Raw genomic sequence first — 288,358 nt, forward strand, 5'->3', positions numbered from 1 at the left:
AGTGGACAGGATACGTTAGGTGCGATTTTACAGCTGTTTTTTTCCAGTTGCGGAGAAGGCCACGCCGGATAAATAGCAAGGGTGGAAAAATTGAAATTTGCGCTGGGCACAAACCATTTTGCAATTCACCCAGCCCACTCCCGATGCCGAGTTCCGGATCTCGGCCAATGGTCAGAATATCATTAACCCTAATTTTCATTCATTTCAATCTCATTAACAAGATTCAAGTTGAAAGCAGCAACACCCTGGGAATTATCTGACTTCCCAATGGGCATCATTTAGTACTCCTTTTTAAAAACATGAACGTGGCACAATGGCTACTGAGGGGAAGTGAGGAGCCCCCTTCAGGGGGATTGTTGTGGTCAGGGAGCTGAAGAGTTCAGAGCCAGGGATCGCCCCTGGGCTGGGGATTGAGGGGCTTTGCGGCTGTGAGGCTTTCAAGCCATCTTTAAATATTGTGGAGACCCAAAACAGGGGCAACTACAGCTGCAGCCTGTCTGTCCTCCCAAACTCTTCCAGGACAGAGCCCTGCTGCAGCTTCTCCCCTGAAAGTCAGTTGCACCATTTTTGATTGTGAGCAGCCTCTAGTTTCACAGCTAAAGGCTATTTCAAATGCGGAATTAAACTTGTGAGAATATTTCATACACCTCAATTCTCAATTGCCTCCGCAAAGGCACAGGTGCCATGTCTGGGAGGATGATTGGCACACTGCATGTCCAGCAAACCTTGATGCCTGATCAGTGTTCTTCAACTCTAGGAGCATCAGTAAAGGCAGCTATCAACCATCAAACACTAAAGAGCAGAGCTTCACCATTAAGGATTCTCATGTGGCCAAAGGGTAAATGTGTGGATGAGTGGAGGGCAACTGAGCACAGCCTCTCAAATGTTCCCTGGGGTCTAGGGGCAGGATATACTGCAATCACCAGGATGCCCCTGGTCCAGGGGGTGATTGATGGCATGCATGTCACCCTGCGAGCACCATGGCATCAAGAAGTGCCCTAAATTAACAAGAAGGGGTTTCACTCAGTGAATGCTCAGATCGTTTGCGACCACCACCTCAGAATCTTGCACATGTGTGCCCACTATCCTGGGGCACACGGAGATCTCTGGTGTCTTCGAGGACAACCTCAGGATGACGGGTTGACTTGTGGAGTCCAGGGATACCCGCTAGGAAATGGCTGATGACGCCGGTGTGGAGGCCTGAGACTGAGACGGACACCCGATACAATGAGGCCCACATTGCAACCTGTGATATCGTTGAGCGGTGCATCGGCCTGCTGAAAATGTGGTTCTGATTCCATGACTGCTCTGGCAGTACCCTGCAATACACCCTCCAGAGAGTCTCCTTTTGGTGGTGATCTGCTGTTCCCTCCACAATGTGGATCCAGGAAGGGTACTCTTTCAGAGGATCGTGCAGACCTGATGGGATGAATGGTCTCCTTTTTCACTCGAGAAATGTTATGGTTTTATTCCATGATTCTAGGAAATCCAAGCAGACAAGGGGAGAATGTACAACACCACACAGTCATCCAAGGTCCGAATTGAACACGGATCCCTGGTGTTGTGAGGCAGCAGTGCTAATAAGTGTGCTACCGTGTTACTCGTGTTAAATATGTTTCTGCCTTGTTTACTTCAATTATCTTATAATTAAAAATATCTCATAATTAAATGCTGCGATTTGATGTTTCAGAAAGACATTTGTAGAAGTTTGTAAAGTTTAACGTAAAACATTTATGAATGAAAATAATTTTACAAGTATAAAACTTTGAAACCAGCTGATATTTAACTTAATATTTAACTTCATCAGCTGAACAATTACATAAAACTACCTCAACTTTTGAAAATTCTTGAAATAATATACATTTTCTCACTTAAACACAATGGTTCCGTCTATTTGTAAATGGGAGGGAGGTAAGTGGGGGAAGGGGAGGGTTTTGACATATAACTTGTTAATGTGACAAGCTCAATATCTGAAAGTTGCAGCTACTAAAGCGCAGTTTCTGGCATACATCTCCTCTGACATCATTTCAGGATGTCCTTTGGCAGTGCACTCTGAGGTTTGCGTGATTGATTCGCTGCAATACCTGTCAGACAGATAGTTCACATTAGTTTACAGGAGGCTTGCATATATCAACTAAAGTATAATACTTTGTTAAACCATTTGAAGTAATCACGGAGGCTTTGAAGGATGAATAGTACATCAGAGAGATTCGTAAGCACCTCAGCGTAAAATACATTGCAAAATCCAAATGTACTTTAGCTCTGAATCAGCTGGAAGGACAGGAGTGCTAACATTAGTTCCTTGAAGGGGTCAATAGCTCCATTGTTGAGGCCATGATCATCCGAAACTAACTGCGCTGGGCCGCCTATATGCTTAGGATGTCAGAGACCCGACTGCAAAAGCAAATCTTCTTCACCCGGCTCCTCTTGATCCCGAACAAGAGGAGGACAAAGGAAGCTCTTCAAAGACGCCTTGTAGGCTTACCTGAAGAAATGGAACATAGACGTTGATGCCTGGGAGAACTTTGTCAGCAGAGACCTACTTGGAGGAATCTCCTGATTGAAGGGTCACAATTCTTCGAGAACACCCAATGGCAAGAGGAGACCTGGAAAAGGAGCCTGAGAAAGGAATATCCACGACTTAGCGTCCTAGAACCGATCCCACTATTTGGAAACTCCTGCCAAGTGAGTGATTGAAGTTTCGGCTCTAGGATCGGGCTCATCAGCCATGCAAGGACCTACAGAACCCGTGACCAGTAACACTGAGTATCATAGGTCGATAATAATGCTCGTTAGGGAGTGATCACTGCATTCTATCCATTATAGTTCCTTTAATAGAATTAACATTCTCATGACAAACCAAAGATTAAAAAAACAATTTTTTCACCTTCCGTGACTTCAAATTTATTTTATACAGTAAAGTACCTTTATGATGGAATTAGCAACCTCAAGACAAACCGGGGTTTAAAAAATATATATCTTCTTTTTATTTTATTTGCATTTTAAACATATTTATAAATGCTAAACACTAATAACATAAAACATTAATCTATCATCATAGAATTTACAGAGCAGAAGGAGGCCATTCGGCCATTGAGTCTGCACCAATCCTTGTAAAGAGCACCCTACTTAAGCCCACACATGTACCCTATCCCCGTAACCCAGTAACCCCACCTAACCTTTTTGGACACCGTATTCCCGTAACCCAGTGACCCCATGCTAAACAATTTAGCATGGCCAATCCACCTAACCTGCACATCTTTGGACTGTGAGAGGAAACCGGAGCACTCGGAGGAAACCCACGCACACACGGGGAGAACGTGCAGATTCCGCACGGACAGTGACCAAAGCCAGGAATTGAACCTGGGACCCTGGAGCAGCGAAGCAACAGTGCTAACCACTGTGCTACCGTGCCGACCAAAAGATGTCTCCTAATGTCTCCTGCTTCTGCGAGAACAAATCATTTCAGTACAATTAAAAAGGTGTAAAACTTCACCTAAAATCCGTGTAAGTGCCCAAGTTAATGCTGTAGCTGGATTTTTCATTCAGCAGCTGTCTTGTTTGTAAAGAATGATTTTTAAAAATTTCCATTGGAAAATAAAAGTGAAAGAAGTCATCTTTTTGCATACCATGATTAGACTTCAGAGTTCAAGTACTGTGTTTTCTTATGATTGAAGTGTATCAAAGTTATTGCAAGGTTTACACAGGATTACTCTTTATTGGCATGTGCACAAGGAGAGCAAACCAGTGGGGTACACTGTATTGCTCTGTCTTAGTCCAGTGAAGCAGAAACATTTATAGCTTGATTAACCAATAAAATTACAGTTGCAGTTTAATCCTTCATTTGCATGTCACACACCAACAATATCACAGTTAAACTTTCACTTTAGGCCAATGAAAGGACAGTAATTCTAGCCAATGGTAATAGGGCAAACTGGCCAATAGAAGAGCAAGATCTTTCAATCTTTCTTTTGCGTAATCACCTCCCCTTTGCTCTTGGAGGTTACGGTAGTTTACGGAAAAGTGCATTCCTGAGACCGCTATCTCCATCGTCCTGTCTCCACAGACTTACTTCATTCACTGAGAAACAGGATATTATGGTTCTCGTACTAACTTATGTCCTTCGCTAAGGAACAGGATATCAGGACTCCACACTAACTCATGTCCCTTGCCAAGGGATTGGATATTATGGATTCCACAAGTGCAGTATCATTGCTGACCCCTGTGTAAAAAAAAAAGAGTCATCATTATACCCACGTATGAATGTTGAAATAACACAAACATTTTATGAGACAATTGAAAGATGGAACAGCATACAGATTATAATTTATTTTTGTGTTTAAGTGCAGCCCATATTGTGCACCCCAAAATGATTGCACATTAAAAGTCATGTATTGTAAAGATCCACGTTGGCGGCTTTAGACTTGAAATTCAAATACAAAAGAGGCTTATAGCCAAATTTTAGGGATTAAAAGATGGATTGTAACCCCTTAAAAAAACATCTCATTCCATGCTGCCGTTTTTAATATAAAAGTAGAATTGTTCTCTGAGGATTTCACCTTAACTTATGAAATGAAGCCATTCATACCATGTACTTATATGACCTTGAGGGAAGACAGTGTCAGAGGTGGGTAGTGAAGTAGCACGTAATTTCAGATCAGAGTCATGGACCAGAACACACAGTATTTGATTTAGGCAATGGGACTGGCTTTCAACTGCAGTGAAACACTGCAGATTGCCTGCTGACAGGATTCAAATTGGAACAAGGTAAAGACTGCACCTGTGGAATGAACTGTTGACAATAGTATGTATTGGTAATGGCCAGAGGGAATTGTCAGGGGTTGGGTCAGACTAGAAGTATTAGTGATAAACTGAAGTGATAATGGGAGTCAGTAATGGGCTGAACATGGCTGGCAGTCAGGAACTGAGAAATGTCATGAAAAGAAAATAGAGACTGAGACTGAAACGAATCATCGTTGGAGGTTAGGCAGTTGAAGATAAACTTGACATGCAATAGGAAGCATTATATAGTTATGGGTAGTTGGACTATTGTTTTTGAGCACTCAATGTGATTTGGTTTGGTTAATTGTAAAGCAGTCTTAATACCATTTAAGAGCAATTAAAAACACGCAGGACTTGATTTTGGCTGCTGAGGAGGGTATTTTGGATATGGGATGGAATTGGGTCTGTCAATGAAGAAAAAGTATTGGCAGCCACAAGGGAAGACAAGTGCTGGTTAGAAGGTCCATTTCAGTTCTCTGGGACTTTGTTCCTGTTCATAGGATCATAGAATCATTAAAGTGCAGAAGGAGGCCATTCGACCCATCGAATCTGCACCGACCCTACAAAAGACCATCCTAACTTAGGCCCATTCCCCCCCGCCCTATCCTCACATGGCCTTTGGACACTAAGGGCAATTTAGCATGGTCAAACTGCCTAAGCTACACATCTTTGGACTGTGGAAGGAAACCGGAGCACCCGGAGAAAACCCATGCAGATACGGGGAGAATGTGCAAACTCCACACAGACAATCCGATGTTCGAATTGACCTGTGTCCCTGGAGCAGTGAGAAAGCAGTGCTGACAACAGTGCCACTGTGTTGCCCTTTTAATCCTCACCTTTTCTAGCCCTCACCTCTCTCAGCCTCTCGACCCGCACCAGCCCCCCCCACCCTCCATGACTCCTTATATCTCCCAGGCAAGCTCATGTCACCTACTACCAACTCATGTTCCTTACCAGCCCGTATGACCTCTTATCTTCTCCAGTGCCACCTCACACGCTCTAAGAGGGAAGTCCTTTGACGTAGTTTCGATACCCTGGAACTCAGAAGTTACGAGCCTATTTTTAAAATTATAATTTCTGTTAACAAACTTCCACTAAAGACAATATATATGTAAATTTTCCAACTCCAGATTGGATTTGTACATGATCCTTCTATATCTAAGATTTGGGTTCAAAACGAGCAAAGCCAGCTAGGATGAGAGTTTTCACTTTTACTTATAAACCTGGTATGACTCACCCTTGGCAAATCTTCAGTCCAAGTCTCGATGCATTTGGATCCAGTGACAAAACTGTCGACAATTCAATACAAATTGGTATAAATTGGCAATCTCATTCAAAAAATCCATCGGGAGACACAGGTGGGAAATGGAAAATTTCACACAGGCATGGCAAGATTGAGGTCAAACTCTGATTCGATGAACCTAACAACTGAACAGTGACAAAAAGAAAATGATATCCCGGTCTGCAGATAATACTGAGTGCTTCTTCACTTGAGATGAGTCAAGGCCTTTTCCTTCATGTCACACCTGATGGCGTTGCAAACTGAGTTCTGTCAATCTCAAGAAAGTTTGAACAAGGCAAAACCCTTCTTCCTAGTAAGGTGTAGCCTAAAACTTTTAGATTCACATATTCTCAAGGATATTTCTGCAATTTGTTAATCAATATTTTGTACTGCGTGTAGACAAAAATCACTTCAAACTAGATGCAATAAATGGGTAAGGTTGAACATGGAAGTTATCATTCCAATGAATGTAGGGGTCTCAACATGCACTCCTCAGACCAGCTTTGCTCATTCCTACTATAATAATCAACAGTATTCAACACAACTTCATACATCCTACATGCTTTGCTCTTTTCAATGATCCTTTCCATCACAATGACAGCCTACGTCATCATTTCCTCCATAGCTCATATGAAGCTGAAACACTCATTAATGTCTTGTCACCTCCAGATGTGACTACCGATGTTCTGACTTAACCATTGTCCATCCTCCAAACCTCAGTTCATCCAAACTTCTGCTGCTTACATCCTATTTAACATCAAGTTATACTCTCCCATCACTAGCACATCCTCGATATTGCTATCCTCTCCCATTTCTAACTCTGGCATCTTATGCATCACAACCCCTTTTATCCCAACATTTGAAGGTGAATCACTTGCCATCTGGAAACTCCCTCCCAAAACTCTTTCAGCACTCTCTTTCTCTCTCTCCCCCTTTAATTAATCTCCTAAAAACACATCAGTCTTTTGGTGAATGGCCTTATTACTTTGTCCTTTTCCTCAACAAGTTTTTTAAAGTTGTGCCTGCACTGAAGAGCTTTAATTGAGAGTTTTTTCTAAGTTGTATGCACGACATAAGTATTTTTCAAAGTTTTTTCCCCGGGACACACTTTTGTCAACCGGCCGACCTTCGGGACCCACTCCAACCGACCATCGCAACCGACCTTTGTGACGCACGCCACCTTCACCTAACTTTAATGCGAAAGAGGAGCCTCATGATCTTGCTAGAATTAGGTTCCGAGGAGAGGGCAATGTGCACATCAGGTGCAGACTATGGCCAGTTCCTTTGTGCCGTCTTCATCTTTATGAAAACAGAAAATCCAACCTCACACATGGAAGTCATCGTAAAGAGCAATAGCAACAAAATGCGTGTTTTACTCAGCACTGGTAGATGCTACTCCAGAATTATGACAGCCTCAGGGGCTTTTGGTGTGATTTTAATGAAGTACTGCAGGTCGGCTGCAGCAGCGTAGTTTTTTAATGGGGAGTCAGCTCTAAGTTAATAAGTAAGTCTGAGGTCTCAAGCTCAAAAGGAATTCTTCATCCACTACTTCTCTTTCAAAATCTGAAACTTCTCTCATTTGCCACTCCCCTTCATATAACACACATGGGCTTTGCATCTTATTTGCATTGGCACAATTGACAAAAAGATACCTCAAGAAATCATCTTTACACTGCTTTCTTCTTTGTACACTGTACTAGCTAACACTAGCTAGCATTGTTTTGACCTGCCCTGGACTCTCCTGTGCAGCTCTCTCCAACAGATTCTGTTGTGAGATCCTGTCCAGTACGTAAACTGCCTATTTGAGTCTCTGGCCATCTCTTACTTTTAAGAAAACCATTCATCTTCACAGTTCACTTGCCTTGCTTTTCAGCAGCTGGAAAATGGAAGCAACACTGCTCCATGATTTGGTGGCAAAAGCATATATATGGAGGATGCTTGATGTCAAGTGCATGTGCAGGATGTGTGACCTGCTCCCTGCTGTTGCTTCTGGCTGGAAGATTCCACATTGTTTCATTTATTTCCATTTAAAAGGTGGCAGCAGGGGCAGCACAGTAGCGCAGTGGTAGCACTGCAGTCTCACGGCGCCAAGGTCCCAGGTTCGATCCTGGCTCTGGGTCACTGTCCGTGCGGAGTTTGCACATTCTCCTGGCGTTTGCGTGGGTTTCGCCCCCACAACACAAAGATGTGTAAGGTAGGTGGATTGAACACGCTAAATTGCCCCTTAATTGGAAAAGATGAATTAGGTACTCTAAATTTAAAAAAAAAATAGGTGGCAGCAGCTGCCATTCCCAATGTCAAAGCTGGTAGCGGCCAGTGAGTGTTTCTCCCATGATCGGGACCACTGCGGGACTGGCACGACCGATCACTCCACGACCCTCCTGACGCCCACCTGCAGGTCATGACTCGCACTTTGAAAAACCCTGCATTATATAGGTGCAAGCATTACAGGTAAAGTCGACATACTCCCAGATGACCATAGGCTGCTTCCCCCTTTGAGGAGGAGAGCTGACTCATGGTGATTTAACATGAGGACCGTCACCCCCCTCGGGAGGGGCAAGGTTGAGAATGCAGAACTTTCATGAATAACCTCAGCCCGTACAGGAATTGAACCCACGCTGCTAGTCTTGCTCTGTTTCACGATCTGGCTGTCTAGCCAGGTGAGCTAAACCGACCCCCAAAACATTGACCGCTCTGAGGATTGAACTCAGAACCTTCAGATTATGAGACTGATGCATTGCCTACTGCACTAAGACTGCTAAGAAGGATAATGCAAGCATTATCCAAGGCCAGAGTGACAAGATAAAGTTAAAAAGCTCCATCGACCAATTTAATTTTCAAATGCATCACAAGAATATTTTTTTATTTTCAAGGTAGGATGGATGATTTATTTTTGAACAAAACAGTTGGTTCCATGGATGAACAAAGACATTCCAGATGCCATTTAAGTTCAGTCACCTTTCGTGTGATATCATTTTCTAATGCTGTCGATTAAATGATTTATTCTGAGCTGTGAATAGCCGGTTACAATTTCTGAAGCGAAGTGTACAGTAACGCTTCATGGATTAACTAACCAGCAAGAACGATAATAACATTCTGTTCGAAATGGAAAAGGTCAAACAGCAGGCCAGGAAATTACTGGGTTACCGTACAATCACCAAGACAATAAGCGATGGAATTCCTCTCCAGGCATTAACCCATTTATTTGAAGTAGGTTATCAAATGCCAATTCAAAATAGCAGGGTTGCCTTTTATTTGATTACTTCAAGTGTGCTTTAGATAAAATCACTCACTAAATTCTCGGTTTCTGCTGAATTATTTTTATATCAAATATTGTTGAAACAAATACCCCACAGGAAAAGTACAAATCATGTGCTGGGGCCATTCTGTAATCCAGATTTGTTCTATCTCAAAGGCCTTTAAAGAAAAATTGAATTCCTGCACATCACAGAAATGTGTGCCAAATGATCCCCATTAAAACAATGGTGTTTTAAATTGCGATAAACTTAGAGTGGAATTTTCCCAGTCGTGGGTCGTGCAGTAGGGGCAGAAAAAGTGGTGTTTAGCGCCGGCGGTGGTGTCGGATTTTCGCCCCATATTTTTAGGTTCTTTGCATAACAATTCTCATGCCACCTCCATGGTAGGTGGGCCTCCGATACGCCCACCCCACCATCAGCTGAGCAGTTCAATAAGTAGGACGCTCCATTTAACGGTCGTCCTAGCGCTTCCCAGCCACTGGTGCAAGGTCCAACGCAGACGATGGCTGCGAAGATTTACGGAGGCCTCCCTCACCAGACTAATGGATGCCGTGGGGCAATGCTGTGACGTTCTATACCCACGCACAGGGAGGAGGCCAGAAAACAAGGTTACCAAACCTGCGCTGGTAAACACCAGATCCTCACAGAGGAGGATGGGCACCCAGTGTAGGAAGGGGATGAATTATCTCCTCCATTCTGTCAAGGTAAGACACCTCAGTGAGTCATCTCCTCACCACCTCCCTGCTCCCACTCACACATGCCAGACATTCAAATCATCTGCCCTGGCACACATGCTGCTTACACTTTCCATTGGTTTTCATGCAGGACAAGCTGACTCACAAGACAGATGGACAGAAGGATGTCCGAGTTACCAGCCCTCTGGGGAGTCGAGGAGACAGCCCTGCAGCTGGCTAAGGAAGAATGCGACTGCTCCTACAAGGTGGGTGCCAATAAGTCAAGTGAGGACCCAGAACACCTTTCGATGGCTTTCTGGTCCCATGAGAGGTCTTCCTGAAGTGAAGCTGAGGCAACAGAAAGACTGGATGCTCAGTCCACAGCCTCCTCCACGTGCTCAAAGCAACATTGCCAGCGCATTGGTTGGTATCACCTCAGAGTGACGGAACACATCAATCATAAATGTTCATTGCTGTCATGAATCTTCATTAGAGTTGACATGGTCAGTCATGAACTCCGCAGGCAAACCCCCCTGCCCCCCCACCCCCACGTATCTTAGTGAATCCTTCAGCCCGTGTTTCCTAGACATCTACCCACCTCACTAGCCCAGGTTTCCCTTCCCAGTGTCAGGGTTCTCCAAGACGGCAGAGACTCAGCAGGTGAAGAATGCAATCTTAGGATGGATCAGTTTTAAACTAGTCTCTCTTCTCCTTCTGGTGCTGAGTCCTCCCCTCCTCAGGGCCCAAATAATCCCCCCTTCTGGCGAGGATGCTGTTGCTCTTTGCTCCCCCCTTGCCTATTGATCGTCCCTCTGCCGGGTCACTCCCTCAGGCTGAACAGTCTTGGCGGCTCTACTCCATCGCCATGCCGGAGCTGCCTTGCCAGTTGCACCCCGCCCACTTCAACCCGCTCGCCTCTCAGCCGTATTCCACTGCATCTTCCGCTCCCCTTGGCCCTTTACCTATGTTCCCCCATGCATCTTGGCCCTTTGCCAGTTCATCCACCGCACCCTGAGACCATTGAACGTGCCCTGTCTCCACTGGCAAGCAGTGGTACCCTGTGGTGCTCTGTAGTGAGCTACACCCTCACCTCCAGGGTGAGTTCACCAGGTTGCCTTTTTAAAAAACCATCGTAAATGGCGCTGACGTGAGGTCATTAAAACTTTCAAGCATGAGAGGATGATTGCTGTGGGGTGGACCAATACTTTTACGATAATGGACGATATTCTTTGGCCTCCGCGTGGAGTGATTCTCGGCGGCAGGAGGTGCCCTGCCATTGACCAGCGGTGGCATCTTCTGGTCCCAAGCTGTCAATGGAATTTCCCAAAGAATGCACCCCAGGCCACTGGGAAATCTGCTGTGGGTGTGTACCGTCGGTGGGATCAGAAGATCCCGCTGGCATAAACCAATGTATTCAAAAGGGATTTCCAAATTTGTATGATTAGAACCCTGTTAAGTCATTGGCAGCGAGCAAGGACAATTGTGATGGGAAATCCCTCCAGTATAAAAAGCTATTTAGACCTCTCATGATATTTTGTTTTCCTGCCGCCTTTCATCCCTGCTGCAAATGGGTGCACAAAATTCCAGCCTAGGTTTTTCTTCCAATAAGTTCCAATGTTTTTACATTTATTCCTAAAGTACCATGGGCGAAATTCTCCCCCAACGGCGCGATGTCCGCCGACTGGCGCCAAAGACGGCGCCAATCAGATGGGCATCGCGCCGGCCCAAAGGTGCGGAATGCTCCGCATCTTTGGCGGCCTAGCCCCAACATTGAGGGGCTAGGCCGACGCCGGAGGGATTTCCGCCCCGCCAGCTGGCGGAAATGGCGTATGTTTCCCCGCCAGCTGGCGCGGAAATGTGGCGCATGCGCGGGAGCGTTAGCGGCCGCTGACAGTTTCCCGGCGCATGCGCGGGAGCGTCAGTGGCCGCTGAAAGTTTCCCGCGCATGCGCAGTGGGGAGAGTCTCTTCCGCCTCCGCCATGGTGGAGGCTGTAGCGGAGGCGGGAGGGAAAGAGTGCCCCCATGGCACAGGCCCGCCCGCGGATCGGTGGGCCCCGATCGCGGGCCAGGCCACCGTGGGGGCACCCCCCGGGGTCAGATTGCCCCGCGCCCCCCCCCCCAGGACCCCGGAGCCCGCCCACGCCGCCTGGTCCCGCCGGTAAATACCAGCTTTGATTTACGCTGGCGGGACAGGCAATTTCTGGGCGGGACTTCGGCCCATTCGGGCCAGAGAATTGAACGGGGGGTCCCGCCAACCGGCGCGGCACGATTCCCGCCCCCGCCCAATCTCCGGTACCGGAGACTTCGGCGGGGACGGGGGCGGGATTCACGGCGGCCAACGGCCATTCTCCGACCCGGCGGGGGGTCGGAGAATGACGCCCCATGTCATCATTGTTGGCTGACCCTCAAGTCAAGGATGGCATCGACCCAGGATTCCAAGTTTCTGCCATGGGTCTTCACGTCACTGAGCAGGTCGATTTCTGAGGACATGGGATGGATGTTTCACCAGGTCGTGAGATCCAAGCTCAGTATTCACGTCCTTTTCTCTCCTTTTCATTTAGACTTTGTGACTTAAAGCGCGATGCCGCTTTATGAATCAGTTGTCACCATTTTGAACGATTGGCAGCAAGCTCTTCCCATTCAATAATGTCAATGTTGCCATGCTTGAAGTAGACCGTCAGCATGCCTTTGAAGTCTTTCCTTCCCCAGAGCACTGGACATTTGAGTTGAGAAAAAGAGCCTGTGGGGTCGACACTTTTATACCATCTAGCCACAGTGTCCAGTCCATCAAAGTTGATTTTGCAGAAGTTTTTCCTGAATGCCTGTGGAGTTGGTCAAGAAGGAGACTACTGTTTGTTGAACAGTGCTCCTATTCAATTTGGAGGACGCGTTGCAGACACTGCTGATGGCATTTCTGCCGTGCTCTTGTGTGCGTTGATACACTGTTTGAGTCTCACTGCAGTACAGGAGTGCGGTGATGTAAACTGCTCTGTACTCTCAGATATTTCTTAATTTGCAGTGGTCCTTGTTGTCAAACACTTGCTGCTGTGGTTTGTAGAAGGCTGAGCTGGCACAGCTGATCCAGTGTTAAATCTGGTGGCCTTTTGAAAGAGGTGATTACCAAGGTAGGGCAGCATGGTGGCACAGTTGTTAGCACTGCTGCCTCATAATGCCAGGGACCAGGGTTCAATTCCGGCCTTGGGTGACAGTCTGTATGGAGTTGGCACATTCTCCCCGTGTCTGCGTAGTTTCCTCTGGGTGCTCCAGTTTCCTCCTACAGTCCCCAAAGAAATGCGCAGGTTAGATGGATTGGCCATGCTAAATTGACCCTTCGTGTCCAAATATGTGCAGCTTAGGTGGGGTTACGGGGATAGGGTGAAGGAGTGGGCCAGGTAGGGTGCTCTTTCAGAGGGTTGATGTTGACTCAATGGGCCGAATGGCCTCCTTCCGCAATGTAGGGTTTATATGAAGAGCAAGTGCACATTGAGAGTCGCTCCTTCAACATCCATGGGAGGTGGAATATTTGGCTTACTAGGTGAGGAGTGATATATGATTTGTATTTGACAATACTCAGGGTCAGAGCAAGTGTCTTGTGAATCTAGTGCAGAGTAGGCAATGAGTTGGAAGTGGGACTTACACTTCAGATCAGCCATGATCTAACTGAATGGTAGAATAGGTTTGAAAGGCTGACTGGCATACTCCTGCTCTTATGCGGGCCATTGCCAAATTTCAAACTTTGCATATTGATATCAAAATTCATGTTGAACATTACCCTGCATTAATTATTTTCAAGCATTGGCTGCTCTAAGAGCAGAGGGAGATGGGAAAACTGATGCCATATTTTACTTCCTAACATTGTCTAATACCTTCATGATTAAAAAATTGCACATATTCATATTGGGAAATAGCTGTGTTTATAAGATATGGAGCTTGCCGAATTGTACACAGTTCAAACATTGCTTGATTTTGCAGTCTTTTGTGAGATTAGAAAACATTGTACATTCAGATGGTAGAGCATACGGTGCATTTGACATGCAAATGCAATATAATTAAATAGACGTTTGAGTACCAAGTGAACAAAAATATCACTTCCTGTGCAGGAAAGCTTGAAAATCATATGGTATGGAAGGAGGTCATTTGAAGGATCTACCCAATTAGTCTCATGCCCCTGTTCTTCCAACAAGCCCAGCACATTTTTCCCTTTTCAAACATATATTGTAAGGGTCCTTCCTGATAATTCCCTTATTTCCCCTTTATTTTTGCCATTATCATATTTGATCCATGGATGCTTACTGGACTTGTATCTTTAAGTCAAGCAGCAGAGAAAAAGAGGAATTCAAGAACTTGCAACAAAGTATATGGTGCTGTTAGCTTTGGACAGGAAGACCAGAGTTCTCAGCATCCCAGAAATGAGGTAGGACTCTGTTCGATTGATTGGCTGGTGGCCAATGAATTGGCAAAAAGGCCGTATACTACCGGTAACAAGTGGTAATTGCATCCTGGCTGAGTGGGGTGATTTGAAGAAACGTAAGGAAAGCTAAACACTCAGGGGAAAGGAGTATCTCTCTCCCTCTCTCCAGAAAGGCTGTGAGGTGCTCTGTTTCTGAAACTGCAGAAACCTGGACGAATCTACTGTGAAACCATCACAGGCTGCAAACAGAGGCCGGGATTAGAAAGCTAACTTTGAAGGAAGGTCTGCTTAAAGGCACCCATCTGAAACAAAGACTCTTTAATCCTTTTATTTATGATTTTTTTCACCCCTCTGTGTCTGTCTGTCCTGTGCTTTGAGAGTGGGGACACGTTAAAGTGAGGAATTCTGAACTGGCAATAGTTAACCAGTTGTATTTGTGGGATATTTCATTATTGTTCATGTTATAAATAAAAAGTAATTGTGTTTAAATTTACAAACCTGGAGATTGTAATTATTGGGCAGCCAGGGGCCAAATACCTTGGGTATTTTTCAAAGAATTATTGGTGATTTCAATTGTGTTGCGACTCTGTGTTAAGTGGGGCTGGAATTGGCTGCACACTAGCCCAGGGTGTCGTAACAATATCTAATTCTCGTTTGCAAGCTATTATTGAATCTGCTACCACACTTGAATTCCAAATCATAGCAACTTGCTGCACTGATTCTTTATTCAATTTGGAGTTGGATTTGGGACTTATGTCACATGTACTGCGGTACAGTGAAAAGTATTGATCTGCATACAGTCCAGACAGATCGTTCCATACATGAAAAACATAGGATTATAGGTACACAATGTAACTGCATCGACATAGACATTGGGTGAAGCATACGGAGTATTGTACTACCAGTAGTCCATAAGAGGGTCATTCAGGTGTCTGAGCAGGGAAGAAACTGTTTTTGAATCTGTTAATGCGTGTTCTCAGTCTTTTGTATCTCCTGCCCAATGGAACAGGGTGGAAAAGAGAATAACCCAGGTGGTAGGGCTCTTTGATTATGCTGCCCGCTTTCCCAAGGCAGCGGGAGGGTCAATGAATTGGGGCCGGGTTCCCAAGATGGACTGGGCTGTGTTCACGACTCTCTGTAGTTTCCTACCATCTTGAGCCGAGCAGTTGCAATACCAGGCTGTGATGCAGTGAGATAGGATGCTTTATATAGTGCATCTGTTAAAATTGGTAAGAGTCAATGTGGACATGCCAAATTTCCTTAGTTTTCTGAGGAAGTATGCTGTTGTGCTTTCTTGGTCGTAGCATCAGTGGACAAGGACAGATTGATGGGGATGTGCACCTCTAGGAATTTGAAGTTGTCATCTATCTCCACCTTGGCACCATTGATGCAGACAGGGGTGAGTATGATACTTCGCTTCCTGAAGTCACTGACCAGCTTTTTTTTTGTTTGCTGACATTGACGGAGATTGTTGTCATTGCACCATGCCACTAGGTTCTCTATCTCCCTCCTGTACTCTAGCTAATCATTGTTCGAGATCCAACCCACTACGGTCGTGTCATCCGCAAACTTATAGATGGTGTTGAAGCCAAATTTTTCCACACAGTCATGTGTCTATAGGGAGTATAATAGGGAGTTAAGTACGCAGCCTTGCCTAGCCCCGGTATTGAGGACGCTTGTGGAGGATGTATTGTTGTTTATCCTTACTGATTACGGTCTATGTGTCAGGAAGCCGAGGATCCAGTTGCAGAGGGAGGAGCCTAGGTTTTGGAGTTTTGATATGAGCTTGGCTGGGATTATGGTGTTGAAGGCGAAGCTGTAGTCAATGAATAGGAGTCTGACGGAGGAGTCCGTGTTGTCGAGATGCTCCATGGATGAGTGTAGGGCCAGAGAGATAGTGTCTGCTGTGGACCGGTTGTGGCGCTATGCGAATTGCAGTGGGTCAAGGCATTCTGGAAGTATGAAGTTGATGTATCTCATGACCAACCTCGCGAAACATTTCATAATGATGGATGTCAAGGCCACTGGACGGTATTCATTGAGGCATGTTGCCTGATTCTTCTTTGGCACCGGTATGATGGTGGTCTTCTTGAAACAGGTGGGAACCTTGGAATGGAGTAGGGAGAAGTTGAAGATGTCCGCGAACACACCCGTCAGTTGGCCCGCGCAGGATTTGATTGCGCGGCCAGGGGCTCCGTCAGGACCTCTTGCTTTCTGTGGGTTCACTTTCAAGAAGGCCGATTTGTCTTTGGAGGCTGTGACAGTAGGTATGGGTGTGTCCGAGGCTGTGGGGCAGTTGACATCGGTTTGAGGGTTTCCTGCTCGAAATGAGGGTAGAATGGATTGAGTTGATTGGGGAGGGATGCACTGTTGCTGGAGATTCTACTCAGCTTTGCTTCATAGCCCATTATGTTATTTAAGCCTTGACACAACCTACGAGAGACTGTGTCATTAGTCTGTGACTCTAGCATTGTCTGGTATTGTCTCTTGGCACCCCTGATGGCCATATATAATTACCTTATATAAGACCATTTGCAACCTTGAACAATTCCTTCCAAAGTTTCCTTGAACCTTTGAACTTCTGGATAACATCCCCATCTTCTCTAATCTCTCCATGTATTCAAAGTTCCTCATTCCTGGCATCAATTGAGTAAATCTTACCCGCAAAGAGTCCAAACTTCCTGCCTGAAGCTTGGTGCCCATGGTTGGACACAATACTTAGGCTGAGGCCTAACCAAGGATATTTAAAGGTTTAACCTGACTGCCTTGCTTTTGTCATCTGCAAATTCCCATTTGGTTGAAAGAAAATGCCTTCTCAACTTGCTCTGCCACACTCGTAGATTTATGTATGTGAACTAATGACCAGCTTAAATTCCCATCTCAATGATTAAGAAGTATTTTCAGACCGACGTGGGTACAATTGTTTCAAAACTACAAGCATTTAACTGAGGAACTCAATTCCCAACACTGTAACTTCTTGAATGTTGTGGTTGATGATTTTTAAGTTCTTGCCTTAAGCATTCTCAGTTATCACTGTGGTATTCCTGGAATCACAGAATCACTACAGTGATTCCATCGAGTCTGCACTGACCCTCCGAAAGACACCCCACATTGCCCTATCTCGACAACTCTATAATCTAACATACACATTTTTGGACGCTAAGAGGCAATTTAACATGGCCAATCCACCTCACCTACACATTTTTGGACTGTGGGATGAAACCGGAGTACCTGGAGGAAACCCACGCAGACATGGAGGGAATGTGCAAACTCCACACGGATAGTCACCCAAGGTTGGAATCGAACCCGGGTCCCTGGTGCTGTGAGGCATCAATGCTAACCACTGTACGGATTGCAGTAAGCAGATTGAGTGTGTAATTTGAGGGCTGTGCCTATACTGCATAGATATATGATATTATCTTGCAGAAGGTATAAAAGAGACTAACCTTTCTATTTGAACCAGACTCATATTTTTTACATGTGTGCTTCTTCACTTCCTTCAAAGAAAAACCTAGAAATTGTTAAGCTGCTTAATTTCACAGCAAATGAACATAAAGTATAGACAATTTTATAAATCAGATTCACTTAGTTCAATCAGCGCAACTTATCTTCATGCAATACAAAATAAATAACATGCTACACTTCCTAATATCAATGGACCATCTTACTTGCCTGAAGCAAGTGATCACATATCTAGCCACCCACAACTTCTAAACCAGATGAAAGATTGCAGCCGCCTATCTTAAATCCCTGACTTACTTGAGAGCATATGTTGGATCTGACTTTCCAGGTCTTGTTCTCTATTTTTACCCACAGCTATTCACAGCCAGACAGGAAGGCCTAGACCATTGCTACCTGAAACCAGAGACTCCCAACATATTAAGAATTAAGTTTACCAATTACTGAGAGGGTCTAACAAATTGTTTACACTCTGAGGATACTAGAATCTTGAATACTGTTCATTGCCGTCTTCTTTTTCATGATTATTAAGAACATTGCTGTCCAAAATCATTTTTTTTTTTAAAAAGGTAATTATTTCCAAATACTTTCTGTGGCTCAATGGTCAAATATAAAATTCTCAAAGTTATTAGCCACTGTGCATCTGGACATCTCACTTGCAATTCTTGTTCTGGTCTCACACTCTGTATTCAACAGCGCTAGAGGCAATGATTATATTCATAAGGGAAGATTTAATTCCTTTGTATAAATGTGCAAAGTAAACTTCCCTTCAAGTCGACATTACTGTTATCAGGATAACACCAAATGGCTAATCTAAATGACTCCTAATGCAAAGCATTACATTGGAATGTTCCGAGAAGAATGGAACGGCCAGCCTTGCACATTTCAGGATAACATTAAGGAAAAATATTTTTCTAATTTTAGAAAGGATCTTGACGTTTGCTTTTCAACATTGGCATTGTTCACGCTTTTTATACATTCCCTAGTGATAAGATTCTAAATCCTTTTATAGAGTTTTCGGTTCCAATTCAAAAGACTTTAAAGGGTGGATTTGCATATCTGAGACCAATAGCTGCAACATTATTTCCAACGAAGCAGTATTCCATTAAAAGTGTTTGGTTCCAAAAATTAGCACATCGTTTGATATATATATATAAAAAATTCAGCGACTTTCCCCCTAACCCTTCCCGCCCCCTCCCCATTTCCTTGATTCATTGGGAGATCAAACATCTTTCTATGTCAGCTTAGAATACTTTCAATGATGGAGCATGTACAATCCTCTGGGGTAAAGAATTCCAAAGATTCACAACTCTTTGACTGAGAGCAATTTCTCCTAATTTTGACCGTAAATGATCAACCCTTGACCTGAGACTATGCCATCCTGTTCTAGATCCCATGACCAGGGGAATCAACCTCTTAGTGTGAACTATGTCAAGTTCCTTCAGAATCTTGGAGGTTTCAATGAGAGTGCCTCTCATTCTTCTAAACCTCAGAGAGCATAGGCCCAATTTTCTCAACCTCTCATCATAGGCCAACCTTCTCACCCAGGGAGCAACTAATGAACGTTCACTATACTGCTGCCAAGGCACTTCATTTCTTCAATATAGAGACCAAAACTGTGCACAGTACTCAAGCTGTGGTATTATAAGACTGTAAAAAATAGGAACAGGAGTAGGCCATTCGGCCTCTCGAGCCTTCCTCTGCCATTCAATAGGATTATACCAAAGTCTGACACAATTGTAGCAAGATGTATTTATTCTTGTACTTTTGTTTCCTTGTAATAAAAGCCGGCGTACCATTTGCCTTTCCAATTACTCACTGGATTGGATTTGTTTATTGTCACGTGTAGCGAGGTACAGTGAAAAGTATTTTTCTCCGAGCAGCTCAACAGATCATTAAATACATGGGAAGAAAAGAAAATACATAATAGGGCAACACAGCATATACAATGTAACTACATAAGCACTGGCATCGGATGAAGCATACAGGGTGTAGTGTTAATGAGGTCAGTCCATATGAGGGTCATTTAGGAGTCTGGTGACAGTGGGGAAGAAACTGTTTTTGAGTCTGTTTGTGCGTGTTCTCAGACTTCTGTATCTCCTGCCCGATGGAAGAAGTTGGAAGAGTGAGTAAGCCGGGTGGGAGGGATCTTTGATTATGCTGCCCGCTTTCCCCAGGCAGCGGGAGGTGTAGATAGAGTCAATGGATGGGAGGCAGGTTCGTGTGATGGACTGGGCAGTGTTCACGACTCTCTGAAGTTTCTTGCGGTCCTGGGCCGAGCAGTTGCCATACTAGGCTGTGACGCAGCCCGATAGGATGCTTTCTCTGGTGCATCTGTAAAAGTTGGTAAGGGTTAATGTGGACATGCTGAATTTCCTTAGTTTCCTGAGGAAGTATAGGCGCTGTTGTGCTTTCTTGGTGGTAGCGTCGACGTGGGTGGACCAGGACAGATTTTGGGAGATGTGCACCCCAAGGAATTTGAAAATGCTAACCATCTCCACCTCGGCCCCGTTGATGCTGACAGGGGTGTGTACAATACACATTGCTTCGTGAAGTCAATGACCAGCTCTTCAGTTTTGCTGGCATTGAGGGGACAGATTGTTGTCGCTACACCACTCCACTAGGTTCTCTATTTCCCGCCTGTATTCTGACTCGTTGTTATTCGAGATCTGGCCCACTATGGTCATATCGTCAGCAAACTTGTAGATGGAGTTGGGACCTAGTTTTGCCACGCAGTCGTGTTTGTACAGGGTGTAGAGTAGGGGGCTAAGTACGCAGCCTTGCGGGGTGCCGGTGTTGAGGACTATTGTGGAGGAGGTGTTGTTGTTCATTCTTACTGATTGTGGTCTGTCGATCAGAAAATCGAGGATCCAGTTGCAGAGTGGGGGGCCAAGTCCTAGGTTTTGGAGCTTTGATATGAGCTTGGCTGGGATTATGGTGTTGAAGGCAGAGCTGTAGTCAATAAATAGGAGTCTGATGTAGGAGTCCTTGTTTTCGAGATGCTCTAGGGATGAGTGTAGGGCCAGGGAAATGGCGCCTGATGTGGACCGGTTGCAGTGGTATGCGAATTGCAGTGGATCAAGGCATTCTGGGAGTATGGAGGTGATGCGCTTCATGATCAACCTCTCGAAGCACTTCATTACGACTGAAGTCAGGGCCACTGGACGGTAGTCATTGAGGCACATTGCCTGGTTCTTCTTTGGTACCGGTATGATGATGGTCTTCTTGAAGCAGGTGGGGATCTCGGAGTGGAGTAGGGACAGGTTAAAGATGTCCGCGAATACCTTTGGCAGCTGGCCCGCGCAGGCTCTGAGTGCACGACAAGGGATCCCGTCCGAACCCGTCGCCTTCCGAGGGTTCACTTTCAGGAAGGTCAATCTGACTTCAGAAGCTGTGATGGTGGGTATGGGTGAATTATGGGCTGCTGGGGCACTCGCCAGCGGATTGATGGTTACATAAGAACATAAGAACTAGGAACAGGAGTAGGCCATCTGGCCCCTCGAGCCTGCTCTGCCATTCAATGAGATCATGGCAGATCTTTGTGGGCTCAGCTCCACTCTCCGGCCCGTACACCATATCCCCGAATTGCTTTATTCTTTAGAAAGGTATCTATCTTTTTCTTAAAAAAGTTTAAAGAAGGAGCCTCAACTGCTTCACTGGGCAAGGAATTCCAGAGATTCACAACCCTTTGGGTGAAGAAGTTCCTCCTACACTCCGTCCTAAATCTACTTCCCCTTATTTTGAGGCAATGCCCCCTAGTTCTGCTTTTCCCGACCAGTGGAAACAACCTGCTACGAGAACTGAAGTTGAACTTCCCCCACCACAGAGATATTGGGTGCATCCAACTTCTCCCCGACCCCCCCCCCCCCCCCCGAACAACAATCATTGGCGGCTCTGCCCCACCACCGCAGACGATTTGCTGTCGTAACTCTCTCCCCCCCCCCCCCCCCCCCCCTCCAGCACGCGTAACTGGAACCCCATAGGACTCCCATGAGGGCCGGCTCCAGGCACTATCCCCTGACAGTGCCCCCTGGCACAACCCTTTTGGCACAGGCTGGCACTGCCAGTTTGGCACTGGCCAGGCATGTACCCTCCCCTCAGGGACTATACTGATCTTTGGGCCCCCAGAGGAATCACTTCAACTGAATCTCATTGTTAAAACGCTATTGGAAACCTCGTCATGTTGGCGAAGTTTGAATATTCATTGAGGGGTGATCATTCGGCGGGATGTGCGGGGGGATGTGGGGGCTGGGTAATTATATTAAAATTTAATCAAATACATTAAAATGAGGTTCTCGCCTTTGGAGGCCTCGTGACATCGCCGGTGAGGGGAGGGGAAAATCAGGAGACGCATTCTCCCCAGATTTGCCGCCCTTGTCTCCATTCTCTCTGAAGACAAATGGGAGCTATAAAGCACCCCCTTTAGCACATAAGAAGATCACCTTCTTATTTTCACTTATTTTAAACAGTATAAGAGAAAAAAACAAATGCAATCTGTAGATTGTGCTAATAGTCAAGTAGCTGAGCTCCGTTTTGAGAACTAATGCTCCAGCCAACATTTATGAATGAATGTTCATTCGAAATGTGATTTAAAAAAAACATCTTATATTGCTAAATCTTTATTATGGTTGTCAATGATGAACTCATGCAGCATTCTGCAACTGGCAATCAATGATTTGACTCTTGATCAACCATGTGCTGCTGCATTAATGAGGAGGAAAATTCTGAAATATTTCTCTATTGATGAAATAAACTAGTGTTACTGGGGTTTTGCTACTTGAGAATATGTATGCAACATTGTGGGAGACCATTGCTAAACACATCACAGAGAAGCAGGATGAGAAGAATACCTCAGAAGCACAGGTTACAAAGAGCCACATAACTCACAGTAGGCACTACCTCAGGCAGTAGATAAAGTACAAGAATCAGATCCTTGTGCAGGATGACTGGCGCTGAATATGAAAGGTTATGGATTAGAGCTGAAATTTAATTCAAGAGATGTGAAATCTGATAATTGTGTGCCACGCACTACCAGTATTATTGTGCGAATTCGCAGGGAGTTGATTTCATCTGCCCCTCTGTCATTTCCTTTTTTATTCAGTGGAAGAATTACAGACTATTAAACTGAATTAAATTTTTTACTATTTCATTTCCATACTTGTAGTGTGTGTCTATATGTGTGTGTGTGCGTATGTGTGTGTGTTTTGAACCATTTTTGCCATGTTACTTGTGAAAGTGCCAAAGCGAAGATAAAGCCATAACCAAGAATAAGATAGTAACTATTTTCACTTATTTAGACAAATTGGTATAATCTAGATTCAGCAGGCAATTTGGCATCAGTGGATTGAGTGAGTGACCTCATTTGCAATCAATTGCATGTTGCTTAATTTGGGGTTGGTTACCTCAGTTGGCTGGATGGCTGTTTTTTGATACAGAGTGATGCCAACAGCACAGGTTCAATTCCCATACCAGCTGAGATTATTCATGAAGGCCCCATCTTCTCAACTTTGCCTGAACTGTTATTAAACCACCACCAGCCAGCCCTCAAAGAGGAGAGCAGCCACTGGGACCATGGTGACATTTACATACAGCAATGTAGTTGGGATATCATTTACTTAAACAGGGAGGAGGTGTTGAGGCCTAGTGGACAACATCCCTGATGTAGAGTAAAGGGTCAAACCTAACGCAGCCTGCCAAAAGAAGCTATGTCACAGTGATGTCACTCACTGAGAGAGGATGAGCAGCAACTCAGCTATATTTTAGTCTCACTTAACTTTTGTAAATGGTTAGCCTGTAAATAAATATTTTTTTGAGCAAAGACCGTTGTCTCCAGTGAGATCTCTTCTGGAATAAGAGGCTAATAAATCCTGAGTCAAACCCATCGTAACAGATCCAAAATCTCCAGGTGCGAGTCACACCCCGGGACTTAATGGCCAAGAAAGGTGCATTTGTAATGTAGTTCAACAGGGCGAATATCAACCTTCAAATGCTTACAGCACATGGGCTGTAATTGGAAAGCATGTTAGAGCCTCTACCCTGGGGGTTGGTTTAGCTCACTTGGCTAGACAGCTGGTTTGTGATGCATAACAAGGCAAGTAATGCGGGTTCAATCCACGTACCAGCTGAGGTTATTCATGAAGGCCACACCTTCTCAACCTTGCCCTTCACCTGAGGTGTGGTGATCCTCAGGTTAAACCAGCACCAGTCAGCTCTCCCCCTCAAAGGGGAAAGCAGCCTATGGTCATCTGGGACTATCCTTACCTTTACCTTTTGAGCCTCTGCCATCAATATTCTCCAGAATACAACATGCAAGTAAAAGTCATGTTTCCACAACATCGCTGACTCCCTGAGTGAACTGTAAAACACAACATTACCACTACAAACAGGCAACATAGACAGTAGAATTAAAAAAGTTGCAAACCAAATAGCTTCTGTGAACTGATCCAACCTTAGTTTTATGAGGTGTTTGCACTGCGCTGAATTAATTCTATGGCAGGTTTGCTTTGTAATGAGATTCTGAAACCTACATCCAGTCAGGGCGGTTATCTGGAGATCATTGAATCCTCCACACTTGCAGGAAATTCAAACAGAGGCAAAGAGAAGCTCAGGTGCAACTAATAATGAGCGGTGACAAATTCCAGCTTTGGCTAATTAAATCCTAATGAAGTAAGCTGAATGATTTTTTTTGTATCTCGAATTTCATATTGTACTTTATCATCAGTAATTTGTTTAATTTAACAAGTCTGTGAGAGACAATTAGATAGAAGCACCATACAGTGGCCAATACAAACGTGAAATAATAACTTGGATGAGCTTTCCCCTTGTGATCTATTATTGATGTCCATAATGTGACAAGTGTCAGGCACAGCTACTTATGTGCTTCATCCTGAGTTAGAGTGCTAGCAACATTTTAAGTGAAGACCCAAAATTTGTATGAGTGGAATTAAATACTGCTCGCATCGCCTCCAACGTCTAAGGCTTCGCAATTTTGAGTGCTACCAAGCACTTCAGGCTTGGCATGTGCCAATTGTCACATTGCTGAGGAAATAGCATGGATGTTACATGTCTGTGCTATATTTATGCAGAGTAGACAGACTATGATGCCAGTTAGCATCTAACTCTGATTTTCTGCCTTATGTGATATTTTGGACCGCTTGTAAATGCTCTCTCTTAAGTACACACAGTTGACAGAATGACAATGATCGGAGCATGCATCATCTTCATCATCTGGTGGTCCATCAAAGTGGACGGATGTTTACCACGGAGTGCACACCATGGTATGAACTTGTGTGTGCAGTCTTTCAACATGGAAAGACTGTTTGTGCTGCTGATTGACCAGGAAATTCTCCTGCCGACTGCCTGCCATGGAGTATTGGGTGGGTTTGCAGTTTGATAATCAACCCTTCCCTTGCTATCAAGTCCCGGAATGGGACTCAAACCCGGAGCTCTGGCTCAGAGATAGGATGCTACCCAATGCAGCACAAGACCCTCTGGTAGTAGCACCAATGCTATCATTAAAAGAGAAAAAACAGCAGGTTTGTGCTTCCTGAATGCACTGCCACCCCCCCTGAAGTGGAAGAGATTGCTGGACTGCTGTAAGATTTGTAAACTCCTTTGAGTACAGCCATTATGACAGCAGTCTGAGCCTGCAAGGCACCAAGCTGTAGCACTCAGTATTGGGCGGCTGCTTTTGTTGCAACAGTAACAGAACTATTGGCCATCGAACCATCATGGTTGGGTCCTGAAGTAGTCTAATGATTTGGCCATCACTTCCACACAAACGATGATGAACTCCAAGCTCTGAATCAAGTTAGATCTGGGTTCCTTCATGTTCCTTGCCAATGACAATACGCTTTTACTAAAGCACAACGCATTTCTGTGTGAATGCCCATTAGCCTTTCCCTGTACAACATTCCACAAAATGCTCATCTGAGTGCTCTGAAGCAGAACTGGGGCTGAGTTAATTGGCAGCAATATTGGACCGATTGGGAGGGTGGGGTGGGGAATGGTTGGAAAACTTGGGGCAACACCTCTGCGGCTGTTCTTAGGAGCCCAAATGGGATTTAATGCCCATCGGATAATTAATTGCCTGCCATCAGGACTCCCACCCTATTGAGGGTGCAGGACCCACCTATTTTAAGTGGGTCTGGAGGCTGGCATACAGACATCGCTTATCGTATCCTCCTCTAATCACTGCTGAGGGAATGCCCGTCCTTTGTGGGAGCTGGAAAGTGGGGTGGAGGAGGTGAATACAGAGGGTCAGCACTGGGGCCGACAGTGAGGTTCCTGGCTGGTGTTCCATGAAAGACCAGGCTGTAAGGGCAGAGTGGGAATAGGTTATCTGAAGGCCCTCTCGCTGGGGGAAGGACGGCGGCCATGTGGTTAGAACCCCACACTCAGGCAGCAGTGCAAGGACAACGGGGAAAATCTGTGTGGGTGTTCAAATCCAATTGGTAGGGATGTTTGCCCTGTCATCATTCAAATTATTGACAAGGAAACTTGGGCTGAAGTGAGACACCCACCCTACATGGCAATAGAGGCACGTATGAAGGCGACGGTATTTGTCGCCGACCTCTCAGCCATTGTTGCACCCTCTAAAATGCACAGCAAAGCTCTGGAAAAGGAGCTCATAGTGGGTGGGACCTTACTGATGGTGGACCCTCTTGAGGATCATCCTCTCTAATGTCCCACCCTTCATCTCGGCTGAGACCCTCCTCCCCCACCTGTTAGGCTTCAGGAGAACCTCCCTCCGGCACATCAACTTCGTCCTGTGCCAGGTTTATGGCCACCTGGAGCAATGCACAGAGAGAGGTTTCACGGTCACGCACAAAGTGGCCGCAAACCGTATCCTCTGGTCCTTGGATAGCGTGCAGTTCCAGGCATGTAAGGGAGTGGGGCACGTCTGGAAGAATTGCCTCACCTCCAAGGCCACCGAAGAAACCTGGGCATCCGGCACCACCACACCTCCTCCCACCACCATTCCGTCTCTTCCCCTGCAAGAGGAAATGGCGCCAATAGTGAATGAGATCATGACTGCCGGTGAGGTACCAAAAGAAGGTGTGGAGAAAAACCAGACACACTGAGGCAGCCCCTAATACCGAAGTCTCACCTAATCCCCAGACACATCATATCGCCTTGGCGGGAATAAGAACTCCATACCCAGAGTGGTGCTCGCATGTGCTCCCGGGACAGGCGGTGCTTCAGCATTAGGTGCTGGATCCAACATCATTCCAGTGCAGGATCTCAGGTCCAGCTGCGATGGGCCACAAGGCCCCGAACTGATGGACACACAAGAAAGGCCTAAAACACAAGAGGGCAGAATGTCGGGTGAGGAGAGCGAGGGAGGAAGACCGCCTCATATGGAAGTCCCACTAACCCCCACCCTCCCCTCGAAGAGACACCATTCCCTGGAGGGTGGGGATTCTCCCACCGGGACACAAAAATATGCTCCCCCCTCCAATGGGAGAGATATGGTGTACCCTTCCAGTCGGTCATCATTCCACCGTCCGGAGAGGGGAACAACCCACAATAAACAGCTGCAGTGCCCAAGCGGGGCACCTCAATTGTCGAGGAGGTCACTGGCCCTGAGGCCACAATCCCCAAATCTCCATCTCATGGTACTGACAGGCTCATTGATTCACTAATGGTCACTAATGTCCCTTAACGCACCTCCACCTTGGGTACAGAGATTTTTTTTATGACTCACCCGGTGACTTGGCATCTGGGGTGGAGCCGGAGTTTGAGCCACTGACACCCTCCAGCCCAGAGCCCCGAGAGGAGCCTGGGGGAAGGACCTCTCTGTCATGAATCCTGGGGGTGGGATCCGGATGTATTCGGGGCTGGTTTGCAGGTCCTTGCCATTCGCCTCACTCACTGTGATGGAGGACTCAGAGAGTCCTCACTCAGAGCTGGAGGTCAAGGTCACCACTCGCCAGAGACACTAGACAGGAATGCTCTGAGTGCTGTGTTACAGGGGTCGAGGTCTGATCATAACCCAGCTGAATACATTCATGTTGTGGTTCCAGCTGGTCACTTTGACCCCTTCCTTTGATCACCTGTAATGGATCTTGAATAAGTGCCGGGGAGTGTTGGGGAGGTGTTTGCATGGAGCTCCCCACGAATTACAGAGATTAAGTTGCCCCAGGATGGGCGAATCAGCAGGAGGCTGCCACAAGTGCGACGTGATTTATGTGGTGAAACATTTTTAAGAGTCTCAAACACAACTTTTTGTAATTGGACAAACTGTAAGTCAGATGATTTTATTTGTTTCTGGGAGAATTTGTTTCCGTTAATATGTCCCTTCATCAAAAATAAATGGTTTGCCTGCCTTTACCTCATCTTAAATGGTAATAGGTAACCATTTGCCAGTAGCAACACCCAAACTAGCTTACTTCTCTGACTAAAGGTGATAAATGTGTACAAAAGCTCAAAATAGAACTGGGAAATCTATTGTTTAAAGAAAGAGATGGAAGGGGGAAATGTAAATAAAATAATTGGTAAACGAGAGAGGCATGAGAAGCTTAATGTAGAAAGTATTTGCAAAATGATTCCAGAAAATACAATTGAAACAATCTGCAGAAAAAGAGAGGGAAAAGAAAGACATAACTTGCTCATCAATTTTAATTAAATGCTAAAATATATAATTAGTGCTAAATTAATAGATTGTGCATTGAGACAATTGACCTATGATCTCTGCTGATTGATGTTCTGAATGTTATGATTCATTATAATCTGAATTGTAATTAATCTGAAAAGGATTCTGAAAGGGATGATGTTTAATAACATGAAATGGGTTCTTAATTATTGTAATTATCTTCCAATGTTTGCACAAGAACACAAGAGGAAATATTGAGTGTGGAAGAAAGCAATTGAAATACCTCACTGCAGTGTCTCAAATGTACAACATTTAGGTTACCATGTCAGGTACACAACTATGTAGGAAACAACATTTTAACTGATGATTATTTACTTGATACTGATTTTATGAATTTGTCCATTTTGGGAATAAGTGTACCTATATTATTTTTTAATTAATTGATGGGATGTAGGCATCACTGGCTAGGCCAGCATTCATTTCCCATGACTAATTGCCCTTGAGAAAGTGGTGGTGAGCTGCCTTCTGGAACCGCTGCAGTCCCCGATGTGTAGGTACACCCACAGTGCTGTTGATCATGGGGAGATTCAGTGATGGCAATGCCATTGAGTGTCAAGGGGCGATGGTTAGATCCTCTCTTGTTGGAGATGGATTTTGCCTGACACTGGTGTGGCGCAAATATTATTGCCACTTGTCAGCTCAAGCCTGGATATTGTCCCGGTCTTGCTGATTTTTGGACATGAACTGCTTCAGTGTCTGAGGAGTCGCAAATGGTGCTGAATGCTGTGGAGGCATCAGCAAACATCCCACTTCTGACCTTATGATGGAAGGAATGTCATTAATGAAACAGTTGCAAATGTTTGGGCCCAGGACACTAACCTGAGGAACTGCTGCAGTTATGTACGGAATGGAGATGATTGACCTGCAACCACCACAACCATCACTGCTTGATGTGACTCCAACCAGCAGAGAGTTTCCACCCCATATTCCCACTGACTCCAGTTTTGCTTAATTCCTTAATGCCATTTATTATGGGCCAGGGTTTAGAGAACACCAAAGAATATCATGGAGTTCACCTGACCCACAACTTTTAATAGGTTTTGGTTATGGGGAGCACAAGGGCCCATTTTACAGGTGTGATGCAACAGAGATCTAAAGTATGTTCAAACAAAAACAATGTTTATTCTATGAATCCAGATAACATTTTATAAACACACAATATATGTGTGTAGACCAACACTGATAATTCCCACAGATATAGTACTCTATAGGTAGCCTGTAATAACTTTCCTAACAACATCGATAAGTCAAAAACCCTTTTTTAACATTTGTTTGCATTCCTTACAGAAACAGGTATTACTTTGAAATCATTAAGTGATCTGGAGACATTCATTAGTAGGCACAGAGAGAGAGAGACCTAAACACCTCCTTGGTTTGAATGCAGTTCCCCAAAAAAACAGCTTCCAGCTTAAACCGAAAGTAAAAAGCCAGAAACATAGCTCAGCTCCACCCACACAATGACATCACTGCAGCTATATGATAAACACACTTTTCTTAAAGGGACCCTCACATGACACATTCTTTATCAAATTCTAACTTGATGTCAGGGACAGTCAGTCTCATTTCACCTCTGGAAATCAGCTCTTTTGTTCATGTTTGAACCAAGGCTGTAATGAGGTGAGGAGCTGAGTGATCCTGACGGAACCCAAACTGAGCGTCCGCGAGCAGGTTATTGCTGAGTTAGCACCCAATGTTCTGGTTATACTGGAACAGCTTGGCTTGGGGTGCGGTAAGCTCTGGAGCGCAAGTCTTCAGTACTATTGCTGGAATATTGTCATTATTTGCAGTATCCAGTGCCTTCAGCTGCTTCTTGTTGTCCCGTGGAGTGAATCGAGTTGGCTGAATTTCTGTGATGCTGCGGACCTCCAGAGGTGCATCATCCAATAAGCATTTCTGACTTAGGGTTGTTGCACTGATATGCCGGGTTCGCCCATCATTGAGGTTGGGGATATTTGTGGAGCCTCCTCCTTCAGTGAGTTGTTTAATCGCCATCACCATTCATGGTTGGATGTGGCAGAATCTGATCCATTGGCTGTTGAATTGCTTCGTCCTGCCTATTACATGCTGCTTACGCACAGTTGTAGCTTCCCTTCATTTTGTGGTATGCTTGGTGCTGCTCCTGGCATGCCCACCTGCACTCTTCATTGAACCAGGGTTCATCCACTGGCTTGGTTAAGGATTGTGGTTAAGTACAATTCTGCTGTGGGCTGATCACCACTCTACCTGCCGCAGTCCTAGTCTAGCAGCACAGTCTGTGGTGGTACTACCAAACCACTCTTGATGATGCACATTGAAGTTACCCTCCCCCACCCAGAGTACATTGCCACCCTCTGTACTTCCTCCAAGTGGTCTTCAACATCGACTGATAGGGCAAGGGTAATCAGTAGGGGTTTTCTTGGCCCTTGTTTGACCTGGTGCCACGGGACTTCAGGAATCCCGGGGCAACATCGTCCTGACTGGATACCACTGTGGTGTTGGTGGCGGTGTCTGGGACATTAAATGTGAGACAGCTTTCCCAATTTTGGCACTAGCCCCCAAATGGGCAGCACGGTAGCATTGTGGATAGCACAATTACTTCACAGCTCCAGGGTCCCAGGTTCGATTCCGGCTTGGGTCACTGTCTGTGTGGAGTCTGCACGTCCTCCCCGTGTGTGCGTGGGTTTCCTCCCACAGTCCAAAGGTGTGCAGGTTAGGTGGATTGGCCGTGATAAATTGCCCTTAGTGTCCAAAATTGCCCTTAGTGTTGGGTGGGGTTGCTGGGTTGTGGGGATGGGGTGGAGGTGTTGACCTTGGGTAGGGTGCTCCTTCCAAGAGCCGGTGCAGACTCGATGATAATCTACGTTAGTAAGGAGGAATTTGGAGGGCTGGGATTGCCGTTGTTGTTTCCTATGCCCAGGTTGTTGCCGGGTGGTCCATCCAGTTTCATTCCCTTTTGTTTTCCTTGTAGCGGAGGTGGGATTCGAACCTGGGTCCCCAGAGCATTACCCTAGAAATAGTCCAATGACACTATCACTATGCACCGCCTTTCCTTACACCTTCATGTAAATGAAATACTTAAGCATTAAAGAGCAAGTTGGCCTCTACACAGGAAAACATGAAATGGAAGCAATTTCACCAAGGCCAGACTTTTAATACCAAATACCTTTATTGCAGTAATGAAAAAGACCACAGCGATGGCTTACAACACACGTGTCGAAGCCCGGGGACCTATTGAGATGCCAGCCTGGGTTGGAGTAGCGGGTTTTAAGCTCTCGCAACATATTTCCTATTTGGCGAGCTATCGCCCACTTAATAGGGAAATTTGTGTTCCACGAAGCCCACATGGTGATCTTTAGATGAACCCCCATGTCCTTCATGACCACTACAACATCCCTCCTGCCTCAAGTCTGTTTCTCCCTCAGTACTCCAGCAGTGAGGAGGTCTCTTCCACCTCTTCGCGATTGGTCTGAGGTCCGTCAAGGGTGGAACAAGATCAGGAGGTATGAACCAAATTGGAGACCTTCACTTCTGGAGAGAGCGCCAAAGAGTTACCAATGCGGATTCCTCCTTGATGTGTGCTACAGTCGGAACACCTGCTTCTTCTGCTTCTACATCAGAGCCTGAATCCTCGTTATCAGGTGAGAAGGACACAGGATTCTCTTCGGGCTGTTGCCCTGCGGTGGCCACCTCGGAGGCCAGTATGAGGCTTGTACAGGGACGGACTCACTGCCTTTTGAGGTGGTCCCGGTGTTTCCTCAAGACCGTATCCTTCACTTTTTAGGATACTTGTCCTGTTTTCTCCTATCTGACTCCAAAGACCAAGCAGGAACCATTCCCAAAGTTTCTCACATGGACAAGATCACCTGTCTCGAGCATTCTTTCAAATCCTGCAGGATCATAATTTCTTTTCTGGTTCTTTTGTTGGGATTCCACCCTTCAGGATCAATTGCGTCAATTTTGACGGTTTTGGGTCCTTTTGTATCCATGCCCTGATTTTTTTTGAAGACACTGGTAATGCCTCCAAACAATTTAGGGTCACCGTGACATTTCCCAATGCTGGGAAGGGAACCAGGCTTCTTTGTAGCGGGAGGCGGCTCAAGGCATCAGCGTTAGCTATTCTCAATCCAGGGCGGTGCTCTGAGAGATATTCATGAGTAACAGGGCCCAATGTTGTATCCGGGCGGCTGCAAGGGGGGTTTGCTTTATCCTCTTTAAAATGTCCCAATTAGAACTCGTGATCAGTCACAATTATAAAACGTCTGCCGTCGACATGGTGTTGAAATTATATTACATCAAACACGACTGGCAAGCCCTCCTTCTCCATTTGAGAATACCTCCACTCGGTATCCAAGAGAGTCCTAGATTCATAGGTGCTGAGCCTTTCTGTCCTGTCTCTCCCATGGTCTGAATGGATGCCCCAACCCCATAAGGAAAAGTATCGCATGTTAGGGTGAGTTACTTTTTGGGGTTGAAATGGGCCAATAAATTGGACAATAGCAGCTGTTGTTTTACTTTCTTGAACACCTCCATCTTTGGCGCTTTCCAAAACCATTTTTGGTACAGTAGTATGTGTACTGGAGACAACAGGTAGGCCAAATTCAGGATAAACATCCCATAATAATTGATTAGTCCCTGGAAGGATTTCAATTCCGCGGTGTTTCTTTAAGTTGGTGCTTACCTGGTGCCCCTCACCTTGTCCTCCACTGGTTGGAGCATCCCTACCCGATTATCTGAACAAGTTCTATGCCCACTTTGAGCAGTCAGGCAATGCATCAGTGTCACCCACCCCAACAGCCCTGGACACATCCATACCCACTATTACAGCCTCAAGAGGTAAGAGCTGCCTTCTTGAAAGTGAATTCATGGAAAGCGACGAGTCCTGACGGAGTCCCCGGGTGAGCACTCAGAGCCTGCGCGGACCAGCTGGTGAGTATATTCGCAGATACCTTCAACACCTCACTCCTCCGCTCTGAGGTCCCCACCTCCTTCAAGAAAACCACCATAATACCAGTACCAAAGAAGAACAAGGTAGCCTGCCTCAACGGCTACCGACTCGTGGCCCTGACGTCTGTTATCATGAAATGCTTCGAGCAACTAGTCATGAGGCAGGTTACTGCCAGCCTCCCAGATGGTCTCGATCCACTGCAGTTTGCCGATCACCGCAACCGGTCCACAGCAGATATCTCCCTGGCTCTACAATCAACACTCGAACCCTCGACAACAATGACACCTATGTAAGACTTCTGCTCATCGACTACAACTCCACCTTCAACACCATTATCCCGACAAGACTAATAATCAAACTCTGCAAGCTTGGACTTGACCCCTCCCTGTGCAGCTGGATCCTTGACTTCCTCACCAACAGACCGCAATCTGTCAGGATCGGCAACAGCATCTCCTCCACAATAGTCCTCAACACCGGGGCTCCGCAAGGATGTGTGCTCAGTCCTCTACTGTACTCACTGTACACACATGACTGTGTGGCAAGATTTAACTCTGACTCAATCTATAAGTTTGCAGATGATATGACTGTGGTGGGCCGTATCTCGAACAATGACGAATCAGACTACAGGAGGGAGATAAATCATTTGGTTGCATGGTGTACCAAAAACATCCTCTCTCTAAATGTCGGAAAGACCAAAGAACCGATCATCGATTTCAGGAAGCGTAGCACGACACACACTCCCGTCTGCATCAATGGCTCCGAAGTGGAGATGGTCGATAGCTTTAAGTTCCTGGGGGTCACCATCACCAAGTCTGTCCTGGTTCACTCACGTTGGTGCAACAATCAAGAAAGCCAAAAAACGTCTCTACTTCCTACAGAAGCTAAAGAAATTTGGCATGTCTGCATCGACTCTCTCAAACTTCTACAGATGTGTGATAGAGAGCATCCTATCCAGCTGCATCACAGCCTGGTATGGCAACTGCTTGGGCCAAGATCGCAAGAAGCTGCAGAGTGTGGTGAACTCGGCCCAACGTAGCACACAAGCTTGCCACCCCCACATTGATTCTGTATACACCTCCCGCTGACTCAGGATGCAGACAGCATCATCAGACATCCCTCCCACCCAGGCATTGACTTCTTCCAGACCCTTCCATCAGGCAGAAGGTACAGAAGTCTGAAGACCTGCACACCCAGACATAGGAACAGCTTCTTTCCCACAACTACAAGAATCATCAACGACTCCCCCTCGGGCTGATCTGTTCCCTGTAAGAACACTATTCACGACGCCCTCTGCTGCCCTTGTTCATGTATTTGCTTTGTTTGGCCCCTTGTTCCGCACTGTAACCAACCCCTGTTTGTCGATGTACCATTTGCCAATATTCTCTGTTGATTATTCTTCTTGTTTACTATGTACACAATGTGTATGTTTCCTCGGCCGCAGAAAAATAGTTTTCACTGTACTTCGGTACATGTGACAATAAATCAAATCAAATGTAACCTTTTTTATTCCATCTGATAGCCCAAATACACCATTTCCCTTACTAGGAAAATGCATTTTTCCCTTTATAGATGTACCCCAGCTTTTGAAAATCACTGTAAGACCTCCTCTAGTTTTGCCAGGTTCTCTCATTCTGAGGGCCTCATGATCAGAATGTCATCCAAGTACACTGCCTTTTTAGGTAACCCGTGAAGTATATTTTCCATGATCCATTGGAATATGGTGCATGCTGATGAGACTCCATAGGGCAAGCAATTATACTCATCTAGGCCCTTGCGCATTTTGGTCCTAACGTACGTGTGTGAAAGTTTGTCTCATTCGATTTGAAGATAGGCGTGGCTCATATCTAACTTACTGAACGTCTGACCACCTACTAACTTGGCATTCTATCCCTGACATCGGGTACCTATGTATGTTATTCTCTAAGTCTGCATGAGGACTGAAGACTTACAGTTAACACAAGCTCTTTATTCAAAGGGTTCGTTCTGCTTCCAGAGCTCAACTAGATGTAAAACAGTCAAGAGGTATGACCAGTGAAACTAAGGTAAACTGCCTATGCTAAGCTATCCCTGTGTGCTGCTGCTCACTAGCTCTGTGCTTCTCAAAGAGGCGGATCCTGCCTTGGGCTCGACCCTTTATACCCATCTCTGATGCTGCCCTCTAGTGGTGCTGTGACTGTTACATCTGTGCTGCAGTCCCTGGTGTATGTGTAGATGTATGTACAGATCACTACATCCGCCACCCCCCCCCCCGCCGCTTTTGAGTTGGTATGTTTCCTAAACCGACCGCAAGAAAACTGTACAGAACAAGTGGTGAGAATAAGCAAAGCTGCACACTGCGAAAATGATAAAGTAATACAGAAACAATTAACAGTATTATGAGTCCATCGTTAGAAATGTTCATATTGGTCTTGTGGGTGTGTTGAAGTGTTGTTACCAATCCAGCCGGTCGGGTGCCTTACAGCTTCTGCTGGAGCGTCGTAACGGTGGAGGTGGGGATGATGGTTTGATGTCATCAAGAGTACTGTATGGTGTTGTCTGGCTAGGAACGTCCTGTGGACTAATGGACTTGGTCAAGTCCAGTGTGGGAAACACCGGAGTCGTAGGCCGAAGCATTAACAGATCCCGGCGGTTGCGGCGAAAGAGTACTCCTACCAACAACTTGACAATGTAGGACCATGGTGCCTCCTGCCTGATCACCGTGGCTGGCTCAGACCATCTGCTTCTGGGTCTTTGATCCTGACGATGTCGCCCATGTTCAGTGGCTTGAGTGGGACCACATGTTGATTGCAGTATTGTTTTTGTTTGGACCGTAGTACCTGCATTTTGTTGAGTAATAGAGCGTTATCGGGGTCTCGGAATTGAATCACCGGTAGGGTTGTCCGGATGTTCCTGCCAAAGAGCATCTGGGCTGGCGACAGTACTGAGCTCAATGGGGTTGCTTGGTAGGATAACAGAGCTAGGTTGATGTCCGAGCGTGAATCTGTTGCCTTGCTAATAAGCCGTTTAACGATGTGGACACTCTTTTCCACTTTCCCATTTGACTGTGGGTAGCGCGGACTGGATGCTACATGCCGATAGCTGTATCGGTCTGAGAACTCTTTCCATTCCCAGCTTGCGAAGCAGGGACCATTATCTGACAGTACCTCACGCGGGATTCCATGTCGCGCGAATGTCTCCTGGCACGCCTTGATGACAGATGACAACGTGAGATCATGGCGTTTCATTACCTCCGGATAGTTTGAGGAATAGTCCATGATCAAGACGTAATCACGCCCTGTGGCATGAAATAGGTCAATGGCCACTTTTGTCCACGGTGCCATTGTGAGTTTGTGTTGCTGCAGTGGCTCTTTACACTGTGCGGGTTGATGTCTTTGACAGGTGTCACATGTCATGACCATGTCCGTTATGTCTTGATACATGCCAGGCTAGTACACAGCCTGTCGTGCTCGCCTTTTGCATTTCTCAATTTCTAGGTGGCCTTCATGAATCTTACGTAGCATCTCGGCGAGGAGTGTGGCCGGAATCACAATCTGCGCATTGCATAGCAGCAGGCCGTCAACTTCAATCAGTTCTGACTTGACATTCTGAAATTGTGGACATTGTCCCCTCATCCAACCATGCTGGAGTAGGTGCAGCACCCTCCATAAGGTTGCATCTTTCTGCGTCTCCTGTCGGATTAGGCAAAGCTTCTCATCCGAAGCAGGCAAATTCTCCATGCATAACTGTGTTTGGGCCTCAATTTCTCTGATAGGGGTTGATGGTGCATTGTCAGTGCCAATGGATCGGGACAGTGCGTCGGCAATGACTAGGTCTCGTCCCGGGGTGTATATTAGGGCAAAATCATACCTTTGCAGCTTCATCATGATGTGCTGCAGACGAGGTGTCATGTCATTTAGATCCTTGTCTATGATATGGACCAACGGCCTGTGGTCGGTTTCCACTATGAATGTGGGCAGGCCGTACACATAGTCATGGAACTTCAGAATCCCAGTGAGGAATCTGAGACATTCTTTTTCAATCTGTGCATGTCTGCACTCAGTTGGGGTCATGGCCCTGGACGTGTATGCCACCGGGCCCAGTCCGACTGGTCGGCCTGTTGGAGGAGAATGGCGCCAATCCCGTCCTGGCTGGCGTCAGTGGAGATCATGGTGGGTCTGGTTGCGTCAAAGAAAGCAAGGGTCAGTGCCCTCTTTATTTGCTGTTTGAGATCCACCCATTCATTTTGGTGACGTTGTGTCCACTCAAACGCAGTGGTCTTTCGTAGGAGATTGCGTAAAGCTGCCGTCCGTGAGGACAGGTTTGGGATGAACCTGCCGAGGAAGTTGACGAAGCCCAGAAATCGTAGCACCGCCTTCTTGGCGTGTGGTGTCTTCATGGTCCATATTGCAGCGATTTTCCCCTCATCAGGGCTGACACCCTGAGATGATATGGTGTCACCCAAAAAGGTTACAGACTCCTTCGCAAATGTGCATTTTGCCTGGTTCAGTTTCAAACCGTATTTATGAATCTTCTGAAACACCTTCTTCAGACGACAGAGGTGTTCTTCTTCAGTGGTGGACCATACGATGATGTCATCCACATAGACTCTGACACCTTCGATGCCCTCGGTCATTTGCTCCATTATCCTGTGGAAAATCTCTGACGCAGAGATAATGCCAAAGGGCATGCGATTGAAGCAGAAACATCCAAATGGCGTGTTGAACGTGCAGGGTAATCTGCTCGAATCATTGAGCTGTATCTGCCAAAACCCCTGTGAGGCGACGAGCTTGGTGAAGATACGAGCATTCGCCATCTCAGACGTGATCTCTTCACGCTTGGGGATGGGGTAGTGTTCCCAGCGAATGTTCTGGTTCGGGTCCTTCAGGTCTATACATATGCGAAGAGCTCCAGAAAGTTTCTTAACACAGACAATGGAGCTAACCCAGTCAGTCGGCTGTGTGACTCGCGATATGACGCCTTGTGACTGCAGTCTGTTGAGTTCCGCTTTCAACTTCTCCTGCAGTGGAGTTGGAACCCTCCTGGGCGGCTGAATGACCGGTTTGGCGTCTGTCTTCAGTATGATTTTGTATTGGCAGGGTAAGGTGCCCACGCCTTTGAATACGTCGGGCTATTCTTGTAGCATGCTGTGGATTTTAGCTTCCAGGCTTTATGGATCCTGGGTGTGCATGTAAATGCGTTGCACCAGCTGCAGGTTTTTGCAGGCCTGAGTGCCTAACAGTGATGATTTGTTGTCGCCTACAATCTCGAATCGTAGCTGCTTGCGTATCGTCTTGCTGTCCACCCAGAGATGGCACGATCCCTTTGAGGCGATCTGATTGCCGTTGTAATCCTTCAGCCGACATGCAGCAGGTATTATTTCATGGTCTCCTGGAATCGAATGGAGATCCTTGCTAGTGAGGAGATTAGCTGAGGCCCCAGTGTCAAGCTTGAAGACTAATGGAAAGTCATTGACTTGCACAGTCGCAGTCCACTCACTGTTGGAATCAATGCTGTTGACCTGGTGAGGCGTGGCGATTGTTGTGTCATGTTCCTCGATTGTCTCGATCGTGTCCACAACAAGCGAGTTGTCGCAAGCGAGGTTGTCCTCGTCCGAGGAATACTCATCATTGTTTTTTTTGGTACTCCGTTGAATCTGTGCTTTTTACGTTGAAGTTCATGTGTTTCTGTCTTCTTCATTAGCAGGGCAGCTCTGCACTGTGAGGCAAAGTGATTGTATTTGCCACACTTTAAACATTGTTTTCCAGAAGCTGGACATTGCCCTTTTAAGTGGGCGTGTCCACAGCCCGGACACGTCATGACGCTGTCCCTCCACGCTCGAGCATGCGCCGTAGGCCTTTCTTCTGTTTCAAATCTTCGGGAGAACTGCGCATGCGTGTGGCCTGCATCCAGGATCGCGGGATTGCCACTAGAGGAGCGCCTTCTGGACGCCTGGGCCACCATTTTGATGGGCTCGACCTCGTGGTGAAGGCCTTGATCGCGGTAAGTAAACTCCTCATATTCTTCTTTACTTTTTTCATAAGTAGAGCATCTTTGCATGGCTGTTTCTAGGGTGAGGTCTTTGCGTTTAAGTAAGGATTTTCTAAGTCCCTCATCAGATATGCCATTGACTATCTGGTCTCTGATGAGGGAGTCACGGAGGTTTTCAAAGTTGCAGGATTGAGCTAGTAATTTTAAATCAGTTACAAAACTGCTGAAAGTTTCTCCCAGTTTTTGCAAACGCCTGGTGAACTTGAATCTTTCAAATGTCTCATTGACTTCAGATTGACAGTGGGTTTCAAATTTTTTGATGGTTATTTCCAGCTTGCCCTTGTCCTCCCCTTCCAGGTAGGTAAAGGAATTATATATTTCTAATGCCTGCGGCCCAGCCAGGGATAAGAGCACGGCTATCTTCCTGGCATCAGACGCTGAGGTTAGATCCTTAGCTTCTAGATATATTTTGAACTGTTGTATAAAAAGTTTCCAATTGGAATGCATATTACCAGTGGTCTGCAGCAGGCGGGGAGGTTGGATTGGGTCCATCGTGCCGATTGGTATCTGAAGGGTCTGAATGCTGCGAGGCCTTCCGTCGTCGAATGTCTGGTTTAAGTCCTCTTCTCTTGCTGTTGTCTAGCTAGCTTGCTGAAATCACACCTGGTATCATATGTTAATTTCTAAGTCTGAATGAAGATTGAAGATTTACAGTTAACACAAGCTCTTTATTCAAAGGGTTCGTTCTGCTTCCAGAGCTCAACTAGATGTAAAACAGTCAAGTGGTTTGACCAGTGAAACTAAGGTAAACTGCCTATGCTGAGCTGTCTCTGTGTGCTGCTGCTCCCTAGCTTTGTGCTTCTCAAAGAGGCGGATCCTGCCTTGGGCTCGACCCTTTATACCCATCTCTGATGCTGCCCTCTCGTGATGCTGTGACTGTCACATCTGTGCTGCAGTCCCTGGTGTATGTGCAGATGTATGTACAGATGTACAAATCACTACACTGTAGTTTGGAAAATCGATTGACCGTAAGCTTATAATCCCCACAGAGGTAGACTGATGTGATCGGCTTGAGGACAGAACCCGATTGCTAACCAATCTGAGAATTGCACAGGTCTTAATTTACCTAGATTCAGTGACAGGTTCCCCGGAATCACTTTTGCATGAGGCCCCTCCACCTAACCAGCTGTCAAATGCCTATTGTAGCTCCTGGTACCCTTTTTCTGCATTCTGCAGGTAGAGGGCTATCTTAAAGGCTTTTGTTAGATGCAGATTTGATTCTGGCAGTAACGTTTTTTGAGTTATCATATTAACGTTTTGTACTCCGGGGGGGGGATTGTTGCAATTATGCTCCGGCGGGAGAACAAGGGCGGGATTCACCGATTGCCGACACCAAAATCAGGTTCGCCGATTGGCCGGAGAATCTGATTTTACGCAAAATCGGGGGTGGCACAGTTTTTCGGATGCTTCGCCACCTCAAAAATGGCATAATCGCTGAGTCCGCCGCACGCCGTTGAGACAGCCTCAGGCTGTCACCTGAGGCCCTCCCCCATTGCTCTGCCCCTGATGGGCCGACTTCCTGACAACGTTGGTCACGTGTCCTCACAGTTTTCGGGGACCTCGCGTGGCGGCTGCCGACTGTGTCCAGCACTGCCACAGTCAGGGGGAACAGTTCCACTGGCTGGGGGACTTCAGCGGGGGCTGTGGGGACTGGTGGGGGTGGTCCGGGGGTGGCAAAGGGGATAACAGGGGGGCACTATCTGGAAGGTTGGGTCTACGTGCGGCCGGCGCCATGTTGTACAGCACGGCCGCCACAGGTTGTGGCCCTACCTATGCGCGGCCACGGACCTGGCAATTCTTCATCCTTATCTGCAGGTAAAGCCGGGAGATTTACGTGGCACGATGCTAGCCACCCACCAGGTGGTGCATGGTGCGATGGAGCTGCCGACTTTTTCATTGTAAAACTAGACACTTCCACCAGACCGAGCCTCAAAATAGAGAATCCAGCCCATAGTCTCCGAAATGGAGAATCCACCTAATATTTCCTGACTATTGTGAGAGAGCAGAGAAACGTAGGTGTCCATGTACACATGCATAGGTATAGAGAGTAATTAAAATGGAACAGCCTTCATGTCAATTTGGATTTGAGATGCAAAAGTGTACACCTGTGCAAAGCATTCGGCAGAACTCAGCTAAATTACCGTGTTCCATTTCGGGCAGATATATAAGCCTTAGAAAGGGAAAGGCAGATTCACCAGAATGATCCTGGACCTTAAAAGGCTGTATTATGACAGTTGACATAAACTTGGCTTGTGGTCCTTTAAGTTTCGAGGTTTTGGAGTATTAGCTCATAAGAATCCTTAATTTTCTATTTTAATGGTAGCATAACTTCAGGGATACTCTCCTTTCATGCAGCATTTCAGAATTAAGGGGTGTAATATTAAATTTAGATCTAAAACATTCAGAAGTGAAATCAGAAAATATTTTTTCACACAAAGCCTGGTAGATATTTGGCACTCATTCCCCTAAAAGGCTGATAATGTTGGCATAATGATCATTTTTAAGCATGAGATGGATAGATATTTTGCCAGGTAAAGGTAAATGGAGTTTGTGTACAGATCAGCCATGGTCAAAATGAATGGCATGACTTCGCCAAGAGGTTGAATGACCTACCCATGTTCCTAGAAGTATCCAGGAAAGTTATTTTGCAGACACGGAGAGAAGCTTCCAAGTATGTTCATACCTAAAACATTGCAGTCCGCGGAGTTCTAGCAGAAATGCATGAAGATGTTCGATGATCTTACCAAGGTAACCAAGGTGGGAATTTATTTCTTCATTTGTCATCTTTTACTTGGCAAGATCCAATTTCCATCAGCACTTTCAATTGTTCCCTCCATGATCAAGTATGCGTCTCTTGCAATCAAACTGCAACACTGCAACCTAGTTCCTTCTCCTGCGATCGCACACTCACTCTCTGTGTTACCTTTGCAACTGGCAACACTGAAGACACTACCTTGAGGCACTCTGCTTGATTGCATTATGATTTTCTAAATGACCAGCTTTCTAAACGTTATTTCCGAAATAATAGATTCCAGCATTTTTCCAATGACAGATGTTAGTCAAATTGGGCTACGTTTTGCTACTTCATAGCTCTCTTCCTTTCTTGAACAGGGACATTACATGCGCAGTTTTTAAAAATCCATTGGGTCCTTTCCAGAATGTGGAGCATTTTGGAAGGTTACAGCCAAAACATCCACAATCTCTACAACCACTTATTTTAATAACCTAAGATACAGGCCATCAGGTCCAGTGGTTCACAATTATTTCTATTTCTTTTCCCCAATCGCTTCCTCCAGCAATAGTGATTATTTCTTAAGTTCTTCCCAACTTTTGCTTTTTGATTTGCTACTCTTGTTGGGGTGTTTTTGTGTCTTTTACAATGAAGGCAGATACAAAATGCTTGTTTAAAGTCTGCCATTCCCTTGTTTCTCATTGTTTCCCCAGTCTGATCCTCTATGGGGCAATGTTTATTTTAGCAGCTCACTTACGAACATACAAACATTTGAATTAGAAGCAGGAGTACACCAGTTGGCCCTCTGAGCCTGCTCTACCATTCAGTGAGATCATGGTTTCTTTTTATAGAAGTTCTATACAATAGAAGCTCTTACTGTCTGTTTTTCTACTTCTTGCTACTTTGCTCTCATATGCTAATTCCATCCTCTCTTGTTTTAGCCAACTCCTGCTGGTTTCTAAAAGGTTTCCAATTATCTGCTCTGGCACTCATTTTCGCAGTTTGCGTGTTGTTCTTGGAATTCAATACATCCTTAACTTCCTTAGTTAGCCATGGACTGTTCATCCTTCACATAGTCTCAATGGAATATATCTTTGTAGAGAGTTATGTAACATCTCCCTAAATGTCTGTCACGGCTTTTATATCTTCTTACCTTTTAACTAGTCAACTTTAGTTAACTCTGGGTGGGATTTTCTGGCCTTTTCCGCCACTGAAGGTGACCTCCACATTGGGTTCCCCAGAGGTGGGATGGGCGAGCCATGCAAAACATCGTAGTCATCAGTGGGACTGAATGATCCTGTCGGTGGCCAATGGCGTGTTGCTTCCACCGCCAGGAACAATGGCGCAGAGAAGCCAGAAAATTCCGCCCTAAGTCTTCATATGATTTTACTTGTCTTTTTAAACTTATGGCACAAGTTTCAGACTCGGATTTCTCACCCTCAAACTGAAGATGAAATTCCCACATGGCACGATCACCCTTCCCTAGAGGATCCTTTACTATGAGATCATTAGTTAATCCAGTGTTATTACACATGTCTACATTTGCCTGTTCCCTAGTTGGTTTCATAATGCATTGGCTGAAGAAACTATCCCAAATACAGTTTTATGAACTCACTTTTAAGGCAGCCGTTGCCAATTTGATTTTCTTAATCCACATGAAGATTAAAATCACTTTAATTATTGCAATATCGTTCGCACAGGGCATCATTATTTATTGATTTTATAGAATTTACAGTGCAGAGGAGGCCCTTTGGCCCATCACGTCTGCACTGGCCCTTGGAAAGAGCATCCCACTTAAGCCTATCCCACCCCAGTAATCCCACCTAACCTTTTTTGGACACTAAGGGCAATTTATCATGGCCAATCCACCTAACCTGCACATCTTTGGACTGTGGGAGGAAACCGGGATACCCGGAGGAAACCCACGCAGACACGGGGAGAACGTGCAGACTCCGCACAGACAGTGACCCAAGCCGGAAATTGAACCAGGGTCCCTGGAGTTGTGAAGCAACTGTGCTAACCACTGTGCTACCGTGCTGATTTATAATCACCCCAGGGCCTGGTGCTTCTCCTCGTTCTGGGCCCTTTAATCCTCCATCTCACTTTAACTCTGCCCCCAATTGTGCATTATATGTTTTCTCGTTTCAAGATTCACCATTCAATTCACCAATCACAGAGGTCGTCATAAAGTGATAACACCCATTGTTGACATCGGGTTACAAATATCATCCACAAATATGCAGCATGGGGCATTAATATCAAAACCATCGATGATATAATGCAGTGTTAGCTTTCCAGCAGCCAATAGCTGATCCCACCACGACTATTAAATAAACCGGAGAGTACAAGTTTTAATTTAACAGCATTGTGCAATATTATTAATTTAAAAGGAAAGTATCCTATTAGTCATTTATAACACTGCGGAGGTGATAACACTGATTTCTATGACTCCCTCAGCCCTCATCAACATGGTCTGCACATTGCACCATATAGACATGGTTCCAGTAAATTAATTTTCATGATGGATTCAATATTTGCAACCCAGATAGACTGCACATGATATTTTCCCTTCTGTAGAATTAGAAGACTTTTTTCTGCTTGGGGGCATGATATTATTCAATGTTATTATTTTAAACATGGGGTGCAATTGGATTCTATTTTATCTGCCATCACACAAGGTTGAAAGATCAAATGACTTCTGAACAACAAGATGGAATGCTTGAACAACATTGGTCTTCACTGTCAGTGAGAAAACGTTGGGAGTCTTTGAGTGTCGCTGTGCAAACCAACATTTGAGAGGCCAGAAGTATAAGACTGAATGGTTCATAATTGGATCTGTGTATTCTTGATCAGCCAATCGAAGGACTCTGCTGATTGCTGCTTCTCTCTGCAATACATTTTCAATATCTATGATGCGGCACAACTTCATCATGGCATTTCAGGACCTCAAAAACTCATAAAAAGCACCAAGATAGAGTGGGATAATAGATAAGTAGACAAAAGGATCTAACACTAGGAGTGTGGCAGCACAGAGGTGGGGAAGGACGTAGAGCCGGTAGTTTTTAAACTCCCTTCCCTGGACCGTGAGTTTCGCTACGCAAAACCCCTTGATTTTTACTGAATGAGACCCGGAGGCAAAGGAGATTGTTTGGTTAACGGGGTGAATGGGGAGAGAACAGCGCCTTACCGTGTCGGGGTGTATGAAGCTCCCTGTGCTCCCAGAGTCGATCTTACAGGATGTTTCATGCCCATTGATGAGCACCGTTTCATTGCAGTCGAGAGTGTTCGGGGCCGAGACTGGTCCAGGGTCACCGAGGCTAGTCGTGGCAGCAGTTGGATGTTTTCTTCGGGCGGTGTGTGGTCATCCGAATTAGGGTCCTGAGAGTCCAGCCAAGATGGCGGCGCCCACTGGTTGCACATGGCTGAGGGTGTACAAGATGGCGGCGCCCATCCATCGCACGTGTTTTCTGAGGGACAAGATGGCGGCGCCCGGAGGCCACACGTGGCCCTGGAGGAGGAAGATGGCGGCACCCACAGGCCGCACGTGGCCCATGGAGAGGGTTGTGGTGGCGGTCAGTGTTCGCCTCCTGAGACCACAGCGACCGCCCAGGCCTGGCATACCGCCATGAAGTGGCCCTTTTTGCCGCATCCTTTGCAGAAGGATGAGCGGGCTGGACAGCACTGTCGGGGGTGCTTGGCTTGCCTGCAAAAATAGCAGCGGGGCCCCCCGGGGTTGCCAGGCCGTCTCGCAGCACAAGCTTGTGGGGGGATGGGAGATGCATCGGGGTCGGCCACGGAGGGGTTCTACACTGCCTAGGGTGCTGCCGCGCGGTCGGTGACGTAAGTGCAGGCGTTTCGGGAGGCCACATCCAGGGACCTGGCAAGGGCCCGTGCCTCCTTGAGGACTAGTGTCTCTTTCTCCAGCAATCGCTGGCGGATTTGGGAGGACAGCATACCTGCAACGAAAGCGTCCCGAATCGAATGTCCTGTGTGGTCGCTCACCGAAACATGCGGGCAGCTGCAGTTTCTCCCCAACACCAGGAGCGCATGGTAGAACTCCTCCAGCGATTCCCCAGGGATTTGTCGCCCCGTCGCTAGTAGATGTCGGGCGTAGACCTGGTTTACAGGGCGAATATAATGTCCTTTCAGCAGATCCATTGCGGCCTCGAAGTCGTCCGCAGCCTCGATGAGGGTGTAGATCTCTGGGCTCACCCTCGAGTGCAGAATTTGTAGTTTCTGGTCTTGCGTGGGTGTGTTTTCAGCCGTCCCGAGATATCCGTTGAAGCACGCCAGCCAGTGCTTGAAGGTTGCCACTGTGTTTGCCGTGTAGGGGCTGAGTTGCAGACACTCCGGCTTGATTCGGAGCTCCATTCTTTAAAATCTAGTGTAATAAATTGATGCTCGATCAATAACTCCTGAGACGAGATTGGAGACAATTGAAGGCTTTATTACACTAGATGTTTCCCCCAGCAGCGCAGGTACAGAAGGCAGCTGCTGGGGTGACATGGGCTCTTATACCCCGCCTTGCTGAGCGGAGCCAGCAGACAGGCTGAACCAATGTGAACAGAGTATCTTCTACACCAATGGTCTTCCGGCATTACAGAGTACCATAATACCTCTAATACTGACCCACAATCGTAAACTTCCATTAGTGACAAAATAAACAGACCTCCAGCCATGATTCCACCCTCTGTTTGCAATATAATTATGGGTGATAAAGACCATTCAGCTCCGTTCATCCCGTCCAGCCAGAATGGCATACAGACATACATTAAAACATTTTTTTTTTTTAACATTTAGTGTACCCAATTATTTTTTTCCAATTAAGGGGCAATTTAGCGTGGCCAATCCACCTACCCTGCACATCTTTGGGTTGTGGGGGTGAAACCCACACAGATACGGGGAGAACGTGCAAACTCCACACGGACAGTGACCCAGGGTCGGGATTCGAACCCGAGTCCTCAGTGCCGTAGGCAGCAATGCTAATACAGACATACATATTAAGGGAAGGAGTAGGCTATTCGGCCTCACAAGCCTGCTCCACAATTTGACAACTTTGCCTAAATTGTACCAATGACTGCAACTGGCTGCAAAGCGATTTGAGACATGATGAAAGATGCTGTATAAATGTAGGATTTGTCTTTCTTTCATGACTCCTGCATGCTGTCAGCAGAGTGATTGTAACAATGGTGAAATTCAAGGCCCAATGCTGAGTCTCTGAGGATAATTACTCACAGAGCAATCATATGATGTCAGGAGGGTACTGCAAAGAAATAATTTAATTTGCAAGCCAATTCAACTCTATAGCTAATACAACCTTTCCATTCATACCAACTACTTTGCACTGCCAATGTTGTTTTGTATTCCACAAGCTCTAAATGCTGTTGCATTACATTTGTAACAAATAAATATGAAAATAGCTTTTTTTAATTCTAATTATTGTTTGAGGTGTGAGAGAAATAGACAAATTAAGTGGAAAAATGGAAATAATAAATAAGAAACTCCAACAGAAAAGAAATGGCAGCAAAATCCTGAGAGCAATTATTTCTAGAAGCACTAAACATACTATTGGGTTTCTATAAAGACTGTTTATAATAAAAGCCCTGTCTGCTGTTTGTTTAGGATTTCAATGATTTTTTATTGTCAAAGTTTTTTATTGGCAGCACGGTAGCATTGTGGATAGCACAATTGCTTCACAGCTCCAGGGTCCCAGGTTCGATTCCGGCTTGGGTCACTGTCTGTGCGGAGTCTGCACATCCTCCCCGTGTGTGCGTGGGTTTCCTCCGGGTGCTCCGGCTTCCTCCCACATTCCAAAGATGTGCAGGTTAGGTGGATTGGCATGATAAATTGCCCTTAGTGTCCGAAATTGCCCTTAGTGTTGGGTGGGGTTACTGGGTTATGGGGATAGGGTGGAGGTGTTGACCTTGGGTAGGGTGCTCCTTCCAAGAGCCGGTGCAGACTCGATGGGCCAAATGGCCTCCTTCTGCACTGTAAATTCTATGAAAACAAAATTCTATGAAAGTTATAATAGATGACTTGGAATCCTCACTCCCAGAGAATATTTTGTCCCACAGTGTGGCAACCTTCTGCTAGATTTTAAACAAAATGGTGCAGGATGGGGTGATCCGAGAATGAAGATTTGTAAAACCTTTCTTTCTGCAATCTCTTAGTGACATTTGATTCCCAGACTTTGCAAGAAAATATAAAATGGGCGATAGTGAGTCAACATATGTTTTGCATCACTCCCGTTTTCTAGTTTTTTAACAAGCTTCACAAGTCCTCAACACAGCACGCCATCAGAATTGTGGCTACTTTAGGGTATAATAGAAATTTAGATGGCTACTTATATGATACTTATATGGGGCAGCACGGTAGCATTGTGGATAGCACAATTGCTTCACAGCTCCAGGGTCCCAGGTTCGATTCTGGCTTGGGTCACTGTCTGTGCGGAGTCTGCACATTCTCCCCGTGTGTGCGTGGGTTTCCTCCGGGTGCTCCGGTTTCCTCCCACAGTCCAAAGATGTGCAGGTTAGGTGGATTGGCCATGATAAATTGCCCTTCGTGTCCAAAATTGCCCTTAGTGTTGGGTGGGGTTACTGGGTTATGGGGATAGGGTGGAGGTGTTGACCTTGGGTAGGGTGCTCTTTCCAAGAGCCGGTGCAGACTCGATGGGCCGAATGGCCTCCTTCTGCACTGTAAATTCTATGATTCTATGATGGTTTAAATTCAAAAGAGAATTTTGAAAAGTGTACTGTATTTAATTTTGTGGCACTAAACAATTAGAAGTGACCCCCCACAGTCCCCAGGCCCCTTGTACCTTCCCAACAAACCCCCACCCCACACCCTCAGACCCTTTTTACCTCCCCGAACCACCTCCACCTTCCCTCACCAACCTCTGCCTCGCCCCCCTCCAAAGGCCCAATTGCACCCCCATGCCTCCCTCCACATCTAATTATTTCTAAAATTTCTGAACTTCCCATTTGTGAACAGAGAACACTCTCTTGAAACTTGCTGTATTGCTGCTACTGATATTTGGGAATTTGTGTGACTTTTTGGTGGGATTCTCAAAAATATTTTGAACCACAAAGTTGGCCATAGGTCAGAAGCAGCCACGCAGCAAATCAGTGAAATTGACACTGATGGAACGGCTGAAAAAAAGAGCAGAACCTTCAGCCTGACAATTACAAAATATTTAAGCTGGTTTGTCAGGTCTGAAGTTCTGGCTGGATGATGTGAGAATTCTGTTCAAAACACAGAGCCTGTACCATCCCCATCATAGCCCGTAGGCCTCACTGTTTGACACGTCTGTACCCTGCTCTCCCGGGCCTTTTTCTACCTCACAGTGTAGCTACTGTTAGGAGTCCTAAAATCTACTCCCACCAGTGGCTTCTTCCCTGTGCTATTTCTTGTCTCCATCTACGCTAATTCTCGGTCTTGATCTTCTGAACCAAGATCATTTCATTCTACTGTAATTCTCTCATCCTTTATTAACAAGAGCTACCACACTTTTCTCTTTCTCCCGTTCCTTTTAAAATTACAATTACCCTTGTATATTCAGTTCCCAGCCTTGGTCACCTTGCAACCACATCTCTGTAATGACTTTCTTGACATACCCATTTATTTTCTGTTTGTACCATTAATTTATTTATATTGTTGTAAATGCTGCATGTTATCAGATAGAAACTTCTAATTCTGCCGTTTTAACTATGTCTGCCTACTCTGACCCTATTGGCTGGTACACTAATATGTCCTTCCTGCCAAAAGCAAAATGGTTTTCTGCACAAGTCCAATCACAAGTGTGCATATGTACTGCAGATGGGATTTTGGAGAAGGAACAGTGGCAATGAAAAACTGTTTCATTAAAGAGCCAAATTTGACAGCCAACAGGTCTCTGGATGAGACTGAGATGGATCATCCACTCGGAACTTCTGACTGAAGATTGTAAATAATGCTTCAGCCTTGTATTTTGCACTGATGTGCTGGACCCCTCCATCATTGACGATGTGAATATTTGTAGGGCCTTCTCCAGTGAGTTGTTTAATTGTTCACCACCATTCATGGCAAGATGCAGAACTTCGATCTGATCCATTGGTTGTGGGATCACTCAGCTCTGTCTACCACTTGTTGCTTATGTTGTTTGGCATGCAAGTAGTCCTGTGTTGTAGCTTCACTAGATTGTCACCTTGTTTTTTTGGTATGCCTGGTGCTGCTCCTGGCATGACCTCCTGCACTCTTCACTGAACCAGGGTTGATCGCTTAGCTTGGTGGTAGCGGTAGAGTGGGGATATGCCGGGCCATGAGGCTACAGATTGTGGCTGCTGCTGACTGCCCACAGTGCCTCATGGATGCCCAGTCTTGAGCATAGTAGCTATGTCCTTTAGGAATCGGCCAGCTCAGTCAGTAGTGGTGCTACCGAGCCACTCTTGGTGATGCACATTGAAGCCCCCAACCCAGAGTACATTCTCTTGCCACCATCAACATGGAGAAATTCTGAATTATCAGCTGACAGTGGATGATATGTGGTAATCAGCATGAGGTTTCCTTGCCCATGTTTGACTTGAAGCCAAGATACTTCATAGGATACGGAGTTGATGTTGAAGACTTCCAGGGCAACTTTCTCCTGACTCTGTACCACTGTGCTGCCACACCTGCTGGGTCTTTCCTGCCAGTGGAACAGGGCATACCCAGGGATGGTGATAGTGGTTTCTGGGACGTTATCTGTAAGGTATGATTCTGTGAGTATGACTATGTCAGGCTGTTGCTTGACTTGTCTGATAGGACAGCTCTCCCAATTGTGGCACAAGCCCCCAGATGTTAGTAAGCAGAACTTTGCAGGGTTGATAGAGCTGGGGTTAGCTGTTGCCATTTCCAGTGCCTAAGTCGACGTTGGGTGGTCTGTCTGGTTTCTTTTCTGTGTAGCAGTTTGATACAACTGAGTGGCTTGCCAAGAGTCAACCACATTGCTATGGATCTGGAGTCACAAGTAGGCCAGAGCACGTGAGGACTGCAGATTTCCTTCCTTTAAGCACATTAGTGAATCATCAGGGTTTTATATGACAAACGACAGCAGCTTAATAGTCATCATTAGACTTTTATTTCCAGATATATTTGGATTCTATTTCCACCATATGCCATGGTGAGATTTGAACCTAGGTGTGCAGAATCTCTGGATCACAGTGAAAATACCACTTTGCCACTAACACTATGCCACCGCCTCCCCTTAAAGCTCAACTCATTACTTATCCATTGCCATTTCCTGCTTCCGTTCAATACTGTATTCTGCTGACATAGAATTTGGGAACCGTTAATTGCATCGCTGAAGAATACAGCAACAGGTTGGTTTGTTAGGCTAAGGAATCTGTTGGGTAATTTTATTGCTTCACATGGAATATTGCAGCATTTTAGGGAATATCACCAATTGATGCAAGCATAGATTGTAAGTAACAGATTATTCAATCGAGACATAAGCAGCTCAATTTCAATCTTTAAAATGGTTCACTGAGGAACAACAGTTCAAGTCCAATTTTATCAGAGTATGAAGAGTAGACACATAACCCACGGCAGGAGCGAAGGATTGGATGTACTAAACTGCCTGGCCACTGCTGCCAGCTGTAAAGATCTCTTGTGTGCCTGTGTGGTGATGTTACCTTGATGCTAGTAACCTCCTCCCCTTGTGTTATTTCCTTCTTGGCTGCTTATTTATACACCATATTTCGAGGTGTTTGGCTATTGTCTCATGCCAATCATTCATTCAATCGCATCTTCCACTCAAATATCCAATTACCAAGGAACAGGTTCTCAAGATAAACCCATCCTTTGCCAGATTGCTTTAGCATGAAGACCACCTTATTACCACACCTGAAAATGTCTCGTCCATTTAGCGGACAAGAGGCTCGATCCTCTCAGGCCCAGGAATCAGTGTGCCTGAAGGAGCTATGTGACCTAGATAACAGCCTTTGAGAGAACAATGGATAATTGGCTGTGCTGTGTCTTTGTTATCTCCCACAGGGGTTGAAGACATCCTTTTGGAGAAAGAGAGCAAATGAGCGAGAAAGAAATGTATTATTAAGAAATCGCAACCTCAGCAGTTATTCTAACATTGTTATTTCCAGCAATTCTGTAATATTTTCAAAACTATTCTTTCTTATAGCTATAGTGTTTGTGCAACCATTTTCTTTATAGTGGAGGAACAGGCATTGACTTCAAAGAAAGGAGCAAGGCACTCAATGGATAGAGGCAGGGGAAAAGAGCAGAGATTTTAATGACACTAACCTTAATCCACTCTGGGAAAATGGCAGGAAATGCTGAAAGATTGATGTCTACAGAAGTGCGAGGATCAGAAATATATTTAGTATCAGATATGGAGGGAGGTGACATGACCTCTTTCACCCACAAGAGCACAGGCTAGTGCCAGAAAAACCCAAATGATCTGACTAAGACAGGGAAGGTAACAGGCCTTCTTTCTTTTGTCCCTTGGAACTCATGGACACTAACACGCGATTCACCTTCTAAAATTTCGAGCTCCGGTGTTAACCCCACACACTAAACTGTGGTTTAAGGGCTTCACCACTTTTGCATCTTTCAAGATTTGAATCCTTCTTCACAGGAATTATAAATTGTAGGATCTTTAAAGCCCTTCTGTCATTTTCACAATGTGATACTAGCTGATTATCCCAATGTCTCACTCAACTGCCTCACACATACTATCACACATACAAGGACTAGGAGCAGAATTTGACACTCCCCCAAAGTGGATTCTAGAGCGGGGTTGAACGTAAAATTGAATGGATGGGATTCCACCTGGGAACGCCACCCCCTTTCACGCTGTTTCACCGTTTAAGTCCCTGAAGTGGCCATTTAATGACCATGTAAGGGCTATTTCCCACAGAGCCTCAATTCTTATGCTGCCAGCTGCGGGTAGGGTGAGAAACTGAAAAAAAACCTTTCTCCATCTCAGGCAGGAAGGTGTGGGGAACCTGAATCTAAAGGTCCTCTCAGAGTTCGGCGACCCTCCCCTCCAGCTCAATAGAACATTAAGTACATGAAAAGAAAAGGAAATAAAAGAAAATACATAATAGGGCAACACAAGGTACACAATGTAACTACATAAACACCGGCATCGGGTGAAGCATACAGGGGTGAAGTGTTAATGAGGTCAGTCCGTAAGAGGGCCGTTTAGGAGTCTGGTAATAGTGGGGAAGAAGCTGTTTTTGAGTCTGTTCATGCATGTTCTAAGACTTTTGTATTTCTTGCCCAATGGAAGACGTTGGAAGAGTGTGTTGGCCGGGTGGGAAGGGTCTTTGATTATGCTGCCCACTTTCCCCAGACAGTGGGAGGTGTAGATGGAGGCAATGGATGGGAGGCAGGTTTGTGTGATGGACTGGGCTGTGTTCACGACTCTCTGATGTTTCTTGCGGTCTTGGGCTGAACAGTTGCCATACCAGGCTGTGATGCTGCCAGATAGGATGCTTTCTATGGTGCATCTGTAAAAGTTGGTAAGAGTTAATGTGGACATGCCGGATTTCCTTAGTTTCCTGAGGAAGTATAGGCGCTGTTGTGCTTTCTTGGTGGCAGCGTCGACGTGGGTGGACCGGACAGATTTTTGGAGATGTACACCCCTAGGAATTTGAAACTGCTAACCATCTCCACCTTGGCCCCGTTGATGCTGACAGGGGTGTGTACAGTACTTTGCTTCCTGAAGTCAATGACCAGCTCTTTAGTTTTGCTGACATTGAGGGATAGATTGTTGTCATTGCACCACTCCACTAGGTTCTCTATCTCCCTCCTGTATTCTGACTTGTCGTTATTTGAAATCCGGCCCACAATGGTCGTATCATCAGTAAATTTGTAGAAGGAGTTGGAACCATATTTTGCCACGCAGTCGTGTGTGTACTGGGAGTACTGTAGGGGGCTAAGTACTCAGCTTTGCGGGGCCCTGGCATTGAGGACTATTGTGGAGGAGGTGTTGTGGGTTATTCTTACTGATTATGTTCTGTGGGTCAGAAAGTCGAGGATCCAGTTGCCAGAGTGAGGAGCCAAGTCCTAGGTTTTGGAGCTTTGATATGAGCTTCGCTGGAATTATGGTGTTGAAGGCGGAGCTGTAGTCGATAAATAGGAGTCTGATGTAGAAGTCCTTGTTGTTGAGATGCTCTAGGGATGAGTGTAGGGCCAGGGAGATGGCGTCTGCTGTGAGCCGGTTGCGGTCGTATGTGAATTGCAGTGGATCAAGGCGTTCTGGCAGTATGGAGGTGATGTGCTTCATGACCAACCTCTCGAAGCACTTCATTACGAGTGAAATCAAGGTCACCGGACAGTAGTCATTGAGGCACGTTGCCTGGTTCTTCTTTGGCACAGGTATGATGGTGGTCTTCTTGAAGCAGGTGGGGACCTCGGAGCGGAGGAAGTCAAGGTCGCTTGTCTTGAACGACTCAGAGCTGTCATTCAGTAGGGAGTAAATCTCACGATTGAGCCACAGTTTCCAGTTGGGGAACGTACGTACCAATTTATTTAGCACGCAGTCGTCCACACATTTGCTGATGAAGTCTATGACTGTGGTGGCATACTCATTTAAGTTGGTCGCTGAGTTCTTAAATATAGACCAGTCCACTGTCTCTAAGCAGTCACTTAGGAGCTCTTCTGTTTCTGCGGACCAGCACTGCACGACCTTCTAGCTGGATTCTCCCGCTTGAGTTTCTACTTGTATGCCGAATCTTGGTGGGAAGTTAACAAAGCACACCCTTAGTAACATGCAAATATGTCAGAATGTTTTGGGGCTTAAGACATGTTCCATAAGTTGGAAATTGCCAAAACTTACTCATTACCAGACCTAACTTTTGGCGTCAGGTTTACTGGGAAATTATTGTGTAAGTCCACCATGTTGTTAATAGTAATGGGGGATTATGGGCATCAGCATCATGCTCAACCAAAACTGTGCTTGATAACACATATCCTAATGATCGCCAAAGTAACCTTCGCTCTGCACCATTGCCTATTTATACCCTTACACAGTTCCTCTTTTGTGTTTTCTTTGCTTCCATGCTGATTATTTCAGTAGTCTTCTTGCCATTGTGAACACGGTCCAACTTCCACTGACTCCAACTTATCCAGAATGTAGTTGCCTACATAAGATCTCACCCATTCTCCCTGACCTACAATGGTTCCTTGTTCCCTAATACATCCAATTTAAAATCCATTCCTATACCTCCATCCTCACCCTTTGATTCTACAGCACTGGCCTTCTGCATGGCATTTGCTCTTCCACACAGCTCCCTGATCTATTCTACCCTACAACCCCCGCACTCCAGCCATTACCATTTCTGACACAGCAGTCACCTCTACTCTCTGCAACTCCATCCATAAAATCTACTGTCTCACTCACTGCTTCTTTGACATTCTTTTAAACTTTATCTGTCATAATACCCACGAGGCCCATGGGCATAACTTGATTGATCTCCCCATGGGGCTCGTGCAATATGAGCTTTCCCGTGAGTGAGCGGAGGCCCAACCAGCTGGGGCTTATAGGAATCGAGTATAAAGGATGTCCTGGACAGGGAACGCCATGTTGGTTGTCCGAACAAGACTATGTTGTGTAAATTGTTCACTGCCGTGGCAGTCTTTAAATTACTTTGATTAAAATCTATGTTCTGCTTACTGCTGGCTTCCTGGGTCATAATACTGCCGGCAATGTGCAAGGAAAATCTGACCTCTAATTCTAGACATCTCAGCCACTCTGGGAGATCGCAATGTGTGGAACTGACTTTTAAAACTGCTGCTCTTTGGGAAACTGGAGGCCTTTGATGCAGGCCTGGAAGATTGGGCTCAGTACACAGAGCGGATTAAGTACTTTTATCAGGCCAATGGCATCTTGGGAGTGGACCGTTTTGCGAGGGCCACGAACAGACCAGCACGAGTTTGTTGAGTCAAACAGAAAGTCATCTTTATTGACAACAATATTTACACAGCACCAATAGTTCAGTACTGGTTCTCTCTCTCTCTCTAGCTGGCACCATACTGGCCAGCTCTATTTATACAACTGAAAGGTTAACGATTGCCCTGCCGCCTTATCGGGAATGCTCATATTCCCCAAGAGTCATGGGATAACCAATATTTCTTTTTGTATGTTAAGGAGGAGTCAGTAATGGATTTCTTAACTTGACTCCGACAGTTGGCTGAGTATTGCGGGTTTGGGCCATCCCTATCTGAGACGCTGAGGGATCGACTAAAATGCGGGATCAACAATATGGCCACACAGAGGAAGCTGTTGGTGCAGCCTACATTAGATTTAATAAGGACCATTAAACTTGTCTGTCCCATGAAAATGGGGAAAAAGGTGTGCAGGAACCCCAAGGTTCAATGGACAATGGTGTCCATCATGTTGCTCGACCTTCATACCAGGCTCCAACGGCATCCCAGGGCAGCAGCCGAATAGCCAGATCACCTCAAAAGTGACAAACAAGTTTACAACACCTCTTCCGGGCTCAATATTTTGCATAACTACGCCGCAGATGAGAGGGAGTTCCGGCAACATTGCCGGGCTTGTGGGTGTAGAGCATGTGGCAATCAAGGCCGCCAGAATTGGCAGAGAGTGTGCTACCCTGGACAAACGATGAGAAAGCTCCAAGCCAGAGCCTTGCACATGCCATTGAACTACATCACGGCCTCAAAGGTGGCACAGATTCGGGACAAACTGCAGGTGAACGGATACCCCCTAGTGATGGAAATGGACACAGGGGCTGCCTTCTCCATAATTGGTCAGCAGATCTTCCACCGACCCGCGCAGGAATCCTGCTACTAAGCCCGTGTGACACTAAGGCCAGATTGGTGGCTTACACTGGGAACAGCTGAGCATCATAGGAACCAGCATGACCCCAGTAACCCAAGGGCAACATGCTCTCAGGCTACATTTAGTCATGGTGCAAGGGCCGGACCTAACCTGCTTTGGCATGATTGGCTTTGAGTACTCCATTTCGATTGGCCGTAGATTTTTCGGATGGGCACCAGAAACCATGAGGTCCTTGGAAAATATCGAGGGGTATTCCAGGACATGAACAAGATAAAGGGAGCCAAGGCATGCATCTATGAGGACCCAGAGGCACTTCAGGGTATGGCCAGTTCCTTGCGCACCAAAGTGGATGCTGAGTTGCAGTGCCTGGGCAGTTTGGGCATCAGACATCCTGTGTGATTTGCGGAGTGAGCTGCACCTATGGTCCCAAAGATGAAGCCCGTCAAGTTTGTTCACCTCTGCGGGAATTATAAACTAATTATAAACAGGGCATCCTGCCTGGGCTGTTATCCTATGGCTCGTGTGCAGGACTCCTATGTGAAACTAGTTGGGAGATGTTCGATCACCAAACTATATATGAACCTGCCTATCTGCAGGTAGAATTAGAAACTGCATCGCAGAAGTATGTAAATACCCACCGGGGGCTGTTCAAATACACTTATCTTCCTTTCGGGATCTCTTCAGCCTGTGCAATTTTTGAAAGGGTGATGGACGATATCCTCCAGACACTACCCAAAGTGGCCATTTTTTAGGTGATGTGCTCAACATGGGCGTCACTGAAAAGGACCACGTGGGCAATCTAGAGGAGGTTCTCAGATGATTTTCCCAGGTGGGATTTTCCCAGGTGGGCGTCCACCTGAAGAAAGGCAAGTGCATCTTCCAAACAAAGGCTGTGACATAATTGGGGTATAGGGTGGATAAGGACGGCTTACACCCTGCAGACGAGAAGGTTCAAGCATAAAAGGGACCCAATTCCACAAAATGCCAAAGAATTGCGATCATTCCTGGGTCTTGTAAATGGGTACAGGAAGTTTATTCCAAACTTGGACAACCTGTTGGCACCACAGGCACCACTTCGCATCTTGTTAAAGAAGGCCCAGAACTGGGTCTGGGAAACTCCACAGGCGGAGTCGTTCGCAGGAGTGAAGAGCCAGTTGTTATCCTCCCAGCTGCACGCCCACTATGGTCCATTCTAGTCGGTCATCCTCCCTTGTTGAGCCTCTCCTTACAGCATCGGGGTGGTGCTGCCTGTAGATGGGATGATGGCACAGAAGGTCCCATCGTATTTGCATCCATAACCCTGGCAGAAGGGGAGCGCCGCTACACCCAGATGGAAAATGAAAGCTTGAAGGTGATATTTGCCATATGAAAATGTCATCAGTATGTCTAGGGGTGACACTTTTTTGTAATTACCGACCATAAGCCCTGCTGGATCTCTTTAAGGAGGACAAGGGTTTCCCCCATAGCCTCAACCCAGGTACGGCACTGGGCATTTTTGCTGGCAGCGTACAAATATATTTTTTGACATTGCCAAGGGGTCCAGATAGCGCACGCTGACGCCCTCAGCCATCTCCCGCTGCCAGCCCCCCCGTCTCGACCAGTGATGGACAAAGTCGTGGCAACTTTAGACTTAATGGGCACTCTGTCAGTAACAGCCAAACAGATACGTGAGTGGATGCAGAAAGATCCCACATTAGTGAAGCTCCACCATGTTACTGCATGTAAGATTGCAGGGGACCACCCCCCACCACCCCTGCAGCTTACAGTCCTGCGTCCAAAAGCAGCAGGAACTGAGCACCGTCCCGTGGGGCGCACATGTGGCCATCCCACAAACAGGCGAGGAATTGCTCCTTCAGGACTTGCACAATGGTCACCTAGGGGCTACAAAAATAAAGATGCTGGCACAAAGGTGTAGCTTGTGGCTCGGATAGATGGGAACATCGAGCAAGTTGTGTGAAGGTGCCTGGTGTGTCAGGAGCACCAGAAGATCTCATCCTTGGCCTACCTTCACCCCTGAGAATGGGCAGAACATCCCTGGGTAAAGCTACATTTGGAATTTGCTCGGCCTTTCATGGGGTCCATGTTTTTAATCCTTGTGGACGCCCATTTTAAGTAGCTTGGTGTATATAGATGGCCTCCACCACATTGAAGGCCACCTTTAAGAAATGAAGCTGCTCATTCAGGACCCACAGTATTCCATTATCACTGGTCACTGATAACGGGATCCTGTTCACGAGTGAGGAGTTCTCCACGTTTGTCCGTATGAACGGAATCAGACATATCCGACCAGTTCTGTACCACCCGTCATCCAGTGACCTGGCTGAACAAGCTGTCCAATCATTTAAGAGGGGCATGTGGGAGCAGACCGTTGGTTTTCTGGACACACGACTGGCAAGATTTCTTTTCAGCTATGGGACCATGCCGCATGTTACAACAGGGATGGCACTGACAGAACTGCTGATGGGCCTACGCCTCGGAACCAGGTTCTGTCTGACTTTCCCAAACCTGAGCAGGAAAGTAGAGCTGCTGAAAGACTTGCAGCAAAATTATCATGACCAGAGGACACCATGGCAGAACTTTCAATCGGGGACTGATGGAGACATCTATGTCCGCAACTTCAGTGATGGTGCTCTCTGGCTCCTAGGGGTTCTTTTGGAGAAAACAGGGCCCGGATCTTAGAAGGGAAGACCTTGAGTAAGCACGTCGACCACCTGAAAAAGCGAAAGCCCGCACTAGAGGATGCCCGGCCAGGGATGTTGGTACCTTCACCTCCCCGGGAACCACTCCTTAGCCAAGGTATGCAAGCCACCATGGCCCAACACCCAGACTACTCAGCTCAGAGATGGACACTGAAACATCTGCACTAATGGACGATGTTGTGTTTGGGGCCAAATTCCCAGCAATAAACCTCTAGAGGTGGTATAGAAAAAGACGGTCAACCAACCGTTACACGCCACCTGACCCTGACCAACCACTGGTGGAAGCACAGCCACATGCGAAGCAACGCAGAAGGCCTCCTGAGGGGGAACCTTTGGACTGGGGGCGGGTGGAGAGAAACGTATAATAAGCTCCATGAGCTCACAGGGATACTGTAATTTATATCCCTGTGGGGTTCATGGAATATGAGCCTTCCCACTAGTGGGCAGCTGGGGCTCTTAGGAATCGAGTATAAAGGCCAGCCCAGACAGCGACCGGCATGTCGGTTAACACAACGGGACTGTGTTGTGTAAATCGTTCGCTCCCATTGCAGCTTTTAAATGGTCTTGATTAAATTCTACAGTCTACTTACTGCTGGTTTCCTGGGTCTTAATGTTATCCTAAACCCACATTTTTGACTGAGCCTTTTGCAACTCCCCCAAACTGCTTTACTGTAGCTTGGCATTCAAATATCTTATCATTAGTTTTCAACAAAACAGCTTGCAACATCTTGGACATTACAAATTTTACGTAAATGAGAGCTGTTCTTAATTATGAGTAAATCTAATGGCAGTCTTAATTGAAATTGCAGACATCAGCAGAGTCTATTAGTGAGTCATAACATTGAGGAGCCCTTAAAAAATCCCAAGCCTCCCCCCCCCCCCTCCGCCCCCCCTCCCCCCCCCCCCCCCCAAGAAAGTAAAGCTCAAATTAAATAATGGGTTGATAGCAAAAAGTGGTCAAGCTTTAAAACAAGTGAAAAAAACTCTATGGAGTTTGAATCGGAGTTCATGACATTTAAGCAGCTGTTTCTACATCTTATCAAACCTCTGTTGTGCTGAGAGCAAAACTCATTATGGTGGAAAAAAAGAGTTGGTGAAGTGGGGAAAAGAAACTTCAATAATAGTGAAGAAAAAGAACCAGCAATTTAGCAGATACCACTCTGATCCAGATTAGAGAAGCAAGACTTGGCAATAGAAGGATGAGTTGGATTCTGCAGGGCACAAAGCCCGTAGGAATAAAAAAAATATCAATTGATGGCTCTATTAGAGAGTGTCAAAGGCTGGAATACAATCTTATTTTTATAAAATCTAATTTCAGAACTTTTTAACCTCTTGGAAAACACTTTATTATTATAAAAGTAACAGGAGCTATCGCAGTCTCTCTAGCCTGACTCTCTCATTGAAAGTGCTAACCCATTTTCATTACCAAGTTCACAAGGAATGGAGAGTTCATAAGGCTCATCGAGCATGGTCAGATGAAACAAAAGCAGCCTTTTTAGACACTGGAAAGCACATTCTCCAGCTGGAGGAGTAGACAACATTCAATCCAGCAAGTAAGTACAACAGTACACATGAGAACATAAACAATAGGAGCAGAAGGTGGAAATACAGTCCCTCGAGCCTGTTCCGTCATTCAGTAAGATCAAGGCAGATCTTCAATTTCACCTGGAGGTTTCAGGAAATTCTACACACCCTACAACTGACCAAAACAACTTGCTTCATATGAAATGAAATGAAATGAAAATCGTTTATTGTCACAAATAGGCGTCAAATTAAGTTACTGTGAAAAGCCCCTCATCGCCACATTCCGGCGCAGAGCTAGCTTTTATATATTGCCTTTCACAACCTAAAAACATCCTAATGCACTTGCCAACCAATTAATTATTTTTTGAAGTGCAGTCATTGTTGAAATTTAAAGAATTACAGCAGCCAGTTTACAGATAGCAAGGTTCCCACAAACAGCAGTGAGATAAGTGCCCATTTAATTACTTGTTTAGTTTTTGTTTAGGGATAAATGTCTTGTGCACTCAGCAAACTCCCTTGTTAAAAATACCTATGTTTCATCGACAATAAATGTTTTAAATATTGGCAGATATTCTCCTGGCTACATTTCTCAGCACGTTACTAATACCAGACCCCAGTTCAAAACAACAACATTTTCTTCACACTCAGCTAGGAAAAATATACCAATGCCCCTCATGTCCCCTCATGTCCACTCATACCCCATGCCCCCAATATTCTCCACATGTATCCTCAGCAGCCTTCCAACCAGTATCCTCTATGGCAGACGTCAGGGATCATGCGCGGGATTCTCTCAGCCCGGGGCCGGGCCGGAGAATCGGCGTGAATCGCGTATCGCCGCCCCGATGCCGGCACGTGATTCGCGTTGCCACTGGCGCTGGCGTGGTTGGTGCGGCGCCGGTCAGGGGCCGCTCTACTGGCCGGCCTGCCGATTTTCGGGCCGGGTTGGGCCAAGCGGCTGTCATAAAAACGGCGAGTCCCACCGCCGCTGTCCACACATGCTCTCATCCGGCGGGAACTCTGCATTGAAGGATCAGGGGCGGCCTGTGGTGGGGGAGGAGGTGTCCGACCCGGTGGGGGGGGGGGGGCCTCCGATGTGGCCTGGCCCACGATCGGGGCCCACCGATCAGCAGGCCGGCCTCACTGGCTGGGGGCCTCCTTTCCTACGCACTGGCCCCTGTAGCCTTGTGCCATGTTGCGAGGGCCGGCACGTTGAAGGAGACCCCTGTGTATGCGTGCGTTGCCGCCGGCACCACTGCGCATGCGCGGATCCCGCGGTACCCAGTTTGCGCCGGGATCAGCAGCTGGAGCGGCATGAACTACTCCAGTGCCTTTGCTGGCCCGTTGGGGGCCAGCAAAGCCATTGAAAAAATAGCCTCATGCATGCAGTCAATCTGTTTTAAAAAACAAACACCTATTTCACTGACAATATCGAATACCGGTGATTCATTAATAGCCTCTGAAAACCATCAGTTGAAATATTCAAATAAACTCCTGCTGAAATGGGAGGCTCTGGAGTGTTTGAAACTCAGCCAAACATTCATAATGGTCTCAACTACTGAAGCAAAACATTGCAGCATACTGTCAATGAAACCTATTGAAATTGCAAAAACAGATTATTAGGTTTCTATTTCTAAATTACACCAGATTGCCTGTCAATCAAAGCATTCAAGAGCTGGTGTTTATTGTTTCTCTCTCTCTCCAAATGGAAGCTGCAGATTTTTATTTTATTTTAAAGGACTGAGGAGATTTGAATTATTTCAGAGCATGATGCTTACAGATCCCAAGCAGTGGTGTCTTCAATTTTGAATGGTTAATAGCACTTTTCCAAAGGGAATCTCGAAGCATCATACTCTGAAATGATTTAAATCTCTTCAGTCCTTTAAAATAAACACTTCAACGCATCTCAACAAGTTGGTCAAATGACCTTTGCATGATAGAACCCCATAATCAACCAAAGCAGTAAAAATACGGCAATACATCATCCTAACTATTGAAGCTGGAAGAACATTTTTTATTTTTTATTTTAAAGTTTGTCAGTGAAAGAATTCCAGGTGCAGGGACGTTTTTTATTTTTCTAGTTCCCTACTTGAGACTGCGTTTTTCTCATGGCTCATGACTCCTATTAGGTGCTATGAACCAAGTATTCTTAAGGAAGGGGCCCCATTCCACAATTGGTGGTGTTGGGTTGCCCACCCCTATTACGGAGGCAGCAAGGGCAGGCGTACTGTGCGCGGATGGGCCATCGACACTCTTATCATGTGCCTGCAAAATGGTGATGGCGATAGGAATCTTAGAATCTGCTCACACCCGTCAGTTTCACTGGATCTCAAGTCATACCCATTCAGCGGAATCCCAGGCCCATATTGTAAATTTAAAGTGAGGATCTTCTGAAACAAATTGTGTTAACTTTTTCAAGGGAGAATTATGGTAAATCAATATTAATATTGGGTAAGGATAACCACATTTCTGTGGAGCTTTGCACCTGACAAGTCTCCTGAAGAGAAGTGATTGCATGCTAACTGCATCAGGGATTTTCTTCTATTGTTGAAGTGCTGGTTGCAGGCAAAGCCTGCAGATGCATAACACTTGCTAAAGACTGGTCCTGAGATCAAATGATATGATATCCAAGTCGGGTATAAAAATAAAATACGTAAACCATCAGAGTTGTAAGGCTGAGATTTGCTTTCCAAAATGAATAGGAACATTGAATTTTCAACAAATTACCTGTCAAATTGGATTGAACTAAGTTGGTTTTGTATGTCACCTAGCCTGGAGACCCAGAACAATAGTGTAATAGGTGTCTTCCCCTTATTTCAACTCTTTATTTAGACATTGATCCAGTGAGACCAAACTGCATTCAACAGAATTATTTCCATATTAGATTAATAAAGGCTTGGTTAAGGATTCTGGATATAAATTTAAGTTTATACATACTGTAGTTTTACTTTAGGCAATTCAAAGTTAAACCTGACGATTATTTTGCTCTATTCCTTTTGCAGGCATGTATACAGCTCAGTGGATGTACCTACACTTCAGAGACTGCAGTGCTTTAAGAAGGCAGCTGACCACCACCTTCTCAAGGGCAACTAGGCATGGGCAATGAATACTGGCCTAGCCAGGGATGGCCACATCCCTTGAATGAATTTTTTTTTTACATCAAGAATTTAAATGTCAGTTTTAGGCTGAACAATGGGTAGCTTGGTGTCTTTTGACACTTGAAGAGAAAGGAACACATAATGGGTATCCTCCAGTACACAAAATGGATAATTGCTAATCCATCAACACAGTAATCTATCCATGCCATGCAAAGAGAAATGCATTTTTGATTGGAGGCCCGGGTCTGGTTATGGTAACTATATTTTGCTGTGAGCACACAGGATAATTTGGCAAACTTATTTGGAACATCAAGTACCATTGCAATCCGAATGCAAAGCCATTTGAAAAATCAATAGAACATGGCTAGAATTTTCCTGCCGTTCGCTGGCAGCGGGATTCTCCGGTCCTGCCAACAGTAAACGACCCCCCCCCCCACCCCCCGCCCCCCCTCCCCCCCCCCCCCCCCCCCCCGCCCACCCCCATCCAAAGCAGGCTTCCCGGCAGCATGGGGTAGCTTCAATGAGAATCCTCATTGATAGTGGTGAGAGCCAAGAATCCCGCCGCAATACGAACAGTGTGCCACCTCACGCTGCCGGGAAACACACGGCTGGGAGGACGGAGAATCACACTCCATAAGTATGAGACAGTTACATAAATCTTTATAGTGCACAAATTGGATAACATTTAAACACAAAAGAAACATTCAAGCTCTGGGAGTAGAGTTGAGTAAAGTCTTGAGGTTAAGCTGGTATGGAACTGATGTACAAAGAGCAAAGAACAATACAGCACAGGAACAGGCCCTTCGGCCCTCCAAGCCTGTACCGGTCATGATATCAACCTTTGCCAAAAACTCTCAGCATGCCCTTGTGCCGTATCCCTCTATACCCACACTATCCATGTGTTTGTCAAGATGCCTTTTGAATGCCGTTACTGTATCTGCTTCCACAACCTCCCCTGGCAACGCGTTCCAGGCACTCACCACTCTCTGCGTAAAAAACCTGCCTAACACATTTCCTCTAAACTTTGCCCCACGGATCTTAAGCCTATGCCCCCGGTGACTGAGCCCTCTAAACTGGGAAAGAGTGCCTGCCCATCCACTCTATCTATGCCCCTCATAATCTTGTAGACCTCTATCAGGTCGCCCGTCAACCTCTGTATTACTAATGAAAACAGTCCGAGTCTATTCAGCCTCTCCACATAGCTAACACCCTCCAGACCAGGCAACATCCTGATAAACCTCCTCTGCACCCTTTCCAAAGCCTCCACATCCTTCTGGTAGTGTGGCGACCAGAATTGTGCACAATCTTCCAAGTGCCTTACCAAAGTTCTAGATAACTGTAGCATGACTTGCCAGTTTTTTTACTCTATGCCCTGTCCAATGAAGGGAAGCTTTCCGTGTGCTTTCTTGACGACCTTGTCCACTAGTGTTGCCACCTTCAAAGATCTGTGGACCTGCACGCCCAGATCTCTCTGACTTTCTACACTCCTAAGTGTTTTGCCACTTACAGTATATTTCCCCTCTATGTTAGACCTACCAAAATGCGTTACCTCCCATTTGTCCGGATTAAACTCAATATGCCATTTTTCTGCCTCTGATAGTCACCACTGTTGTATTATATTGTATATACTGCACTGCATACGAGGGTATTACGGTAAGGCCCCTGTACTACAGGTATGGGGGCAGATCCCTGCCTGCTGGCTCCGCGCAGTAGGGGGAGTATAAATGTGTGTGCTCACCGAGCTGCAGCCATTTCGGCAGCAGCTGTAGAAGGCCACACATCTCTGTGTAATAAAGCCTCGATTACTCTCTACTCTCGTCTCGTCATAATTGATAGTGCATAAATTTATTACACAGAGATTTTACAAAGATGGATCTCCGCATCAAGCCGAATCGCCTGCAGCTGCATCCTCAAGCAGACAACGCCAAAATGGACATCGCACATTGGCTGGCTTGCTTTGAAGCATACATCGGATCTGCGACAGACCCAATCGCAGAAGCACAGAAGCTCCAGATTCTGTACACGCGGCTGAGCTCCGATGTCTTTCCCCTCATCCAGGACACACCTACCTACGCCGAGGCCATGGCGCTACTGAAGGAGAACTACGCTCAGCAGATCAACAAGATCTATGCCAGGCACCTCCTGTCCACACGGCACCAACTTCCCAGTTAGTCAGTGGAAGATTTCTGGCGTGCCCTGCTCGCCCTGGTGAGAGACTGTGATTGGCAGGTTGTTTTGGCCGCTGAACATTCTAACCTGCTAATGAGAGACGCGTTCATTACGGGCATAGGGTCGGCCTACATCCACCAGCGCCTCTTGGAAGGGGCTACGCTTGACCTCGCGTTGACCAAGAAACTAGTCACAGTCGCCTCACGCAACGTACAGGCGTATACCCCTGACCGCACGGCTCACCTCTCCTGGGCATCGTGGACACTGCCAGCGGCCACCCCATCGTGGACTTCATCAGCGAACGCCCCCAGCCAACCCCACGCCTGCGCCGCGTGGCTGCCAACCAACCGCGGGGGACCCAAGTGCTACTTCTGCGGACAGACAAAACACCCCCCGCAGCGCTGCCCGGCGCGGAACGCGCTCTGCAAGACCTGCGGCAAGAAAGGACATTTCGCTGCAGTGTGCCTGGCCCGCTCAATTGCCGCTATTGTCCCTGCACCCCCCGCGTGCGGCCAGTGGGCGCCGCCATCTTCCTCTCCTCAGACCACGTGCGGCCCGTGGGCGCCGCCATCTTGCCTGCCCCAGGACACGTGCGGCCCGAGGGCGCCGCCATCATGTCTGTCTCAGGACATGTGCCTGCAACCGCCGCCGACAAGCCATGTCTCGCCTCCGTCACGATTGACCAGTCCCGACCGCACAACCTTGCAACCGCGTCGACAAAGGTGAAGGTCGACTGGCATGAGATATCCTGCCTTGTGGACTCTGGGAGCACTGAGAGCTTCATCCACCCCGAAATGGTAAGGCGCTGCTCCCTTGCGGTACACCCCATTAACCAAAGAATCTCCCTGGCCTCCGGATCCCACTCCGTGGCGATCCGGGGGTACTGCATCGCCACCCTCACCATCCAGGGCGGAGAGTTCAGCGGCTTCCAGCTCTAAGTCCTCCCCAACCTCTGCGCTGCCTTGCTACTTGGCCTGGACTTCCAGTGCAACCTCCAGAGCCTAACCCTGAAATTTGGCGGGCCCCTACAACCCGTTACTGTATGCGGCCTCACGACCCTTAAGGTCTACCCGCCTTCTCTGTTTGCAAACCTCACCCTGGATTGCAAACCCGTCGCCACAAGGAGCAAGCGGTACAGTGCCCAGGACAGGACCTTCATCAGGTCTGAGATCCAGCGGCTGCTGCGGGAAGGTATCATCGAGGCCAACAACAGCCTCTGGAGAGCCCAAGTGGTAGTGGTGAAAACGGGGGAGAAAAACAGGATGGTCATTGACTACAGTCAGACCATAAATTGGTACACGCAGCTCGACGTGTACCCCCTCCCACGCATATCTGATATGGTCAATCAGGTTGCACAGTACCGGGCCTTCTCGACAGTGGACTTGAAATCTGCCTACCACCAGCTCCCCATTTGCAAGGCGGACCGCCCGTACACTGCGTTTGAAGTGGACGGCCGCCTTTACCATTTCCTTAGGGTTCCCTTCGGCATCACCAATGGGGTCTCTGTCTTCCAATGGGAGATGGACCGAGTGGTTGACCGGTACGGACTGTGGGCCACTTTCCCGTACCTGAATAACGTCACCATCTACAGCCATGACCAGCAGGACCACGACGCTAACCTTTCCAAATTTCTCCACACCGCCAAACTCCTCAACCTAACCTACAACAAGGAGAAGTGTGTGTTCAGCATGAACCGATTATCCATCCTCGGCTATGTGGTTCAGAACGGAGTCCTAGGGCCCGACCCCGATTGCATGCGTCCCCTCATGGATCTCCCCTTTCCCCACTGCCCCAAGGTCCTCAAACGATGCCTGGGGTTCTTTTCGTAATACGCCCAGTGTGTCCCTAACTATGCGGACAAGGCCCGCCCACTCATCCACTCCACCGGTTTCTCACTGACGGCCGAGGCTCACCAGGCCTTCAACCATATCAAGGCCGACATCGTCAAGGCCGCGATGCACACGGTCGATGAGACGCTCCCCTTCCAAGTCGAGAGCGATGCATCAGACGTCGCTCTGGCCGCCACCCTCAACCAGTCAGGCAGGCCCATGGCATTCTTCTCCCGCACCCTCCATGCCTCCGAAATTCAGCACTCCTTCGCCGAATAGGAGGCCCAAGCTATTGTTGAAGCTGTGCGGCACTGGATGCATTACCTGGCCGGCAGGAGATTCACTCTCCTCACAGACCAACGGTCGGTTGCCTTCATGTTTAACAACACACAGCGGAGAAGATCAAAAATGATAAGATCTTGAGGTGGAGGATCGAGCTCTCCACCTTTGATTACAAGATTTTGTAAATCCCCGGTAAGCTCAACGAGCCCCCTTGATGCCCTGTCCCGAGGTACATGTGCCAGCGCACAAGTGGACCGACTCCGGACCCTGCACGACGATGTCTGTCACCCAGGGGTCGCCCGCTTTTATCACTTCATTAAGGCCCACAATCTGCCCTACTCCATCGAGGAAGTCAGGGCTATCACCAGAGACTGCCAGGTCTGCGCGGAGTGTAAACCGCACTTCTACCGGCCAGACTGTGCGCGCCTGGTGAAGGCCTCCCAGCCCTTTGAACGCCTCAGCGTGGACTTCAAAGGGCCCCTCCCCTCCACCGACCACAACATGTATTTTCTCAATATGGTCGACGAATATTCCAGATTCCTCTTCGCCATCCCATGCCCCGATATGACGTCTGCCACCGTCAACAAAGCCCTCAACACCATCTTCGCTCTGGTCGGTTTCTCCGCCTACGTCCACAGCCACCGGGGATCCTCATTTATGAGAGATTGAGTTGTGCCTGTACCTGCTCAACAGGGGCATTGCCTCGAGCAAGACGACCAGCTCCAACCCCCGGAGAAATGGGCAGGTGGAGCGGGAGAATGGGACGGTCTGGAAGGCCGTCCAGCTGGCCCAACGGTCCAGAAATATCCCGGCCTCCCTCTGGCAGGAGGTCCTCCCGACGCCCTTCACTCCATTCGGTCGCTCCTGTGCACGGCGACTAACGAAACCCCCCAGCTGTAGGAGGCCACACATCTCTGTGTAATAAAGCCTCGATTATCCTCTACTCTCATCTCGTCGTAATTGATAGTGCATCACTGCCCAAGTCTCCAACCTATCTATGTCCTGCTGTATCTTCTGACAGTCCTCGGCACTATCTGCCACTCCTCCAACCTTGGTGTCATCCGTCAACTTACTAATCAGACCGGCTACAATTTCCTCCAAATCATTTATGTATACTACAAACAACAGAGGCCCCAGCACAGGTCCCTGTGGAACACCACTAGTCACAACTTTCCATTCAGAAAAATGCCCTTCTACTGCTACCCTTTGCCTTCTGTGACCGAGCCAGTTCTCTATCCATCAGACAGAAATGTTAGTGTCATAACCCCCATGAAGACCACGGGGAAACCATTGTCGATCACCCCATGGGACATGTGGAGTACAAGCTTCCCAGGGTGGGGGGCGGAGGCCACCCAGCTGGAGCTCGTTTAACACTAATGGGCGGCACGGTAGCATAGTGGGTGGCACTGTGGCTTCACAGTACCAGGGTCCCAGGTTCGATACCCGGCTTGGGTCACTGTCTGTGCGGAGTCTGCGCATTCACCCCATGTCTGCGTGGGTTTCCTCCGGGTGCTCCAGTTTCCTCCCACAGTCCAAAGATGTGCAGGTTAGGTGGATTGGCGATGCTGAATTGTCCTTAGGTTAGACGGGATTTCTGGGATACAGGGATAGGGTGGATGTGTGGGCTTAAGTAGGTTGCTCTTTCCAAGAGCTGGTGCAGACTCGATGGGCCGAATGGCCTCCTTCTGCACTGTAAATTCTAAGCAAAAACTACACATAAAAGCCATCCAAGTAGGGCCTGGTGTTGTTAATTGTCCCAACAAGGGACTGGATTGGGAGAGATTTACTGCCTTGGGCAGAGTACTGTACATAGTTCAATAAATTCTTGTTTCACTACCGCTGGCTTCTCCAAGTTACTAAAGTTAAGAAAGCACAGACTCTGTAACCTTGAAAGGGGAAATGAGAAGGTGCATTATACATACATGTAAGATATTAAGGGGGTGAATTCCCACAGCAGTGTTCCAGTCATCTGCCATTCAGTGGAAGAATTACGGAGATCCAAGAAAGATATTATAAATAAAGATTGCATGACACTGCTGTGAAGTTAGGGTGGAGAAGCCAGAGTTCAAGAATTCATCCCTTAGAATGGAAAAGATTAATTATAAATCATTACAAATTAAACTCTAACTGCAGCACAAGTTAATCCCCTCCTGACTGTAACAATTGCAAAGGTAGTGCATCAATATCCACTTTTAAATCTGCATTGCGTCCATTCATTTAGCTGCTAATTCTACCGTTAAACAGATGCATTAAAACAGGTTAATTTGAAATGAAAAGTACTTGAGGGCTCTTGGAATCTCCGGGAAAGAGACTGCACTTAAACAGATTGGAGTTACACATGGTCACTCTTGACAGAAAAAATGAATTTTACAGTGCATCTGTCAATTTTCTGGTGAACAGATCAGGAGTCATACAGATTAATAAGGAGAGAGACAAAAAGATGAATTTTAATTTACGTGGTTTGAGAGTAAGTAGGGCAGGGGTGGGGGGGAATGTGTCAGGGTTAAAAGCATGAAATTGACAGTGCTGCATTTAACTGCAACACATGAGGCTGCTTGTGAGCAACATCACAGGGAGAGGTGGGTTGTCAATTTCAATACAGTAATTATTCAAGTGCAGCACAATTAATTAACATGACTTCTGGAATTTAACTGGAGGTCCATGGGTTTCCTGGAATTCTTAGAACTCACCAGTGAAAGCAGGGAAAAGCACAACCTGCAGAATTCTTCATCAGCGGGATCCTCCACTTCGCCGGCAGTGCACCCACGCCCATGGGTTTCCTGGCGACCTGGCTTGGCCACAATGGGACACCACATTGGCCGGCTGCCGGAACGCAGGATCCATCTGCCGGCGGAGGCACACCATGCTGAAAAACGGGGCTGGCGGCACTGAGCATCCCATTCAACAGCTTTAGTGGCATAAAGGCATTGGGCGGGATTATCCGTTTCAAAAATTAAGTATTGACGCCGGGACTGAATCAATGGACTTCTACGACCACTAAAGTGGCGCCGATCCCGGAGCAATTCATGATCCTTTAATCAGCTAACACCGGCACCACGTGAAGCTCAATTAATTCCAATGAAAACCAGTGTCCAATTCTTCGGGGTCGGGATTGCCACGCGAGAGGCTGACAACCTGCAGCCGCATATTCGCGCTCCATTCCCTGCACCCACTCATACCTGTGCTGCGTGTGTCCGACTGCCTAATACTGTGTGCTTTCTGTTACCCCCCAGGAGAAGGCGGCACATAATCAGAGAGAGAAAAGACCGCAAGGGGATCGCTGGACCTGCGGCCCCTCGCCATCGAGGTGCAATGGGCACTGGACTGGTTGGTGGGCCTGGAGAGAGGATAATCGCCGAGGTCGGCATCAGGCAGCCAAGTGAACCCCCGCTGAGTTGCGGTGACCCTGTGGGACCACCCTCACACCAACCCCTCACCACCCCACCTCCCCATACCACCCCACACCACCCCCTTACAGAGTCGGGGACTATATGAAGGGCTGTCAGCAACCATCCAGCGCCTGCAGTTGCAGCTGGAGGAGTCCAACCGCCTGCAGGGTTGGTGTGAGGCTGGTCACACCATGCTTGCTATCCAGGCCAACACATCACGGGTGACTTCCGCAGTGGAGGCCTTAGGGGCGAAGGTATTGGCCATGTGTCAAGATATGCAAGGCCTGGGCACTCTGTGTGGGACGTGGCCAAGGCACAGGACTGGGCTGCCCTGTCATAGGCTGCTATGTACCAGGGACACTTGGACATTACAGCGGCACTCCAGAGCTTGGCCCAGTCACAACGGGTTATGGCTGAGGGCGTCGACAGGATTGCCCAGGCACTGGCTGATCTGAGTCAGTCCCACAGGGAGGTGGCACAGTTACTGGGTGATGTGGCACAGTCCCAGAAGGAGGTGGAGACCCTGCTCAAGACGAGAGCGACCTCCAATACTGGCAGCGACAGGTGGTGGGGGAGACCCATGAGTTTGCTCCGGCCGATCCCCTACCCCAAGGAGTATCCCGGGCTATCGAGCAACCCAAGCTAGGAGGAGGCGATGGGGCGCATGCTGGTAACTCCCACAAGGGAGATGCTGGAACACCGCAGCGCCTTAGACTTCCCTCCTTCTGTCCCTGGCACATCCGATTGGCAGCGGCAGAACAGGGTGGCAGCATGCCACGTGGGAAACCCATGCAACTGCCAAGGCCATCCAGGTCCGGTCGCTTCAGAGGACGGCCACCAAAGGGGACCTAAGTCACTGGATGGGAATTTCCCGTAAGGCCAGAAAGGTGGACATCCGTTCAGTTGGCACTGGTGCAGGATAGCATTAAGTGCCAGGGTGGATGTTGGAGCTGGGCATGGGCCAGGGCCCCGAGATCGCACACCGCACATCGCCCTGGTACCCTGCCATTCCGCAACCCTTTCCCTCCCTCTCAACCCCAAACTCCCCTCCTCCCCCGCACCCTGTCCCCACCTCCACCACCCAAGGGTTCAATGGGACCATGTGATGGAATGGCCAGCTCACATGCAGGGATCACCCAGGTGGACAGTGCAAAGTGCTATCGCGGGCAGGATCAGACGTTCTCAACTGATGCGGAGCACCAGTGCTCATTGCAGAGTGAATCATCATAATCCTCCACCCCATGGACCAGACCCTCTGTTATTGGCCTGCACCCTGTAGCGAGGCAGGTAAGAATCATGAAGAGGGTTGAGCATAGGGAGCGGGGTGGTGCAGGGAAGGATGGTCATGGGAGAGGGATGTTTGGGAGTGGAATGTTCGTGCCATCAGCCAAACCCCCTATTCGGTGAACCTGGAAGCGATAAGAGCGTCCTGTGCATGCTGGACCTGGCGCACGTTGTGCGGCATCCTGTGCCTGCCCGTGCCCCATTCCCTGCCCATCCTGGCCCTCCTCCGCAACCTCCTCGGCAGATAAGGCCTGGCGTTCATCACCCTCCCCTGCACATCGCCCCCTGCTGCGCCATGTTGTGAATCCCGCCCATGATCTGTAGGGAGATATTCCAATAAGTGCTGAAACCTCACAGCTGCTTTGTTCCCTGATTCTGTGAAAGGCTTTATTCACAGTGCTTGCGTTGAAAGCTACTTTCACAACTTGAGAGGTGATTTTCACAGCTTTGTACATTTGGAGCTGTAATCTATTAAAACAACTCACATGCCAAGCATGCCGTTTACTTTGCACCTTAGATGAGGACCAGAGTGAGCAGCAATATCAGCTGCACCAGCATGACCATTAACTGCAAGAGCAGCAACAGCCTGGTCCTCACAGACATTCTGCTGCACAGGACAGAGAGTGATAGCACAAAGTTGTAGCTCACAGGAACCCATACCCACTTAAAGAGTGTGAAGTAAAGATGGGGAAGAAGAAGGAGATGGTGAAGGTGAAAGTTCCGCAGCCAAAAAAAAGAAGAAAAAGAAAAAGAAGAAAGGGTGTGAGTGAGCTTTGAATACTCTGATAAAGTTGTGGGGGCAGTTCAGGTTCATTAAAACTGGGCCTCATAAGTACATGGAAATGTGCTACACAACGAGGCTATTCGACCCAAACATGCTGTCATTTATGTTCCAATTGAACTTTCTCCGGTCTTTTCTCATCTACCTTTATCAGTGTAGCCCTATTCTGTTCTCCCTCATATGCTAATCTCACATCCCCTTAAATGATCTATTATTCACCTCAACTACTCCTTCTGGTAGCAAATTCCACACTCCCAACACATTCTGGGTAGGAAATTCTTGGACACATCTTACAGATGGCATTTAGTTTTGCTCTTTCCAAAAACTGGAAGGACACTCAGTGTCTACTCTTTATCAAAACCTTTCATAATTCTAGGCCTCTGTTAGTCACCCTTAAACTTCTCTTTTGAAAATAAGGCATTTGGGCCAATCATCCTTTCCTAATTTATAAAACCTCGTCTTTCTGGTATCATCCTTGTAAATCTTCTCTCCAGTGTCTCTGTATGCTTTTTATACTTTTACAGCCACAAATATAGGCAGTACAGTTCTCCCTCTGTGTACCCGAACAGGTGCTGGAATGTGGTGACTAGTGACGTTCCAGAGTAACTTCATTGCAGTGTTGATGTATTGGTTGGCAGAGAGGAAACAAAGAGTAGGAATTAATGGGTCCTTTACAAATTGACAGGCAGTAACTAGTGGGGTGCCACAGGGATCGGTGCTGGGGCCCCAGCTATTCACAATATACACTAATGATTTGGATGAGGGAATAAAATATAGCATCTCAAAGTTTGCAGATGATGCCAAGTTAGTTGGGAGGGTGAATTGTGACGAAAAAGCAGGGATCCTACAGCATGATCTGGACAGGTTGGGCGAGTGGGCTAATCAATGGCAGATGCAGTATAATTTGGATAAGTGTCAGGTATTTCACTTTGGAAGTAAAATCAGGAAGGCAGATTACTACCTGAATGGTTGTAAATTGGGAGACGGGAGTGTGCAGCGGGACCTGGGTGTCCTTGTGCACCATTCGCTAAAGGTAAGCATACAGGTGCTGCAGGCGGTAAAGAAGGCTAACGGTATGTTGGCCTTCATTGCGAGAGGTTTCGAGTATAGAAGCAGGGATGTGTTGCTGCAGTTGTATAGGGCCTTGGTGAGGCCACACCTGGAGTATTGTGTGCAGTTTTGGTCTCCTTCTCTGAGGAAGGCTGTTCTTGCTCTCAAGGGAGTGCGGCAAAGGTTTACCAGACTGATTCCAGGGATGGCGGGACTGTCATATGAGGAGAGATTGACTAGGTTGAGATTGTTCTCGCTGGAGTTCAGAAGAATGAGGGGGATCTCATAGAGACATAAAATTCTAACAGGACCAGAGAGGGTAGATGCAGGGACGATGCTACCAATGATGGGTGTGTCCAGAACCAGGGATCACAGTCTGAGGATTCAGGGTAAACCATTTCGGACAGAGATGAGGAGCCATTTCTTCACCCAAAGAGTGGTGAGACTGTGGAATTCATTACCACAGGAAGTAGTTGATGCTAAATCATTGAATATAGTCAAGAGGCATCGAGATATAGCACTTGGGGAGAATGGGATCAAAGGCTATGGGGAGAAAGCAGGATTAGGCTATTGAGTTGGATGATCAGCCATGATTGCGATGAATGGCGGAGCAGGCTCAAAGGGCCAAAAGGCCTCCTCCTAGCCATATCTTCTATGTATCTAAAGTAGCCATCATCTCAGGCTGCTTTCCCCTTTGAGGGGGAGAGCTGACTGGTGATCATTTAACGTGCGGATCGCCACACCTCAGGCGAGGGGCAAGGTTGAGAAGGCGGCGCCTTCAAGAATAACCTCAGCCGGGACAGGATTCAAAACTGTGCTGCTGGGCTCGCTCAGCATCATGAAACAACTGTCTAGTCAACTGTCACGGAGCTAAACTGTGTAAAAGCAGAGGGTGAGTTCCTTCTACATGTCGGAATACCAGTGTCACATGGGGCCCAGGGTTTTATGTCAGGCGGCGAAAACATTCTCAGCCTGCTGGTCCAAAACCTGCTGCCAACTGAACCCATTGGTCATGCTTCACCCGTGGTTTTCAAAGGCACCGCCACCCTTAACGTCTTTACCTTTGGCTCATCTTAGAGCTCTGCTGGAGACATTGGCAAAATCTCGCAGTCAGTAGCACACACATGAACAAGACCAGGTGCCTGATGGCCTCTTTATAAAGGCTGCCAATTATGTCAACTTTTCCATCAGCGATGCCAGTGAGCAGGTTTTGGTGTTTGTAGTTCTAGTTGGCTTCCACAGGTGCAAGGTGTTGCACACGTGTGGCAATTGAGGCATTGCCAAATCACTCCAGAGTGGTCAGGAAGCACAAAGATTTCTACTCCATTAATGTGCAGTATGTACAACCACAAAAAGATATTTATGCGGGCGTGTGCAAGATTCCCAGGCAGCTGCCATGATGCTTTTGTCCTGCGGAACTTCAGGCTCCCTGATCTCTTCAACCGTGAAGTAGACTTACAATCTGGCTGCTCCGAGACAAAACTGCACTTAAAACCTGACTGATCACGCGAGTTAAGATCCAACCATGAGGCCCAAAACCAAATGACGGCCAGTTGTGCCACTGAGCAAACAATTAGTATGTTGAATATGTGCTTCAGGGTTTTTTGGCAAATTCAGAGGTGGTGTTCAATCCTCACCAATTAGATTTCCACCCGTGTGTTGTTATCGCTCTCACTCAACCTAACAGGTCAGCAATCTGAAATTATATTTTTAATTTAGTGAATGGGTTAAAAGCCATTGCCAGATACACTGCACTTAATTCCAGGTTTCCTGAATTCTACTGGTGCCCTACATTCTACGCATTGGCAATTTATAATCCTACCCAGTAGGCCAGACACAGTGTGGGTTTAGAATCCATATAATAAAAACACAAATGAAAATATCATATTATCTATACATAGAGTATGTTTGTGTAATCTCTTCATTTGGCCTTTTCATCCCTCTTTAGAAATAATTATTTTAAAGTTTCTGTTTGTGCTTATCGTTTGTCAATCAAATTGGTTGGTGCACCTGGATTAACTCTGATTGCGTGTGTGCCCCTTAAATTCGATAATCTCACCTCGTGGAAACGGGTTAATCAGCACATTCCTGCACTAATGCTTATTTTCACACTTCACAGGCAGTTAATGATCTGGTCAATCCTCAGCACTGGCAAGCGGACTGAACAGCTCAGAATGTACAAAGGATACCTGTGGAAAATAGTAGAATGTTTTTTTTTCAACCATGGCCTTATCTATCCTCTTGGTAACTGGCATGAAAGCCAGGACAGCCCATTGTAACTGGTTCAGGTCCAAATCCAGATTATAAACTAAAGAAATTAGTCATGGGTTATAGAATATCACTCCTTACACTATATCCCACCAATTTATCTAATTTCACACACTGATCATGCCCATCAATATCCCTCTCATTCTAAAAATGAATTCCTTTTTAAAATAATCTGTGGATCTGCTTTGACAATGGTTTATGGTAGAAAATTCCATATTTTAGGATCCCTCTGTCTAAAAAAATGTTTCATCCCTTTTTGTATGGTTGTTATTATCTTAACTCCCTTTCATCATGATTGGCTCCGAAAGTTAAAGGGCGTGGATATTTGTGCGCAATTAATACCCTCGGGGTTAAATTGGCTAACTTCTAGAAGTGGGCATGGGGAATTGCTCGTTCATTGTGTTCAAGGCAACATGGTAAATTTGCACTGCTTGCCGTTTTGAATGGTTACTCCATGTAATCAGTGCTATCCATGCTGTTCATTGTCTGCACGCATCAACAGTGAGACCGATGTTACGAGTGGTTAGCTCAACTTAAAGACAGCTGGCTGCTCTGAAAGAGGAGGTGCAATGTGGCTGCAAGAGTGGTGGAAGATTGATCAAGATCTGGCCACATGAGAGAGTGAGCACTCAGTCAGGCCTTCTCACAATGCACTCAAAGCCACAGAATTCTAAAATCTTTACTGCGCAGAAGGAGGCCATTTGGCGCAACGTGTCTGCACCGCCTCTCCAAATGAGGATCATAACTTAGTACCCTTTTCTCGCATCCCTGCCCATTGTGTCTATTCAAGTGAATCATCGAATGCCCTCTTGAATGCCTCGACTAAACTTGCCGCCACCACACTTCCAGGCAGCGCATTCCACACCCGAACCACTCGCTGTGTGAAAAGGATTTTCTCTGACATCACCACATTCTTTTCCAAATCACTTTAAATATGTGCCCCCTTGTTCTTGATCTTTTTTCTCACGGGACCAATTTCTCCCCATCTACTCTGTCCAGCTCCCTCATGATTCTGAATTTCTCTATCAAATCTCCTCTTAGCCTCTTTCTCTCCAAGGAGAACAGTCCCAGCCTCTCCAATCTATCCTCATAACTGAATATTTTCATGCCTGGAACCATTCTTGTGAACCTCTTCTGCACTCTCTCAAATACATTCACATTCTTCCTTTAGTGTGGTGCCTAGAACTGTACACAATGCTCTAGCTGAGGCCTAACCTATGTCTTCTATAAGTTCAGCATAACCTCCCTACTCTTATACTCTTTGCCCCTATTAATAAAGACCAGAATACTCTATGTTTTATTAACTGCTCTCCACCTGTCCTGCCAACTTCAATGATATATGACCATGTATACCCGGGTCCCTTTGCTCCAGCATCAATCAAAGAATTTTACCACTTATTTTATATAATCTCTCCATGTTTTTCCTACCAAAATGCAACACCTCACACTTCTCCGCATTGATCTTCATCTGCCACCTTTCTGCCCACTTCACCTTTTGAAGTTCTACACTGTCCTCTTCACAGTTTACAATACTTCCCAGTTTTATGCCATCTGCATACATAGAAATTGTCCCCTACACACCAAGATCTAGATCATTAATATATACCAGGAAAAGCAAGGATCCCAAAACGTATCTCTGGGGAACACCACTACAGCCTAAAGAATATCATTGACCTTTACTATTTGCTTCCTATTATTCATCCAATTTTGTGTCCAGGCTGTTGCTGCTCCTTTTATTCCATGAGCTATAAATTTTCTCACAAGTCTGTTGTGTGGCACTGTATCAAATGCCTTCTGAAAGTCCACGCACACCATCAACACTATTACACTCATCGACCCTTTCTGATACCTCCTCAAAAGGTTTCAGCAAGTTAGTTAAACATGAGGCCTTGTACAAGAGGTGGAGAGAAGAAGTGACATTCTCTGTCTCCTGTGAAGGAACAGGGGTCCTCGCAGGCAAATGTTCAGGAGAGAGTGTGAAGATAGAATAAGATGGGGTTCAGTCTGAGGAGTATTGCACCTAGGACATGGAAGCTTGAGGTTTAATAATATAATATGAATTGTCAAGAAGAGTGAGTCAATCTTCAAATGCAGCATCTTGCCATCTGCACCATGAGCCTCATCCCCGCTCAATTCAATAAACCTCCATCACCCACCCACCAATAATGTCTGTGAATCACTATGCAACCCTTAAATTCAAATGGTTTATCTCACCCTCACATATTTAGAATCATAGAATTTACAGTGCAGATGGAGGCCATTTGGCCCATCGAGTCTGCACCGGTCCTTGGAAAGAGTAGGATTAATCACCCTACCCAAGGTCCACACCTCCACCTATCCCCGTAACCCAGTAACCTCACCTACCCTTTTTCTTTTGGACACTAAGGGCAATTTAGCATGGCTAATCCACCTAACCTGCACATCTTTGGACTGCGGGAGGAAACCGGAGCACCCGGAGGAAACCCACGCAGACGCTGGGAGACCGTGCAGACTCCGCACAATGACCCAAGCCGGGAATCGAACCTGGGACCCTGGAGCTGTGAAGCGACAGTGCTAACCACTGTGCTACCATGCCACCCACTGTTTAGCAGTGTTGTAAACCACATCTCACAGCTCACACACCCTGGCAGCTAGTCGGACATGGCAGTCACGCATCATCTAAAATATACTGCAGGCATTTACTGACATTTCTTGTACAAGATGGCAGTACCAAACAGAAGGTATTGGGCCCACCCAATTATTGTCAGTGTGCTCCATTCGAGCCCTCTCCCCTCTTTTCTTATCTAAATCGACCATAATAACTGTCTATCGCCTTCCCCCACATATGCCTGTCAAGCTTCCCCTGATATTATTCACTTCAACCACTCCCTGTAGTAGTGAGATCCACATTCTCACCAGTCGTTGCATAAAGAAGTTTCTTCTGAATTCCCTGTCTGATTTCTTGGTGACTACCTTATACTGATAGCCTCCAGCTATGTTTTTCCCCATGAGAGGAAACTCTGTATCCAGTCCCATCCAAACTATTTTGAAGTACTGCAAGTCACATTACAAAAGCCCAGAGAAAGTCTCTGTGCACGTGTAGGCGCACTGAAAAACTGGCCTCACTTGCTTGATGCTGACCATAAAACCTGGGCTGTTGCTTCATGCTATCTGACAGAAATGTAGCCCTAAGTTACTGCCCATTTACTTTCAAGTAGATGGTAATTAAAACAAGTATTCTACAATTCTATTGATGTGTGGAGCAAAGCAATGAAGCTGCTCAGTGCCTCTGAGCAAAGAACACTGACGTACATTGATCCAGTACACAGTGAGCAATTTTTCAAAAAGCTAATAATTCTTTTAATAAATATTTTTATTAGCTTTTTCAAAAATGTTCTTATGCATAAATTACAATACACATATTTAACTAACATTTAACCATCCCTTACTCAGCACGAAGACAATTAATTGATGAACTAACTACCCCCTCCCCTTTTAGCTGTTGACTGAGGTTAATTCCTTAAAGTGAGATATAGAACAACAAAGAACAAAGAAATGTACAGCACAGGAACAGGCCCTTCGGCCCTCCAAGCCCGTGCTGACCATGCTGCCCGACTAAACTACAATCTTCTACACTTCCTGGGTCCGTATCCCTCTATTCCCATCCTATTCATGTATTTGTCAAGATGCCCCTTAAATGTCCCTATCGTCCCTGCTTCGACTACCTCCTCCGGTAGCGAGTTCCAGGCACCCCCTACCCTCTGCGTAAAAAACTTGCCTCGTACATCTACTCTAAACCTTGCCCCTCTCACCTTAAACCTATGCCCCCTAGTAATTGACCCCTCTACCCCGGGGAAAAGCCTCTGACTATCCACTCTGTCTATGCCCCTCCGACTTTTGTAGACCTCTATCAGGTCGCCCCTCAACCTCCTTCGTTCCAGTGAGAACAAACCGAGTTTATTCAACCGCTCCTCATAGCTAAAGCCCTCCATATCAGGGAACATTCTGGTAAATCTCTTCTGCACCCTCTCTAAAGCCTCCACATCCTTCTGGTAGTGTGGCAACCAGAATTGAACACTCTACTCCAAGTGTGGCCTAACTAAGGTTCTATACAGCTGCAACATGACTTGCCAATTCTTATACTCAATGCCCCGGCCAATGAAGGCAAGCATGCCATATGCCTTCTTGACTACCTTCTCCACCTGTGTTGCCCCTTTCAGTGACCTGTGGACCTGTACTCCTAGATCTCTTTGACTTTCAATACTCTTGAGGGGGTCTACCATTCACTGTATATTCCCTACCTGCATTAGACCTTCCAAAATGCATTACCTCACATTTGTCCGGATTAAACCCCATCTGCCATCTCTCCGCCCAAGTCTCCAAACAATCTAAATCCTGCTGTATCCTCTGACAGTCCTCATCGCTATCCGCAATTCCACCAACCTTTGTGTCGTCTGCAAACTTACTGATCAGACCAGTTACATTTTCCTCCAAATCATTTATATATACTACAAACAGCAAAGGTCCCAGCACTGAACCCTGTGGAACACCACTGGTCACAGCCCTCCAATTAGAAAAGCATCCTTCCATTGCTACTCTCTGCCTTCTATGACCTAGCCAGTTCTGTATCCACCTGTCCAGCTCACCCCTGATCCCGTGTGACTTCACCTTTTGTACTAGTCTACCATGAGGGACCTTGTCAAAGGCCTTACTGAAGTCCATATAGACAACATCCACTGCCCTACCTGCATCAATCATCTTAGTGACCTCCTCGAAAAACTCTATCAAGTTAGTGAGACACGACCTCCCCTTCACAAAACCATGCTGCCTCTCACTAATACGTCCATTTGCTTCCAATTGAGAGTAGATCCTGTCTCGAAGAATTCTCTCCAGTAATTTCCCTACCACTGAAGTAAGGCTCACCGGCCTGTAGTTCCCTGGATTATCCTTGCTACCCTTCTTAAACAGAGGAACAACACTGGCTATTCTCCAGTCCTCCGGGACATTACCTGAAGACAGTGAGGATCCAAAGATTTCTGTCAAGGCCTCAGCAATTTCTTCTCCAGCCTCCTTCAGTATTCTGGGGTAGATCCCATCAGGCCCTGGGGACTTATTTACCTTAATATTTCTTAAGACACCCAACACCTCGTCTTTTTGGATCTCAATGTGACCCAGGCTATCTACACACCCTTCTCCAGACTCAACATCTACCAATTTCTTCTCTTTGGTGAATACTGATGCAAAGTATTCATTTAGTACCTCACCCCATTTCCTCTGGCTCCACACATAGATTCCCTTGCCTATCCTTCAGTGGGCCAACCCTTTCCCTGGCTACCCTCTTGCTTTTTATGTACGTGTAAAAAGCCTTGGGATTTTCCTTAACCCTATTTGCCAATGACTTTTCGTGACCCCTTCTAGCCCTCCTGACTCCTTGCTTAAGTTCCTTCCTACTTTCCTTATATTCCACACATATGAATGGACACTGGGTGGGATTCTCCGTTGGCTGACGGCGAAATTGCAAAACGCGGTTGGGTGGAGAATAGTTTCCGATACCATAATCGCGGCTGGCAAATCGCAATTCTCCGTCACCTCAACAGTAGCGTCAATGCATTCCTGAATGTACGTACAGTAAATACCGCTTGTGTATCATTAGAGGGCCCGACCCGGTATTCTCTGGGGCCTCTGCGATTCTCTGCATCCGATGGGCCGAGTTCCCGACAATGCAGTTCACTCGTGCTTTCAAAAATCATGAAACCGGCGTCGTGGCAGCTGAGGGAGAGGGAGGGAAAGTGCCCAACATCGCCATAGTTTGCTGACAGTTTTGCCACTGGCCGGGGGGATTCTGCCAGGGCCGGGGGGGGACAGTAGCCGGGGGTGGCTAGGAAGTGGGCTGTGGGGTCGGGGTGGATGGGCACGGAACACTATTGCCACAGCCAGAAAGGCAGCTGTGCACGCCGCTGACTGCCCACTGTTCACTTAGGGCCGCAGGTCATATGGGCGTGCTCCAGCACAACCAGTGCCACCTTGTTGGCTGGGATGAGTGTGTGTGGGGATTGTAATGTGTATATGCGGCTGCAGCTTGTCAGCCTCCTGAGTGTCAATCACGGACCCGGCGATTCCCATAATCGTTTTTCATTGGAATTGATTGTGTTCCACCTGGCACCGGTGCTAGCCCCTCCACAGTCGCTGAATCAGTCCAAGTTCAACGCCACTTTTGCTGTCATGAAAATCCACGAATCCTGCCCAGGCGTCAACACTCAATCTCAGGAACAGAGAATCCAGCCCGCCATCTTTTATGAAATCCCTCCTCATTCCCTCTTGAACTAAATTTAACTTTCTCTAGGCTTAGAAACTCCACTAAATCTCCCAGCCATATTGAGGCACAGGGTGACCTCCAACCCAATAGGATCTGCCTCCTCACAGCAGCGAGGCAAAGGCTAAGACATTTGGCCCTGCCCCTGTCTGAAGCTCTGGCAAGTCTGACACCCCCAATATGGCTCTCAGGCAACTGGGTTTGAGGTCCAACTATAACACTGCCTACATGGTGTTAAAGAAGGTGTTCCAGAATTTCCTTGGTTTCAGGCACGACCAAAGCATGTGTACATGATTGCCCCCACCCACCTCCGTCAAAAATGTCCTCAATCCTTTCAACCTTTCAGCCATGCGACTCATTCTCAACCTCGTCAAATGTGTTTTGTGAACAACCTTTATTATATTAGTGCCAACCACGCGCATGACATCGATGCATTTATCCTCCGTGCAATTTTGTACCAAAGAATTTCTTCCAATGTTTCCCCTTATTCCTCCTCCCATTTGGCCTCAACCCTCGCCAGAGATTCTGATCCTGTTTCTTAAATTTTCTTCAATAGCAGAAATAACTCTCCCTTCCATCCCCCAAACCATCAAAACCTCCTTCAGAAAAGAAGAAGAATGGGTAGCTTTGGGAATGTAGGGAAGATCTCCTTTACGAAAGCCCTTTTCTGTGCATATCTAAAGGCTCCCCACCTTTGGAGCTCATATATACCTCCCTCAATTCTTCAAATGCTGCAAAGTGACCTTCAAGAAACAAGTCTTTCAATGTGATCACACCTTTTCTTTCCCAGGCTTGAAATCCAGCGTCCATTCTTGCAAGTTTAAATCGATTGTTTTCTCGGACTGGCATTAGTTTCAACCCTGCTCCTAATTTAAAATGTTTGCGAAACTGCTTCCATATCTTCAGTGTTGACACTGCAACCGGGCTCTTTGACTATTTCCGTTGCATCAGTGGGGGCGGCCACAGCCTCGAACATTGAGATGCCCCTTCCTCCACTTGCACCCATACCGTATCTGGTTCCCTATCCCAGCATTGAACCTTCTTGCCGTTCTCTGCCCAGTAATACTGCCTAAGATTCAGCAAGGCTAGGCCTCCCAATTGCCGCTCTCTCTGAAGCAACATTAAAAAAACGCTGATTAGCTGCTTCCTACCATTTCCTGATTTGTGGAGCAATTAACATGATTGGGTCAATGGTATCACACAAAAAATGAGGTTTGAATATCGTGGAGTCAGTTGTGAATTGGCTAATGTATTCATGCACTCATACATTTTCCTTCTGTTCATATTACATGTAATGGCGCAAAAACATTGGTGGTGGCTGGGGGACCAAAGTCAGGGCACTGTTGAAAAGAAATGGTCAGTTTCCCGATAGTACACAGCAAACGTATTCTCTGGATAAGGTCTTACTTGCCCAGGGATTGTAGCATTAATATGCTAATGAATGAGTCTCACGCACTGTAATGAACTCCATTCCATACAATGTCAACACAGTCAACAAATGCTTTCAATCAAACTGTGACAACACCTCCCATTGAGTTCTGGTGAAGATTATGGGACCCATTTTCTCAAATTAGTTCAGTTGATCTTTTAATTCTATTGGAGCTAAATGTGTGCCACTGAGTTACATAAAAAGACTGTTCTGCAACACCGCCGATAGTGCTATTTTCTATTTGGTGCCACATTGCTATAAACATGATTGGTATTTGGAAAATGGGACTTTAAAACTAATTGAAAGTGCAATGAAATAACAAATAAATCACTGAAGGAGCTCCATGGTATCATGCCATCTCTTTATGTACAGTTGCATTTAAACTGCCGATGTGTTGACAACTAAATAAAGTTACAGGCCGATGGTCAGTTAAGTTACCAGTCACCACTATAGGTGGCAGGTGTGAGCTTCATGGTAGCAACTCTACCCATATCCAGAAGCAGATAGACCCTTGAGCTAAACAGACAGTCAAGGTTATGGCCTATAACAAGCTCCCTGGCCATTCTGTTTGAAGAAATATGATAGACATTTTTTGGCATTGATCTGTCAGTCAAGCCTGTAAACATATGCAGTAAGAGAAGAATTTGTCTTCTGAGAGTTCTTCTCAGTGCTCTGGGCGAATTTGTTGAGTAAGAATCTTTTTTTACATTAGACCCTTGTGTGTTTGCAGGATAGAAAAATGCAAAGCAGAACCAAGAATATTGTCTCAGCCTCTCAACAGAGCACTGTCATGGAGACTAAATACCATTACTACTTACATACCAGTTTACAATTTGCCGGCATAGAGTCTACTGACATATAGTAGAAACAAACACTTGAATCATTGTGATTCCACGAACCACAGTGAAGAAAAGAAAAACTGCAGTTGCTGTTTGGTAAAATCTGGTACTTGAAATTTAGGGAACATTTCAACAGTTTTTACTATTTTTAAAATACACCTTGGGCGGGATTCTCCGACCCCCCGCCGGGTCGGAGAATCGCCGGGGGCTGGCGTGAATCCCACCCCTGCCGGTTGCCGAATTCTCCGGCACCGGATATTCGGCGGGGGCGGGAATGGCGCCGCGCCGGTTGGCGGGCCCCCCCCCCCGGCGATTCTCCGGCCCAGATGGGCCGAAGTCCCACTGCTGGAATGCCTGTCCCGCCGGCGTGGATTAAACCACCTCTCTTACCGGCGGGACAAGGCGGCGCGGGCGGGCTCCGGGGTCCTGGGGGGGGGCGCGGGACGATCTGGCCCCGGGGGGGTGCCCCCACGGTGGCCTGGCCCGCAATCGGGGCCCACCAATTCGCGGGCGGGCCTGTGCCGTGGGGGCACTCTTTTCCTTCCGCCTTCGCCATGGTCTCCACCATGGCGGAGGCGGAAGAGACTCCCTCCACTGCGCATGCGCAGGGATGCCGTGACCGGCCGCTGACGCTCCTGCGCATGCGCCGCCCGGCAAAGTCAGTTTCGCGCCAGCTAGCGGGGCACCAAAGGCCTTTCCCGCCAGCTGGCGGGGCGGAAATCAGTCCGACGCGGGCCTAGCCCCTCAAGGTTAGGGCTCGGCCCCTCATGATTCGGAGGATTCCGCACCTTTGGGGTGGCGCGATGCCGGACTGATTCACGCCGTTTTTGGCGCCGGTCGGCGGACATCGCACCGATTGCGGAGAATTCCGCCCCTTATTTGTACCACAAAACATCAAAAATATATAAGGATCGGCACAAGTATTTTTCTTTTTTATAAATTTCGAGTACCCAATTCATTTTTTCCAATTAAGGGGCAATTTAGCATGGCCAATCCACCTACCCTGCACATCTTTGGGTTGTGGGTGCAAAACCCACTCAAACACGGAGAAAACATGCAAACTCCACACGGTCAGTGACCCAGAGCCGCAATCGAACCTGGGACCTTGGTGCCGTGAGACTGCAGTGCTACCACCGCGCCACCGTGTTGTCTTTCATTTAGAGTATTGAGACTGTTCAAGAAGATGTATGAATTATGTTTAAAATATTAAACTGGCAGTGCAAGATATTCAGGGGAGCCAGGGTCTGCTTGTGCTAAAACGGGGATGCAGAGACCTGTAGTTTACAGCAATATGTTATACATAACTGATGTAAGGGAATGAGAAAGTTAGGGGCTAAGGGTGGAAGGGAGAAGGGGAAAAAAGCATGAAATAGAATGTAGAAATGAATTAATTCAAGTGTTTCCCATTATTTTAGCAGATATTTTCTTGCCCTTTGCTATTCCCCTGAGAAAACTGTTTTCGTTCTTCTCAAAATGTTACGTCTGACACTATTACCTCCTCATTAAAACAGCACTCCACAGGATTTAAATTAGTGTATTCTTCTTGTGACATACAAGTTTGATATCATTTTATGTGACAATGTTTCAATTGTCCATGATTTAAAAAGAACATCGGCTGGATTCTCCATTCCTGAGACGGGGGCGGGATTTTCCGATTGCCAACGCAATTGTGCGGAGAATCCCCTTTAACGGCAAAATCGGGGTCGGCACCTGTTTTTGGATGTTCCACCCCCTTCAAAACGGCATCATTGGTGAGTACGCCGCACGTCATTGGGACGGCCTCAGGAAATCATCTGAACGTTCTCCCCCGATGCTCCACCCCCAAATAGGCCAACTTCCCGCTGGCGTGGATCACTTGTGGTCTGAGGTTTTGTCAACCTCGTGTGGCGGCTGCGGACTGTGTCCATTGCCGCCACAGCCGGTGGGGGGGAGTCGTTCCGCTGACCGGGGGGCTTCAGCGTGGGGACTGGCGGGGGGTGCTCCGGGAGTGGCGAGGGGCATTACTATCTGGCAGGTTGGGACCGCATGGAGTGCGCGTGTGCGGCCACGGACCCGGCAATTCTCTGGCCGTTTCTGTCGGGAACGCCGGGGATTTACATAGCGCGGCTGCTCGTCCCCCACTGGGCAGAGCATCGGTGCGAGAGCGTAGCCGACTTTTTCATCATAAGTCTAGACACATGCTCCGAGCATAGCCTCAATATCGGAGAATCCATCCCTAAGTGTTGATGCTGGGGCAGGATTCGTGGACTTCCACGACAGCAAAACTGGTCCCGCACCTGGACAAGATCAGCGACTGTTAAAGGGCTAGTGCCAGCGCCACGTGGAACACAATTACTTCCAATGAGAAATGGTGCCAGGTCGCCGGATTCGCTATTGACACTCAGGAGGCTTTGACCTGAAGTCCCGTATATACACTGCACTCCCCACACACAATATCCCAGCCAACAAGATGGCAGCAAGGAGAGAGGCCTCCAAGATTCACAGATGCCGAGACCCTCCTGGACGGCGTGGGGGAGAAGCAGGCCATCCTGTTCCCCTGCCAAAAAAGGAGGCTGCCAGCTGCCACCGTTGCCGTGCCTCAGCACAGGTGGCAGAGGCAGTAAGCGGCACGAGCAACATCATCTGGTCCGGCCTGCAGTGCGTAAAAAACTGCTCGATCTCCTCAGCGCGGCCAAGGTGAGTAGGCAGCACTGTGCCCCTGGCACTAACCCCCGTCCCACACACTTGTCACCCCACCACACCTCACAACCCAGAGGTTGGCGGGCCCAAGGAAACTGTCACCAGGGTGGAGATCAGCCTCGGACAAGGAAGTGAGACCCTGCTGAGTTGTGGTTCTCCCTGGCCTGGGACACCAAACGACGGCGGCCAATGGGGACCCAGGTCACAGGTCGGGAATCGCAGCAGGCCACCTCCACTCCTGTCGTACCATCTGGGGATCCACCGAGACACAGCGTTAGGGCCCGTAAGGCCAGAAAGTTACTCACCAGTTAAGTTGGCACGGGTGCAGGGCACGGTTTAATGATAGGGACTAAGGCACGGCTCTGTATAAATGTTGTCACATTAAATACCTGTTCCCAATGTTACAACATGTCTCGATGCTCTGCCAGTAAGGTGTGAGGGGTGGGCTGGTCTGGGGGAGTGCGGAGATGGAATTGGCAGAGGTTGAGGGTGGGCTTGGCTCAGGTGCCATAGATCAGCCTGAACTCACCGCTCCGGTGTACCACCCCCCCCACTCCCCTCCCTCCCCCAAACCATCATCCCCACTTCCGCCACCCCAGGGATTCGGTGGGACCGTGTGATGGACTGGTCAGCTCCCATGCAGGGGTCACCCAGGTGGACGGTGGGAAGTGCAACCGTGGGCAGGAATCAGGCGTTGTAAAATGATGCAGAGCACCAGAACAGAGCAGATTGTCATCAACCTTCATCCCACGGGACAGACCCGCTGTTACTGCCAACCCCGGGCCCGCAGCGCAGCAGGTATGTATCACGGAGGTGCCGCCACATACTGGAGGGCCCCGCCAGAGCAGGCCAGGCACCTGAACCGCATCTTCAGGATGCCGAATCACCGCTCGATCACGCCCCTAGTCATGGCCTGGGCGTCTTTGTAGTGGGTCCCGGCAATGGTCTGTGGCCTCCGGATATGCGTCATCAGCCATGACCACAGTGGATAACCCCTGTTGCCCAGGGGCCAACCCCCCCGTAGGGGTGTAGTGTTGGGTGTTCTGATGTACAGATGAACCAACACGGTTGTATTTGGTACAACGCTGTTTTATTTCAACTTGTTATTTACAGTTCTGTCTTGATACTCTGCACGTGGTGACTCCCTGTGTGTGATGTTAATCAGGTCCTGTCCTTGTCCTGGTCTCCAGATCTACTGGCCACCAGGTGTCGTGTTTCTTCTCTTATACTGTCTCTGTCCTTGTCTATGATTGGTTGTCGTGTTGTGTGTGCTGATTTGTCTGTTGGTGTGTCTATCATGATGTGTGTGTTTGAATATCATGACATCCCCCCTTTTTTTTACAAAATTATGTGCCTACGTGGTTATAAATACGAATGTGTCGTGAGTGCATCTAAAAGTGTGTGTGCGTGATATTTACAGCAGGTGCATGAGGCGTAACTATATACATGGGGCGATGTCGGGTGTGTCATGCTAACGAGGTTATACCATAACAAAACAGGAAGACGAAAAACTTTGAAGTGTGGTCCGGTCAAACGATATCTGGAATGATAAAACAGTAACATGTTACAATACAATAGTGTTTCAACTTTAACGTGTGAACAGTCTCATAAGTCCAATCTAGTAGGTGTGTGACAAATTTGGGTTGACCGTCAGGGTGGCACTCCATTCATCGGACGGATTGATGGTGTTGACCCTGTTCACATCAATGACTGAAACCTGGAAGGCATCTTGGTCATCTGTGTCATTTGGCTGGATGTCCTGATGTACGGGCTGGACGGTCCTGACGTGTCTGCGAGGTTGTCGGAGATGTGTAGGATCCATCGGTTGAACCGCTCGACAGTAGGCAGCGTAGTGGCCCATCTTGCCACATCGTAGGCATTGTCGGTTTTTAGCAGGACATTGCCCTTTTAAATGTACAGCTCCACAGTTGCCGCACGTCATGACGTCACGGCGTTCGTTACGCCACTGCGCATGCGCAGTTCGGTCTTGCATTGGGCGCACCTACGCAGTGCGTCCCTCGATGTTGCCGTTGGTTTTGGCGCGCACAAGCGCGGGAGACCGCGAAAATCACGGGAAACGGCCGCCCTCGTCCGGGCCGCGGGCCGGGAGATAATCAATTGCCTGGATGCGTTCGGCCTCGTGGGCGGCCTGGCTTGCTGATTCGACGGCTAGGGACCCCCTCCGTGCCGACTCGGTCACCTGAAATTGGGCAAAACGGCTGGTTGCATTTTCATGGAGGACACAAGCTTCCACCGCAGACGCTAAGGTCAGGCTTTTAATTTTAAGAAGCTGCTGGCGTAGGCCACTGGAGGCAATGCCAAAAACGATCTGGTCCCGGATCATGGACTCTGAGGTGTTGCCGTAACCGCAGGACTGCACGAGTATGCGGAGGTGCGTCAGAAAGGGTTGAAAGAGCTCATCCTTACCTTGTAGGCGTTGCTGAAAGATATACCTTTCAAAACTTTCATTCACTTCAACGTTAAAGTGCTGGTCTAGCTTGAGGAGGGCCGTGTCATACTTGGATTGGTTCTCGCCTTCCGCGAACACCAATGAGTTGAATACATCAATGGTGTGCTGACCTGCGGTGGTGAGGAGCATGGCAATCTTTGTTTCGTCCGAGGCACTCTGTTTCTCGTTGGCTCGCATGTACAGTTCAAATCGCTGCTTGAAAAGCTTCCAATTGGTGCCAAGGTTCCCAGCAACTTGCAACGGCTGCGGTTTGTTGGTGATGTCCATATATCAGGATGGCAGGTTTGCCGGCAGCTATCGATCCACTCCTGTACCATGTAGTGTTGGGTGTTCTGATGTACAGATGAACCAACACGGTTGTATTTGGTACAACGCTGTTTTATTTCAACTTGTTATTTACAGTTCTGTCTTGATACTCTGCACGTGGTGACTCCCTGTGTGTGATGTTAATCAGGTCCTGTCCTTGTCCTGGTCTCCAGATCTACTGGCCACCAGGTGTCGTGTTTCTTCTCTTATACTGTCTCTGTCCTTGTCTATGATTGGTTGTCGTGTTGTGTGTGCTGATTTGTCTGTTGGTGTGTCTATCATGATATGTGTGTTTGAATATCATGACAAGGGGGTGCTCCTTGAAGAGGCCGGGAATCATCGAGAATGCCAGGATGAAGGCATCGTGCACACTGTCTGGGTATCGGGTGCAGACATGCATGATGCGCAGCTGATGGTCATATTTCAGTTCCCCATTCATCGAGTGGAGCCTCGCTCGGTTTGTGTAGAGCGGCCTGTCACCTGCAAGTGAATGTAAGGCGACATGCATCCCGTCAATCACCCCTGGACCCAGGCATCTTGGCAATGGCAGCAAATCCCGCTGCTCAGGCATCCTGTTGGACTCGGTCCACATTGAAATGGATGCATTGTGCCGAATGGGCATTTGGGCCTCTGTGACAGCGCGGATGCACCTGTGCACTGAGCTCTGAGATATTACGGACAGGTCCCCACTCGGCAACTGGAAGGAGTCCGTGGCATAAAAGGTCACTGGGAGCAGGTCACCTCCCCATTCCCTCACAGTGCCAGGTGCACCATGATCTGGCAGATATGTCGCACTGTCCCCCTGCTCAGCTGGAGACTTCGACGGCATACCCAGTTCTGCAGGTCCTCGAATAACAGGCGCTGCTGGTACATGTGATGCCTCATGCGGCACCTCCTTTGCATCTGCTCCTCTTCGGCCTTTTGGGCGACCGGCTCTCCATCCTCAGCAGCTGCCTCCTATTCCACTGCACGCTCCACTGCAGCAGCTTCCTCCTCCTCGATCAGCTGCAGCTCGTAAAACCACAGGGTATCCCCCAGGGCTGCAGTGGCTACGTCAGCATTTCTGGTTGTATTCCAATATCCATTGTCTGCAGGGGGTGGAAGGCTGACATATTAGCATGGTGCGTACACCCATGCCCAACCAATTCTAATGAGGTACATAGTAGCCCCGGTTGACACTGTAGGCCCTACCCCGCATGTACCCCCCCTCTCCTCTCTGCACCCCTGGTCCTGCCGCTGGCTGGAACCATGGAATCCTCTGGCTCTGGCTCCCGTCCCTGCTGCCAGGAGTACAGTCGGCTGGCGCTGCCCATGCCAGTGGTACGCTCCGCAGCCCACATCCGAGCCCCGGGCCCCCCCGCCCCCCCCTCCCTCCCCCCCCCCCCCCCCCGCCTGTATGGGCTACTGTATGCGTTGCCCTGGGTGGGCCATGTGATGCTGCGCCAGTGGGTGGCGGCTGGTGTGCGGGGGTGGTATGGTGGAGGGTGGAGTACGGGGGTGGCACCCATACTACCGGTGTCACTCTGCAAAACCAAGGGCCAAGGTGGGTGGTCAGTGGGTGCGCAGCACGATGGCTGCCTTGTGGGCCGTGGCAATGGCGGTCTGTGCCTGGACACTGCCGCAGTCCAATGGGGGGGATCACCCCAGCCCCGCGGCCCATCCCCCCATCACCTCCACCCCCCGGCCTTGGCACGGCCAGCCAGTGTCAGGGCCTGTAACCCACGGTCGCGCCTCTTCATGTCCTACCTCCGCTCTGTCCCTCATCAGCCAATATGCCAGTTTTATGATTTTGAAAAGCACAAGTGAATCTCGCCGTTGGGAATTCGCCCCAGTGGAGGCGGAGAATCGCGGAGTCCCCGGATAATCAGGCCCGCTAATGATATTCCAATGGTGTTTACTGTACGTGCGTTCAGGAACACATTGATGCCACTGTCGAGGTACAGGGGAATTACGATTTGAAGTGAAACTGGCGCCCGCCACGTCAAAACCAATTCCTCGCCCAATCGCGTTTCCCGATTCCAGCGTCAGACGGCAATCCCCGCCCCATGCCTTTTTCACAGTTTTCCTTAATTAAAAGTAATTTGTCCACAATTGAAGTCGAATTGACAATCATGGAAAGAAAGTTTGGAAAGTTCAAAGGATATCACATGTACTTATATATATATATCAATATAGATACTAATACTATAAATACTAATACACCAATAAACACATATAATACCATATATATCATATATATACCAACAAGTAATTTGCCCAAATTCCCCTCAATCTTCCCCACCAACTAAAAATAACCTTTGTACAAAATGAAATTCAGCACAAACATTCTGTCCAACAAAATGTTCTCTTTCATGCCCACAAATACATTTTTGCTCTGTTCTTTATCATTGCTACTGCAGTATTCTTATCAGCTGACCTTTCATGCGAATCCTCCAGTGCAGTGATATTTAAATGTATCCTACCTATCTAACCTCAATTCTGGTTCCACGCAGCCCCTCTTTCCCCGTATAAAATGTACAAAGTAGCTGCCCTGCCTTCAATATTACAACAGTGGCTGCACTTCATAGAATCATAGAATTAACAGTGCTGAAGAAGGCCATTCAGCCCATTGAGTCTGCACCGGCCCCTGGAAAGAGCACCCCACACAAGCCCACACCTCCACCCTATCCCCGTAACCCAGTAACCCCACTTAACCTTTTTTTGGACACTAAGGGCAATTTAGCATGGCCAATCCACCTAATTTGCGCATCTTTGGACTGTGGGAGGAAACCGGAGCACCCAGAGGAAACCCACGCACACACGGAGAAAACGTACAGACTCCGCACAGACAGCGACCCAAGGTGGGAATCGAACCTGGGACTCTGGAGCTGTGAAGCAACTGTGCTAACCACTATGCTACCATGCTGCCCACATTTATTGTAACACAGTTTGGGATGCTGGGTGGTTGTGAAAGGCACTATGTAAATGCAGGTTTTCCTCTATCAGTCCTACTGTACTGCCTTTGGTTTGAAAGTGGCAAACTGAGGGCGGAATTCTCTAGTCCGCCAGCCGTGTGTTTCTCGGCCACGTGCTGCTCTCTGGCAGCCGGATTCTATATTCCCATCGATTTAGGATTTCCCATTGGAAACACTGCGAAACCCACTGACAGGGGTGTGCTGCCGGCGGGAAAATCGAATCACAATGACCGGAGAATCCCGGCCTGAATCTGAAAGTTCGGAGAGAGAGTTCTTACTTAAATGGAAAATATTGTTGGCTCATTCTTCCCTAACACTTAACAGAAGAAACATACACCCATCCAGGCTCAGTAAATGTTGTCTGAGTCACCATAATCCCTGATCTCGGCTCTCCACAATACACTACACCGGAGCCTTCCAGTTATTGATAATTTTAGCAACCGGAAGGCCCCATTTGCAAATAACCTGGGAAGTTTGGAAGCTAAAAGGAGAAAGGAATATTTCCTTGTGTTTGTCCCAAAATATACATTGGGCTGGATTCTTCGTTCTGGAGACATAGTCCCCATGCTGGCATGACAACGGTGGTGTTTTACAACTGCCGCAAAACGGCCACCGATTCCCTGCTCCGGGGGGGTGCTGGCAGCCAGGCCGTGGAGAGCTCCCAGCTCTAGCTGCCGATATGGCATGGAAATGGCGCCGCCTCCGATTTTGTCATCATTGGGGATTCTCCATCCCGTCGCCGAATGCGATTTCGGCGTTGGGGATCGGAGAATCCAGCCCATTGTCTCCACAGATGTTGACTGTTGTGCGTTTTCAGGTTTTTCTATTTTTAATTCAGATTTCCAGCATCTGCGGTACTTTAATAGTGATGGGGGAGCCCGTGATGTTGCTGAAACCCGTGAGTTTGACGAAATACATAACTGCTAGGGGATTGGAGCAATAGCCCCTGAGAGGAATACTCCATTCTCTTTGGTGACTATATTGAATAGTCATGTTGCTCTCTGTCTAGACACGTATATTAAAGTCATCCATTTGGTTGCTGTACAAGAGGGCTGGATTTGTACCCCAGCATGAACATTTATTTTCTCCTTTTGCAAAGAAGAGCTAGTGGGGAAGCAAAACATTTGGAGAGGGGGATTAATAGTTGAATTTCAGTGGATGGATTGCAAGTCATGATCTTGGGATTGGAATTTATTGAGATAGATTTCACAATTAGCATGCGTAATGTAAGACCTCAAATGACAAAAGCACATATCAGGAACTCAGGCAGAGATGGCAGCATTCTGCCTGATTCCGTCTCTATTAAAATCAATGAATATTTATTTATGTGGTGCATGCATGCTGAATTCCGAATGTGTGCTCTCGTTACACAATGCTGTGTTGAGAATGCCTATGAATCTCTAGTTGAGAGGTGCTAGAGGACACTTGGGATTAATGTATTCTGTTCCTCCAGTGCTTTGATAGTTAAATGCTAGTTTTCTCTTCTGATTGCAGTCCAGGTTGCCATTGCTAACTTAATGTCTCCTTTCACTCTCCATCATGTTGACCTCAGCTCTGATTAAAAATCAGAAAATTGGGAAAACACTCAGCAAGTCAAGCATCTGCAGAGAGAGAAACAGAGTTGATGGGCTGGATTTTATGCTTCCCTGTCGATGTGTTTAAAAATAGCAGGCATATAAATTCCACCACTTACCAATCTTTCCCCTGATCTGTCCGAAATTAAATGGGGTCAGGGAGGTGTTGGGCAACCCACTCACCCTTTGACCTATGGAAGCCTCCAAGTGACTAATTAATGGGAACCGAAGGGCCTTATTCTGCCCCTGCCAGTATTTTACTTGCAGCAGGGGTTGGCCCAAGCTATGCAGGAGGCCTGGCAGCCTTAGATCCGCAGATTGGTGTTGGACAAGAGATATGGGAGAGAGGGTCCCTAAGGCCCATTGGAGAAACAGCCATCTTCCTTTAACTCTCCCACAGCCTCTTGAACCCGGTCCCCCACCACCCCTCACCACATCACACTGGGATCTCCAACCACTGATTTACCTCGCCTAGGCATGGTGGGACCAGCAGCTCTCTAAGGTGAGACTTGCTCCCAGTACTATATTACTGCAGATCAGACATTGAAATTGGGGACATGCTCCCACTGACTTTTTAACTGAGGGCACAGGGACAACGGAACCCCATAAAATCCAGCCCAATGTATCAGGTCAATGGCCTTTCATCAGAGAGGTTCTGTGACTGAATACCTAATGATTAGTCTGAGTTTCATATTCAGCATAAATATCTGGCGGTGTTGCGAGGCCTCAAGGCCAACCCAGGCAGACATAGTATAATGAAGGGATTGGAATAGTAATCCTTAATGTGCATGTCTAAATAGACAAAATGTATACAGCTCTTGAGGACAGATCCAAATTTGTATCCTCTGGACCCGCTGCAAAGCATGATCACACAGACCTGCTCTTAAACAAGTCACGAAAACATGAAAATCCTCATGAAAGTGTCTAAGACCACCACTTTCGGGCTTAAAAAGTGCCCAGTCTACCTCAAATTACCACCAAAGTCTACGATGGAGTAGCAACACGAGTGGTGTTTTCAATTAGCAGAATGCTTCCATCAAACTAAAACTACATTCTGTCTACCACACCAATATGTGATGTGGTATTTGAATTTTAGCACCCGTGTAATGTCAGGTACATTAGCCGTACGTCCCAATGACAGGCGGTACTATCGAACAGTACATCCGTGAACCAGTCGCTGCAGAGTACTGACTGTTCTCAACTACCCACGTGTGCAAACCTCAGAACATATGGTGCGATTCAGCAGACAAATGTTAAAGTCCACTTTTGGGCACATTTAGCGGGGTGTTTCTCAGTGGCTGCAGTGCCAAGAAACACCCTGCCATTCAACGGCACTTTGCTGTTTTTGTTGGCCTCGGTGGGGGGGGGGGGGGGAGGAGGCTGCATTTGAGTAATTTCCTGCTGAGCTCACCAGCAGGAATGGCTGCTTGTTAATCGGGGTGCCATTTTGATCGGCAGCTGAAGGTAATCAACTATTTCTGATAGGTAAAGGGCCATTTTAATGTAAATATTAAAGCCCAATCTTTAATACCCATTTTAAAATAAGGATTTCAGCATTCATAACCTTAGGTCATGACAAAACACATAACTTAAACAGAGGTACTAAACTTGGTACATCCACAAACCAGTTGAAGGTAAATGCAACATTTTTACTGACAATATGAACTAACAATTGTTATAATGAACAGATTTCAAAGTAAGTTCATTCCCCTCGTCCTTTCAGACTCCCCCCCAACCCTAACATTGTCGAGGACCCCCTTGGGGACCTTGCCAATTAGAGATAGCACTGCCAGAGTTCCAGGATGGTAGTGACAAGGTGCCCAGGTGCTAGGGGGTGTGCCAGAGTACCACCATGCACTGTCCCAATCACCCGGGGGTCTCGAATGCCCTGCATGATCCCCCCCAAAGTGCAGTTACGCATGGTCCTCGTTTGTGTGGAACAGTCCTAAATGGCGCCCTGGCGAGGTCTCACAGGTGCGGCTGTTAACTCCCAGGCACCGGGAGGCCCGAATCGCGCTGGATGGAGTGAATTGGGTGAAACACGATCAGCTGCCTGATTTGGGGCTCTTGCACGATTCACCCGTTGCACTCAGAACCACGCCGGACGTAACAGGGTTGCTGAATCATACCTATAGGGCACGATCCAATTAAATGGCGTCCCAATTGTAGCCATGTAAAATGGCTGACTCCCGATTAGAATGGCCAAACCCCGATTTAAAATGGCAAACGGAAGAGGCTGATGGGAAAATCAGCCAACAGGACTCAAACAGACAGCTGCAGGTAAAAGTGTATTCGCCTCTGGAGAAGCCAGACCAAACCGGTACCTGCAGCCATCAACATCACAACAACCCAGCCATCTGCACATTAATCAGCAATCCCCGGGAACAATTGATACAAAATAGACACACAAAGGCGACCCAGACTTTTCGGCGCCAGCAGGAGCTGACACAAAGAGAGGTAAACGACCACCCCTCGATCAAGGAATCGCTCCAGTATTGGAGAATATCGAACCAAGTGATTGGGACCAAGTCCAATCACTTGGAACCAGGTACAAGGTCCGCCCCGAGAGGCGGGAAGCCCCTGGGGACTATAAGAATAGGGGCCAAGTTCAAATCGACCCTTCTTCTCCGCTCCGCACCCTTCGAGACCCTTCTGCAAGAGAACGTAAGTTTTGCTCCAACGATCGCTACCAGATAAACACTCCTGACTATCGACTTGTACCAGCTTTTGAATTCCGCAGGCTCAGAACCAATTCAAAAGGCCATTCATTTCCCTGACCTGGTGGGCCATTTCCAAAGTTAAGTATTGGCCTGTTAGTTGTAGGAAGTAGCTTAGAGGTAGAATTAATGTATAAGTATTAATTGCTGTATATAATAAATGAGCATTGATTTAACTCTTACTAAGCGGTGTGTTGTATTATTAATCATTACTCGAACTTGAACCACGTGGCGGTATCAGACAGATACCTGGTGACTCAAGAGCAAAGGTGACAGAATAAGAGCAATTAAACTAAGGTTAAAACGAGCAACACAATCTCTCTCTATACTGAGGAATTCTGGCGAGTGGAATTTCTCAGTGTAGAAAACAAGGCTATGTGCAGCCTTGGCCATGAGATCCCCGCTGAGGCCCCTTATTTAATGCGAGTGGCGTTTTATAGCCATGAGATTCTCAGCATTGCAAGCGCTGCGAAACACGCTGCTAAATACGCTCACTATGTGTGGTAGTATGTATTGGGGGTCATGTGGGACTGGAAGCCCTAATGTCATTGGCTGACAGATCCCGGGTCCTGGTTGGCCGTTGACCTCATGCTCCGCCCTGAAGGCGAAGTATAAGAAGCCGGTGCCTTCCCCCGCAGGCCAGTTTACTATCGGGCTGCTGGGGAACAGACACGCTTAATAAAGCCTCATCGACTTCACTCTATTCGTCTCACGGAGTCTTTGTGCGCTACAATTTATTAAGCGTGCCTAAAAAGGATTATGGAGCTCAGGATCATTCCAGAATGCCTGAGGATCAGCCCCCACGCAGTGAATGCGGCAGCAGCCTTCAAACACTGGCAGACTTGCTTCGAGGCCTACATCAGATCGACCACAGGCCGAGTCTCAGACGAACAAAAACTGCAGGTCCTGCACTCGAGGGTGAGCACGGAGATTTTCACCCTCATTGAAGACACCAACGATTTCCAGACGGCGTTCACAGCACTGAGAAGTCTCTACGTTCGCCCAGTTAACCAAATCTACGCTCGCTACCAGCTCGCGACAAGACAGCAAGCTCCCGGAGAATCGATGGACGAGTTCTACGCTGCGCTGCTGATTTTGGGAAGAGCCTGCAGCTGCCCGTCGGTGAATGCAAACGAACATATGGACATGTCAATGCGCGACGCTTTTGTGGCAGGTATGCAATCCTCCCAAATCCGCCAAAGACTTCTAGAAAAAGAGTCGCTAGGACTCTCAGAGGCACAGGCCCTGGCAGCCTCGCTGGACGTAGCCGCGCATAATACCCGCGCCTACGGCCCCGACCGCGTGGCAGGCCATTGGGCCCCGTACGTACCCGTCGCGGCAAACCCCCTACCCCCCCCCCCGGACACCCCACAGGCTTGCGCAGTCCAAACGCCGAGTCGCACCGGGGGCGCCCGCTGTTATTTCTGCGGCCAGGCGAAGCACCCCCGACAACGCTGTCCGGCACGCGCAGCCATCTGCAAAAGCTGCGGGAAAAAGGGCCACTATGCGGTGGTGTGCCGATCCCGCGAGGTCGCCGCCGTCCCGGGGCCACAGGGAGCCCTACAGGCAGTCTATGCCTCCCAACACCCCCCAGCACGCCATGTGCGACCCGCAGACGCCGCCATTTTGGGTCCCGACCACCGCGGTCCCGGGAGAACTGGGAGCCCTGCACGCCGCCTACGCTCCCCAACCCCCCTCCCCGGAGTCCATGTACGACCCGCCGCCGGCGCTCCCGATTTGGGTGCCGGCCAACACTCTCCACGGAGAGGAGGGGGTTTTTCGCATCCCTAACGCCACCCACACCCCCGTCCCGCGCCCCACGCCTGACCCGCCGGCGCAACCTACCTGGACCCCGACCACCGCTGTCCCCGGCGAGGGAGCTCCGCACGGTCCCAGCGCTCGCGGCCACACGACTGACCCACCGGCGCCGCCGACCTGGGCCCTCACCCCCGTCCCGCGCCCCACGCCTGACTTGCCGGCGCAACCTACCTGGACCCCGACCACCGCTGTCCCCGGCGAGGGAGCTCCGCACGGTCCCAGCGCTCGCAGCCCCACGACTGACCCGCCAGCGCCGCCGACCTGGGCCCCGACCACCGCTGTGCCCGGCGAGGGAGCTCCGCGCGGTCCTAGCGCCCGCGGCCCTGGCGCTCGCAGTGAAGGAGCTCCGCGCGGTCCTAGCGCCCGCGGCCCTGGCGCTCGCAGTGCAGGAACTCCGCGCGGTCCTAGCGCTCCCCAGAACCCCAGCACACCATGTGCGACCCGCAGACGCCGCCATTTTGGGTCCCGAACACCACGAGGGGAGGAGGGGCGCCGCCATCTTGGACCGCCCCCGACCTGTACGACGCATGGGGGCGGCCATTTTGTCCACCCCCGACGCCATCTTGTGACCCCTCAGCCACGTGCGATGTATGGGGGTGGCCATTTTGTCCACCCCCGACGCCATCTTGTGACCCCTCAGCCACGTGCGATGTATGGGGGTGGCCATTTTGTCCATCCCCGACGCCATCTTGGACGGCAACAACGGACCCCACCCCACTACTACAACCACGGCTCGCTTCGGTTACGCTCGATCAGGCTCGGCCCCGGACTCTCCAGACGACGACGACGACAATGGTCCTAATTAACGGCCACGAGACGCCATGCCTAGTCGACTCTGGGAGCACGGAAAGTTTTATACATCCCGACACGGTAAGACGCTGTTCCTTAACTACCTACCCCAGCGCACAAAAGATTTGCCTAGCTGCAGGATCCCACTCCGTACAGATCCAGGGATTCTGCATAGTTACCGAACGGTACAGGGGAGGGAATTCAAAAACTACAAACTTAACGTCCTTCCCCAACTCTGTGCCCCCACCTTGATGGGCTTATATTTTCAATGTAACCTACAGAGCCTTACGTTTAAATTCGGCAGCCCCATTCCCCCACTCACTATCTGCGGCCTCACCACCCTCAAGGTGCAACCCCCGTCCTTGTTTGCGAACCTCACCCCGGATTGCAAACCCGTCGCCACTAGGAGCAGACGGTACAGCGCCCAGGACCAGACCTTCATTCGCTCCGAAGTCCAGCGGCTACTAAAGGAGGGCATAATCCAGGCCAGCAATAGTCCCTGGGGAGCGCAGGTGGTAGTAGTGAAGACAGGGGAGAAACAAAGGATGGTCATTGACTATAGCCAGACCATCAACAGGTACACACAACTAGACGCGTACCCTCTCCCCCGCATATCCGACATGGTCAATCGGATTGCCCAGTATAAAGTCTTCTCCACCGTGGACCTCAAGTCCGCCTACCGTCAGCTCCCCATCCGCCCAAGTGACCGCAAGTACACAGCCTTCGAGGCAGACGGGCGATTATACCATTTCCTACGGGTCCCTTTTGGCGTCACAAACGGGGTCTCGGTCTTCCAATGGGAGATGGACCGAATGGTTGATCAACATGGGTTACGGGCCACGTTCCCGTACCTCGACAATGTAACCATCTGCGGCCACGATCAGCAGGACCACGACGCCAACCTCCAAAAATTCCTCCAGACCGCCAAAGCCTTGAACCTCACGTACAACGAGGACAAGTGCGTTTTTAGCACTGATCGGCTAGCCATTCTGGGCTACATAGTGCGCAATGGGATAATAGGCCTCGACCCCGAACGTATGCGCGCACTCATGGAATTTCCCCTCCCGCACTGCCCAAAAGCCCTGAAACGCTGCCTGGGGTTCTTTTCGTACTACGCCCAGTGGGTCCCCCAGTACGCAGACAAGGCCCGCCCCCTAATACAGACCACGACTTTCCCTCTGTCGACAGAGGCTTGCCAGGCCTTCAGCCGCATCAAAGCGGACATCGCAAAGGCCACGATGCGCGCTATCGACGAGTCCCTCCCCTTCCAGGTCGAGAGCGACGCCTCTGACGTAGCTCTAGCGGCTACCCTTAACCAAGCGGGCAGACCCGTGGCCTTCTTCTCCCGAACCCTCCACGCCTCAGAAATCCGCCACTCCTCAGTGGAAAAGGAAGCCCAAGCCATAGTGGAAGCTGTGCGACATTGGAGGCATTACCTGGCCGGCAGGAGATTCACTCTCCTCACTGACCAACGGTCGGTCGCCTTCATGTTCGATAATGCACAGCGGGGCAAGATCAGGAACGACAAGATCTTGCGGTGGAGGATCGAACTCTCCACCTTCAACTATGAGATCTTGTACCGGCCCGGAAAGCTGAACGAGCCGTCCGATGCCCTATCCCGCGGCACATGTGCCAACGCACAAATTGACCGCCTCCAAGCCCTCCACGAAGACCTCTGCCACCCGGGGGTCACTCGGTTTTACCACTTCATCAAGTCCCGCAATCTCCCATACTCCTTAGAGGAGGTCCGTACAGTCACAAGGGACTGCCACATCTGCGCAGAATGCAAACCGCATTTTTTCAGGCCAGATGGAGCGCACCTGATTAAGGCTTCCCGCCCCTTTGAACGCCTCAGTCTCGATTTCAAAGGGCCCCTCCCCTCCACCGACCGCAACACGTATTTCCTTAATGTAGTGGACGAATACTCCCGCTTCCCTTTTGCCATTCCCTGCTCCGACATGACCGCGGCCACAGTCATTAAAGCCCTGAACAGCATCTTCACGCTGTTCGGTTACCCCGCATACGTCCACAGCGACAGGGGGTCCTCTTTCATGAGTGACGAGCTGCGCCAGTTCCTGCTCAGCAAGGGCATAGCTTCAAGCAGGACGACCAGCTACAACCCCCGGGGGAACGGGCAAGTAGAAAGGGAGAACGGCACGGTCTGGAAGGCCGTCCTACTGGCCCTACGGTCCAGGGATCTCCCAGTTTCACGGTGGCAGGAGGTCCTCCCGGACGCTCTCCATTCCATCCGGTCGTTATTATGTACAAGCACTAATCAAACGCCTCACGAGCGTCTCCTTGTCTTCCCTAGGAGGTCCTCCTCTGGAACGTCGCTGCCGACCTGGCTGGCGGCCCCAGGACCCATCCTGCTCCGAAAGCACGTGCGGGCACATAAGGCGGACCCGTTGGTCGAAAGGGTTCACCTCCTCCACGCAAACCCCCAGTACGCCTATGTGGAGTACCCCGACGGCCGACAGGACACGGTCTCCCTGCGGGATCTGGCGCCCGCCGGCACCACGCACACCCCCCCGACACCATTAACCCAACCGCCCCCCTTCCTGCCACCGCCGCACCCGGCGACCGCCCCCTTCCCAGGAGGATCAGTCCCCCTCCCCTTTGCACCGACAGCTGAAACCGTGCGGCTCCCGGAGGCGACAACGCTGGTACAAGCACCACCACCACCGCCGGGGCCGAGGCGATCGACACGGACGACCAGACCGCCCGACCGACTCGTGGCGTCGATGTAAAACAAAGATGGACTGTCCAATGAACATTTTGTTTTTCCTATACCCTCTGTAAATAGTTGTAACAGGACGATACTGTCCAATACTGTACTACCATGTAACTGTTCTATCGTCCCAGGACCAGCCCTGTAAACCCTTACCACCATACGAAGCATCACCCCGCCGGGTTCATTTTTGACAAGGGGTGAATGTGGTAGTATGTATTGGGGGTCATGTGGGACTGGAAGCCCTAATGTCATTGGCTGACAGATCCCGGGTCCTGGTTGGCTGTTGACCTCATGCTCCGCCCTGAAGGCGAAGTATAAGAAGCCGGTGCCTTCCCCCGCAGGCCAGTTTACTATCGGGCTGCTGGGGAACTGACACGCTTAATAAAGCCTCATCGACTTCACTCTATTCGTCTCACGGAGTCTTTGTGCGCTACAATATGTGATTTTGTTCCCATTTAGTTGAATAGTGCCAATAATGAGGAATGATAAATCAGGGGCGGGATTCTCCGTGAATCGGTGGGGCGGGCCACTCCAGCGTCAAGGGGTGGCGTGAACCACACCGGCGTCAGGCCGCACCTTCAGGGGCTTGGCCGCGCGACAGCCGTTAGGGAAGGGCTTGGTGCCACGCCAACCGGCGCCAAAGGGCCTCCGCTGGCCGTCGCGAGTTGGCACATGCGCGGGAGCGCCAGTGTGTGCTGGCGTCATCCCAGTTGCATGCGCAGGGAGGTTCCTCTCCGCACCGGCCATGGCAGAGGTTGACAGCGGCCGGTGCAGAGGGAAAGAGTGCCCCCACGGCACAGGCCCGCCCGCGGATCGGTGGGCCCCGATCGCGGGCCAGGCCACCGGGGGGGCACCCCCCGGGGCCAGATCCCCCCGCGCCCCCCCCCCCCCGAGGACTCTGCAGGCCGCCCGTGGAGCCATGTCCCACCGGTAAGGACCTGTTGTGATTCACGTTGGTGGGACCCGCCGAAAACGGGCAGCCACTCGGCCCATTGCGGAGAATCACCGGGGGGGGCTGCTGCCAGCAGCAGCCGCCCGGCGCGCCGCGATTCCCGCCCCTGCTAAAACCCCGGCGCCGGAGAATTCGGCAGCTGGTGGGGGCGGGATTCACGCCGCCCCCCCCCGACGATTCTCCGACCCGGCGGGGGTTCGGAGAATCCCACCCCTGATTCTGCGATTTGGCAGCATTTGTTGGACAATCACAATTGTACTAAGCAGTGGGTCAGTGGTTAGCACTGCTGCCACACGACGCTGAGGACCCAGGTTCGATCCCAGCCCTGGGTCACTGTCCGTGTGGAGTTTGCCCATTCTCCCATGACTGTGTGGGTCTCACCCCCACAACCCAAAAAGGTAGGTGGATTGGCCATGCTAAATTGCCTCCTGATTGGAAATTTTTTTCAAGAAACAAGTGTAATAAGAATTACATGAACAACCAATTTAAGATTAATAATTGGGCTTGCGATGTAGCTCACTTATGCTTACCACAACTACGTTTATTCATTTGTAGGGACCTGGATCACCAGGCAAAAGGGATACGGCCAGACATTGCAACAATTTTAATAAACAAAAGCATGGGGAACAATAGCTCCCTGGTACATTTGCAATAGCAACGTCTCAACTGATCAAAGCCAACCTGTTCACCAATCAGCATCCTTTCTCTCATGCAGCATAAATTGTTGCTTCCTTTGAAATTTGGCATTCTTGCATCTTTCCTGTTGAGTGCAAGAAAAAAGCTTCATTAGTATGTCTCTTTTTTTGGAAGTACTCAAGTTCCGTGTTACCAAGCAAATATGGCTGGGATTCTCTGTTGCGAGACTGCCCCGCTACCGTTGCTAGCGAGGACGGAGAATTTGCCTCTCAGGCAAATCTCCCATTCACTGCATTGGGACCGGAGAATCCCGTTGCTGTAAATGGATGGAGAATCCCGCCCGATGTTTCTTTGGGCGGGATTCTCCCCTACCCGGCGGGGCGGGGGGTCCCAGAGGGACGGAGTGGCGTGAACCACTCCGGCATCGGGCTGCCCCAAAGGTGCGGAATCACTCAGGGGCTAGGCCCGCCCCAGAGTGGTTTGCGTCCCGCCGGCTGGCGGGAAAGAGGCTTGGCGCCACGCCAACCGGTGCCGAAGGGCCTCCGCCAGCCGGCGTGAGTTGGCGCATGTACAGGAGTGCCAGCGTGTGCTGGCGTCATCCCCGCACATGCGCAGAGGGCTTCGCTTCCACACCGGGAATGGCGGACCGGTACAGCCTCCGGTGCGGAAGGATAGAGTGCCCCCATGGCACAGGCCCACCCACGGATCGGTGGGCACCTCCCGAGGCCAGATCCCCCCGCGCCCCCCAAGAACCCCAGAGGCCACCCGCGCCGCCAGGTCCCGCCGGTGAGGGACCTACTCCAATTTACGCCAGCGGGGCCTGCAAAAGACGGGCGGGACTTCGGCCCATCGCGGACCGGAGAATTTGGGCAGCCCCGGGGCCCATTGAGTCGCGCCGGACCCCAACATTCTCTGAGGTGGGCAGCGCGACTCACGCCGGGCCGGTTTTTGGGCGCCCGGAGAATTTGGAGGACGGCGGGGGCCGGATTCACACCAACCCCCGGCGATTCTCCAACCCGGCGGGGATCAGAGAATCCCGTCCTTTGTCTACAGATGCTCCCTGAATTGCAGAGTATTTTCTGATACTTACCTTCGCTTTTTATTTCTGATTTCCAGGAACTGCAGTATCTTCTTTTCTGCCACTAACCCAGCATTGAGTGTTGGAGTGAATAGAATTTGGGAGGAAATATGTAATTCAATCTGTTGCTTCCACACTGTCATTTTAGAGCAACAAGTTTACTGATTACTTTTCTTTGCTGACTTAATCCATATCCTGTTGAATAAGCTCCCTTGTCTTGAAATATGTGAATTTGGAAGAAGGGTCAGAAATGGTGCAGTGATAATTGAGTAGTCTGATGCTTCTGGATTAAATTCATATATGGAGGAGGCCTACTTTAGTGAGGTACCTCAGGGCTGCTGCTGTCCATGGGTCAGTCCTCCAGCATGAATCAGAGCTTCTGGAAGAGGGAGAAGGAAATGCTATGAGCTCTTGAGATACTCCATGATGTCACTTTGCTCTAATCGTGAATTGAAAGCAGAGAGACCTGGGGCGGGATTCTCCCCTACCAGGCGGGGCGGGGGATCCCGGCGGGATGGAGTGGCGGGAACCACCCCGGCATCGGGCCGTCCCAAAGGTGCGGAGAAATCCGCACCTTTAGGGGCCTTGAGGGGCTAGGCCCGCGGCGGAGTGCTTTCCGCTCCCCCGGTTGGCGTGGAAGGCCTTGGTGCCACGCCAGCCGGGGCCAAAAGGACTCTGCCGGCCGGTGCGAGTCCGCGCATGCGCTGGAGCTACAGCGGCTGCTGACGTCATCCCCGCACATGCGCAGGGGGGGTGTCTCGTCCGCGTCGGCCATGGTAAATGCTGTGGCTGAGGCGGAGGGAAAAGAACGCCCCCACGGCACAGGCTCGCCCGCTGATCGGTGGGCCCCGATCGAGGGCCCGGCCACCGTGGAGGCACCCCCCGGGGCCAGATCGTCCCGCGCCCTCCCCAGGACCCCGGAGCCCGCCTGCGCCACCAGGTCCCGCCGGTAAGAGAGGTGGTTTGATCCTCGCCGGCGGGACAGGCATTCCAGCAGCGGGACTTCAGCCCATCGCGGGCCAGAGAATCGCTGAGGGGGGGCCCGCCGACTGGCGTGGCGCGATTCCCGCCCCCGCCGAATATCCGGTGCCAGAGAATTTGGCTACCGGCGGGGGCGGGATTCACACCAGCCCTCGGCGATTCTCCGACCCAGCGGGGGGTCGGAGAATCCTGCCCCTGATCATTTAAAACAGTTATTGATTCAATATTAAAAATTATCTGATACGATAAAAACATCTGGGGCGAAATTCTCCGACCCCCCGCCGGGTCGGAGAATCGCCGGGGGCTGGCGTGAATCCCGCTCCCGCCGGTTGCCGAAGTCTCCGGCACCGGAGATTCGGCGGGGGCGGGAATCGCGCCGCGCCGGTTGGCGGGACCCACCCCGCTCGATTCTCCGGCCCGGATGGGGCGAAGTCCCGCCGCTAAAATGCCTGTCCCGCCGGCGTAAATTAAATCACCTACCTTACCGGCGGGACAAGGCGACGCGGGCGGGCTCCGGGGTCCTGGGGGGGGGCGCGGGGCGATCTGGCCCCGGGGGATGCCCCCACGGTGGCCTGGCCCGCGATCGGGGCCCACCGATCCGCGGGCGGGCCTGTGCCGTGGGGGCACTCTTTCCCTTCCGCCTCCGCCACGGTCTCCACCATGGCGGAGGCTGAAGAGACTCCCTCCACTGCACATGCGTGGGAAGCTGTCAGTGGTCGCTGACGCTCCCGCGCATGCGCCGCCCAGAGATGTCATTTCCGCGCCAGCTGGCGGGGCACCAAAGGCCTTTTCCGCCAGCTGGCGGAGCGGAAATTCGACCGGCGCGGGCCTAGCCCCTCAATGTTGAGGCTCGGCCCCCAAAGATGCGGAGCATTCCGCACCTTTGTGACGGCGCGATGCCCGTCTGATTTGCGCCGTTTTGGGCACCAGTCGGCGGACATCTCGCCGATTCCGGAGAATTTCGCCCCTGGTGCATTTTAGCAAAAATACCAATATCCTGATTGATTGTTGAATATACTTTGGAAGTTTTCAGGAAGCTCTTAAGTCTACAATCCTGGGATATTGTTCTAGGGGTTCCTCAGGGTACTGTCTTAGATCCAACCAACTTCATCGCTTCACCAATGAAATTTCCTCCATCATAAGGTCAGCAGTGGGAATGTTTGCACAATGTTCAGTAACATTCGCAACTCCTGAGAAATTGAAGCAATCCATGTCCATAAGCAACAAGGCCGAGAAAACATACCTGGGTAGAGATGAGAAATTATGAAGGCAAGAAGTCACTTGTGGGAGTGGTGCACAGGACCCGTAACAGTAGCTGCATGGTAGGACAGAGTATAAAGGAAGCGATAATGGGGTTTGTCAGAAAGGTATGGCGATAATCATAGGGAATTTTAATCTACGTTTAGACCAGACAGATCAGATAGGCAAAAGTAGCCGAGATAAGGAGTTCATAGGAGGTTTTCAGGTTAGTTCCTTGGAACAACATGTTCTGGAGCCAACCAGAAAGCAGGCCATACTAGATCTGGTATTGGGCTTGAAGATTAATTTGTGACCTCATAGAGAAGATGACCCTCGGTAGCAGTGATCATATTATGAGGTAATTTTCCACTCAATTTGAAGGAGAGAAGAGTGGGTCCAATACATTTTTAAACTTAAATAATGTAAATTATGAAGGCATGAAAACAGAGCTAGATAAACTGAACTGGCAAATTAGGCTAAGAGTGATACGTAAATAGAGATGCAGTGGCAGACATTATAATGGCTATTTCAGGATACACAGAATAAATACATCCTAACAAGAAAATTCCAATGGAAGGACTATCTGTGGTTAACTAAAAAAGTTAAAGATAGTATCAAACTTACAGGAAAAGCATATAAATGTGCAAATATGGGTGGCAGGTCAGAAGATTTGACAGACTATTAAACACAGGGATGAATGACTAAAAGATTGATAAGGAGGGAAAAATTAGAATACAAGTAAAAGCTGTCTAGAAATATAAAGATGGATAGCAAGTGTTTTTATTGATACCATAGTGAGCATTGGCACTGTTGGATGTGAGTTTGGTGAATCAATAGGGGAAATTAAGGAGGTGGCGAATGAATTGAATAGGTATCTTGCACTGGCTTTCAATATAAAGGCAATAAGTAACATCCCAGAAATGTGGGCATTTCTGTGGCCAGAAAAGTGGCAGGTGGAATTTAATCCTGAAAAGTGTCACTTTGGAAGGAGCAAATTGACAAGGATATATTCAATGAATAGCACCACACTAGGAAGTCCTGAGGAACAAAGACACCTTGGCATGTTTGTAAATAGATCTCTGAAGGCAGAAGGGCAGGTTAATATACTGGTGAAAAAGGCTTTTGGTACACTTGCCTTTATCAATCGTGGCATAGATTACAAAAGCAGGGAAGTCATGTTGGAGTTATATAGAACATTGGTGAGGCCACAGCTGGAGTCCTGTGTGCAGTTCTGGTCGCCACATCATAGGAAGGATCTGATTCCACTGGAGCGAGTGCAGAGGTGTTTCACCAGGATGTTGCCTGGGATGGAACATTTTAATTATGAAGAGAGGTTGGATAGGCTTGGGTTGCTTTTACTGGAGCAGAGAAGACTGAGGGGCGACCTGATCTAGGTGTACAAGATTATGAGGGGCATGGACAGGGTGGATAGGGAACAGCTGTTCCCCTTAATTGAAGGGTCGGTTACGAGGGGACACAAGTTCTAGGTGAGGGGCGGGAGGTTCAGGGGGGATTTAAGGAAAAACCTTTTTCCCCAGAGTGTGGTGACAGTCTGGAATGCAATGCCTTGGAGGGTGGTGGAGACAGGTTGCCTCACATCCTTTAAAAAGTACCTTAATGAGCACTTGGCACATCTTAACATTCAAGGCTATGGGCCAAGTGCTGGTAAATTGGATTAGGATTGGCTGATCAGGTGCCTTTCATGTCGCGGTGCAGACTCGATGGGCCGAAGGGCCTTTTCGGCACTGTATTTTTCTGTGACTCTGTGAAATGGATTTAAGTCAGGAATTGGAATGGAGGGAGGAACTCAGGAAAATAGTGAATGTGACTCTTTTATTCAAAAAGGAAGGGAGACAGTAAGCAGGAAACAATAGGCCAGTTAGCTTAACATCTGTAAAATATTACAAGATATTATTAAGTATTTATTAGCATTTCACTTTGAAAATTCAAGGTAATCAGGCAGCGAACATGGTTTTGTGAAAAGGAAATCATGTTTAACCAATTTAATGGATTCCTTTGAAGAAGTAACATGTGCTGTTGATAAAGGGAATGCAGTGGATGTACTGTACTTGGATGACCAGAAGGCATTTGATAAGGTGCAACATCAAAGGATATTGAAGAAAATAAAAGCTCATGGTGTAGGGGGTAACATATTGGCATGGTTAAGAACATAGAACATACAGTGCAGAAGGAGGCCGTTCTGCCCATTGAGTCTGCACCGACCCACTTAAGCCCTCACTTCCACCCTATCCCCATAACCCAATAATCCCTCCTAACCTTTTTGGTCACTAAGGGCAATTTATCATGGCCAATCCACATAACCCACAGTCTTTGGACTGTGGGAGGAAACCGGCGCACCCAGAGGAAACCCACGCAGACACGGGGAGAACGTGCAGACTCCGCAGAGACAGTGAGCCAGCGGGGAATCGAACCTGGGACCCTGGCGCTGTGAAGCCACAGTGTTATCCATTTATGCTACTGTGCTGCCCAACCAAGAGATTGGCTAACTCACAAGAAACAGAAAGTAGGCATAAATGGGTCTTTTCCCAGTTGGAAATAAGGAATGAATGGTGTGCTATATTTGTTTACACATTCTCCTTGTGTCTGCATGGGTTTCACCCCCACAACCCAAAGATGTGCAGGTTAGGTGGATTGGCCATGCTAAATTGTCTGTTAATTGGAAAAAAAATAATTGGGTACTCTAATTTATTTTTTAAAGTAAAGAAAAATCAATAAGAAGAAATGTGATAGTTATATATAGCGAAAGCGGGTGGTTAAGAGAAATGTAGGCCAACTAAAAACTGAAAATGGAGATATCATCATTGATAATAGGGAAATGTCAGACAGCTGCACAATTACCATACTTCAGTATTTTACAGAAAAGGAGGAAAATTTACTGGAAGTCCCTAAAAATGAATAGTCGATAGACAGGGACTTAATACAATTAACGTAAGTACAGTATCACAGTATCAGTAACCAGGAAATTAAGGGATCTAAAGAGTGACAAATCCCCAGGGCCTGACAGTTTCCATCCGAGAGTGTTAAATGAAGTATGAGAGCACATTGTAGATGCCCTAACTATAATCTTTCAGAGTTCCCTAGATTCAGGAGTAGTCCCTCTGGATTGGAAAATTGCACATTTCGCTACACTTTTAAGATGGGTGAAAGGGGGGAAACTAGGGAATTACAGACCAGTTAGCCTAACATCTGTGGTGGGGAAATTGTTGGAGTCTATAATCAGGGATGGGGTAACAGAAAACCTTGTAAAAATGTGATCGTTCATGGAGATCCAGCATGGATTTGTGAAGGGAAGGTCATGCCTGACTAATCTTATTGAATATTTTGAAGAGGTGACTAAGGTAGTAGACAGGGGAATGTCTATGGACATTCTATGGAATGTTACTTATATGGACTTCTATAAGGCATTTGATAAAGACCCATACAAGAGACTGTTAACTAAGGTGGAAGCCCACGGAGTTGAGGATAAATTATTGACATGGTTAGGAAACGGGTTGAGTAGCAGGTGACAGAGAGTGGGGATAATGGGTAATTACTCTAATTGGAAGGAGGTGACGAGTGATGTATCATAAGGATCTGTGTTGGGGCCTAAATTATTCATTAATGACTTGGATGTTGGCATCCAAAGTCATATATCCAAATGCGGATGATACAAAGTTAGGTGGCATTGTAGACAGCCTAGATGGTAGCATAAAATTGCAAGGACATATTGACAGATTAGGTGAACAGGCAAATTGTGGCAGATGGAATTTAATGTAAGCAAGTGTGAGGTTATACATTTTGGATCAAAAAAGGATAGAGCAGAGTACTTTCTAAATGGAAAGAGGTTAGGTACAATGGGTGTCCAAAGAGATTTGTGTATTTAGATGCATAGATCCTTAAAATAGCATGAAGAAGTGCAGAAAATAATTTAAAAGGCTAATGGAATGCTAGCGTTTATATCTAGAGGACTGGAAAAAAAAGACACAAGGGTTATACTGTGGCAATACAAAACCTTGGTTAGACCCTACTTGGAGTACTGTGAGCAGTTCTGGGCACCACACTTTAGGAAGGATATTTGGCCCTGGAGTGAGTGCAACGTAGGTTTACAAAAGTGATATCTGGATTACAGGGGCGAGTTACGAGGAGAGACTACTCAAATTTCCTGCATTAGCTAGAATTTAGAAGGTTAAGGGGTGATATGATCAAAATATTCAAGATATTAACCAGACAGGGTAGATAAAAATAAACACTTTCACTGGTTGGAGTTTCTAAAACTAGGGGGCTTAGTTTAAAAATAGCATCAATGTAGGTGGACCAGGGCAGATTGTTGGCGATGTGCACACCTTGGATTTTGAAGCTGCCAACCATCTCCACCTCGACACCATTGATGCAGACAGGGGTGTGTACGATACTTTGCTTCCTGAAGACATTGACCAGCTCTTTAGTTTTGCTGACATTGATGGAAATTGTCATTAGGTTCTCTGTCTCCTTCCTGTTCTCTGACTCATCGTTGTTCGTGATCTGACCCACTAAGGTCGTGTCATCAGCAAACTTGCAGATGGAGTTGGAGCTAAATTTTGCCACAGTCATGTGTGTATAAGGAGTACAGTAGGGGGGTGAAATACACAGCCTTGCGGGGACCCGGTTTGAGGACTATCATGGAGGATGTGTTGTTGTTTATCCTTACTGATTGTGGTCTATGGGTCAGGGCAATCTGGAAGTATGGAGTTGATGTGTCTTATGACCAACCTCTCGAAGCACTTCATAATGATAGATGTCAAGGCCACCGGATGGTAGTCATTGAAGCAAACAAGAGAAACAAAAAGGGAGCATGAAAAGAGAATGGCAGCCAACATAAAAGGGAATCTCAAAGTCTTCCATTGGCATATAAGTAGCGAAAGGGTGCTAAAAGAAGCAGTAAGGCCAATAAGGGGCCAAAAAAGGGAATTTACACATGGAAGCAGAGGGCATAGCCCAGGTATTCAATGAATGGTTTGCACCTATCCTTACCAAGGAAGGAGATTCTACCCAGGCCATGATGAAAGAGGAGGAAATTCAGACATGAGAAGGAGGCTATTTGTGCTTAAAGTGGATGAGGCACGAGGACTATTTGAGATGCATCTGAGGACACTGAGGGTGGTGAGTCCCTGGAACGCGCTGCCGGGGGAGATGGTGGAAGCATATATTATAGCAAAGTTTAAGAGGCATCTTGACGAATACATGAATAGGATGGGCAAAGGGACCCAGAAGTGCAGACTGTCATCATGATTGGTGCAGGCTTGGAGGGCCAAAGAGTCTGTCCCTGTGCCATACTGTACTGTATTGTTCTTCTTCCTTGAAGTGAAATCAGAAATTGCAGAGGCATTGGCCACAGTGCTTCGATCTACATTAGACTCACGAGTGGTGCTTGAGTACTGATGAATTGCAAAAGTTGCACCTTTGTTGAAACAAGGGTGCAAAGATAAACCCAGCAACTACAAGCCAGTTAGTTAGTTTACCTTTGGTGGTAGGGAAATGTTATAGCCCCCACGAGGATCACGGGGAAACGACTCCGTGGGATCTCATGATGTACGAGCTCCCCAGGTAGAGAGCGGACACCAACCTTGGACTTGTTAAGTTAAGGGATAAAAGCAGGTCCAACACAGGACCTCATCAGGCCTATCCTCCCAGCGACGTCTGCACTGGGAGTGAGATGCTGTGCTAAGCATGTAAATGTAAATTTGTAAATAAATTCATCTTTGTTAACGGCAACTTCCTTATTAGTTACTATAGGAAACTTCCAAGAAGAAGAATTCCGGACAAGACTGACAATCAGATGAGCAAATGTGGGTTAATTAAATACAAGTAGAAGAGGAAGTTCAATGCAGAGAAATGTAAAGTGATTCATTTTGGTAGGAAGAGCATGGAGAGATATACAAAATGAAGCGCGTAATTCTGAAAGGGGTGCTGGGGTAGATGAGCCTGGGTGCATGTATGCATAAGTCATTGAAGTTTGAAGAATAGATTGAAAGAGCAGTTAATAAAGCATACAATATTTTAGGCTTTATTAATTGGAAAAATAGAGTATAACAGAAAGGGGGTTACAGTATCTTGGTCTTGTATAGGTCATTAGTTTAGCCTCAGCTGGAGTACTGTTTTGGCAAGAATGTGAAGACATTGCAGAGAGTACAGGAAACATTCACGAGAACGGTGCCAGGGATGAGAATTCAGTTATGAAGATAGATTGGAGGAGTTAGGACTGTATTTTTTAATTCTTTGGAGAAAATAAGGCCGGGAGGAGATTTGACAGAGGTATTCCAAATCATGAGAGGTCTGGGCAGGGGAGTGAGGGAAAGACTGTTCCCACTCATGAAAGGACCATGAATGAGAGCGCACATGTTTAAATTACTTGGTAAAAGAAGCAAAAGTGAAGTGAGGAAAATCTTGTTCACTCCGCAAATGGTATACATTGCCTGAGAGGGCGGTGGAGACAGGTTCAACTGAAGCCTTCAAAAGATAATTGGACAGTAATCTTAAAAAGGAAGAACGTGCAGGGTTACAGGGAGAAAGTGGGAGAATGGCACTAGCTGAATTGTTCATTTGGCGAGCCAGTAGACACGATGGGCTGAATGGCCTCCTTTGGCGTGGTAACACTTCTGTATTCCTGTGTTAAAGCAGAGGAAGAAAACAGAGTTTTAGGTAATAGATGGCTGCAAAGGATGTTTGGTACTTAAGGGTTGAATATTAAATAATTTTTCCTCTAAACTTTACATGTACTGCTGTTGTTTATTAATAAAACATGGTTCTATCCAGAATGATGTGCAGATAAAGCATTCATGCAGCAGCTTGGCTGAGAATATGATAAGGTTAGTGTTAATTTACTTTGATATATGTAAATTTCTAGGTGAAAATTTAGATGGCAATGAGATTAAGTGGGAAACCCACTTAATAATTTTGAAACATGAAATTCGAAATAGAGTGAAGCATTTGAACTTTAGCAAGGGTCAATTTAATATGAATAAATTATTAACTTTATTACTTCAATAATATGAAATTGTAGGTAACCTAGAATGATAAGAAATAAGTTGGTCTAGGATAAACTTAGAAATTATTTGCACTTTGATATCTTACAGATTTTGAAGTGGGTTTGTTTGGATCCTTTAATTTACTATGCAGGAAGATTGGGCGAAATTCTCCGTTATCGGCGGAAACTCCGCCGATCGGCGCAAAAAACGGCGCAAATCCCACTTGCGTCACGTCATAAAAATGGGCCGATAGTCTGCGGCCCGAAATGGGCTAGCAGCGACGTAACGGGATCCGCGCTTGCGCAGTGGTTCACGCCGTGCAGCGTTATACGCGCTGCACGGCGTAACGGCTCATAAGGCCGCGCAGCTCCCCCCCACCCGACCGGAACAGCCGACCGCAACACCCGACTTGATGGCTGGCCGTCGCTCAGCCCCGAGGTTCGAGTCACGCGATGTGGAGGCGCTCCTGGATGCGGTGGAGCAGAGGAGGGACGCCCTGTATCCCGGGCACGGCCGCAGAGTTGCCCCGTATCCCGGGCACGGCCGCAGAGTTGCCCCACGCCACAGCCGGCGTCTGTGGAGGGAGGTGGCAGAGGCCGTCACCGCTGTGGCCCTAACACCACGGACAGGCACCCAGTGCCACAAGAAGGAGAACGACCTCGTCAGAGCAGGCAGGGTGAGCGTCCCCCATATCCCCCATATCCCCTCTCCCCCAAATCCCCCCTCCCCCATATCCCCCCTCCCCCATATCCCCCCTCCCCCATATCCCCCATATCCCCCATATCCCCCCTCCCCCATATCCCCCCTCCCCCATATCCCCCCTCCCCCATATCCCCCATATCCCCCCTCCCCCATATCCCCCCTCCCCCATATCCCCCATATCCCCCCTCCCCCATATCCCCCATATTCCCCCCTCCCCCATATCCCCCCTCCCCCATATCCCCCATATCCCCCCTCCCCCATATCCCCCCTCCCCCATATCCCCCATATCCCCCCTCCCCCATATCTCCCATATTCCCCCCTCCCCCATATCCCCCCTCCCCCATATTCCCCATATCCCCCCTCCCCCATATCCCCCATCCCACATATCCCCCCTCCTCCATATCCCCCATATCCCTCCTCCCCCATATCCCCCATATCCCCCCTCCCCCATATCCCCCATTTTCCCCCTCCCCCATATCCCCCCTCCCCCATATCCCCCCTCCCCCATATCCCCCATATTCCCCCCTCCCCCATATCCCCCCTCCCCCATATTCCCCATATCCCCCCCTCCCCATATCCCCCTCCCACATATCCCCCCTCCCCCATATCCCCCATATCCCCCCTCCCCCATATCCCCCCTCCCCCATATCCCCCATATCCCCCCTCCCCATATCCCCCATATCCCCCCTCCACCATATCCCCCATATTCCCCCCTCCCCCATATCCCCCATATCCCCCCTCCCCCATATCCCCCATATCCCCCCTCCCCCATATCCCCCCCTCCCCCATATCCCCCATATCCCCAAGTGAATCCAGCCCTAACCTTAACCTCTGCAATGCACGCGCAACCGATGGCGTGCATTCATATACCTGCCTAACACTGTTGCCTTTTACCCCTGCCACCACCCCCCCCCACCCCCAGGAGAAGCGCGCACACAACAATAGGGAGCATGTGAGGACTGGAGGAGGGCCCGCTGATGAGAGGCCACTGACCGTACACGAGGAAAGGGCCCTGGAACTGGCTGGCGGACCTGAGGACCGGGAGGTTGCTGATGCAGAGGTCGGGGCCCCACGAGCAAGTGAGCCACCAACAGCCCGTCCCCATATCCCCCTCCCCTATATCCCCCTCTCCCGTATCACCTGATCACTGCCTGATGTCTAACCATGCATGCTTCATTGTGTATCGCAGGACCAAACGTCCAGGCACCCATCCCCGCAGATGCAGACCGCCCGCAGGATGCCCCTCGGAGACCACGGGAGACGGAGAGACCCGCACCCTCCAGCATGCGACGCCCGCAGGATGCCCCTCGGAGACCACGGGAGACGGAGAGACCCGCACCCTCCAGCATGCGACGCCCGCAGGATGCCCCTCGGAGACCACGGGAGACGGAGAGACCCGAACCCTCCAGCATGCGACGCCCGCAGGATGCCCCTCGGAGACCACGGGAGATGGAGAGACCCGAACCCTCCAGCATGCGACGCCCGCAGGATGCCCCTCGGAGACCACGGGAGACGGAGAGACCCGAACCCTCCAGCATGCGACGCCCGCAGGATGCCCCTCGGAGACCACGGGAGACGGAGAGACCCGAACCCTCCAGCATGCGACGCCCGCAGGATGCCCCTCGGAGACCACGGGAGACGGAGAGACCCGAACCCTCCAGCATGCGACGCCCGCAGGATGCCCCTCGGAGACCACGGGAGACGGAGAGACCTGGAGCAACAGGGAGACGACACCCCCGTCACGTGCGGGAGCGACCACCCAGCGATGAGGGGGGCAGCCACAGGCCCCCGTCACATCCGAGCCAGGACACCACTACCCAGGACACCACTATCCAGGACACCCCTACCCGGGACACCACTACCCAGGACGCCCCTACCCGGGACACCACTACCCGGGACAGCACTACCCGGGACAGCACTACCCGGGACAGCACTACCCGGGACAGCACTACCCAGGACACCCCTACCCGGGAAGACGAAATACCGGACAGTGACTCAGAGTGGATGGGTGGAGACGAACCCCCACCCCAAAGTGCCATGGACTCAGAGTGGGACGAAGAGCACGACACAACGCCACTGCTGTCACCAACACCCTCCACCATCGCAGAAACACTCACCACGGTTGGGCACTTTAGTGATGAGGCGTCTGGTACACTCACTGGTGCGCACAACACAGCCGTCCCGGTACAGCAGGTGGAGGTAGGAGCAGCAGAGGGACCGGGCGGTCGGAGGGCAGCCCAGGCCAAGCGAACATCTGCCGCCCAGATGGATCCCGGGTTCCTGCAGTTACCACACCCACACATAGATCCGATGCAACCACCGACACGGAGACGAGCGAATAGGGTGACGGGTGGCTTGCGGCGGCTGCGGTCGCAGGTGGAGGAGTCCACCTGCGTCCAGGAGCTGGGAGTGGTCCCGCTCATGCGTGCCACCCAGGCTGACACCGCACGGGTGGCGTCCGCGGTGGAGGCAATGGGTGCGACGGTGTCAGACATGGGGAACGGTTTGCGAGGCCTGGGGCCTTCCGTGCAGGCGGCGTCTGTGGCCCAGGAAATGGCTGCCCTCTCACAGGAGGCCATGAGCCAGTGCCAGCGCCAGATGGCAGAGGCGCTCAACGCCATAGCCCAGTCTCAGCACGCCATAGCCCAGTCTCAGCAGGCCATGGCCCAGTCTCAGCAGGCCATGGCCCAGTCTCAGCAGGCCATAGCCCAGTCTCTGCAGGCCATGGCCCAGTCTCTGCAGGCCATGGCCCAGTCTCAGCAGGCCATCGCTGAGGGCATCGGCGCCAGTGGCCATGTGCGAGCTGGCGTCGCACTGTCGCAGACAGGGTTCGACAACCCCCTGGGCTCCATGGCTGCAAACCTGCAGACCCCTGTCGATACCAGCACGGGCCTCCAGGACTGGCAGCGCCAGATGTCGGGGGCGCGTTGGATGGCCAGTCCGTTCGCATCCCCCACCCATGTAGAGGCCTGGGGGCCATCGGGCACCCCGAGGGAGGAGGAGGTGGTGTGGTCCGTCCCGGCTCCCTCTGTAGGGGAGGTCCCGGTACACCGCGACACCTCGGACTCCCCCCCTTCCGTCCCAGGTGCATCGGGTGGGCAACGGGCAGGACAGGCTGGCAGCTCGCCATCTCAGTCGCCCGGGCCGCAGCCTGGCCCATCTAGGCCAGGACGCCCCAGGAAACGGCCGCCAAAGGGATCCAGTGTCAGAGGGCAGGAATCACAGGAGTCCACCTCCAGTTCTGCTGTACCGTCTGGGGAACCACGTAGACGTAGTCAAAGGGCCCGTAAGGCCAAACAATTAGACACTGAGTAAGTTGGCACGGGTGCAGGGCACAGATGAGTTTTAGGCGCTAGGGCACGTGCATGAACTCCTTTGGTTATTAAAGTCAATGTTACACCTACCGAAGCTGCCTTTGTGCTCTGTCCAAAGTGTGCGGGGGTGTCATGTACGTTGAGCGCAAGTGTGTGTGTGAGGGGTGGTCTTACCTCAGCCCCAGGTGAGTCTGCCCCCTTCCCCCTGGGCCGCCATCAACATCCCCCGGGCAGAGGACGGGACCGTGCGCTGCAGTGTCACAGCCGCATGCAGGGATGGTCCGGGTGGATGGTGGTACTGTGGCCATGGGTCAGACATAGTCCAACGATGTAGAGCCAGGAGCTCATCGGAGGCGGGTTGTCATCATTCTCCATGGCCTGCGATAGACACGCGTCCACCCGCAACTGGGTGAGCCCGGCCCGTTGTGCCGCCGGTGGATCGGCAATTGGGAGTGGGGGGGTGGTGTGCATGCGGGTGGGGTGTGTGGGGTTGGGGAGGGGGGTGAGGGTGCTGGGTGGGTGGATGGGTGGGGGGTGTGGGTGGTCGGCTGTTGTCATGGTATGCGGTCTGTGGCCATACTACCCGATTCCCACGCCCATCTAGTCAGTGAAGCGGGCGTCTATCAGTCTGTCCCGTGCCCGCTGGGCCAGCTGGTAACGGTGGACAGCCACCCGTCTGTGTCTACCCCGTCTGCCCTGACCATTGCCCCCATCCCCCTCATCTGGGGAGGACTGGGCCTCTTCCTGCTGCTCCTCCACTCCGCCCTCCTCTGCCTGCGGCACATCGCCCCTCTGCTGGGCTATGTTGTGCAGGACGCAGCACACCACAATGATGCGGCCGACCCTATCTGACCGATACTGGAGGGCGCCCCCAGAGAGGTCCAGGCACCTGAAACGCATCTTCAGCACGCCAAAGCACCTCTCGATCACTCCCCTTGTCGCTACATGGGCATCATTGTAGCGGTTCTCCGCCTCATTGCGTGGCCTCCGTATAGGCGTCATCAGCCACGATCGCAATGGGTAGCCCCTGTCGCCCAGCAACCAGCCCCTCAGCCGGGGATGGCGTCCCTCGTACATGCCGGGGATGGATGATCGCGACAACACGAATGAGTCGTGTACACTGCCTGGGTGACGGGCGCAGACGTGCAGGATCATCATGCGGTGGTCGCAGACCACCTGTACGTTCATCGAATAGGTCCCCTTCCTATTAATGAACACGGCCCTGTTATCTGCAGGTGGCCGCACGGCGACGTGCATCCCATCGATCGCGCCCTGGACCATGGGGAACCCGGCAATGGCAGAGAAGCCCACGGCCCGGGCATATTGGCTGGCCCGGTCCACGGGGAAGCGGATGTAGCGGTGCGCCATGGCATAAAGGGCATCTGTCACTGCCCGGATGCACCGATGCACCGATGTCTGTGATATGCCGGACAGGTCCCCACTCGGTGCCTGGAATGACCCTGTTGCATAAAAGTTCAGGGCCACCGTAACCTTGACGGACACGGGGAGAGGGTGTCCCCCGCCAGTGCCACGCGGTGACAGGTGTGCCAGCAGGTGGCAGATGTGTGCCACGGTTTCCCGGCTCATCCGGAGTCTCCTCCTGCATTCCCGGTCCGTGAGGTCCTGGTATGACTGCCGGGGCCGGTACACACGGGGCGCCCTCGGGTGCCTCCGTTGCCGTGGGGCCGCGACGTCCTCCTCCCCCTCCTCGTCCTGTCGGTCAGGTGTCCCTCCAGCCTGGGCGGCTGCCGCCTGCCCCTCTGCGGCAGCCTGCGCCGCCTCTCTGGCATGCTCCTCCTCCTCCTCCTCCTCCTCCTCCTCCTCATCCAGGGCAACATAGACATGAGCGGCTGCCACCACGGCGGCCAACATCGCTGGATGGTCCGAAAACATGACGGCCTGGTGGGGGGGAGGGGAACGACGACATGTCATCATTGCCCATATCCCCTCCTCCCCCCAGCCAGGTGGCATGGACCGCATGGGTCCAACTGTTGGAGGCTGGCACCTGGCCAGGTGGACCAACTCATTTGCCCTCCCGTCACCCACCCCGGCACGGACCCCCCCCCCCCCCCAACCTCCACCCCGGCACGGACCCCCTCCCCAACCCCCAACCTCCACCCCAGCACGGACCCCCCCCCCAACCTCCACCCCGGCACGGACCCCCCCCCAACCTCCACCCCGGCACGGACCCCCTCCCCAACCCCCAACCCCCACCCCAGCACGGACCCCCCCCAACCTCCACCCCGGCACGGACCCCCTCCCCAACCTCCACCCCGGCACGGACCCCCTCCCCAACCTCCACCCCGGCACGGACCCCCTCCCCAACCTCCACCTCGGCACGGACCCCCTCCCCAACCTCCACCTCGGCACGGACCCCCTCCCCAACCTCCACCCCGGCACGGACCCCCCCCCCAACCTCCACCCCGGCACGGACCCCCTCCCCAACCTCCACCCCGGCACGGACCCCCTCCCCAACCTCCACCCCGGCACGGACCCCCTCCCCAACCTCCACCCCGGCATGGACCCCCTCCCCAACCTCCACCCCGGCACGGACCCCCTCCCCAACCCCCAACCTCCACCCCAGCACGGACCCCCCCCCAACCTCCACCCCGGCACGGACCCCCTCCCCAACCCCCAACCTCCACCCCAGCACGGACCCCCCCCCCAACCTCCACCCCGGCACGGACCCCCTCCCCAACCTCCACCCCGGCACGGACCCCCTCCCCAACCCCCAACCTCCACCCCAGCACGGACCCCCCCCCAACCTCCACCCCGGCACGGACCCCCTCCCCAACCCCCAACCTCCACCCCAGCACGGACCCCCCCCAACCTCCACCCCGGCACGGACCCCCTCCCCAACCTCCACCCCGGCACGGACTCCATCCCCAACCTCCACCCCGGCACGGACCCCCTCCCCAACCTCCACCCCGGCACGGACCCCCTCCCCAACCTCCACCCCGGCACGGACCCCCTCCGCAACCCCCAACCTCCACCCCAGCACGGACCCCCCCCCAACCTCCACCCCGGCACGGACCCCCTCCCCAACCTCCACCCCGGCACGGACCCCCTCCCCAACCTCCACCCCGGCACGGACCCCCTCCCCAACCTCCACCCCGGCACGGACCCCCTCCCCAACCTCCACCCCGGCACGGACCCCCTCCCCAACCCCCAACCTCCACCCCAGCACGGACCCCCCCCCAACCTCCACCCCGGCACGGACCCCCTCCCCAACCCCCAACCTCCACCCCGGCACAAACCCCCTCCCGGCACTCCCCCGGAGCCCAGCCTACTCTAACCACCCCCCCCCCCGCCGCACACACACACAAGCCGAGACACACCTCTCCTCAGGCAATCAGTCTGCGGCCACGCCATTTCCTGCCCAGAGCCAACCCCCCAGGCCGTCACTCACCTCCTCGCTGGTCGGCGTGAGCCTGGAGCACCGGGTCACGCCGATGAAAAGGAGGTTTGATTCACGTCGACGTGAACGGTCATCACGTCGACGGGACTTCGGCCCATCCGGAAGGGAGAATATCGGCAGGCCGAAAATCGGCTGCCTTGCGCAGACCCTTGATATTCTCCGCGGCAGCTGCGCCATTAACGCCCCGCCGACTTTTCTCCCTTCGGAGACTTCGGCGGGGGCGGGGGCGGGATTCACGGCGGCCAACGGCCATTCTCCGACCCGGCGGGGGGTCGGAGAATGACGCCCATTGTGTGCCAAGTAAGAATTGAATGGCTGATATGGAGAGTTTCAAGTTAACATGCTGATATCAGAAACACGCTTGTGGTCCGAATGCTTCAGATAGGTTTTATAGGGCCAAATCTTCCAGATTGCCAGAAACTGGACGCATGACAAAAGGTACGTGTCAGGTCTCTGTGCCAGTCCTGATGTGCACACCTTTGTGAGAATTGTCTTGGAAGTTTAAACTTCCAACGGGCCTTTTCCCCAGGACCTCCATGAAAGTCTGTGACTCTAAGCTAGAATTAGAGGCCTCCTCGGACAATTCCACAGTACTTCCTTGTTTCCGAAGAAATGTGAGGCCAATTAAAACCTGGTCTAACACCTGGGCAACTGCTCAACTGACAACTCCCACCCACCCCCCGTCAACATCATACATCCCCGCAATCTGCCAGCCTAGCCAATCAACTGCCCGCCCCAACTGCACCTGAAAATTCGACATTAGACTGGCAAGGTTGAAAGACTGAAGAGGGATTATGTAGATATCAAAAGTACAGTGTGGACAAAGAAAATACAAATTAATATGGTTAATGTTGGGAATATAAACATGCAAAAATCAAACAATATTAAGGTGTTTGTTTTCACAATTAGTTGGGAAGAGACGACCGAAAGGGGGGAATATATTTACAAATGTGCTAAAGTGTTGTCCATTCATTTTGGCAATAGTCACTTTTAGGTTTATATAATTAAGGGAGAATCATTGTTAGCCATGTTGCAATAACAAATACTTCTCATGCATGGATATTTTTGATATGAATAAGTAAAAAAGGGAAAGATGTAGAGAGGCTAAGGAAAAGAGACAAAGACTGGTAAAGATGTTTAGCAATCATTCAGTAAATTTTATACGGTGGCCTGCCTGCCTCTAGGCTCTGCTGGAAACAAAAGCAGAATGGACAATAGGGTATGGAGATCAGTGTGCCTAACCTGTGCTCTGACTGCTCCTTCCCATGGAAGCACTGAGAGTTCCAATTCATATAACAAAGTATGGCGAATGTTGATGGGAATATCAAAGTGCGACAATAAGAAAGCTGTCAATTGACAAATGCTTACTTCATAGGTGCTGAAAAACCAATACGGTGAAAGTGAAGATAGTTTGAGCCAAATAACAAATTTGGGAGGATTATACTGAAAATGTTTTAAATTCCTCTTTGCTTCCCCACTTTTGAATTTTGCTGAAAACTGGTGTTTGAATACATTTCTCTTTTCCTTTAAATGTGATCAGTGAAGATCCAGCATTCAGATTCCCATTTCCCAAATGGCTGGAACTATCCTGAGGATGTGGAAGCTAACAGGCACCACTGTTGCAGAGACTTGCAATGGTATCAGAGAGCTAATCACAGCTGCAGGAGCTACCAGTTGTTAGCATGGCAAGGTGGCAAGAGGGCGTAGGAAGCAAGGACAAAGAGAAAAAAACACAGACCAAGCAGAGAGAATAACACAACACTCTAAGCTAATCTCCAATCACAACTGCACCAACGTTGTACACTGCGATGTAGGAAATAGTACAACTTCAGTATTGTGGGGGATTGAATGCTTGTGTATTTAATGGTAAAATGTACCCAAAATGCTATTGAAGTAAATACAATGATGTTTCGGGGCGGGAGTGTGGTGGTGGATATAGTCTTGCAACGTGAAACTTGCTACCACGCGTGCAGTTGAGGCGGCTAGTACGGATGGCTCTTTCCGGTCAGTTTTCCAGCTGTTGGGAATGGTATGCCTGACCTCCCCCTAGGATTGAGCGGATCTGCCTTCACCTATCCTAGTCCAGCAGGTTCCTTTAAATCCCAGACTTAATTTCAATTGTTCATATGAAAATCACTTATTGTCACAAGTAGGCTTCAAATGAAGTTACTGTGAAAAGCCCTTCGTCGCTACATTCCGGCGCTTGTTCAGGGAGGCTGGTACAGGAATTTAACTGTGCTGCTAGCCAGCCTTGGTATGCTTTCCAAACCAGCGATTTAGCCCTGTGCGAAACAGCCCCTATGTTTAATGATTCAGAGGAGATTGCTGGTAAATGAACATCGGTTTATTTACATTATTTACAAAGGTCTGCATAACACAACATATCGCTCCCAGTACAACCCTAGCTGGGAGGACTAATCAAGCCAGCTTCTGTTTTAGGCCTGCTTTTATGTTAGCTCATAACGGCCTCCAACCCCTACAAGGGAAGCACATACTCCACGAGTCCCATGGGGAGGTCAATGATGGTTTCCCCATTGTCCTCCTGGGGGTTACGACAATATGTAACCTGTAATGTTGCTTTCAACTTCAGAGTTTAAACTGCCATTCAGGAAGAATATGGAAAGTCAGTATAAAATAAAAGGAGAAACTCTAACAGAGGTTTAGAAACAGAGGGACCTCGATGTATATGTACATAAGTCATTGAAGTTGGCAGGACATGTTGAGAGAGCAGTTAATAAAGCATAAAGTATCTTCGGCTTTACTAATAAGGGCATAGAGTACAAAAGTAAGGAAGTCATGTTGAACTAAGACACTAGTTAGGCCTCATCTGGAGGACTATGTCCAGTTCATGGTGCCATACTTGAGGAAGGATGTGAAGGCATTGTAAAGAGTACAGAGGAGATTCATAAGAATGATTGCAAGGATTAAGAAGTGTATGTAGCTATAAGGATAGATTAGAGAGGTTGGGCCTATGTTCCTTGAAGAAAATAAGGCTGAGTGGAGACTTGCTGGAGGTATACAAGATCCTGAGGGGCATGGACAGGGTAAGTAATGAGAAATTGTTCCCGCTCAAGGGAGCATCAAAAATGAGAGAGCAAAGATTAAAAATAATTTGTAAAAGCAGTAAAAGTGATGTGAGGAAATATTTTTTCACCCAAAGGGTAGTTGGAGACTGGAACAACATCCTGCGAGGGTGCTGGAGGCAGCTTCGATTGAAGTATTCAAAATGGAGTTGGATTTCCGTCTGAAAATAAAGAATATGTGAGAATACGGTGATAGGGCAGGGGAGTGGGACTAGGTAGCATGCTCTTTCAGACAGTCAGTGCGGATTGATGGGCTGAATGGCCTCCTTCTGCCCCGTAAATATTCTGTCATTCTGTGACATAAAACAGCAATGTTACCTCAAAGGCCATCTAAATAATGGTAAAATATTCAAAATACTCCAAAATAAAAGCTAGTGGCCTTAAAATACCTTGGTAGCGCTAACATAATCACTATGCTGAATACCAGTGTAAAATTGTAAATGCATTACTATCAATAGTCTATTCACCTGTGGCCGAAAAACCTAAAAGTTTGTGTTATAACCTGCCTGCTTACCATTGACTGGGGACTAATGACAATCCCACAATCCTGTGGGAGTATGAGCTTCCCCAATGAGGGGGGTGGAGAAATCATTAGCAGACTCCCTGTATAAATAAAGCTGGCCAGTTTGGAACCAGCAGGAAGAAATAAGCAGCAAGCGAGGTTGCTGCTGTTGTTGTGTATATATGTTATTGTGTATATATGTTATTGTAAATATATGTTATTGTAAATAAATGTTATTTCTTTGTATCCTTGAAACTAGTGCTGGATTCTTCGTGACCCTCACAAAACTGGCGACGAGGGTTAAAGTGAATAGCTGTCTACACTGCTGAAGCCACCTCCCTGGATTTTTGTTGGATACAGGTTGGAAGTTGTTTTCTCTTACATCATGCCTCTGTACGGACGTTTGGATGTTTTTGATGCTGCGCTGGAAAGCTGGAACCAGTATGCACAACGGATGCGTTACTATTTCCGGGCAAACAATATTACCGAAAACAAGCGCCAGGTGGTCATATTGCTCACCGCCTGCGGCCTGCATACGTTTGGGGTGATTAGGAGCCTTACGTACCCAGCTGCGCCGGACACCAAAACGTTTGATGAACTTGTGAATTTAGTGGGGCAGCATTTTAACCCAACCCTGTCCACGATAGTCCAACGTTACCGGTTTAATACCGCTGAGAGGAACCCAGGAGAATACCTTGCCGACTTTCTATCCAGGCTACGCAGGATTGCTATGGTGAGACCTTGTCAGAAATGTTACGCGACCGTTTGGTTTGCGGTATTAACAAATGGTTCCCCCATGTAGGCGGCCAACCAGAGAAAGTTGTTAGCTGAGCCAACATTGACTTTTCAACAGGCCATTCAAATAGCATTGTTCCGAGAGAATGCCGAACGAGGAGTGCAGGAGCTACAGGGAATGGAAGTGCATGCCTTGGGGTGCAACTCGGTCCGTCCGAAAACGTCCCCCCGCACTCCTGCGGTACCTTGGGCGATGCGACGTCCGGATCGACGGCAGTGGCCGTTGGACATTCCTCCCCGAAGGGAGCCTTCTCCAGAACCAATGGATGAGGAGCCATGTCCGTGTCAGACTTGTAGGCGTCGACCCCGTCGCGGACGCCGGTCCTGGGGGCGCCAGAGGCGCCGTCATTCTGACCGAAACTGGGACCAGCCCAGGGGCCGTATCTTCCATGTGGATGAACCTGCGGCGACTACTCCTGAGGACATGGAGATGGAGGACGACTGCCTGCAGCTGCATTGTGTGGCAGCTCCCCGTGAGGCCCCCATTAAGGTGACAGTACAGGTCAATGGTCACCCCCTTGAGATGGAGTTGGACACTGGTGCAGCGGTCTCCGTGATCCCCCAGAGGACATTCGACTGCATCAAGCAGGGTATACAGACCCTTACATTAACAGACACACAGGCCAGGTTGGCCACCTACACGGGGGAACCATTGGACATTGCAGGAACTACGATGACCCCTGTTGTTTATTGACGCCAGGAGGGACGTTTCCCACTTATCGTGATGCGCGGCCATGGGCCCAGCCTGTTGGGTCGGGACTGGTTGCGCCATTTGCGCTTGCAGTGGCAGCACATCCTCCAAACAGTTTCTGGAGGGTTGACTGAGGTGCTAGGACGATACCCAGATGTATTCCAGCCCGGTTTGCGGAAAATAAAAGGGGCCGTAGCCCGTATCCAGGTCGAACCAGGAGCCACGCCGCGCTATTTCCGGGCGCGCCCGGTGCCTTACGCCTTGCTCGAGGAAGTAGAAGGGGAGCTTACTCGTTTGGAAACTTTGGGTTTTATCAGGCCCGTCCGTGTCGCTGACTGGGCAGCACCAATTGTACCTGTAATGAAGCCAGATGCCACAGTTCGCTTGTGCGGCGACTATAAACTTACAGTGAATACGGCTTCCCGACTCGACCGATATCCAATGCCTCGCATAGAGGATCTCTACGCAAAGCTTGCAGGTGGACTCTCGTTCACAAAATTAGATATGAGTCACGCCTACCTACAGTTGGAGCTGGACCCTGCCTCCCGACCATATGTAACGATTAATACACACTGGGGCCTGTATGAATATACACGTTTGCCCTTTGGAGTATCCTCTCCCTGTGCAATTTTTCAACGCATTATGGAGGGCATGTTGAGAGGTTTACCGCGTGTCGCTGTCTACTTAGATGACGTTTTGATCACAGGGACGTCGGAGCAGGAACATTTGGAAAATCTGGAGGCTGTCCTTAGACGCTTTTCGGAGGCTGGAGTCCGTTTATGTCGCACAAAGTGCATCTTTCAGGCGAAGGAAGTAGTCTACCTGGGTTATCGGGTGGACCGTGAAGGTTTGCACCCCATTGCAGAGAAGTTGCGCGCGATTCAACAGGCCCCCGCCCCGACTGACACTTCACATCTTCGTTCTTTTCTCATCCTCGTAAACTATTACGAGAAGTTCCTCCCCAATCTGGCAACTACGCTGGCCCCGTTGCATCTTCTGCTAAAGAAAAGATCACACCTGGGTTTGGGGCCAGCCGCAAGAAACCGCTTTCCGGCGGGTAAAACGACAATTGTCGCCGTCTGGGTTACTAACCCACTATGATCCTGGAAAGCCTTTGCTCGTCACATGTGATGCATCCCCGTATGGTATTGGGGCTGTCCTGTCCCACAAGATGGTGAATGAGGCCGAACGGCCGATAGCTTTCGCCTCCCGCACATTGACTGCAGCGGAAAAAAAGTACGGGCAGATCGAGAAGGAGGGCCTGGCAGTGGTCTTGCGGTGAAATGTTTCCACCAGTACGTGTATGGCCGCCACTTCACTATCGTGACTGATCATAAGCCTCTGCTGGGACTTTTCAGAGAGGATAAGCCAATACTGCCAATTGCTTCCGCACGGATCCAGCGCTGGGCTTTGCTGCTCACTGCATACGAGTATTATCTGGAGCGCAAACCAGGAATGCAGATAGCGAATGCCGACGCACTGAGCCGATTGCCTTTATCGACCGGCCCCATGTCGACCCCCACGACCGGTGAGGTGGTTGCAACCCTAAATTTTATGGACACCTTGCCTGTCACGGCGTCACAGATCTGTGAGTGGACCCAGTCCTGTCAAAGGTTCGACACATAGTCCTGTATGGTGGGCAGCATAGACAGCTCCCAGGCGAGTTGCGGGCATTTTCCACCAAGCTGTCAGAATTCAGCGTGGAAGACGGCATCCTCTTATGGGGGACGCGTGTGATTGTCCCGGAAAAAGGTCAGGAGCTGATACTAAGAGACTTGCACAATGGGCATCCAGGTGTGACCAAAATGAAAATGTTGGCCCGGAGTTATATTTGGTGGCCAGGCCTCGATGCCGACATTGAGAAGGTGGCCCAAAACTGCTCCATTTGTCAGGAGCATCAGAAGCTTCCGCCGGCCGCGCCCCTACATCACTGGGAATGGCCAGGGTGGCCTTGGGCGGGCTTGCATGCGGATTTTGCCGGCCCTTTTCAAGGATCCATGTTCCTTTTATTAATCAACGCCCAGTCTAAATGGCTAGAGGTGCATAAGATGCTCGGCACAATGTCCTGCGCAACAATTGAGAAGAAGCGTTTGTCTTTTAGTACGCATGGCCTCCCCGAGGTGCTGGTCACGGATAACGGCACTCCATTCACCAGTGAGGAGTTTGCGAGGTTCATGAAGGTGAACTGCATACGTCATATCCGCACTGCCCCTTACCACCCGGCTTCAAATGGGTTGGCGGAGCGCGCAGTGCAGACATTCAAACGATGCCTGAAGAAGCAGTCTTCTGGGTCAATGGACACGAGACTGGCTCGCTTTTTACTTTCGTATAGGACCACCCCCCATGCGGTGACTGGGGTAGCTCCCGCAGAACTCCTAATGGGCCGGAGACTTTGCACCCGCCTTAGTATGGTTTTCCCGGACATTGGCGCAAAAGTACGCCGCACACAAGAACGGTTCGGTAGTTTGCGCCCGGTGACCCAGTGTTCGTTCGCAATTTTGCTGGTGGTGCCCAGTGGGTCCCTGGCGTAATCTTTCGCCAAACGGGCAAAAAGGTGCAAGCCCAGGATCGTCTCCAGCGCAAACATGTAGACCACGTTCGGTCCAGAAGACTATTCCTTCCAAAGGTTCCTCGCCCCCGGAGCTCATTTCTACAGCCGCAGAGACCAGAGACAATGGAAAGTAGTCCTCACAATCGTCCTCTGGTGCCTCACTCAAAGCCTGCGCAGGTCGTTACAGAACCGTGTGGAGATAGAGACGCCAAGATGACAGAGGCAGCAGACTCTGACTCCGAGATGGAGACACAGGACCCATCAGAGGGGGAATCCTCGGGCCCACGAGCCGTGGATGTACAACCGTTATGCCGTTCATCACGGAAGCGCCGGTCTCCGTCTCGTTACACGGCGATCGATCCAGCGCCTCGTGCAAATGGTGTCCGGCCTGCGGCAAAATGAGTCCGACGCCCTCCTTTGCCAGGGTCTTCGGTGGATTCCTTGAATTTTGGGCGGGAGGGATGTTATAACCTGCCTGCTTACCATTGGCTGGGCACTAATGACAATCCCACAATCCTGTGGGAGTATGAGCTTCCCCAATGAGGGGGGCGGAGAAATTATTAGCAGACTCCCTGTATAAATAAAGCTGGGCAGTTTGGAACCAGCAGGAAGGAGAAAGCAGCAAGCAAGGTTGCTGCTGCTGTTGTTGTGCATATATGTTATTGTAAATAAATGTTATTTCTTTGTATCCTTGAAACTCGTGCTGGATTCTTCGTGGCCCTCACAAAAGTTTGAAAATGTGTCATGATCTAAGTAGATGTTGTCGCCTCCAAGCAGGAAGTACATGCTCATTAGACCCTGAAAGAGCAATAACCACTGTTTGGCATAGACAAAAATAAATTTGTAGTATTTCTGGATCTTATTTCAGACTTTTAGGGCAGAATTTTACAGGCAATCTGCAATGGGTGGGGGAGCCGGGAAATAGCAGAAAGCTGTGTCGGAATGTCCTTCCGACTTAGTTCCACCACGGGGAGATTTCTGAGCAGTGGCATTGGCGGCATCTTGGCTGCCAATCAAAAGGGGGTATGCATCCAAATTGAAGGTCCAATTAAGGACAATATTCTCAGGGCACTGGCCTTTTACCAGCAACAGAGAGGCCTCTTGATGTGGGGAAGTCACCAGCTGCATCGAAACAGTCCTACTGTGCTTTCTTGTTATGGGGGCTGCACCATCACAGCTGATAGCTACATGGCTCCAGGATGGTGCTATCGGCAACAAAGGCTTTGAGATGGACCAGGCCCAACAAGGGTGCCGGCTGTTTCAGGACCCACACCACCAGAGTGATGACATAAACCCCACCTACTTTTATAAAAAAGAGGCTCAAGATAGGGAAAGGAACCTTGGCAAGATTATCCTTCTTGGGACGCCCGGACCACGTTCCACGATTGGATGGAGAATCGGGCGCCGGAGCAAAATTGGGATTGATGCTGGGCGCTGACCCGATCACGATTCTCCAATGCCCCACTGGCAGCGGGAATGGGGTCCACACCGCATGCCAGCGGGAGCTTGTAAACAAATGCAAATAGGTCTTAATAACCCATTTGCATCCATTCAGTGGGCTCGGCACTTTATGCTCCGATCTTGCAAAACTCTCCAGTCCCCGTGGCTGGGAATCATGTGCAGATCACTTGTGATTTCTACCAGCGTGGCCCTGGTGTGGTGGACCTCGCAGTGGGGTCAGCCCACCGCGAGGTTCAGCCAGGGCCATGCTGTTGAGGCCATACAAACCCATCCGAGGCCAACCCCCCCAAATAATACATTGCTCATACCTCCTCTACCAGAACCCCCCCCCCCAACTCAGTGACCTCTGTAATAGGGAAAGCCCCCCACCCCCCAGGTACCCCTGTAGTAGGGGGACTCCCAAAGTACCCCTGTAATAGGGAGGCCCACCATAGGGGCCCCTGTAATATGGAGACCCACACAGAGACCTCTGTAATAGGAGGACCCCCTCCAGGGACCCCTGTAATAGGGGGACCACCCAGTGACTAAAGGGATTCCCCATAGACTCCCTCCCCACACATCACCCCCCCCCCCCACCTCGCACAGAGAAAAAGAGAAAAGAGACCCCTGCCTGGAAGTTGGGAGCAGTCTAGCCAGGGCAGTGAGAAGAATTACAGCTGTAACACTTACCTTGCAGCTCCACGTGTCCATTCCTGGAAAGAGAACAGTTGTGGCCTACATCTGGTACCCACAGATCTATTATCTGCAAGCCTTTCATAGCTTTCTAGTCATGGTCTGTGATTGACAGCCTTTAGAAACCATCTGCAGCTTTGATTCATTCATCTCCCTTCATGGTCTAATGGCCTAAGTGGTAAAAATCCAGTATTTGTAAACATTGACCACAAAGAGAGGTTGGTGCAGTGAAATCATACCCTTGAGTGATTGGAATGCACTTACCTCCCTATTACAGGGGTCCCTGGGGATGGGGATGGGGGGTTGCAGGTCATTCCCATACTTGGGGGTATTCAGGGGTGGGTAGCTGCTGTGCTGGCCGGCTGGGGGACCTCACTTTTGGGAGCCCACTTAAAATGTTGGTCCGATAGTGGGATTCCCTCGGAATTCCTCGTATTCCACACTATGCATAAATTTGCATGTGAGGAATATGGAATTGCTTACCGGTTTGCGCTCCCAGGGGGATCGTAAACCAATTGCAATTAAGCTACAGCGTGAGTCTCCCAAATGGAGAATCCTGCCTCTCGTCTGTGCAACTAGAGAACAACACGCTGATTTTCAGTCTGAATCTGACACTTTGCCAAATTCTGGTAAGATTCCTCCCAGCATCTCCATTTAGTTTATTTTTATAATCTAACTACAAGCAAAATAACCTCAAAAGTGAGACAGCTCACGCAATAGATAGACATGTTTTCAACTCTGTGACCTGCATTTGATTCAAAGCCACATCAACATCACTTGTCTCCAGTTGCTAGATCCGTCTGATATGACTTGAGCTTTTAACGTTTTAACCCATTAGTCATCAGTTCACAGAACAAAACTGCCAAATGTTCAGTATTAGGCTGCTGAGTTAAGACAAGGTGATTCTCTACGATGTGGAGAGGGACTGAATTTGTACTTCCTGCTGGATCACATACATTTTCTCCATTGACATGTCTAAGATTTCAAGAGCTAGCCAGCTATCTCTACCTGTTAGCCTTGGCAATTAGTGATCTGCAGCATTAATGAACATAGAAAGAATTTGGTGCAGGAGCATCACAAAACCCAAGTTTGTGCTGATAAGTATAATCTTTCAATTTAAATTCTTGCACTTCTATTCATAAAACATCCACTTCTCCTATACTACTATTTGTAAGACGCAATGTTATAGAGCAGATTTTGTTTCCTTCATGTACCTGAGTGAAAAGATTGCCCAGACAAAGTATCATTGTGATCCTAGGCTAGGCTCTTAATTCTTTGGTAAGAACCAGTTAGGGACCAATAATGTTTTGTTCATAGTAGAAAAAGTTTAAGATTCAAGATACTTGCTCAGGGAATAAAGCCACAAGATTCCACAGGTTTTGAACAAACAAAAAATCTTCACTGTACAAGGTCAGAAAGATCAAATTAAAATATCTATCTTATCTGTCTCATACTCTAACATTCAAGGTAAATATTCGAGGTATGTGTGAATTAACACACTAACTGTGATTGAAACTGCCACACGTGAACATGAAATTGTTATTATTTTAATATTTTTGAGGATATTGTATTGGTCTGTGGAAATGCTATGTGTGTGTGTGTCAGTGTGTGGTTAATTTAAATATACTGGGAACTATGTATTTGTGGAATTGAGATCGTAAAAATGGCTAGGTGTGAAAAGCAGGCACTTGAAGTGAATAGGACCAAGTTAGATGTTCTTCAAATAAACACAGCATGGGTAGAAATTTGCATTATGATAATAATCTTTATTAATGTCACAAGTAGGCTTACATTAACCCTGCAATGAAGTTACTGTGAAAATCCCCTAGTTGCATTCTCCTGTTCAGGTACACTGAGGGAGAATTCAGAATATCCAAACCACCTAACAGCATGTCTTTTGGGACTTGTGGGAGGGAACTTGCACTCGGAGGAAACCCATGCAGACACAGGGAGAATGTGCTGACTGCACAGACAGTGACCCAAGCCGGGACTCGAACCCGGGTCCCTGGCACTGTGAAGCAACAGTGCTGACCACTGTGCTATCGTGCCACCCAGAGATAAGTGAGGGTTTTGATTTTCAGTTGTTGAATTTCAAAGGGACATGAGAAGGAGTTTACAACTCAATAAAGGTCATAATAAATAAGGCAAAGTTATTCAGTTTTATTTTACACAAAAGTAGTGCCCATAAGGAGAACATTAAAAGGTGTATATATTCTGGGAAAGGTAAATTTCCAAGCAGGATAAGGACAATTGCAAAATGGTGAAAGAGAGAAAATATATTTAAAGAGAGGTTCGAAGCTGTGCTGGGGATGTGTGGCCAACAAGTATGTCCTGGCGAGAGTGCCATGCTGGGACAAACCTGTAAGTCATCTTACAACACCAGGTTAAATCCATCAGGTTTGTTTCGAATCACTATCCCTCAGAGCACAGCTCCTTCCTCAGGTGAATGAAGAGGTGGGTTCCAGAAACTTATATATTGACAAAGTTAATGATGCACCATTAACTTTGTCTGTATATATGTTTCTGGAATACACCTCTTCATTCACCTGAGGAAGGAGCTGTGCTCTGAAAGCTAGTGATTCGAAACAAAACTGGAACAGCATTAGCAGTGATATAAGACTAGGGTGGCTTCCCTTATGGTCAGGAAATGTGGCACGTGGCAAAAAAGTAATCTAAGGATAAGGGGAATAGCTTCCTAAACAAATGCAAACTTAACAAATTGGCAGGAGCACAATGTTTTTAGGTTCCGAATCACAAGATTGAATCACAAACAAACTGATGGTTTGAAAGTTTTCTCTCAGTTCTCAGAGGTCAGTACGACCTCTGTGTAATTTTACAAAATTGGTTCTGTCTGCTGGTCTTCAAGTTACATTCAAAATCCACATTGCTTCATACTATTCCTGTATTTCGAACTATACCCCGGTCTTTGTGAACAGCGAACTCTGCACTTAGAAAGGGCTAAGAATATGGGTGGCACGGTGGCACAGTGGTGAGCACTGCTGCCAGGGACCTGGGTTCAATTCCGGCCTCGGGTGATTGTGTGGAGTTTGCACAATCTCCCTGTGTCTGTGTGGGTTTCCTCCAGGTGCTCCGGTTTCCTCCCACAGTCCAAAGATGTGCCTGGTCAGTGGATTACCATGCTAAATTGCCCCTTAATGTCCAGGGATTTGCAGCTTAAGTAATGGAATTACGAGGAAAGGGTGAGGTAGACACTCATAAATGGGCAGAGTGCTCATTCGAAGGGTCTGTGCAGACTCGATGGGTCGAAAGGCCTTCTTCTGCATTGTAGGGATTCTATGAATTGGATTTAGCCTATTAGCGGACATGGGGTATCGATGCTTGATTATCCCGCAGATGATGAAACCTTGACGTCGTCATTTACATGACTGCTGTATTCAACTGGTTCATATGAAGTTAGCACCAGTGAAAATGAGCCTGCCTTTCTTAAAGTGATATGCATTCTAACTGCTGCAAGTCCTGGAAGAGTCTGTAAAAGTATTTCTCAGAGGAAAGAAATGGAGCAGCGGTACAGAGTTCTGCTTTGCCGGGCTGGTGACATTAATGAAGGAGGTACAAGAAGAGTGGCAGAAGAAAATAAGTGCAAATTACAAAACAGAGATAGGTAACGCAAACCTTTCATTAATTCCTTTGAGATTATTGCATTTTCTAAAAGTTCCTCATGAGCTAGAATACCTGAAAAGCAGTGCAATGGAAGTTATGTAAGAATTATTACTGAAGATACTGGACGGAATTCTCCATTTGGGAGATTATGGACTGGATGCTTCGTTGGTGGAATTCCTGATACAGTGGGAATTTCAGTGTTGGGGGGGAAAACGGGATTGGGGTTCGCTCCCCATGCCAATGGGAGGATGCAAATGGGTCATTAAGGGGGGTCCTATTAATGGGCCAGTCACCATATACTCCGGGTCCTCGTGATTCTCTGGTCCTTACATATGTATACCTGATATGCTGGAACTTGTGGGCCAAAGAGATAACTTTGTAAGGGAATTGTCCCCAAAGTCTATCGGAGGGCCAACCTCCCCACCCCCCCCACCCCACAATGCAAGACCAACCCACCCTATCCCCACCAGACTGCCCCCTACCCCACACCCCAGAGACATCCCAGAGACACAAAATAAACCCCCAATTAAAGATAATCGCCCACAGACACCCTAAATAAAGCGACCCCTCCAAGGCCCCTTGAATAAAGAAAATGCCTGAGACTCCCGAATTAAAGATAACCCACACAACCCCCTCATTAAAGAGACTCCCTAAATAAAGAGACCCCTGAGAACCCTTTAAAAAAGAGTCCCACTGAATAAAGAAACCCCCACCCACCCCCGGACCCCATAATCAAAAAGACCCCAAAATAAAGACACCCCTTCACAAAGACCACTCTAATTAAAGAGATCCCACCAGAGATTCCCCCCACCCCCCCAAAAAAAAAGAGACCACTGTCAGGAAGACCTCCAGGAGAGAGATCCTGCCTGCAAGCTAGAGAACACTCCAGACAGAGGCAGAGAAAAAAAAATCACAGCTTTATAACTCACCTGGGCAATACACTTGCTGACTCAGACAGAGGAAGCAACACCTGTCAATTCAAGGAAAGAGAAAACCAGTCAGCTGTGTTTGAATCCCCTCATACATTTGATCTGCACGCCATTAATTCATTTCTCTTTGATATTGATTTTGCTAGGCTGTGATTGACAGCTTCGACACACCCCAGCTGTCAACATTATTCCATTCATCTCCCTTCACGGTTGAGTAACTTTGAAATGGTCAGCTGTGAAACTAATGGCAATGTTTATCAACATCAAGCTTTAATTGACAGCTCCTGGACCACTTCAAACAGAGTTAAGCGCTTTATGTTAGTTTCACAACTGACCACTTCAAAGTCACTCAAATTTGAAGGGAGAAGAATAGAAAGCACATAACTCTGTTTGGAGTGATTCAGGAGCTGTCAATCAAAGATTGATGATTGAATGGCTTGCTGATCAAAGATCTGAGGAGGTTTGGACACAGCAGACCCATTTTCTCTTTCCAGGAATTGACAGGTGCTGCTCTCTATGCCTGAGTCAGCTGAGTTTTAAAGTAGTGATTAGTTTCACTGTCTGGACTACGCTCTAGCCTCCAGCCAGTGATCTCGTTTCTGGGGGGCCTCCTGAGGGTCTCTCTTCTGAAGGGGGGGGGCTTCCGGACAGGGGTCTCTCTTCTGGACGGCCTCTGGGGGTCTCTTTAAATTAGGGTGTCTCTGTGGGGGGGGGGTCTCTTTATTTCAGGAGTCTGTGGGGGGTCGGTTTAATTAGAGGGTTTTTGGGGTCTCTTTAATTAGGGAGTCTCTGGTGGGGTAGGTGCTGGGGTAGTTGGGTCACCAAACTGGGGGAGGAGGGTTGGGGGTGACCCATAAAATTTCAGGAGGGGCTGAAATGTGCTGCAGCGGGGTTGAATTGCCTTGCGGGGTGTCCACCCGCAAGACCTCACTGTCGGGCAAAACCTTGCATGGTTAAGGATTAGGAATGGCTTCCTGATTTTTTTCCCAACGTGACGCATATCAGATGCAATTCAGCTTTCGGGGGGAGAACATACGGCGGGTTTCTCCATTTCTGAGACTAAGTGCTGACGCCAACGCAGAATTCGTGGACTTTTGCGACAACAAAACTGGCGCTGCACCGAGGCCAATTCCGCTACTGTTGAGGGGCTAGCACCGGTGCCAGGTGGAACACAATTGATTCCAATGAGAAATGGTGCCAGATTCGTTGGTTTTGCGATTGACACTCGGGAGGCTGACAAGCTGCAGCTGCATATACACACTGCACTCCCCACACACACCATCTCAACCAACAAGATGGCAGCAAGGAGAGCAGCCTCACGCTTCACCGATGCCGTACTGGAGATCCTCCTGCAGTGAAGGAGAGGCGGATGACCCTGTACACCAACTGGGGAAGGAGGCTGGCAGCTGTCGCCGTTTGTCGTGCCTGGGCGCAGATGGCAGAGGCAGTAAGCGCCATCAGCACCGTCGTCCGGACCGACTAGCAGTGCCAGAAGAAGCTGCACGACCTCCTCAGGCGGCCACGGTGAGTAGGCAGCAGTGTGCCCCTGCCATTAACCCATCTCCTGCACACCCATAATCCTACCCCTCCCAAACCCAGAGGGCGGCCAAACCCACACCCTGCCCCATATGCTGGTACCCATACTGGCTGCCATTGCCCTCTCCCCTGGCCGCTGAGGCCACCAGCTACCCACCCCCTGAGCTGCATAAGTCGGACTGTCTAACACTGTTGTTTTCTGTTCCCCCACCCCAGGAGAAGGCCAGGACAAGTACAACTGCCATGAGCGGGAGAAGGAAAGAGGGGGATCGCCGGACCTGCGGCCGGACTTAGCATGGTCGGTGGCCCGGAGGAACGAGAGGTCGCCAAGATGGAGCTCGGCTGCGGGCAAGGAAGTGAGACCCCACTTAGTTGCGGTTCCCCATGACAGGTGTACTAACCCCCCACCACCCTCACCCCCACACCATCCTTACCCCCACACTACCACCCCCCACCATCACCCACATAGCCACCCCCACTCCCTCCCAGCCCGGGTCTAAGCATACATCTTGTCTTGCGTCTTAAAGGACCTGTTGGGGATGGGCGGGACCCGGTCCCCAGCTAGTGCATATGTTTGAACTTCAAGTATCTTTGGAATTCTCTAACCCAGAGGGCTCAGTTGCTGAGTATATTAAAAGCTGAGATCAATAGATTTTTGAACTGGTACTGCTAGATTTTATGTTGTTTCAACTGTATTTTGCCAAGGACAGCCCGATCAGTTGCTCTACAGGGATGTGTGCAGCTAGATCATCATACCCACCAAAGTGATAATATAGCTACAGTGGAGTGTCATGTTAAAAAATAAGTTCAATACTTTTGCCGTGTCTTTGGTTACTTTAACATATACTGTGTTTAAATCAATTGTCTCTGACTTGCAGATGTTTAAATATGCTTATAGGTCCACCACCATGTGGATTCCAATTCACAAGTTTCACTTACCTTTATATTTGCCAATGATCCCTTACTTTCTCCCCAGCAGAGAAGTGAGGCTCATTCTGCACAGCTGTTTTACTTAATCTGGAATTGATAATTCTCAGCAATAAAAAGTGAAGAATACAATCCCCCCTCTTTTTTTTCTGGATGAAGTTTCCCCAGCGAAATAGAGCATACTATTTTAAACAAAGTTAGAATGCGAGGTAGTTTATCAAATATTATTCGTGACCAAGTGAAGCTGGCTTCTAAGTTACCTCAGCTTCTTTATTGTTCCTAATGCTGTCACTTTTTGAGGAAATGGAAGAACACATTTGTGCTGAATAGCTTTAAATGTATGAGCATCCACAAAAGATCTAATTGTCTCAGTGGCATTTTTACCTGATAGGCTCAGGCAGTTGACCTTGCATAAGGACATTGTTAATAATAATGCAATTTGCTGATGTACAATCCTTCCTGTGAAAACTCCCCCAGAGTCAAATTTACTTTCTTGCTTAGAGAGTCAAATCCATTGTGTTCAATTTTGTTTTAGCCAAGATATTACCAGTGCAATGTTTCATTTGTATCACTGAAGGTTTGATGTTCCCATGATGCCATCCTTTCAATTAATCTTGAAATTCAGTGTTTTCATTATCCAGAGATAGAGGGCGGGATTCTCCCAGCCCTGGGCTGGGCCGGAGAATCCCTACAAACGGGCCACGCTGCCCCGACGGCTGCACGTGATTCTCCGCAGAGCAGAGAATCGGCACAATTGGCGCCGGTCGCAGGCCGCTCTACGCGGCCCCCCCACGATTCTCCGGTCCGGATGGGCCGAGCGGCCATGAAAAAAAAACCGAGTCCCGCCGGCGCCGTTCTAACCTGCTCTGAGCCGACAGGACCTCGCCGTTGAAGGGTTGGGTGGCGGCCTATGAGGGGGGTCCGACTCCGGGGGGGGCCTCCGATGTGGCCTGGCCCGCGATTGGGGCCCACTGATCGGCGGGCTGGCCTCTCTAGCCGGGGGCCTCCTTTCCTACGCACTGGCCCCTGTAGCCCTGCGCCATGTTGCGTCGGGGACGCAGCGTTGAAAGAGGCCACTGCGTATGCGCGCGTTGGCGCCGGTGCTGTGCGGATCCCGTGGCGCACAGTTCATGCAGGGATCGGCACCTGGAGCAGCGACTGTAGGGGCCAGAATTAGTCCTGGCAGCGGCATTTACAATGGCGCGGGCACTCTGCTGCGGGATTGGAGAATCCCACCCAGAATGACTGTAAAGTAAGTGGCCTATTTTCACTGAATATCAGCAATGATCATTAGCCACGAGTTTATTACCTCTGCTGCTGTTTTCACTGCCCCTGTGAGCCCATCGGGAGGGGAATGGGTAAGCAACTCACCTAATGAACAAATGGCCTTGAGGAAACAAATGATAATGACATTCATTTTGACGTAACTTACTTGATTTTCTTGCTGATTTCTCTGCCTGGCATTTACTTACCACAGTTGTTGATATGAGCAAATATGCAGGAAGACTGAGATCAAACATGTTTTATTTATTCTTTTCGTATCTCAGGTTATTGTACACATTGAACTGAGGATTCACAGCAGTTTGAGCAATTCCAAATGTTAGTCAAAGTTTAATGCTTCCAATGTTAAAAGCTCCACTCCAGCCTTGTTTAAAGATTGCTTTAACAGACTCGCTGCGCATTTAAAAATTTACCAATCTGCGCAAGCCAAATAAATACGACAATCACCAAAAACAAATTAATCTAATGGCCACCACGGACCATTCTCTAACAGGGATTTCAGGGTCAAAATCTAATTAACTAGCCATGCTGATCCTTCAGAACCTATACAGGCATCTGCTAGGAACTTGCCAATGACGGGATGGGAAATTGCATATGAAAATTAATGGGAGTGGATAGAACATCTTGCTCTACACATGAGCTCGACACATTAACTTCTGCTATACAATGGGGACACATTAACTTCTGCTATACAATGGGGAAAAGGAGTAGAAAACTGGAGCTGGAGTAGAATTTGTAAATCCTACTCTGTTGTCAGAAGAAAGAAAACACAAAATGCTGGAAATATTTCCACAGAAATGACAAAAATGATTAAAGGATACCTGTACCAAAAAATGAACAGTAAAACAAGAAAAAGTTCAAAAAGCCTCCAGACTTTAAGAGCGCTACAACTTTGGGCACATGTCAAATAATTAAAGGGAGAAGCCAGCTTATTCGGGCTTCAGCAGACAGATAACCAGGCTAGGTTTAAATGAAATACATTGTATTATTGAAATGTGGCACTGGATCTTAATCCCTCAGTTGGTTAAATTGTTGAGCCAGTTTCAATGGGATGACCTCTGTGAGAACCAGATTAAATAGCCTGAACATTTTTTTCCCATTCCATGACTTTTATGCGCTAATGTGCTTTGACGGAAAAAAAAATCTCTTAACACCTGATCACAGCTTTTCAATTATTAGAAACAGAGGATTAAGCATAACCGGAAAAGGTCAGTGTGTCCTATTTGGCTGGATTTAACTTCAGAAAATGCCAGCCTCTACTCTTACAGGTCCTATCTAATAACACAACCTTTCTCAATGTTCCCAAACCAGCTGCTAAGTCAATGAATTTCCTACTCAACAGTGTGTCCAAATGATACATCGCCCCATCTCTGTGCATGATATTGCTGAACAGTAATTGTACCAAATTTTGATGTATAAACATATGGCAGCACATCAGTAAAGAGGTTTAAATCTGTAAAGTTTACTTAGTGTTCAAATAAACCAGTTTAACAGGCTAAAGTATACTCATTGCAAACTATTTATCCTTTTAAATGTTCCACGGCTTCTGCAGAGGGAGTAGGATTTTCACAGTAGCTTCATTGCAGTGTTAATGTAAGCCTACTTCTGACACTAATAAAGATTATTATTATTATTATTATGTGTATCTGTATCTGATCCAGCGTTTCCTCCCACAGTCCAAAATTGTGCAGGTTAGTTGGATTGGCCATGCTAAATTGCCCCTTGGAGTCCAAAAAGGTGATGTGGGGTTACAAGGATAGGGCGCTGGATTCTCCGGTCGCCGTCGCTGAAATCACATTCGGTGACCGGCCGGGGAATCTGAGGTCCTGACCAAATCCGGGGCTACGTTGCCTCCGACGGGGCTTACTCTAAGGATACGGTGCGCCACGTATCGACGGCTTCAGGACGTTGACATAGGCCCGCCCCCTGATGCTCCCCCCCCCCCCACCGACTGGCTGAGTTCCCGACGGCGTTGGACACGTGTGGTCACATCCTCGGGAACTCGGCGTAGTGGCTGCGCACTCAGTCCAGCGCCGCCACAGTCGGGGAGGGCCGATCCGCAGGCAGTGGGTGACATTATTCGGGGCTGGGGGAACTGAGGGTTGGGTGGGGGTCTGGGTCGCGCGAGCCGGCCGAAGGGGGGGGATTATTTCGCGGGCCGGGCCCGCGAGCGGCGGCCCCCATGTTGCACGGCGCGGCAACTGCAGGCCGCCGCCGTGCGCATGCGCAGCCACGGACCCGACAATTCTCCGGGCCGTATCGGCAGCTAGAGCTCAGTGCTCGAGGCTGCCATCCTGCAAGCCCCCAGCAAAATGGAGAATCGCTGGCCGTTTTGTGCCATTTTCTCTGCCGTAAAACGCCAGCGTGGGGACATAGCCGCAGAATCGGAGAATCCAGCCCAAGGTGCGGGCAGTGGGCATAAGTTGGGTTCTCCTTTCGAGGCTCGGTGCAGACTCGATAGACCAATGTCCTCCTTCTGCACTTAAAGATTCTACATTGCTGCACTGCAAACAGATATGCTGTGACTTTAAATTATTTTTTTCAAAAGGAATGGGTTTTAATCCAAATGGCTGAGAAATCTTCCAGAGTGCGGGGCATTAAAAGAAGGAAGAGCCTGACAGTGTTTTCTTTGTAGAAAATATCTTGCAGCCAGCAAAGCAGAGTTCAGCAATATGATAGAAGCACAGGAAATCAAACTCACAAAACTGACAAGCTGCCAATAGCCCCAAAGTTCAAATTAAACAAAACCTTCGGAGTAAAGCAAAGTCTACAGAGGTTACAAGAGACAGAAATTGCTGTAGTTTGTTTCAAAATCAAAAGTCTTCAAAGTTTGTAAGCTTTCAAACAAAACGGGCCCCAATCGGACCAGGAGGCTACCAGGACTCACGTGATCAAAATATCAAAGTCCAACATCAAAAGGACCTGCAAAGTTAACATGGAAAAAAACCTACGGAATAACCTGGAAAGAAAAGAGAGAAGAAATTGCTGCCGTACTTTTTTTGAATAGGATTAAAGTTTTAAAACTTTTTTCTTACAAAGGCATGTTTGCCGGTGAGCCCTCCATGACTGGAAAAGTGCAGGAAATTCAAGCTCACAAGTAACAACTGAAGCTACAACCAAGAGAAAAAGAAACAATGGCTGCACTGACTGCTGTAAAGTAGCAACACATATAAAGTGATCAGAACAAAGAAAACAGCAATGGACAGAAAAGTAGAAGAGACTCCAGAGAGAGGCCAACTCTACCGAGAGTAGCAACAAACCCCCAGAGAGAGGGCACCTCGACCAAGGGCGACAAGAGGCCCCCTGAGAGAGGGCAACTCTGCCGAAGACAACAAGAAAATAAACTGTTGAAAGAATACTTGATTGTCCATCAAGATCGATTGCAAAAGAAATGCAAGCCTGTTTTGCAACATGAAGAAATGAAACTTGTTGTAAACAGGTCTTTCTATTCTTCTGTCGTCATCTTGTAGCAGTACAGCACCAACGCCCACATCACTCCTATCAATTGCCCCCTTAAGTTGCTTGACATAATTAGGTGGCGTCAACACTGGTGCAGTGGTTAACACAGTTTTCAGATTGTCAAAATCCTCCTGATATTCTGAGATCCACTGAAACCGGTAGAAACCACTCATGCCCAGAAATCTCAGAACTGTTCTTCTCGTTGATGGTATTTGGAACTCCCCAGTAACTTTAGTTTTCACATTCCATGGGGCAATTTAATCATGTCCAATGAATGGCCTACGAATTTGACCTGAGCAAACACACATTCAGTTTTATCCAAGTTTACCACCAATCCAGCCTCCTGTAGTCAATTGAACAATCCCTTTAAATGCGCCTTTCACAATTGATGGAACACCACCAAATCGTCAGAAATTACCTTGTTGGTTAATCTTTGGAGTGTTGCTCGCACATTCTTCATTCTAAATATCATAATATCATAAATTTAAACTGATACGTAGCATTTGGCGTCACAAAATTCAAAACTTCCTTTGCCCTGACAAAAATACTTGCCGGTATCCTTTACGTAAGTCAAGTTTGGTAACATTTGCTTTTCAACACAGTCTTCCAAACGAGGTACAAGATAAGAATCTGACTTCGTAACTGCACTGACCTTTCTATAGTCCACACACAATAATTGTGTTCCATCTGGTTTTGGTACCATCACAATAGGTGACTTCCAATCACTACAACTCACTTCAATGATATCATTCTTAAGCATGCTTTGAATCTCCTTTTATACCTGTGCCAACTTTAGTAGATTGAGTTGATATGGATGTTGCTTAATTGGAGTAGCATTTCCTACATCTACATCATGTATAGTTACTTTTATAATACCTAATTTGTTCCCACAAATAGCTCTATGTGACTGTAATAACTCTTTCAGGTTTGATTTTCCTCTGGAAGGTAACTTGGTAATTTATCCCAATTTCTTATCACTTACTTATTGTCCAATCTAATTTGAGGAATGTTAAATTCGGAATCATCTAGATTTATCTTTTCTCCCTGTGTAACAGCAATTAACACCTCCTCCTTTCCCTCTCTATCAAAATACTTTTTGAGTATATTAACATGACAAGTTGTGAGTTTTCTTTCCATATAGTGTTCTTATCAAACAGTTTGCCTCACTCAATTTCCTTTCAGTTTGATGAGGCTCACTAAATCTTGCTTTTAATGGTTCACCTACCATTGGTAACAATACTAATACATTCTCCCCACCAATAGAACTATGAATTTTTGATTTCTTATCATCTCTTTTTTCATCACATGCTGTGACATTTTAAAATACTTTCCAGCCAATTCACCAGCCTCAGTTGATCTCTCCCTAAAGTTTGACACATAGTTCAACAATGTAGTCTCTGAACGCTGACTTGCCAATTTCTCTTTGATTAATTTAAAATCAATTTGAATGACTGACTTTAGTTGATTCATTAGATGCATCCCTAATTGCAAATAATACAAATGGAATTCCTTTAGCCCATTCCTCTGGATAATCCAGCTCAAGCTTCCTCCTTTGCATTTTCTTTTGAAAAGCCTTCTCTCTTTCCTTTTCTTCTGCCATTACCACTCTCTCCCTCGCTTGCATTACTAATTGTTCCATTTGTAATTGAATTCTAGCTAAGTCTAATGGTTCAGGTTGTGTTTACAGCAAATTTTAAAACTGAACTATTGCTTGTATTAACTCTGTATTCCTCACCTTTTCAGGTAAAGTCAGCTGCAACTTGTCCGCCAAACCCAAAAGCTTTGTTTTAGTTACCCTTTATAAACCAGCCCAAGTGACTTCTTCCACACCCAGGAAATTCTTTGCAACAGAATGACCCACTTTCCCAATCACTCTCTATTTAAACTGCAACACTTTAAAGAAAGCACCTGGGGTGGGATTCTCCCAGCCCTGGGCCGGGCCGGAGAATCCCCGTGAACGGGCCATGCCGTCCCCACGCCGGCACGCGATTCTCTGCGAGAATCGGCGCCATTGGCCCAGTGTGGTCAGCGCGGCACCGGTCGTGGGCCACTCTCCGCGGCCAGCCCGCCGATTCTCCCAGATGGGCCGAGCGGCCGTAAGAAAAGAACCGAGACCTGCCTACGCCATTCTAACCTGCTCTGAGCCGGCGGGACCTTGGCTTTGAAGGGTCGGGTGGTGACCTGTGGGGGGTAGGGGAGGTCCGACTCTGGGGGGGGGCCTCCGATGTGGCCTGGCCCGCGATAGGGGCCCACCGATCAGTGGGCCGGCCTCTGTGGCTGGGGACCTCCTTTCCTATGCGCCGGCCCCTGTAGTCCTGCGCCATGTTGCGTCGGGGCCGGCGCGTTGAAGGAGGCCATTGTGCATGCGTGTCTTGGCGCCGGCGCCACGGCACATGTCCTCATTGGCGCCGGCGCCACTGCGCAAGCGCGGATCCCACGGCACACAGTTCACACCAGGATCGACAGCTGGAGCGACGCGAACTGCTCCAGCCCCATGCTGGCCCCCTATAGGGGCCAGAATTAGTCCTGGGAGCGGTCAATTCACGGCGTTTACGACGGCGTGGACACTCTGCCGTGGGATTGGAGACTCCCGCCCCAGTTTCCTCACACATTCTTTAAATTCAATAATCCCAAGCCACAAAGCAATTATACTTTTACATCCATGTAGAGAGCCCCCAATATTATTGCAATCCCGGACAAGACACCAACCTGTGCGAGGATACCAGACAGAAACCACAATATTTAATTTCATTTGTAAGACTGTAAGGAAAGGATACTTCGCTCCAGGAGTGACTCCACGCACAATTAGGGATATAGGGGGCGCGATTCCCTGATGCCGCGCTGGTTGGGAGAATCGCCTGCTGCGCCATCTTTCCACGCGACGCGGTCCGACGCCCTCCCGCGATTCACCCAAGCGGCGAGATCGGCCCCATCGAGTTCTGCGAGGCGCAGGCCGGAGAATTGCCCGAGACACCCAAAATGGCGATTCTCCGGATGTCCCGATGGCGTGACCCCAGTTCACACTCAGTAAATAAATTCATCAGCCAGTCATGCTGGCTGACGCTGAGAACTGAGGGGGTGAGCAGACTGTCCCGTAGTTCCTGCAGACCGGGGACGGCTTCCCCGAGAACGCTGCGGCCAATGGAGGCTGGGAGGGGGTGGGGGGGGGGGGGGGGGGGAGGGAGGGAGTCGAGGTGGGATGGGGGGTGAGCGAGGGAGTGGAGGTGGGAGGGGGGAGGGAGGGAGTAGAGGAGGGGGTGAGGGAGGGAGTGGAGGTGGGAGGGGGGTGAGGGAGGGAGTAGAGGTGGGGGGGGAGGGAGTGGAGGAGGGGGGTGAGGGAGGGAGTGGAGGTGGGAGGGGGGTGAGGGAGGGAGTAGAGGTGGGGGGGGAGGGAGTGGAGGAGGGGGGTGAGGGAGGGAGTGGAGGTGGGAGGGGGAGGGAGTGGAGGTGGAAGGAGTGTAGGGGGGAGGGAGGGAGTAGAGGGGGTCGTCCATCCGCGGATGCCACATGTCAACCGCCCTGCCATGGCAGGACGGTGACGAGGACACGGCCGCAGGTTGTCGTGTGGCTGATGGGCACAGGCGACTGGCACACCGGTGAACTGACCGTTGGAGGCAGGCAGTGACCAGGGGTTAGGCTGACTGCGTGTCTGCAGCACGACCAGGCCACCGGGGTACACAGGGATCCCATGCCACCCGGCCGCCGAGGTGTAGAAGAACCTCCGTGTAACATGTCGTTTCTCTGACCCTCACCATCCTCCTGCAGGTCACCATGTATGCCAATCAGACAGCGATGTTCACCGCCGTGGTTGGAGCCGCTGCACTGCAGGTTGCCATCCGGCAGCGTATACTGCGACGGCCCACAGTGGCTGCAGATGCAGCGGCTGCTGCTGCAGCAGAGGGGATGGCCACGGAGTTGCCTGTTGTCACCGCGCAGGCCACAGGCGCTCAGGGCCGGAATGTCCAGGGGGATGCCGAGGGGAATATTGACCCCCAGGCGGTGAGGAATGCACAGGATGCGGGCACTGATATCGAAGTGCATGGAGGGGAGGAGGAGGAGCCACTGATGGTGGTGCCAGGGCGCCACAGGCGGCCAGCAAGGCCGAGGGTGTACCGTGACAGAATGTCGTTCGAGGCCCTACCGGACATTACATGCAGGAGGAGACTACGGTTCAGCAGGGAGACGGTCGCACATATATGCCACATATATGTGGAATGGGTGGAGGACACGCTATACCGGTCTCCATCAAGGTGACGGTGGCCCAAAACGTTTACGCTACCGGTTCCTTCCAGGCGCCGAGCGGGGACCTATCTGGGATCTCACAGGCATCGGTCCATAGGTGCATCCGGGCCGTGACCGACGCCTTGTACACCATCGCGGACAGGTACATTAAATTCCTCAAGGACAAAGCACAGCAGGAAGCACGGGCACGTGGATTCTCCAAGGTGGTCGGGATACCGATGGTCCAGGGTGTCATCGATGGTGTGCACGTCCCCATGCGCCCACCTGCAGACAACAGGGAAGTGTTCATGAACAGGAAGGGCGCATACTCCATGAACATTTAGGTGGTCTGTGACCCCCATATGAAGATCATTCACGTGTGCGCAAGGTACCCCGGGAGTGTGCATGACGCCTACATTCTGGCTCAGTCGTTCATCCCCGCAATGTTCGAGGGACGCCCCCCTCCGGCTCAGGAGCTGGTTGCTGGGCAACAGGGGCTATCCGTTGAGGTCATGGCTGCTGACACCAATACGGAGGCCTCAGACCAACACGGAGAGCCTACACAACGAGGCTCATTCAGCAAACAGGGGTGTGGTGGATGGTGCTTCGGACTTCTGAAGATGCAATTCAGATGCCATGGAACGAGACGAAGGGCGCGTCGATTGCGGCGCAGAATAGAGCCATCTGGTAGACGAACCAGGAACGAGCGGGGGACCACTTACCGAAGGACAACAGCGGTTGCAGACCAGCCACCATCCGGAAGATGGACGCGGACGGTGCCATCTGGAGCCAGAGCAGGGTGATCAGCTGCACGGGAGTCATGAGCCGCCTTGTGCTGTGCACGAGACACCTGCATCCGGCGAAGGACCGGAACGTGGTCGAGGTCTGGGTATGGATAGACGGCACCATCGTCCTCAGGGTGCGACCCCTGAGTAACTGGGCTGGCGACAGGCCAGTGGACAGTGGGGCGAAGCGATACGCCAGCAGGGCTAGGTCGAAATCGGACCCAGCATCGGCAGCCTTGCATAGGAGCCGTTTGACTATATGTACTCCCTTCTTCACTTTGCCATTGGATTGGGGGTACAGGGGACTGGACATCATAAGGGCAAAATTGTACCGCCTGGCAAAGTTGGACTATTCTTGGCTGGCAAAGCAGGGCCCATTGTCCGACATAACCGTGAGTGGGATGTCGTGTCGAGCAAAGGTTTCTTTACATGCACGAATGACTGCAGACGAGGTGAGGTCGTGCAACTGTATCATCTCCGGGTAATTTGAAAAGTAGTCCACGATCAGGACATAGTCTCTATCCAGCGCGTGGAACAGGTCGATGCCCACCTTGGTCCATGATGACGTGACCAACTCATGGGGCCGCAGGGTCTCACGTGGTTGGGCCGGCTGGAAGCGCTGACAAGTGGGGCAGTTGAGCACTGTGTTGGCTATGTCCCCAGGGGCTGTTTAGCACAGGGCTAAATCGCTGGCTTTGAAAGCAAACCAAGGCAGGCCAGCAACACGGTTCAATTCCCATACCAACCTCCCCGAACAGGTGCCGGAATGTGGCGACTAGGGGCTTTTCACAGTAACTTCCTTTGAAGCCTACTTGTGCCAATAAGCGATTTTCATTTCAATCATTAATGCCGGGCCAGTACACTGCCTCTCGGACCCATTGACGGCACTTTTCCACGCCAAGGTGGCACTCGTGTAGTTGTTCCAGGGCAAGCTGGCGCATGCTATGCGGGATGACAATGCGGTCCAGTTTTAGAAGAACCCCGTCTACTACCGCTAGATCATCTCTGACATTATAAAATTGAGGGCATTGGCCCTTGAGCCACCCGTCCGTTAGGTGGCGCATGGCACGCTGTAGCTAGGGGTCAGCCTCCGTCTCGCGGCAAATTTGGACGAGGCGTTCATCCGAGGCAGGTAGATTGGAGGCCGCAAATGCCACATAGGCGTCAACCTGGCAGACAAATCCCGCTGGGCCACATGGAGTGTTCACTGTCCTGGAGAGAGCATCAGCAATGATGAGGTCTTTGCCTGGGGTGTATACCAGCTGGAAGTCGTATCGCCGGAGCTTGAGAAGAATACGCTGGAGGCGAAGGGTCATGTCGTTCAAGTCATTCTGTATTGTATTGACCAGCGGGCGATGGTCGGTCTCGTCAGTGAATTGAGGAAGTCCATAGGCATAATCATGAAACTTAATCAACCGGTCAGAAGGCCCAGGCACTCCTTTTCTATCTGCGCGTGGCACTGCTCCGTGGGGGTCATCGCACGTGATGCATATGGGGCGGGGGCCCATGATGAGGCCTCATCACGTTGAAAGAGCACTGCCCCAATGCCGGATTGACTGGCATCGGTCGAAATTTTGGTCTCCTTTGCTGAATCAAAGAAAGCTAAGACCAGGGCTGTGGTCAGTTTTGTTTTGAGTTCTCTCCATTCGCGCTTGTGGGCAGGGAGCCATTGGATATCTGTCGTCTTCCTGAACAGGTTCCTGAGAGCCGTGGTATGAGAGGCGAGGTTAGGGTTGAATTTCCCTAAAAAATTGACCATGCCCAGAAATCAGAGGACCGCCTTCTTGTCCTCTGGTGTTTTCATCGCTGTGATAGCAGCCACCTTGTCCGCATCCGGCTGCGCACCCAATTGGGAGATGTGGTCCCCGAGGAACTTGAGTTCCGTCTGGCCAAAAGAGCATTTGACCCTGTTGAGGCGGAGGCCATTCTCATGTATACGTCTGAATACGCGCTGGAGGTGACTAACATGCTCCTGCGGGGTGGTGGACCAAATGATTATGTCGTCGACATACATGCGAACACCCTTAATGCCTTCCATCATTTGTTCCATAATCCTATGGAACACCTCTGATGCAGATATGATCCCAAACGGCATCCTGTTGTAACAATATCTGCCAAAGGGGGCTGTTCAATGTGCAAAGTTTCCTGCTGGATTTATCGAGCTGGATTTGCCAGAATCCTTTTGAGGCGTCGAGTTTGGTGAAGAGGTTGGCACGAGCCTTCTCACATGTGAGCTCTTCACACTTGGGAATTGGATAATGCTCCCTCATGATATTGCGATTTAGATCCTTGGGATCAATGCAAATTTTCAATTCGGCAGAAGTTTTTTTTACACATACCATGGAGCTGACCCAGTCGGTCGGTTCCGTGACTTTGGAAATCACTCCTTGGTTCTGGAGGTCCTGCAGCTGCTGCTTGAGGCGGCCCTTATGGGATGCTGGGACCCTGCGAGGTGTGTGCACCACAGGAGTGGCATTTGGGTTTTAATAAAATCATGTAGGTGTACGGGAGCGTGCCCATGCCCTCGAAGATGGCGTGGTGCTGGTTGATAATGGCGTCGAGCTGTGCCCTGAAGTCGGTGTCCTGAAAGGCAGACGCGTCAGCAACAGCTTGCATGCCAGCGCGCCAAGCAGGGAGGCTTTAGAGGAGCCCACGATTTCAAAGGGAAGGATGGCTTTGCGTGACCTGTGCGTCACTTCAAGTTGGCATGAGCCGCTGGCAGCAATGGCATTGCCATTATAAACTAATAGCTGGCAGGCTGATGGGAGGATGGCTGGTTTGACACAAAGGCAATGAGATTGGCGGAGGCACCAGTGTCCAGGCGGAATCGTATTTGGGACCGGTTGACCGGAAGGGCAGCACACCACTCGTCGTCTGGATCGATGCTGTATACCGATAGAGGCTGGATTCTTTGCTTTGGGGACACCCTGTTTTTTGTGACGATACTGACTCGAAAAGGCGCCTTCGGATCCTCGGTGTTAATATTGGGTAGCAGGTCCGAATCGGGCTCGGTTACCATGGGTTGAATGGCCCGGACATTCCTGCGAGGCTGGCTGGAGCGAGAAGAGTTGACAGCCTGAGCTGCTCTGCATAAAGCAGCATAGTGTAGAAGTGTGCCACATCTCAGGCATGTTCAGGATTTGGCAGGGCATTGCCGCTTTAAGTGGGCGGAGCCACAGTTGCTGCACGTTGTAGCGTCAGTATGTTCAGTGCTCCACCGCGCATGCGCGGTGCGGTCGTACGTGGTGTGCGCCTGCGCAGTACGTTCGTTGACGTCGCCGTCCCCTCGTTCGGTGCGTACAAGCGCGGGAGTCCGCGAAAAGCGCGCGAAATGGCCGCCCTCATCCAGGCTGAGGCCCTGGAGTTGCTCGATTTCTTGGACCCGTTCTGCCTCGTGAGGACCTTGCCGTGCCGTTTCAGCGGCTTGGATGTGGGAATATCGACTAGTGGCGTGCTCGTGTAGCACGCAAGTCTCGATGGCGGTCGCTAGGGTGAGCTGCTTTACCTTGAGGAGCTGCTGGCGTAGGGGGTCTGACTGAACACCTGAACACTGAAGACGGTCTCGTCGTGTATCATGGAGATGGAGGTGGGCCCGTAATTACAGGACTGCGCAAGGATGCGGAGGTGGGTGAGAAAGGACTGGAAAGGTTCATCCTTACCCTGCAAACGCTGTTGGAAAACATAGCGCTCGAAACTTTCATTCACCTCGATGTTGCAGTGACTGTCAAACTTGAGGAGGACCGTCTTGAATTTTGATTTGTCTTCATCATCAGCAAAGGTGAGAGAATTGAAAATGTGGATGGCATGTTCCCTGGCCGTGGATAGGAAGAGAGCGATCTTCCTGGTGTCTGAGGCAGCTTCCCGGTCTGTGGCTTCAAGGTAGAGCTGGAAGCGTTGTTTGAATATCTTCCAGCTGGCCCCTCGGTTACCGGCAGATCACTTGTAGGTAGGTCTAAGAAGTTCTAACATCCCTCAACTCCTGGTATCATGTTGTGTTGGGTGCTCTGGATCCGTGGAACACATACAGGCCACCAACGCTTAAAATAGTACAACACTATTAAGTTAGAAACTGTTGAACATACTTTCACTGTGGGTTAACATGATGTTAGATTAAACTAAGGACCTATGCCTGTCCTAACTAGTCTATGCACTCAGCACATGGTGAAGATCTGTGCTGTAAGCTGTAAGCTCTGTCCTTCTAAAAGGCTGCATCCCGAATGAGCGGGAACTCTGATGTCCTCTGTCTATATAGTGAGTGTGCTCTAACTGGCGATTGGCTGCGGTGTTGTGTGTGTTGATTGGTCTTGCTGTGTGTCCATCAGTGTGTGTGTCTGCAAAATAATATACTGGTGTATATTATGACAGCCTCCTGAATTTATGTAAATGGTGGCCCTCTGTACTCATTATGCCTAAACCAGACATGAGTGGGAAAACCAATGAAGTAAGCTGCTGGGAATGCTGGGAAGGATGCAGGCACCTCCATGTAACTCAGAGATTTAGATCATCACTCGGTATAACAGAAAAGTGTACATGAAGCATAGTCCACCTGTTTGTAACTTGAGATTTCATTAAGGTACTAATTGCTTCCTCGAATCCGATTTGCATACTTCCACTGTGGCTCCTACCTAGTTTTTTTGGGCCGCCCTTGTAAAAGTCCCTGGACAAAATGGTGGCGCAGAACGACAATTTTAGACCACTTATCAACCATGCTCAGTCAGCAAAGTGAGCTAAAAACATATGCAAACCAGAAGAAATAACATTGACTAAAAGAGGTACACTTGATTCGCCGAACAGTGCAGAGTTTTAGTCAGAAGAACCATGCTAACCTAATAATTAATAGTGAAATGGCAGTAAGCCAGGAGAGACGAAAATATAGAATACATTGTTTTTGATTCCAGTGTGACATAGCATTAAGAAAATTTTCATTGTGTACCATATTGTTACAAAAATACACATGTCTTTTGCTCCAGGAATGATATTGCCGCCTACAATAAACCATAATGTTAGTACTTGCTGTATGAAGAATTGAAGAAATCTGGTTGGTTCAAAGTATAAAAATGTTATTGTTTGACTGGGACAAGAATAAAAGTACGTTTATGATATATAAGGAAATACTCTAAATCAATCTCAAAAAATGCATTTTTTGTATCATGGCTCAGTTCCTTTATATATGCAATTATATAAATTAATTATAAAAATAAGCCCATTTTTGGAATTTGAGCTAGATCGGACAAGACATCTGTCTAAATTTTTAATTGGATCCATAAAATTTACAATTTTGGTCGACATAATGCACAAGTATTGATTAATGTTTTATTTCAATGTGTCACTCCCATTATGATCATTTCTAGATGGCAGCAAGAGAACTTTCACTTGGAAAACCGTTCGAATACTATTGGCTGATTTCTCATGATGCTGTTCAGTATGGATACAAGGTGGGGTTATGGTTTTTAGCTGCCCACGTTTAGTGCAATGCTTTAGCTATATCATGCAGGAAAGTGGTCAAAATAGGTCCTGAAGCCAGTTGATAGCTCACTAGTCTCAGTGAGGGATAATTGCCTTACTAGGTCTTTGAAAATTTCCAGCTCAAGATCGATTTGCACCCTGTTTCGTTAACAGAAACTAACCTGCAAACGGTACCCTGGCCTTTGCTGTTGTTCATACTGTTACATTGGAAAACTGAACATGGCAGTCCAAAACCAATTTATGCAGAGGTATGAACACATTTCTTATTGTGCTTCAAATATTTTAATTAGGAGTACTATGTCATGCCCAGTAAAGGCATGTCATATTGATAACTTTAAACATGCACTGTATTCAATATAGAATTTTCTGGAAGTGCCTTTTCTTTTTTAAATGGACATTAACAGGCTGCTAATGTGGTTGTGAGTCAGGTGACTTTTGCAATTCCCACACAGCCACAGAATGGACATACCAAGAGCAAGCCATTTGTGAAATTCATACCTCCTATTGCTTGTGAACTTACCCAAAATTCAAAGTGCTGAATTCTCCGCCGTCGGGATTCTCCGTTTTGCGGCAGCCCCGGGGGCTCCCAATGGCATGAGGCTGCCCCACAATGGGAAACCCCATTGACCAGCTGGCGAAACAAAGAATCACGGCCAAAATCAATTATCCACGACTCACTGTCGCTGAACTAAGAACACAACAAAGAGAGCTGTAGAGAAACCAAGTCATCACAAGTCGGTATGAATGATCACATTTAATTTCCCTATTGCGTAGAAATTACTTTGAAATAATTCTGAGGGACAACAGAAGTATTGATCAGGTAGCCACATGACCAAAACTGGCCTTAAGTAATGAATACTATTAAGCTCAGAACAAGGGAGAAGCCAGTCAGTCTGCAACAACACAGCAAGAAACAGTGGCAGCATCAATGCAGCAACATCTATGCTTTAAACCTGGAGACCGTGTGACTTTGTAAAGGCTCCAAGTCTGTTCATTTTGAAGCATGTCAGTACAAAAAAACCAACCTCCTGGTAAAAAGACTACAAACAGCAAATTTTGTGACTTGCTGAAAATCCAACCTTTTGAGGTAATCCTGCAATGACTTTGAAAAATTACTTTGGTCATTGAATTGACCTAGATATACTCCAAAAGTAGAAAATAACCTCTTCTTCACCAGGCTTACACTGAGATGATCCTGTCATGTGACTTATTTACTGTTCATGTGTTTACAACTTGTAAAAGTGCACTGTCCTCTTTGACTGTATTTCCCTTGAGAGTGTGTGTATGAGTGAATGATGAATTAGTAATGTGACGTTAGCTTTTCAGGGTGAACATGTGAATCAATAATTCTCTTTATTTAAGACACAAACCATGCTGCTGGTTATTCAAATTAACCACACTCAGGGGTTAATAAACACTTGACTCTTCCTTTTCAAAACCACACTTATGGACAGTAAGGGCAGGGTTCAGAGGTTTAGTTCTTTTTCATACTGTCTGTAGCAATTATATACAAAAAGTTAGATACAAAAAGTAAAACTGTGAAAACAAAAGGCAAAAAACTGTGAATGCTGCAAATCTGAAATATGAACAAAAAGATCTGGAAATACTCAGCAGATCAAGCCTAACTCTTTCCAGAATTTTCTGTTGGGAATTCCATAGAATTATCCAGGAAGTTGGAACTTCCAATGATAAATTTCCCTACTCCCTGGTACCCTCCAAAATAATCTCCAACTCAGTGAGACTCAGAGACTTTGGAAAGTTCTACGGGTAACCATGTAACAGATCTCCAATCAACCACACTGACCATGCCCCGACCCATTTCTTGATCCCCCTGGCTGCACACTGAACCTCCTCTGACTACTGTCCCTAACCCCGACTCATCCCCTACCCAACCTAACCCAACCCGAAAACCCCTCCTGACCCAACCTGACTACCCCACAGCAAACCTGACTAGCCGTGACCTGAAAACCCTTCCAGACCTGACCCGATTACCCAGTGATCCAACTACCCCCTCACCCACATACACACTCGCCCAACTACACACCTCACCCTACTGACCTTTCATCCTGACATCTTATGACCTGTCACCCTACCCACTTGCCACACTACTACCTCATCTAAATGCCGCCCTAGTCATATGGCACTCTGCTACCCTACCCACTTGCCACCAACACCTCAGCCACCTGCTACCCTACTCATGTGGCACCTTCTATCTCACCCACCTGACCACCTCAGCCACCCAATCGCCTTACCCATTCATCCATTTGTTAACCTTCTCCATCACCCATTCACTAACATCCATACTGGACATTTATGACTAGGGTCGTAAAAAGTCTTCATCGCTGATTCTAGTCGCAGCTCACTGCATGGATTTTGCACTGAGGGAGTTCTTCTGAATTGCAGATTGGAAGTTTGACCTTTTTAAACATATTCAGAGAAGTGGGTAACATTCTATCTGACCAGCATCAGATGCCGCGATTGTGGCACTGATTGGAAGATTTGGACCAAAACCTCAACAATTCTATTGCTCGTACCGTGAATCCAAGCACCAACGCTGGTCTGATCTGTGTGAACTTAATAATAATAATGCTTATTGTCACAAGTAGGCTGCAATTAAGTTACTGTGAAAAGCCCCTAGTTCACCAACCTTATGTGGTATTTCATTGCTACTTCAGAGAAATATTTATACCCTTTGCACATTGAAGTTCAGTGTTACTATCAGTTCATGCCAGATCCTTTAGAATGAGATTGCTATGTGTTATGGGCTAGGGTTTAGAGAACCCCAAAGTGTATCATGGAGTTCACCTGACCCACAACTTTTAATAGATTGTGGTATGGGGAGCACACAGCCCACTCGACAGGTGTGGTACAGCAGAAATGGAAAAGTATTTTTTTACAGCAAAACAATGTTTATTCTATGAACTCAAGTTAACCTATTTAAAACATACAGTGAACATCTTAGCACCCATTAATTCAAATACAACCCTCAAAGAATACAACACTAAGTAATCCTTTAAGCTCTCCTTTTAACATCCATAAGACTTAAAAACAAAACATTTAACAGAAGCACATCAGGTTAAAGTCACTACTGAAAACATTTATAATAGTCTGAATTCACCAAATGATCAAGATTTAGTCTTTTGATGGCAGAGAGAACAGCAGTACATCTGCTTTGTCTGGCTTCAGCTCCAACACTGAAAACGAAACTAAAACACACCGTGCAGCAAACAGCCTAAAACGAAGGTAAAAATCTGACAGACAGCCCAGCTCCACCCACACTCTGACATCACTGATAAACACCCATTTCTTAAAGGTACATTTCTTAAACACCCATTTCTTAAAGGTACTCTCACATGACATATAACCAGTGTCCATAAAATATTTACTGGCAGTCATTTATTATTCACGCTTAAATAAGCTCAAAGGAGCTAATGTACTACAGTTTCACAATTATCCTAACTTTGCAAATATAATGTGTAATAACATAAACCTAAATATTTCTACACTGTTCAGTTTCAGCATTTTCTAATTGAATGTGATATGAAAAAATTCTCCTGCATGTGTCTATCCTGAAACCTAACAATATTTTTGTGTTTATGAAAAATAAGAACAAGTAAACTGACAAGAGGAACACCCTGGGATTGGACACATGCTGTGCAATATTCGTGACAAATTCATTTATATGGCAGTGTGAATTTCGTTTGCTATTTTGACAAGGCTGCTTATTTTAAATGGGTTCTTATATTTTGTTTAAGTGGTATTGTGACTGAGCAAATAGTTTAATGTGACTTTATAATATTCTTCAGCATGATTTTAACCTGTTTGCACAAAGATAAATAAAAGGGACGAGGATGATTTGCCTGAAGCTACACCCAGAGAGAGGGGATAATTAGGAAAGAGATATTAGATAGTCAGTTACATTTTCCGTCAGATTAATTATAATACTGTACATAGTTAAATTACAAACCTGGTGATTGTGGTTTATGCGACTCAGCCAAGGACTTTGGGTATTTTAAATAAAATCTAATTTTACCTGTGTTGCGACTCCAGGGCTAGTGGGGCTGGAATTAATTGAGCACAAGCCCAGGATGTTGTGACAATAGCAAGAACATCCTTCCTCAGGTAAGGAGAACAAAATGCACACAATAAGTGGGATTCTCCGCCCAGTGACGCCGGAATCGGGAAACGTGATCAGGCGGAGAATCACGCATCAGCCAAAAATCGAGGCCAGCACCGGGCACCCGACAGAATGCCATACTCCGGTGCCTTGACAGCGGTGCGAATGTGTTACATGTTGCATGCTGGCATGGGCATGAAAATTGTACAGTGAACCCCATGGGCATTTCATTGACAGGCCCGGCTCAGCAATTTATAGACACCCTGCGATGCTCCACCTCCGCCTGGAGGAATTACCGACGGCAAGGTTCACTTGTGGTATTTAAAATTAGGAAACAGGCGTCATGGCTGCTGAGGAAGAGAGAGGGATATGAAAAGTATCCAACATCGCTATCATGTGCTGACAGCTGTGCTGCTGGCCAGGGTGCTTCTGCCAGGGCTGGGGGGAATAAAGGGGTGGCCAGGAGATGGCCCGTGGGGTTGGGTGGATGGGCATGGACCACCATTGCCGCAGCCTGCAAACCCGCCATACAACTGCGCACACCACTGATTGCCCACTGTGAACCTAGCACCATGAGTCGTATGGATGCCTCCCCACGCCCCCTCTAGGCAGCCTGTGGGCACAGACGATCCATCAACGGGATGAGCATGCTCCAGCACAACCAGTGCCATCTTCTTGGCTGGGATGAAGGTGTATGGGGAGTGGAGTGCCTTTATGCAGATCCTGCTTGTCAGGTTCTCGAGTGCCAGTCCTGACCCTGGTGAATCACATGCCAGCGTTCGTTGAAATTTCACTCTTCCCACATGGCACCTGTGCTAGCCCATTGGGGTGTCCTGAATCACTCCGGGACCGGCACCACTTTCGGGTTAATAGAACTCATGCGATTCAATACCAGCATTAGCACTTCGTCTCTTAAATATTCCAGGTTGTGGTCTCACCAAGCCATGCAGGTGCAGCAAGTTATTAGGAAGGCTAATGGAATGTTAGCCTTTATCACAAGAGGATTTGAGTACGGGAGTAGTGAGTTCTTACGTCAGTTGTGCAGAAGCTTGGCTAGGCCGCAACTGGAGTGCTGTGTGCAGTTTCGGTCAGCTTACCTCAGAAAGGAGATTATTACCACAGATGAAATGCAGCAAAGGTTCAACAGGCTGTTTCCAGAGATGGCGGGACTGTCTGATGAAGAGAGATTGGGAAAAGAGAGCCTGTATTCTCCAGAGTTTCAAAGAATAAGAGGTGATTTCACTGAAACCTACAATATACTGAAAAGAATAGACAGGATAGATGCAGTTAAGATGTTTCCTTTGGTTGGGGAGTCTCGAACCGCGGGCACAATTTCAAAATAAGGGGGATGCCACTTAGGACTGGGATGAGGAGAAATTACTTTACACAGAGAGTTGTGGAACTTTGGAATTCTCTACCCGAGAGGGCTGTGGAAGCTCAGTCATTGGGCATGATCTAACCCCAAAAAAATTAAAGTCCGTTCTGGGCGGGATATCGGGATTGTTCCCGGTGTTTCTAGCACCGGGAATGATCTCGCTATTTCACAGCAATTTGTCTTTTTTAGTGCCCCGGCAGGGAATGCCCCTCGAGGCCGCACTCAGTGTCATTTCCAACACAGGGGAGCTCCGACAAACGGAGCTCCTCCATGCAAGAAGACATCTAGACATAATTTTAAAAGATGCCCCAATCTCTCTAACTCCCGAATTCACTAACTCATCTATAAGGGCGCCCGCGGGACATCGCACCTCAGGGTGGTACTGCCAGGCTGCCAGTGCCAAGGTGCTTGGGTGGCACAAGCAGTGCCAAGGTACCACCCTGCCCAGAGGCCGACCACCCAGGGGCCTCTGAGCACCTAGGAAACCCCCCAGGTACCATTCCACCAGGTCCCTGTTTGTGGGGATCAGCACTGAATGGCGCCTGGCTGGGATATCCTTAACGAGGTTGATAGATGCCGGATGGTCATTAGATCCGGCGCAAGCACAGCTAAGTGGGTACTTAAACTCACTTCGCCATGCAAGACGGGGTCCCGCCCATTGTGGGCAGGCCCCATATCGCGATCTCTCGCAAGATCTGGTTACATCTTGCGGGACGTATCAGCCGTCAGGAATCATGGAGGAGGCCTCTCCCGGATCTACCGGCCATGTCGCGCCCAGTTCCGGTGGGATGCAGCCAGTAGATCGCACCATTGTGTATGTTTAAAGCACAGATTGATAGATTTTTGATTAACAACAATATAAAAGGTTATGGGGATGATGTGTAAAAGGCATTTAAGAGCCAAATCAGCCATGATCATATTGAATAGCAAGGCAGATTCGATGGGCTGAATGGCCTACACCTGTTCCTGTGTTTCCAATGATAGGCAAAGGTACATGAAGGAAAGACAATAAAGAAATGAAGAAGGCTGATTAGTTGAGTTTTGTATTGAAATTTGAATAGTTCTTTGAAACATTGGTTTGGAATGTTTGCTTCGTGTTGGTTTTTATTTCAGCATTATGGCCAATATTCTAATTATCAGTAACAGAGAGAAGAGAAGGTGTGGGATGGTTGTTGGATGGGGGATTTTGGGTGTTTAATGGCACCACAGTTGGATGAATTAATAACAGTTGTCATGAGTAGGCAGGGAATGTGTTCCTTACTTTGTCACTTCCTTCTCCACCTTCTTTTCTTTGTCCTTCTCCTTTCCTTCCTCAGCTGCTCACCATATACCTTGTGGCAAGAGGTGTGCCCTCATGACAGTGAGATTATGCAGAATGCAGTAGACCATGACGAATTGTCAAATATGCTCTGGCGAGTACTGCACAGCTCCTCCAGTGCAGTTCACACAGCAGTGCCATTGCCTGAGCATGCTAAAGGGCTACTGAATCACATGTAATGTGTCACCAAAAGCTCAGGCACTCTTTGATGTTTTTAACCATTTAATATCTTATCTAAATTCTCACTTTAATCTCATGATTGTCCATAATGTTCAGCAAATAAATCAATGAATATATGTATTAAATTGTATTAAATTAAATCAAAAGAAATAAAACAGAAAGACCTTCTGCGGGGTTCTCATTCGGCGGGATCCTCCGCTTCACCAGCATCGCACCCATCTCGCAGGCTACCCGACAGCGTGGGGTGGCCACAGTGGGAAATCCCAATGGCTGGCTGCAGGAACGGAGAATCCCACTGCCGGCGGAGGCGCGTGCGAGTAAGCGGGGCTGGCAGGATGGCCCCTTGTTCACTCACCTGATGAAGGAGCTGCGCTCCAAAAGCTAGTGGCTCCAAACAAACCTGTTGGACTTTAACCTGGTGTTGTAAAACTTCTTACTGTGCCCACCCCAGTCCAACATCAGCATCTTCACATTATTTAATAAGTTTATAAATACTGGTCCAGGCTTTCTTGTCCCCCGACATTGTACCCTGGACGATACGTTGGAGATCCCTCGAGAGTCACTTCAGACTGAGTACGCTGGAATTGCCCGGAAAGTTTCAACTTACATTAGTTCTGCATCTGGAACCTTTCAGAACTCTGAGACTTTGGTGATTCCGACTCATTTAGTAGAATAGCTAGGCAGGAAAAGTTAGATGATACAGGGACATCCAGGTCCCTTTCTACATCTACACTTCCTAATTTATTACCATTTCAGAAATACTCTACCCTACGCCTGTTCCTTCTACCAAAAGCAGATTCCCTCACATTTTTCCACATTATATATAATGTCCTAGAGCTTTTATGCAATATTATCCCAGAGTCTGCAGCATGGCTGAGGGAAGGCTGCCAACTTTAATTGGGGGAGAATCCAGATAGTTTCCCGGAAGATCTCAAGCAACTCTGGCCTATAAGCTCCAGCTTCAGACTGCACCATCTTGGCCTGTGCAGCAGCCACCTGGGCTAGTAGGCTGACAGGCTGCAATGTCACAATGGCAGGGAAATAAATGCTGCCATCCTGAGAGAACACTGTAGGTATGTACTCCAGGTATCCATGGCAGCTCGCAGTATAATAAAGGACCGATTGCCAGGCTGATGTGAGAACTTGAAAGCCATTTTGAGCACTGGTATCCCCAGCCATGATGGCAACAGACTGAACCTGCATGGCAACACGTTGCACTAAGGTCTCCAGTGCTGTATCAGAGAACCTTGGAACCAGCTCTCTGCTATGTTATGCCAGTCCTGCACCTTTCCCAGGTCGAAGTCACTTAGGCAATGACTACTAGCACCCACTGTAGCCAAGTTCTACCTCCCCCGAAGAGGTGTAGACTGGCTTCACATTGCACAGATTAGCTTGAACTCATTATTTTGCACCCTTACTCAGCCACAAAGCCATAGAGCAGCAAAGATTCACAACTCTCTCAGATCGAACGGGTGCAGGCCAATTGCACATCATAATCTCAATCCTGATTTTGGGCCTTATCCAAAAGTTTTCCTTTGTAAATTCAAGAGCTACATTTTACACTGTAATCTGTGACTAACATGCTTGCAGTTCATGAAAGAGTCTTTTTCTAACGTTGCAAATTATAATTTCAAATTAAAACTGTTTGACACAGAAAATGAAAAGTATTTAATTATTGTCAGGTCCAAATTAGAATCTTTTGACATCCCAATTCCAGGCAATAACTTCTTAGGCATGGTTGAATGGTACCATTTTGACATATTAAGGCAAGGATTTACAGCTAAGCAAACTGAAGGGAAATGACATTTAATTACTGATGTTCAGCAAATTAAATTCCATGATTTTAGTCATTGTATCCTATTAACTTTTACCTACATATAGATACTGAACATGGGCCTAACAGTGGCACTGGATATTAAGACAGGCTGACAAAAGATGTGCAAACTTAACTCAAAAAAGGTAATGGGGGTAGTTTTAAGCTAACACGTCCATCAAAACACCCACAAGGTTGGATGAAATGGTAACTTTACCCTGTCCAATTTTACTTACGATCTTTTTTTTCTTGAATCTGTTACTCGTATTAGTATTCTGTCCTGTAACTCGATTATTCAAAGCCGAAGTGCAGAATTCAGGACAGTATCAACAAACCAATGGGATTTGTCATGGGTAGGCTAGCCTGTTGCGAATGGGATTCTCTGTTCCCTGCTGCTGCAATCGGGAATCCCAATTGGGCGGAGAATGGAGCGTCCCCCGGAAAATGATTTGGTGCACATGTCTCGCCGGCAGCTACAAAGAACAAAGAAAAGGACAGCACAGGAACTGGCCCTTCGGCCCTCCAAGCCTGCGTCGACCATGTTGCCCGTCTAAACTAAAATCTTCTACACTTCCGGGGTCCATATCCCTCTATTCCAATCCTATTCAAATATTTGTCAAGACGCCTCTTGATCGTCACTATTGTCCCTGCTTCCACCATCTCCTCCGACAGCGAGTTCCAGGCACCCACTACCCTCTGTGTAAAAAAACTTGCCTCGTACATCTCCTCTAGACCTTGAACCTCACACCTTAAACCTATGCCCCCTAGTAATTGACCCGTCTACCCTGGGAAAAAGTCTCTGACTATCCACTCTGTCTATGCCCCTCATAATTTTGTAATTTTGTAGACCTCTATCAAGTCGCCCCTCAACCTCCTTCGTTCCAGTGAGAACAAACCAAGTTTATTCAACCTCTCCTCATAGCTAATGCCCTCCATACCAGGCAACATCCTGGTAAATCTCTTCTGCACTCTCTCTAAAGCCTCCACATCCTTCTGGTAGTGCGGTGACCAGAATTGAACAGTATACTCCAAGTGTGGCCTAACTAAGGTTCTATACAGCTGCAACATGACTTGCCAATTTTTATACTCAATACACCGGCCAATGAGGGCAATCATGATGTATGCCTTCTTAACTACCTTCTCCACCTGTGTTGCCCCTTTCAGTCGCCCCATGCCAGCAGAAGGATGCAAATCACCGCTTTACGTCCATTTCAATTCGATTAATGTGTTGGAACCGGATCCCCCCCCCCACCCCCTTCCACCCCCACCCCCCCCGCCCTATGCACCAACATCCACTGCAGGAAATATCCTGGGAGGGCTTTGGTGCAAGTTTGCCCAAGCCTGGCCCTGATGTGATGGACCCCAATGTAGCTAAAGGGAACCAGTGCATCGGACTGCACCCTTCCCCACACGATGCAAATCTTGTTGCCCCCACTGACATGCAGAGGCATTGTCACCCCCACCAAGGGAACAACGGTCAACTCCCATCCCCCCCAACTCCACAACATGCATGCCTGAGGAGCTAAGTGCTTTCTGCTGTGAAACAGAACAAGTGAAACCACTTAGCTACTTTTGATGTGGTGAGGAGCTGTCAATCATAGCAGGAATATTTATAAACATTGTGGTTAGTATCATAACAGGGTACTTAAGAGGCATTCAAACGTGATGGGAAGTATAGATAAACAATCCATCAAGTGCCTGTATCTGGAATAATAAAATTGTCAATCACTGGCTAATGCATAGTATTGTGTGAAATTGAATGGAAAATTTGCATTTCAAAGGTTTTCAAGGGAATTGAAGCACTTTGAGGTGCACTTGGCTTTGGAGGAAGTCTCTGACACTTGTAACGGCTGCTGCTTTAAATACTTTTGTCTGAGGGAGCAAATGTTAGGGAAAGGTAAGTGAAAATGCAGTGACTTTTCACTCGACTGAACTGCTATTCAGTTTTCAGGCAGGGGTGACTGATGGGAGAGTCTGATGGGGGTGTCTGGTGGAGGTGTCTGATGGGAGGGTCTGATGGGCGGGTTTGATGGGGAGTCTGTTGGGGGTTCTGATGGCGGTGACTGGGGGGGTTAGTGGGGTTGGTCACCCTCATATGTGCATGCTGTGGGGGGGTAACCCATATACTTTGGTGGAGGGGAGAATGGCTCTTATTGTCAGTGTGGGGCGTGGGGGCAGAATTTGCGCTATGGGGGGAGGGTGGGCCACGGCCGCCCGATTAAAATGGTGGCCCAATACTGGGGTTCTGATAGAATCCGATAAGCTCTCCCCATGCATAAAGTAGCATGGTGAAAGGATGAGACTCGCAAACCGGTCTCCATTCTTAGTGCCAATGGAGACCAGTAGCCATTCTCTGATGCGAGGGCACTTAGGCTCAAATAGCTGCAGTGTTGTCAGTGTGTGGGTGGAGCTGAGCTGTGACTCTGCTTTTACTTTTGCTTTGAGCAAAAATCTGGGGTGTGTCTGTATGTTTTAGTTTCATTTTCAGAGTGTAGAGCTGCAGTGAAAGCAAGCAGATGTGTATGGATATCTCTACAAGCTAAAGAATGTTCATTTGGGTGATTTCAAAGTAATACCTGTTTCTGTAGAGAATTTAAACTTGCTGTCTTTCTGTAAAAAGGGTATTTTGGACTTATGGATGTTGTTAGGAAAGTTATGAAGGGTTTCTTATAGAATATTGTATCTGTGGGCATTATTGGTGTTGATCGGTGTTAAGATGTTTACTGTGTGTTTATAAAGTGTTAACTAGATTCATAAATAACCATGGTTTTGTTTCAAAAGTACTTTTGCTCTCTGTTACATCACACCTGTAAAGTAGGCCCTTGCGCTCCCCATAACCACAATCTATTAAAAGTTGTGGGTCAGGTGAACTCCATGATACACTTTGGAGTTTTCTAAACCCTGGCCCATAACACTTAGGTGATGGGATAGAAAGCCACATTTGCTGATAACACAAAGATAGGTGACACTGCAAGCAACGTAGATGATGGAAACATAAAGTGATGAATAGATATTGATAGGTTAAGAGAATGAGCTAAACTGTGGTAAATGGTTGGATGTAGGCGTATATGAGGTCAGGCACTTTGGATCTAGAAAGGACAGAACCTGGAGCTTTCTAAATGGTGAAAAGCTAGAAACAGTTAAGATTCAAAGATACTTGAGGTTCAAGCTACAAAGATCACTACAATGTCACAAACAGAAAATAGTCCAAATGGCTAATGTATTGTTGCCCTTTATATTTAGAGGACTAGAATACAAGGGGTAGAAGTCATGCTTCAGCTATACAAAGCCCTGGTTAGCACACATGGAGCAGCTCTGGACAACGCAACATAGAAAGAATACAAACACCAAATATTGCTGGAAATGCTCAGCAGTTCAGGCAGCATCTGCGAAGAGGAACACACAAAGTGAATGTTTTTGGTTGATGATAACCCTTCATCCGAATAGATGTTAAATGGGGAAATATTGAAACATTTTACTCATTATTCAGTTTTGCTCAGGCAAGCTGCGCTGCCTTTATCAGATCACGTAGGCTTTGCTCTGCTTGCTTTCACAAGTGTTGAGGTACCAGAGAGGGCAATACATGGCATGTCAGGTGAGTGTGCCACCATCAACTTTACATAGTTTGAAAACAGTCACTCTGAACTTTGTGAAGTTAGACTGAATGAGAAGAGTGAATATTTACAACTAATCAATGAAGAAAGTTGAATCATACGCTGGCATACATATGTCATCTATTGTCAGAGAAAGAAGACAAAAATGCTCAGCAAATGACTTCAATCCTTGTTTGAGCTGTGAGGGTGTACGTCATCCTCGATCAAGTCCTTCAGCAATCTTATAATCATTGGATTTCCTGATAGGGTTTGTTTGATACTTTTTTCAAAATATTGGTCATTTTTGTTGGATCACATGCACAACAGCTTGAATTTGTTGTCCCGTCCTTCATTTCTGAAATTTGTTTCATGGGAAATTTTTGTTTCAAAATAGTGCTTGATTGATGGAGGATACATTCTTTCATTTATGCTTCTGCAAAATATGCTCACATATTACCTCATTATGCTTTCCCACAATTATAAACAGCGATTCTCTCAGCTGAAAGGTGTTGTGAGATTGCTGATGTGAACTGGAAATATTCTCTGACTGTCAGTTAGCACCTTCAGGATATCTTCGTGATGAGTATAAGATTTCTCCCTTACCAATAGTTACCTGCATCTCTGCGGATCAAATTTGACAAGCTGGTTGAAATGATCAGAATTGACAAATCTGGTGAATGCGATTTGAAACGGTGCCACAGATTTTCTACTCGGGTTCATCTGATTTTCAGGCATAAATCAGATGCACCCAATTGGAAAACTGGCTAGACATCTGTTAGGCCGCATCTCAATCATTTGCGTTGTGAGCTACTCCAAACCCTTTTTTTGCTCTCCTACTGAGGATGACAACAATATTTCTCCTTCTTCAGTCTTAAGATGGTTTCTGACTGCAACAATTGAGGGAACAAATCTATAAGAGCTCAGGAGGCCTGAGAAGATATATTCAAAAAGTTTAATCGACAACAAAACTAAAGGTAGCAATGCGGCGTACAGCTCCAAGGTCCCAAATGGGACGACCGTTCTAGCCGGTCCCAATCTGGGCCAGCGTTTATAGGCCGATTTCCACGAGCCCAAGCTGATGGGCCTCCACCCATTGGTGGAGGAATTCGTATTTCACGAGCCCTATTGTGGGGCTCGTGAGGATTATTACATCCCATCCCCCAAAGTCCAAATGTCCCTCGGTAGCCGGTTATGGAGGGTGCACCCAAATGTTGGGCAATGGTTCTCTGGCACATGTTGCCAGCCGAGCCTTGATATCCTTCAAGCCCTGGTGCTGGATTCCCAGATCAAGCTTATGGAATGTCTGTTGTCCAATAATTGAAACAGCAGACCCTGTATCAATTTCCAGATCCAAAATGTGACGATTAGCTTGGGCGTTATTCTTAATGGAGCTACTTTGGGAGCCCTGATACAGTTTAATTGCATGAAGTCATCTTCCTCGAGCAGGGCAATGTGCAAAGCCCTGGCTCGCGGTGTTTGAATCACCTGGCCAGTGCGCTACGATCGCTGGCGATTCTGGAGGACTCGACTGCCACGGTTCAAAGAACAAAGAACAAAGAAATGTACAGCACAGGAACAGGCCCTTCGGCCCTCCAAGCCCGTGCCGACCATGCTGCCTGACTAAACTACAATCTTCTACACTTCCTGGGTCCGTATCCCTCTATTCCCATCCTATTCATGTATTTGTCAAGATGCCCCTTAAATGTCACTATCGTCCCTGCTTCCACCACCTCCTCCGGTCACGAGTTCCAGGCATCCACTACCCTCTGCATAAAAAACTTGCCTCGTACATCTACTCTAAACCTTGCCCCTCTCATCTTAAACCTATGCCCCCTAGTAATTGACCCCTCTACCCTGGGGAAAAGCCTCTGACTATTCCTTGCACCGCAAATGCTGCACAGATGTAGGTGATTTTCAAAATCCTCTGGGAGATCGGGTTGTGGCAGCACTTGGCCAGTGGTTCTGACCGTGGCGCTGCTTTGAAGTAGATTTGGTCATGTAAGTCCTATCCTTGAGAGGCGCGCTCATCAAAATGGGAGCCGGTAAACGCTGTGCATGATGTAGTCCATGGCACACTGAAGTTAGAGAACCCCCTTTTCTGTGACAGATCTATGGCAGGTTTCAAATCCAAGGATGAAACACCTTCCTTTGGATCGCCATGTTGTTTATGTCACAGAGAGGGATGGGCCATAGTCGCACCACTCAGCTAACTTGCGAAGGCACGTCAAAAACGCCGGAACCGATTCTCCAGGGGTTCGGCCAAATGTGCTAAGGTGGTATCTCTGCAAAATTAGCGATGGCTTGGGGTCATCAGGATTTGTAGCAAGTTTTACGAGTTTGTTATAGGGTTTTGAGTCTGGAGCCGTCGGGTATGTTAAGCTCTTAATTACCCTGAAAGTCATGGCCCTGCAGGCTGTCAGCAGTATTACCTTTTGCCGGTCATCTGCAACAATGCCATTTGTCTGGAAGAAATGCCACATCCATTCGGTATACTGGGCCCAGTCTTCCACACCTGCATCAAAGGGATCCATTCTTCTGAAAAGCATCATTTTTAAAGTCCCACTGACTTTGTTCCTGTGCTGCGGAATTCCGGGACGGTCAGAACATCCAGCATTGTAGACGTTGATTTCTTCGTCGCCAATATAAAAGCTCAGGAGGCCCAAGAAGGTAAATCCAAAAGAGGTTTAATCCAACAACAAAAATAAATGCTGCAATATGGCTTAGAGCTCCAAGGTCCCAAATGGGACTACCATTCTAGCTGGTCCCAGTCAGGGCCGGCTTTTGTAGGTCGATTTCCACGAACACCAGCTGATGGGCCTCTGTCCACTAGCGGGGAAGCTCGTATTCCACGAGCCCCACGGGAGATTATTGCAAAAGCACAAAAATGACTCTTGTTAACTTTCTCTTTTCTGATTAAATTTCTATATTTTTGCATGTGTCATCAAAGTATGCTAGAAGCAAGCCCTTTAGAATTCCCTTGAGCCTTTGCCAGCCATTGTAATTTGATCTATGTCTGATCACATTGGACCTAATCTATGCCATTGTCGAAACACATTTACAGGTTGCATCTTGCATCATATGTTGGTTCTAAGGTGGGTGACTATTCAGTGAAAGACACAAAAATAAAAATTTGGAATGGAGAAATTGGGAAAGTGTCACCTCTGGTGCCAAAATAGGCTGGCCATTGAAAATAAAGGGCATCAAAAAGCCATCCGACAGCTGGAAAATAACAAAGCCTCTGGCGCAGGTGGAATCCCCGCAGAAGGACTAAAATGCACCGGAGAGGCACTCTTGACAATAATCCACAACCTCATCATCCTTGTCCTGAAGGAAAAGAGCATGCAGGTGATCTCAGAGATGCCTTAACCATCTTCAATAAAGGAGACAGGTCCGACTGCGGAAATTACAGAGGGATTTCCCTGCTCTCCACCACGGGGAAGGGCCATCACCAGAATCCTCCTCAAATGCCTCCTCCTAATGGCTGAAGAGCTCGTCCCTGAGTCTAAGTGCGACTTCCGGCCATCAAGAGGCTCAATGGACATGATCTTCACCATTTGACAAATTCAGGAGAAGTGCAGGGAGCAGCATCAACCTCAATACGTGGCCTTCTTTGACCTCGCAAATGTCTTTGACTCTGTCAACCGTGAGGGATTGTTGGACATCCTCCTCAAATTCGTCTGCCCGCAGAAATGCGGCACCACTCTCCTCCTGTTCAATGATGACATGTAAGCCGTGATCCTCAGAAACGGAACCACCACAGTCCCAAAGTGTGTGCAAACTGGGGTCAAACAGGGGTGTGTCATCGCACCAATGCTCTTCTCCATCTTCCTCACAGTAAATCTCCATCTCATCACACTGAAACACCCCGCTGGAGTGGAGCTAACCTACTGGATAAGCGGGAAACTGTTCAACCCCTGATGCTCCAGGCCAGAACCAAGGCCACCCAACCTCTGCCATCTAGCTGCAGTACATAGATATCACCTGTTTGTGCACACACTCAGAGGCCGAGCTACATGGTATTATCGACACATTCACTGAGGCATATGAGAGAATTGGCTTCAGACTGAACAGTGGAATGAGAGCGCAGCATCCAGAACGTCCTACCAACCCATCTCATCAAACACCACCTGCCAAACCTGTGGCAGAATCTGCGGATTCAGGATTGGACTATCCACCCATTGCAGAACCCACTTCCCCGGAGTGGAAGCAAGTCATCTTCGACACTGAGGGACTGCGCAAGAAGCGCACCCCATTCAGCTCACAATGAATTTGTCCCATGGATCTCTGAAAAAGAGCAGGCGCAGATGTTATTCCCAAAGGAAGTCTTCTCGTAATAGAACAGACGTTTGTGCATCAGTTCATTGAGTAGTGGCAATGATTCAGCGCCATATTCCTCTGCAGATATTCCTGTGAAAGATCAATTTTACTGATTTTCTGTCCTCCAGGAAGTCCAGCAAACGTATCTTCAATCAGCGGCAGAGGATAATGATTTGTGAACAAAACTCAGTTAAATAGTAGTTTTAAAATCTCCACAAATTCCCACTGAGCAATCTCGTTTTAAAACAGGTATGAATGCTGTCACCCAAACTCTTATGGCAATAGGTTCAATCACTCCTGTCCTTACCAATCTGTCTCATTCTTCTTCAACTTCAGACCTGATGGCATATTGTACAGTTCTAGCTTTGAGGCATTTGGGTGAGCTGTCTGGCCTGATACTTAGATGTACTTCAACTCCAGTCATAGAGCTCAGTGAATCTTCAAATACCATCTCGTTTTTCTTCAGAAGTTGTTGCAAATTGCTCTTTGAATTCATTAGTTGATTGACTGTTTTCAAGTTAAGCCTAATCTTAGCCAACCATAGAGCAGGAAAGTTTTCATGGAAAAGGTGTAGAGGCAAGTTCACCGTCTGCCCATTTGCTTCTACTTTCACCATCATGCATCCTTTTAATGGTACAACCTCTTCAGTGTACGTCCTTAGGATCACATTCGATGATTTTAAAGCAGATGTTTCAGCTTTTGATGATAAAGTGTCTAAGGTATTAGCGATTCTGCTGCGCCCGTATCCATTTCCATTTTAATTTCATGGCCTTCATGTCTTGGATATGCCCAAATACATCATTGATCATCCTGCATTGATTAAACACCTAGCTTTAGCACAAAGCACCTAGCTTTAGCTCTTAGAGTATTTGGGTTTCGCTGTCATTTGGATGATATTGAGTTTCATCCACTAATTGTAGAAGCGACTAGATTGTTTGACAATATTGTTCTTCTTGCACTTTCTTGGTGTAGGAGACGTTTTCTGAGCCCAACACATCTTGTCAATGTAGTCTTTTTGTCACAGTTCTTTCAAGTATTTGATTTACAACCAGCATTCCCCCGCTAAGTGTCCAACCTGTGTACAGCGGTGACATGGTTGCACCTTTGCAGCCTTGTTCCTTGAGCTATACATTTTGTGGATCTTCACTGCAACCCCTATCTGCAAAGCATCTCTCATTGCAAGCTCCATAGATGTGGTAACTTCCACAGCAGCTTTTAGAGTTATATTACTTTCATTCAGCAACTTCCTCTCAACATCTTCACTGGGTAATCCACAGATCAGCCTGGCTCGAAGAGTATTGTGGTAGTGTCGCCTGAACCACATGACAGGCCCTTAGTCTGTGGGGATGGAGCACGTGAGCGTTAGCCTATCAGGTGTTTCAGTGAGAATCTAGCTGTGAACTTAGCCAGTATTAGCACGGGAGTCATGGGAATGAGACCTGTGTAGTAGTTGAGCTGTCCTGTCTATATATAGTTCTTCTCAGTTCAATAGACCTCTTCTGTGTTCTAACACCATCTCATTGGTGGTAACGAGAATAAATCAAGCCAGTCGAAGGAAGTTTGTCGAAAATTGGAAGGGGGAAGAGTCTCTCGGGGTACTGAAAAGGTGAAAAAATTGTTAACAGTTGAATGGCGACACCACTATTCAGGAAAATTGATCTGTTTGATCCGGAGATTGAAAGTTGGGGCCCGTGTGTTGAAACGTTTCGATACATTTTCACTGCCAATTAAATCATGGGAGAAGAAAAACAAAAAGTTACATTACTTCCAGTTTGCGACCCACTAACATATAACCTCGTGCGTAACTTAGCTTTTCCGGAGGCTGCGGGTTCCAAGCCCTTTGATCAAATCAATTGGTGCAGCCAGTGAGGGACTATTACTACCCCTGACCTTCCATTATTATGCTGCGCCTCAAATTTCATTCATCCATCAGAGCTCCGCGTAAAACAGTTTTTGCTTTCATAGCCAGACTTCGACAAATGTCTGAATGTTGTGTGTTTGGTACTTCTCTCAGTGACACGTTGCATGACCGGCTGGTCTGGGAGGTCAACAACTTAAATATTCCAAAGAAGTTGCTGGCAGAAACTTAAATATCCTTGGACAAAGTGGTTGAGATGGCTCAAGTAACTGAAACAAAGCGCTTTTTAGTTGCAAAGCTTGCAGACTGAGGTGAAACATTTATGGTGGGAAGGGGCAGCTGTTCAAAGTTCCCGAAGTGTGAGAGAGCAGAGGAGCCAGTAAAGAAGAAAGACCGGAAGTCACATAGGTTAGAGGTTGGTTGCCATTGTGGGGGAGAACCTTCCAAGGACAGATGCAGGTATAAAGAATTTAGCTGTTTTAGATGTAATAAGAAAGGCCGTTTGCCAGCCAGATGCAGAGTCAGACAGTCTACTACAAGTTCCAGAAGAAAAAAAGAAATTTTCCCAAAAGGGGAATCCATCCCAAAATAAGGGCAATAGAAGGGGTCCCAGATGCCAGGAAGAGGTCGGAATTTAAGTCCTTTCTAGGGATGGTCAATTGTTGCGACCACTTTTTACCCAACCTGTCTACCATTTTGGCACCCCTGCATCGACTACTGAAAAAGCACTGATGTTGGAAGTCGGAAAATTCCCAGAGGAAGCCTTTTGATCCGGTCAAACAGGCCCTGCAGTTGTCAGCCTCGTTGGTCCATTTCAACCCGGATATATCCATCATTGTCACTTGCGATACATCAACATATGGCATTGGCAAAGTTCGCTCACACAATGTGGTAGATGGCGGGGAAAGGCCTTTGCCTTCACATCCAGAATATTGTTGGATGCTGAAAGAAAATATTCCCAGATTGGCAAAGAAAGTCTGGCGGTATTTATGCCATAACATAAATTTTATCAATATGTTTATTCCCAGCACCTCACCATCATCTTGGGCCATTACCATTACCATAAACCATTACTTGGTGATTTACATGAGGATAAACTTGTACTGCCAATAGCATTAGCCCAAGTGCCAAGATGGGCAATGCTCTTGGCTGTAAATTCGTAAACCTTTCAGCATAGACCAGGAACTCAAAGACGGGTGATTTGAGCAGGCTCCCATTATCACAAACAATTTCAGAGCCTTCTACTCCCCAGGTGATCGTCCAGACTCTAAATTTTCTTGATACTTTACTGATTTCATCCAGCCACTTAAGGCATGGACCAACAGAGACCTTGTGTTGTCAAGAGTAAAGATGGTTGTTACAAGTTGGCATTTTGAGAAGTCGGAACAGATTAGGCCCTATTTGCAACTTAAGAACAAAATCACTTCTGAAGGCAGGAGTCTCCTGTGGTGTTACAGAGTGATAATGCCATCCCCGGGGCAGCAGACTCTTCTCCAAGAATTGCACAGCGGTCAACTTGGGCAATCTAAAATGAAGGTAATAGCCAAGAGTTACGTTTGGTGATCAGGGATCGACAAGGGCATAGAATGCATGGTAAATTGATGCAACCACTGTTAGTCTCATCATAATCTTCTGTCTGCAGCAAGTTTTCACCCTTGGGAATGACCGGAGGTCCATGGACAGAACTCCACATTGACATATTGGGTCCCTTTTTGCGTATTATGTTTTTGATTATTGTAGATTCCCATTCAAAGTGGCTGGATGTCCAGCCTATGCGTTCGACCACAGCGGCCAGTGTGGACAAGCTGCGTCAAACCTTTTCCATTCACGGCCTACACAAAGTGATTGTTTCAGACAACAGTACTGCCTTCACAGCCGAAGAGTTTCAACTCAGCAGCAGTTCAAGAAGGCAGCTCTTCACCAGCTTCTCAAGGGTGGGCAAGAAGCACTGGCCTAGCCAGCAATGGTCATATCTCTTGAATGAATAAAGAAAAAAAGAGAGATTTCTCAGCCAAGTTTTAGGTGAAAATATGAGCAATTGAATTGCTTGCTGCAGATGCGCAGCCAACAAAGCTAAGGAGGAGTGTTAAAATGTCAACACCTCTGATATATTTGTCATCAAGTATATGTTAAAATGCTACTGGTAGAAGGTTGTGTGCGTATGTAACCCTGTAAAAAAAGTAAGTGATATTGTGTGTTCTTTCTGAAATGTAATTTATTTTTTCTTGGTACATTGTATTTACACAGACTTTGCTTTTGTGGTGTTGTCAACTGTGGATGGGTGTTATTTGAAGATGCAAAACCTTTGCAAATGTTAAAACTATTTTTTAAAAATCATGTTAAAAAGATCTGTGTGGGTGAAGTGTTTTATTCGCCTGAAATGTCAAATTCTGAGTCAGGCGCATTGAAAGAAGGAAGATAGTTTGGAAAAGAATTTACCATGTTTGCTATGTGGAACCTTAATCATTCCACTGTTTCTGGAACAGACCTCTTCATTCACCTGAGGAAGGAGCAGCGCTCCGAAAGCTAGTGACATCGAAACAAACCTGTTGGACTTTAACCTGGTGTTGTAAGACTTCGTACCTTAATCATTGGACATTGTTCAGCATACTTATGATTTCTTAAGCATGGTGCAAATGTGGACAATGACCCTGGACATTGTAGAAAATGCCAGTCCTCAATTATGTTTTCTTTTCGAGTTGTTGAAGGAAGGATTTCCACCACGATCCTTTGTAGCACACATTAGCGATGGCCAGAATGTTCTAGATCTGCCTGCAGTGGGAGGCTTGGTGGGTGGGGAAGCTTAATTTAGCAGGAGGCCAAAAATCAGCAGGGTGATCTTTTTGCAATTAAGTCTGTGTTCCATCATTCTAGACACCCCAGCCAAGTTAAACCTCATTCCTGCACACATACACCTCTTTAATTCGACTCAATCGTTCTTTCTGTCAAGGCCAACTTGTCCATTGCCTTCTTACTGCAATCTTCACAGAGCTCAGAACATGGTGAGCTGCAAGTAATCGATTGCATGATGCATGGTCAGGCACTCACAGATGAGAAACCTGTGCTTAAGCATCCTCATGTCTGAATATTCAGTAATCACAATGTTCATAATGTAAGAGAAGCGACACTGTGGGAGGACATTATTGGACTCTGATTGGGGATCAAATTCAACACCCTCAAAGGCCTGTGGCCATTTCAGTTACTAGCATGCAAGATGGAATCCATGAAACTTTCAAATAAGAACGTAGGAACAGGAGTAGGTCATTCAGCTCCTCGAGCCTGTCCCACCATTTAATGAGATCATGGCTAATCTGTGACCTAACTCCACATACCCACCTTTGGCCCTTATCCCTTAATTTCTTTGCAAAACAAAAAACTATGTACCTCATATTTAAAATTAACAATTGATCTAGCTTCAACTACCGTTTGTGGGAGAGAGTTCCAAACCTCTGCCATTCTTTGAAGGAAGAAGCGCTTCCTAACATCTCTCCTGAATGGTCTAGCCCTAACACAGATCCCTGTGATACACCACAAGTCACATCCTGCCAATTAGAGTATTTACCCATGATTCCCACTCTGTCATCTGCCACTCAAGCAATTTCCTAACCATGTCAATGACTTGCCCTTGACTCTACGGGCATACCTTAGTAAATAGTCTCCTATGTGGGAATTTATCAAATGCCTTCTGCAAGTCCATATAAGTAACATCCATAGATATACCCCTGTCCAGTACCTTAGTTAACTCTTCAAAAAATTCAATAAGATTAGTCAAGCATGACCTTCCCTTCACAAATCCATGCTGGCTCTCCCTGATTGCAAAAAGATCACCCAGCATTTTTCAAGGTTTTCTGTTACCCCATCCCTGATTATATCCGCCAGCAATTTCCCCACCACAGATGTTCGGCTAACTGATCTGTAATTCCCTGATTTCCTCCTTTCACCATTCTTAAAAAGTGTAGCGACATTGCAATTTTCCAATCCAGAGGGACTATTCCTGAATCTAGAAAACATAGAACATAGAACATAGAAAAATATAGCACAGAACAGGCCCTTCGGCCCACGATGTTGTGCCGAACCTTTGTCCTAGATTAATCATAGATTATCATTGAATTTACAGTGCAGAAGGAGGCCATTCGGCCATTGAGTCTGCACCGGCTCTTGGAAAGAGCACCCTACCCAAAGTCAACACCTCCACCCAACACTAAGGGTAATTTTAGACACTAAGGGCAATTTATCATGGCAAATCCACCTAACCTGCACATCTTTGGACTGTGGGAGGAAACCGGAGCACCCGGAGGAAGCCCACGCAGACACGGGGAGGACGTGCAGACTCCGCACAGACAGTGACCCAAGCCGGAATTGAACCTGGGACCCTGGAGCTGTGAAGCAATTGTGCTATCCACAATGCTACCGTGCTGCCCTCAAGAACAAATAAATCTACACTATATCATTTTACCGTAATCCATGTACCTATCCAATAGCTGCTTGAAGGTCCCTAATGTTTCCGACTCAACTACTTCCACAGGCAGTGCATTCCATACCCCCACTACTCTCTGGGTAAAGAACCTACCTCTGACATCCCCCTTATATCTTCCACCATTCACCTTAAATTTATGTCCCCTTGTAATGGATTGTTCCACTCAGGGAAAAAGTCTCTGACTGTCTACTCTATCTATTCCCCTGATCATCTTATAAACCTCTATCAAGTTGCCCCTCATCCTTCTCCGTTCTAATGAGAAAAGGCCTAGCACCCTCAACCATTCCTCGTAAGACCTACTCTCCATTCCAGGCAACATCCTGGTAAATCTCCTTTGCACCTTTTCCAAAGCTTCCACATCCTTCCTAAAATGAGGCGACCAGAACTGTACACAGTACTCCAAATGTGGCCTTACCAAAGTTTTGTATAGCTGCATCATCAACTCACGGCTCTTAAATTCAATCCCTCTGTTAATCAACACTAGCACACCATAGGCCTTCTTCACAGCTCTATCCACTTGAGTGGTAACTTTCAAAGATGTATGAACATAGACCCCAAGATCTCTCTGCTCCTCCACATTGCCAAGAACTCTATCGTTAACCCTGTATTCCGCATTCATATTTGTCCTTCCAAAATGAACAACCTCACACTTTTCGGGGTTAAACTCCATCTGCCACTTCTCAGCCCAGCTCTGCATCCTATCTATGTCTCTTTGCAGCCGACAACAGCCCTCCTCACTATCCACAACTCCACCAATCTTCGTACCGTCTGCAAATCTACTGACCCACTCTTCAACTCCCTCATCCAAGTCATTAATGAAAATCACAAACAGCAGAGGACCCAGAACTGATCCCTGCGGTACGCCACTGGTAACTGGGATCCAGGCTGAATATTTGCCATCTACCACCACTCTCTGACTTCTCTCGGTTAGCCAGTTCGTTATCCAACTCGCCAAACTTCCCACTATCCCATGCCTCCTTACTTTCTACAGAAGCCTACCATGGGAAACCTTATCAAATGCCTTACTAAAATCCATGTACACTGCATCCACTGCTTTACCTTCATCCACATGCTTGGTCACCTCCTCAAAAAATTCAATAAGACTTGTAAGGCAAGACCTACCCTCACAAATCCGTGCTGACTATCCCTCATCAAGAAGTGTCTTTCCAGATGCTCAGAAATCCTATACTTCAGTACCTTTTCCATGACTTTGCCTACCACCGAAGTAAGACTAACTGGCCTGTAATTCCAAGGGTTATCCTGGAACTCTGGAAGATTATAGTTAGGGCATCTACAATGTGCTCCCATACTTAATTTAACATCCTCAGATGGAAACTGTCAGACCCTGGGGATTTGTCACTCTTTAATTCCATTAATTTCCTAGTTACTGATACTGTGATACTGTACTTACATTAATTGTATTAAGTCCCTGCCTTCTATTGACTATTCATTTTTTCAGGACTTCCGGCTAGTTATCCTCCTTTTCAACTGTAAATACTGAGGCAAAGTAATTGTTCAACATGTCTGGCATTTACACATTAGCACTGGCAATATCTCCATTTTCAGCTTTTAGTGGGTCTTTATATAACTACAAAATTTATTCTTGTTGATTTTAATGTCCCATGCAAGTTTCCTTTCATAATCCCTTTTAGTAGTTCTTATGAGCTGCTTGGTGACCCTTTGCTGGTCTTAGTATCTATCCCATTTTTCCAGATCTGTGCTATGTCTTGCATTTTTGTAATCCTTTCCTTTTAGTTTTTTGCTGTCCCTCACCTCTTTCTTGTCCATGACTGCATTTTTGGGGGAAATGGAGTCTTTTCTTTTCTCAGGTATATACTCTATATCTTGTTGATCCTTTCTTTAAATCTACACTGATTTTCAGTCGTTTAACCCATTAGCAGATCTTTCCAGTTTACCGTGGACAGCCTCTGGCTCGTCCCGTTAAAGTTGCCTTACCCAAGTCTAAAATTCTAGTAATTGATTTGTGCTTTTCTCTTTCAAACATGACATTGAATTCATCATGTTGTGATCACTATTTGATAAATGTTTGTGCACAGTTAGGGTAAATTTGGCTCATTACTCGTAACTAAATCTAATATCGCCTGTCCCCTTGTTGCATCTAGAACATATTGCTGCAGGAAACAATCCCGGACACATTCCAGAAATTCACTACCTTTCTGACAGGTGTTTATTTGTCTCTCCCAGTACAGGTGTAAGTTAAAATAGTCCATCAAAAGTACTTTGCCTTTGTTATGCAGAGATTATAACCCTTGAAGACCTGTACTTTAATTTTGTTCCGAGTTCCTGATATTCCCAAACAGGTCCTCTTTCCTCATCTTGCCCATGTTGTTTGTCCCAATGTGGACCACAACAACTGCATCCTTCCCCTCCCACTCCAACATGCGGTCAGAGATGTCATTCACCCTGGCACTGGGTAGGCAACTTACCATGCGGGACTCTCGGTCCTGCTTACATAGGATACTATCAGTACCCCTAATTATGGAATCCCCTACCACTACCTCTTTTCTTTTTGCTCTCCCCCCACTTGAAGGGGCTCCTGTACAGGGTGCAGTGGTCAAATTGCTCATCCTCTCTACAGTCCTTTTCCTCATACACACAGGAAGCAAATATCTCACACATATTGGACTAGGTGCTCCTCCATTTCTGAATTCAAGATCCCTCTACCTGCCTCGCTTGCAGTCATACGCTGCTGGTCGTGACCACTGACCAATTTGCGATACTTAATCAAAATAATGCAAGTGAATATATATTTACAAATGTCAAAAATATATAAAATGGTTGTACACCCACCCGTGCCATCAATGTGCCTTCAAAACATCTTTCGAAATACCCTGCAACCACTGCTGAGATGGAGGCAGCCCGCTGATTCAGATAATTTTGTCAGGCATCCTTAAATGGTATGAAGCCTAGTGCACCTCAACCTCCTCAGGATCTCGTATACACGTGCTGGTGCACCCTCCTTGGCCTGAAGTGCTGGAGGTGTTGGGATCACTGGAAATGGGGAGGTTGAATGACGCGGCACCCTTGGTTTGTCCTGGAATAACACTCCTTGCTGGCATTCCTCCTCCCTGCAATTGTACAATGGCATCTCCCTGACCCCTTGAGGAGAAAGCGCAACTGGTGAAGAGTTTGAGGTTCCTCAACCTCCTTTCACCACTGCTGCACTGCACCCATGGCCAAAGTGACACAGTGCCGATCTGAGTACGTATCTGAAAGCCAGTGTGTTCTGGTGGACCTGGGTCTCCAAGGAGCCACCACTCTTTCCATGGAGGCAGCCAAGCTGTCACATGCTGGAACCATGACAGCAGACAGAATGTGGATAGACTCCTGCAGCCTTTGGCCCAGTCTGCACATGGCCTCTGGCATCTCTGCCTGATGTTCACCTGCCTGGTTGCTGCATCTCCAACATGTCTCTAATGGCTGACCCCAAAGGCTTATCATTTGTGTGGGCTCAGCAGGACCCTGGTCACCAGCAGTCCTGTTAGTGTCAGAGACCTCGGCTGCCGTCTGCCACTGCCTCCGCCAGACACGAGCCCTTGTCTGTGAGATGCTCATCAGATTGTTACCCCAAGCCTCCAGTAGAATGTGCACCCATGAAGTTGAATGTCTCTGTGATAGTGGAGAGTGCAGGTGAACACCGTGGCAAAGCATCTTGTAAGGATTCTGAGGCAGCATTCTTAGAGGTGGGGTTGGAGGTGAGCTCCCTTCTTTCCCCCCTTCTCCTTTTATTACTAGTACCTGGAATGCAGAAGGCAAAGATTTAGTGGATGCCTAAGCAGGTTCCCTCATCCAAACAATGTCTCACTCTGTCGATGCATTTGACAGTTCCTGCTCTCCTTGGCCTGTTTGCCAGCCTCCACAACAAAGGTGTTGAGCTCTCTGATATCCTGTATGCCACCATCTGTCTTGGCCAGCTCCTTCCTGTTGTGCGAGTTCTTGTCCTACAGAAAGACAGAAGGAGTAAGTGTCATCCCAATGGATGCATGAGCAGTTTAGGAGCATGCATGCCGATACCAGCTCCTGAGCCCTCCCCAGTTTGTGGTTAACAAGCAGAATGTCCAGCAGTTTTTAGAACATTGAGAGCATGAAGTGGCTTCCAGACATTCAGTACACATGTCCCATCTGCTGCTGAGTCCTGCAACCCAAACTCTTGTCTGACATCACTTTGCTCTCACACACTTGCACTGCCTGATACCCTTATGATTGTTACTTTGAAATGAGTAGATGGTGCCCTGGGGGAACACGGCAGATCATTCATCCTATTCCTGCTATGTGTTTTGTTTGTGGGCCCCATAGGTGCTAATCTCCAGTGCAACCTCGACCCAGGTTGCTGTGTTCAGTTGGGATGGTCTCCAGTTCATCTGAGAAACAGGACTTCCCGTCATTCCTACAAAGCCTTGAGAAGAACCTGTGGGGGCAGGGTCGTGATGGTGGGGTGGGGGGGGGGGGGTGGGGGGGGGGGGAGGTTGTCTGCTCTGGGACATTATGAACATGTAGTCCAGAACACCTGGCTTGCAGTGAATGAAAGCCTACCCAGCTGCTCTTTAAATTTGGTGCCAGGACCTTTGACACCCTGAGATAAGGGCGGGAAAAGTGACTTTGTGTATGCTCTGCTGCAATTATGCATTGAGCCCTTTGCACGTGCATATATACTAGGTTGAACTGCACAAATGTGTGTATGGCCAGCCGTTCGTCCCCCTCCATCCCACCCCGAGCAGAAATCACTCTCACTCACGCCACCCAATTTATGCTCCAGAATGGAAGATACCGCCCAATATGCCTGACCTCCTGTCACCCATCTGGACTTCAATCATTCGTGATGCAGCGTATTTTCCATTTCACGTGACTGATGGTGCGGCATTGTGGAAGGGATAAGTTGTGGCCAAGAAATTGTGTAGACTTGCACAGCACACCCCTACTTATTTTGTACAGTGTGCAATTCTTCTCAAACAGGGACAGGAAATTGTAACTTTAAAAATATATATTTTCTGAAAATTGTACCTTTCAGCTCCTCAGAATATTCCCAATCACTTCATTATTTTCGAAGTGTTGTTACGTTGGAAAATGTAGCAATGAATTTACACAGAAGCACCCACAAAATGGAATGAGATGAATGAAAGAAGAGAGGGTGAAGAAAAGAGAAGTGGAGGAAGAAGAGGCAAGGAGCTGCAATGGGCACACCAGGGATGCCAATGAAGAAACTCCTGGTTTGATTGACTTTATGAAAATGAAATGAAAATCGCTTATGGTCACAAGTAGGCTTCAAATGAATTTACTGTGAAAAGCCCGTAGTCGCCACATTCCAGCGCCTATTCGGGGTGGCTGGTACAAGAATTGAACTGCTGCTGGCCTGCCTTGGTCTGCTTTCAAAGCCAGCAATTTAGCCTTGTGCTAAACCAGCCCCTGATTTAAGACCATTTTCTGAGCTAAGGGTAGAGAAGGAAAAAGACAATTTTTTTTGAACTGAATGAAAGGAAAGAGCAAAAAATATACTTCGGTGTCGTTGTGCATCAGTCGCTGAAAGTAAGCGTGCAGGTACAGCAGGAAGTAAAGAAGGCAAATGGTATGTTGGCCTTCCAAGCGAGAAGATTTGAATATTGGAATAGGGATGTTTTACTGCAATTGTATAAGGCATTGGTGAGGCCACACCTGGAGAATTGTGTGCAGTTTTGGTGTCCTTATCTGAGGAAGGATGTTCTTGCTATGAAGAGAGTGCAGCAAAGGTTTACCTGGCTGATTCCTGGGATGGCGGGACTGTCATATGAGGAGAGCCAAAGTCAGTTTGGATGATGCTCATTGGAGTTTAGAAGAGTGAGAAGAGATCTCATAGAAATTGTCAAATTTTAACAGGACTGGACAGGGTAGATTCAGAAATAATGTTCCTGATGGTGGGGGAGTCCAGAACTAGGGGTCATAGTTTGAGGATAAGGGGTAAACCTTTTAGGACTGAGGTGACAAGAAATTTCTTCACCCAGAGAAGAATAGACGTCAGGTTTAGATAAAGGATCTGGATCGGCGCAGGTTGGGAGGCCGAAGGGCCAGTTCCTGTGCTGTAATTTTCTTTGTTTTTTGTTCTTTGTTCAGAGAGTTGTGGTCAAAACATTTTGTAGTTTCAAGAAGGAATTAGACATAGCTCTTGAGGGTAAAGGGATCAAGGGATATTTAGGGGAAGGTAAGATCAGGGTATTGAACTTGATGATCAACCGTGACCATAATGAATGGCAGCGCAGGCTCGAAGGGCTGAAGGCTTCCATAAGACCATAATACATAGGAGCAGAATTAGGCCACTCGGCCCATCAAATCTGCTCCGCCATTCAATCATGGCTGATATTTTCTCATCCCCATTCTCCTGCCTTATCCCCATAACCCCTGATCCCCTTATTAATCAAGAACCTATCTATCTCTGTCTTAAAGACACTCAGTGATTTGGCCTCCACAGCCTTCTGCAGTAAAGAGTTCCACAGATTCACCACCCTCTGGCTGAAGAAATTCCTCTTTATCTCAGTTTTAAAGGATTGTCCCTTTAGTCTGAGATGGTGTCCTCTGGTTCTAGTTTTTCCTACAAGTGGAAACATCCTCTACACATCCACTCTACCCAGGCCTCGCAGTATCCTGTAAGTTTCAATAAGATCCCCCCTCATCCTTCAAAATCCAACGAGTACAAACCCAGATTCCTCATACAACAAGTTCTTTATTCCAGGGATCATTCTTGTGAACCTCCTCTGGACCCTTTCCAAGGCCAGCACATCCTTCCTTAGAAACGGGGCCCAATACTGCTCACAATACTCCAAATGGGGTCCGACCAGAGCCTTATACAGCCTCAGAAGTACATCCCTGGTCTTGTATTCTAGCCCTCTTCCTCCTGCTTCTGTTTCTAAGTATGTATCTATGTACATCAGGAATGCGAGGGGAAGAGACAAAGTGAAAAACTCTGCTTCAAGGAAATGGAGGACCTCGCTCTTTCAATTGATAGGGAAGGATGGTTGCTGTCACAGCAAGAGAAAAGAAAGTCTGACTTGCTGTGAGGATTGCCTTGGGAACAAAGTTATTTTATATTATTACCACAAGAATCATGCTTCTCCAGATGATGTGTGAATAGTTTTGATAAGTATATTGTGACACCGACCAGCATGTATACGGTTTGTAATCTTCTCTGACAACTCATAAAATATAAGTAAACCTAGAAAGACGTGATAAGCATGAAGAGTTTATTTTACTAACAATTTTAAATTGCAACCTTAATATGAGAAGACTTTCATTGAGTGCTTTCTCATACTAGCTTGAAAAATTATTTTTGAAATGTGGATTTATGTCCACAATACTTCAGCATGATAGATTTCTTATTTGCGCAGTACAGAGAAATAATAAATGTATTTTTTTATATAGCCGGAGGTGCCTTCCATTTAAATTAAACCTTGTAGGCTTACATCAAGCAAGAACTCTCTTTACTAAAATAACCTTTTACGCATTTTTTTTATCCTTGCTCGAGAATTCCTAAGGTCATATTGTAAATTGTGTTGCTTGTGGCATTTTCCTTCTGTTGTTTATAATCTCTGCTTTCAATGCTAAAATCATTTTAATGCATTGTTTTAGAGAAAAGCCTAAAAATATAATGTACACCAAAATAAATTGATGCAAATGATGTAGCGTTATCGGAAATAACAGCATAGAAAGAGATCATTCAGCTCGCTGTGCCTGTACGGAGCTGTCTAATATGTTGGCGTTTTGTGTTCTAAGTTTATTTCCCAACCCCTTCTATGCCCTTTGCCCTTCGACGAAACATGTTCTTTTCAACCATTAATTTTCTCTCAGCTCTATGGTCTGCTGGAGGTAGGAATCATCAACATAAGGACCTTGTTAACTTCCATCAAGCAACCACTCTGCACATGTGAGTGTCATAATATACACCAGTATGTCATGGTGCAGACACACACTGATGGACACACAGTGGGACCAATCAACATACACAACACCGCAGCCAATCACCAGTGAGAGCACATGCACTGTAAAGACAGGGGACATCAGAGTTCCCGCTCATTCAAGTAGCAGTTAGCTAGGAGCACAGAGCTCACAGCCTGCAACACTGACATTCACCATGTGCTGAGTGCATTAACTGGTTAGGACAAGGCAAAGATCTTTAGTTAAAGCTGGTATCATATTTACCCACAGTTCAAGTATGTTTAAAGAGCTAACCTTATAATAAAATAGTGTTGCACTACTTCAAGTGTTGGTGACCTGCATGTGATCCAGAACACCCAACACATCAGTGAGAACATCCCAGAGTACTCGCCAGCTTATCATCAATGGCCACAAATTTCATAGATCATAAATCATAGAATTTACAGTGCAGAAGGAGGCCATTTGGCCCATTGGGTCTGCACCGGCCCTTGGAACGAGCCCTACTTAAGCCCAAGCCTCCACCCTCTCCCTGTAACCCAGTAGCACCACCTAACCTTTTGGACACTAAGGGGCAATTTAGCATGGCCAATCCACCTAACCTGCACATCGTTGGACTGTGGGAAGAAACCGGAGCACCCGGAGGAAACCCACGCAGACACAGAGAGAAAATGCAAACTCCACACAGGCAGCCACCCGAGGCTAGAATTGAATCCAGGACCCTGGAGCTGCCAGGCAGCAATGCTAACCACTGTGCCACTGTGCCACTGCAAAATCGATGATGTGCAATGGTGTTTCTTTTTGCAATAATGTAAATTTCCTACGTACACATTCGCACAGAAATTTGAAAAAATCTCACCATGTACATATAAAGGTTGATTGAGTGAGGATGATATTTCTATAGCTCTAACAGTACAGACAGGGAATCATAGGGCAGAATTTTACCATCCCCACCTGTGGGAGGTGGCGGAGAGGGGAGTTCATAAAATTCGATGGACGGTCTACAGACTGTCGTTCTATGCTCCCCGCCTCTCCGCAATATTACAGTGTGACGGACAAGGCCTTGGTTGGCTCACCAACCCTTGCCCATGTGATTCACACCTTCATATACCTGTTGTACACCTCGTTGACCTCACGCTATGTCAGCGAACTACGAATATTAAGTGAGGGGAGGACCATGTGGCGAAGTGGCCTTGTTAATTATATAGAAATTAATTTAAATTTATGATAATGAGGTGCTCGCCCTTTGTGGGCGAGAACATCGTCATGGTATCAGCAAGCAGCAAGGAAAATCAGGAAACGCAATCTTGCCAGAGAGAATTGCATTCCTTGAATCTCGCGGAATTTTGTGCCCGCGTTGCCATTCTCGCTGACAGCAAACATGGGCACAAAGTCACCCCTTAAACCCTGGGGAATGTCTGTAGTCCCGGTTCTGTCCACTGCAGCATCTAATGATTTAGGACGGGAAATCTGTTGCCCAATTTGTTTGGCTGGCAGCTTTCTGAGGTGGATCTTTCTCCAGCCGATTCTGGGGTGGAAGCTCTATCTCCAGCCAATTCACACTGAGCATTATATGGATGCGGACAGTCAGTATCAGTGGCGATACATCCTCCGCCATCACTTTGGGTGGCTCGTTGGGTAATCCCACCATCCAAACATTCCTGACCATGGAATAGTTACAGCCCTAAAGGAGGCAGTGACCCTTTTGCCAATGGTAGCTCTCTGAAAGAGTCACTCGGTAATTCCCCTTCCCTCCCCTTTTCCCATGACCCTATTTTTTTTCCCCTTCAGCTGATTATCCAATGCACTTCTTAAAATCACAATTAAAACGGCCCCCGCCACAGTCCAAGGCAAAGTTTTCCACTTGAAATTCGTGTCCTCTGACACTGGATTCTTCCACCAATAAAACTGTTTCTCCTTATCTATTCTGTCCAGACCCTGGGCGGGCTTCTCCAACAATGGGGCTATGTCCCCACGCCCGCGGACAAATGCGCGCAAATCACTCTGGACTTACCTGGAGAAAGTCCAGAGTGATTCTCCTACCTGGAGGAGGCCAGCAGGGCCCTGGAGTGCTCCTCGCAGCTCCGGCTGCCGATACGAGGTTCTGCACTTCCGGTCGGGGGTCCGTACACGCGCACAGTGGCGGCCTGTGTTGGCCGCCCCGCGCAACATGGCTGACCCACACCGCGGTCCGGCACCAAGAAGATAGCCCCCCCCCCAGATCACATGGGCCCATGGATCGGTGACCCCTGATGAATAGCCTGGCTGTCCTGGAGGTCCCCCCCCAGTGAATGATCCCCCCGCCCCCACCAGGGCGGCCGCGGACTGAGTCCGCAGCCACCACACCGAGTGCCCGCCGGGTGGAACCATAAGAGAACCACTCGGCGAGCTGCACTTGGCGAATCGCCACGGGGCCTCTTTCAATGGCCCCCGACCGCCGCCGCGTCGACCGCGTGTGCCTGATTGGTGGTAATCCTCCGGGGACCGGACACGATCTCGGGTTTGACACCCATTCTCCCCCCCCCCCCCGCGCCGAGCGTGATTTTGGCACGGAGCCTCGAAGAATCCCGCCCCCTGAATTTGAACATCTCCATCAAATCTCTTCTCAACTTCTCCTCGCTGAAAATAACTAGTCCAGCTTATTCAGTCTGCTACATAACTGTACTATCATTGGTACCATTCTCATAAATCTTTCCTGCACCCTCACTAATGCCTTCGCAAACCCGCTAAAGTGTTGTGCCCAGCATTTAGCACAGTACTCCAGTTGAGGCCAGCCTGGTATTTTATAATGTTCACCATAAACACCTCACTTTTATGCTTCAGTTATCAATTGATAAAGCCCATGATCCCATCTGCCTAATTAACCACTTTCTGCATTTACCCTGACACATTCAATGATTTGTGCAAATGCATCCCAGGTCCCTCAGCTCCTGTTATCGTTCAGAATTATATGACGACACTAATTAGGAGCAGGAGTAGGCCATTTGGCCCCTTGAGCCTGCTCCAGCACTCAATAAGATCATGGCTGATTAGATTGTGGCCTCCAGCCCACATTTCAACTACCCTTGGTAACCTTCGACTCCCTTATTTTACATTGCCTCTCTTCATTCTCTCTCCTAAAATTCATTTTTTTCTTCATCAAGTTTCATCTGCTCCCTGCCTGCCCATTCCACCAGCCTGACGATGTCCTCTTGAAGTCTATGACTATCCACATCACAGTTCACAATACTTTCAAGTTTTGTATCACCTGGGGAATCATATAAGGAAATCCGAGCCTTTCATACAGTTTGGGAGAGGGTTGGAAGGGTAAATATGCAAAAAACCACACAACATCCTTCCGATTTGACGACTGAAGGTTTGGAGATGTGTGTTTCCTACTCTGTGGATATGTTAATATGTTTGTGAAGCTCCATTCCTCAGGATTTTATAGTCATTTGATTTAACTCCTGGCCGGTTGGTCTACCCAGGACTTCAGCAAAACTGGAAGCAGGAACTGCTGGATCTGTCAGGCAAGTGGTTTTTACAGTATTCCTTGTGAGTCAGGAGTAGGGGTGCTTCCATCCCAGTTTTTCAAGCAAATCCTCTGTCGGCCAACACACCCCATCCCCAAATCCTCATCGACCCTGTTGTCCCTCCTGCTTCCCAGACCCTCCCAATTATCAGTCCATTTGTGTCCCCACCCACCTTGCCAACCAACTCAATATGTTTCCCAATTGCTATGACTATCCCCACTCGACCCTGGTTAAGACCTTCACTGCATTGAAAGACTGGCCAAGGGCTGGACAGGAAAGGCAATAAAAATGCTAATGGGTTAAATTCAGCAGGCTCTCTCCATGATCCCAACATTTCTGGATTCTCTTCTCTGCAAATATATGCTCGCTCATCTTCCATACCTCCCTGTAAATACTGAGGTCATTGCCTTCCATGGACTGTCAAATCAACCATGTTTTTATTTACCCCTGTAGCCTCCAATTCCAATCCTGATGAGTTATCATTTTTTCAAAGTACCGAAAAATGAATCTTACCCGTCAACACATTCATTTTCCTGTAGGATTTAAAAAGAAAAGATCTGTACTCATTTTTTGATTCTGATTAACTTTAGAATTATATTTCTGATTTTCACTCAAGTTAAGCAGTCTGGTTACATCTGCAGTATCTATGACTCCTAATACTATAAAGATTTATGATTCCGCATGATTTCTTTTTCTGTTCACCTATGAACAAAGTCCAATTTTATCATCCTGATCTTTACAGCATTGTGGTTTCGAAACCTGGAGGAGGGAAAAGTTTCTGGTCACTGAATATTGTAAAGTCCACGTCCATGTTCAATGTGTTCCATGTAGGAAGCCATCCTGATTGACAGGGGTGTCACTCTGTTAGCAAGGAACACTGCAGAAGGGGCTGCATCCCAGCAGCAAGTATATTTCCTGCTCCTGGGTCAGCGATTGAGAGGGTGGGAGGGTTGGCTTAGAGCTAATGTTCCCTTTAAGCCATGCAAGCACGTGTTGCAATTGGGAATGTACTGCAACAGGGTAAAAACAAAGGCAACAATGAATTTAAGTTCCACATATGCATAACCACACGCCAATCTTAAAAGGACAGTGCAGCAAACCAGCCATGTCCAACAAACAGAAGTTGGAGTGATCATTGGTCAGAGAGTCATGGGGTTTGATGGTGGGAGACTGCGGACACTTCAGGGACGGAATTCTCCGGCCGTTGGGATTCTTTGTTCCTGCAAGCAGCGCATCCTCACCCACAGGTTTCCTCATGGTGTACGGTGGCAAGCGACGAGAGTAGAGAAAACCACTGCCAGCAAACAGCACCCCACCAAGAAACACACAGCTGGGGGATTGGAGAATCCCAGATACAGATGGGGCTCAATATTCAGTGTTGTCGATCACAGTGGAGCACTGATTATGAGTTGGGAACTCTGATCTGAAGCGGGTGGGGCGGCTGCCACTGATGGTGGGGGTCCAGGTGATAGTGGGGGAGATTATCATGGTGCGTGCATTGGTTATCACCAGATGGTCCAATTGCTGGGATCGGAGCACGTTAGCTGGGTTTTGTGCAGAAGCAACCCTGTTTATCCTGGTCCACAAGCGGTTCTGGAAAAGCATTTAGCTCTTCAATATTGTAGTCCTTATCTGCCTTCAGCTGACAGATTTCTGGAGATCCAGGAAACCTAGCCAGCTTAAAAGATGGATTAAAATCTGAGGCACACTGCTTCATTCATATTTTAATATAAATGAGAAACCACCGCACCACTATCCATCGCTGTTAAAAACAATGGCTCAAGGTGAATTGGGTTTGATTTGAGATTTAACTTTGAACATCCCATTGGATCCAAATGCACTTGTCTTTATTGGCTAAAATGACCTTTTCTGCCTTTCTCACAAACATTGACTCTTAATTCCCAAAATTATTCCTTTCAGTTTTTCTCAAAGGCATTAACCATTTCTGCGGTTATATTGGTCAACTCCAAATGAGGCCTCAGCAGTCATCTATACAAAATTCTAAAAGCTAATAAGGTGAGAGTGGGATTCCAGCTTTAAGCATAGATATTATTGCAAGAAGTAGAAAGCTTGGTGGCAATAACATGGTGGAGAATTTGACAGAATTTCAGCGAGCTGGGATGTTAACATGACGGAAGAAAGAAAAAGAATTGAAGAAAAGAACCATGGGGTAACAATTACAAGGAGAAGACAAGTATGTTAGAAGTCGGCCATGCAAGGTGTGTGTTGGGTGCTGGGTGTGGGGTGTTGGGCATGATGTAAAAAATTATAGATTGTTCCAAAGAGACAAAAATGCCTCTATATGTTAAACTGGCTTAATAGCAACTGAAGTGGGCAGCTTGGGCTCATATCATGATTTTGAAATGTTATAAGTTAAACAATAAGACAAAAACAGCAGCAAAGAAATAGTTGGAATGGTTTATTATCAATCTGCTGAACATTCAGATAATGCACAAAGATTTTGAACTTTAAGCTCACACCAGGTGAACTTGCAATGAGATTTATTTTAACTTCCAGTGGTAGCGTAAGACAGGCAGTAAAAGGTTAGCTGTCCATTATCCAGAATGAGTAAATCCATTTTCTATTTACTTCAATGGCAAGTAAAATCAGACAAACCACACAGCTGGAACCAGACACCGCTATGTTCGTTTTGCCATCGCCGAAATGTCCAATTACCCCCAATTGACCTAAGCCAATTTTCAATTATCTAGAATTAATTAAAAAATCACAGTGGGTATAAGCAAAGATAATTATTATATCTGGACAAGTTTATGGGCAGCTATATTACTCAAATGCCATGGAGTGTAGAAAAGGAAAACTATGTTGGGTCAGCAATGAAGTAACAACTAAAGAATGGTGGGTATGATCACAGTAAGGAGAACAACTGGATAACAGTGACAAAGATTTGATGGAGTTTAAAATTAGATTTGTGTTTGAAAATGTCAGGAGTGCATTAAAAGGCTTTTAGCTTCAGAAAGTCAGACTTTGCGGGTGTGAAGTCGATGTAATATATCACACCCATAAAATAGAGTTGGTTGACAATGGTAACTCAGTGAAATTAATGTACTTAGCTTTTAGAAAAGCCTTTGCTACAGGAGATGAGAGAGTTGAAGAGCAAGGATGGGGATGAATTTAGAAGTACATGATTGAATAGCTAACTAGATCAGCCTGAGGAGACGGGTAAATTTCTAAAAAAAGCTGCTTCTCTCATAGAAAGAGGCAATTGGCGGGTTACAATAAGGAATTATGCTCGGGTAATTGTTCCTTTTGATGCATATTAGAAATCTAAATGAAGGAATGGTAACAAAGCATTTCATGTTTTATCAAAAATACCAAACTTGAAAGATTCTTATATAGTTTAAATAGCAACAAACAAGAAGAAAGTTGCAGGGGCTACTCTCTGAGTTGTTTGAGAGATTGGGCCAGTTAGTAGAAAGTGCTGATTAATGTAGAAAAATTAAAAAATATTGAGGAGGGGAACTAAGTGGAAATACAAAATCAATGGGAAAATTGTTCAAGAAACTAACGGGCTTTGATTCTCTGAGCAGAAAACATCCTTAAATTGACAGTTAAATGAACAGTGATAATAAAATAGGTAGATACGTCTTTAGGCCTCAGGAAATAATTGCCCAGGTGCTTCTTTTTCCCTTGGAAGTAGCTGAATTTTATTTCTGCCTTCTCCCAGAAGTAAGCATTATTTGCATCTGGATGAATAGTGCTCAAACATGCACTAATTGACAAGCAATGGTTGGACCTGTTGTCCAATCTTCTTTTGGTATGCTAGTACGTTTATGTGTCGAGGAAAATAATATCGCTCAGAGACTCTAAGAGCAAAGAATTACTCATTACCTGTAGTAACTATGCCTTAATGGCACCTTAGAAGAGAAAGCGAAAGAACTTCCATTGTGTCTTGTTATATTACTACTACTGTATTACTATTGTGTTCTTATTAAATTTGGTGAATTCTTAAGTACATAATCTATCTTGATGAATAGAGGTTTCCTGCAGTTTTCTGCATACCCTAAGGAGTCATTAAACACGTTACAAATTTCCATGCCAGAAAAACAGGTTTATGTAATTTTTTCTTCCCTTGGGAGATTTTTTGAATAGTATTTTTTGTTAAATATATAATTATTGTAGACATATAGGAAACAGTGGGCACCATTAATATTATATGATGTGAAAATATTTTAAATGCGTGAAGCAGAAAGGCACACAGTATTGATAATATTGAAAACCCCAGGAAAATCTAGCCCTCCCAAGGTGTGGGAGCAGCGAGCTGTGCCTGAATGAAGTGCTTGCCAGATAAGTATTACAGTGGCATTACCATTTCCCTCATCTAAATCCAGCTTGAGTGTGGTTCCCTAGTTTGCAGTATGCCAACATTGTTAACAAATATGGAGAAGTGGGATTATTTTCAAAAGAGACAGACTAAATTACTTAAGAAGGGATTTCAGGGAACAAGAACAATTAAATTACATGCTAATACTGATGATCTTATTCCTGTAAGCAATTGGAGCTTCTTCAATAGGCATCGTGAAGAGTCTTTGTTTTGGAAGGACAAAAGAAAATGGAAAGTGTTGTGACAAGAACTCCTTTATGGGAATGGAAATGTACACTCTCAAAACAGCTTATATTAGATATTGAGCCTTACAAGAAATACTGTTATGTGTGCAATAAGACAACTGGAGAAATGAAAGTCACTAATTAGTTTACAAGCAAGGGACAGCAAATATTGTTTTATTACAGACCAACTGTATCAGCAGACTGATGACAAGCTGCTCTTATCCCTTAGATGAAAAAGTTTTCCAATCATCTTCTGTGATTGTGAAAGATTTCTCCTCAGTGGCTTTTGACTTTTTATAATATTGTTATTGTTGTGCTCTATTATGTTGTAGTTTCACTTCAGCAACACTTTTCAGATTATATATTCTCGAGTGACATTCCTTCAGTCAGTGCCTGCTTGAATATTGAAGGTATTTGTTGGTAAAGGCAGTCCATGCCTCTACTGTCATCAGTCAGTTCTTTCTCTGCCAAAGAAACAATGCTTTTGTTTCTTGTGCTGTCCGAACAATAAATAACACCGTTTCTGTGCCTTACCTTGGTTGCTGTTTTGCACTTTTTATCTTCACAAATATAGTCAAATGACTCATTTCCAACTGTGGAAGATAAAATCACTGCTGTTAAAACTTGACACAATCAGGTCACAATAACAATGAAAGGTTACTGCTGGAAACTTTCCAAAAGTGCGCAACAACCGGAGAAAAGACTACTGAAATTTTAATCTTGCAATTTTTACTGGAATCACTCCGAATAAAAAGGTAGTAACCATTTTAAAATGATTGTGAAGAGAAATTAGATAACATCAGTAAGCAGTAACAGGAATCTCAAAGAGTGATTAAATCATGTCCATTAGCAGTGATGCAGGCTGTGCTGGCTATTTTAAGTAAGAGTAGTGTGCAGGGCAGTGCTACACAATGGATACAAGTACATGTGAGGCTAGCGCCGCTTAAAGCTAACTGCACTAAAACACAGATTGTACCATTTAAAGGTGAGTGCATTTTGGCTGAAAATTGCTGTAGACATTGCTGTGAAGAGTTAATAAGCGGAAGGAGGAGTGGACACAGTGTAACAGGCCAGAGAACATTCTCTGTGCAGTACAGGAGCCTTGATACATGAGGTGTACAGGTAGAGGTCCCCATAACTCGGAAGGAAGGTTGCCCTCAAGACATACATTGCAAAGATAATGGGAGCAGGTTGTTGTTGCATCCTACACTGGTAGTCTAGCTCCAAGGATCTGGATGCAGTGCTGCAAAAACTTCAATAGTCAAGGTCAGTGAATGCATCTATATATGCCATATTCTTACAAATGAACTACTCGCCTCTCACAACACTTATTTCACCACTCCCCAATTCCACTCACCTTGCAACAGGCTCCATTAATCTTGGCTCCTACCTAAAATGAATAGCCTTGCCTTCACACAATTAGCACTCCTGTAAACCTCAAACTCATATCTCATAGCTTGTGACAGGCACATTACCCAAACATATTGCATCACACGCACGAACATACATCCCCCTCTCTTGGAGGATCATAGACCGCAGCTCCCATTGGCAGGGAACAGGCATGTTCCCATCCCCATAGCGAACAGGATGCTGACAATCATTTGTGCAACAAATTCTGAGGCAGTGACCAGCAGCACGCTGCAACCAATGTGAATGATGGTACATTCCTACCAAATCAACCTTGTGGCATCTCACTTCCCACTCATAGCACAACCTTTCTGAATGTACAAACTGCGGATAGTGAAAGGATGCACCTCTTGTTTTTCCCATAATCCTAAATTTATGCATTCAACCCTTTCAGATGGTGGGTGTCATTTCCTGCGTAAGAGCTATTCTGGGTACCTGAAGGCTAATAGGAACAAGGGGCTGATGAAGAAGAAACACCATTGGCCTGATGGCCAATGTCTCAGTTTTCTTTACAGCGCAAGCAGAACTAAATATGCATGATATGCAAATAAGGTCGGAGGACCAATTTCTTGTGATCTTTAATCCTCCAACATTGAGCTCATGTCACTTCCAAAGCATTGAGTCTGGGCCTGAAACTGGTCCCAGATAAGAATCTCAGCCCAGTATGTCTTGACCATGCTGTCCACTTCACTGGATAACACCCCTTGTTAGTGGGAGTACTCGAAGAAGTTGAAATATATATGTATACTTCGAATCAGGTGGAAACAATAATATACCTTCTCTAATGTGTGTTGTCGGTATAAAATTGACGATTCTCTTCAAAAAAATAGTTGGGCTAACAACTGAAACCATCTGTCACATCTGTTGTTGTAAAAACCTGCGCAACTTAGACCACTCAAAACCCAAAGATGTGCCAATTACTGGACAACATCTGTTTTTCTTCACAATTTGGTTGCTGTCCCAATTGGGAGTCAGCAATATTTTGGTTTGCGTCCCAGCTGATTTTCTTTCCTTTCTTATTGATATCTATTTGCCGATCCGTGAAAAATGAACCTTATGCACTAATGCCTAATTACCGTCATCAGTTATACAAAATCAAATCTGATTTGTCAATTTGTACTCTCTATTACGTTGTAGCAATTTCTAGTGCGCCTCATCAGGACCTATCTTTTGCTTTTATCCTTGTCCCATTGTCAGCTCCTTTTGCCTTGTACAATTGCCCCTTTTGTCAGTTAATCCTCCACCCTGACACACCCTCAGCTTCCTGTGTTGTTCTATCCCTGTTCCTCTTTTCCTGGTCCTATAGTTGCTTTAACTGTGTTTCTCTCAAACATCTTCTAGTGCTGATGAAAGGTCAGCAAATGTTTAGCCTGCCTAAAAAATTAACCCTCTTTTGTTCTTCATGGATGCCTGACCTGCTGATACTTTCCAGCATTTCTAGTTTTATTTTAGAATTGCAGTAGCGACAGTATGTTGCACATTTGATTTACTGTTACCCCAGAATCTTCTCCATTTTCTTTTTATTTAATTATTTCAGAGGATGTAGGTTTTGCTGAAAAGGCCAACATTTGTGGCCCATAGCTGACTGCCCATCAGAAGGTGGTGATGAGCCATCTTCTTGAACCACTGCAGTCCATGTGATGTAGGCACACCCACAGCACTGGTTGGAAGACAGTTCTAGGAGTTTGATCTGATGGCAGTGAGGAATGGCAAGTGTGGTTTGGAGGGAAATCTCTGGGTGGATGTGTTCCCATAGATCTTTTGTCCTTTTTCTACTAAGCTGCTGTCTGCCTCGTTTTCATCTGCACATTGAGGATACCTTCCATCATGTTGTGCATGGCACTACCACCATGCTAAATGGGATAGATTTCAAACAAATATAGCAACTTAAAACTGGGCATCCATGAGGTGCTGTGGGCCATCAGCAGCAGAATTATATACAACCACAATCTGCAACCTCATGACCCAACATTTAGCACACTGGGCTAAATCGCTGGCTATTAAAGCAGACCAAGACAGGCCAGCAGCACGGTTCAATTCCCGTAACAGCCTCCCCGAACAGGTGCTGGAATGTGGTGACTAGGGGCTTTTCACAGTAGCTTCATTTGAAGCCTACTTGTGACAATAAGTGGTTTACATTTACCTATTGCCCACTCTACCATTATCATCAAGCCGAGCATCCAACCGTAGTCAGGAGGACATGCCAGGAACTGCACCAGACATACCTAAAAATGAAATGCCAACCTGACAAAACTACAACACAGAACTACTTGCATGTAATAGACGGCACTTAGCGATGCCACTACCAACGGAACAGATATAAGAGCTGCAGCCCTGCCACATTGCATCATGAATTTTGGTAGATAATTAAAATAACCTACTGGAAGAGGAGGTTCCACAAACATCCCCGTCAATGACAGGGGAGCCCAGGCCATCAGTGCAAATGCAAGGCTGAAGCATTTGTAACCATCTTCGGCCAGAAGTGACAAGTAGATGTTACATTTTGGCCGCCTCCAGAGATACTCAGCAGTACAGATGCCAGTTTTCAATTTGATTCAGTCCACATGATATGAGGAAATGGCAGAAGGCACTGAATATTGAAGAGGATGGGCTCTAACAAATTTCTGGCAGTGGTCCTGAAGACATGTGCTTCAGAACTTGCCACAGCCCTAGATAAGCTGCTCTAGTACAACTACAAGACTGGAATTTATCTGTGAAATTGCCTAAGTTGATCCCGTACACAAAATGTTAGATGAATCCAACCTGGCCAATTAGCGCCCATCAATCTCGACAATCATAAAATTGTGGATAGTGTCATAGCTAGTGCTATCAAGTGGTTATTACTCAGCAATAACCTGTGCATTGGCATTCATTTTGGTGCCACCTATGCCACTGAGCTCCTGACCTCATTGCAGCCTTTGTACAAACATGGCGAAAAGAGCTGAACTCAAGGTGAGCTGACAGCTCTTGATACCAAGGCAGTGTTTGACAGTATATAACAAAAAAAGCACGAGCGAACCTAAGGTTACTGGTAATCAGGGACAAAGCTCTCTGCTGGTTGGAATCATACCCAGCGAAAAAGTAAGATGGTTGTCGTTATTGGAAATCAATCATTTCAATCCTAGAACATTGCTGCAGGAGTTCCTCAGCATGGTGTCCTCGGCTCAACTATCTTCAATTGCTTCCTCAGTGACCTTCCCTCCAATACAAGGTCAGAAATGGGAATGTTCACTAATGATTTCACAATGCATGGTACCATTTGCAACTCTAGATGGTGAAGCACTCTATAAGAATATGCGTGAAGACCTGGACAATATTCAGGCTTGGGCTGATAACTGCCAAGTAACTTTCACGCCATATAAGCGCTAAGTAAAGACCTTCTGCAACAAGAGATAATATAACAATCTCCCCTTTACATTTAATAGCATTATCCTTGCTGCATCTCCCACTATCAACATCCTGGGCGTCATTCTCTGACCCCCCAGAGGGTCGGAGAATGCCCGTTGGCCGCCGTGAATCCCGCTCCCGCCCCCGCCGAAGTCTCCGAAGGGAGAAAAGTCGGCGGGGCGTTAATGGCGCCGCTGCCGCGGAGAATGTCACGGGTCTGCGCAAGGCAGCCGATTTTCGGCCTGCCGATATTCTCCCTTCCGGATGGGCCGAAGTCCCGTCGACGTGATGACTGTTCACGTCGACGTGAATCAAACCTCCTTTTCATCGGCGTGACCCGGTGCTCCAGGCTCACGCCGACCAGCGTGGAGGTGAGTGACGGCCTGGGGGGTTGGCTCTGGGCAGGAAATGGCGTGGCCGCAGACTGATTGCGTGAGGAGAGGTGTGTCTCGGCTTGTGTGTGTGTGTGTGCGGCGGGGGGGGGGGGGGGTGTTAGAGTAGGCTGGGCTCCGGGGGAGTGCCGGGAGGGGTTCCGTGCCGGGGTGGAGGTTGGGGGGGGGGGTCCGTGCTGGGGTGGAGGTTGGGGAGGGGGTCCGTGCCGGGGTGGAGGTTGGGGGTTGGGGGGGTCCGTGCTGGGGTGGAGGTTGGGGGTTGGGGGGGTCCGTGCTGGGGTGGAGGTTGGGAGTTGGGGGGGGGTCCATGCTGGGGTGGAGGTTGGGGGGGGGTCCGTGCCGGGGTGGAGGTTGGGGGGGGGTCCGTGCTGGGGTGGAGGTTGGGGAGGGGGTCCGTGCCGGGGTGGAGGTTGGGGGGGGGGGGGGGTGTCCGTGCCGGGGTGGAGGTTGGGGGGGGGTCCGTGCCGAGGAGGGTAATGGGAGGGCAAGTGAGATGGTCCACCTGGCCAGGTGCCAGCCTCCAACAGTTGGACCCATGCGGTCCATGCCACCTGGCTGGGGGGAGGAGGGGTTATGGGCAATGATGACATGTCGTCGTTCCCCTCCCCCCCACCAGGCCGTCATGTTTTCAGACCATCCAGCGATGTTGGCCGCCGTGGTGGCAGCCGCTCATGTCTATGTTGCCCTGGATGAGGAGGAGGAGGAGGAGGAGGAGCGTGCCAGAGAGGCGGCGCAGGCTGCCGCAGAGGGGCAGGCGGAGCCGCCCAGGCTGGAGGGACACCTGACCGACAGGACGAGGAGGGGGAGGAGGACGTCGCGGCCCCACGGCAACGGAGGCACCCGAGGGCGCCCCGTGTGTACCGGCCCCGGCAGTCATACCAGGACCTCACGGACCGGGAATGCAGGAGGAGACTCCGGATGAGCCGGGAAACCGTGGCACACATCTGCCACCTGCTGGCACACCTGTCACCGCGTGGCACTGGCGGGGGACACCCTCTCCCCGTGTCCGTCAAGGTTACGGTGGCCCTGAACTTTTATGCAACAGGGTCATTCCAGGCACCGAGTGGGGACCTGTCCGGCATATCGCAGACATCGGTGCACCGGTGCATCCGGGCAGTGACAGATGCCCTTTATGCCATGGCGCACCGCTACATCCGCTTCCCCGTGGACCGGGCCAGCCAAGATGCCCGGGCCGTGGGCTTCTCTGCCGTGGCCGGGTTCCCCATGGTCCAGGGCGCGATCGATGGGATGCACGTCGCCGTGTGGCCAACTGCAGATAATAGGGCCGTGTTCACTAATAGGAAGGGGACCTATTCGATGAACGTACAGGTGGTCTGCGACCACCGCATGATGATCCTGCACGTCTGCGCCCGTCACCCAGGCAGTGTACACGACTCATTCGTGTTGTCGTGGTCATCCATCCCCGGCATGTACGAGGGACGCCATCCCCGGCTGAGGGGCTGGTTGCTGGGCGACAGGGGCTACCCATTGCGATCGTGGCTGATGACGCCTATACGGAGGCCACGCAATGAGGCGGAGAACCGCTACAATGATGCCCATGTAGCGACAAGGGGAGTGATCGAGAGGTGCTTTGGCGTGCTGAAGATGCGTTTCAGGTGCCTGGACCTCTCTGGGGGCGCCCTCCAGTATCGGTCAGATAGGGTCGGCCGCATCATTGTGGTGTGCTGCGTCCTGCACAACATAGCCCAGCAGAGGGGCGATGTGCCGCAGGCAGAGGAGGGCGGAGTGGAGGAGCAGCAGGAAGAGGCCCAGTCCTCCCCAGATGAGGGGGATGGGGGCAATGGTCAGGGCAGACGGGGTAGACACAGGCGGGTGGCTGTCCACCGTTACCGGCTGGCCCAGCGGGCACGGGACAGACTGATAGATGCCCGCTTCACTGACTAGATGGGTGTGGGAATCGGGTAGTATGGCCACAGACCGCACACCATGGCAACAGCCGACCACCCACACCCCCCACCCATCCACCCACCCAGCACCCTCACCCCCCTCCCCAACCCCACCCACCCCACCCGCATGCACACCACCCCCTCCCCATTGCCGATCCACCGGCGGCACAACGGGCCGGGCTCACACAGTTGCGGGTGGACGCGTGTCTATCGCAGGCCATGGAGGATGATGACAACCCGTCCTGCGATGAGCTCCTGGCTCTACATCGTTGGACTATGTCTGACCCATGGCCACAGTACCACCATCCACCCGGACCATCCCTGCATGCGGCTGTGACACTGCAGCGCACGGTCCCGTCCTCTGCCCGGGGGATGTTGATGGCGGCCCAGGGGGAAGGGGGCAGACTCACCTGGGGCTGATGTAAGACCACCCCTCACACACACACTTGCGCTCAACGTACATGACACGCCCGCACACTTTGGACAGAGCACAAAGGCAGCTTCGGTAGGTGTAACATTGACTTTAATAACCAAAGGAGTTCATGCACGTGCCCTAGCCCCTAAAACTCATCTGTGCCCTGCACCCGTGCCAACTTACTCAGTGTCTAATTGTTTGGCCTTACGGGCCCTTTGACTACGTCTACGTGGTTCCCCAGACGGTACAGCAGAACTGGAGGTGGACTCCTGTGATTCCTGCCCTCTGACACTGGATCCCTTTGGCGGCCGTTTCCTGGGGCGTCCTGGCCTAGATGGGCCAGGCTGCGGCCCGGGCGACTGGGATGGCGAGCTGCCAGCCTGTCCTGCCCGTTGCCCACCCGATGCACCTGGGACGGAAGGGAGGGGGGGGGGGGGGGGGGGGGGGGGGGAGTCCGAGGTGTCGCGGTGTACCGGGACCACCCCTACAGAGGGAGCCGGGACGGACCACACCACCTCCTCCTCCCTCGGGGTGTCCGATGGCCCCCTGGCCTCTACATGGGTGGGGGATGCGAACGGACTGGCCATCCGACGCCCCCCCAACATCTGGCGCTGCCAGTCCTGGAGGCCCGTGCTGGTATCGACAGGGGTCTGCAGGTTTGCAGCCATGGAGCCCAGAGGGTTGTCAAACCCTGTCTGTGACAGTGCGACGCCGGCTCGCACATGGCCACTGGCGCCGATGCCCTCAGCGATGGCCTGCTGAGACTGGGCCATGGCCTGCTGAGACTGGGCCATGGCCTGCAGAGACTGGGCTATGGCGTTGAGCGCCTCTGCCATCTGGCGCTGACACTGGCTCATGGCCTCCTGTGAGAGGGCAGCCATTTCCTGGGCCACAGACGCCGCCTGCACGGAAGGCCCCAGGCCTCGCAAACCGTTCCCCATGTCTGACACCGTCGCAACCATTGCCTCTACCGCGGACACCACCCGTGCGGTGTCAGCCTGGGTGGCACGCATGACCGGGACCACTCCCAGCTCCTGGACGCGGGTGGACTCCTCCACCTGCGACCGCAGCCGCCGCAAGCCGCCCGCCACCCTCTTCGCTCGTCTCCGGGTCGGTGGTTGAATCGGATCTATGTGTGGGTGTGGTAACTGCAGGAACCCGGGATCCATCTGGGCGGCAGATGTTAGCTTGGCCTGGGCTGCCCTCCGACCGCCCGGTCCCTCTGCTGCTCCTACCTCCACCTGCTGTACCGGGACGGCTGTGTTGTGCGCACCAGTGAGTGTACCAGACGCCTCATCACTAAAGTGCCCAACCGTGGTGAGTGTTTCTGCGATGGTGGAGGGTGTTGGTGACAGCAGTGGCGTTGTGTCGTGCTCTTCGTCCCACTCTGACTCCATGGCACTTTGGGGTGCGGGTTCGTCTCCACCCATCCACTCTGAGTCACTGTCCGGTATTTTGTCTTCCTGGGTAGTGCTGTCCCGGGTAGGGGTGTCCCGGGTAGGGGTGTCCCGGGTAGGGGTGTCCCGGGTAGTGGTGTCCTGGCTCGGATGTGACGGGGGCCTGTGGCTGCCCCCCTCATCGCTGTGTGGTCGCTCCCGCACGTGACGGGGGTGTCGTCTCCCTGTTGCTCCAGGTCTCTCCGTCTCCCGTGGTGTGCGAGGGGCATCCTGCGGGCGTCGCATGCTGGAGGGTCCGGGTCTCTCCGTCTCCCGTGGTCTCCAAGGGGCATCCTGCGGGCGTCGCATGCTGGAGGGTCCGGGTCTCTCCGTCTCCTGTGGTCTCCAAGGGGCATCCTGCGGGCATCGCATGCTGGAGGGTCCGGGTCTCTCCGTCTCCCGTGGTCTCCTGCGGGCGTCGCATGCTGGAGGGTGCGACTCTCTCCGTCACCTGTGGTCTCCGAGGGGCATCCTGCGGGCGGTGTGCATCTGCGGGGATGGGTGCCTGGACGTTTGGTCCTGCGATACACAATGAAGCGTGCATGGTTAGACATCAGGCAGTGATCAGGTGATACGGGGGAGGGGGATATAGGGGAGGGGGGATATGGGGACGGGCTGTCGGTGGCTCACTCGCTAGTATGCCCCCGACCTCTGCATCAGCAACCTCCCGGTCCTCAGCTCCGCCAGCCAGTTCCAGGGCCCTTTCCTCATGTACGGTCAGTGGCCTCTCATCAACGGGCCCTCCTCCAGTCCTCACATGCTCCCTATTGTTGTGTGCGCGCTTCTCCTGTGGGGGGTGGGGGGGGGGGGTGGTGGCAGGGGTAAAAGGTAAAAGGCCATACCTGTTAGGCAGGTATATGAATGCACGCCATCGGTTGCGCGTGCATTGCAGAGGTTAAGGTTAGGGCTGGATTCACTTGGGGATATGGGGGAGGGGGATATGGGGATATGGGGGAGGGGGGATATGGGGGAGGGGGGATATGGGGGAGGGGGATATGGGGATATGGGGGAGGGGGGGATATGGGGGAGGGGGGATATGGGGAGGGGGGATATGGGGAGGGGGGATATGGGGGATATGGGGGAGGGGGGATTTGGGGGAGGGAGGGATATGGGGGAGGGAGGGTTATGGGGATATGGGGGAGGGGGATATGGGGGAGGGGGGATATGGGGGATATGGGGGAGGGGGGATATGGGGGATATGGGGGAGATGGGGGAAATGGGGGAGATGGGGGAGGGGGGATATGTGGGAGGGGGGATATGGGGAGGGGGATATGGGGGAGGGGGATATGGGGGATATGGGGGAGGGGGATATGGGGGAGGGGGATATGGGGGAGGGGGATATGGGGGATATGGGGGAGGGGGATATGGGGGAGGGGGGATATGGGGGGAGGGGGGATATGGGGGAGGGGGATATGGGGGAGGGGGATATGGGGAGGGGGGATATGGGGAGGGGGGATATGGGGGAGGGGGGATATGGGGGCTGGGGGATATGGGGGAGGGGGGATATGGGGGAGGGGGGATATGGGGGAGGGGGAATATGGGGGAGGGGGGATATGGGGAGGGGGCATATGGGGAGGGGGGATATGGGGAGGGGGGATATGGGGAGGGGGGATATGGGGAGGGGGGATATGGGGAGGGGGGATATGGGGAGGGGGGATATGGGGAGGGGGGCTATGGGGGATATGGGGGAGGGGGGATATGGGGGATATGGGGCAGGGGGGATATGGGGGATATGGGGGATATGGGGGAGGGGGGATATGGGGGAGGGGGGATATGGGGAGGGGGGATATGGGGGAGGGGGGATATGGGGGAGGGGGATATGGGGGAGGGGGGATATGGGGGAGGGGGGATATGGGGGAGGGGGGATATGGGGAGGGGGGATATGGGGAGGGGGGATATGGGGAGGGGGGATATGGGGAGGGGGGATATGGGGAGGGGGGATATGGGGAGGGGGGATATGGGGGAGGGGGATATGGGGGGGATATGGGGGAGGGGGGATATGGGGAGTGGGGATAAGGGGAGGGGGGTGTGGGGAGGGGGGTATGGGGGAGGGGGATATGGGGAGGGGGATATGGGGAGGGGGGATATGGGGGAGGGGGGATATGGGGGATATGGGGGAGGGGGGATATGGGGGATATGGGGGAGGGGGGATATGGGGGATATGGGGCAGGGGGGATATGGGGTAGGGGGGATATGGGGGAGGGGGGATATGGGGGAGGGGGGATATGGGGAGGGGGGATATGGGGGAGGGGGGATATGGGGAGGGGGGATATGGGGGAGGGGGGATATGGGGGAGGGGGGATATGGGGGAGGGGGGATATGGGGAGGGGGGATATGGGGGAGGGGGGATATAAGGGAGGGGGATATAAGGGAGGGGGGATATAAGGGAGGGGGGATATAAGGGAGGGGGGATATAAGGGAGGGGGGATATAAGGGAGGGGGAGGGGCGATTTGGGGGAGGGGGGATATGGGGGAGGGGGGATATGGGGGAGGGGGGATATGGGGGAGGGGGGATATGGGGGAGGGGGGATATGGGGGACGGGGGATATGGGGGAGGGGGGATATGGGGGAGGGGGGATATGGGGGAGGGGGGATATGGGGGAGGGGGATATGGGGGAGGGGGATATGGGGGAGGGAGGATATGGGGGAGGGGGGATATGGACGATATGGGGAGGGGGCATATGGGGGAGGGGGAATATGGGGGATATGGGGGAGGGGGGATATGGGGGAGGGGGGATTTGGGGGAGGGGGGATTTGGGGGAGGGGGGATTTGGGGGAGGGGGGATTTGGGGGAGGGGGGATATGGGGGAGGGGGGATATGGGGGATATGGGGAGGGGGGATATGGGGGATATGGGGGAGGGGGGATATGGGGGATATGGGGGAGGGGGGATATGGGGGATATGGGGGAGGGGGGATATGGGGGATATGGGGGAGGGGGATATGGGGATATGGGGGAGGGGGATTTGGGGGATATGGGGGAGGGGGGATATGGGGGATATGGGGGAGGGGGGATATGGGGGAGGGGGGATATGGGGGGGGATATGGGGGAGGGGGGATATGGGGAGTGGGGATAAGGGGAGGGGGGTGTGGGGAGGGGGGTATGGGGGAGGGGGATATGGGGAGGGGGGATATGGGGGAGGGGGATATAAGGGAGGGGGATATAAGGGAGGGGGGATATAAGGGAGGGGGGATATAAGGGAGGGGGGATATAAGGGAGGGGGGATATAAGGGAGGGGGGAGGGGCGATTTGGGGGAGGGGGGATATGGGGGAGGGGGATATGGGGGAGGGGGGATATGGGGGAGGGGGGATATGGGGGACGGGGGATATGGGGGAGGGGGGATATGGGGGAGGGGGGATATGGGGGAGGGGGGATATGGACGATATGGGGAGGGGGGCATATGGGGGAGGGGGAATATGGGGGATATGGGGGAGGGGGGATATGGGGGAGGGGGGATTTGGGGGAGGGGGGATATGGGGAGGGGGGATATGGGGGATATGGGGAGGGGGGATATGGGGGATATGGGGGAGGGGGGATATGGGGGATATGGGGGAGGGGGGATATGGGGGATATGGGGGAGGGGGGATATGGGGGATATGGGGGAGGGGGGATATGGGGGATATGGGGGAGGGGGGATATGGGGATATGGGGAGGGGGATTTGGGGGATATGGGGGAGGGGGGATATGGGGGATATGGGGGAGGGGGGATATGGGGGATATGGGGAGGGGGGATATGGGGGAGGGGGGATATGGGGGGGGATATGGGGGAGGGGGGATATGGGGAGTGGGGATAAGGGGAGGGGGGTGTGGGGAGGGGGGTATGGGGGAGGGGGGATATGGGGGAGGGGGGATATGGGGGAGGGGGGATATGGAGGAGGGGGGATATGGGGGAGGGGGGATATGGGGAGGGGGGATATGGGGGAGGGGGGATATGGGGGAGGGGGGATATGGGGGAGGGGGGATATGGGGGGGGATATGGGGGAGGGGGGATATGGGGAGGGGGGATATGGGGTGGGATATGGGGGAGGGGGGATATGGGGGAGGGGGTATATGGGGGAGGGGGGATATGGGGGAGGGGGGATATGGGGAGGGGGTATATGGGGAAGGGGGGATATGGGGGAGGGGGGATATGGGGGAGGGGGATATGGGGGAGGGGGGATATGGGGGAGGGGGGATATGGGGGAGGGGGATATGGGGGAGGGGGGATATGGGGGAGGGGGGATATGGGAGAAGGGGGATATGGGGGAGGGGGATATGGGGGAGGGGGATATGGGGGAGGGGGATATGGGGAGGGGGGATATGGGGGAGGGGGGAGGGGGGGATATGGGGGAGGGGGGATATGGGGGAGGGGGGGATATGGGGAGGCTCACCCTGCCTGCTCTGACGAGGTCGTTCACCTTCTTGTGGCACTGGGTGCCTGTCTGTGGTGTCAGGGCCACAGCGGTGACGGCCTCTGCCACTTCCCTCCACAGACGCGGGCTGTGGCGTGGGGCAACTCTGCGGCCGTGCCCGGGATACAGGGCATCCCTCCTCTGCTCCACCGCGTCCAGGAGCGCCTCCACATCGCGTGATTCGAACCTCGGGGCTGAGCGACGGCCAGCCATCCAGTCGGGTGTTGCGGTCGGGTGTTCCGGTCGGGTGGGGGGGAGCAGCGCGGCCTTATGAGCCGTCACGCCGTGCAGCGCGTATGACGCTGCATGGCGTGAACCACTGCGCAAGCGCGGATCCCGTTACGTCGCTGCTATCCCATTTCGGGCCGGAGACTATCGACCCATTTTTCTGACGTGACGCAAGTGGGATTTGCGCCGTTTTTTGCGCCGATCGGCGGACATTCAGCCGATAACGGAGAATTTCGCCCCCTGTGAGTAACCATTGACCATAAACTGAACCATACCAGAGCTATAACTACAATGGCTACAGGAGCTGGTCCGTTGCTGGAAATCCTGTGGTGAGTAACTCGCCTTGTGACTTCCCAAAGCCTATGTGCCATCTACAAGTTTCAAGTTAGGAGAATGATGGAATTCTCTCCATTTTCCTGGTTGAGTGCAGCTCCAACAACACTTATGAAACTCAACACCATTCAGGACAAAGCAGCCGGCTTGTTTGGCACCCCATCCAGCACCTTAAACATTAATTCCCTCCAGCACCGATGCACGGTAGCAGTAGCGTGTACTGTCTACAAGATACATCGCAGATACTCACTAAGGCGCCTTCAACAGCATGTTCCAAACCCATGATTTCTACTACTTAGAAGGACAAGGGGACCATCTGCACAGTTTCCCTGCAAGTCACACACCATCCTGACTTGGAAATATATCACAGTTCCTCCACTGCACTCGTTCAAAATCCAGGAACTCTTTTCCTATCCGCACCGTGAGTATACTTATACCACATGGAATGCAGCAGTTCACAAAGGAAGCTCACCAGCATCTTCTCAAGGACAATTCCTTCTCAAGGGTGTCACGGTGGCACAGTGGTTAGCTTTGCTGGCTCACTGCCTCGTGTCCTACGTTCAATACCGGCCTCGGGTGACTGTCAGTGTGGCGTTTGTACGCATTCCCCGTGTCTGTGTGGGTTTCCTCTGGGTGCTCCCGGTTCCTCCCACAGTCCAACGATGTGTAGGTTAGGTGGATTGGCCATGCTAAATTGCCTCTCAGTGTCGAAAAGGTTAGTTGGGGTTACTTGGCTACGGGGATAGGGTGGAGTTGTGGGTTTAAATTAGGTGCTCTTTCCAAAGCCGGTGCAGACTCAATGGACTGAATGGCCTCCTTCTGCACTGTAAATTCTATGGTAATTCCATGATAATTAGGAATGGGCAATGAATGCTGCACCTTCCAGTGGCACCCACATCCTTTGGTTTTTTTTCTTTTATAAGTAGCGTATTTAGAATTCTAAAAGGTATTTGGCAAGTCCAAAGATGTGCATGTTAGGTGGGATTCCAGGGTTGTGGGGCTATGGCAGGGGAATGGGCTGAGGCAGGGTGCTCTTTCAGAGGGTCAGTGGGGACTCAATGGGCCAAATGGCCTTCTTCTACACTGTAGGGATTCTATGATTCTAAGATGCAACATAAAAGGTGACTGCACAAGGTTGGGATTGAAATCTAAACACGGTTTGGTTAATTGACGAAACAAAGTCAAGATAATGGGTCTTTTTCAGGTTGGCAAACTGTAACTGGTAGAGTTAATAACTTGCAGAGGCTGGAATGTAATCAAAGATAGGTAGGAAAGCAAGTTGTAAGGAGAATATAAAGTCTACAAAGTGATATAGATAGATTACTTGAGTGGGCAAAAATTTGGCAGATGGGATGTAATGCGTGAAAATTGACAGAAAGAATAGAAAAATAGAACATTATTTAAATGGAGAGAGGTTGCAGAATGCTGCAGTTCAGAGGGATCTGGTTGGCCTCATACATGAATCATAAAAGTCAGCATCAAGATAGAGCAAGTAATAATCAAGGGGATTTTAAACTGCATATACATTGGGAAAATCGGATGGGCTTATTGTCACAGGGAGGCCGGGATGGGAATTGAACACGCGCTGCTGGCCTTCTTCTGCATTACAAGCCAGCTGTTTAGCCCACTGTGCCAACAACCAGTAGTATCGGTGAGGAGCTTGTAGAATGTTTTCGCGATAGTTTCTTAGACCAGCACATTCTGGCGCCAACGGGAGGGCAGACTATACTCGATCTGGCATCGTGCAATGAGATAGGATTAATTGATAACCCAAGTCATCCCTAGGTAACAATGAGCATAGCAGGTTGGAACTTTAAATTCATTTTGAGGGAGAGAAGAGTGTGTCCAAGATTGGTATTTTAAATTTAAATGAGGACAATTGTGAGGACATGAAAGCGGAGCTACCTAAAGTGAACTGGCAAATGTGCTTCAGGATAGATCAACAGAGGTTCAGTGGCAGACATTGAAAGGGACGTTTCAGAATACACAGAATAGACATTCCAATGAGAAAGAAAAATTCCAAGGGGAGTGCCCACTATCTGTGGTTAAATAAAAAGGTTAAGGACAGTGGACCTGATTGAACGGCCCCGTCATGTCTGACTCGGCGACTTGATGAGGCTGTTAAATCTCGTAAGAGGCCTCTCGCTGAATTTATGACATTCGGGACACCTCGCATAATCTAACGAGATCTCGAGATCAGGATCTCGCCCTCATTTGGCGGGATCCAGATTTTCATATTTAAATGAGCAGTTAGATTCACTTAAATATGGAATTTCCCGAGGCCCGGGATCAAACGTCCATGCCTGGGAGACCTCCCATGTTCCGGTTAGCACTGGTTTCCACAAACGTTGACTAGACGGAATGGTACTCGAGGGGTCTCTCAGGTGATTGGATGTACCTGGGTGGTTGGACTCTGGGCTGGGTGATACCTTGCCACCCCTGATGCCATCATGGCACCAGGGCACTACCAGCCTGTCACCTTGGCACTGCCAACTGGGAACCCTGGCAGAGCCACCCTGGCAAGCTCAGCTCTTCAGTGCAAAAAAATGAAGCTAGTGTGGCCTCAGCAGGGCATTCCACACAGAGGCTCCCAAAAAAACAAAATCCCGATTCATAGCAGGATTATTCTCAGTGTTGCAGGCTCCGAGGAACACCCTGCAATTTGCGCCCAAAATGGGACTCTTTTTTTTTCATTTTGCAAGCCAAGTATCAAACCTAAAAAAAAATAATATACTTGTGCAAAGACAAGTGACAGGTCAGAAAATTGGAAAGAATATAAAGAGCATCAGGTATTCACAAAAAGGTTGATGAAGAAGGCAAAACTAGACTGAGAGAAATAGTTTGCCATAGATATAAAGATGGATAGTGAGTTCCTATAGATACTTAGATTTTTTTTAAAAAAATCAACAAATTGCGTAATGCTCCCATAGAAAGTGCGTCTGGGGAATTGGCAATGGAAAGTAGGGCTATTATGGATGAATCGAACAGGCATTTGCATCAGTCTTCACTATCGAGAACACATTTACCATCGCAGAAATAGCTGTAAATTGGGGAATTGAAGGGAGGGAGGAACTCAGGAAAATTTCAATCATCAGGGAAATGGTATTGAGGAAATCTCTGGGCCTGTGGACTGACTGGTCTGAATGGACCTCACCCTGAGCTCTTGAAAGAAGTGGTGAATTAGATCGTTGAAGCATTAGTATTAACTTTTCGAAATTCCCTAAATTTGGAGACGATTCCATTAGATTGGAAGATAAAATGCAACTCCTTTATTCATAAAAGGGAGGGAGGCAGACAGCAGGAAACTCCAGACCAGTTAGCCTATGGGAAAATGTTAGAAGCTATTATGAAAGATGCTAAAGCAGGGCACACGAAAAAACTCAAGACAATTAGGCAGAGTCAACATGGGTTTGTAAAAAAATCATGTTTAACTAATTTATGGGAGTTCTTTGAAGGAGTTATGAGTGCTGTGGATGAAGGGGAACCAGTGGATGTACTATACTTACATTTCCAAAAGGCGTTTGTTAAGGTGCCGTATCAAAAGCCATTGCATAAAATAAAAGCTGAACGATGTGATGAGTGGTGTGCCACAGGAACCAGTGCTGGGCCCTCAGCTATTTACAATTTATGCAGGTGACTTGGGCGAAGGGACTGAATGTGTTTGCTAAAAATGCTGATGACACAAAAAGTAAATAGGAAAGAAAATTGTGAAGAGGACAGAAGGAGGCTTCAAATGGACATAGCTATGTTAATTGAGTGGGCAAAAATATGGAAAAATGAAGTATAATGTGGACAAATGTTAAATTGTCCATTTTGGCAGGAAGAATATAAAATAAGCTTGTTATCTAAATGTTGAGAGGTTGCAGAGCTCGGAGGTGCAGAGGAATCTGGGTGTCCCAGTGTATGAATCACAAAAGGGTAATATATAGGCACAGTAAGTAAGTAGGGAAGCTAATAGAATGTTATTATTTATTGTGAGGGAAACTGATTGCAAAAGTAGGGAAGGTATGTTTCAGGGCACTTGTGAGAACACAGGTGGGATTTTCCGGTCCCTCAGTCTCGTGATTCTCGGCAGCGCACTGTTCACTGGTGGCGGGATTCCCTATTCCAGCTGCTTGTCAATGTGATTTTCCATTGAATCCACCCCATGTTTCTGGGAAACCCACAGGTGGGAGTGCGCTGCTGAACAGTGAATCCCAATAGCTGGAGAATTCTGGCCTTCATCTGGGGGAGAATGAGTGAACTAGCTCCCCTTCTATTCAGCCCCCTCGATTGGCCACAACAAAGGTTTTTAGGTTTCTTTTCCTAGTCAATGCCTTTTCAATCCAAATGTTTTTATTTTTTAATAAGGAGCGAATCAAACAAGATTTTCTGGAGGAAGATTATTTGTTACTAAATTCAAGAAGAAATTACAAAGATGCAATGAAACACATAAAAGGCAGCAGAAGTAAGAAAGTTAGTGTCCAATAAAGAGTTAAAAGAATATATGATTAAGTCCTTTGCTTCTTTCTCATAGAATTCACAGTGCAGAAGGAGGCTATTTGACCCATTGAGTCTGGACTAGCCCTTGGAAAGAACACCCTACTTAAGCCCATGCCTTCACCCCATCCCCCGTAACCCAGTAACCCACCTAACCTTTCTGGACACGAAGGGCAATTTATCATGGCCAATCCACTTAACCTGCACATCTTTAGACTGTGGGAGGAAACCAGAGCACTCGGAGAAAACCCACGCAGACACAGGGAGAATGTGCAGACTCCACCACAGACAGTGACCCAAGCCGGGAATCAAACCTGGGACCCTGGAGCTGTGAAGCAACTGTGCTTACCACTGTGCTACCTTGCTACCCCACTTGTGGACAAGTGTGGATTGTTGAATGTTGTAGTCATTTGAAATCAGTTACTTTCTGTAATACAATGCATTATTGCAACCGTGGTCAATTAGGAAACGCAATAACTGGTCACGGTTACAATAATGTATTGTATTGCAGGTTGAGCATTCCTTATCCGAAATTCCGAAAACCAAAAAATTCCGAACTCCGCACTTTTTTTCGAGCGGTGATGTGATGTCATGAGTGGGAAATCCCACAAGGCTCTGAGAAGGTTCTTGGGTGATGACCAGGTCCCAACACGGCGCATGTGCGAAGGTTCCAAAGCTTCGCACATGCGCAGGTCCTAACACACCGCACATGGGCAGGTCCCAAAGCCCAACACATGCGCAATCCCAAAATGCTGCACATGCGCAGGTCCCGGAACAGACTGTTTCGCCCCATTGAAAATTAAATTCCAAAATTTCCAAAATCCAATCTGCACTCAGACCCAATCATTTCTGATAAGGGATGCTCAACCTGTAAATATTTACAGCGGACAGCCAAATGCTTTTAATGTGTATGTTGACTTGTTTTCCCATTTTGTTTCTAGTTTGATGCTTTTCTGGTCTGTTCCCTTTTCATTGCTTAATGTTGCACCATTCCTAGGCAGTGATTGCAAATTACAAATCATTTCAATCATGGCTCATCAGTATCTCGAAATAAAAGAGTAAAAATGATTATTTTTTATTTCCTTGCCATATTGCGCTAAGGTTTTTCATGGAATATAAAGTTAGTTAATTAGTTTGGCATCCATCCATTTATGGAGATGATGGACTGCTCCCGGGTGTTCACCTTTTCTGTATTGAACATCCTTTGTGGTTGTAGAGACTGATTAGTGAAGGCAGAAGTGAGTGGCTTCTGCAGCTTTGATACATGAATAGCTTTGGCCTGAGATAAATTGGCGCTTCTTCCTGTCATCTGGTCGCATCTTTTGCCTCTTTCTTTTTCCACTGTCCTTCCTTACTGTTTGTCCTTCCTTACTGCACTCCAGTCAGCAGCAAAGATGTCCCAAGCATCACCTCCGATCCCAGTCAACAATAATTTGTCGACTTTACCTTGAAAATCTTCAACAACCCTATTTCCACTGCCTTCTAAGACAAAAGTTCCAAAGTTGCACAACTTCCTGAGAGAAAATAATTCTCCTCATCTCTGTCCTAAAAGGGTGACCCTTATTTGTCTCCATCGGGGGTTATTTGTTTGCTGCTGTGCCTCTTGCTTTTTCACTCGTTCATGAATCCCTCGAGCGTTCCTGGATTTACCATTGGATAGCTAGCACTTACCTTAAACTCCGTACCTCCCAATCAGTTAGGTGCTGTCCCACCATGATCTGCTTGCTTCAATAGTTGCTTGGAGCCTACAGGGTCATCCCTCGACAGGAGCATTTATAATCTATGTACCAGGCAAGTCAAACTGAAAAGATACCAGTCCTTCCAATCTGGAACATGTGTATCCGGACCATGACCAACAACCTCCAGCAGGTTGATGAAGCATATCCAACAGTTGTGATCAACAAATAACTTACAAGGCTCAATGTGGACACTGCTGTGCTACAAGAAACTAGGCCTGCTCAAAGTGGAACCCTTAAAGAGAAACATTCTGGGCGCGATTCTCCACTTACAAGCCGGTTGGGAGAATTGCCTGGGCCGCCAAAATTTCCGGGGACGCCGGTCCGACGCCCTCCCGCGATTCTCCCAAGCGGCGGGAATGGGCCGGTCGAGTTTCGCTGGCCGCAGGCCGGAGAATCGCCGGAGACACCCAAAATGGCGATTCTCCGGCACCCCTGCTATTCTGAGGCCCGGATGGGCCGAGCGACCAGGCCAAAACGGCGGGTTCCCCCCAGCGCCATCCACACCTGGTCGCTACAGTCGTGGGCGGTGTGTGAACGCTGGGAGGGCTGCCTGTGGGGGGGGGGGGGGGGGGGGGGCGAGGGAGGATCCTGCACCGGGCTTCACCTTGAATGTGAGGTGGCCCGCGATCGTTGCCCACCGATCGTCGGGCCGTCCTCTCTGAAGGAGGACCTCCTTCCTTCCGCGGTCCTGCAAGATCCGTCTCCCATCTTCTTGCGGGGCGGATTTGGACAGGACGGCAACCACGCATGCGCGGGTTGGCGCCGGCCAACCCGCGCATGCGCAGATGACGTCCGTAATGCGGCGCCGGCCGCGTCATCTATTCGGCGCCGCTTTTACACGGGCGACAAGGCCTGGCGCGTGTAGATGACGCGGCCCCGATACTGGCCCATTGTCAGGGCCTGAATTGGTCGGGACCGGGGCCGTTCCGCGCCATCGTGAACCTCGACGGCGTTCACGACAGCGCGGCCACTTCGGCGTGGGGGTGGAGAATCCCGCCCGCTATGTTCTTCTGGCAGGGGGAAACTGAAAGAACAACACATTCACATGGCATGGTATCCACAGTGAAAAACACTCACTTCACAATGTTTGAATCCCCCAACAAATGACTTGAGGGACCTGCTTGCTTGTGAACAAGGCAGGCCCAGTTAACCTCATGTGCACCTATTTCCCGATGCACAATGTCATTGATCAATTCTATGAGGCATTTGATGATGTCATCAACAGAATTCCAAGCACCAATTGGCTATTCTATCCAGCTGACTTCAACACCAGGGTGGATACCAACGGCACAGCTTGACCAATGTGCATAGGGCACCAGGGAGTCAGCAAGATGAATGAAAATGAACAGAGATTGCGAGAGCTTTGCTGTTACTGTGGACTCTCTTCGATGACCAACTGCTTCCAAACCAAGCTGCACTACAATGAAACATCCATGACCATGTCACAGGCACAAGCTAGATTACACCGCCCTCAACAGTGTCCTCATCACTGTACCTATCACAGTGCTTACTGCGATACTAAACACTCCCTGGTGTGCAATATGGTCCGTCATCAGCGAAAGAAACAATACCACAACAAGAAGAAAATGCGCCCTCAGATCAACGCTTGCCATGCCCCTGACCTAAGGAAGAAGCCAAGAAGTCACTCAACTTCCTCGATCAGGCACTTTGGGAGAACAGTGCCCAAGGCCAGAGTGTGTCACACTGGCATCATCTGTGCAACATTATCTGTAACTCTGCACAGATCAGAAGAATGCTGGCTGCTTTGTGACTTATTGGACCAGAATGGAGCCAGTTGTTGCAACCAAGGAGAAAGCCCTCATGAACAATAAACAAGTCTCAGCAAACAATATCTAGAAGCTGAACTACCAGTATCAAATCTGAGCAGATTGCTTGGCACTGCGCCAATCAGTATTGGTTGAAACTCTGCAACAGCACACAGTCTGCTGCTGAATTGGGGCAGAAGGGAGAGTCCCTGTAAATCCGTAAATATTCATGAAGTTAACAGAACAAATGCAACCCATTGTATTGCCAATCATAGATACTATTCAACTGAAACTACAGGTATATCCTGTTGACAGTTTAACAAATAACATTTTTTCTAGATTTAAGTGCTATGAAATGCCCTTGAACAGCTTAGCCCTGATTTACAAGTTATTCAGCCATAAAAAATGCAATTGCTGAAAAGCATACACCTTGAAAATAATTCAGACGTTTTGTTTGTACCATGGGATGGGCAGCGCAATCACTCTGCTCCTGCCCACTCAATATGCAACCCAAGGGAAAATTGGTTCTCCCCAGCCTCTTAAGATTGATTAACGTTTACTTTACAGTTTACTTGATTTATTGTCATGCTGAACCTAGGAAGGATGCATGGGTCCTTGGGCGGCTGCTGAAGAGATTTACCAGAATTGTTCCAGGCAGGGAGGATTTTAGGTACAAGGTTAGGCTGGATGGGGTTCTTCACCTTGGAGCAAAGGAGATTAGATAATGATGTGCTGAATGGTGATGGTTTAGGTAAGCTAGACAAAAAGCTGTTTCCATTAGCTGATGGTGCAAAGACTAGGAGACAGAGATTTATGATTGTGGGCAAGGCATTTGGGAATTGCAAGGAATATTTTTTTTATGCAGTGTGTGCTGATAATCTCTGGAATTTGTTGCCTACAAAGGTGGTGGAATTGGAGATGATGAATAATTTCGAAAGGAAATGGGGTGGGCACCTGAGGGAGACTAAGAGCTCCAGGGATAGAGTGGAGAATGGGATTGACAGGATTGCTCTACTGAGAGTAGGCATGGACCCGGCGGATTGGATGGGCACCCTCAGTGCCACGATGAATCTGACTGGATGGTCTTAAAATTTCCGTAAGAAGGTGGGGGATCTGGTAAAACTTTGGGGAGCTGTGTTAGATCAGCTTCTCAACACAACCTCGCTTTTGGGGCACTTTACAGACAGTGGGACGAGAAGCGGGCAGGTTGCCTGCTCCAAAACGACGGGCAGCCAATTTCCATAATTAAAGGCCCAATTGGGGACCATTTGGTGGTGCCACTGGCATTATGCCAACAATGCATCGCCACCCAACAGCATGAGGTCACCAGCTAAATGGAGGAAGCCTCCCGTGTCAGCACAGAGAGTAAGGGTTTACGAGGCAAAAGGATGGCCTCAGAAAGGGAAGATAGCTCTTGCCCCCACCCAACAATTTCTCCAGATGGGTTAATGCCTCAGCGCTAGGGCCTTTTGTTACCCCACCCTGGACAAGCGAGCGGTCAATCTCAGACCCACATGCCCCGGAATCACACACAAGTGAATGAACTAATAATTCTTACAAAAATTCCCGAAATCCTTGGCCCTTGGCTGCCCAATAATTCCAGTAATCCAGGTTTGCAAATGAAACACAATTAGTGTTTATTTATAACAAGATTAATGCTGAAATGCACCGCAGATACAATTGGTTAAATATTAATAAGGATCGAACTCCGACTGTAACTTGCTTCCTCCCAACCGCTATACACACACACACACACACACACACAGGACAGACAAACAGAGAGAGGGTAAGGAAATGTAAATGAAAGACAAAAGCATCTTTACTTCAGATGATGAGCCCTTTGCAGGCTTTCTCCACAGTAGCTTGAGTATCACACCCCTTGCTTTGCACACACTCTCATTCCAGCCAAGAAGATGGCTCAGAGGAGAGGGGCCCGAAGGTTCACTGAGCTGGAGCTCGATCAAATGTTGGATGTGGTGGAGAAGAGGTGAGACACCCTCTTTGTTAGGGTGGGCAGGAGGCTCCAGCCCACAATCGTCAACCACGCCTGGGCAAAGTTGGCCAGGGCGATCAGTGCAGTGAGCCTCATCTGTCGGACTGGCACAAAGTGTCAGAAGAAAATGAAAGACCTCCTTAGGGCAGCTCTGTTCCCCTGGCATCATTCCTGTCCCTCACTCCTCTCATCACATCCCCGCTCCCATAGAGGCCAATAAAAACCTACCTGCCTGCATCTCTCTCACATCCCACCCTCCACCAAACCCCAACAACAGTATTGTCCTCTTTGGCCAGGTAGCTTGCACACACATGCCACCAGCTACTGACCCCCCTGTATAACTCGCCTCCATGCATCCCACCATGTTCCCTAGGAAAAGGTGGCCCCGAACAGAAGAGAATGGAAGAAGCCTGAAGGGGGCGTCCCGGGATGCACAACCCACCGAGCAGAGGTCAATGGAATTAGCTGGGGAAACGCATAAGAGGGCCATCACCGAGGTGGAGGTCAGCATGTGGCAAACAAGTGAGCTCCCAATGTAGAGTGATGTCCCAATAGCAAGTGAGTCACTCCTCTCTCCCAGACCACTCCTTCCCAAGATCTCACCAAGTGATTTTTCTTGCGGAATCACCATCAGACCATGCTGTCTCGCCTGGGTCACCTCGCCTCCAACCACAATCCCAGCATACCCAGAGCACCAGTCCAGGGAAGACACCGACTTCTCAGCACTGCTTTCACCTGCACCCTCCACCATCACAGGGTATCACCTTGCTGGGGTATTATAGTGAAGAGGCTCAGAGTCACCTTCTGGTGCGCATGTCATTCATGTTGCAGCACATCAGGTGGAGGGAGTGGGCAGTCGGAGGGCGGCCCAAATCCTAGGAAAAAGGTGTGGTTCAGACAGGTATAATGCTATTGAAAAGTATGATCCCATCACGGGTGGAGATGCAGATGCAGAGCCAAGATCTACAAGAGGGGGTGTCAGCAAATTTCCAGCATCTGCAAGGAGGAGTCCAACTGCCTTCAGGCGCAGGGGATGTTGATAACCATGCGTGGGCCCCAGGCCAACGCTGAACGGATTGCAACCATAGTGGAAGCCTAGGATCAAAAAGTCACAGTCATGGGTCATGACATCTAAGGCTTGGAGCACACTGTGGTTGATGGCCTGAGGCTCCGGACAAGGGAGCCCAGTCACAGGCAGCCATGTACCGGGGACATTGCTGCGGGGCTCCAGAGCTTAGCCCAGTCACAAAGAGTCATGACTGGGCGCTGACTGATCTGGGCCAGTCACAGAGGGTTGTGACATAGTCCCAGAGGGACATGACTGAGGCAGTGAGGGACATGATTCACTGGCTGAGGGAAGTGGCGCAGTCTCTGAGAGATTCGAGACTCTGGTTCAGAAGAGGCTGGGCCTTCAGGACTGGCAGCGCCAGGTGATTGTGGAGCCTCCAGAGCTCACTCCGGCCTCACCTCCGTCGCATGGAGTAACCTAGGGGCCATAAAGCACCCTGAGGGAGGAGGAAGTGATGGGGCGGAAGATAGTGCCTCTCGTACGGGAGGTGCTTGGGGAAATACCAGGTATTGCGGTACCTGAGAGGTGGATGAACATTGGCTAGACCCAGGAGTCTACCATTGGCTGATGTACATAGCTCCGCCCTGAGAGGCGGAGCTTAAGAACCGATGCTGTCCCAGCAGCCTTCACTTTCTGTATCGAAGCTGCTGGCGAACAGTTCTAGCAGATTAAAGCCTATTAATTATGACTCACCTTGTCTCGAGACTAATTGATTGCGCATCAATTTAATCTGCTACAACTTCAGTTGAAAGGATGAATCTCCGTATCAAACCGGAGTGCCTTCAGCTCAGCCCCCACGCGGACAACTCTGCTATTATCTTCAAACATTGGCTGGCGGGCTTTAAGGGCTACCTCGACACGGCCACTGACAACCCCACGGAAAGACAAAAGAAGCACCTTCTACACTTGCGGGTCAGCCCTGGGATCTACCCTATGATCGAGGAGGCGGAGAATTATGCTGCAGCGATCGAGCTGCTAGAAGGACATTATATCCGCCCTGTGAACCAGGTCTACGCTCGTCACCTGCTGGCGACTAGGAGGCAAAGCCCTGAGGAAACGTTGGAAGACTTCTACCGGGCGTTGCTGGTGCTGGGCCGAAACTGTGGCTGCCCGCCAGTTTCGGGAAACGAGCACACGGAACTTTTGATCAGGGATGCTTTAGTGGCAGGTATGACCTCCCCCGATATCCGCCGAAAGCTCCTAGAAATGGACACTCTGGGACTTACTGAGGCACAGGCCCTGGCGGGGTCCATGGACGTTGCATATAAAAACGTGCTGGCTTTTGCTCTCAGATGCGCGGCGGCCTCCTGGGCTGCATGGCACCCCGTTGCGGCAGCCCCTCAGACCTTCCCCCTGACCCCGCAAGCCTGCGCGCAAGATGGCCCGCCTCCGCCACCGGCCAATGCTGTTTCTTCTGCGGGCAGACGAATCATCCCGGCCCGCGCTGCCCGGCCCGCACCGCCACCTGCAAAGGGTGCGGCAAGAAGGGCCACTATGTCGGGGTCTGCCAGGCACGCGCCGTGGCCGCGGTCTCCAGCGACTATCGGCAGTCCCCCTTTCGGGCCCCGGCCGCCCAGTGACCACCGCCACCCCCTAGCTTCAGGCCGCGCGCGACCCGCGGGTGCGGCCATTTTGCCCTCCCGGCCACCACGCTGGACGGGTGGGCGCCGCCATTTTGTCCGCTGCTGCCGCCATCTTCTTCATCCCTGGACTCCATGTGCGACCCATGGCTGACGCCATCTTGGATGGGGCCCCAGGCCCCCAGCACATCCGACTACATGCTGCCCGACCAGAACTCTCCATTACTGCAGCTGGCCTCGGTGACTCTGGACCAGAGTCGGCCCCGGACGCTTGCGAAAGCTACAACGACGATCTCCATCAACGGCCATGTGACGTCGTGCTTGATCAACTCTGGGAGCACGGAAAGCTTTGTTCACCCCGACACGATAAGGCGGTGTTCTCTTGTCACCCATCCCGTAAACCAAAGGATCTCCCTGGCCTCCGGGTCACACGCGGTGGAGATAAAGGGGTCCTGCCTAGCAAACCTCACTGTCCAAGGCAGGGAATTCCACAATTTCCGTCTGTACGCCCTGCCGCACCTCTGCGCAGCCACCCTCCTTGGGCTGGATTTCCAGTGCCATCTGCAAAGCCTGACTTTTAAATTTGGCAGCCCTATACCCCCCCTACCCTTATTGTCTGCGGCCTCGCGACCCTTAAGGTCGACCCGCCTTCCCTGTTTGCGAACTTCACCCCGGATTGCAAACCCGTCGCCACCAGGAGCAGACGGTACAGCACCCAGGACCGGACCTTTATCAGGTCGGAGGTCCAAAGGCTGCTGAGGGAAGGGGTCATCGAAGCGAGCAACAGTCCCTGGAGGGCTCAAGTAGTGGTGGTAAAGACCGGGGAGAAACATAGGGTGGTCATTGACTACAGCCAGACCATCAACAGGTTTACACAGCTGGATGCATACCCTCTCCCCCGTATAGCCGACCTGGTGAGCAGGATTGCGCAGTACATAGTTTTCTCCACGGTGGATCTCAAGTCTGCTTACCACCAGCTACCCCTCCGTCTTGGGGACCGCCAGTACACTGCCTTCGAAACAGATGGGCGGCTCTATCACTTTTTAAGGGTTCCCTTCGGTGTCACGAACGGGGTCTCGGTCTTCCAACGAGAGATGGACCGAATGGTTGACCGGTACGGCCTACGCGCAACGTTCCCGTATCTTGATAACGTCACCATCTGTGGCCATGACCAGCAGGACCACAACACCAACCTCCGAAAAATTCTCCAGACCGCGAATATCCTTAATCTGACCTACAATAAAGATAAATGCGTGTTTAGCACCGACCGCCTAGCCATCCTAGGCTACGTAGTGTGACGTGGAGTCATAGGCCCCGATCCTGAGCACATGCGCCCCCTCATGGAGTTCCCCCTCCCTCACTGCCCCAAGGCCCTAAAGCGCTGCCTCGGCTTCTTCACAGCTATTATGCACAGTTGGTCCCCAATTACGCAGACAAGGCTCGACCCCTGATCCGGTCCACAACCTTCCCCCTGTCGACGGAGGCCCGCCAGGCCTTCAGTCGCATCAAAGCAGACATTGCTAAAGCCACGATGCATGCCATCGACGAGTCCCTCCCCTTCCAGGTCGAGAGCGATGCGTCAGACGTAGCTCTGGCGGCCACCCTCAACCAAGCGGGCATGCCCGTGGCTTTTTTCTCCCGGATCCTCCATGCTTCCGAAATTCGCCACTCCTCGGTCAAAAAGGAGGCCCAGGCCATAGTAGAAGCTGTGCGACACTGGAGGCATTACCTGACCGGCAGGAGATTCACTCTCCTGACGGACCAACGGTCGGTTGCCTTCATGTTCGATAATGCGCAGCGGGGCAAGATTAAGAACGACAAGATCTTGCGGTGGAGGATCGAACTCTCCACCTACAATTACGAGATCTTGTACCGTCCGGGGAAGCTGAACGAGCCTCCTGATGCCCTGTCCCGCGGCACTTGTGCCACCGCACAAGTGGACCGCCTCCGATCCCTCCACGAGGACCTCTGCCACCCGCGGGTCACTCGTTTCTTTCATTTTATCAAGACCCGCAACCTGCCCTACTCCATCGAGGAGTTCAGGACCGTCACCAGGGACTGCCAAATCTGCGCGGAGTGCAAACCGCACTTCTACCGGCCAGAGAGGGCGCACCTGATAAAGGCTTCCCGTCCCTTTGAACGCCTCAGTCTGGACTTCAAAGGCCCCCTCCCCTCCACCGGCCGCAACACGTACTTCCTGAACGTGATTAACGAGTACTCCCGGTTCCCATTCGCCATCCCCTGCCCAGACATGACCACAACCATCGTCATCAAGGCCCTCCAGGGTATCTTTACACTGTTCGGTTTCCCCGCGTACATACACAGTGACAGGGGGTCCTCCTTTATGAATGATGAACTTCGTCAATTCCTGCTCAGCAAAGGCATCTCCTCGAGCAGGACGACCAGTTACAACCCCCGGGGAAACGGGCAGGTTGAGAGGGAGAACGGCACGGTCTGGAAGACCGTGTGCTGGCCCTACGGTCCAGGAATCTCCCGCTGGCAGGAAGTCATCCCGGTGGCCCTTCACTCCATCCGGTCACTGCTCCGTACTACCACAAATCAGACACCACATGAACGTCTCCTTGTTTTCCCCAGGAAGTCCTCCTCCGGGACCTCGCTCCCAACCTGGCTAGCGACACCCGGACCCATCCTGCTCCGAAAACACGTGCGGGCGCACAAGTCGGACCCGTTGGTCGAGAGGGTCCACCTGCTGCACGCCAACCCCCGGTACGCCTATGTAGCGTTCCCTGACGGCCGCCAAGTCACGGTCTCCCTTCGGGACCTGGCGCCCGCCAGAGCCCCACGCGCACCCGCACCAGTGCCCCCACCCCCACCCTCCCCGCAGCACCTGACCGGAGGGTCAGTGCTCCCGCCGCTCCTGCCCAGGCCCGAACAAGCACCAGAGGGCGCCTACAGGCGCAACCCCCCCACCCACTTTTTGCCCCAACAGCGCCACCTAGGGGCGACGAAGCTGCCTGGGAGGATGACACCACGTTCCCGGAGTCACAACCGGCGGGACCCCCATCAGGATCACCGCCGAAGCCCAGGCGCTCCAGAAGGACGACCAGGCCACCCGATCGACTGATTGCTGCACCATGAACACTTTGCTATTACCCTTGACATCACGGCACCTCCATACCTGGTCCTACCATGCGAAAGGCGACATTAACGCTGGCCATCACCCCGCCGGGCTCGTTTTTAACAGGGGGTGAATGTGGTAATACCAGGTATTGCGGTACCTGAGAGGTGGATGACCATTGGCTAATGTACATAGCTCCGCCCTGAGAGGCAGAGTATAAGAACCGATGCTGTCCCAGCAGCCTTCACTTTCTGTATCGAAGCTGCTGGGGAACAGTTCTAGCAGATTAAAACCGATTAGTTATGACTCACCTTGTCTCGAGAGTAATTGATTGCGCATCAGTGCTGGAACACCTCCGCGCTTCTAAATCGTCTCCACCTGACACTCGCATATCTGATGGGTAGTGAGCAGAATAGGGTGGCACCTCATCATCTGTGAGACCCGAAAGTTGGTTTGCCCATCCAGGTCCAGGCCTTCCAGAGGACGGCCGCCAAAAGCATCTCAGGTCAGAGGACGAGATTCACAGCAGGCCACCTCCACCTCTTATGGGCTGTCTGGGGTCACACACAGAAGGAGCAGTAGGCCATGTAAGTTAAAGAATTTGGACACCAGTTAAGATGGCACGAGTGCAGCACATAGGTTAGAGGTAGGGGTCAGGGCACAATCATGTAGATAGTCACTATTGACACCTATTTACCAACATTCTAACCTTCCTCAATCCTCTGTCTGAAGGGTGTGAGGAATGGGCTGGGTCTACAGGGTATGCTGGGTGTGGGGTGTGAGAGATTGGTGGTGTGGGCTGTGGGTTTTGGTGGATGGCATGGGGCAGGGCTCCCAGGACAATTGAATGTTCCACCTGGGTTCACCCTCAGAAATGGCAGGGAACGGGTCCAGAATTGTGAGGCTACTTGTAGCACAGATTACCTAGTTAGGGACCCATCAATGCTCACCATCTCCATAACCACCCCCACTCTCCACAAAGGGTATATGGGTCCATGAGATGGAATGGCCAGCACACATGCAAGTATCATCAGGGCGGGCAGTGGAATGTGATCCCAAAGGCAGGAGTCAGACTTTGTCAAACGATGAGGAGCACCAGAGCTCATCTCACAGCATGTCATCATTGTCTTCCGTCCTGTGGACAAGGCCCGGTGATACTGCCTGTCCTGGGCCAACACCCTGTACTGATGCTGGTCAGACTCTTGGAGGGGGGAGGGAGAGTTGGGCTGGTGAGATGGAGTGAAGGGAGGAGGGACAGGAGTGCATATGAGTGGCTGCGGGGAAGGGGGCATTTGGAAGGGGATGGGGGGTGTGGAGAGAGTATGGAGAGGTGGGATAAGGTGGCGGAGTTGCCTGTGGACAGGCCTCCTAGTAGGGAAATCCGGAGGTGCTGAGGTTGTCCCGTGTGCCGTGGCCCTGGAGCAGACATTGAGCGGCCTGTCGTGCCCACCTGCCTCCATGCCCTGTCCTTGCTGGCACCCCACCTCATTGTCAGATGAGGCCTGGCATTCTTCCTCCTTCTCCAGCATGTCGCACTCTGCTGCGTGATATTTTGCAGGACTCAGCCAGCCAGCACGATGTTAGCGACTCTCATGGGGCTATAGTGGAGGGCCCCAACGGAGTGGTCCTACACTGGAAACGTATCTTAAGGATGCCAATACATCGCTCAATGATGCTCCTGGTTGCTGCATTGGCATGATTATAACGGTTCCGCACATCGGTCTGGGCCCTCCAGACAGGCGTCATTTGCCATGACCTCTACCTCGCCCAATAGCCAACCATCCAACCAAGGGAGTGCCTCGAAGGTGCTAGGATCTGATGATTGTGCCAGGATGTATGCATCGTGCATGCTACCTGGATATCGGGCACAGACATGCATGATGTGCAGCTGGTAGTCACACACCAACTGCACAATCAGGGAGCGGAATCCCTTCCGATTGACTAAAGGCACCCCCTGATGAGTCGGTGCTCATGGGAGACATGTGTGTCACCGATCACCCCGTAGACCAGGGGCATGCCAGCAATGGTGGTAAATGCTGCTGCCCGGGCATCCTGGTGTGCCTGGTCCAGACTGAAGTTTATATAGCTCACTGCCCTGGCAGATAGGGAATCCGTAACAGTACAGATGCACCTGTGTGCGGATGTCTGAGAGATCCCAGGCAGTTCCCTGCTTGGCCCCCAGAAAGATTCAGAGTTGTAAAAATTCAAGGCGATCGTCACCTTGGCGGCCACCAGGAGCACGTATCCTCCTCCATTCCTCCGCAGTGCCAGGTGTGCCAACATCTGGCACAGGTGGCGCATGGTCTCCCTGGTTAGAAAAAGTCTTTGGCGGCACAGGTCGTCCGGCAAAGGTTCGGTGCTGGCGGTATAAATGTGGCCTGATGCGGCACCTCATTTGCACTTCCCTCTAGGCCTGTTGATGGCCGGCACTCGAGTCTCACCGGCTGGCCCCTGCTCTTCTGGGGCAGGCATCTCTTGTGCAGGGTCCTCCCCGAACAGACCCTGTGCCTCCAGCCTCTCTGCCTCTGCAACGGCAGCTGTGGCCAGGTAGATGGTGAGCATTCCTGGCCATATTCCGAAATTCATTCCCTGCAGGGGGGGAAAAGAGAAGATATGTTAGCAGGATGGGTATTCCCTTGTCCATCCAGATCCAACAGACTACATGGTGACCCTAAGTTGCACTTCAGCTCCACCCTCCAAATGTCTCCCCCAAACCCACCTCACCCCTCAGCCATTTCTTACAATGTTGCTTTGCACACTGCACCCATGTCCCCATCAGTGAGTGGCACCAAGGAGCCTCGATCCTTATCACCCGTCCCTGTAAACAGGGGTGCCGGTGGCTGCTGCAACCCGTGTCAGTGATAGGCTCTGCGGCCACTACCCCAGTGGAGTCAACTGTGGGTGTCCTCATTGGGTGGGTCGTGTGGTATCCTGCCAGCAGGATGGCACATGGTTGTGTGATGGAGAGGGTCACCCTGTGCCACCAATTGCCTCCATGCTTAGAGGCTTGTGTGCCCACACGTCCTACAGATGGGGTTGAGCGATGGAAGTGTGCATCTGCTGGGAGCTTACCTGCAGTGTGATGTGGGTCCTGGGTGTGACACACAGTTTGTGACAATCTGTCTGGGGTCAGGATGGATGGGAACAGGGGCGCAGTGGGCAGGCAGCTGGTGGTTCTGAGAAGTGGGTTTGCTGACAGTGTCACTGGTAAGGCCTCTGCCCTGTGAGGGGCAGTGTGCCAGGGAAGGTGCCAAAGGCCACGGTGCATGTATCCTTTATTTGGGGTGAGCTCTGTTATTCCCCTTCTTCCCCTGCAGTGGGACTGAGTGTCCTGGGGAGTGCCAACACCTGGTGCGCCACTGATTGACCTTGGCAATGCCCATCCCATTGATAGGTCAACTGGGGTTGGAGGGTTTCCAGAGGGGTGGTCTGAGTGAGCTCCCAAATAGCCAGACGGTCTGTGAACATTGACAGGACAAGTGAGCAGTCAGCAGAGGGAGAAACAGGAGCCTGGAACCTGTACTAAATGGGAGCGTTTAAAGTAAATACTGCAGCAATGGCAGCCTGAGCCAGGCCACCCCAATCCCGTGGGGAACACCCCGAATCCATGGAGCTGTCACCAGGTTGCTGCCTACTACTTCCCCCGGCCCTGGCAGGCACCAACCAGCAAGCGGAACAATTGTCAACAGTTTTTAAAACTTTGCTTACCTTTTCTCTGCCCCTCAGCAGCCATGGTGCCCAGTTCCCGTTTGTAAATACCTGTAGTAAATCCCGTCCGCATGACTTCTGCCTAAGATAGCGGAGAATCGCAGAGGCCCGGAGCATAGTGGGTCAAATATGCTAAATACATTAGCACATTTAAATGCCAGTTTTGTATGCATCCACCGGCACAGGGCACAGACCTCATTATTGTCACCAGGGAGCTTAAAGTCGGGTGCTCTTTCCAAGGGCCAGTGTAGACCCTGTTGTGTTATGTACTCTGGGATAACACAGGCTGCAACTCAATGCAGCTTTGACCAAAAGATACTCCAGACTTTGAAGTAAGTTCAATGTGATTTATTGGTTCATCTCAGATCTCTGCTTGAATGCAGGCCAGTTGGCACTGAGATTGCCGTGGTACCTGAGCTGCTGAGGAACTGGAATCTCGATCATCTTGCCTGGGTGCTGTTGCTGGTAGTCATGGATCTTGCTGAGTTGAACTATATAGATTCAACAAGCACTACTGGTACCATGTTGTGTTATGTACTCTGGGATAACACAGGCTGTAACTCGATACAGCTTTGACCAAAGGATACTCCAGACTTTGAAGTAAGTTCAATGTGATTTATTTTAACCATTAGCACAGTTCGCTATGAGTTCAACACTCCTGCTGATCTTGCTATAGTAACTCAGACTAACTAACCAGTCTGCTCTATGCCACGTGGTGGGTGTGATGCTTCTGATCTGCCCCTGTCCTACTCTCTAAGTGTCCCCTATGGAAAGAGACAGAGCATGGGTGCCCTGTCCTTATATATGGGTTGTGTAATGCCCCCTTGTGGTAGTGTCACCTCTGGGTGTCTTGACCGCCCATTGGTCGTGTCCTATTCTATGTGTTCATTAGCTGTATGTCTGCATGTCATGATGTCTCTGGTGCGCCCTCTATGTTTACTTAGTTGTCGTGTATTTACATTAACCCCATGTGTATTTACTGTGATGCATATCACCACATCCCCCTTTGTTCGTGTTACATATTTTCTGTACAGTGTTATAGAAAAATTTAACAAAAACAGATAAATAAGTGATGTAATGTACAAGTTATGATGACTGTGATGACGATACAAGATCAAAGAATAGTTATGATGACGTTGAGAATTATACAATACCAAATAATAGTTATGAATCCAAAGTTCATGAATTTACACGGTCGAGTGGCTTTCTTGTGCTGTGTGGAAGTGTAAATGTTGATGTCGTCATTCCCTTGTGAACGCCGTCAGTGTCCTGGTGTTTACGTAACCAAGAAGTCATCAGGAGGTGTTCCAATGGTCAAATCGCTTCATTGTCCGAGGTGGACTCTTTTTTTTTTTATACTTGTGGTAGCAATTCTTGATGACATCTTTCCTGAAAGCTGGTTTGCTTGCCCGTAGTGTGGCAAACGTGAATTGGTAAGATGCATTGACATGCCCGGGTATGTTTGCACTCTCGCCATTGTTCTGAGCTGAGCAGTAACATTGTCCTTCATGGGCAGAGTTGTACCATGTCGTACCAGTTGTTGTTTTATTGTTGTTGTCATTGTTGTTATTGACATGCTTGTTGTTGTGTTTGTTGACTCTGGTACGCTTCTTGTTGTCTTTGTAGGTTTCGTTGTTGTGTTTGTTGCGCTCAATGACCACACCGAGTGGAGAATTCGAGCCCTTCACAAAGTTACTTGCGTCAGTGTCCTTTGTGGCATCTGCTGTTTCATTGAGCGTGTCGTCTCGGATTCCTCGGCGCTCCCCATCTGGAGTCCTTTCTGGTTCACTTGAATCATCTTTGGCTTGTCGATGCTCCCCATTTGGAGCCCTTTCTGGTTCACCTGAATCACCTTTGGTTTCTTGATGCTCCCCGTCTGGAGTCATTTCAGGGTCTTGCGGAAAGGCTCGAGTGGATGAGGTTTGAATTAACGTGGTTACACTGGAGTCACTAGTAGCCTCACTTTGATTGCTGAGTGCCTTTGTACATACTGGCTGAGATCTGTCAGTCTCTCGGAGATGTCGCACATCTTGTATGGGAATCGTGAAGCCTTTGTCACTTGTTGCACATACAGTGAGTAGACCTTCAGTGTCTTTTTGTCGGTTAGATGAGCTGGGTAGACTGTCAGAGTCTTCTTCTGGTGGCTCAAATAATCTGCGTAGACTGTCATAATCTTTTTGTTGTTCACGTGAACGTGGTAGACTGTCATAGTTGTCCTGCTGTGCACTTGAGCGTGGCAGACTTGCATCGTCTGCTGCTGGTTGCTCAGATAAGGTTGCTAGATCTTCATGGTCTTGTTCATGCAAGGACTGCACTCTGGAGTCTTGCATTGCTTCCATCGTGGAGTCTGTCAATGAGCTCGCAGTGGAGGCTTGTACCGTGCTCTCTGTGGAGTCTGCTATCGTTCCCTGTGTGGAGTCATGCAGTGGTCTCGCGTGGAGTCGATCTCAACGGAGTCGTGCAGTGGTCTCGCTGTGGAGTCTTTCTGTGTTCTCTGTGTGGAGACGTGCAGTGGTCTCGCTGTGGAGTCTGTCATCGCTTTCCGTGCGGAGTCGGGGACTCTTCGTGGTGCATGGACCACTCTCTTGACATCAGGCCACTCTCTGTGGATTGTACCACTCTCTGTCTCTTGGCGTCAAGCCGCAGCAGAATCCTGTACTCATGGGTCGGGATGTCGTCGATGCTGGGCTGAGGATCCTCAAATCCGAAGAACTCGTCCATGACTGTGCTGGATGCTTCAATGTACAACACATCTCGTTGCGGTTCAGATTTGGTACTGAGGTCGCCACGTCCAATGATGAAATCATCGTCTGAGTCGTCGTCTTCAAGGACTAAATCATCTCTTAGGGTGGTGCTAACTGCTTGTTGCAGGTTTCTGCGGAGGTTACTTTCAGCTACTGGTGGAAGTTCAGGCATTGTGCTGTCGTTTCAGGTGAAAGAATTGTGTTTTCTGGCTTTAAATTTTTTTCACTATTTTTGGACATTTCCCCTTTAAGTGGGCGTGGTCCGGCACCTCTGACGTCATGACGCTTGTGGCATACAGCGTAGGAATGGATTGCGCATGCGCAGATCGCTTTTCCTTCACTGTGTGCTCTTTTCGCAACTGCGCATGCATGGCTTCTCGCGCATGCGCAAAACATTATTTCACCGGTTCGCGTCTTCTCGGGAACTGTGCATGTGCGGCTCCTTGCGCAAAATGGCTGCCAATCAAAATTGCCATTTGCTTATGTTGCAAGCCTACCTCTGCCTCGTGGTGGGTATAGGTGCCAGTTTTACCGATTTCTGTTGTGTTCACCTCGCAGTAGATTTCAAACTTGTCCAGGACTGTCTGGAAGTCTCTCTTGTCCTGCCCTTTGAAGTACTTGGAGGAGTTGAAGATTTCTGTTGCACTTTCACCCGCAATGGTGAGTAGAAGATCTATCTTCTCAGCATCGACAACGCCATCTAGGTCGGATGCTACCATGTTTATCTCAGATCTCTGCTTGAATGCATGCCAGTTGGCACTGAGATTGCCGTGGTACCTGAGCTGCTGAGGAACTGGAATCGCGATCATCTTGCCTGGGTGCTGTTGCTGGTAGTCATGGATCTTGCTGAGTTGAACTATATAGATTCAACAAGCACTACTTGTACCATGTTGTGTTATGTACTCTGGGATAACACAGGCTGTAACTCGATACAGCTTTGACCAAAAGATACTCCAGACTTTGAAGTAAGTTCAATGTGATTTATTTGAACCATTAGCACAGTTCGCTATGAGTTCAACTCTCCTGCTGATCTTGCTATAGTAACTCAGACTAACTAACCAGTCTGCTCTAAGCCACGTGGTGGGTGAGATGCTTCTGATCTGCCCCTGTCCTACTCTCTTAAGTGTCCCCTATGGAAAGAGACAGAGCATGGGTGCCCTGTCCTTATATATGGGTTGTGTAATGCCCCCTTGTGGTAGTCTCACCTCTGGGTGTCTTGACTGCCCATTGGTCATGTCCTATTCTATGTGTTCATTAGCTGTATGTCTGCATGTCATGACGTCTCTGGTGCTCTCTCTAGTGTTTACTTAGTTGTTGTATATTTACATTAACCCCTTGTATATTTACAGTGATGCATATCACCACAGACTTGATGGGACAAATGGTCTCCTTCTGCACTGTAAATTCTATGATTCTATGGTCGGACGTCCGATTCTCTGCGCGATTGCGGTTTGCATTATGGCCGGATTGAACTGTTACACAATATGGTTCTTACTATTAAACTAACTGCATATTTGGCACTATTTATATCAAGTAGATTGATTCTGACTTTCACACTGCAGTATCTGAAGGATCACATTTTCAATGTTTTTCTTAGCACTTAAGTAAATGAACAAACAACTAAGCTGAAGCCAAAGCATTCTTCAAAATACACTTTCAATGTGACTGATATATAAATACCCAAATACCAGAAAAATACCAAAAGTTATGACAATAAAATGCGAAGACAAAAGAACTGATGGAGGTTCCCTGGCAGAAATAAATTACAAAATGAATCACTGAAGTCGAGGCGATTTGAATAAGTAATGGTTGCACCATAAAGGACAGTTCAAAAGGAAATTGTAAATTTTAGGTTGTATATGGTTGTTATCAAATAACCAGAAGCCAAATTCAATTATATTTTTCAAATTGTTGAATAAATATTTTTTTAAGATTGATTTGAACTATGCAAACTCTGCGGGCTGGATTTTTATCCTTGAGACGGGTAGCAGGAGTCAGAAGATTTCTCGGCTGGGTGTTCCAGCCTTGGGAGAAAGTGCCCTCAAAGAGGAGATTTTTGTTCCTGGAATAGCACAAGATATCACTGAGGAGGGTTCTTGTAAAACAAAGAGGTTTATTGGAGACAATAATAAGGTATATCTATATACAGGCACAGAGGTATCCCATGCAAGTCTTTTTTCCTGATTCCTGGGCCCATACCGCCTGGGGCCCTGCCTCCAGGGCCCTGCTCTTTTTCCCCATTGGTTGACGTTCACATGCTCCTGTGCAATAGGCACCGAGTGGGTCACATGGCCCGTGAAAGAACGCCTCGCAAAGGGGCAATGCTACCACAGTCCTGCTAATAAGAGTTGGCCCGCAGCCCCCAGGAAGTGGCTACATGGGCGTCTGGGTGCCAAGGTAGGCTGTTTAAAAGGTCCACATAGATGCTTGGGACTTATACCCAGTTATAGTATACAGAGGAAGGTCCTGTAGCCATCACGCTCACACACCCTCACCCACACATATGCGGCTTGGCCCATGCATCCACTGTTATGGGCCAGGGTTTAGAGAACCCCAAAGTGTATCATGGAGTTCACCTGACCCACAACTTTTAATAGATTGTGGTATGGGAAGCACACGGCCCACTCTACAGGTGTGGTAGAGCAGAAATGGAAAAGTATTTTTTTTAAAGCAAAACAATGTTTATTCTATGAACTCAAGTTAACCTTTTTAAAACATACAGTGAACATCTTAGCAACCGTTGATTCAAATACAAACCCCAAAGAATACAACACTAAGTAACCCTTTAAGCTTTCCTTTTAACATCCATAAGACTTAAAACATCTTTTACCAGAAGCACATCAGGTTAAAGGCACTACTGTTATTAGTTTTAAATCACCAGGATCAATTTACAATCTTTAGATTACAGAGAGAGACTATAATACACCTTCTGGCTGTGACTGCAGCTATCCAGCTCTGAAAACAAAACTAAAACACACCCTGCAACAAACAGCCTAAAACAAAAGTAAAAAGCTGACAGACAGTCCAGCTCCACCCACTCTCTGTCATCACTGCAGTAATAAACACTTGTTTCTTAAAAGGTACTCTCACTACAGATATTTATATACACACCAATTTATAAACACCCATTTCTTGGGTGTGGCACTGGAGGGTGTGCAGAGGAGATTCACTAGGTTAATCCCAGAGCTGTAGGAGTTGGATTACGAGGAGAGGTTGAGTAGACTGGGACAGTACTCGTTGGAATTTAGAAGGATGAGGGGGGATCTTATAGAAACATATAAGATTATGAAGGGAATAGATAGGACAGATGCAGGCAGGTTGTTTCCACTGGCGGGTGAAAGCAGAACTAGGGGGCATTGCCTTAAAATAAGGGGAAGTAGATTTAGGACTGAGTTTAGGAGGAACTCCTTCACCCAAAGGGTTGTGAATCTATGGAATTCCTTTCCCAGTGAAGCAGTAGAGGCTCCTTCATTAAATGTTTTTAAGATAAAGATAGATAGTTTTTTGAAGAATAAAGGGATTAAGGGTTATGGTGTTCGGGCCGGAAAGTGGAGCTGAGTCCACAAAAGATCAGCCATGATCTCATTGAATGGTGGAGCAGGCTCGAGGGACCAGATGGCCTACTCCTGCTCTTATGGTCTTATGACACCTCCCCCCAAGAAAAAAAAATAAGCCATCAACTTCAAGATGGTTTCATTTTTCACCTTTTCACCATCCTTTAAGAAATGCACACAGTAAATATCCTTTATCGTTTAAAAAAAACAACACACGCAAACAGGTATAATAATATAGTCCATTTTTTTTTCGTTCTTCTTCCTCCAACTTAAATCCTTCTCGATTGACAGTCTCTTTGAACAAGAAGGTTCTTGCATGATCCATCCGTTTCTCTACGCCTCGGCATTTCTCTTTAATGTCAGATACTTTAGTTCAATCTGATCACAGTGTCCATTGTAATTCTCCAACTCATGAGCAGTGGTTATCACAGCTTTCAGGCTGTCAAAACTCTGCTGTCCACTGTAATTTATTACGCTTTTTGAACAAGTCCGTCAGTGGAGCAATCACGCTACAAAAAGTTTTCACCATTGTTCAAACAAATCCACTAATACCAAGAAATCGCATTATTTCCCTTCGTATTGAGGGTATCGGAAACTCCACAATAACTGTACGTTTCACATCCCGTGTGACCATTCGAACCTGTCCAATTCTATGGCCAAGGAAAGTGACTTGGGCTTTTCCAAATTCACTTTTGGCTAGGTTAATCACCAAACCTGCCTCCTGAAGACGATCGAATAACTCCATCAGATGTTTTAAATGTTCTTTCCATGTCTGGCTGAAAATTATCAGATTGTCGATGTGTACCGCACAATTGGGTAATCCTGAAACAATTTTGTTAGTTAACCGTTGAAATGTGGCTGTTGTGTTTTTCATACCAAATGGCATAACTTTGAATTGGTATATACCATCTGGAGTCACAAAAGCTGAAATTTCCTTCACCCTTTCGTATAAAGGTACCTGCCAGTAACCTTTAAGTAAAGCCAGTTTGGAAATAAAAGCTGATTGCCCCACTTTCTCAATGCAATCCTCCAAACGTGGGATAGGATAAGAGTCCATTCTTGTAACTGCATTAACCTTTCTATAGTCCACACACAACCATTGGGTACCGTCTGATTTTGGTACCATCACTATGGGTGAGTTCCATTGGCTGCAACCCATTTCAATTATGCCATTTTTAAGCATACTCTCAATCTCTTTGTTAACCTGTGCCAATTTTAAAGAGTTAGGTCTGTATGGATGTTGTATGATTGGAACAGCATTTCCCAAATCTATATCATGTATAGCCATTTTAATACTTCCCAATTTTTCTCTACAAACCTGCCCACGTGATATCAATAACTCTTTCAGGTCAGTTTGTTTTTCCTCTGGAAGGTAACTCAACAATTTATCCCAATTTTTAAGAACATCCTCATTTTCCAATTAAATTTGAGGTATGTCAAATTCACAGTCATCTGGATTTGGTTTGTCACTTTGTGTTAGAATCATTAAAACCGCCTCCTTTTTCTCTCCTTCCGTTTCAAAGTACCTTTTAAGCATATTCACATGACATACTCGGCGAGTTTTACTTCTATTTGGTGTTTTTAGCACATAATTCACCTCACTTAATTTCCTTTCAATCTGATAAGTCCACAAAACCTTGCTTCTAAAGATTCACCAATCATTGGTAACAACACTAAAAGTTTGTCTCCACTGGCAAAACTACGAACTTTGGATTTCTTGTCCGCGACCCGTTTCATCACATTTTGTGCAACTTTTAAATCTTGTCTAGCCAATTCACCTGCTCTATTTAATCGTTCTCTAAAATTTGACACGTGATCCAATAATGTAATTTCCGATTTCTCACTCACCAATTTTTCCTTAATCAATTTAAGTGGTCCTCTTACCTCATGCCAAAAATTAGTTCAAAAGGACTGAATTTGGTTGACTCATTAGGTACATCACTAATTGCAAACAGTACGAATGGGATTCCTTTATCACAATCCTCTGGATAATCTTGACAAAAAGCCCTCAACATTGTCTTTAATGTCTGATGCCACCTTTCTGACGCTCCCTGCGATTCTGGATGGTACGCAGTTGATTTAATTTGTTTTATTCCTAAGCTATTCATAACTTCTTTGAATTACCTGGAGGTAAAATTTGATCCTTGATCCGATTGTATTTCTGTGGGTAGTTCATATCTAATATAGGATTTAAGTAACTCCTCCACAATCTTTTTAGCTGTAATATTACGTACTGGAATGGCCTCTGGAAACCTGGTAGACACATCCATTATAGTCAAAAGATATTGATTCCCATTTTTCGTTTTAGGAAGCGGTCCTAGGCAATCAATTAAGACCCTTGTAAAAGGTTCCTCAAATGCTGGAATTGGTATTAAGGGCACTGGTTTTATCACTGCTTGAGGTTTCCCTGTCACTTGATATGTATGACATGATTGATAAAATTTAACTACATCTTTAAGTAGTCCAGGCCATTAAAAATATGTTTGGATTTTAGCTTGAGTTTTCCTTATTCCCAAATGACCTCCCACTGATACCTCATGTGCAACTCGCAACACCTCCTTTCTATACCCTACCGGCAATGAACTTGATGAACTTCTGCCCACTTTTCATCCACCTGCATATGCAAAGGTCTCCATTTTCTCACCAAGACATTACTTTTACGGTAATAACAGTCTGGTATACACTCAGATTCTTCTTCCGTGTATGCTTTCTGATACATCCGTTTTATTTCTACATCTTTCTGTTGAACTCCGCCAATTTTCCTGAACTAAAAATATCCGCCTCATCCTCCACCTGTTCTTGTTCTTTTTCAACCATCTGATCAAAAATCGTTTCTGATAATTGCACTTCAACTTCACCTTCACTCTTTGATTTCTCCTCTTGTCTTAACCTGCAACTTTGCGACCTTGTTACTACACAATCTGGAAAACTCCCAGGATATTCGTCCTTCAACACTTCAGTTGTCTGATTTTCCACTGGCTTATCAACCACTGTAGGCATTGTCATGATATTCAAACACACACATCATGATAGACACACCAACAGACAAATCAGAACACACAACACCACAACCAATGACAGAAAGATATAAAAGCACAGACACGACCCCTGGTGGTCAGTAAGAGCTGCAGAGGAGAACCAGGACACAGCTATTGCCAAAGACACTCAGGGAGACAGCACGTGCAGAGTATCCAGAACGAACTGTATTATAAGAGTTATAATAAAATAGAGTTGTACCACATACAACTGTGTTGGCTCATCTGTGCACCAGAGCACCCAACACCACAGGCATCACTCCCACCTGCGATCCAGCTACATCAATACCCAAGATAAATTGTATTTCTGGACAAGATAGTTTCTCTATTACTCCTACTACCACTTCACCACTCTACACTGGACTTTCCAACCTTATCTTATATAATGGAACACTATTCCTCTCACCCTGCATTCCACATATTACCACCTTTTCTGGCAACATTCTTCCCAAACTACATAACTCCTCATCTCTTACCATTAAAGATTGACTAGCTCCCGTATCTCTTAAAATTGTGACTTCTTTACCTGCCCCTCACATGAGTAAACTTTACCCACACAAGTAAATTCTTTAAAGACATCTGGTACCTTCTTATCAATCACCTCTTAATCAGGCTGTACAATCTTTTGCACCTCCTTCGCTTCACTTGGGCTTTCCTTTACCACTTTAACAAATCCCACTGTCTTATCCTGTTTTACCACATCAGCGTTCCCAGTGCTTTTCTTCAACCACGAACACTGTGATTTTACGTGGTCTAGTTTATTACAGTGAAAACATTTGAAACTTTTCATTTCTTTTCCACCCTCCTGGATTTCATTTATAATCCGAGGTACACTCTCCTTATTATCTCCCATCAGATCACCTTTACCTTTACCACTTGAGTATTTCTCATGTCCCAAGTTTCTATCCCTCACTGGCTGAAACTGATGTCAGAGACCACGCTTTGATTTATGAACTAATTTATAATCATCTGCTGCTAATCTCGCAGTTTTAACCCTCTGCTCTTCCACATGAGGAATTGAATTTTTAAACTCCCCCAAAAGTATAATTTCTCTGAGAGCTTCATACATTTGGTCTATTTTCAAAGTCCTTATCCACCTAACAAAATTACTGTTTGATCCTTTCAAACTCCATGTATGTTTGACCAAATTCTTTCCTTAAATTTTTAAAACTTTGTCTTTAAGCTTCAGGTGCTAGTTCATATGCACCTAAGATGGATTTCTTCACAACCTCATACAACTCAGATACCACCTCAGGTAGTGATGCAAACACTTCACTAGCCCTACCAACCAGCTTTGTTTGAATCAGTAATACCCACATGTCTTGTGGCCATTTCATTTGTTTAGCTCCCTTCTCAAATGAAATGAAAAAGGCTTCTACCTCCTTCTCATCAAACATTGGCAATGTTTGGACATATTTAAATAGATTCCCAGCAAGCTTTCGACTATGATACTCTTTCTCACTATCCTCATCACTGTCCACCAACTGTACGTTTCCCTTTACGTTTGCCAATTTTAACTGACTCATGTTTCATGGCCATTTTCTGAAGTTCAAACTCTCCCTCTTTATCTTCTTCCCTGATCTGTATCTCCCTTTCTCTTTCTTTTTTGTTCTGCTAGGGCTATTCTTTATGTTTTCCTTTCTTCTCTCTCTTTTTCCTCTCTCTCTTTCTCTTTCCTCTCTCTCTCTTTCATATTCAAGCTGCTTTAATTCTTTCTCATGTTCAATTTGCTTAATCTGTAACTGAATTTTTGCCATTTCCAGTTAGTCAAACTGTACCTCAGGCAACTTTAAATGCTTAGCCACCACCGTAATGACCTCATCTTTTCGCATTTTGTCAGGTAATGTTAACTGCAATGCTTTTGCCAAATCTAACAGTCTGCTTTTAGTCTCTGTCCGTAAGGTACTGCGTGTGACCATCTCCACCCCCAAAAACTTCGGAGCCTCTGAAAGAGCCATTGTCCACAACCCACTCCCTACTTAAACTGAAATACCACACCTGGAAAGCAACCACAATATGCTCACCCCTCATTGTCTTTAAGTTCACTAAGCCAATCCAATAGATAGACTTTTATCCCCCTCGAGCCCCCAATTTGTTATGAGCCAGGGTTTAGAGAACCCCAAAGTGTTTCATGGGAGTTCGCCTGACGCATAACTTTTAATAGAGTGTGGTATGGGGAGCACACGGCCCACTCTACTGGTGTGGAACAGCAGAAATGGAAAAGTATTTTTTTAAAGCATAACAATGTTTATTCTATGAACTCAAGTTAACCTTTTTAAAACATACAGTGAACATCTTAGCAACCATTAATTCGAATACAACCCCCGAAGTATACAACACTAAGTAATCCGTCAAGCTTTCCTTTTGACATCCATAAGACTTAAAACACCTTTTACCAGAAGCATATCAGTTTAAAGTCACTACTGTTATTAGTTTTAAATCACCAGGATCGATTGACATTCTTTTGATTGCAGAGAGAGACTCTAATACACCTTCTGGCTGTGACTGCAGCTATCCAGCTCTTAAAACAAAACAAAAACACACCCTGCAGCAAACAGCCTAAAACGAAAGTAAAAAGCTGACAGACAGCCCAGCTCCACCCACTCTCTGTCATCACTGTAGTAATAAACACCCATTTCTTAAAGGTACTCTCACTACAGATACTTATATACACACACCCATTTATGAACACCCATTTCTTAAAGTTACTCTCACATGGCACCACCTTATTTCTTTCACCCACCCCCTGGCCTCTCATACATTCCATGCCAAGATATGTTCCTCCATCAACCCCAAATGGTCCCTCATACCCTTCAGGACAAAATATGTTCCTCCACGCACTCCCAATACCCCTCATACCCTCCATGGTAAGTTGCGGCACTTGTTTTCCCATTAACCCGCTATACACTATATAGAACTAATGAACCCTATAGTGACAATACAATGTGTTGAAACACTTTTAAAAAACTTTATGAAATTTGTTTTGTTATAATCCATAAAGGTGCCAATCAGTCAGACATTTTGAAGTATAAATAGCTGAAAACGCAGGCACTTAAATGTCTTTATCTTGTGGAAATAGACATTTTGCAATTCACAGCAGAGATCAGAGAACCAGAGCTGTCAATCAAGCAATGTCTTTGCCGGGGTGCAGCTGTTTCAGCACTCTAATGGATGCCTATCCTCTCAGCCAAGCCTCAAGGCATAATTGTGAATGTAGCATTATTTTTTACTATTAATAGTACACCTTGTTTTATAATCCATATAAAATTATACTTATTGTACTGTTAATTAATGTAGTAATATAGAGATATGCAGAACTGGAAAATACCATTCTGAGCCAGCTGGTTTATACTGAACTTTAATATAAACTAGTTCTCACAAGTGTTATTTTGTCCAAATAATTTCCTCCTGAATTAGTAGACATAGCTCAACTTCACAGTTTGGAAGTTTCTCATCCCCATTCTTCTGCCTTCCATAACTCCTGATACCCTTAATAATCAAAAACCTATCTATCTCTGTCTTATAGACACTCAGTGATTTGGCCTCCACAGCCTTCTGCGACAATTCACAGATTCATCACCCTCTGGCTGAAGAAATTCCTTCTCATCTCTGCTTTAAAGGATCATCCCTTCAGTCTGAGGCTGTGCCCTTGGGTTTTAGTTTCTCCCACTAGTGGAAACATCCTCTCCACATTCACTCTATCTAAACAATGTTTTATCGTTGAGAAGATAAATTGCCAAATATACTCATACTTTTAGATGCCTTTTAGCCCTCTCCTTATACATGCCAGCATTCAGAAATATTTAAATGTGTCTGAGAGGGGTTTTTGAATCAGTGGGTGTGAGTATGTAGGTTTGGTGCTTAATAAAAAGGTGCCTGAAGATTAAATCAGTTTTCCTTTCTTCACTCTGTAATGGTGCCGGGTAATCTATTGCGCAAGTTTTAAGCACAGCAAATTTCCCCCCATTCTTCATAACAATATGCTTTAACACAACCTGAGAGCTGCACCTCAAACAACATCAGCCAGAGTGCTCCAATCCCCACACCATCTGTCCTTATGGCCTTACTGAGTGAGATTGTCTAATTAGAGCCAATTAGTAGTGAATTTTGTGCAGTTTTGTTCTATAGCCCAGTAGTCCACTGAGATCCGAGTTGAGACGGAAAATTAATTTCACTGAAGACCCATAATTGCTATCAGAGGGAAAAGACTTCCAACCCATCTGTCTTGCCGGTATTGAACCCAAGTTGTGGAATTAAAAGGTAATGTCCTAAAGTATTGGGTCTATCAGGATTTTTTAAATACTTACCAGTCATGATTTATTTCAACAGAATGAGATCCTTCTGTCTGTGGTATACTGGTAGACATTGTAAAATGAAGTCACACTTATGCTATTGAAAAGAAACAGGGAATGAAATAAAGAAGAAAGCATCAACAGAGGACTAGAATTAAGGAACAAAGTCTAAATTAAGGTCGCAACAAACCAAATAAAAGTTTTACTGAACCAAATGTCAAGAATGAGACAAGTGAAGAAGCTGGTGGAAATAATAGGGGAGATTTTATCTTGCAGCTTCCCTGGCAAATGTAGGGGACACATATCAGGAAATACTGCACCTCGCCACACAATTTGCATCGTTCATTTTAACGTTGGCCATACATGGCAATTTTCTAATATGTACTCTCTGCTGATCCCAGCAGCACGAGAATGCAAAAGCACATTAAACCATTACATGGCTCTATAACTGCCAACAGCAGAATGTATAGTCAGAGGGGAATAAAAAGTGCATTTTTTTGTTTCGTCGTGGGATGTAGGCATTGCAGGCATGGCCAGCATTTATTGTTCATTCCTAATTGCCTGCAAGAAGATGGTGGTGAGCCTTTCTCTAAATCACTACAATGCATCTGGTTACACTTTTCAGTTTGGTACAACTAAGTGGCGCTGGACCATTTCAGACAGAAGTTTCACCTGCCGAGAGCTACTGACCAATCAGTTCAGCGCCAGCAGGACCAGTGACGGCAGCTGACACTGCACCCACCAGAGATCCAGAATCCAGGCCACAGGTGAGTGAGGGCAAATGAGGATCAAGGAGGAGGGGTTTGCAGGAGAGGGGAGGCCACAGGAATGATGGGGAGGGGGGGTTGATTTGAAGTGAGGGTAGGGGGGTTGGCTTTAAGAAACCACCTGCTGCCCAATATCAAATCCCTGGATCAGTTCCTGATAGTGACGGACCCACCCTCACCCATTTGGAGGCTGTTGCGAACTGAACAGGGTTTACTGGGTGGCTGGAAAAGTTGCATGGCATCCATTTAATTCCAGAGCCATCATTAAATTGTGGATTCCAATTAGGTCATTAATGACGGTAATCAACATCCTGCTGGCAGCAGCTGGGAATGCTAGTTCATTGCCTTCTGATGTAGAGTGTGCAAGATCAGGATTCTAGCAAGGATGAATTGCAGGTGTATCAGGGTATCTGCATAAAAATGAAGTTTTTACATTATTTACACTATGTGTATATCCTGAGTTACAATGAATGCATATCTCCCCTCAGGGCTGGCTGCCCATCTGCACCCTGCAGCACCTCGCACAGGACTGCATGACATTAGTGCCACATCATCATGTGCCCCATATATTAGCATATCCATTCTATTAACCCTTTCTACTATACCATCTGTCATGAAACTATCAGGGAAATCCAAGAAATTGAAATATTTTCTGCTGGTAATGTTCTGGTTTTATATTTTAAACTTTGGAAATATGTATGACAATTAAGACTGGGTCAGAGTGACTGTGTGAATGGAATTGGGGAATTTGATACGTTTATGAGCCTAGCAACACTGAAAACAAATGTTGACCTATGGCAATTTAGTAACAATGAGGACAGACTATAAATAGTTTTGAATGGTTTGTTAAGGGTTCAAAAGAAGAGATAGAAGATGTGAAGGAAAGGTGTCATAGGGAACATGTATAAAGTGAGTTTATTTTGCATTTACACTCTAAAAGCTGATATAAAGAGATGAAGGTAATTACTACTAGGAGAGTGCAGTTTTAAAGAAGTTAAAGTCAAATCGGGAAAGATCAAAGGGAAAAAATGTATTTAAGATACTGAAACAATGGGTGGGATTCTCCATCAGCCGATGGCAAAATCGGAAAGGTGATCGGGTGGAGAAATGAGTTACTCCCTAAATGAGTTAGCCTCTTCGCCCACTGCGAGGTCACCGCACTAGTTCCTCGCTGGGAAATACCTGCAACAATTCTCGCCCAGAGGACTGGAGATTCACACGTGGCTTGGAGAATCCACTGCCCAGCCTGTTAATAGGACTCAATGAGTCAAATTGACCCATTTGCATCCTCCCACTGGCGCAGGGCATGAACCTCAAGTGCCACCAACGGGGGACCAGATGATCGGAACGGGATCGACGTCCTGTTTTTTGGCCGACGTTGGATTCTCCGTCGCATCGGGAACTCCACTACTGACAGCGAGCGGAGGCGAATTCAGCCCAATGTGTTGTGGAACAATTTGGAGAGCATAAGCTCTGAAAGTAATCAAGTTAAGATTGTTTGTGACTGTTTAAAGTAGTGATACTGTATAAAGCCATTGCATTAGTTCAGTGTACTTGCAATTAACTTTATTATTGTTTTTCTATTTCTTAATGAACATTTACTTTATTAAAATCGTCACAGAGTCAGGTACATAATTTTATGGATTTCAAACCCCTCAGCACATGATAGAAATTGCAAAATACAGTTGAGGGCAGTTGTGCAAGCTTTCTTTCTGGGATATGAGCAACTTGACTTTTACTATCAAACATGTTCTAAACAGACCCACACTCCAACCTGAATCGAGGGCAATGTTCCTGCTGTGGGAGATTGACATGGGACCTCTGTCACAAATAAATGTGCTTGGCCACCATGTTTCCCCCTTTAATTCAGCCAATAAACTTTTTGACAAGGCTGATGCTTTAGACATTGTCTCCCCCTGGATGGAGAGTCTAGAACTAAAGGCCATAGCCTCCGGATAATGCATTGGCCATTTAGGAATGAGTTGATTACAAATTTCTTAACTCAGAAGATTGTGAATCTTCGAAACTCTCTCTCCCAGAGAGTTATGCATGCGCAGTCGATGTGTACTTTCAAGACTGAGATCAATCGTGTTACGGGCCTGTAGTTGTGATATCATAGATTGAGAAAAAAAACACTTTTTTTTTAATATAAATGGACAGTTTGGAGCCTTAAAAATGCGAAAAGAAGTCACTCGATCTTTTACAACAGCAATATCTGTCAAGATTCACGACGGCCTATCAAGAGATGTGAAGGCATTTGAAATTTAAGGGGCTCGATTCTCTACTCCCACGCCGGTTGGGAGAATCGCCTGGGCCGCCAAAATTTCCGGGGACGCCAGTGCGATGCCCTCCCGCGATTCTCCCAAGTAGCGGGAACGGCCCGGTCGAGTTTCGCAGGCTGCAGGCTGGAGAATCGCCGGAGACACCCAAAATGGTGATTCTCCGGCACCCCTGCTATTCTGAGGCCCGGATGGGCCGAGCGGCCAGGCCAAAACGGCGGGTTCCCCCCGGCGCCGTCCACACCTGGTCGCTGCAGTCGTGGGTGGTGCGTGAACGCTGGGGGGGTGGCCTGTGGGGGGGGGGGGGGGGGAATCCTGCACCGGGCTTCACCTCGAATGTGGGGTGGCCCGCAATCGGTGCCCACCGATCGTCGGGCCGTCCTCTCTGAAGGAGGACCTCCTTCCTTCCGCGGCCCCGCAAGATCCGTCCCCCATCTTCTTGCGGGGCGGACGTAGAGAGGACGGCAACCACGCATGCGCGGATGACGTCCGTTATGCGGCGCCGGCCGCGTCATCTATGTGGCGCCGCTTTTACGCGGGCGACAAGGACTGGCACGGGTAGATGACGCGGCCCCGATTCTGGCCCATTGTCAGGGCCTGAATCGGGCGGGACCGGGGCCGTTCCGCGCCGTCGTGAACCTCGACGGCGTTCACGACAGCACGGCCACTTGGCGTGGGAGGGGAGAATCCCGCCCAAGATGCCTCAAACGGACAGTGGGGATTTTCTAAAGGTGTGGAAACTCACCACCCTTCTGATACCAATAGGAAGAAAATCTTCAAAAGACACCAATTTAATTAACTTCTCTGCTTTGTGGAACAATGACTCATCTAAATTAACACAACGACCATTTTGTGTTTTTAGACTGGAGAAAGCAGCTGTCGTAATCCATTTGTCTGGTGATGTGAGAGACAGTACCAGCAAGCACAGCTCTCAGCTGGAAAAGCCACAAGCCGCATGTGAATGTCGGGGTTCTCTGCCATTGGAAGTCAGTAAGGCATTCAGCAAATCATCCTTGGTCTGCTGAGAGGAAACCAGGCAATCTTCAAGTCTTGGTACCTGGCAGTTTCCAGTCAGGAATGGAGCCTTTACACTCTCCTACCATCTGCTCTACAACAACAACAATTAAAACTCAGACTACACAACTTCAAAAGTCATCACAGCTGCTGAATCACAAAATCATAGAAAATCTGCAGCAGAGAAAGAGGCTACTTTTATGTCCATGCCAAAAATGAGAAAACTAGCTAAATCCTACTTTCCAGCATTTAGTCCATACCCCTGCAGCTTACGGCACTTGTGATGCATGTCCAGATATCTTTTAATTGAACTGAGAGTTTTGTCCTCTTCTACTCATTAAGGTAGTGAGTTCCAGACCTCTGCACCCTCGGAGTGAAAATATTTCCTCATCATCTCTCACTTTGAATCTATGCCCCTTGTCACTAAACTCTCTGTTAAGGTAAGTAGGCCCTTCCAATCCACTCTATCCCAGGCCCCTCACAATTCTGTACATCTCAATCAAATCTCCCATCAACCCCCTCTGTTCCCAGGAGAACAATCCCAGCCTTTCCACATAGCTTCATTTTTCCAATCCTGGCAACATCCTCGTAAATCTCCTTTCTTTCATCTCTAATGCAATTGCATCCTTTCTGTGATGAGGTGACCAGAACTGTACACAATACTCAAGTTGCAGCCTAACCAATGTTTTATATAGATCCAGCAGAACCTCCCTGCTCTATTCTCTACCTAGGCTAATAAAGGAAAATATTTCATATAACTTCTTAACCACCTCATCAACATATCCTGCTACCTTCAGGGATCTGTGGACATTTACTTCAAGATCCCTTCACTTCAAGATCAGTATGCTTCCTCAGGCAAGTCACTTTTTAGACATTTTTGCTACTCCTTCAAGTGACAATCCACACACTTCTGCATTACCCATAATTCAATTGAATATCAACTTTATTGAGCTTCTTCCCTTATCACTAATCAATAATTTTTGTTTTAACAAGTTATTTTTGCTATGGACTGGTAAATTCATTGTTACCTTATTGATAGATTGACCGTCGATCTAGTCTACAAAGTGAATGCGAAAGAGCTTCCCAACATAGCTCGTCGGGAATCTCAACATACTTTTAGTCCACCTTTAAGGTCCCGAGAACATAATTGCTGAAGTTTATCCTGGTGCCAGGGAACTGATTTTTTTAGCCTCACATTAGATTAAGTTCCTCAGCCCACCAAGCTTCCCACTGCTGCAGGACCAGGAGATTCTTATTGTAAATCACTACAATTCCATATCAATCCACTGCTTTTTATAAGGATGAGGTAGTCACAGATGTTTTCCTTCTATTGGATTATTTTTAATCAACTAATTATGTTGATTAAGTATGTCCTGGAATGTAATTAGGTTCATTGGCTAAACTGCCCATTACTTTAAGATCAGCTTTAATTCAACATCAATGTCTGTAATGGTCAATGCGCCTAAATAGGCATGTATTTCCTCAATTAACAGGCAAAAGCTAAAGATTACAATTACTGGAATAGAAAAAGAAATCAATAATCGTAACATTAGCAGACGTCCAGACATTCAGTCCTGTCAGCCGATGGCTCAGTTGGTGGTGTGTTTTTGTTGAAGTAGGAGGTTGTGGGTTCAGGTACCACTCCAGGACCTTTGCACAACAATCTAGGTTTACAATCCAGTGCTGCATTGGGAGGAGATGCTGCCTTTTGGATGGGATGTTTGACCACAGCCCTGTCTACCCATTGGATGTCTAAGATCGCAGGGCACTACTTTGAAAAAGGACAGTGAATTTATCCCTGCTGTTCTGGCTGATATCCCTGAATCGACATTACATAAACAAGCTTAAGGGTCATTATTTTATTGAAGACTGTGGGAGCTTTCTATATTACAACAGTTGACTACACTTAAAACATGCTTAATTTGCTATGATGTGCTTTGGGATAGTGGTCATAAAAGGCACAATGTAAATGCAAGTCTTTCTTAACACTGCCTGAAAGGGAACTCAATGAGCCAAGCACTTCCCTATTGACCTGCTGCTCACTCAACCTGCGGACATAATATTCTGGCAGATGTTATAAAAGTTGCACTCCAATTTCCAAGGAGACCTGGTACATTACTTGCATTTCACATGGGATTTGTGCCAGAGATTCTATGTAAACTAGCTGACCCATGACATTTTGACAAATTTAGCTAAGTGTATGCAACTTCACTCCTCAGCATAAATCCAGCACAGCACACTGAACAGAATCTCACAGAATCATAGAATTCCAAAGTGCAGAAGAAGGCCATTTGGCCCATCGAGTCTGCACTTACCCTCTGAAAGAGCACCCTACCTAGGTGCACTCCCCCACCTAACCTGCACAGGTTTAGGGCACTGTGGGGTCATTAGCATGACCAATCCACCTAACCTGCACATGTTTGGAATCTGGGAGGAAATCGGAGCACCAGGAGGTGCAAACTCCACACAGTCACCCAAGGCTGGAATTGAACCCGTTATCCTGGCGCTGTGAGGCAGCAGTACTACCCACTGTGTGGCCATGCCACCCCACTGTGCCACCATGCCAAGCTTCCTGGTCCTGCCAGCAGCAGGTACCTTTGCAGGCAGGGGAACATCATCTGGCATGAGGCAAAAAATCAGTGTGCTGACATTGGGATAAACTCCAGTAATTAAGTTCTCGAGACTTTAAAGATGGATTTAATAAGCTTATTAAAAGGTATGAATTAAGTTTCTCCACCAAATTAAGTTACCTGCCTGTGAGAACTCAGAACACTTTTACCACCGCACATAAATGGCATGCAACTGGTGGTATTGACTCATTCCATGGTCAATAGTGAGTTGCTGCTGCTCTGACCTCTTTGGAGAGTGTCTGCATATGCCAACCTATGCTTGATACCAGGTGGCGACAGTGCAAGTTGCATGGGGAGGATGACCAAGGAAGAATGGAAGGATTCGTGATGAAGAGTGAAGCAGTAGCTAGGCAAAGGTGGAAGACAGGTTGTCCAGGTGCTGCTTAAATATGGACTCCATGAGGTAACAACAGGGACAGTGGCTTCCTGCTTGCCTCACAGCGAGAATCGGTGAGCTCCTCACGGATGTATATTTAATGAATTTAACAGCACAAGGTAGGGCATGGCTAGCTGTCCTGAAACTTCCAACCCCCTGCAGAAATTTGCTGACTTATGCACCCGCCATCAAACATGGACTCCAGCGAATGGAAGTTTATGGCCACAGTGTGAAACCTCAAAGCACAGTATGTATTAATCGCTAATATGAGGCTTGAGATAGATTTTGTTTTAACAGAACTGGTGAAAGAAAAATGAAGGAAAATACATGGAATATATGTGCTATATACAATTACCTTGAAATGCCACAGAGACTGGTAGAACCCTCATGGGAGCCGCATTAATGGCAAATGATTGTAGTGAGCTGTTTAAACGATTTCCCCAGGACTCCTGCTGGTTTCCCAATGAAGTTACATTCGGAAACTGGTAGAACCCTGTGGAATTTCAAGGCCAATACTGAGTCTTTTAGGCTGAAATTGAATTGATGACATCTATCGTCTATTGCTTATGAATATAGTGAATAGGGAAAGGGCAATATCAGTTAATCATATTTTCATTAATTCTATAGGACTGACTGATATCTCTTCAGATCGTGGGAGAGCACTGTTTTTCCATGTCAGGGCAATTTATAAAGGTAGTAGTTGTGAGAACATCTTTGTGCTGACGATAAGAAGCACAGTAACAGAATACTAATGCAGGAGTAAATTACACATTAAATAACCTTGAGAAAGATTGATCATTTCACAGTCCTTTCCACGGACTATTACCCTTTTGTACCAGATCGCTGCTGTCTTGATAGGTTCGTTCACAGGTTTGGCTTGTGTCTATCAATAGAATTTCCAGAGGCAAAATGACAAACTGTGAGGTTTACTTTATTGAATTAATTTGTCATTAATTACTTCAGACAAACCACTTGCATCAGCAACTATCAAGAGCTTAATGAGCTGCACATTATGCAAAGGCCTATCCAAATAGATGTGGAAATAATGTGTACTGATTTGTTATTTACTATAATTTAAAGTGATGGTTAATCTTGAGGCACTTATTCTACAAGTAATTTGATTCTATAGTTAATTCCAAAGTAACATATGCAGCCATGCTATAGTTAATTTGCAGATCCAAATAGAAATGGCTCTGCTATTCAGTGGCTTGATGTTACATCATATTTAGTTAAAGGTGGGGTGGCGCAATGGTTAGCACTGCTGCCTCATGGCACCGGTCCCGGGTTCGATCCAGGCCCTGGGTCACTGTCCGTGTGGAGTTTCCGCATTCTTCCTGTGCCTGCGTGGGTCTCACCCTCACAACCCAAAGATGTGCAGTAGGTGGATTGGCCACACTAAATTGCCCCTTAATTGGAAAAAAAATAATTGGGTACGCAAAATTAAAATATATATATATTTAGGTAAAAGTTACAATTCTATGATTATAAAGTTCCATCTTTAACTTGGGTATAAATATTAAACAAGTTTAATTAGTGCTAAGCTTTAGCAGGAAGCTTTTTAGCCAAGTGGAGTTGGGTTTTGGAGTGTGTCGGGAGCCAACCAGCCTTCTCTCCATTCAGCTGTTTTTTAGCTCTTTTCCACTGGTATCTGTATGTTGCAATCACTGCTGAAATTGTAAGTCCTGCCAAGACCCCTTTAAGTAGCGATCCTTCATTGCTTCATCCAATGTGTCATCTCGCCACCTTTCCTGATTGGTCAGCGAACCCAGAGGTGAGATGACAATTATGTTGCTCTGGGAAAGAGCCATTCCAAAGCACACAGATAGAACATAGAACATATACAGTGCAGAAGGAGGCCATTCGGCCCATCGAGTCTGCACCGACCCACTTAAACCCTCACTTCCACCCTATCCCCATAACCCAATAACCCCTCCTAACCTTTTTGGCCACTAAAGGCAATTTATCATGGCCAATCCACCTAACCTGTACATCTCTGGACTGTGGGAGGAAACCGGAGCACCCGGAGGAAACCCACGCAGACACGGGGAGAACGAGCAAACTCCGGACACAGACAGTGACCCCAGCGGGGAATCGAACCTGGGACCCTGGGCTGTGAAGCCACAGTGCTATCCACTTGTGCAATCGTGATGAGTTCATTGGGTTCTCCACCAGAATATCGTCCCATTGTTCTGGCACCCACTAAATTCACAAGATTACATACACTTTCTTGGCCCACATGATATTTTTTTTTCAAAATTTAGAGTACCTAATTATTTTTTCTTTACCATTACGGGGCAATTTAACATGGTCAATCCACCTAACCTGCACATCTTTGGGTTGTGGGGGTGAAACCCACGCAGACATGGGGAGAATGTGCAAACTCCACATGGACAGTGAACCAGGGCCGGGATTCAAGCCCGGGTCCTCAGCGTCGTAGGCCCAGTGCTGACCACTGCGCCACATGCCACCCTTGCCCTCATGATATTTTGAATCAAACTTTGCCCCATTTTGTGGATTTTTTCTGGTGTAGTAACCCAAATGTATTGGAAACTTTTAGATTTTCTTCTGAAAAATCAGTGTTGTTTTGACATTTTCCTGTCAACTTATAAAGGTACATTATATTCAATACAAGTAAAAATCGAGAGAGATACATAATGAGCATGGATATTGTTCATTTTATATTTGTGCCCAAATAACAGTCACCTCCACCGTGTTTCCAGTCATATTCAGAACCAATGATACTCACAATTCAGTGTTTTCTACTGCATTTCATGAGATTTAATTTCCTTGCTGTTCAGTCACAAAGTCTGGTATTTGTTCTGTTGGTAGAAAGCTTCAGCCTGCCTGAGGAAGATTGGAATCCCTGTTACTTTGAAACCACTTCAGTGGCCTTAGGCCGACCTAAGGATATGGTTTACAACAAAGATTCAGGATGGTAAAAGCACTTTCTTTGAAGTTATTAAATAACAATGGAATATCATAATGGAGGGATGGACAAAAGTTCAAGGATTCATATTCATATTTTGCAAGTAAAAAGCAGCCAGACTAAATTATAGAGTTATATGTCCTGTGACTGTAACAGCATTGTGAATAGGCAATTTAAATGTTAATGGGAAAAGTGCAAAGAGCACCTGAGAGCAGAATTTTCTTCCAATAAATACCAAACATAACACATTTCTTGGTTATCAACTACCAAGATTATTTTTGGTAAATCTGCAGTCAGAATGTGCACACATTGATGAAAGAAATACTAGCATTTTGAAAAGGTATACTTTGTGACAGCAGATTGGAGTGGGACTGATTAACATTACTTTCTTGGGCCATTTTTGACCCAAAACACACCAAAGGTATGGATTGTTGAAGGGTTACACCTGGGATGATTTTACACTCCAGAGATTCTGATTGACCCGCTAACTGCTTGAATTTTTGATTCCTCTTCCTTCCACAATGGGTGGCATTGTCAGAGGCACTCCCTTTCTGATAAACCTGTTGTAGGAGCATTTTCAGAGACTGAGTATTGAGTTGGCTTTTATGTGGGGAATTTTCCCCATCTAATTGTGTTTCAGCTAACACAAAGACATGGAGACAACAACTCTGGTTGAGACGGCTTTACTTTCCAAGCTTGGTTCAACGTACAAGGGAGAGTGATTTAGATAAACGCCAAAACCACTCTCCTTTACATTGCTTCAGGTTCAGCAGTTATAGAATTTCCAAAAATCAGTAGCCCACCCCAATTGGACTCGATCCAATCCTTGTAGCTGTAGATTTTATCTTGGCCAATTAATTTTACTTTCGGCAGCATGGTGACTGCGTGTTCAGCTTGTGATTTTGCCCCATTCTGTTCCTTGGCCATCTGTTGATTTTCAAGACCCTTGCATCCACTGACTCTTGCTCTCCCCTATTCCCATTTCTCTTATCTTAGTGTGGTCCCTGCTCATACCATTGTCTGTCTGAGCGCAAGATGCTGGAACTGCTGATAAGAACTGCTTATTGAGCTGGCTGTGTTATTATTGACCACCTTATTTCTGTCTGATCCTGTCTGTCTTAGGAATGTGGGCAAGTTAGCTAGCTATGTTCCATCATACATTGCAAGCACTATTATTAGCAAGAGTTTAAATGCTTGTTCCTACCATGTTTTAAGAATACATGTTTAATGGTTAATAATGATTACTGGATATACTTTGTATGATTAGTTTCAATCCTCAATAAACTAACTGATGCAGGGCGATTCTAGTGTTATCCTAGCTATCTAGTTTTAAAGGGTCTCATCTCAGGACCCTCCCCTTCATCTGTCTGCCTATTCAGATGAATGTATTGACCCCGTGGGATTATTTGAAGAGCAACAAACTCTCCCAGTGTCCAGGGCAACATTTCTCATTCGAGCAACACTATTAGAAACAGAAAATGCTGGAACAACTCAGCAGATCTGGTAGCATCTGTGAAAATAGAAACAGAGTTAATGTGTCGAGTCCATATGGCTCTTCTCCTGAGCTAAAGAGGAGGAATGTGATGGCTTTAAAACAGTTGAAGAAAAGTGGGGCTGGGTGGGGGTGGCTCAGCAGGTGGAGAGAAATAGAAGGTCATGGATAAGGCTGAGATGAGGCGAGATTAAATGACAAAGATGTCATGGACACAAGACAAAGGGAGAGGTATTAAGGACTAAAACAGGTGTTAATAGCCGCATAGAAATCAACCCAGTCTGAAAGCAAGTTAGCAGAATGTGCTAATAGCAGAACAAGTGTCAATGCTTCCGGAAAAAAAATCATGAGAACAAAATGCAGGCTGACCCTTGTGGGGTAGACGGGAGGGGAGAGATAGGGGAACGTAACTCTATTAAAAATGGAGACCGGAGTTCATGGTCTGAAGTTGTTGAACGCAATGTTAAATCCAAAGGACTGTTAAGCACCTAATCATGGGACACAAAGTGGAGTTCCTTCAGTTTGCATCCCATTCACCGCAGCATTGTAGCAGGCCAAAGACAGAAATGTGGGCATGAGAGCAAGATGGCGAATTGAAATAATAAGCGACAGGCCAATATTGGGGCCATGCTTGTGGATGGAGCAAAGGTGTTCTGCAAAGTGGTCACCCGGTCTGTGTTTAGGCTCCCCATTGGAGACTCCAAGGTGAGCAGCAAATTTTGTTGGCTGAGATAAAAGAAATGCATGAAAAATCCCTGCTTCACCTGGAAGGAGTATTTGGGACCTTGAACAGTAAGGAAGGAGGAGGTAAAGGGGCAGGGGTTAGACCTCATATGATTGCAAGGGATGGTGTCATGGGAGGGGAATGAGGTGTTAGAGTTGTTAGACGAGTGGACCATGATGTCACAGAAGGAACAGTCCCCACGGAATGCTTCCCGAGGAGGTAATCACGAAAAGCCTGTGCATGAGCAGGGTGAAGGAAATAAGCAGGTTACCAAAACATCATCAAATACAACTTCCCTTCATCTTCCTGTTTGAAAATTTGCTGTCACGTTTTCCAAAATAACAACACTACTTTAAATGTAGTTCATTGGCTGTAAAGCATTTTGGGACAACCTTTGGATATTAAAGACACAAGTTAAATGCAAGGTGTATCGGAATCTGGTTGAAAAGTAAAGCTTCAAGCCTATGGTTGAGACCTGCTTATTTCCTTCACCCTGCTCATGCACAGGCTTTTCGTTCTCTGAACGTTTCATGTGATAGTTGCAAATTGCGAGACAAATTTCACAAGCAATGATGCTGAACTGCAAGGGACCAAACCATTGTTGGGTATTAAATGGTTACACAGCCGATCCCTAGCTGCAGATCACCCATGTGCAAATCCCAGCGGCCTGTCTCGTGTGATCGATTAGCTATTATTGTCCTCCTATGAGGTGGTTACAGAAGGCTGCTGAACTTCTACTCAGAGCACCTGAAATGTCTACGGTGGGCAATTCACCAAGGTCAGGCTTGAATCCGCAACCTTCTGACTCAAAAGGAAGATTGCTACAACTGAGCCAAGCTGACAGTTCGCCATTTGATAAATTCCTACTGCCGCTACATTGGCCAGGTGCGGCTCAGCTGTTGTACGAGAAGTGCAAACACATCTAGTTAGTTTTGTGATTGTCATATGTGCTTGGACAACATTGTATTTTCAGCCACAAGGTGCATTAAACTGAAATAAGGGATTGGAAAATCACAGCACAAAACAACCAGAAAAAAATAGCTTCCAGATATGAAACAAGAAAGACTGAGGGCTGTAAATCTAAATTAAACAGAAAAGCCTGAGAAGAGAAAACAGGTCAGATAGAGAAAGGGAAGCTAATGTTTCAGATGTGAATCTTAATCCAACCGAATAACATTTCATATTCAAACTATTATTTTTTCTTTAACCAACTGGAAATCCGTTGTCTGTTTAAAATGTGAAAATAATTCAATATCGACAATTATTTTAATATTAATAGTCAACCAGTAAAGATTACAGTATTAAGCATGTGCATTTTATAAGTAACATATCCTGTAATACACAACTGAAGCCCTAGTTGGAACGTTAAACAATTGGACTTTTTGTGTCATTTGGGAGCCCATTATAGGAAGGATACTGAAGTTACGGAAAATACTCCAATGGCATCAAAAGAAAGTCAATGCAGATTAGATGATTATGGTTATGAGAGACTTAACAACCAAGATTTATAGTGACCAGAGCAAAGGAGTTTAAAGGAAGTAAACAAAGTGCAAATGGAAAAACATAATTCACTGGTGAGTGGGGTTATGAATTCAAGGCAAGGAACGTTAAATCAGCATTAGAATTGGAAGAATAAAGGAGGGAGCATACAAAATTAGGCCCAGAATGTCCGATTTACGGAAGTCGTACCAGGAAAGTACCTTCGAAGATAAGCTGGGAGACATCCGCTCCGGAGGTCCCCACGCAAGGAGTGCAGGGGGGCACTTGTCTGATAGGTTCAAACGCCCAGTGGGCAATTATGCTGGATTGGGAGCCATCCGATACACATTTAAAATGCAGACTTTGGATAGTTACCCAGAAAAAGTTGGAAGGACTGAAAACTTTGGTAACTCTTTTTGTGCCCCCCTCCATACCCTCAGTTGGAACCTAAAATAAACCCGCACCTCCCCGATTGGACCCCTCAAATACTAGCCCCCGACTATCATCCCGATTCCTCGATCCCCAATTACCCCCACCCCCCTGAATATCCTACCTGTGGTAACGTAGCCCCTTTAAGTGCGACACTTCACGGGCCACATGATGCACCTAGAGCCTTATGGGGATACAGCACGCAAACATAAGTCTATCCAGAGTTTAGGCATGTTTCTGACCTTTGGGGCTTGGTGAGAGTTAGCCCGGGAGTCGTGGGAACAAGACCTGTGTATCAGTTATGCTCTCCACTGTATATAGTTCATCTTAAATAAACCTCTTTTGTGTTTCAACGCTCCCTCATCGATCGCCTCACAACATAACACTCCTGAACCTCCGGCTAATCATCCCACGCCCAGATTACCCATCTGACTTCCCCCCTACAACCCCACCCAACTATTCACCTGATACCCTGACTAACCTCCCCATCCTTGAATACACCCTCTGAACTATATCCCTGACCCGCCCCCCCTCCGACTACCCTCCAACACCCAATGACAGACAACACTACATTTCCGACCTATCCTCTCCCTGCTGTCCCATCATACCACCCTTCCCCTGATCCATTCTGCACCTCTCACACCCGGCCCTCCCTCCGCACTCCCCTCTCCCTCCACCATTCCTCCTTACTTACCTTACATAATTACCTTCTCCTTGGCTTCTCATGTGGTTGGGACCTTTAAACGAGCTGACTTTGTAGCAGCTCATGCTCTAAAAAGGGACGTGGCTTTCTTCCCCCAATGCTGTTATACTGCAATGAAGGCCCAGGAAGCCACTGCACTGCACTTTTCTAACCAGGCCCGAGGTGGGTAGTCGGGCAAGAAATGTGCAGCTTCCGACTAAGGGAAATAAAAAGAAGTGGTTCAGATTGCCAGAAACCAGGAACGGCAGGTGATTATTTAAAATTTTCATTAAAACATTGAGAAACAGGAGAAACATCTTTATGTAGCTAACTGTTGGATAGAATATGATAGGTTGTGTTTTGGACGAGGATCCTTGTATCTTTTAAGGGAAGCAAAGAACTATATAGGGGAGTAGGGCAGTTGGTTGGTTTTCGGGTGCTCCAGTGAAAATCAACTCAGGCACAAGTGGAAGAATTGAAATGTCGAAAAAAAAAGGGTGACTTAAGGTAAGATGGGGGAGCCAAAATATGTATTTTTAAATCACATCCGCAACACTTACCCAGCGTGCCCATTTTCAACTTTAACGGAACTGCGGATGTCTGAGTAACCTTGTAGCTAGTGGCCAGGAGTCAGGAAGTGAGTTACTGTGGAATTCCTATCCTCTAACCTTCTTCCAACCAGAGTATTTATTTGGCTGGTCCCGTTCAGTTTCTGGCAAGTGGTAATCCCCGGGATATTGATCGCGGAAATTCAGCAATGAATGACAAGGGGAAATAGTGAGATTTTCTCTTGTTGGAGATGGTCATTGCCTGGCACCTGTGTGGCACAAATGCTACTTTTCAATTATCAGTCCACACTTGGTTAAATTTTGCCTTGGTGTCAAGTGCAGCCACTTTCACCTCATTTCTCTTGCCCACATTTGGACCGAGTTGTAATGATATCAGGAGCTGATTGGTCCTGTTGGAGTCCAAACTGAGTGTAAGTGACGGCAACATCTTTGAATTTTACATCCAGTTTGAAGATTGGGTCTAAAACTATTATTTTAATGTTAAATAAGGGGAATTATGTGGGCATGAAAGATGATCTAGCTGAAGTGAATTCATGGATAGATCAATGGAGAAACAGTGGCAAATGATTATGGAGATATTTCAGAATACTCAAAATAAATACATTCGTACTATAAAGAAACATTCTAAAGGGAGGACAATCCATCCGTGGTAAACTAAAGAAGTTAGGGAAAGTATCAAAATAAAAGTAAAACGCACAAAGATACGTCACAGATCAGACGATTGGTCAGTAGGTAAAGGATGGCAGAGAATGACTGAAAGATTAATGATGAGAAAGAAATTAGAGCATGAGAGGAAGCTAGCTACAAATGCAAAAATAGATAGCAAAAATTTCTACAAATATTTTAAGAAAGAAAAGAGTAAGTAAAAATGAGTGTTGGTCCTCTGGAGAGCAAGATTGGGGAGTTCATAGTAGATAATAAGGAGATGGTGAAAAAAATGAACAAATGTTTTGCTACTGTCTTCACTATCAAGGATACAAAAATATTCCAGTAATAGCTGTAAATCAGGAGGTGGAGGAGAGAGAGGAACTTGGTGAAATTACAATCACTGAGAGAAGCAGTACTGAAAAATTATTGAACTGTGGACTGACAAGTCTCCAGGTTCTGATAAATCTCATCATAGGGTCTTAAAAGAGGTGGTTAATGAAGTGATAGATGCAGTGGTGTTGATTTTCCAAAATTCCTAGATTTTGGAACGTTTCCATCAGTCTAAAAAGTAGCAAATATAACCTCTCTATTCAAGAAGGGAGGGAGGCAGAAAACAGGAAGCTGTAGGCAGTTAGCTTGACGTCTGTCATGGGAAAGCTGTTAGAATTGGTCATTAAAGAGGTTATAGATGGGCACTTAAAAAACCCACATAATTGGAAAGAGTCAGCATGGTTTTATGAAAAGAAAATCATTTTTATCCCATTTATTAGAGTTCTTTGAAGGAGTAGTTGTGCAAAAAGGGGAGCCCGTAGATACACTATGCTTAGATTCCCATAAGGTGCCATATCAAAGGTTATTGTGGAAAATAAAAGTCCATGGTGTAAGGGGTGACATTTTAGCATGGATAGAAGATTGGCTGGCTGGCAGAAAACACAGTATGCATAAATGGGTCTTTGTTTGTTTGGCAGGATGTGACATGTGGAGTCCTGCGGGGGGTCTGTGCTGGGGCCTCAACCTGTTACAATTTACATCAATGACTTAGATGAGGGGAACAAAGACATGGTAGCTAAATTTGCAGATGAAATAATGATAGGTAGGAGAGTACAATGCAAAAGAGACATAAAGAGGTTGCAGGCAGATATAAATATGTAAGCAGACAAAAACCTGACAGATGGAGTAGAATCTGAGAAAATGTGAAATTGTTCACTTTGGCAGCAGGAACAAAACGCAGAGCATTACTTAAATGGAAAATAACTGCAGAATTCCAAGGTGTGGAGGGATCTAGACTTTTAGTGCATGAATCACAAAAAAAAATCAAGAAGAGGAACAATATGCTTTCCTTTCCTAATGAGAGGAATTGAATATAAAAGTAAGGATGTTATACTTCAATTATACATGGCATTGTGAGACCACATAATATGTGAAGTTTTGGCCTCCTTATTTAAGGATGTAAATGCCTTAGAGGCAGTTCAGAGGAGGTTTACTAGATTGATACCTGGAATGAGTGGGTTATCTTATGAAGATGGACCTGAAAGTCGAACTGGAAAAGTACTGATTCATCATCTGGGGGAAAGCGGTAGATCAAAATATTCAAGATATTAACAGGGAAAGACAGGGTAGATAAAGATAAACTATTTCCACTGATTTTAAAATTCTAAAATTAGGGAGCACAGTCTAGGAATTAGGGGCGAAATTCTCCTGAAACGGCGCGATGTCCGCCGACTGGCGCCCAAAACGGCGCCAATCAGACGGGCATCGCGCCGCCCCGAAGGTGCGGAATGCTCCGCATCTTTGGGGGCCGAGCCCCAACATTGAGGGGCTAGGCCGACGCCGGAGGAATTTCCACCCCGCCCGCTGGCGGAAACGGCCTTTGTTGCCCCGCCAGCTGGCACGGAAATGACATCCCCGGGCGGCGCATGCGCGGGAGCGTCAGCGGCCGCTGACAGTTTCCCACGCATGCGCAGTGGAGGGAGTCTCTTCCGCCTCCGCCATGGTGGAGACCGTGGCGGAGGCGGAAGGGAAAGAGTGCACCAACGGCACAGGCCCGCCTGCGGGTCGGTGGGCCCCGATCGCGGGCCAGGCCACCGTGGGGGCACCCCCCAGGGCCAGATCGCCCCGCGCCCCCCCCCCCCAGGACCCCGGAGCCCGCCCACGCCGCCTTGTCCCGCCGTTCAAAAGGTGGTTTAATCCACGCCGGCGGAACAGGCAATTTATAGGCGAGGCTTCGGCCCAGCCGGGCCGGAGAATCGAGCGGGGGGGCCCGCCAACCGGCGCGGCCCGATTTCCGCCCCCGCTGAATATCCGGTACCGGAGACTTTGGCAACTGGCGGGGGCGGGATTCACGGCAGCCCCCGGCGATTCTCCAACCCGGCGGGGGGTCGGAGAATGACGCCCTAGGACTCGACCGTTCAGGAGAGATGTTAGGAAGCACTTCTTCACTCAAAGGGTGGTAGATAATTGGAACTCTCACCCACAAACAGCAGTTGAAGCTAGATCAGTTGTTGATCTTAAATCTGAGATAGATAGATTTTTGTGAAGCAAAAATATGAAGGGATAAGGGCCAATGGCAGATTTATGGAGTTAGGTCACAGATCAGCCACAATCTCATTGAATGGCAGGACAGGCTTGAGGGGCTGAATGGCCTATTCTTGTTCCAATGAGTTTTCATGCCCATGCTTGACTTGATGCCATGAGACTTTGTGGGGTCTGGAGTCAATATTGAGGACACCCAGAGTAACTCCCTTCCGACTGTATATGGCTGTTTCCTCACCTCTTGTGCATCTGTCAGTGGAACAGGACATACTCAGGGATGGTGATGTTTTCTCTAACATGGGCATACTCATTGAATCATATCCTAGCCTCTGGGACAGCTCTCCCAATTTTGGCAGGTGTAAGTAGGAAGGACTATGCAGGGTTGACAGGGCTGGGTGTGCTGTTGTCATTTCCGGTTTGACCTGATGCCTTGAAACTTCATGGGTCTGGAATCAATATTGAGGACTCCCTTCTGACTGTATATAGCTGCTCCCCCACCTCTTGTAGGTCTGTCCTGCCAGTGGGACAGGTGGTCTGTCTGGTTTCATTCCATTTTGGCTTTGTAGCAGTTTGATACAGCAGAGTTGCTTGCATTTTTGAAGGAATTTAAGAGTCAACCTGGTAACTGGAGTCATATGAGGGCCAAGCCAGGGAAGGATGGCATATTAATGAACCAGGTGAGCTTTTACAACAATCAACCATCGTTTCATGGTCACCATTATTGAGGCTAGCTTTTTAATTCCAGATTTATTAAGTAAATTTGAATAATACCCATATCCCCAGAGCATTGATTATTAGTCCAGCGATATTACCCTTAGGCCATGACTTCTCCTCAGTAGTTTGGTGGTTTTCCAGCATTGTGTTTGGACCAGGAGGACCACCAATGTTTCCCTCCAAATCCCCAAGCAAAATATTTCCTTCGCCAGGATTGACCTCCCTCCTTGTCACAATCCAATCCACTCCTCCACTCCCCCCGTTCCACCCCCCCCCCCCCAACCCTCCAACCTCCCCAAACTCCTCCCCTCTCATCTTTCATCAACAATGCTCCCCCGTGATCTGCCATCCATGATCTTCCCTCATTTCTTCTCCCTGGTTGAGGCATATCAGTGCAGACCTTCTCATCTGACAGTCAGCCTGCAAATGGAGAGAGAAAAATTGAATCAAGTTGAATTTGCATTTTTTTCTGACCAACCACCTGGGGGATTGTTGCTCCCCTTTGCTCCATCACAATTCATATCAAAAGTCAAAAGTCAAGGAGATAACTGGCCTAATTTTGTGCCATGAAACCCTGTGATTTTCAGGTTCAGCAGTATTGACAAAAGATCAGGGAGATTTATTATATTGGTTCGTGAATTCTGACAAAGTACACTGGTTTTAATGATTTCTACACTAAAATGTCTATTCTACAACGATAAAAACTGAGCATTTTTGTCACAGCTGCAATAGTTCGCTGTTATCAACTTACCAATAATTCATCATATATCATATTAGCAGGCAGTGCATTTGTGATAAGTACAGGAAATAAATTATGAACCAAAGAAATTTATATTTTTGATGAAAGGTCATGACATGGAAAGTTAATTTTGTTTCTTTCTCCATCAATGCTGCCAGACCTCCTGAATATTACTGGCATTTTATTTTTTTATGATCTAAAAGATGTCTTCAGCTTTTGATCCTTTAAGCATTTATCTGAAGGCCTAAAAGATGCAAGGGTCGAGGCAACCGAGGCTGAGTGGGGAAGGGGGTCCTATTCCTAACAATAGGAATTAATTGCTGTTGTTTACATTGTTTGCAGTGTCTCTGCCTCCAGAGGTAGCAGAGCTGCCTCACTTGCCTCTGAGACTTGGGACGCTTTCAGCATCAGCATTGTAATGCACATGTTGAAGCAGGCATCAATCCTTACCAAGCCATCAGCACCTCCAGTCACTTGTCAGTTGCAAAGCAATAGGTTTTCTAATGTTAAAGTGGTTGGAGATGTTCAAGAGATGGGAATGATGCTAATCAGGGCAAAACTGCTTTAAATCCTATTAAATCTGAATGAGCTACATCAATTTAACACAGTGCAGTGATTAGAATTAAGGCTCTAATGCACTGGGATGAACAGTGATTTCGAAGTCTTCATTCATTAATCGACTGCTGTCACTTGATTGCTTTCATTTCAGGAATAGTCGGTAGTACTGCACTGACAAAATGTGACAGTGAGCTCAAGTGGTAGGAAAACAGCAGAACAACTGATTTATTGACTGAATTGGTTAAATTCTGTTTTATTCTATGTTATTTCACAGTTTTCAGGGTGTGCAAAAGCTCTATTCATCTGAAATTAGAGCCATTGGTTTATCATGACTCAACCAGTGAAACTGGGCGAAATTCTCAGTTTTGGGAACTGCTCCCCCACGACCTGCCATCCATGATCTGCACCCTTGCATCACAATTCAGCCCCTAACCACCGAACTTCCTGGGTGTCAACCCCTTTCCCCAACTATGGGAGTCACCCAACCCTCAACTCCAGAGGGAGCCTAAATAAAGAGAACCAATAAATAAACGCACCTTCCAGAGACCCCCTAAATAAGGAGACCCCCACAGACCCCCCCTAAATAATAATAATGGCTTATTGTCACAAGTAGGTTTCAATGAAGTTACTGTGAAAAGATCCTAGTCGCCACATTCCAGCGCCTGTTCGGGGAGGCTGGAACAGGAATTGAACCCGTGCTGCTGGTCTTGTTCTGCATTAAAAGCAGCTGTCTTAACCCACTGTGCTAAACCAGCCCCCCCACCCCCATCCCCAGAAAAGAGATCCCTGAGAGATACCCCCAGAAAATAGACCCCTGTCTGGAAGCTAGAGAGCAGTCCAGTCAGAGGCAGTGAAAAAAATTCACCTGCTGGCTTGACACATAAAGCATCAGGTGTCAATTCCTGGAAGGAGAAAACCAGTCAGCTGGGTTTAAATCCCCTGTGTTCCTTGAGGTGCAATCATTCACAGTCGGCCAATGGGGTTAACCATTGTAACCATTAAGTAACCATTGGAAAATCCGCGGGCACGAGTGTGCTGCCGGCAAAGCGGAGAATCCCGTCCACTATCTCTAGAAACTACAGTTTGCATCAGCATCAACTTCACTGGAACTTTCAAAACTACTATGGAATATTATGTCTCAACCACAGACCAGTAACAGACCCGTAAACAATGAACTCTCTACTTTTTTTGCCTCCAATCAGTGAATTTTAACTTGGCCAAAGAGCAACCTCCACCTGTAGAACTTATAATTTTGCATGATTGTGTGTGTATATGTTGCGAAGGTCAGGGCATGGGTTTACCTGTTGAAATATCTTCATATCTTTACCTGGAAGGGGTTTTAGCTCAGTGAAAAACAAACCCTTTTGTTAAACACTTATCAGACTGGTTTCTTTGTAATCAGCACGTAAATGGTTAAGCATAGCACTGAATTAATACCTTCATCCTTACAGATTACAAAAAACTCTGCAATGATCAATTGAGAAGTGGGAAACAAAGGGAAAGTGCTGACATCTGTCCTCCCCAGTCGTAACACTCTATTCCTAAACCACCCCCCCAGAACCAGTTTAAACTGTTGTCCCAGTCTGGAGAGAGGAAAGAAACATAAAACTTACCTATCATCTACCTGCTTACCAAATTAATGCCTCCCAGCTTCAGCTCTCAAGCCTTGCTGCCTTTGACTCCCTCCTTTGGGAACTCTTTTCTTACAGAAGACCAGGTAGCCTCTCTTCCCTCACTGCATTTAATTCCCTCACTTACCAAATTCCCCGAGTTAAGCACTTGGCCTCACTACACAGACAAAGCTGCATCTTTGTGCTTTCACAGAGAAGGTCAGCAGCTGGCATAGATTTCCAGGAAGGATAGCTGAGGCCAGGACAAAGATTCATTTCAAAAACAGTGAGATGCTATAACAAGAAGAAAACACATTTGGGAAGGATAAGATTGAATGAGTGAAAAACCTCACTTCATCCAAACGATGATGCATTTTATGTTGGTTGCTTAGCATCACATCAAGATCCTATCTAGTTGTTAAAGCTTTCAAAACTGACATCTACCTATCAGATTTATTTAATGTCTACTTTTTGGACATAACATGAACATTAAGAAATATACAACATTTGAAGATATATATGGAAGCATAGAAAAAAGGAGCAGGAATAGGTCATTTAGCCCCTAGAGCTTTCTCCGCCATTCAATATGGTCATGGTTGATCTTTTTCTCAACGCCATACTCCTGCACACTCCCCATACACCTTGACACCTTTAGTTTCTTGATATCCATCTGTTTCCTTCTTAAATAAGTTCAGTGACTTGGCCTCCACAACCTTCGGTGGGAGAGAATTTCTCCTCATCTCAGTCCTAAATCGCCCTTCCCATAATCTGAGACTGTGACCCTTTGTTCTAGACCCCCCATCCAGAGGAAACATCATCCCTGCATCCAGTCTGCCCAACCTTGTCAAACATTTATGGGCTGGACTCTCCGCCCCGCCACGCCACTCTTCTGCCTCGACCCATCGGCGGGATTCTCCGTTACACCGGCCGGTCAATGGGGTTTCCCATTGTGGGGCAGCGCCACGCCGCCGGGAAAACCCCCGCGCGCCGGCAAAACGGGGAATCACGCCGGCGGACAATCCCGCTCTATATGTTTTAATGAGATCCCTCCATTATTCTAAACTCTTGTGCGACTAGGCCTCGAGGACCTCGGAGAGGCTTAGCTTTCCATTTAAACCACTTAATACCATTCTGAAAATTCATTACTCCACATTCTGCATTTTCAATGATAAAGTATGAGCTAATTTTTATGTAATTTCGTATTGCACATAACCTTCAAATTAAGTAATAATATCAATTTTGCATTGTACACAATGAATTATATTGGTCGCCTTGCTCAGAATGTATTTGACAAGAATCTCTGAGATAATTCTTACAACTAAACCAGTTAGGAAATGCATTGAAATTCACTTTAAAGCTTTAGTTTATTCTTTTATCTGCATCAAAATTTAAGATTATCCAATTTAATTTTATTGACTTTCATTATAAATATGTTAGCATGGTTTGCACATTTCCCAAGAAGGCAACCTATTCTAGTCTATTATCTGGGTACTTCAAAGGCAATCATTACAACTTTTTTGTGATTTGTGTTCAGGTCATCTTGAATGGTAGTGTATTATTACAGACACTTTCAAGCATTAATTCCGAGGTTCAGTTTAGTTTTAGACTGGCACCACTTAACACTGTCAACTCCAGGTGCCATTAGCTGAATAAAGGTCAAACAATCAGACATGTGGAAAGACAGCTCATTTATCATCCTTTGATAAATGTGTCACCAGCTAATCTTCAGCAGTGGAAGATAGTGCCACACATTGAAAGGTTAATAGATTCAAAGCAATAGATTTATCTCAACAAGCATGTAATGATGCTTCACAGCAGCAAATTCAATTTTTATTCAATTGTGTATTTGTGGATATTTGTGGTTTCAAGTTCTAATTACTAGACTTTACATGCCAGCACGGTAAGAAGTGTGCATACGGAGGTCGAGGTTAGTTCTGGCAAGAAATTACGATCAACGGTACAATATGTTACATTTTAACATAACACGGAGGCTGCTATAATAGAGTGTAGCTTGTTTCTAATGTTTTTCTGCATTCATATTTGTAAAATGCAAATTATTCTTTTTTGTTCAAGCATATCTCCTCATTCAAAACACTGTTCAATGAATAAATCAAAATGTGTTTTGGTCCTCGGTTATAAACTCCTGGAAATTGACTCCCCTGATATGTAGACAAAACAACCCTCGAAGGCAATGGTTCCCAACCAGTGTGATGTGAAGACCCCCCAAATGTGCCGTGAAAAAGGATTCAAAACGATTCAAAAATTCATGTAACTAACCTAGAACTAACCTTCGCCTTCAATTCTTGTGGTTGGCATCTCTAAGACCTGATGAATCTTGGGCCTTGTGGTTTTGATTTTTCTTATGTTGGTCAAGCCCATCCACATGTCAATGCGACTTAGAGCTGAAGACTTGGAGCTCCTGCACAAAAAGCGAAAACCCAAGAAGTCCGTAAAACCCCTGGGAGTAGCCCGAGAGACAGGGAGAGGTTAAAATTTAAGTTCCCAATAAGGGAAGAAAGCAGAGAACAAAGGCGGTGTGCCTCAAAATCTTTTTATAGTATGGGGGTGTGCCATGACATATAAAAGGTTGGCAACCACAGCTTTCGAGTAAGGATTGAGGCCTTGTGGTGCAGTGCCCCTGCCTCTAAGCCAGAAGCTCTGGGTTCGAGGAACACTTCAGGACTTGATGACCATGGGAGGTGCAATAATAATGTGGCTAAACGTGGCGATTGTCAACCTATGTGTCCTTCAGATATACCTGAAGGCAGGCAGTAAGAGTGGGAGAATCTCCTGGTGAGCCATATTGCACAGAGCAACAGGAAACTCTTGTAGTACCTTCCCAACTATGATCATAGACCAACATAGAAAACAGTCATAAAATGCAAGTCTATGGTTTCCAATCTTCTCTGAGAGCATGATAAGTGAAGAGAGAGAGAACAGAAAGTGGGTGACACTTCTGGCTTTGCTAAGGTAATTCTGGATGTCACGAGAGTGTCTGAGGACAGAGCGGTCACCGACATTGAGGATGGCCTGCGCCGTAGAGGTGAGGATGCACAGCCTCCACCCAGATGACCTGTCTGAAGTGAGTTTTGCATGTCAGACAAATTGATCCTTCCCTCTCACTGACTACAGTTCCATTCTACCACGGGATTCCCATCTGTTGTGCCGACCCATCAGGGGTTCCCTATGCCACGCCCCACCCCCTGCCGCTGCCTTCCAAGAGAACACCTTTGGAGGAGAACTCCAAGGATGGCACCATTGATGCGTCGCAGCTGTCATCCCCACCTTGCACCGGTGGAGAGACACACACCTCGGTGGGCAACGTTAGTTGACAGGCTTCTAGGGCACAATCTTCTGAGCACCGATGCACATCAGGTGGAGGCAGGAACATCCAGGAGAGACAACAGTCGGAGGTCTGCTGGATCCCAGGACCCAGCTGGATCCTAGTCAGATGCTGAGTCTCTGGACAAGGTTATTCCAGAGCTGATACAAACGCTAAGGTGCAGACGTGAGATTCGGGGGGGGGGATGTCGGTGACATTTCAGCGGGTCCATAGACGATTGTAGGAATCCCAAAGGCTACGGGTGAAGGACTTGGTGCCAGCAATGCGTAGCACTGAGGCCAACACTGCTAGGATGGCGACCGCAGTTGGAAGCCTGCAACAGGACATCAGCACCATGAGTGATGGTGTCCAGGGCATTGCTCAGTCGGTGACGGCAATGGCAGAGCGTCTCGACATCCTGTCTCAGTCGCTGGGGGAAGATTCCCAGACACATGTGGACCTTGCGGAGACAATCCAGAGCATGGCCCAGTTGCTAATGAATGTGTTCCAGATGCAGGTGGACATTCCCAGAGTGCTCCAGAGCATGGCCCAGCCACAGAGGAGCATCGCTGAGGGCGTTAACACCATGGTGCAGACAATGGAGAGCCGCCAGGGTGGCAGAGCCAGATGACACAGGGGTCCCAGGAACTCACTCCAGCTGCCCCTTCATCTTAAGGTGGCACCAGGGCCCCACACGCACTGTTTGGGAGCTGGGCGCGCCGGAGGCCGAACCGGAGCCTTCCAACAGGGAGACGAAGGCAGTCTCCAGGTCTTCCAAGTTTCCCCTTCCTGACAACGGCACGTTTTGAGATTAGCGGGTAGAATAGGGTGGCAGAGCGAGGCATGTGCCACCAGCAAGTCGGCCAAGGACCTCTGGCCCCAAGCACTTCAGAAGATGCACGTTAGAAGCATCAAAGGCCACAGGGCGCGGAAAGCCTCCACCTCTGATCTGTATCTTGGGGACACACCTAGACGTAACGGCAGAGCATGGAGTGCAAAGACGATAGACGATCACTGAGAGGGCACTGGGGGGGAGGGGTTGGACCATCAGTAACAATAGACAGTTAGGGTTTTGATTGTACAGAATTAAAACACGTTACACGCGAGACATGTGAAGCCTCTGTGACATTATTCCAGTCTGTGGGCCGGCCTCAGCTCCCAGATGCCCCCCTCTCTCCCCAGGCTCCAGCACCCTAGGCACTGTGGTCCAGGATCTGTGGCCCCCCAGAGGCATAGCATGTGCAGGTAATGGGTGTGCGCATGCTGTCAGCAGAAAGACAGGGGTCAGACTATGGCATCGATTGAGGATTACCAGACCTTTCCTCACAGCGGCTTCTCATCACCCTCCTGCCTTGTTTATTGACGTATTGACAGTGCCGACATAGGCCAATCACCCTGGAGTGACCTTACACAGACCCTGGGAGGGTGGAACAGCGTGGTCAATGGTAGTTGGGGGTGGGTAAGGTGGCCCGGGGGGTGGAATGATGGAGAAGGTGGGATGGGTGGGTCGGGGACAGGGGATGTGATGATGGATAAGGCCTCGTCCTATGAGAAGTGGGTGAAGATGAGGGCCTTTCTGGTACTCCAGGCATGCCGGACTCATACCGTCGCTGCCAGTCCTCCATCCACTAGCTGCTCCCACGAATCCTCCCTGGACCCGTCCGCCAGCCCCTACAGGTCCAGCCCATCCTCAGATGAGGCCACAAGCCCCTCCTCTTCCACCTCCAGTACATCGTTCCACTGCTGTGCCAGGTTGTGGAGGGCACAGCAGACCACCACAAAGTGGGAGACCCTCTGGGGGATGTACTGCAGTGCACCGCCCGAGCAGTCGAAGCATTAGAACCAAATCTTGTGCAGTCTGATGCACTGCTCAGTGGTTGCACAGGTGGTCACATAGGTCTCATTCTATCGGGTCTTTGCACCGGACCCCAGACCCCGGACCCCAGACCTCTGCCAGAAACATAGATTGGACTGGCTTTAGGTTCCCTACTCGATCCACACACACACACAGACCCTCTGGTCGCGGGGATAACCCCACTGCTGGGGCCCAGCTCTAAGATGTTTGATTGTTGGCTGCTGCCTGTATGGTGTTGACGCCTCCAGTGTTCAGGCTTCATAGTTTGATTGGGATGCTAGACAATAATACACACCTGTGACATGGCATTTCTACCCACAGAAATGCACTTGAGAGCTGTGAAGTGCTCGTATATCTGACATTGCCAATTCCTGAATAGTAATAGCCTTCAGCTGTGTGACCAGAGGACGCCACTGGCACAGGGAGTTAAAGTGACCTTCCCCATATTAACACAGAGAATGCTCTGACCTGCGGGTGTTCGGTGGGATGGATCGATGTTGCCCCTGTGATGGATATGCACAATCCGGGGATGGCCTGTTGGACTGCAAGCGCTGTGCCTCTCACCCCCCTCTCGCCCCCCCCTCGCCCCAAGGGCGCCCATCCCGTCCCCCCCAACCAGGCCCACCCCTACCCGGGGGCTCCCCCACCCCCACCGAGCACTGGATCAGCAGCTCCTGTGCCCTTGGGCAGCATGCCCAATTTCAATGATGGTTACTCACCTGCTCCAATCCCCATAGCAGCCATTACACCAGCTTCACGTTTTTAATTTGATGTGACCGCTCTGGGGAGCTGGCAAGATCATGGGAGGGGGTTAGGTAGGGGATTTAACCCGTTAGCGATGTGGAAAGTGGCTTCAATTGGTGTTAATTGGAACCTCGCCAGGTCTAGTTGGGATCCAGAACCCACCAACGGGAGCAGACCGGTTCGATCGGAAATCGATCACGCCTGGCGCGCATTCCGATTTCAGCCTCTCCCGCAATCTAACCGGCTCACACAGATCTGCACCAGGCGCGAGGTGGCTGTTAGATTGTGCCCAATAACTTGCATTTATGTTTTGTCTTTAACACAGTGATACATCTCAAAGCACCTCATTGGAACATTTTGAAACAAAATGTAGTGTTGAGTCACCTAAGGATACATCAGGATAACTTTGTCAAAAAGATGGGTTAAAGGAGGTAAAGAGGTGGAATTGTTTAGGGAGGACATTCTAGGGGTAAAAGTCGAAGAAGTTGAAGATTTTGCCACAAATAGTGGAGCAGTGAAAAGGTGCAAAAGGCAAGAATTGGAAGAGTGAGGAACTTTTCAAAGGTTGCATTTGGAAGTTATACAGAGTGGGATTGTGATGGGGCGAGGAGCAGGAAGTGATCCCATGGAGGAAATTAAAAACAAGAGTGAGAATTTTAAAATTGAGACACCAGTGATCAGTAGGAGCATTGAAATAATAACAAATGTGTGAAGGGTATCGAAACTCATTCTCATCTTCAAATAGAATGGTAAAATTGTGAATGTTCTGATTCAGTCTCAGACAATGGGCGTGGATATGGATAGAGGCAGTATTTGCAATTCTGAGTGTTGGAATCTTACGCTCCTGCACATGTGTCTTTTGTTCCTTCATAGTGATCATAGACCCTCAGCACAGAAGTATCACCAGTTTACCGGCATTCCTCCCCAGCCCTCACTGCCCATCTCCAGCCACCACCCCCCCGCGCCCCCCCCCTCCCCCCACCCTGCAAATTCCTCGCTCAATGCCTTGGTGCTCTCCCACCTCATCACACACAATGGGAAACCCCCTCCCCCAATTGTAGTTCCCCAGAGGGCCCGCTCCTGGTACTGTCCCGGCACAAGTTGACTTTGTGTCGCCGATTTATCTGATGGTGAATGTGGGCTGAAAGTCAGCTACTATATCTTCACATGTGGGAATAAAGACCAAGGGACCATAAGGTGGAATTTTTTGAGTGGGCTGGTAGGTGGGGAGAGGATGGGGGCATAAAATCAGGTGCCATGCCAGAGGCACCATACCCATCACATTCCTGTCTCCAATTGTATTTTACTAATAGCAGGGAAGGCATCAAGGGTGTGGGCCACCTGCCCCTGGGCTAATTGAAATCTTTCACTGAGCAATTAATGATCACTTAAGGGTCTCCCGTGCCATGACTGGCATTCTACCAATAAAGGCAGGTGCCAGGTCATGTGGCTTTTGTGAGCTTGGGCAGGGGACCCTCCTGTTCAGGCATCCTGTATCCATGGTACACTTTTTTATTCATTCAAGGGATGTGGGCTTCACTGGCTTGGCCAACATTTATTGCCCTTCCCTAATTATCCTTCAGAAGGTGGTGGTGGTGCTTCGCAAGCAGTGAGAACCTTTTCTTCTCTGCCCCGCTCTAACTGAAGATGTTTAGGCCTAGGTAAAGTAAAGTTGCCATGGTCCCAGATGACCAGATGCTCCTTTCCTCTTTTGAGGGGGGGTGGGAGAGCTGACTGGTGGTGATCTAACCCAAGGATCACCACACCTTCGGCGGGGGGCAAAGTTGAGAGGCCAGGGCTTCATGAATAACCTCAGCTGGTACAGGAATTGAACCCATGTTGTTGGCCTTGCTTTGCATTACATAGCTGTCCAGCCAACTGAGCTAAACTGGCCCACAGCATTACTATTGTATCTTTAGAATAACAGTACAAAATAAATAGATTGCAAATGCACATGGGTGGAAAGCAGCATTAATAAGTTTATTGAATAGGTCTTCACTGTACAATGGTTGGTACTAAACTAAGAGCTAAAACCCACGAAGCAGCCGATGACATCACGCATGCCATGCGACTCAGTTATGAAAAGACAGAGCACACAACTACAACAACCCACATATATAAGAACTACCCTGAGGAACTCCTGATATCCATGAGCTGAGATGACTGACCTCCAACAACCATAACCACATTCCTTGTGCTCGGTATGGCTCCTCCTGATTCCCATTGACTCCAGTTTCACTCGGGATCCTTGATGCCACATTCAGGTCAAATACAGCCGTGATGCCAAGGGCAGCTGCTGTCACGTTACCTCTGGAGTTCAGCTCTTTTGTCCATGTTCCAACCATGAATGTAATGAGGTTAAAAGCTGAGTGACCTGGTGGAACCCAAACTGAGGGTCAGTGAACAGGTTATTGTTAAACAAGTGCCATTTGATAGCACTGTCGATAGCCCCCTTCATCAGTTTACTGATGACCCATGGTACCGCATCCCCCCACCGACTCTGTTACCCAGCTCCCCACACTTGCCCTCCTGAACCCGGTTCTCCATCCCTCTTGCCAGGGCCTGCCTGGCTGACTCTGGTAAACTGTCCCACTCACTTTGTACCATGGCTTTTTGGCATGATGGACTGCCTGTAGTCCCAGCAGTGGCCATTATTCCTGGTGGCACGAGAGAACTGCCTGCCATCGAATTGACCAACAGCTCTCAGAGGCAGGACTTCCAGTCCAATGTCAGGGGAGGTCCTGCCACAAGTTAACTGACAGCCTGACAGCCGTGAGATCCTCTCATGCGACCCAGCCAGGTGGAAGTGAGCTTGTCCCTGATTTTTAAACTGGGGCTGGGCCACCTCCTCCCCATAAAATTCAGCCAACAACTTTGAAAGTAGAGCTGTTGTCTTCAGGATGAATGAAATGAGGAAGCATAGAATCACAGAATCTCTACAGTGCGAAGGAGGCCATTAACCCCATCAAGTCTGCGCCGACCATCCGAAAGAGCATTTTACCTAGGCCCACTCCCCTGACTTATTCCCGGAACTCCACCTAACCTTCACATCTTTGGACACTTAAGGGACAATTTATCATGGCCAATCCATCTAACCTGCCCATCTTTGGACTGTGGAGGAAACCGGAGCACCTGGAGGAAACCCATACAGACACAGGGAGAAAGTGCGAACTCCACACAGGCAGTCACCCAAGGCCGGAAGCAAACCCAGGTCCCTGGCTGTGTAGCAGCAGTGCTAACCACTGTGCCAAGGTTCCAAATTTTCACACAAAGTGTAGTAGAAATCTGGAATGTAAGTGATTGTGGTTGACAGACATTGTTAGGTAACAATATTGAGGGACAGAGAGAAAATCCTCTGTTGGGGGGCAGATCGCTTTGATGGAAGTGAATGGTGGAGCAGGCTGGAGGGATTGAAAGGCCTGCTTCTGTTCCTGCGTAGCCCTATTTTCACAAGAAATGAAATGTGTGTGGGAACATAGTTTCGGTGTTTGTCAACAATTGCTGTGAGCTATTTAATAAATAAATAATCTTTATTGTGTTATGGTCCAGGGTTTAGAGAACCCCAAAGTGTATCATGGAGTTCACCTGAACCAAAACTTTTAATAGATTGTGGTTATGGGGAGCACAAGGGCCTACTTTACAGGGTGATACAACAGAGATCTAAAGTACTTTTAAAACAAAATAATATTTATTATATGAATCCAGTTAATATGTTATAAACACACAGTAAACATCTTAGCAACTATCAACTCAAATACTCCCCCCAATGAATACATACTCTATAAGTAACCCTTAATCTTTCCTCGCAACATCCATAAGTCCAAAAGACCCTTTTCAAAGAAAGACAGCAGGTTTAAATTCTCTACAGAAACAGGTGTTACTTTGAAATCCTCAAATGAGCTGAAGACAGTCTATAGCTTGTAGAGAGAGAGGTCATTATATAGCTGCTTGCTTTGCCTGCAGCTATCTGTCAAAACAAAACTAAACACACACTGTAACTGCCTGCTCAAAAACGAAAGTGAAAGACAGACAGCCCAGCTCCACCCATACTCTGACATCACTGCAGCTATTTGATAAACACACAGTTTTTAAGGTATATCCATGACAGCTATTTGATAAACACCCATTTCTTAAAGGTTCTCTCACATGACAATTGTCACATTGTCACAAGTAGTCTGACATTAACACTGCAATGAAGTTACTGTAAAAAGCCCTAGTTAGGACAGAAACAAAAGGCAGTAAAGGGGAAAGTGTAAGGCGGAGAAGCCATAGTCAAAAATCAAAAAGGGCGACAGTACAAGGTACAGTGACTGAGGGGAGCTCAGTGAATAGGACCAGGAATACTAAAAGGAATAAAACGGGAAGTGAAAACATTAATGGTAAGCGACGCGGCAGGTTGTTACATGAAGATATGGGTTCAACGACAAGGAAAATTGGGATAAAAGTTAGGAGGAAATATAACTTAGGAAAGGTTGCTGATCGAGGTATTAAGATTCAGAACAGAGGTAAAAAAGCCAACATAAGTGTACTTTACCTGAATGCTCATAGTATTCGGAATAAGGTAAATGAGTTGATGGCGCAAACTATCGTGAATGACTATGATTTAGTGGCCATTACTGAAACATGGTTAAAGAATGGTCACGACTGAGAGTTAAATATCCAAGGGTATCAAACTATTCGGAAGGACAGAGTGGATGGTAAGGGAGGTGTTGTAGCTCTGTTATTTAAGAATGACATCCGGGCAATAGTAAGGGGTGACATTGGTGCTATGGAGGATAAGGTTGAATCCATTTGGGTGGAAATCAGGAATAGTAAGGCGAAAAAGTCACTGATAGGAGTAGTCTATAGGCCACCAAATAGTAACATTATGGTGGGGCAGGCAATAAACAAAGAAATAACTGATGCATGTAGAAATGGTACAGCAGTTATCATGGAGGATTTTAATCTACATGTCGATTGGTTTAACCAGGTCGGTCAAGGCAGCCTTGAGGAGGAGTTTATAGAATGTATCTGCGATAGTTTCCCAGAACAGTATGTAATGGTACCTAAAAGGGAACAAGCGGTCCTAGATCTGGTCCTGTGTAATGAGACAGGATTGGTTCAGGATCTCATAGTTAGGGATCCTCTCGGAAGGAGCGATCACAATATGGTGGAATTTAAAATACAGATGGAGGGTGAGAAGGTAAAATCAAACACTAGTATTTTGTGCTTAAACAAAGGAGATTACAATGGGATGAGAGAAGAATTAGCTGAGGTAGACTGGGGGCAAAGACTTTATGGTGAAACAGTTGAGGAACAGTGGAGAACCTTCCAAGCGATTTTTCACAGTGCTCAGCAAAGGTTTACACCAACAAAAAGGGAGGACGGTAGAAAGAGTGAAAATCGACTGTGGATATCTAAGGAAATAAGGGAGAGTATCAAATTGAAGGAAAAAGCATACAAAGTAGCAAAGATTAGTGGGAGACTAGAGGACTGGGAAATCTTTAGGGGGCAACAGAAAGCTACTAAAAAAGCTATAAAGAAGAGGAAGATAGAATATGAGAGTAAACTTGCTCAACTATAAAAACAGATAGTAAAAGTTTCTACAAATATATAAAACAAAAAAGAGTGGCTAAGGTAAATATTGATCCTTTAGAGGATGAGAAAGGAGATTTAATAATGGGAGATGAGGAAATGGCTGAGGAACTGAACAGGTTTTTTGGGTCGGTCTTCACAGTGGAAGACACAAATAACATGCCAGTAACTGATGGAAATGAGGCTATGACAGGTGAGGACCTTGAGAGGATTGTTATCACTAAGGAGGTAGTGATGGGCAAGCTAATGGGGCTAAAGGTAGAGAAGTCTCCTGGCCCTGATGGAATGCATCCCAGAGTGCTAAGAGAGATGGTTAGGGAAATTGCAAATGCACTAGTGATAATTTACCAAAATTCACTAGACTCTGGAGGGGTCCCGGCGGATTGGAAATTAGCAAACGTGACACCACTGCTTTAAAAAGGAGGTAGGCAGAAAGCGGATAATTATAGGCCAGTGAGCTTAACTTCGGTAGTAGGGAAGATGCTGGAATCTATCATCAAGGAAGAAATAGCGAGGCATCTGGATGGAAATTGTCCCATTGGGCAGACGTAGCATGGGTTCATAAAGGGCAGGTCGTGCCTAACTAATTCAGTGGAATTTTTTGAGGACATTACCAGTGCGGTAGGTAATGGGGAGCCAATGGATGTGGTAGATCTGGATTTCCAGAAAGCCTTTGACAAGGTGCCACACAAAATGTTGCTGCATAAGATAAAGATGCATGGCATTAATGGGAAAGTAGTAGCATGGATAGAGGATTGGTTAATTAATCGAAAGCAAAGAGTGGGGATTAATCGGTGTTTCTCTGGTTGGCAATCAGTAGCTAGTGGTGTCCCTCAGGGACCAGTGTTGGGCCCACAATTGTTCACAATTTACATAGATGATTTGGAGCTGGGGACCAAGGGCAATGTGTCCAAGTTTGCAGACGACACTAAGATGAGTGGTAAAGCAAAAAGTGCAGAGGATACTGGAAGTCTGCAGAGGGATTTGGATAGGCTAAGTGAATGGGCTAGGGTCTGGCAGATCGAATACAATGTTGACAAATGTGAGGTTATCCATTTTGGTAGGAATAACAGCAAAAGGGATTATTATTTAAATGATAAAATATTAAAACATGCTGCTGTGCAGAGAGACCTGGGTGTGCTAGTGCATGAGTCGCAAAAAGCTGGTTTACAGGTGCAAAAGGTGATTAAGAAGGCAAATGGAATTTTGTCCTTCATTGCAAGAGGGATGGAGTTTAAGACTAGTGAGGTTATGCTGCAATTATATAAGGTGCTAGTGAGGCCACACCTGGAGTATTGTGTTCAGTTTTCGTCTCCTTACTTGAGAAAGAACGTACTGGCGGTGGAGGGTGTGCAGAGGAGATTCACTAGGTTAATCCCAGAGCTGAAGGGGTTTGATTACGAGGAGAGGTTGAGTAGACTGGGACTGTACTTGTTGGAATTTAGAAGGATGAGGGGAGTTCTTATAGAAACGTATAAAATTATGAAGGGAACAGATAGGATAGATGCGGGCAGGTTGTTTCCACTGGCGGGTGAAAGCAGAACTAGGGGGCATAGCCTCAAAATAAGGGGAAGTAGATTTAGGACTGAGTTTAGGAGGAACTTCTTCACCCAAAGGATTGTGAATCAATGGAATTCCTTGCCCAGTAAAGCGGTAGAGGCTCGTTCATTAAATGTTTTTAAGATAAAGACAGATATTTTTTTGAAGAATAAAGGGATTAAGGGTTATGGTGTTCGGGCCGGAAAGTGGAGTTGAGTCCACAAAAGATCAGCCATGATCTCATTGAATGGTGGAGCAGGCTCGAGGGGCCAGATGGCCTACTCCTGCTCCTAGTTCTTATGTTCTCTGTTACCACATTCCAGCGCCTGTTCAGGTACACAGAGGGAAAATTCAGAATTCTCAGCTGGTATGGGTATTGAATCCGGGCTGCTGGCCTTGTTCTGCATCTCAAACCAGCTGTCTAGCCCACTGGGTTGCTTATGCAGTACTCTCCCTCCCAAGGGTTAATGTGGCTCATTGTTATGCATCGCTATTGATTATTTTTAGAACAATGCCTTTTCTGTATCTGTTTTTTCCTTTGAGTTCTGAAGTAGGACTTCAGTGCCAAAATGAGAATAATTAATTGTAACTTGATTATAATTTATTTTTATTCCAAAAATTAAGCAAATCTCCAATGGTTCACTATATTTCCCCAATGGTGCTTCATAGTATTTAGCAGAAGCAATTTACGCTGTATTGTCACTGCAGATGTTCTACAATATAACCTCATCCCTGCATCTGTTTCTGACCAGCTGCCCGAAGGGACGTTGTGCATTAGTCGCAGAGACTCAGTAACTACATCAAAGCTGTTACAATTAGTCACATTTATTAGATTGTAATTTTCTGGTAAACTGAACTGTTACTTTTTAAAAAATAATTTCTTTTCAATACCCTCATTAATAAAAGTGGAGACTTGTTAAAGATCTTTTATTTCTGAGCTGGAGGTGATTCAGTGGTGGGGGGGAGAATAAAAAACAACATTCTGCTACTAAACCCGGCACAGCTAAAGTAATCCAGACTTCCAATAGCTATTAGCAGGAGGTCTTGTGACGTCCCTGCCTCTGATCCAGATGCTCTGGGTTCGAGTCCCACCCCAGGACTTGATGACCAATGATGGTGTGTTCATAACACGGTCAACCAGGTTGGGTGTCAACCCGCAAACCCTTCCAAACTTGCCAATGGCAGGTGGTAAGAGTGGGAGAGACTCCTGATCAACCATGTTTGATGTGGAGTGGTGCGCCTGGCGACATACTAGCTACCTGTTCTGGGAATAACTAGCTATAGAAACAGACAAAAGGCTTACTTAGTGTACCCCTAGGTGCGGGAAGAAAATTGGAATTCGATAACTGTCTCCATCACAGACAGGGAGCAGCTAAACCTGCATGCAGGAAGTGAACCAAAGGAACAAACTTATGAACACAAATTGTAATTAAAGATAACCTGACGCTTAGGCCTGGATTTAAACTTACATGGTGTAAAATCTCCTGGGCACTAGAAGATTATATCCACAATATGCGTGTGACACCACTGATCAATTTTTAAAAAAAATTGTCTTTCATGGGATGTGGGTGGCACCGATCAAGGCCAGCATTTGGTGCCCGTACCTAATTGCCCTTGAACTGAGTGGCAGTTAAGAGTCAATTACGTTATTGTGGCTCAGGAGTCAAGTGTAAGCCAGGCCAGGTGAGGATGGCAGAGTTCCTTCCCTAAAGGGCAATAGTGTGCCAGATAACTTTTGACAATTGACAATGGTTTCATCATCATCACTACTGACACTAGCTTTAATTCCAGGTTATCAACTGAATTTAAAATCCATCGGTTCCTTTGTGGGACTTGAATATTTATGCCCAGCTCATAAATTTGGGCCTCTGGATTACTAGTCCAATGACATGACTACCACACCACCATCTCCCCCAATTTCCCTCCTGGAACCAGTTTGATTTACAAGTTTGGCTTCAATTCTGAGCTTGTTGGTGAAGGCCAAGCACAAACTGGGTGGCAAGTGGCGCAGTGGGTGGTGGTGGGGGAGGGGCGGGGTTGGTAATCTAGCAGTGGAAAGAAGGGGGTGTTGTTTGGATGGGAGGAAGGGAAGTCTATCCTGGAACATGGGCTATTACGATCCCAGGGAAGCTGTCGATGCCAACGTCTCAGTGGGGACAGGACAGAGGCTTCAGTGAGGGAGAATTTGGGGATGGAACCATTCCGAGGCCTGACAATGGAGATCGGAGACTGTGGCGAGTTCAGAGTCCTGAGTACGGAGAAAGAAAATTGGGGGTAAGAGTGGGGTGGGGGGGGGGGGGGGGGGGGTGAGATCTGGAGGCAGGCTGGTGAGCATGGAGGCCAGGACAGGGAGACTGGAAGCAGGGGTTGGGGTTGTGGGGGTGGGAGACTTGGTCGGGGAGGTCAGAGGCCTGCTAGATCATTTAAAAACCATTCACAAACTGTGCCCATCCCTAATTGCTACAGGGAAGGTGGTGGTATGCTCCCGTTTTGAACTGTTGCAGCCTGTGTGATATGGGTACACCCATGGTGCTGTTAGATAAAACGATCCAGGATTTTGACCTAGATTTGCATTCTACAGGATGTGACAGGAAATTAAATATACTGAAGGAAGCAATTTGTAAGCACAAAAATCATCATTTCTCAAACTTCATTACTTTTATGTATTACTTTTGAGAGTTGGAGGGCATTTCTGACTATTTTCAGTCCATCTTCATTTCCTCTGTAGCTGTGGGCTCTTTGCTGAATTACAGTTCCAGGGCTTCAATCGCTGCCTGTTATATCATCCCTGTAGGTTTTTAAAATGGTGCTTAATGTGACAGTTCATGCTGACAGGTTACCTAATGGGAACCCATGTACAAAGTATTTTTGGCCATAGATGGCAAATATTACGGAAATGTGTACTCATTCACCCGATAGGTAATACCTGATCTTGTCATAAATCCCCAACTGTCTTGCAGCTGAAACATCCACCACAGTATAGACTGGCACCATCCACATTTCAGGTGAGTCATCAGGAAAGGTCTAGAAGAAAAAGGCAATGAAGTGGAGGAGGTTAATTCATAAGGAAATGGTGGAAGACTCACTGATGCGAGCAGAGATCTTACTTCTGCAATTCCCCTGCTGAGTTATGTGGGGTTACAGACCTTTTTGTGCTGCATCTTGATTGTTGATACAACAGGGTCATATTGATGAGATAGCAGCATCCAGCAGAGGAAGGTGACCTACATACTGTGGGGGAATCCAATTTGCAGTAATATCTCTCACATGAGAACAAATGTTTGAGTGTGGTTGGTTCTCCTTTGAGCATGTGGCAATGCCACTGGGAACCACAGTTCTATAGGCCATAACCCACAGCAGGTGTACCTCCCATGAATGTTCACAGCACTGCCACAAGTTACTTGAGATCCAAACTTTTAAATGGTGGCTGACTGCTTACAGCTAACTCGGAAAATGGCCAACTACTGACAATGGTGAGCAAGAGATCCTGAAGCCCACTTTTCGATGTACAAACAGGATAATGGCATTGTCCTTTCACCTCCTCCCTTCTCACTGTGGGCCCCAAACGTGTTTTCAGGGGAAATAATCATTTATTTGTATTTCTTTCAGTTTAACATATTGTATTCACTGCACACGATGCAGTCTCCTTTATATTGGGGAAACCGCATGCAGATTGGGCGGTCGCTTTGTGGAACAACTCCACTCAGTCCACAAATGTGACCCTGTGTTTCAGGTTAACTCTCATTTTAATTGCCTGCCCTACTCTGACTCTTACCTCAGACTCATACTCTATTAACATTGAGTAGAAGCCCAATGCATTATCCATTGCGCCACAGAGCCACTCTCATACTCTATTATAATTCAAAGGAAGCTCAAGGAACAGCACCTCATTGAACTTTGGTTCACCTATTGTTGCTCTGTGAGATTGATGTTTAGAGGGCAGCAATGGCCTACACTACCATTATCAATGTTTTGAAACCTGCTGACTGCCCAGGGTGAGACTATCAGTTGGTGTACTTAATCTTAGCCCCTTCGGTGAGCATTGCTTTGTTCCTCCCTAGTAACTGACCCACTTGCAGTATTTCTGCAGCATGGGCTAATAGGGACCACAAACTATAAACATGCAATGTTGCTGAGTACTCATGTTATCCCCTCCTGTGTTTCCTTCTCCACTGCAATGTGTCCGTCTGTTGCATCTACGTTTAATCTGCTGTGCTGTCACTTGGATATTTTTCTCCTTCTTTAGCTCATTATAAGTAAATCTGACCTGGAGTGAAGTTTTTCATTCAACAGTGTCAGTGCAAAATAATCCACAAATTCCCCAGTAACTGTGTTGTGGACAAAAACAGATTTTTTTCCCCCTACTTGTTGCGTGTTTTTCATTTAAAATGTGAGAGCAATCACAAAGTTGATTAGCACTTTGCACCTTCGTTCTACGATTCTTCACTTTGGTATTTGTAATGAATAAAATTAAGAAAAATGTTGTGTGTGATTTTCTGATCCTTCCCGCCGGCATGAACTTCCGATCTGTCAAAGGCGACCCCCCCCTCACGCAATGGGTTACATGGCAGCGGGACAGGGAGCCTTGCAAAACGCCATAGACATTGGTGGCACCAGAAGGTCCCGCCAGTGGCCAATGGTGACCTGTCTCAGCCATGAGACAGCACGCTGCGGGGGGGGGGGGGGTGAGGAGCCTGAAAACCGTGCCCTAAGAATTTGGATCCCTAAGTTTCCTATGAGGGACAGACTCCGATGTACTTCTATAAAGTAATCCCAGCATAAATTGGGAATATATATCCAGATAGCAGGAACATGGTGGCCATTTTTGTAAGTGACCTGGTAGACATCATACTGTTGAAAATGGCAATGTCGTGGTCATGTCAAAATAATTACAAAGACAAGGGTTGAAGGTAGAACGTATTGTTTTATTCACGTCTACATGTATCTATGACCCTAGGCCTTTGATCCTAAAGACGTACTTAGAGAATACTTGGGATTTGGCAACACAGTTTGCCCAATTATCCCGGAATATTTTCTTAAAAGTACTCTTGAGGCTAAATGTCACATCTGCTTAAATTGTAAGCTACCTGTAAAATGAGAATAAAATTCATTAATTCTGAAATAGTTTGGATTCATGGCACAAATTTGAATCCATTTATATTTAATTGACTCTTCACAACTCTTTGTGGCATGTAGAGATCAATATGTTACTGAATTAAAATTCCGAAGAGCTGCTGCAAAAAGGTGTGAAGACTAAAGTTCAGTCTTTCTCCCAATACTTACTCTTGCTTCCAGCAGAAATATTATGGGTTCGATTTTCACGTTCCCTCAGCTGTGTGTTTCTTAGTGGAGCACCATCCTGGCAGTGGACTTTCCCCCCCCCCCCCCCCCCCCCCCCCGCTGCTTGTCAATGGGATTTTCCATTTAAAGCACCTCATGCCTCCAGGAAACCCACTGGCAGGTGCGTGTTCCCATCGGGAAAAGTGAATCCCAACCGCCGGAGAATTCTGGACAATATCTTTGGGCAAAATGGACCTCTATTAAAATGAAACATGTGCCTTTGGTCCTGGTGAGCCTAAGATAGTGTCTCCAGGATTACCCTTTATTGAGATGATGGTTTCTCGAGGTCATGTGAAATGTCCACCAACTGGCATGTCTAACGTGAACGATGGTAAACATAACTTAGTTAGATTAGAGCATACTGAAGTGTTACAATCCCAATTGATGCTACTACTGGATGGGAAGGTCCCAGAATGGAACCTTGGCTCAAAAGACAGTAACTTACATTTTTGTTTTAGAAAATGAGGATGAACAGTCGCACGACTGACAATTAGCTTTGAACAACAGAAAAAAAACAGTTATTAAGCATGAAAAGTTTGACTATAATACAATACCTCATCACCCACCTGTACCTTTACAAATGTACACAGATTTTAAGAATAACACAGGTCATCAAATGTATCCTCTGCTATAATATTCTTTGTAAATACACATTTCCTGTAAATCAACCTGCAACTGTGGTCAGGCACACCCCATTCTGAAACTACGAGACATATGCCTTCCAATCGAACTTCTGTTGATTTCTCCTCATTTCCCCCCCAGATGATTACCACACCAGTGTTTCCAAAGTACACTCTCGCAAAGACCCACCTTCAAATCTTCTTCCAAACAATGCTTTCCCTCAGCTGTTTACGAGGATCCACTTCCAGGATTTCCAATTCTCTTTTCAGTATTCCTCTGCCTTAAATTGCAATGTGCATGCAAGCTGCCACACAATAGCTCAATTATCCAGCCATGTTGATACAACGCTATTGCTTCACAAGCTGTACTAAGGTCACCAGCCTTAGCAATGATTCATATCTCTAGCTTCTCACAAGCCAACTTCACCTGGTCTGCACTTTTCAGCTCTGTCTTTAATTCAATGAATCGTACCTTGTTCAAATTCCAGTTCCCTCGTTTTCCTTTGACTTCAATCTTCATGGGACCTCTTTTTTCATTCCCTGGTTACTAGAACTCATTGTTCTTTAGTTTCTGGGACTTGCTTTCTTCCCATTACCCCATTATCCTGGCTCTGTTTCTGCTTCTTGAAGAGATGAGAGAGCTCTTTCCTCCCTAGTTGCTAAGCTCCAATTGGGTTGGGTCCAGTTAGAACTAAACCCAAAAGGCCTTTAAAATTTATAGATGGCCCCTGGTTGCTAAGCAACAGCTCAGTTCTTCTCTAATCTCTGTTTGCCTTTTGCATCGTAAACTTTCAAATCACAAGGCAGGCACAGTTTGAAATGAATCCAAAACTACCTTTGTATAACATGAACTTAAACTTGAATTTTAACCCTTTATTACGCAGAAACACTAAATTAAACCCATTTAATTTAGATATCTTAAAAGTTAACCTTATTTCTAATATCCAACAATACTAACAAAGATTTATTTTCCTGTTTTTTTAAATTTAGAGTACCCAATTCATTTTTTCCAATTAAGGGGCAATTTAGAGTGACCAATCCACCTACCCTGCACATTTATGGGTTGTGGCAGTGAAACACACGCACACATGGGGAGAATATGCAAACTCCACACAGACAGTGACCCAGGGCCAGGATCGAACCTGGGATCTCGGCGCTGTGAGGCAGCAGTGCTAACCACTGTGCCAACATGCTGCCCTAATACTAATATAGATTACTTAAAAACTACCTCTGCTTTCAGACAGAAGCATAAGAGCTGCTCGTTGAAAGAAAGACCAATGTGTATTTCATTTGTCATCTACCATCTTGAGATATTTTACCCTGACACAAACCACTTGACTATAACTTGGCTTGATGCCTCAATTGAAGAATGCACCTCTGACCAGGCAGCCTACTGTCAGTCTTGCAGCAGGTTACCAGCCAGCCGGGTTTATACGCTCGAGGTGGCTTGAGCCTATACTTTATAACTTAGAAATGCGAAGCAGATGCCATTTCTGATGAAAGAAAAACTATAAATGAAAATGTAATATGAGCAAGGAGATCTTAAGCTTTGACACCGCCATCGAACAAAATTGTTTTGCTGAGTTAAACAGTTACTAAGAAAACTGGATTACTGCAGCACCTTTCAGATAAACCCAATGGTAGACATTCTGGCTTTGGGTGCAATCAGCGATTGAGCACAAATTGTGCTCACTTTGAAAGCTGCTTTTTTCCTCCTACATTCCATTCCAAGTTATTTGCATATCACTGAACACATAATCTACCATCAGCCAGTGCAATCATGCAGCATTTTAAAATGTAATTTTTTTTTACATTGCTTTAATAAATATTCTTTGATATACTTAAGAGTGGTAACTTGAGTAGTTTGATTAATAGTGCCAGAACTAGGTTTATCACAAAAATAAACTTTTAAAATCATAAGTTCAGACACCCACTGGTAAGTGATCAGATTTTAAATGACTGAAAATGATTTCCCAGTCAGTTCTTTAGTGGATTAAAGATTATTCAAAACTTTCCAAACATGCCTATTGTTGTCTTTCCGCCCAAAAGATTTAGCATCATTTTTGTAGTCTCCTCAAAGGTCTGCAAATGGATACAATTTTGTATCAGTTGCACCAATATCAGGAGCATTGCACTGAAGGAATTCAACACAATTGGATGGAAACGGCAGGTCTCATGTTTATGCCACTCATTTTCTCAATAATTATTTACAATGCCATGATCCATTTCCTCCATTTAACAAGCTAATTTAAATACTTTTACACTAGCTAATACAATTGATAGTCCATATCTAATTTGGAGTTTAGGACTTTACTGTTTAGTAAACAGACCATCATTTTCATTATCTCTTTCAACAAAGTCTGTAAAAATATGAACATGCTCTGCAACACTGATAGTACTAATGAGCTTCTGTACGAGTTCTATAAACATGGTCTGAATCAATTTTAAGGAAAATATGTTCATCCTTTTTGTTTAAAAGCTCTGCTTTTGTCCTCAGTTAGTTTAACTTGATGGTGAGGTTCACTGGCCACTCCCATCTCAGACCCTAAGCAAGCAGCTTTCACATTTCCCAGTTCAGCCACAATTTCTTCTCATTTAAGAGCCATAAAATGTAAATTATATTCAGTTCATGCACAGTTTTTTTAATGAACTGCTCAATTTTTATTTTCTGACTGCTTTGTTATTATTCCTTTTAATTGTACTGCTAAAACTTTCATAGCCCATTGCTGATGTGGATAAAAAACATTAAGATTAATTAAGCATGGTTTGCTAGGGAAAGCAATGTCTAGGCTTAAAATTGTGCAACATGTGCTCTGTTTGGTGCTGTTTTGCAATCAATTTTTTGTTTTAGATTTCAATTTGATTCAACAGTTTAAGTGGGCAGAACAGGTGTATAAAGTTTATAGGAAGTGGTTAAAGAAACAAACAAAACTTTAATTGACATTATTAAAAGTATCCTAGATTTGGGAAAGATCTCTGATGATTGGAAAGAGGCAAACATGATGTTAAAATTTTACAAATACACAGCTGGAAACTATAATCTGCTAAATTTAATGGAATTTGCAAAATTAATTTGCAATGTGATTTTATGTGGGTGAGTACTTGGAAAACATGCACTTACCAAAAAAACTCCAGTTGCCATGAATTCAGTAAAGGGAGGTAATTATTAACTAGCTTTCAACGTATAAGGTAAAGTGTTCTGGAATGATGCTGGGTAAAACACGAGCCAGAAAACTGTCCTAAAACAGAACACAGATGATTTATATGAAGGGAAACTATTCACAATGAAAAGGAATCACTCAATGATCATTTGGAACCCCTGTTATTTGTAAAATATCTTGGTATCTTTCTGGGGCATCTATCAGAGGTAAGCCCAGTAATTTACTTTCCCTAATCCTACTGCAACTAATAGCAGCTCCCCCATTGATGTGGCATATGATTGGCACAGGTAAATTGGTAATAGGTAAATTGGCGGCACAGTAGCACAGTGGTTAGCACTGTCATTTTACAGGGCCAGGGACCCGGGTTTGGTTCCTGGTTTGCTTCACTGTCTGCGCGTTCTCCCTGTGTCTGCGTGGGTTTCCTCCGGGTGCTCTGTTTCCTCCCACAAGTCCCGAAAGACAGGCTTGTTAGGTGAATTGGACATTCTAAATTCTTCCCGCAGTGGACCTAAACAGGTGCCGGAGTGTGGCAACTAGGATATTTTCACAGCAACTTCATTGCAGTGTTAATGTAAGTCTACTTGTGACACTAATAAAGATTATTATTATTAGATACAAGACCAGGGCTTGTATTATTATTTGCCTTTTGCTTTACACAGCTTGTTTAAGATCCAAGTAACTGACGCTATGTTTATCGCTGAAGTATCTCGATCATTTTCCCAAGGGGAAGTTCACCCCATTAAATCCTCTCCATCTCCATCCACGTATTCTATTTTTGTAGTATTCTTTGTTTGACATGGGACACATTAGTTACAACTAAAATATTCTTGACTTTTGGAAATCCCACCAGAGAATAAAAGTTCTCTTCCGCTGGCAAACATGGCACCAATCACTTAATGAGCTGCAGGATGGTTTATTTGGCAAAGATTCTCCGCAGTGTCCTGGAAGCATCCTACTGCACAGAATCATAACCCAATTGTGACCTTTCCAAATACAATAACGGTCCCTGTAGACTATCTGTAAATCCCGTTTGCATAGTTTTGTTTCTGCTACCATGGTAAAGCAAGGAAGTAAAGATAGGCATAAATATATACAGAATACTGGATATTTTAATGAACACATAAGGGATTATATTTTGAATCTGTTTGGCTCTTCAGCAGAATTCAAAATGTTTACACTGCTTTCCCTCTCTGCAGATGCTACCTGGCCTGCTGATTTTTCCAGAATTCTCGGTTCTTGTTTCAGATTCCTGCATCTCGGGTATTTTGCTTATTTCCTATAAGAGATCATAATTGCCTACCCAATAATCAATTCTCCTACTCACACAACACTGTGGGGATAACAGGCGACATTCCCAACATCAAAAAGTGATTTGCAACAACTTCTCTTGCAGTAAATAGGAAAGACTTCAAGATTTATTTTTTGCGAAAGGAATTAAGCAGAAGAATATACGAAGGAGGGAAGACAATTTCGAAAAAGCACAAAAGTAGAAAAATATTTGATGATAGGAAAAGAATAAGCAGCTGATTCTGAGCAGAATGCAAGTGTGGCAATCTGTCTGTGTGGAGCTTACACTTCCTCCCTGTGTCTGCGTGGGTTACCTCCAGGTGCTCCGGTTCCCTCCCACAGATGTGCAGGTTAGGTGGATTGGCCATGCTAAATTGCCCCTAAGTATCCAAAAGGTTAGGTGGGGTTACTGGGTTATGGGGACAGGGTGGAGGCGTAGACTGGTGGGTGTTCTTTCCAAGGCCCTGTGCAGACTCAATGGGTCAAATGGCTTCCTTCTGGACTGTAAATTCTATCATTCAATGATTTTATAACATTAAGAGGATCTTAAATCTTGCTTTAAGTTTCACAAAGTCTCTGTAGATTAACTCTTACAAGCAATGGTATTTCACAGACATTCCAACACAAGATTAAAAGCACAATGTTCACCTGATTTGGTCCCTCCAGGTTATTTGTTACTGAGATCTGGGAAAATGTCCAGAGGGCCATTGAACTTATACCTAAGCTGAGAAGCTTTCAGCTTTCAATAGACTTGGTGGGTGCTTTTCCTTTGCTCAAGAAAAACATAGATTATAGGAAGGATTGTTTGAGATCTTTAAAATGATGAAGGGATTAGATGATTTTCAAGATTGGCTGGTGGTGGTGGATTAGCTACCCACTATCCAAACCCCACAATCTCGGCAGCGTGTGTACAGATCAGTCGGTCTGCTTTCCATCTAACCAGAGAGTGAATGTCACCTCCTGCGATTTCAAAAATGGAACTCCAGGCCATATAATGCAGCTTCGGAATTACATTTCTTGCAAGGATAATTTACCCAATACATACATCGAATGTGATCCTGAGAATTCAGCAATTTTGTAAAAGCTTACATAACAATAAATACTTAACCGTAAAATAAGCCAAATGCTGCAGCATCTTGTTAATTTTGTACAACACCCCGGTGAATTGATAAACAGCTCTGAAAAATACCACCAGTCTCTGTTGAATTCACAATGAGAAGCATTCGCTCATCCGAGGAACAAAAACATCAACAATTGTGAAGGGTAAATGATCTCTGTCAATAATTATCTTTTCTTCTGTGATAATCAAAGAGCTTGGGGGGTGTGGGGGGGGTGGGGGGGTGGGGGGGGGTGTAGTTGGGGGGCAGTGGAGGGGGTAGTGGGAGGGGAAGTTATTCATTGATGAGCGTTGTAATCCTCTCAAGGGACAACAGTTAATAAGACGAGTGCCAAGTAAATAATCACAACAGCCAGCTGAAGCTTTGTGTTTTCTTTCCTTTCAGTGGAGTGTTATTCA

This window comes from Scyliorhinus torazame, chromosome 13, assembly GCF_047496885.1.
Source record: "Scyliorhinus torazame isolate Kashiwa2021f chromosome 13, sScyTor2.1, whole genome shotgun sequence".
In the NCBI taxonomy this organism is placed as follows: Eukaryota; Metazoa; Chordata; class Chondrichthyes; order Carcharhiniformes; family Scyliorhinidae; genus Scyliorhinus; species Scyliorhinus torazame.